The sequence below is a fragment of the Emydura macquarii genome, unplaced genomic scaffold (genome assembly GCF_026122565.2).
Source record: "Emydura macquarii macquarii isolate MOO-44397 ecotype Brisbane River unplaced genomic scaffold, CSIRO-AGI_Emac_v2 contig_3220, whole genome shotgun sequence".
In the NCBI taxonomy this organism is placed as follows: Eukaryota; Metazoa; Chordata; order Testudines; family Chelidae; genus Emydura; species Emydura macquarii.
The window spans coordinates 5,523,128-5,795,341 of record NW_027133357.1 but is presented as its reverse complement, the minus strand read 5'-3'; the positions used below and the strand labels follow the sequence as shown (position 1 = coordinate 5,795,341).

The window sequence follows — 272,214 nt, the reverse complement described above, 5'->3', positions numbered from 1 at the left end:
GCTTCTAGTTGAGCCCTTTCAGAGACAACCGGGCAGGAGAGCAAGGCACATGGGCGCAGACCCTTGACTAGCCCTTACCAGTCTTGGGGGTCCCAACCTGTGTAGAAACCGTTGTTCCAGATGGGTGGGCCAGCAGCTGAGAGACAATCAAAGTGGATAACCCCAGCTCACCCTGTGGTGGTGTAGGGACGGTCCTTGGCTGAGCTACCTGCAATCCTCTGGGGCCTGTCCAGGCTTGTGCATTACACAGTGCCCCAGCATTTCTGCACCTCGCACAAAAACATGTTCATAGCTTGATGCAGCCACGTCCCGTGCTGTCACTGCAGGCGCAGGCCCTGATCCGGCAATGCTCACTGTACTGGCAAACCCCTCTGCCTGCTCACGCAGCACTCCTGGCAGGAGCAGGGCGATAGACTTCCCTGAGAGAACCCACCAGGCATGCTCTCTTCTGTCACCAAACTAGTCTTCTTTTTAAAGAGCCAAGAATCAGCCCATGTATGGCTGGTTCGAGTGAGAAATTCACAGATTCGCACACAAGGGGCTAGATCCTTCATCAGAGCTATTCCTGCAGACACAGGGTTGCCTGATAGGGAAGGGTGGAGTATGTCTTCTGCTTAAAAGCACAGCACGGCTGTGAGTTCTCCACCTTTACCAGACTGAACCTTTTGCTTAGCTCTGCTCCAAACCCCCTTCCTGTTACCAAGAGGGGAAGGACAGGGTGGTCACTACCTCCACCATATTAGTGATCCCCCAGGTTGAAATCCTATGGAATAACAGTCTTTTGGCATCTTTATAACTCATTTCCATTCTCTGTCAGGTCTCAATCCAACCCCATGTTCCCTTTGCTGGCAGGACATCAGTCGATCCTGGGAATTATTTCTGGGGCTCACAAAATTGTCACCAGTTCTTTGGGGACAGGGACTGTTGTTTATTAGATGCATGTACAGCACCTAGCACAATGGGGACATGACCCTGACCGTGCTTGGGCTTCTGGGCACTGCCGTAATAAAAATGATTAATTATGTTGCCCCTTTTTTGACCCAAGCAGCTAGTCAAAGTTCAAGCCTCTGGGCTGTTGCAGTTGGAATCTGATCCTTTTTTTTAATTCAATTTTGTTGATTTGCAAGGAATGCAAGAAGTCCTGTGGCCCTGAACACAGAAGGAACCGTGACCCAAAAAGAGCAGTTTCTTAACTTACAGCCCCCCCCAAGCTGCTTTAGCCAACACCAGACCCAAAAGCTCTCTCTCTCTCTCTCGCTAGTTTTTTTCCTGGGTCCCATTATGTTCACAGCCGACTCCTGCTTGGCTTTCTTGCCTCTTCTTCTTTGTTCTTGGGTGTTCTCAGTTGCTGTGCGTTCTCTTTTCCCACACACACTCCTTACCCAAAATAATACTCAGCCGCAAGCTCCTGGGCAGATTCACACATACCTTTTGTCTCTTAGGTGGGGGCTTATGCTTACAGTTATGGCAATTGAAGGGTGACTTTACACCTGTCAATCTGGATGGGATTTTAACTCACCCCAGACAAGGTTTTACCCAGCTCATATCAATAATCATCATGTTGAGCTGTCCCATAGTGAGGAGATGACAATTTGCTGCAACATAATGAAGTTTGGATGGACTGTTGTTGTATAGTACCTAGCTCTTATATAGTGCGTTTTCATCAGTAGCACTGAACGCACACTTTAATGAATTTATCTTCACAACACCCCTCTGAGGCAGAGAAGGGCTATTATCTCCATTTTTACATATGGAAAACACTGAGGCACCAAGAGTGACTTGCCCCCGGTCACACAGGAAGTCTGTGACAGAGCTGGGAATTGACTCTTTGTCACAGGTCTTAGGCTGCTGCCCTACCCACCAGACCATCCTTCCGTCTGCTCACAGCAAGCCAAGACGATGTCTGTTGTGATGCCAGGTTCACATCCAGAGGCCTGAGATGGTGATGCGAGGGCTGATGTTTAGAGGCCATTTTCTGCTGCTGTGAGGACACGAGCTGGTCACATTTATTCACATGAAAAACGTGTTTTGCCAACGTAACCATTTTCACTCGAATCTTTGTTTTTCTCAAATGTGCCCCTAATTTTGAGGGAAAATGTTGGATCCTTTTCACTTTTCATGTCTGTTCTGCGCAGGTTTTGATTTTTCCCCCTTGTGGCCAACCGTACTGTGCACACACGGTCACGCTGCCTGGGAGATGCCATTTGGAGGCGCATGCCGCTGTGTCCCCACGGGCGTGACCTCACACGCTCACGCGGGCAGGGACGCAGAGGGTGCGCTCTTCGAATGGCCCCCACCCCGGCCGAATCCACATCCCGGTTTTTGTCTCCAGGCCTGCGGGCGGGGGACAAACCCCCCCAAAAAGAGGGGCGGGCTGGTTTAAACCCAGCTGAGTAGCCTCCCTGGGTGGGGGGGGCTGGCCTCCAGGCGCAGGTTGGCAGCACGCGCTGCGTCCACACTGCGCAGTGACGGGGCTTGGCCCCGTGTCTCAGCGGGAGCTGGGTTGTGACCTGCCCCCTGCAGCAGGGCCGTAGGCACCAGGATCCTGAGCGCTGGTGACCCGAGCCAGGCTGACCCATGTGTGGATGCACAGGGGGCCTGGGCTCAGTGCAGACACAAACCAACCCTTCTGCAGCTAGGATTGGAACCGCCCCCCCCCAGGGGTGGGAGGCCAGCAGGCGGGTCTGCTCCTAGGGCTGGCTCAGCCCCGCCCCTCCTCTAACAGACTCATTACACCCCCCTCCCGCAGGCTTCCCTACCCAGCATGCTTTGCTATCAGCCTACAATTCCCATGATCCCCCTGGCGCATGCCCCCGCCCCCCGCCCCGCCGACTTTTCCCGGCTTCTCTTTGCTTCGAGCGCCCGCCAGGGGGCGCCGGGCCCCGCTGAGGGCGGTGGCTCCTCCTGCAAAGGGAGGGGGAGGGCGGGCTTGGGCCGTTGCTGTGGCGATATGCTAATCGAGCCCAGACGCTGCCGATTGGCGGGCGGGGCTGGTCACGCGGTGGCGTCAGGGTGGGTGCGTGTGACGTATTGACGGAGGGGCGTGGTTAGTGCTGTGCGGGGCGGGGCGAGTGGGAAAAGTTCTGGGCTGAGCTGGAGCTTGAGGGGGGGTCGGAGCCTCCGCGCCCGGCAGCAGGTGAGGGGGGAGGGTCCCTCAGCCCCCCCCGGGGATCCCTCAGCCTCACTGGGAATGGGGGGGAGGGGACCCCCTCTGCCAGCCGCGCCCCCGGGAGAAGGGGGGAAGGAGGGGATCCCTCTGCCTGCAGCCCCTAGCCCCGCCCGGGAGTAGGGGGTAAATGGGGGACCCCTCTGCCCCCAGGGCCCTCCGGGAGTTGGGGGGACCCCTCTGCCTGCAGTGCCCCCCGGGAGTAGGGGAGAAAGGGGGAGCCCCTCTGCCTGCAGCCCCCAGCCCCCCCGGCGTAGGGAGACCCCTCTGCCTGCAATGCCCGGTCTCCTGCACATATTCCCTCTGAAGCAGGAGCACGAGGGAAGTGGGGCTGGCGCGGGTCATGGGGTGGGGAAGTATCCTGGGGTTTGTGACCACCGGTAACGAGGTGTTGAAAGGCAGATGGAGGGTCTGAAGCCAATGGCAGCGCAGGAAGTTCGGGGGGGTGGCGGAGGAGGGAGAGTTGTAACCATGGAGGGAAGGGGGGAGTCGGGATTAGTAGTCAGAGCAGAGGATGGATGAGAGAGGATGCCTGGGTTCTGTCCCATCTCTAGGGCAGAGATGTGATCTTGTGGCTTGAGCAGGAGACAGTGGCCATAGGACACCTGGGTTCCGCTGGCTTGCTCTGTGACCTATGACAAATCTCATTTCCTCTCTGTGTCTTTATTTTCCTGGAATAAAATGAGGGTGACGCTTCCTCGTCGCTCCATTCTAGTCTCAAAGCACTTTATAACTATATATAGCGATCACACTGCCCACCGAGGAAATGCAGCCATATCTGGGTTGAGATCTGGCAGAAATATAACAACTACGCATCAATGTTCCACAGATGTTTGGGACAGCAGTAAAGAATCTAGTAAGGTGAAACTGCTTGTAGGTGAGGGCAGAAAAACAGCCCTTATTTCCCAGATAGGCTGCAAGTTTTAATTGATTGATTTAATTACATGTAAAATGCTTGGAGACTCTTAGAAGAAAGGCAAAGGAATATAAAGAAGCAAGACAGCCTCCTAGCTCCCTAGATTAGAGACCTGGTTCTTGTCACTGCTCACCTCCTTACTCATTTATTGATTTAGTCTTGGAGCATCTTTTTATTCCACACTGACCAGCTCCCAACCTCTTGCTGCAACAGCTGACTTCTTTGTGTTACAGTGATTGGCTCTACCTCAGAACCAGAGGTTGTAAGCTCTCTCCATCCAAGTGTAGCCTCTTTCCCTAACAGAATTCCTCCTGCCTGTCTGTTGAAAAGGCTGGTTAATCTGCCTTTCTGACCTTGTTGCTCTTTCAAGGCTTGTGCTGAGTGACTCCCCCTCAAATCATACAAAACTGCTCTCCTCACTTTCAATCTGAGGCTCTCAAAGCACTTCACAGACAGTAGTGAATTAAGCCTTGTAACCTTGATGTAGCTGTGTAGTACTATGTATTTTACAGATGGAGAAACTGAAACACAGAGCAGTGAAATGGCCAATGTCACTGTTAGAGCAGGGGCTAGAACCTGCATCTCTTGATTCTAATCCTGTGCGTTAAGCACACAACAGTTCTTCCTTATTCTTATTACTAAAGCCTGTTTATTATTATTAATTTGTATGACTGTAGTTTAGTAGCTGAATTGCCTGTATTGACTCTGTCTGCCATGGCAGACTAAAACAACTTAAAGAATGACTAACAGCCCATCTTGTCTGATCAGATTTAAACCAGTGGGCATGTATCTCCCCCTCAAACTGACTGAGGCCGTATGTTGTCTTGTGGATTTAGTGCTAGCAACAGGAGCTGGTCTATTTTATCTTTGTGTAATAGGCAGAGCCCTTGTAAAAAGGGGCTTGCTAGACAGCCATGGAGGCTGAAGATCTCTACTTAACCACAGAGCGGGTATAGGAGGTCCAGTGGCACAGTAGACTCTTCCCCACCCCCAGGCTCCTTCCACTGTCAGCACTGACCTGGAGGAATCCTCTCTGTGTGTGGAAAGGGAATTCAGTATGTGTGGTCCAAGTATTTCTTAATCCCTTGTTGGTAGGGAGCCCAGTGGTGGTCATTGTCACCAGACACCTGTCCTATAACAGGCTGGTCTGAGACCCACCAGCTTTATTTCCAGTGGGCCTCTGGACAGCTGTCAAATAGTAACAATTTCTGGTTCTTCCTCACCTGGATTTTGAACCAGTGATCCTGATGTGAAAGGCTCCATAGCTGATTTCCAATTGCTGGAGCCAACTAGTCCTCCCCATGGGGCTTGTTTTCTTAATGACTCCTTCACTTTCTCACAACGTGTTGACGGCCCCCAGATGCAAATGTGCTGTGGGCTCTGCTAAGGCTTGGTGAGTTTCTTCTATAATAGTTTGAGCCTGTCAACCTGGAAGAAGAGAGGAAGCATTGGGGAGGAGCTGGGATGTTCTTTGAGCTTCCTTCCATGCTCTGTTGAGTTAGTGCAAATATCACCTTGCACCAGGTGCTGATGGGAGATGGCCAGGCATTTGACTGAGAGCAGAGCAAGGTGAACTAGTGATTTTAATATTGGTTTTCAAACCTGTGTCTGTCTCTGTTGGTAGTTGGAGTTTGGATGGTGTCATAACGCATGTGCAGTCAGGGTGTGACTCACATTCTGATTGGCAGTGTCAGCACTGGGTCTCCTGTAGAGCTTTGTGTTACAGGGTCTGGGAAGGGTTTTACTGGTAGCGGAGATGAAGGAAGTGTGCCCGTGAACTTGCAGACTTGGACATAGGTTATAATTCTTTTCCAGTTTAGAAGGAAGCAGGAGAAATATTCTGCAACTGTAATGTCCTGTTTACAGAGGCAATTTATTCTACTTAATTTTAAAATAGCTGCTAAAGCAGAGGATTGGGAATCAGGATTCCTGGGCTCTTTTCTTTGTTCTGCCACTGACTCACTAGGAGACCTAAAGGCAAATCATGGGAACTAAAAATGTAGATCTGGAAGGGACCTCAAGATCACCTTGAAAAGTGAAAGGATTCACAGAGGAGAGGGCATTCATTTCGCTTCTCCGTGCCTCAGTTTTCCCACCTGTAAGATGGGGATAATACTTATAGGAGGCCCCTGAGACTTAATTATTATCTGCAAAGTACATTGAGATCATTGCATAAAAATATTCTACAGAACTGTTAAGTACACTACCTGTGTGCACCATTGCCTTCCACTGGATGGAATCAGAACTACCAAACTGCATATTTAATGCTCTGTGTTGCGAATAGTTAATGGAGATTCTCTTTTACCTCAAGGAGTAAGGGGCCTGTGCTTTAGGAAGACCCGAGGACTGTCTCTGCGTTATGCAGTTCCACGTGGCCATAGAATGCGGCATAGTGACAGCCATGGCTACAGATTTGTTACAGTATTATGAAGTATTCAAATGTCTTTCAGACCGGATCAAGAAATTTCCTTTCAGCCAGCCTTCTCTTGATAGCTGAACTGGTTTATTTGCAGGCACTCAGCAAGCTTGTGGTCCTTCTAATACCGAAAGATGTATTAGTATGAAATGGGGGTTTTCTCATTGGATTGGAGGAGCAGCTGAGCCCAAATAATACTGGGAAGGGTACAAAGGTTCAAAATGCATCCATATGCTCAGAATCTTTGTTTAATCTTTGTGTTGGTTATGAAACCCAGTTATTCTGCATGATGGTGTGTCAAAAAATAAACCCTATTTTCTCTAAGTCCCCTAGATCTGAATTGTTTGTTAGCTATTTTCTCCAGAGCCTGCAGCTTGTTGCTCCACTACTCTGTGCTTGGATATGTTTCTCAGTGTTATGATGCCATTTTTATGGTCATTATAGGAGCCATTTCTCTGTTGAATCTGTGAGTTTTAGCAACTGGATTGCTCCAAATAGTCACTGGTAAGTGTAAATGGAGTAGTCACTTGAAGAGTAAGATTAAGTATAATTCTAATACACACATCTTCTCAATCCAGTCATGTCAGGACACTCACTCAGCACCTAGGATAAGGAAACTCTACCTTTCATGCCCAGCATTTCTAAGAAGCATCAATGTCTTTAATACCACTGTCATTGTCGTTAGGGTCCTGTGTATTCAGCCTATAGCTTCCTATGGAGTAAATCAGTGGTGAAGGTCTAATGAGGGTCTTCCAACATTATACCTGATCTCGAACCAATGACCTGTTGATATTCCAACTTGGAGATCTATGACTTCTGCTGATGGTGGCTGTACTACAATCCATAAAAACCATGAGAATCTTTAATACCCATCTGCAACTTCTGAACGAATCTGTCCTTCTCAGGCTTTTGCCTTCCACGAGACCAGGGGGGTTGAGTACAGTACAGTCTGAGCATGCAATAGGGTTGCATATAAACTTCAGAGTGTATATATACTTCAGAGTTGTAGTTGGATCTGCCCTCGTTCTTCCTGTGGCAGAGAAATAGCTAGACTTCATGCACATCAGTGGAAATTTGTCTTCTGTTCTCTTGCAGTTTTCTTCAATTTGCAGTTCTTCATGCTGATATGATAACTACATGGTAGCTTTCACCAGCAGGTAAACAGGGACAGCTGCTCCAAAGAGGTAACCCTTCCCTTCATGTGCTTGTGGTTTACAAAGACTTTTGCCCTTTCAAATATTTAAAAAACTCAGTGTGGGATAAGTGTTTGAATTATGGTTTTTAAGATCTGTTCCACACTTTTTCGAGGTCTTATTAGTGTCTGCAGAATTTAAGTTTTTCTTCTTTCCTTCAAATCAGTTTCTACAATTAGGTTTATATAATTTTCTAAATTTAATGGGGTGCATAGACAGATGGATGTGCTCTCAGTGACATTGCCTGTCCCCATTCATCTCTGAAGTATAATGAAGACAGGCTAAAATCATTATTAACTATTTTCAATGGCTGGAAGTTGAAGCTAGACAAATTCAGACTGAAAACCAGGTGTACATTTTTAACCATGAGGGTAATTAACCATTGGAACAATTTACCAAAGGTTGTGGTAAGTTCTCCATCGCTGGCAATTTTTCAACCAAAGTTGGATGTTTTTCTAAAAGACATGCTTTAGTTAAACAGTAATTATTTAGAGGAAGTTCTCTGGCCTGCATTATGCAGAAGGGTAGACTAGATGATCACAGTGGTCCCTTCCGTCTTTAGAATCTATGAATTTCACAGCATTTTAACAGAAACATCAGCTGTTCTGAGATTGTGGGTGGGGGCTGGGGTTGTAGAAGAAGCTTAGATAAATTGTTCTGTCTATTTTCCCACCGCTCTGACTACTGCATCTATATTGTATATCCTTATATAACGGTCTCTTTTACATGGGACAAAACCAACTGAGTTACTGCGAAGATGAAATGGGGTTTGTTAGGACATCATGGGACAAGTGGTCTGAGAACTGTTCTCTTCCTAGACTTCTGAGTTGGCACATGAAGCACAGCGCAGTCACACTGCTATCAAAACATTGTGTGTGGGCTTGATTTCTTTCTGCCACAACACACGTCAAAGTAACAGTTGAACAAGCTGCAGTTTGCTAGTGTAAAATAAAATGTGAGTTTTCGTAAAGTGTGTGCATCTGTTCTGCTGTTTTTTAAGCATTCAAGATATGAACCTCTAAATATGTATATAGAATGTGGACAGGATTTTGTAATGATCCTGTTTGAGGCTTTGTTGATCATAAAGCCATTGTTATATAAAATAGCTTACTGATGTTCATTGGTATCCTTTTTTCTAGGACACTGCTTGGGATTTCTTGTTGACACAACTGTGTTTGTACAGTACGTCTTACGTTATGGGAAATGTATATGCTGTGGCTTTTGAATTATGGATTGGAAATCTGCAAACATTCTTAGAGACTAAGGGACTCGCAGTAAAGGAGATAAGTGGAGGCCTTTACTCAGTAGATCCAATTGCAGTTAGCTTCTCTATGCAATCTTTAAATTGGGAGGGAGGCAGTCCATTCAGGACTGAGATCATTCTGCAGTCAGTGAAACTGTGCCTTGCTCTGAATGCAGAGCTGTGAGGGGATTCATTTGATTTGTGATTTGGATTGTTGTCTACCTAGGTCACAGTAGAGACAAGCTCGCTGAAGTTCAAGCCACAGGTTAGAGAGAGGTGTTATAGCCAATTTACTGTAAGGCACTTAACCGCAGTGTTCTTTTCTACAAATGAAATGTGCAAAAATGTATTACTTGCCATTCTTGCAATAATCTCTTGAAATCTTGGAAATCGTGGAAGAGCAGTAACGACTTCCAGAGTTAAGGATTAGCAGAGATGTCTGTTTAAGAGCTGATTTTTTAAAAGAGCACTAAAATGTACTGGTAGATTACTTTGAAAATTACTGTGCCATATCAGGGTTCTGGGTAGAATTAGTGGTGCAAATTTGGGGCCTTTGGGTCAAAGGACTATGAGAGACACTGCCCCCCATGACTTGATTGTAATGTGGTTCTGTGTAGAACTGCTGAGAGCAAGAAACAGACTGCAAGACGGAGAGGGGGGAGGCTAGAAGAGCATGTCAGTTTCAAGACCGCATTTCAAAATGCTCTAAAACTTACAGATACATGCAGCGTGGCTGGAAATGTTGTAAGTCACTTAAGGCCTAGAGTACAGTTTTGGGGGTAAACTTGAGGTCATGCTGTAACTGAGATACAGCACTTCCCAACCCTTTCCACATTTTCTTCTACTTTTACAAAGTGTTTCAGAACTTGTATTCAGAAGCAACATTTCATCGGTGAGATACTGAGCTGCATTTTGCATAGCTGTCTGGAAGCTAATTGCTGGTGGCAAAGCAAGGGAAGGGGCAAGAGCCCTGCCATTAATCATAACGCATTTCTAGATACTGAGCTGTGCCAGAGGTCGCTCCTGGATAGCGATAACTGAGTGTGTTATCTGTGTTATGTGGAACTTAATTCTGCACGTTCTGTGTTGCCACTGTTTGTGTTTTGGGAATTCAGCTCTCACGTTCTGGAGAAGTCCAGATTAGTGTTGAACCTATAGCCTGAACTCTGTGTTAACTAAGCTTTTCTAGGTGTGATAGGAATGAGAGGTGGTTTACGGAGCTTTTCCCCTCTAGGTCACTTGAGTACATTTGGCTGAGGTTGTGAGAGCATGAAAGCTGTTTGTTATCACCTGGTGGCTGATGTAATCCAAGTCAGGTGAGTATGTGGATTTACTGTCATGCTAGTAGATGCCCACAGAACAGTTGGCATTACTTGACATCCTTGTTGGCGCTAGTATCTTTGAGGGAGGTTTATTGCCTGATGATTTGAGCAAAGAACTGAGAGTCAGGACTCTTGAATTCTACTCTGAGTCCTGCCACTGACAGTGACCTTGGACAAGGCACTTAATAGCTCTGTGCCTCCATTTCCGCATCTCTGGAATGGGGATAATATCTAAGTCGCAGGGATGCTGTGTGAGATATTCATGTTTTACCTAGTGCTCTGTGCTTCTGGGAAGTGTAGAAATGCAGACTGTCAAGAACATATGCCGCTATGAGAATGCTGTTATGCGATTGTTCTGATTGCCAAAGCTGCTTTTGCAGGAACAACTTAACAGAAGAGCTGAAAGTTTGGTTAGACAAAACTGCCATCCCTTTTAAAAACGGGAGAAAATCCCACTGCCCCAAACAGTGTTTGGAGAGATATGGAGAGAGACAGCAAGAAAACAGCCTTACCTCTCAAACTCCTTCCACAGTAGTGCATGTAACAAAGTAGTTAGACACCCTCTCAGGAAGTTTTGTAATTGTTTTGTAATTGACTATGTCCTTATCCTTATGGCAAATGTTGATGTGCTTTTTCTCTCCTGTGATTCCGATGGAGACTAAATGAACATTGTGGTTCTGTTCTAACAATTTCAGTGTGTACATTCCCTGGCCATGCTAAATCATCTTTCTTTGGGCACAGGCATAATCAATCAGTGTCAGCAGAGTCCTGAGAATAGCATTTAACTGCTGCTGCCCAAAATCAGCAGTGTTTTTGGTGACAAGTGTAATTTTAATAAAATCTAGACTGAAAGCTTTCCTCCATTTGTTAATTAGTGGATAGGACCTAAAATTGGGACTCTTTGTTTTAGCTGCTGCAGCAGAGGCCAGGAAAGAGGGGCATATATGGAGGAAGGGAAAAGGAGTAGCCTTACCTTGCAGGCTTTTGTTAGACCCACAGAAATGGTGACTGTAATGGGGAATGTCTTTTACTTGCTGGTGAGTGGATAAAATTGCTTGGTTTGCTTATGTAACTGGTGGAACTGGTTCAGCAAAGTAAAAAATGAACAGTATAAAACCTCTTAAAATGGTAACTGTCTTGGGCTTGTGAACTAGTTTTTATTTGGCTGTGGTGGGGCCTAATCCTGAGAGTTGCTATCCATTTACATCTGTCTCTGAAGTCACAGCGAAATGCAGGCACTCAACACCCTCAGGATCAAGTGTGTGTCTTCATCAAGTCTGTGCATTTAGAGAGGAAGAATGGGTGTCAGGACTCCTATGTTCTATTCCCAGCTCTGCTATCTTTGCCCAGTCTCTTGTCTGAGGCTCAGTTTCCTCCATCTGTAAAATGGGAATAATGTTCACCTACCTTCTAATGGATCTAAGACATAAGAGTCTCTATGAGATGCTTGGATGAGAGGTTGTTCTGAAATGCAGAGCATCATTGCCATTACCCAGCACTTGCTGTGGATGAGTTTGCGAGTGTGGCGCTCTGAGTCCAACCCGAACGGTGGCACTTGGCATGTCAATTTGTTTCACTGATCACTTCCCGGCGTTTTCATGCAAATATCTTGTTGAGCTAGTTGTGCTCTGAATCGCCTGTTTGCCTCAAGAAGTGTTGTGGCTTTGCTTGCTAATGCCTCTGTTACAGTCTCGTTCTATAATTACTGATCTTGAAACCAGATCCTTCCACATGGTATGTTCAGATCTGTGAGGACAGGAGGTTGTAAGCAAACAAGTGCCTGGGAGTAACACGTGAAGGGCCTACAGGAACTTCAGAAAGTTTGTTTGGTTCAAAATACCAGCTTTGTTGTGGTGCTTGAATCTCTTAGCACCCTCTCTTTCTTTCCTGTCCCACAAGGCTTTAGGGAAAGGCCGGCACATGGTCCCCAAAAGGTCTCATTGTTGTCCTCTCAAAGAGGAAGAAATTTAGAAGATGTTAAAACTACAGCTTAAAGTATGGTAGCTAAAATTTGTACAGCACTTTGAATATGCGAAACACACCATAAATATGAAATATCACTATAACTGGGGCTGGCAATTTAGGGGTGGGTAGGTGAGATTGAGGCAGAGGCCTGAATTGTCTAGTGGTCTAAGCACAGGGCTGGGAGCCAGGAACCCATGAATTCTAATCTTATTGCTGACATTAACACCTTCTTTAGCCTTGGGCAAATCACGGAAGGTCCCTGTGTTGCGATACCCTCCTCTCAGAAGTGTGGTGAGGGCTCATTAATGTTTGAGAAGTGCTATGTATGAAGCTGTGAATGTATTATTCTGATGAGTGTTGTAGAACTGCTGTCCCTCTGAGCTCTGTGGGATGCCAGCCCTGTGACAGTGAGCACACTCCGCATTGCCTAAGTTGTCATAAAGTACAGTAGGGAGGTCATGTTGCTTTTTTGACTCAATGACTGAGACTGTTGGTTACATGCAGCGTGGGGTGTACTTCAGTTTGTGAACAGATGCCGGACAGAAGTTCTCAGTCTCCCTGAACGCTGTCGAGCAGAACAAATGGGAAGCACTGGAGACTGTGCAACCAACTGGATCACTTGATTGTCCTCTACCTAGACAGGAGCTGCCCGACCCATGCCAGGGAATTACCAGGGAATTGTTTCTAAGGGGACACCAGGTTAATTTAAGATCTTCTACAACGTTGATATTTCTCTTTATTTTCAAACACCGTTAAGAATCCTGCTGCCTTCAGTCTACGCCTCTTCTTGGCAGCGTCTCTCTTATTCTGAATGTTCCGTCTCTGTTCTGGTGAAACACTTTCCCTCCTGTCCCTTTCCCGCTGACTGCTCACTTGGCCACGCTCATCGTTGTGAGCAATGTAATCGAGGACAAATGTAATAAGCAGTGAGGCTAGTATTGAGACTGTATGACTGCTAACAGCGGTTCAAGAAACACTGTATTCTGGGTTTGTAAAGAGGGAGGCGACTGTTGCTGGCATGGCTGTCTAGTGGATCAGGGGATGGAGCAAGCACTCCTGGTTTGTATTCTCGTCACTGCCCTAACTTTCTTCTTGGGCAAGCCCTTGAGCAAGTCCCATAGCTATCCTCTATTGTAATGTGGGAATAAACAACAACATTTGGAACTGATTTACCACCTTGCCTTTTCAAAAGTCCGCCACTCTTAACTACCTCTCTCCAGCGGAGCAGCATTATCTTCACTTTTCACCCAGAGAAGTGAAGTGACTTGATTTTGAGGCCACACAGCAGGAGGTTGGATAAGAACTTGGCAGTGCTGGACTCCTCACTCCATTCATCCACAGCACCCTTCTGATAACGCTCTTTGGAACAGGGGTGTTTGTGAAGCTCAGTTCATTAAGGGAGCTGAGTTCCTTGGATGGAAGGTGTTTGGAGATGGACACAGGACAATTCTATAGAAATATTAAACTTTTTGAGTAACTGCCATCTCAAGATCTTGCAGTACTTTACACTCATGCATTACCCCTCCTTAGGGTTAATTTATTGTGATTTCATAATTGCAGTGGGGACTTCTAGCCTTGTGTACCCAGGGAATGCTTGAACTGCCAAAGATCTTTTAACCACAAGGCAAAAAAGTAACTTCTGGCAAGCAGTGCAGTGTTTCTTGCGTCTAGGATCGTGGGTCCAAGAAGCATGATTCACTTCTGTCACCGCCTGCCAGCCGTGAACACCAGTTCAAGAGAAGAGAGCAAAGAGCCCTTTCAGGAACCTGTCCATTAGCTTCTCTGAACCTGGAAGGAAATGTGGTGTCATGGCCTCGGGGCCCACTTCGATTCCACTATGAAGGAGGAGAAAATCCAGCATGTTGCACAACTTTGATTTTGGTTTCAAAGGAGTCTTTCAGGAAGTGGGTGAATTTAAATAAAACAAAGCAAAACATATAGCAGATCTGTGACTCATTTTGGCAAGTATCCGCTCTGAATGAGTGAGGAAAGCTCCTGTGCCCCATCATCACATGTGTCTGAATAATTGGCAGTAACATGATCATTGCCGTGCAGGCAGCTCCCTGCTTCTTCCTGTCTGGGCTCGAGCGTCACGTCAGCCAGATTAAACGTATCATAAAGCCGTACTGGGGAGAAGGTCAAAGAACTCGAGTACACCTCTCGATGGGGAAGTGGCTTTGCAGTTTCTCTGACCCGCCAGTCTGCTTGCGTTGGTGGCAGATTGCACTCAGGGTTCGCCCTCTGCAGAGGAACAGGTTCGAACACAAACTCAAGTGCTCTTCTGAAACCCCTTCAACCTCTGGGCATAGTGTAGGAGTTAAGGGCAGAGTGAGAGCTCTGCTGCTGATTCTCTTCCTTAGGTGAGCATATGACAAATGCTGCATGGCTTTTTCTTTTCTTTTTTTAGTAACATTAAAGGGAAATGGGTGTGGTGATTTCTGGTGCTGAGGTCTCTTGTACACATAGTTGGATTTTTTCCAGAGGCGGTATTGTCTGGTTTGGGGTTCTCATATCAGCTGTTTAGTGCAGGGTCTAAACTCTAAAAGAAGCTTGGAGTTGGGAATTTCCTGAGTTTTAGCTCTGACATTGGGTGATACTTGGGCAAGTCACTAGTGCAGTGATTTCTTTCGAAAGACACTGAGCATCCGTGGCGCTCACTGAAATCAGTGAGAGTTGTTGATGCTTGTGGCTTCTGAAAATCAGGCCAATAAACTTTCTGTGCATCAGTTTCCTCATCTATAAGATGGGGATAATACTGACGTACTTCCCAGAGGGCTGGTGAAACTCAGTTCAGTAGTGTTTGTAAATTTTTCTTGAGGGAATCTCAAAGCAAATGCTATATGGATGTAAAGAATTATTTTTCTTGACGGGTTATATTTAGACACTTAAGGGACTTCAGTAGCTATTTCTTAGCTCTTAAGTAGGGTTTTGACATACTACCTCATAGTATGTTATGCTACCATTAGTAGTGTGCAGCAGTAAGCAGCTTATAATGTTAATGTGCTTGTGCTTGATGTACAATGAAGCTCATTGCAGATTTTCAGACTCTTGTAATGTCCAGTCCGTTCTTTTAAATATCTGTGGTTTTATGAGCAAGAAAAGCACCCAGAACTAGAATAATTTGATGATACTAACAACTTAATGTCCCAACAGATTCTTTTAAGGACTGAAACTTTACGTGCCAAGTAAGCTTCATCTCTTTAGAGGGCTGTCTAATGGCAATGCTGAAAGAAGGTCTCTTAATTTTAACAGTTCTAGTGGTTGCCACTTCAATGCTGTCTGTTGTAATGTGTAACCTGGCAATGACTTCCAAGTAGGTGAAAGGGGTGATAAATGCTAGACTTTGCTGAGAATTCATTAGCTAAAGAAGGCAGTGTCCTGAAGTTACAGGAACAAAAGCCAACATACAGCGTTTTTGTTTGTCCATGCTGTTTTTTTGTACCTTAGTTACCTTTCCTACATCAATCACCCTGTTAGCTTAAGGAAGTTTGTTTATTCAGTTTTTACAACTTTGTATATAGCAAGGCAATACATGTTGAAGTGGTATAAAGGTTTTATCAGCACGAATCTGGGATGGGCACCTTATTCAAGGAACTTCTGCAAGTCATCTTTAACAGGTGCCAGTCAAACCCTTTTTGTTCCACCACACGCTGTCATGGACTCAGTACGTGCCATGTGTTACAGAAATAACTGTCTGTAGTTGTTTTTTTCTAGAACATCTATAACACATACTACGCACATTATTGTATTATCATAGTGCCTCGAAGCCCCAGTCCCAGACCGAAGCCCCATTGTGCTTGGTTGTGTGCAAACACAGAACAGAGGCGGTCCCTGTCCCCAAAGAGCTTACAATCTAAGTACACAGGAGCTCCTTGTGACCCTGTGTGGGTATCTTGCTATTGGTTGTTTATTCAAATGAACACAATTCCCAGCACCGGTTGCCTTCTATTTTAAACCCTGATTCGTCATCTAACTCCTGGGTTTCTCCTTAGTCTCAAGGAAAGAAATTTCTGCTTGAGAAGGGGAACTTCATTACTAGCTCCACTGCACTTCAGGAGGAGGTTAGGGCCTGACTGTCACCCGGCTCTGGCGGGAGTTCCCCATCATGTAGGGAACAGAGGTGGGGAGGGACCTAGACTCTGACATTGAAAGCAGAAAGCAGGTGCATATGCATTATGTAAATCTTGTAATTGAATGCATGCATACACTGTCAGACTTGGGCTCCTGGATGGAGAGCTGTTTGTGTTTGTATCTGCCTCAGTGGGTGCAGAGAAATTGCCTGTTGGTTGAGTTCATCAGCAACAAAATTGTATCTGGGGAACTTCAGTCATTAATTGTCTTGACATTTCCAGATGATGCCCTCGTTACTGCTAACCCTTCCTTGCCCCCATCACTATGGCCACTGGCTCTCTGACTTCCAGCACTTTGTGTGTATGCGCCTGTGTGGATGTTCCTTTCTCATGATGACTTGCAGCTGATGCATTCTTCTGCGTTGGTTTAATGTTGGCGAGAAACTGGGACGTCACTCCATTCTTCCTCCTACGCTAGGACGCAAGTGAAATGGGCACTTCCTCATTGAACTTTCCAGCTACTGCATTCTGTGAACCTAGCCACAAGATTTGGATGCTAATGATCTGGACCCGGCCTTCAGACCACACTTGTGAGCTGCAGATACTAACAACCGGCGGGAGAGCCTGGTCCTGTTTGAAGTCCATGGTGGTTTTGCCATTCGCTTCATTGGGGTCCGGATTTCACCCTGGGTGCTGGGAACTGCTTCCTCTATTTTGGAGCCCCCTAAGACCTTTCTGAATGGCTTACTGATCTTTGGTTGTGGTTCCCAGTGTCTTCCTGCTGAAGTCCCCCTTTGATGGGTGGGCAAATGTACATCAGCCTCTATTCCCCTTATTCCATGCCCTAGCAGAGCTGCCTCAGTTTATCTTTCTGCCCACCTACTTTCCCCTGTTACCTGGCTCTGTTTCCTGTTTTTACATTTGTTTCTTTCCGCGGTTTGCCCTCTGATCTCCCCTTGGTCTTGTGGCTCCCTCTCTTTGCTCTGTAGTGTTTCGGTTGGCGCAGGGGGTTCACAGGTGAGTTTGCACATGCTGTTGCAGCTTTGTTGAGGGCTGCAGGAGCAGTGAAGAGAAGCCTGAACCAGCAGGCTTCTGCCTGAGCCTTCAGTCTTGTACAAATAGGAGGTACTCTTGTAGCTAGGTGCTTCAGGGACTGCTGTGGAAGCAGGGAGAGTGGGTGGCTGGCTTTTGAGGATCCACCTGCAGCTTTAACTCCAGGTACAAGAGCATGTTTGAATGTGGGGAGAGAGTAGCATGGTTGATTCGGAGTCATGTGACTTTCTCACCCCCTGCTATTTTAACTGTGGGCTTGTGGATCCCCACACCTCATCCCACAGGCTAAGAAACAGCTTTGTGAGAGGCTAATTCACCAGAGAGGCTTAGGGAAGATTAGGAAGGAGTCTTGAGTTCAAAGCTGCCTGGAGACGACGGGGCCTTCTCATAATACCTACCCCCCTTTTACTTACACTCACTCACGCTCTCTCTCTCTCTAGTACTTTATCCTTGTCCAGTTGCTAATCTAAAATGAGTTTGTTCTGGTGGAGGGGAATCTCCCCCCACTATGCCATACCAGGGGCCTGGAATCCCCATCTGCTGGTTGTGATACTGCAATAGGAGCATATCAGGGCTTTTTCCTTGTCAACCCCCCAAGTTGTTCTTTCTGGTTATGCTCTGTATGCTTAGAAGCTAGAGAGAGGCACTAGCCGGACTGAATCTCAATTGTATGTAACTTTCTCCCTGGCTTTAATTATCCTTCACCTCCCATGTGACAAACCCAAAGGATCCCGTCAGAGGATGACAGGGCTGTGACAAGTTCGCCAGTTAGCTGGGGCAACCAAAAGCACGCTAAAATATTAGTGTTGCAGAAGTGAGCTGTCGGTGTGGCACACGTCTTCCCTCTCCAGGCAAGGAAGTGGAAGAGAGGGCTAGTTTCTTTGTTGAACTGAGTCAGATAAAAACTTCCTCAAAGCCTGAACCCAAATTGCAGTTCTTGGAGAGAGATGTAGGTGGCTTATGTTGGAAAGAAGATGGAGATGTGGGGGGAATAACTTTGGATTTTATGTGCTGAAAATCTTTGTGATCCAAACAAACTGTCCTATCAGCAAACACCATCCTTTGAAGGGATTTGCGTGATAGGATTTAATTCTGATTGTCCTACTGCCTTGGAACCATCTACATAAAGCATCTTTGGAGACGGGGCACAATTGTCGTCTAATCTCTGGGTATTAACACTGCAAATTAACCTTCGGGGCATGGTGAAAGATTCTAATGCTGAGAGAAATCAAGATGCTTGCTACTTTCCTCAATAAGTAAAGCAGACTTTGGCATGAAACGTCAAAGCTTGTGGCTGAACCTTTCAAACTTGGGTGCCTAAAGTTAGGCATCTAAATCTGTGTTTAGGTACCAAAATAAAAATGTCCTGAGTTTTCAGAGATGCTGAGCACCTGCACTGGGAATCATGGGTGCTCAGCACCTTTGAAAATCAGTGGACTTATTTGGGTGCTCTACTTCAAGTGCCTGCATCTGGGGGGAAAAAATGGTTTGTGATTCTGTAAGCTGTCTGGAGAAGAAACTGAAAGGGGAGGGGATGTTTGTTAGTTATGCTTAAGGACCTCCACTGCGATTGGGGCCCTGCTGTGCTAGGCACTGTACAAACACAGAAAATGACCATCCGTGTTCCAAAGAATTGACCTTGTTCCCTATTGTATAATCTCAAGTTTTCTGTAGTTCTCAATGATTTGAACAATGTGATTTTTACCCCTTCCCTGGGAGGTTATTCCATGTAAGGGGTAAAAGATCTCACTATTGGGAAGTTTTCTTGGTGTTCTGTCTAACTCTGGGCATCGAGTGCCCTTGACAGCTCTTAAGATCAGGCCCTGTGTAATCAACACCACATGCCCAACGGCATAGTGAATCGCCTAAGATGGGCAAAGGTCAGGCAGCTACATGGTGTGGTGGCAGCTCTTGAAGTGTTGGCACATTTGTTTCTTCAGCCACTTGTAATGAGCGTGTTTAAATATTTTTATGAAGCAACCTCTTCCTTAATGGATTTGATACTGAAGCTTCTACTCAGTACTGGGAAATATGTCACACTGACAGCCCTCTGACCATGGGACAGGTACAGTATAGGCAGCAGCACAGCAAGCTGCCTGCACGAGCGCATGGCTTATGTTTTTGTGATGCTGTCTCTAGAGACGAAAGGGGACTTCAGCATCTTGGTAGTTAGAGCCACCGAAGATACAGTATTTGTGACGTGGACACAATCCCCTGGGAGGTACTCGTTCCCATTACCTGAGCACATCCCCATCTTTAATGTATTTATCCTCATCACACCAGTGTGAGGTAGGGCAGGGCTATTATCCCTGTTGTACTGATGGGGAACTGAGGCACAAAGACACCAAGATATGTCTACACTGCAATAAAACACACACCGCTGGCCCGTGTCAGCTGACTTAGGCTCAGGCTGCAGGGCTGTAAAAATGCTGTGTAGACGTTTGGGTTGGAGCCTGGGACCCAGTGACAGGGAAGGTTCCCAAGCCTCAGACTCCAGCCCGAGTCAGCTGACATGGGCCAGCCACGGGTGTTCTGTTGCAGTGTAGACATACCTTAAAGGACTTACCCAAGGAAGTCTGTGGTGGAGCAGGGAATCAAACCTGGCTCTCCCGGGCTTGTGCCCCAACCTTCTCTATCATTAGCCTGAGCCTCCCCAACTCATTTCATAGAGGCCACCAAGGCTCCAGCAGATTACTCTGTCGCTGTCAGCCAGCACCCCTGAGAGACAAGGCCCCTGCTAACCGCATGGCCATGCAGAAGTCTGGTTTTCTATGTTGTGCTCTGGGCGCCGATCATTCAAAACATGTCACAGTTCTCACTGTATTTTTGTGCCCTGCTCCCCTCCACTTCCTTCGCTTCCTATTGATTGATTGTGTGAAGCAATCAATAGAACGTCCAGGCGATGCCTACCCAGAGCAGCCAGCCATCAGGGGTGTGTAATATTATTTTACAGATGGATCCCAGAGACAAAAAATGGCTAATCGGAGGCTGAACAATGTGCTTGTGTGTGGGTTTCACTGTAGACTATTAGCTTCTCCTACCAGGACCTTCCCACCCAGCCCCTCCACCAGATGTTGTTCCAGGCGACTGGGTTTGCCTGAAGCTTGTGTATTCATTTATATATATAGGTATTTAAAAAAAAGATTTAGCTCCTTACACACAAACTACAGTGACTAGTTTTCCCTCCGTGTGTGTCACATCGTGCCAGGCGGGTGTGTGAGAGAGGATGCCAACAATAATACGGCATGTGAATGGTCCCTCAGTGTTTTTGAGGAGGCACTGAAAGGGAGCGCTCTGCACTTGTTTAAGAGCATACACTATTCTCGGCATGGCTCCACTGCAAATTAAAACGGGGTAGTTATGCTTATCAGGAGCCTGGAATGTACCTTCCCCGACGCTTGAAATGTATCTGTGCATAGAGCTAAACCCCTGGGAAGAGGGAGAATTCAGCCTTTGCAATCAAAGCACTCCTGCCTTCAGAAATTCATAGGTGAGGGGAACTCTCACTGAACAGTGGCTTAAGGGTCCAGGGCTCCTGCCTGGGACTCATACTCCCTCCGAGTGCTGGCTCTCTACGTGATTTCAGGTGCAGAGCTCGATGTGCATTTGCCTTCCTCCTCTGGTTTGACTGGTGATCTTTCCCTCGACACCATCTTGTCCTTCCTCTGTCCCACAGACCTTGCTCCTTGCCTGTGAGCTGTGACCTGCCTTGTGCTGCGAGCGCTCGTGTAAATAAAAGCAGCTGGATGCAACCCAAGTGAACAAGCTGGGTGTGGAATTATGCCGAGGAAAGCCTAGTTTTCATGAGGCACAGGCCGCCTTCCTGTCCTCCAGGAAAGGACACCGATGACAACTTTCCTCAGCTCCTCCACGATGAGTTGGCTCAAGTAATACGAGTGATCTCTCTGGGTGCTACAGCCCTGGGCCACTTCAAGGACTTGTAGGCTGTTTGTAGTTTTTGGTCTCGTCCCCTGGCAGCAGGACCAAAGTGGGGCGGAAACTCAGATTTCTTGCCCCCCCCAGCGGTAGAAGAAGGGCAGTATGCATGTGCATACACACGTCTCCCAGGAGGGTGGGATGCAGTGAGCAAAGAGGAGGGTAAGAGGACCAGCAGGGGAAGACTGTCTTGTTTCTTTACTCCAGCTGAATAAGATGCCCAAGGCAATGACAGTATGGACTATATACAGCATAGGCAGCGTCAGGGCAAGCTTGCCTCTACTGCCCTGCCAATGCCTCTCGGTTCTGCTCCCAGCAAGGTGGGAGGCGAGGGTGGGGAGGCTGATTAGTGCCAGTTGCGGAGCTGCACTTGTGTGGGTCTAGCCACCTCTCATCTAGGATCCGAGATCCAACTGAGTTCACACAGGCCACCCCACTGCCAGTGGATGGCAGCTCGCTTTCAGGGCTCATCTACACGCAGGGGTTGCATTGGTTTCACTTAAATGAGTTTAAAAACAAAAATGTGGTTCAAGTGATGCAGAGCTTTCTGTGGACACTCTTTAATGGATTTCAGTGGTTCTGTTGGTCTCATTCGTGCATGTGAAGTTACCCAGCCAGGCCAACCTGATGTAAGGTTGCAGCTGACTGGGGAGAATCCGCTCCCTGAGTTGCACCAGTGTAACAGAATCTGTTTGAAAACCACACCTTAGCGAATGCGGTGCAACTTTGACTGTAGACGGGGCCCCTGTTGGTCTGCCTGCACTGGAATAAGACACCTGTGGCCCAGAGTCTCAGAACATGGGTCAGTTGAATTGGACTCACGGGGCTCTGGCTGCGAGGCTAAAAACTGCAGTGTGGACATTTGGGCTTGGGCTGGAGCCCGGGCTGAAAGAAACCTCCCCCCGCACTGGGTCTCAGAGCCCGAGTTCCACCCCGCAGCCCAAGTCAGCTGACCAGGGCGGAATGCGGCCATTGCCCGGGTCTTCGATTGCAGTGTAGACGTAACCTGTTGATGCCGACCTGGGCTGGAGGGCGAATGTGTCTGGATACAGAGCCAATGGCCTGAACCATCAGGGCTCGAGTCCGTTTGGATTTTGAGGTCTAGGGCTTGACAAGAGCTGGGAGAATGGCATTTGTGCACAGTAGTTAATAACCTGCTGAGCCACCGAGGGCAAAGTACCCAGCCCTTGGCTATTGGGTTGGTGGTGGAAGGGGTACCTGGCTTGGAGGTGTCTCTGTACAGATGATGCACGACTCACGCTTCATATAACTTTGTTACTGTGAGGTTTTTCATCAACTCTGTGGTGTGTCTAAAGCAAATCTTAGCCCTTAGCCCAGTGTGTCTTGGGGAGGAGATGGGGGGCGTCAGAGGGGAGGGGACGCATGGGGAGGCAAGGAGCTAGTTTGCTAATCCTCTCAGAGGAAGGCCAGGATTAAGACACTAGCTGGACTGTACACCAGATTTTGCCGTTGTTAGACCTTGTGGTGGAGTCTGGCTCGGCAGCTGTGTGGAGCAATAGGAAAATATTGAAATGACTGATTTTTGGCAGAGGAATGGGGGCCAGTTACAACATAAATGAATAAAAATAAACAAGCAGCAATAGAAATGCTGTAACTTCTTGCAGCACGATCCCAGAGGCCCACCGAAGGCTGTCGCCCTAGCAAGTTGCCAGCAGAGAGACTGTGGCTTTTAGCCAGTCACTGGGTGCAGTGCTATTTCCTTCAGCTTTTGTCTTGCAGTGCCTGCTGCATGGTGCACTAAACTTGTTTCCCTGTCTCTCTCCTAGTGATGTCGTTAAAGCTGTCAGCTTGGTGGGTGGGGATGGATCAGACCTAATGAGTGGAATGTAATGCGCTCACATAGACCTTGTGGTTCAGTGGATGGGGCATGAGATTCCCAGCCCTGCCACTAGCTCCCTGTGTGACCATAGGCATGTCACTGCTTTTTTCTGTGCCTCAGTTTTACTCTCTGTTAAATGGGATGCATGATACTGGCTTTCTCTTGCCAAGCGCTTTGAGAGCTTTGGAAGGACTGTGCAATATAATCCAGAGTAGTGGTGGCCTCTTGTGTGCCTTCCTTTTCTCCCCTGGCCAAAGTGCATTTCTCATCTGTGTCCGCACCTGCTTGTAAATATTAATGAACCAGGCAGTAGTTCCTGTGTCATTCCTCCAGTCAGTCCAGTGTTGTTCTGTAAGGACCCAACTTGATGATATGCCCAGCTTCTGCCCTGCAGCATGGCTATGATTCTGCAGAAAGGTGAATTTCTGTGGCCCAGTCTGATGTCTGGTTCGGGCAGGCATACAGACCAACCCATGTATAATTAGGTTGAAGGATTCCTGTTTATTCCCTCGCCCTCATCACACTAATCATTTTTCCAGCTGAAGGTTAGCTACAGCTCCCCAGCCAACAGTGGTAGCTCCATCGTGACATCAAATCCTCCGACCCAGAGCTGTAGCTGGACATCTCCGTAGCATTCCTAGTACCTGGAGACCTGCAAAAGGAGGGACAGGGCTGGCATCTTGGGCTCCAGTCCCCTCCACTGCATTGCAGTGCGTGTTGCCTCTGGGCTGGCGTGCGGTCTGGGCCCATGTGGATATAGGGCTCTAAATGGGGACTGTAAAATCCACAAATCAAGATGCTTTCTGAATGAATACATGCAGGTGGACTGTTTGTACTGGAGGCTGGTAAAAATCAGGGTCTGAAGAGAGAAGCATCTTTCTAAGGAGGAAGCAGGTGTCTTGGCCACAGCGATAACCTACCAAAGGCCCCTGGCCCTGCTTCCTTCTCTAGATAGGTAGTGAAGCCAGAGTGGGGCTAGCGGGGTTATATCCTCTCTCCCTCCTTCCCAGCTGCTGTGTGATCGAGTGCCAGTGAGGTCAGAGCTCAGCATAAAGGCTGTTCTACTTCTGATGACCTCTGATGTCTTCCCATCTTTTCCATAGGCTAGCAGGAACAACCTGGTAGGGGTCCATCTCCGGACAGACGCGGATGATGCCAGAGCTATGACAGGGGCTGCAGTCTTGGCACTGAGGGGCGATCCGTTATGGAACAGCTACAGAAGGAAGTACCTGAGGTCAAGAAGGAGGAAGAGGAAGAAGCAGTGATAGCAGTAGGGGAAGCCTCAGACCCAAGTGGAGGACCGGATAGTTCACTGCCTTCTAGCAGCTATACAGGTAAGTGGGAGGGGAACAGCTGGGTATCAAGCAGGGGCATCCAGTGAGCAGGGCATGCTGGCTTCACAGGGTGGAAACCATGTTTTCAATGGAGAATGCCTGCATAAAGAAACAAACCCCGCAGCATGCAGGTGGCCAGAGTGGTACAGCCCTGTCAGGAGTAAGTTGCACAGCGCCAGGCTTTCGGACGAGTGTGCTCGAGCTGAATGATGCTGAAAATGACCAGATGCTTGTGTAACTAGGAACAGAATTTCCAGGTTAAAGTAGGAGGAATCTCCCTTTGGCCTTGTCTCGAGTCGGGAAGGAATCTCCTGCCCCGTGGATAAGGATAAGGATATGAAGGAAGTGCTGGAGGAAGCTTGCCTCCCTCTGAAACATCAGCACTTGGCTCCTGCCAGATGTTCCCGGCGCTGGTCTGTTCCTACGTGCTGAGCAGCAGAGGGACTTGCATGTGAATGGAGTCTGGCTTGTTTTAATCTTTCTCTGAACTGATTCACTGGCAGCCAAGCTCCCGAAAGGTTTCATCGTTTCCTTAGAAAGAAGGTGATTCGCTCTGCTCTGCCGCTCACTGAGAGTCAGAAGATGAAAATTAAAGGGACCCCCAACTAATTTTAGGCCCAAAATTTAGCGGGTGGGGTTTAGTGGGAGGAAGGAAAGTCCGCTGTGAAGCGAGCATTTTGTTGTTGTTGCTTATATCTTTCGCCCAGCACAACAGCATCTTGCTAGTGCCTGAGAGCTGGGAATATGGAATTTACCAGTTCAGTTTCATTGTCCAGCCTGAATCCAGATGCCAAAAGGAAGACAACAACAGAAATGATTGACATGGTTACACTATGAAACCTGGTGTTTACCACCAATAACATGCAGAAGCCAGTAACCTGATCTAAAAAGCCGACTGTCCACGTGCATGCTGCCGCAGCCTAAAAACATGTTTGTTTCCTCTTTGTCTCCCTTTAGACCTGTCCCAGAGCTCTTCTCCATCCCTGTCAGACCAACTCCAGATGGGCTGTGAGGAGGCATCCCCTACAAGTCTGAATGTGGAATGCAGGGTCTGTGGGGACATAGCATCAGGATTTCACTATGGAGTGCATGCATGTGAGGGCTGCAAGGTACGCAGACAGGCCGTCCGCTGCAAAGGCACTGGGGCTGCTCTGTGGGCCCTTGTGTTACCCAGGAGAATTAAAACTGAAACCCACTGACGTCCTAATAGCATGGACTTCTGCTCTTGCACTTAACTCTGCAGCCAAGTGGGGCTGTGGTGTTAATGGATCATGAAACCTGTTCTGGGGGAGTGGGGGGACAGGCAGTAACAGAAAGGGCAGAGGCTCTGTCTTTGGAGAGGCAGCAACTGTCTGGGGGTCCTAAACTGTGTAAGAATTGAGCTCTGAACAATCCCAAGGACCACTGGGCTTGCTTTTCAAGAGGCTCCTTGGCTGATCTATGTCGCAGGTCAGCAGTGAGCATGTGTTCTTATCGCCCTGTGAGCTTTGGCCATAGCCTGAGCGTGGTTATAAAATTCCTTCCCTCGCAGCAGATGTTGGAGGGGCTGGTTAGCCAGCTCCTTGGTGTTGCCAAACATTCCTCAGGGCTAGGAAACGCTGGAGCAGACAGTGAGGGAGTGGAAAGTTGGAACTTGTTTGTTCATCTCTCCCTGCTGGCAGCATGTGGTATTGCAACAGCCTGGTTCCTCGACTTGTGTACAAAACATCAAGCGAGGCTTTCCCCAGCCCTCGGCAATCCCTTCTGCATCATCCCTCCTTGTCATAGAGGTTCTATTTGTTCCAGTGTTACCGAGTGAGAAGAGTTTGGCTGCCTCTCTGCTGTCCGTACCGCCTCCACGCCAAGTGTCAGAGCGGTGCTAAGCCTGGAGCACTGCAGGCTCTTTTTGCAGGCATCAACTGGCGCTGCTCCGAAACACTGTTAGTAATGCTGCTTTCTCTCTCCTTACTCCCTCCCTCTCTCCTGCCCGCAGGGTTTCTTCCGTCGGACGATCCGCATGAAGCTGGAATACGAGAAGTGTGAGCGGAACTGTAAAATCCAGAGGAAGAACCGGAACAAGTGCCAGTACTGCCGCTTCCAGAAATGCCTCTCGCTGGGCATGTCACACAACGGTGAGGCCTGCAGCCAGCCCCTGGTGTGGGTGGCGCTTCGGGGAGCTGGACTGGGAAGTCTGTACTCAACGTTTTCAGAAAGGAGTGGAGCACCCAATTGAGACTCCGCAAAGGGGCCTGATTTCAAGAAGCCAGGTGCCTGGCACTTTCTGACAATCGTTGCCCCTTTAAAATGCCTCACGCTGAGCTCTCAGCAGCCAGACGCACAGAACGCTGCCCAAGAACCAGCGGGCGAGGGGAAACTTAGGGGAAAAAAAACACCAAAGCAAGCCCTTGGCTCTCACAGAAAGGTCCATGGGACACAAAGGGTTAGATCCTTGTTTGCCTCAGCGATGCTGGATATACTGGAAAGGCTGTGGGTGGGTGTAAGTACTTTCCCGCCATATTTTCTATCTCGATCTTGAGGGGTCGGGGGAGGCCAGTTCAGGCCTTGGGGCAAATCAGAGCAGCTTCAAGGTTGCACACGCGTAGTATGCACACCATGTCAGGGGGAGCCCTCACCTTTACACCACCCAGGGATTCTCCTGTGTATAGGGACTCCCCAATGGACTCTGTAAACATTCTCTGGAGCGGCACAAACGGAACAGTGCGGAGGCCAGGATTTTGTTTCGAGTTGACTCCGAGCAGAGAGGACTTTTATGTGAAGGACTGCACGCAATGCACTTTATGCTAAGGGCTGAATTGTCTCTGGATTCAGGCCTGTGTAGCTCTGAGAGTCTAGTGTGTTCCAAACTCAGTGCTTGGCCTCAGCTTTCCCCTTGGTCTCATTCGTCCGTAGCAGCCTGGGCCGTGGTTTGAGTGCTGATCTCTTGCAGTATTGGCACTGAGCCAAGCCGATAACCTCTTATTACGGCTTGTTTCTGGGATGTGTAGTGTGCATAGGAACGGACAGTTTCCATTCCTTCCTGTGTATCGGGCTGACCCAGCAGGAAGCAACAGAACAGATGATTCTTGTGCTTTTATCCAAAACACAATAGCTTAAAGCCTGGCAGTCTTTTTACTGAACTAAGAGCGGCGCCTGTCCAAAGAGTAGGTCTCTGTCTCTTGAGAGTCCAAATTAACGTAATGTAGAGCTCGCAGTGTAGATCTAAACTGAGTCTTCACTGGACCTTGTGGTGATCATGACTATTCCAGTAAACAACACTGGTGCACCAAGGCAGCGCTTAGGCTGGAGGAGTCCCAGCTGTGCCCCATGGTGTTGTGCTGATTCAGTCACACTGATGGCTTTAAACCAGGAGTTCCCATAGGAGCAGGGGTTCCTCCTGTGCAGAGGGCTTACTGCCAGGAGCTGGTGTCACTGAGGCCAGTGCAGATGTGTATCCCCTCTCAGGAGCATCTCTGACCCCTTGTGGTTTCTCCTGGGACTTCTTGATCATGCCCACTTTGTTATGTGACAGCAATTCGTTTTGGTCGCATGCCAGAAGCAGAGAAGAGGAAGCTTGTAGCAGGTCTGACGGCGAGCGAGATCAGCTGCCAGAACCGGCAGGTGGCCGACCTGAAAGCTTTCTCCAAGCACATCTACGACGCCTACCTGAAAAACTTCAACATGACCAAAAAGAAGGCAAGAGGCATCCTCACCGGGAAGACCAGCAGCACCCCGGTGAGTGCTCCTCCCAGGTGGGCAAACCAGAGGGCTAGTAACAGCGCTGGGTGCTAGCCTTTATTTCTAGTTCAGGATGGGGGGGTGTTGTCAGCGCGTCACAGGATCAGGCCTAAAGATACCCACCTGCATTGCTGGTACCTTGATTAACACCGGTTATTTCACCCACAGCAGCTACTAGACATCAGGTATATATTTGGGCTGCCACCTCCCCTGCTGATCAGACATGGCCAGAAATGCAACCCTGAGCTCTCCCTAATGTCTGAACAGCCACAGAGAGCGCACAGGCCCTGAGGGCTGTACTGTAGCGAACCTAAGCAGAATGCAGCTCTGTTGTCACTGGCTGTCAGAGGATACAGCTAGGGGTGTGGTATATATTTAAATGTGCCCGTCTGTAGCTCTGGCAGAAAATTCCAGCTGTATTTTTAAATTCGTGCAGTGTATAAATGGGGCCAGCGCCCAGAACGAATGACCCTCCCTATCCAGCCAAGCCTCTCCTGCTGTTCATGCCTATCCACACAGCATTCTCCTACACCCCCGGAAAAAGCCATTTGTCATGGTAAGGGCCACAGGCCCATTGTAGTGGGGAGGTGCTTCAGCCTGCTTGCAGCTGTACCCATTTTAAGATCCTTATTACTCAGAGAAAGGGGATTTTCAAGTAAGCTCAGATAAATTCTCCTAATGTCCTTGGCCTGTGCTTACCGAATCCAGTGCCGGCCATAGCCAACCGTGTCTCCTCCAAACCTGGGTGCTTAGAGTGAAGCCCATGATTAGTCACCCAAAAGAAAGTTCCCTGGTTGCACAGCATTTCTGAAAATCCAGGCACTTTCAGCTGCCTAAATATGGATTTAGGTGCTTAACTTCAGACACCCAGGTTTGAAAATTGGATTTAAATGTTGCTCTGCACAAATGCATCAGGTAGAACAAGCTGGACTGAGAGAGGGGGGGAATCTGCTCAATATCTTAGATGTGCAGACACAAATGCAAGGAGGATGGGGAATGAACAGGAAAAACTGGAAGTTTAAGTATATAGGCTAAATTATGATTTAAATGGCATCACAGAGACTTGGTGGGATAAATCTCATGGTGGGTATTCAGGAAGGACAGATGGGGGAAAAGGGAGGAGGCGTTGTATTATACATTAAGAATACATACACTTGTTCTGAAGTCCAGAGGCAGATCAATTGAAAGTCTCTGGGTGAAGATGAAAGTGGAAAAAACCAGGAGTGATGTGATGGTAGAGTCCTCTGTAAACCACCAAATCAGAAGGTGGATGAGGCATTTCTAGAACAAATAACATGAATATCAAAAACACAAGACCTCTTGGTAATGGTGGACTTTAACTGCTCAGACATCTGTTGGAAAAGTTATACAGCAAAACACAATACGTCTAATAAGATCTTGGAATATATTGGGGATAACTTTTTGTTTCAGAAGGTGAAGGAAGTAGCTAGGTGGACAACCATTTTAGACTTGATTCTGACTACCAGGGAGGAATTGTTTGTGAATCTGAAGGTAGAAGGCAATTTGGATGAAAATGATCGATTTCACAATTCTAAGGAAAAGGCGGAGTGAAAGCAGTGAAATAAGGATGGTGGACTTAAAAAAAAAAAAAGCTGACTTTAACGAACTCAGAACTGGTAGTTAAGGTCCCATGGGAAGAAAATCTAAGGAAAAAAGGAGCTCAGAACAGCTCTCCGTTTCTCACAGACCATATTAAAGGCACAACAGCAAACTATGCAAAAGTAGGCTAGGAAGAATAGCAAGAGGCCAGGGTGGCTCCATCAGGAGCTATTTAATTACGTGAAAACAAAAAGGAATCCTACAAAAAGTGGAAACGTGGATGAAATGCTTAGGAGTATAAAAGAATATCACAAGCATGAAAGACTAAGGCACAAGATGACTTTCACCTAGCAAGGATCATGAGAGCAGTAAGATGTTCTTTTGTTCCTAATGTATTTAGAGAAAGATGAAGGAAAGTGTAGGTCCTCCTCTTAGAGGGGAAGGAGAGCGAATAGTGGATGATATCAAGAAGGTTGAAGTGTTTAAAGATTATTTTGCTTGTCTTCATTAAAAAGGTAAGTTGTGACCAGATAACTTAACACAATTAATATTAACAAAGGGGAAGGAACACGAGCCAAAATAGGGAAAGAATAGGTTAAAGGATATTTGGATAAGTTACATGTATTCAAGTCAGCAGGGTCTGAAATTTACTCTATGGTACTTGAACTAGCTTGAAGCAATCTCAGAACTATTAACGATTATCTTTGAACTCATCAAGGATGGGTGAAGACTGGAGAAGGGCAACATAGTACCTATCTTTAAAAAGGGAACACAGGGGACCTGAGAACTATAGATCAGTCAGCCTAACTTTGATACCTGAAAAGATACTGGAACAAATCATGAAACAATCAGTTTGTAAGCACCTTGATGTTAATAGGGTTATAAGTAATAGCCAGCATAGATTTTTGTCAAGAACAAATTATGCCAAACCAACTAATTTCCTTCTTTGACAGGGTCACTGGCCTAGTGGAGGGGGGAAATCTGTAGATGGGAAATATCTTGATTTTAGTAAGGCTTTTGACACAATCCCATGTGACAGTCTCATTAAGGAACTAGAGAAATGTGGTCTAGATGAAATTACTATAAGGTGGGTTCACATCTGGCTGAAAGATTGTACTCAGAGTAGTTATCAGTGGTTAGTGGTCAAAGTGAGGCGACCTACCTAGACTGATACATTTTCAGATGTGTTAAGGGCTGTTATAGAGAGGAAAGGGATCTGTTGTTCTCCATGTCCACTGAAGGTTGGACAAACGGCAATCTGTTTAATCTGCAGTAGTGGAACTTCAGGTTAGATATTGGAAAACCTCTCCAACTCCAAGCATTGTTCAACTCTGGAGTAGGCTTTTCAGGGTGGCTGTGGAATCCCCGTCATTGGAGGTTTTTAAGAACAGGTTAACCAGTGATAAATTAATAATCACCACTGACTACATCAAGTCCATTTATCCTTTCACACGGGTGATTTTCAGCATGTCTGTTGCTGGCAATTGATTTCTTCAGGAGAATCTGACTTCTGGTGCCAAGGAGTTAATGACTTGCATATGCCCAAAAGAAATGTCTTTCTGAAATAGACTGTAACTGGCAGGAATGGTCCAGATACAGTTGGTCCTGCCTCAGCATAGGGGGCTGGACTCGGTGATCTCTCAACGTCCATCCCAGGCCCACATTTTTATGAGTCTATGAATTATTTGACATTGTTGATGGATTTTTTCATTACTTTTTCTTTTGGGGGGGGTGGGGGGTAGGGAGTTGTACTGAGGAAATGTCTTTCTGGATAGGTTCCCCAGCTTTGCTCATCAGGATGCAGTGCGGTTCACCGTGTGGAGGCCCCCAATTTAGAAGTGCTTTGCCGTTCAGAGATGTAGTTATATCCCTGCACCAGCATTCTCCACCATGAAACCAGCTTAGTAATTCACCCTCTTCTCCCTTCCCCGCTGACTTGATTCACGTACAGCGCCATGCTCCCACCGTTCAAGGTTCCTGATGCTCTGCAAAGGTTGGCTTGGAGTCGTGGAGCTGACCAGCATCTCCAACAGCCACGGCTTAAAAGTAACCTAGGCAGATGAGTGATAGTTCTCTTCAGCTTCACGAAATGCTGCAATCCTTCTCTCTCACTTGCAGTTCAGCAGTTTTCTGGGTGCAGCATAGAATGCAAACGTGCCAGCTGGAAGTTAACCAGCTTGCCACAGCAGTCAACAGATGTGCTATTACTGCCTCTGCCCTGGTGACTGTCTTACTGCACTCAGCCTTGCTGCTGATGAAATAGGAGCAGAGGTGGCCAGCTTCAGGACCAGAAATAGAGGCCCTGGTGCTTCCAGGCTTCTTGCTAGTAGCACACGCCCTTCACTGCTCTGTAGTGCTTCTGGGCTGGATTTACAGGGCGTAGCTGCTGACTCCGTGCAGTCAGGAGGCCCGGAGCTGCAGCTGCCTGCACATGCAAGAGAAGGTTGGGGAGACACAAGGAGGGTTTTGAATGATCTTCCACACCAGAGATAGGTAAAAGTGCAGTCACTCAGTACAGCCCTATTGCAGAAATCCTGACTGTTAGCTTCTCTTTCATGCAGCCGTTTGTGATCCATGACATAGACACGCTGTGGCAGGCAGAAAAGGGGCTGGTCTGGAAGCAGCTTGTCAACGGGATCCCCCCGTACAAGGAGATTGGGGTCCACGTCTTCTACCGCTGCCAGTGCACCACAGTGGAGACAGTGCGGGAACTCACCGAGTTCGCCAAGAGCATTCCCAGCTTCCTCGGGCTCTACCTGAATGACCAGGTGACTCTGCTGAAGTATGGGGTGCATGAGGCCATCTTCGCCATGCTGGCCTCCATCATGAACAAGGACGGGCTTCTGGTGGCCAGCGGGAATGGGTTTGTGACGCGCGAGTTCCTGCGCAGCCTGCGCAAGCCCTTCAACGAGATCATGGAGCCCAAGTTCGAGTTTGCCGTGAAGTTCAACTCCCTGGAGCTGGATGACAGTGACCTATCTCTCTTCGTAGCTGCCATTATCCTGTGTGGAGGTGAACTGGGGCCTCTCCGCCATGCATGTGTTACAAAGGCTGGGGATGGGGTGTGGCTGTATGGGTTGAGGGGAGTTGGTCTGAGGTCATTCCTTCTGGGGAACGGGATCAGTGCGCTACAGAGTGGGTGTTCTGTTTCCTGGGGCTATGGGCCACTGGGGGGAGAACAACATAAACCTGAAACTGAAGCCTTCCAGTGACTCCCAAGATTTGTGCATTCCCTGGCATTGATGCACAGTTGGGCCATAACAAACACCGGCTACTGACAGGGAAGGTGGGGGGTGGAGACCCATCCACCAAAAGTCCAGTGAAGGGAGTTGCCTGAACACAGGGCTAGGGACCAAGAACTTGTGACTCACTGCGTGACCTGGGGCACGGTGCTCAGAAGCACCTGTCTGTTTCCCGAGGGTAGCACTCAGCAGGGGAGCTGTGTGGATGGACGGATGGTCAGATAGCGCTCTAAGCGGTGTTAATTCTCTCCCTGCAGATCGCCCTGGCCTGATGGACGTGAAGCAGGTGGAGGGGATACAGGACAGCATCCTCCGGGCCCTTGAGTTCCACCTGCAGGCCAACCACCCGGACGCTCAGTACCTCTTCCCTAAGCTGCTCCAGAAGATGGCTGACCTGCGGCAGTTGGTGACAGAGCACACGCAGCTGGTGCAGAAGATCAAAAAGACGGAGATGGAGACGTCGCTGCACCCGCTCCTGCAGGAAATCTACAAGGACATGTACTGAGGAGCTTTTCTATCCAACAGATTAAAGCCATGGATCCCCAGCAAAACACTTTGTATTGTGACTGACAAACGCCCCCAGGTCTTCCATTTCTTCTACTTGGAACTATTTTCTATATGATCTCTACGTATGGTACGTAGGCCTACTTGTCATGAGACTTCGTGGCTACTGTGTGCTAAGTCAGGGCTTCCGTTAACACGCACGTATGAACCTAAAAGGCAAAACATAAGCTAGGTTTCCATTGCTACCGCCCAGCTGTCAAGCCGCTCCCTTCTGCCTCCCAAGCAGCCACTGTGTTTACACGCATTGCAGAGAAGGTGAGAATTACTGCACCAGCGGAACAACAAGGGTATGGTCTGATGTAATGAGACCAGACAGTACCTGATCCAGGAACAGCACTTAGATCCTGTGTCAATTTGTTTTGTATTGCACACTGAAGACCCTTATTCCTGAGCCGTAAAACCTGGAACACATCTCTCCCTGCGTATCCCTCTCCCATAGAAAAGCCAGACTGTTTGTTAAAGGGTACTGATGCTTCACTGGGGAAGAGACCCTGGATCAGTCCCCTGGGTGCGCAAGACAGGCCTGCCTTCCTCAAGAGATGTGCGTTCTCCTCTGCTTTCCAAATCACTGCTGTGGGTTGTAACATGGAATTCTGTTCCTGACCCCATACTGGGGCTGAGCTGGTCCTTCTTAGCCCCGAAATTTCAAAGGGAAGGCTGCTTTTCTTGCCCCCGTAGCTTAGAAAATGGAGCAGGGGCATGGGCGGTGGGCGTTTAACTCTTTAAGAACCATCTTCGTCTTCAGAACAGATGATCCAGGATGTCCAGAGCAGACTTGAAGTGTCAGAAGGACTCGAGTCTCTGCTGTTCTAGAAGGATGAAGGGTACGCTGTGCAGTGAAGGGGATGGTAAGGAGCAGAAAAAGGTCAGGCAAGGGTGTGACAGAAAACAGTGATAGTAATTTCTGTCTTGCTGTTTCCTTTCCAACCCTGTGTCTCACTGGTTTCCCGATGCAGTTTATTGCATAGCCAGAGGAGGCCTCCCAGTGTGAGGCCAACAATGGTGCCTTCCCCATCAGCACAGACACTGTAATATGCTGGTGTCTTCCTATCCCTGTGGAGCCCTGGGTCCTATCTCTTCAGCTGTGACTGGTCACATCTGTGCGGTTGGTGTCAGTGGTGGCTGGAGCCATCAGCTACATTACAACATCTTTCTGCCAAACTATCCCAGCAGGAATTGCTGGGGTGACTCAGATCCAAGTGTGATCTGAGACTGACTTATTTCAGGGGCTTAATTCATTAGACTGAGGGCGGCATCCACAGTCTGCCCAGCGGAGGGACTGCTTTGGTAATATGCCAAGAGCCTAAGGCGTACAGCTGCAGCTCCCACGATGCAGCGCTCCGGCTTGGTCAGAGCAGCTGTTGAAGGATGGGAAGGTGGCCTTTCACCTCCAGGTCATCAGCTCAAATCCAGCCTAGGCCTGTCGTGAGTGGGAAATCTGATGGCTCTTGAATGGCCAGTGTGAAATGAGTTTGTGGTTCTCAATCCAGTGCCTAGTGGACAGGTGTCCGCGCCACTAAAACCACTGCCACTACCACCCTGGGCACTAATTGGCACTTCCATTGGCAATCTCCGCAGCCATGCCACGGCTTGAGTGGGCTGTGGAGACAGAACTCACCTAGTAGGGAGAAGGGTGAGACCTCTCCTGGCTCAGAGCTGGGGCTTGTCAGTGGAGCAGTATGGAGGAAGTTTGCCCAGCCGTCTTCTGGGCTGTCCCTGCTCTGTAGACAGGATTTCAGTCTCTGGTGCAGTCTAGACTCAAGCCAGCACTAAATTCACTTTGATTAGGGCCATGTGCCAGTGTCATGTGTAAAACTCTCCAGTTGCACCAATCCGCTGAGATGGGCTGGGCGTGCACAGGGGTGGGTCTCGCCTGGCAGACAAGAACTTCTGAGAGAGTGGGGCAGCTGGACTGCGAGGAGAGCCTTTCCTTGCCCAGTGGTCTGCAGAATGAAATCGCTGGGGAGCCACCAGCATAGGGTAGAACATAGCACCCTACGGCCGTGCCGTTCACTGTACTCTAGAGGGGGGTCGGGAGGTCTGTTTGCAAAGCAAAGGGCTAATGGGGCATGGGAAAGGCCTTCATGAATGCACTGCTTGGAGCACGACTCCTGCTCCACAGATCCTGGAGTGGCCCAAGCCTGTGGGAGGCTGATCCCTTGGAAAAGGCCAGAGTAGCATGGGGAGCCATCCTGCACCAGCCAGGCCGATGCATAAAATGTGTGACCTGTTGGGTCTCGTCTGGCTCAGATTTCTCGGAGGGCAGCAGGCACTGATGCTGTGGTGGTAGGAAAACCTGCTGCTGGAGACTGACTGACACTGGCTTGAGAGACCTGAATCCCCAGGTCCTAATCCTGGCTCCACCACTGACTGTCTGTGGCCTTAGGCAAGTCAAACTGCTCTGCCTCAGTTTCCCCATCTGTAAAACGGGGCTAATAGTTTAATCTCCTTTGCCGGGGGCTGTGAGGGTTCACGAGTTAGTGTTTGTAAAAGACTTTGAAGCTGTAAAGCATAATATAAATACCAAGTATTATTTATTTGGGGGGATGGGAAGCGAATTGCTGCGTTTATCATGGTGGCAAATGGGGGTTTATGATGGAGTAGAGAGAAGCCTATTCGAAGAGCCCAGGCAAGGCCTGAAGCAGTTGGACTGTCCCTTATACCACCCTTTGATCTGTTGGGTGTTTCCCCAACAGTTCTGTATTCACTGATGCAGCTGCAGGTACCATTTAGCTTTCAGGCTTCGTGATCTGACTGAGAAGCTGGGCACCCTAATGAGCCTAGAGTGACCTAACTTCATGACTTCCTCACAGCTTGTGGCACTGTCTGCCTCTCCGAAATAGAAGTCTCCCTTTATCTCACTCTGTATCCACAACGAGCTGGCGTTTGCAGACCCTTGTCTTCAGAAGAAGAGAGGCTAGACTCGGGATTGAGTCAGGTTTTCTGGCTGGGACGATAGCTGTTGACTCAAGGTCCCATCTGCATGCAGCACTTACATTCCCACCTGTGGCTCTTGGAGTCTGGCTAGTCTTAACGTGAGACAGTTGAGCCGAAGCCACTGAGATCCCACTCAGGAACTGGAAAGGGGCGGATGAAAGGAGGAACGCCACGGGGGAGATTGTGTTGGTGTTGCAGAGCCCCCCTGTGACCACAGCATCGAGGCTGCCTTCGTTCTCACTCTGAGATGAGCAGGTGGCTGTCCGGGTAGCACAGTGTAAGCAGTGCAAGAACCCCTGGTTGGCACAGTCCTTATATCTTTGGTTCTGGAAGTTTAACTCCATGCTCTTCTCCAGCTTTCTCTGTATATTGGGGACAGAGAGAGGCCTGGAAGTGCAGTTCTGTTCTGAGAAGTGGAGCTCCGTCTTTGTGTCTCGTAGATCCCACAGCAAACGGGCACAACTGGAGAAGTGGGGAAAAGTTTTCCCTGCTGCCTCTGCCTGGGATCAGAGCCAAGCTGGGCTCCTTCCTTCTCCTGCATCCTGCGTGGTAATAAAGGCTCTGCAGTGGGGATTTCATTAACAAATCTGCTGATGCATGAGGCAGAGTAGACTCCAGCTCCCTGCAGGGCTAATGGGACGTGTGCTTCTGTGTCCGTAAGGTAAGCAAACAGGCCTCTAGAGACATGCAGGGAGCAGGTCCCTGGAATAGGGCAGTGCTATATTTGCACAGTCACTTTTCAGAGAGAAACTGGTGGCTGTGAAAGGATTGGACAGGGCACATTGGGTGTCTTGAGCAGGCTTGTTAAAGGACCTGGATTACACTCCTTCCCCACCCCCTCAGGGTAACGGGTTACCGTGGTGCAATAACTTCTTAAAAATCTGAAGCAGAGAAATAGTCTGCTTCCCTGTCATAACTCCGCTTGGCAATCCTACTTGCTTTTGTCCTCCATGGTAAGCACCTGCATCGGTGGCTGGGGCTGGTACAGACTCCAGGAGGTCATCTGCACCAAGCCCCCATCACCTACCGCAGTGTATCCTGCCACCCCTATGCACCTTGTCTCCCCTCCCCACACACACACTCCACGCTGGGGCGTTACCCTTCAGAGATACGGTTCATGGCTGCACACACCCCCCAGGAGTGTCGTAAGGCCCTGTTCCATTCCTCTTTGCAAAGCACTTTGAAGTCCTCTTGTGAAAGGAGCCAGAGAAGTGTGAATGATGGACTGATGGGTTTGTGACAGGTACCTTTCCCAAGCGTCTGTATAACCCTGCCACCCCTTCTCTGGAACGCCCTGATGCTGTGAACGGAGAGGCTGCCTTGGCTCCCCAGGTCCCTGGGAGATGCTGGGTTTGCATTCTCGTCGGCGCTTGAGGAGCCTCTGCTCCTTGTCCATGTTGTAACAAGCCTCAAACTGAAATGTATATTTTTGCTAGCAATACAGACCTCCGAGTGTTTTTAATATAAACAGTGCCGCAGACTGACTTACCTGGAAATAAACCTGATCCAAATATTTAAGGAACTTTCAGCGCATTGCCATACTTTCTTCAAAGCTTTTTAGTGTCTCCCAGCCCGCTTGTGGCTCTCTCATTAGACGAGTCACTGGGAATTGCCGTTGTCGGTGGAGCTTTGTGGTGGGCTCTCAGAGCCAGATCCTGCCGTTTGCCATGCACAGTGGGGTCCCTGCACCCACCTCAGGGGGACACTGGGGGACCAGGAGTCCATCCATACAAAGCTGGTCACAGGATTGGGGCCTTGCATGCCAATCATGTGAACGCTTACTCACTCAAGTAACTTCACTCGCACGGCTAGTCCCATTTACTTCAATAGGACCGTTTGCATGTATAAAGTTAGGCACGTGCTTGAGTGTATGTTTGCAGGACCAGGAATATGAATTTATCTTACCATAGCATGTAGGAGCCCTAATCATGGACCAGGACCCCATTGTACTAGGAGCTGTACAGAATTATTTTGTAATCAATTTTCCAAGCCACTATTCTATTGAAACAGACTCAGCCAGTACCTTGATCGCTGTGGGGCCATTTGTGCTGGGCAGTGGTGCTGAGGGAGGTGCCTAGGAAGGCTGGCCACCTACCAAGGGGGATATAGAATATGTGACAAAGAACCATGCACAAATGGTACCCATTTCCACCCAGGGGAAGTTTGTGCAGGAAGAAATCTGCTGTGTTGGTGGAAATTGTGCCTATATGAGGGGTTGTCTGTGATCCCCTCTCATTCTTCCAACCATGCACAAATACAGATGTGTGATGTTCCATTTTGTATTTTGTTTCGATGGTTTAGATACAGGGTATTTGTTTAATTTTTTAAAACCATATTTTTAAAGATTATGGGGCGCACCCCCACACACTCCACCATATGACTTCCTGCAAGAGCTGTGCAAATCTAAAATAACCTTCAATCGTATTGTCGGTTTAGAATCTCTGGTCAGTTCTCGGGTTCCTTGAAGAAGAGATTTCCTGAGCAAAGGGAAAATCCTCTAATTTTCTTCCCAAAGGCAGAAACCTTATATGAACAAAGTTAATCACAGGTTTTTAAAATATGTTTATGGCAAGAATACTTTCCATTCTGCTCATAGAAGAGGCCCTTAAACGCTCTCTGTTGGGGTCCCAAACACTTCCCTTACCACAGCCCTACTCATTGAAGCTAATAGCAAAACTCCTGTTGACTTCAGGGCAGTCCAGCCTCCCCCCATCACCTCAACCCACCAGCTATTCTGTTGTTCGTTTTCATTAATGCTCCAAGAGCCAATCCTGAGCTTGTGCTGAGTGCTCCAATCTCCCTTGAGGTCATGGGAATGGAGGATGCTCAGCAGATTGCAGAATTGAGCCCTTAAGTAAGCAGCTGGAAAAGCACACTGGGAAATGCCCCTTCAAACAAAGAGTGGCACATATTAGCCCACCAAAGGGCTAATAAAGGTAATAAACCAACAAGAGTATAGTTTTGTCACTGAAACCAACAAGGGAGAGGAATTTGTGCCGCAGACTTGAGCATGACCTATGCAGACATCTGTCTGCCGGAGCTTGCAAAGAGCCTGAAACAATAGCACTGAGACGTGAACTGCCCTATTCATTTCAGCGGGCGCTAATGCCAGTGTCAGCGAGGAGACTGAATGGGAACATTGTCCACTCTCACTGCTCATCAGGGTATGTGGGAGAGGGGAGGAAGTGTCATACGCAGGGGATCTAAAAATACTGGTAAGCCTCCAACGCACGGAAGTGCTAAAGGGGGCACAAATGGCTTCATTTTCCTGAAGGTAAATGAATCTCAGGGCTTGTCTACACTGAGTTGTTGTGTGGCAAGCCCTAGTGTGAAGCTATCACACAGCAGCATGCCACGCGGTAACATCCCATGTGCTCACTGCTACTGCCAGGGAAAGTCCAGCAAGTGAAAATCCACATAGCAAGTTACTGGGCAGCAAGGTGGGGTGCTGCAGAGTCACACGTTAGCGTGCTGCGCAGTGACTCACGGGCCGGCGTAGACAAGCCCTCTGCTTTGCAAATGTTGGGAAGCGCTTTAAACTGAAGGGACCGATCTGTCTGTGTCTCTTCCACCATGTCCGGGGAGATTGGGATCTCTGCTTCGCTGCTAGCAGGGTACGTGGTGTGGTAGCAACAGCGTGTTGCAACATCAACCCATCTGCAGAAGAATCCCCCCTTGGCTGTATTTTATTTTTGTAAGGGTAATTTTTAGTAATGATGTAGCACTTTGCACTTGCAAAGCCCTGTATGAATGCTAACTACTGAATCCTCGTGACAACCCTGTACTGGGGAACTTCTTAGCTCCATTGTAGAGCGCAGGGAAACCAAGGTACAAGAGGTGAGGTAAGGTGACATGCCCAAGGTTACCCAGAGAGAGTCCGCGGCAGGTGGGTCTCACGCTAGGTTTGTTTCCCTAGATTGTGCTGCCTCGCTAAAGTATTAGAAACCTGCACAACACTGTCAAAAGACAAGCCTGGGCGCTTAAATTCATAACTTTGCTAGGCACTAAAAATCATGGACTGATTTATGGCCTATTGTAACAATCTAATCCACTAACCATAACCATCCCTCCCTGCTTCTTTTTCTTCCTCCTTTTCCCCCTTCTGCCTGGAGAGGTGTTAAGAGGCCTATTCACCTTGAGTGGCTCCTTGAAATGTGTGAACTACTATGTTAAACAATCGGTTGGATATAGCTGACACTTTACATTTCCCAGACTCAAAGAGGAGCGCTGTGTAAACTCGACAGCTTGTCTCGCTCACTGGCAGAATAAATAAATATTAAATACAAATTTCAGCACTGCTAGGCCCAGATCCTCAAAGGTATTTCTATAGATTTGAATGGACATTAGGTTCCTAACACCTTGCAGGATCTAGATCTCTGTGGACAGTCTGCATGCCAGTTAACTTGAATTAAAGCTAACATATTATAGGTGCTTAGCTGAACTAGGGTGAATGAGGCAACACCTTTTCAAATGGCAAAAGCAGCATGACACATGCAAACGCCCCGCCCCCTTTGTGGCCCCATCCCCAACCCCATGTCCTCCCCCCAGGGCCCCATCCTCTGGCTAGGCCAGATCCTGGCATTGCTGGGGTGGGACCAATGCCCACCTCAGCCCCTCCCACCAGGAAGAGGATGGCACCATACCCCTGAGCCCCTCAGGCAGGCGGGCACAACAAAGAGTGGTACCACAGGGAATCCGGGACAAATGCCTGGGACCGCGACTTGAAATGTACCTTTCAGGACTGTCCTGCCCAATTTGGCACAGCATGGTCACCCTACTCTGGATGCTCCACACAGCTTCCTGCTCTGGAATGCTAAGCAAATGAATTTAGTAACATGCCTTGGCAAAAAGTAATTTATCTAGCGTGCAGTACGTTCAAAGAACTTACAATCATTCAGGCACTGAGTTTGCAACCGCTTAGAGGCATGCTTCAGTGTAAGCACCTGAGTAGTTCCATCAAAGGCAGTGGCAGGGGACTTTTATGCACCTAACTCCCTTTGGCACTACTTAGATGGTAAAATTAAGCAACGCCTGAGGCCCAGATCCTCAAGATATTTAAGGGCCTAACGCCCACTGAAATCGATAGATGTTAGGTACGTAACTGCCTTTGAGGATCTGGGCTAAGGGTTTGCAGCGTTGAGGCCTGACTAATGATCAGTAGTAGCAGACAGGCAGAAATAAAAGTGCCGGGGTCCAATCAGGCTGCAGCTGCAGAGATGTACAGACTGTGTGATGTGCAAGAACCTAAGTGCATTGCCCAGTGTGCACTGATTACAACGTAAGGTGTTGTGAAATATTTTGCTTTGTGCCATACCTGGGCAACTCTCTTCACAGACCAGTAGACTGGCTCCCCACCCCCCAGGTACGAGGTTTTAGACCTATATAAATAAAAGTGGCTGAACAGTCTGATCTGAAGGAGTCTGGAGAGGTAAAAGTGTAATAGGCAATGACCTGCCATGATGGTCAGGACAGCTGGGGCCCTAATTGATTGCAGAGCATATAGCACAGAAAAGGACAGAGCTGCGTATTCTTTACTATTCCGTTCCCTGCAGCCAGTATCTCATTTCCTTCCATTTCTTCTGCTGTGTGTGCCGAACAGGGGTGAAGCAGGAAGTGGCAGGGGCCATGACCGTGCTCCAGCTTTTGCCCCTTTGTGCTGTTGTCTGCCAGCCAGGGTGTCACATCAGTGGAACAAACTCAGTGGGGAAACGCTTTGTTTATTTAAATCAAACCTGCCTCTTTCCCCACCCAGTCGACCCCCTCACGGAGGCCCTGCCTGCACCAGGCGGCAAAGAATTGCAACAAGCCTTTGCAAGACACTTTGAGCATTCAACACCTCACTCCTGCCCAGCCGGGGGGTTTTAGTGTTGTTTACAGTGTACTTAGGGGCCCCAGTGTGCACGGCACTGTACATACAGGGAGTTCCTGCCCAAAAGTGCTTACTACCTAAGCAGACAAAGAAAATGTCAGCATCCCCATTTATAAATAAGGAACAGGGGCACTGAGAGATTAAGACCCAGCTCCTCAAAAGGATTTGGGGTTCTAACTGCCATTGAAATCAATCAGTGGAACCCTAGATACCTTTGAGGAGCTGGGCCCAAGTGATGTGTCCCCTGTCATGCTAAGGAGGCAGAACTAGAACTCAGGGTTCCCGGCTCCCAGTTTAGTGCCTTAGCCACAAGACCATCCCCTGCTGGTGCTGCAGGCCCAGCATCCACTACTTGGGTGGGGACACCCATGGGTGCTCAGCAGAAGATTCTGTCTTCATTCCCTTCTGTCCAGCTTTTTGGCCAGACGCTGTTCCGGGAGCTGCCTGCACGCCTCGCTCTATGTACGTCTGCTTCGCACACATCCCTGGGCAATCGATTCTTGTTCCAATTCTTTTTCGTTCCCCTGTAGTGCTGGGTGCCACGAGGACCAAACAGCCATTGCCCTGGGGGTCTCTGTTGCACTTTCAGATGTTAATAGCATTGAGTGTACCGGTTGGCTGCAATGCCTGGGATGAGGTTCTGGTCTACGGGCTGTCTCTGCACACACAAAATCAAAAACCTCTCCAATCTAGGCAGCAACAAAGGGGTTAAGCCTTGTTAGCCTGCCCATTGGCTCCTTCCTCCCCGCCTGTGAGTTTGCACCTACTGCAGGTAGCTGGTCAGTGCAGAGGTGGGTGGGTCCCATTCCTTACTCCTGCAATCTGATAAACTAATGGGTAGCTGGGTGTGTCCAAAGGGCTCCCTTCCCAATGGGCTAGTTGGTGGGGAAGGCTGGTTTAAACCCCTCCCCTCCCATAAATAGTTCTGGAGGGGGGGTGGGGGACAGAGAGGCCTTTTGAGTCAGTTTCTGGCAAGGATGGAGGCTGGCTCGCTGGTAGCAGCTGGAGGGGTCCCGCCTAACAGGGGTCCCTACTCCAGGGTCCTGTGCAGGTACGGCCTGGGGGCAGCGGGTTTAGAGCCCAGCTCCCTCCCCCAGATAACAGCCACGTTGGTGGTGGTGGGATGGGGGGTAGAGAACTGCTGTCCTTGATCTTCTTTGTGCCAGGAGGGCTCTGCCCCTGGCCTGCGCATGGGTGGGAGTTTGCAGCAGGCTGTTCTCCTGCTGGCTGGTGGCACTGAAATGCTTAGATGCCTCCATTTTATAGGGACTGTCCTGATATTTGGGGCTTTTTCTTATATAGGTGCCTGTGGGCCCCCCCCATCCTGTCCTGACTTTTCACACTCGCTATCTGGTCCCTCTGCCCCATGCGGGCTCTGAAGGCAGCACCTCGTGGAGATGAAAGGGGTCTCTGGGCAGAGTGACCATTGTCTGGCAGGGGGCAGCTCTTTGCAGTGCTGGGGGAGGGGATTCTCTGGTTGCCTGGAGTGGTAAAGGCTGGGACTTTGGACCTTATCTTCCCGCCCCCTTGGGTTTCCTCCCTGCCCTGGGTTCTGGCTCCTCTTTGTAGTGAAACTTCTTGTGCTGCTTTCAGGCAAAGCCAAGCTTTAGTTGCATTGGGCTCCCTGGTAAATTGCTCCGTCTTCAAGCCGTCCAGGGGCAGGCGTTTAACAGTCAAACGCTTTGGAGTGCTGCTAACTTCTCTTAAACTTCAGGCTTCCCTTGGGCATGTGCCGTGGGGAGGTCTGCGGGCCGTGCTGGCTCGGAGAGCTCCATGTTAAGCCTTTGGGGAAGCTGTCTCGGGTGCATTCCCACCACAGGCCTCTCCTGGTTCTTAGTGCTCTCATTATTTGAGCAAGCAAACATGTGACTGGGACTCCCATGGTGAAATACTCCCTGCTGCCTCATCCGGCCTCCCCAAGCTCCTGCTCCTCCCCGAATCAGATCAGCCAGTAGTAGCTGGACCAGGGCAGTGGCCTTTTTCCCATAGCCCTGCAGGCTTTTTCCACTTATCCCCTGCTCTAGTCTCTGACTCCCTAGCCCTCTTCTTCTCCCAAGTTCTGTTGGCAGTGAGTGGAGGTGGGCTCTCTCTCCAGGCTGAGATGGGCTGTAGGCTGGGGAACGCCCTGGCCTGCGCCCTCCATGCGCTGTGCCCGACCTCTGGGAGGCGTCCATCTCCTGGGTTTCCAGCACTCGTGAGCTGAGCCGCTGTCCTTCACATCAGAGCCTTCTGCATCTCACTGGTGGCTGCTGGCTCCCGTCCCTCACCACCCCCGGGCCCACATCCATGGGCTTCTCCACAGTCCACCCTTGGACTGTGCAGCCTGGGTGTTTCCAGGAGCCCAGGGAGTTGCGTGCTCAAATCCTGTTGGATTTCAATGGGAATGGGATGCCTGATTCCAATCGGCTCCCTTACAAATCTTGGCCCCATGTTTACGCTTCGCTGCCGCCAAACAGCTGACGTGCACACGCCGCAAGAGAACAGCTCTGCACCCCCATGGCATGAGTGCCCTGGTGTTTGATGCCCATCATTAGGGTATATGGGCGTCTCACAAGGCCGAAACAAAGACTGTTGAGTTCTCCGTGAGCCAGACCAACTCCCCTGCTTCCCTAGCGCTGTCATAGTCAGCGAGGAACCTGGGATTGAACTGGTTCCCAAGGCTGGTGCAGAAAGGAGCAGCGGGTTGTAACATGCTGGAGTCTCTAGCTGTTCTGCCCTGCCCTGAGGCTGGGATGTGTCAATGAGCCTATGGGAATTGGGCACCCAACTCCCATGTTCAAATCAGGTTTGACAGCTGCTTCCAGACACGGGGAGGCTGTGGCTTGGAGGGGTGAGGACGCTGAGCTCCTCTGGGAAGTAAGGAAGCGTCGGGATGGACCGTAGTCAGAGCCATGTCCTGTGAGCTTAGTAGGAAGCTGATGTGTTGGTGCAGCCTGTGGGTCAATGTGGGGTCTCTTCTTCCTGCAGGAACTTTGCCCGGGGAGCCTGTAGATGGGGTCAGAATTGCCGTTTCTCACACGAGCGGAAGTCAGCCCAGATCTGCAGGTATTTCCAGAATGGGTTCTGTGGCTACGGAGACCGTTGCAGGTAAGGACGTTGCCTGTGATGCCCCAGATTTGGGCTAAAGACCAAGGTGATGGGCCCCTTAGAAATATTCTAGACTGAAAGATGCATGGTCTCAGGCAGTGGTTTCCAAAGCTTCTTCCCAAGGAGCCCTTTGGCATCTTGCTGAGTGTCCTGGGCCCCTTTTCTGGTGCTACCAGAACATCCCCGCCAGGCCAGCGTGGGAACGCTCCTACCAATGTGACCACTTATGCACGGTCACGCCAAAAGGAGGATGCCATCTTGAGAACAAAATGGTGTCGTCCATGTGGGAAAAGTGCCGGAACACCGTTCCAGCCCTGGCTTAAGGGCCAGCCCCCTGCATAACCATGGTAGGCCCCTGCGGGTCTGGGGACCCCACTTTGGGAACCACTGTCTAAAACGATGGGGAGGAGGTGGGGTTGAGAGGAATCTCCTGAGCCTAGTCTAAAATGGAAACCATAATTCTCCAGCAGCAGCTGCAGCAGTAGAAGCTGTATGGTGTGGAGATTTGGCTAGGTAAGGTGGTGAAAAACACCTGAAACCTGTTTACACCAGTTTCCCCAGTGGAGCTGCACGGGCAGAGAATTACAGGGCGCCCTCCTACTGGTGTGGACAGACACGACCACGGCCGAGAGGCGCAAGACCGGTGCGGTAACCCATTGCCAGAGCTTGGGAGATCGTAGCTTGTTCAACTTCTGAAAGTCCTAGGTTGAGGCACTTAAAACCGATACTGGCATGGCTGTATCAGTGAGGGACGTGGGAGGGAAAAACACACCCTGGTGCTGTCGCTATGCTGATAAAAACCCCAGTAAAGTGCTAATGTTGTTCGGGGAGGTGGTGTGCCTGAACCGGCCAAAAAAAACTGCCGACATAAGCTGTGTAGGGGAGACATAACTGGGGACTTCCAAAGCCATGGAAGGGGTTTAGACACCGCTAAACCACTGCCATGAACTTTAATGGAAGAGGTGTCTAAGTCCATTGGACTGCTCCTGGAAATCTCCATCATAATGGCTACAACTGAATCCGCTGAGGAGATGGGCTGTCCCCTGGTGTGTCTCTGTCCTAAGAAAGGCTTGGACACTGCGATGTCATAAGACTGGAGCTGATCCCGTGCCCTAAACAATAGGCATGTATCTCACCCTTGGGCCATGCCATGTAGCCCGTGACCTTTGACTCCTCCAGCTATCGGCACGTCCAAGAGCCTTCAGCCCCGGCTTGGAGAAGATGCGGCTCACAGCCTGCCTCATCGCTGAGCCGCCGCGGCTCGGAGCCGTCCGTCCGGCCAGAAGCATCAGCTGGGAGCCAGGGAGGTGCCCGGCGTGGTTCGGAGCCTCCTGGCCCCAGTGTGACGCAGCTGCAGCTGAACTTCAGGCAGCTGACCACGGAGTTTGAGGAGGAAGAGGAAGATAAAGAGACTGTCACCGTCCGCACCAATCCCCCAAACTGGGCCTTCAGCAGGGAGTTTGTCCCCAGGCAGGCCCAGTGTGGATCAAGTAAGTGCTGCTGGCCTGTTAACTGCGTTGGGGGCGAGGCTGGGAATGGCCGGGTGGGAATGGCTGGCTTGGCTCTAGCGTGAGCTGGGGGAACTTCTTCCCACTGACTAGTCTGCCTGTCTGGAGAAGGCTGCTTCTGCTCAGGCAGCTCTTTGTGGGTCCCATTGGGGAGGTGATATACAGAGCCCGGATCCAGCCCCGGGGCCATCCTTCTGTGCAACAGGCTGCCTGTGGTGGCCTGGCTTTCAAAAGCCCTCTGCCCTGTGTGGGAAGGAGCATGGGTGCCTAGTGAATGAATCTCATACCAACTGTTGTCTTGCTGGGCAGGTTCCAGACCACGGGATCTGGGATTTCCAAGAACTTCCCTGGAACCAGAGGCTGTACCTAACAAAGTGGTGATCCCGGCGCCTCAAACCCTAGAGGTGTGTGGGATTCTCGGGATGGGGGACGGTGATATTGGCACTGACATTCTCAGTGGGATGCTCTTATGGTGTCTGTTGTGCTTACCAGGCCCCCATCATCCTGGTCTCTGAGCACCTCCATCTTTAACGCCTTTATTCTCCCAACCCCTGTCAGGCAGGGCACTGCTGTTGTCCCCATTGCACAGATGGGGAACTGAGGCACAGAGGAGCGAAATACTTTGCCCCAAGGTCACCCAGGGAGTCTGTGGCAGAGCAAGAAACTGACCCCAGGTCTCTCATGTCCTAGGTTAATGCCCTAAGACCATCCTTCCTCAGAGTCCTACCCCAGATACCTTCCATATGGCTGAGAGCAATCTTCTTGGTGTAATCCAGTGTAATCCTCCCACTCTCCTGTCTGTGGGACCCGTTCATTGCCTGGCAGGGGTCCCTCTCCTCCTTCCTGAAGGGCTGCGGAAGGCCGGTTCTTCCCAAGCCCGGAGCTGAGGCAATGGCCCTCTCCAAAGCAGGGTGGATGTCCAGCCAGCACAGCGCTGAGCCCAGGGTTTTACTGAGGAGCCTGGCGTGGGGAAGATGAGGCAGCAGATCTCCATGGGAGCAAGGGGGATCATGTCTCCGAGTGCTAGCCGGCTATATTGTTCTGTGCAGGCAGCTGGTGGGCTGGGAGCAGCTGCTGCTTCGGCGGTGGCGCTGCGGAGCGAGGATGTGGTGTGCGGCATCTGTATGGACAAGGTCTATGAGAAGTCCTTGCCCGAGGAGCGCGTGTTCGGCATCCTCCCCAACTGTGGCCATGCCTACTGCGTCGGCTGCATCCGCACATGGCGGAAGAGCCGGGAGTTCCAGAGTGCGGTGATCAAGTACGTCCGCCGCTTCCCCCGTAGCGAGGGCTGTGAGCACCCTCCCGCCCCCCCCTTCCATATTCAGATCTGGGGTGGCACAAGGAGAGGCAGCCTGGTCTAATGTCCAGATGTCGGGTCAGAGATCAGGAGTCCTCGGCTTGGCTATGCCGTGTGGGCAATAGGTCCCCCCGTGCTAACCTGCTGCTGGGGGCTTGGTCCCGTTTCCCTTGTTACGAAGAGCCACAATCTGATGGGTGACTTTGTCCAGCAGTCAGATAAGGGGGCGGCAGCTGCCCTAATGGGGATGGGGGAGCTTTTAGGGCAGGCCATGGCATGAGCAATCACCATGACAACCCTCCAGCCCCTGTCTTCCTTACAGATGAGGTTGGCGTTAGCCCCGTTATCGCTGCCCATCCCTGTTGTGGCGAATCTATTGTAATGGCGTAGGGTGCAGCATGGACTAGCTCCGTTAGCTGCCGGGGGGCTGGCCTGGCACTGCTGGTCTCTGAGGCGGGTGCCCGGCCAGCCTGGCGGAACCACCTGCCCCCCTGCCACCCCCCCCACACACCCATTCATGCCTATTTGCTGAAAATGGTCCATGCGCATCATGTGTCTGCCCACAGGGCCTGCCCCGAGTGCCGGGTCACATCCAGTTACTTCATCCCCCACAAGTACTGGGTCTCTGACACGGACGAAAAGGAAAAGCTGATAGAAACCTTCAAGGCACGGACTGGGTAGGTGCCTGGCTCCTATGCTTCCCGGGATGAGGTTTGTGTGACGGGCCTGAATTCGCCCTTTGCTATTCAGAGCGCTCGCCTACAGAGAGGGCTGTCGGCAGAAGGCTGAGAGGTTGGCTCTCCGGGTGTGGTGTTGGCAGGTGCCTGCAGGAACCTCTAACCCATGAATTCCCTTCTGAATTCAACGCACCTCTTTTAACTCTTCTAGGAAAATAAGATGCAAGTTCTTTGCCCGCGGCCAGGGCTACTGCCCCTTTAAATCGGAGTGCATCTACCTTCATGAGCTCCCGGCCAGGGGGCGGCCCCCTCGACAGAGACCTCCTCGTGGGAGAAACCCAGTTGTAAGTAAAAGCAGCTTGAATCTCCCCTAAGTTGAGATCTGTGTCGATAGCTGTTGGGAATAGCCGGTGTGGGGGAGATTGCCAGGCTGGTGGTGTTCAGTCTGTGTTCGGTTTTAAAAATATAAACAGAAATAGAGCTGCTAAGAAGCTGAGATTCAGCTCCGACTTAGCCAGGATACTTAAGCGTGCGCCCAACTTCCAGCACGGGATCGCTTCCGCTGAAGTCAGTGGGACTCCCACGTTCTTAGAGTCAAGCGCATGCCTCAGCGCTCTGCTGAATCAGGGCCTAGAAGAAGAGGACTGACAATCTGCAGATCTGGCTGTGACTGTCCAGCCACTGAGGGCTTGGAGGCCAGTCCTGCCTGGAGCAAAGCAACTGCTGCATGTCCCCTGATGAATCTTCAGCAGGGATGGGTGGGTGAGGAGCTCTTGGATCTTGCTCCTTGCAGTTAGTCTTGCCTGGCCAGTCCTCCCTTGAAATCCTGATGTCTGTCTCCTGCTGGTGGCCCTCAGGACACCCTAGTTCCCCAGGTGGGAGATAAAACCTCTCTAGGAAATAGCAGCACCTTGCAGGGGGTGGGGTCAGTTCTCCTCTCACCCCCTCCCTCCCCCCCCCCCATTGGACCCTGATGGCTCCAGCCCATGTGAGATAAGCATGTTGTGTCCCGTTGCAGGCATTCAGTCCCTCTCCCTCTGAGAGCTCCGAGGAGGAGGAAGATGACGAGGAAGATGACATGTGCTTGCTGCAGTGGGCTCTCACCTTTGCACTGTTGCAGGGGGACGTCGACTATTCAGAGTCCGACTACTGCCATGAGACTTTCTGGGGTTCCAGTGACTCTGACTAGACCGGTCTGGGGATGCTGGGCCGGGCCTGGCTCAATGCAGTCTGGGTCACTCCATGGCTTGTGAACCTACATCTTTGGGGGTCGGGGGTGGGGGGATGGGGAAAGACAATTGACTTCTTTTAATCTGTCTAGTTGTATGTCTGGCAGGACTCCTAGTGATCTGAAACCATGCTGCGCAAGCTGGGGGAACACAGCACCTGCGATGGGAAGCTCTCTCTCTCCATGGAGAGGTGGGATGCTCGGACCACTGTCAACCCACTGCTGCGTCCATCCTGGGGCCGACAGGACTGACAGCGGACACTTCGCACATCACGTTTCCACTTCCCTTCTTCCCCTCCAAAACGGCCTGTCTCCCTCTACACGGTTTCCTCACCACCTCGATTTCCCGGTCTGGTAGTGTCCCAGGTCCTACGGTCTCCCAGCTGCTGGCTCGAGGAGCGGGCTGTGTGCCAGATTTTGTCGTGGTCCTGCCATCTCGCTGCTGTGGGCGGAGGCAGAGCGTCCCACTGCGTGTGCGTCTGCTTGCTGCTGAGGCTGGTTTGTCGTGAAGGAGACTCAGCTGAGCAGTGCTATTGTCCATAGCAGCAGGCAGCGTCTGCATCTTGGCAGGTTGCTCTGGTCTTGACTGCAGTGCTGTCAGGTGTCCATAGCAGGCTTAGAGGGGGAGCAGTCCGGTGGGTGGGGGGGGGGGGGGTGTGTGCTTTTTTTATTGATACAGACATCTGTCTCGGAGGCTTCATAATCTAAGCAGTGAGCCCCGGCTCCATGTGAGCCGGAAGGGTTGCTGCCTAGTCATGAATCTGCCTGTGCACGTACTGGGCAAACTTTTTAACTCTTCCAGAAAATATCTGGAGACCATGAAATAAAAATCAGCTTTAAAAACTAATAGGCCAAATCTCTTTTTGCCTAAGGGCAGTGCAGAAATCTACAATTCTGGCTCTTCGTTCCCTTCTGCCTGCGCCTACTGCTAAAAACACAGTTGCTGGCGATAGCAATAGGGGCAATTGCTGGGCATGGGGACGTGACCCCTGTCTATGTTGGAGCCCAGCAGTTGGGCGGCGTGTTGAGCTGACATCAAAGGAGGATGGGGGGGGTCATCTCTGCTGTCCCTTCTGCTTTACCCTCCTAGGGTACGTCTACACTGAGCGTGGGACCATGCTTCCCAGTCTGAGTAGACGGGCTAGTTCTGCTGGAGCTTGCCTGAGTGTGCACACAAGGGGGCTGGCTGGGTTTGTAGTCACTGGGCTAGCCCCGCTTATGCTGCTAATCTTCACGTGCCAGCTTGAGCCGACCTAGCACCCCTCTTCTCAAGCTGGGCTGCCCTCTATCCTTAGCCTCCAGCTGGAAGGTGGGAGGGGAGGGGAGGGGGGGAAAGTGGTGGGTTAATGGATGGATGCACTGGCCTGAATTTCTGATCCTTCAGCAAGGAGAGGGGCACATCTCAGGCTGGCGTCTCACCCCTGAATGTTACTAGGATCCACTACGGACTCGACGGTCCCTCCTTCCCCAAGAAAAGGGTTCTAAAAACAACCCCTTCTCTCAGCAGCGGGTCTGAGGAGATGTCTGCGCACAAGGCACTTCCTGTGAGCATGGACTGAGTTTTCTTGTCCCTTGCAGTCCGTTTAATGAGCTAGGCTGCACAAGGCCTGCATCCCAGCCTCCACTAAAGTATGAGGTGCTCGGTCTTGCCCCTGTCTTTCTTCATGGGAGCAGTCGCAGGAGCCCTAAACAGCTGTCCAGCTGCAGAACCTCTCTACTGTCAAGGCAGAGCGGGTTGAAAACCGCCAGTGGCTTCCAGCACTTCAGCGATGGAGTCATGGACGGGGAAACGCTTCCAGGGCGGGATGTGCTGCCTCTCCTTGGTGGGAGGCTGCCCCTTTCCTCGATTTCTTGTACGCTGTTTTTGTGGGACAGGAAAATGGGCACAGAGTACCATGGGTTCTTGGGGGGGGTGAATGGGGATAAATGGTAAAAGGTACCTTGAACCCCCTGCTGTTATATCCGCAATCGCAGTCAGCACCTCAGTGGCAATAACTTAATAACCCCACAAGAGCTTTAAAGTCAAAGATACTTAAACTCCCCATCAAGTTAGAAATCATATGTTGGGGAGAGAGGGCACCGTGTAGATTACGTGCAGTGCCTGTGATTACTGGAAGGGAAAGAAATCTACAAATCGTGTGTAAAAAAGAAAATGTTTATTGCATCTCAGTCAGCTTGGGACAGCTCATGATTGTTTGTGTTGCACCGATGCCCCCAGCTTCCAGGCGAGAGCCGTGCTTCAATGTGTTGGGCACTGTCCGCATATTGAAAGAGGATCAAGGGCCAATTTGCTTTCTGTTTCTCCCCTCTCTTTTCCTGCAACACCAGGCTCGGGGAGGGGGAGAAGAGGACCTGGCTGCTCCCCCCAGAGAGGGATGGTGAAGAACCCCTGGAGCTGAGGTGGGGGGATTGATTCAGGGGCTGGGGCTGGCCATGTCTGAGGTACAAAAAAGATGGACACCCAAGAGGATCCTGAGCCCCTAACACTAGGGTTAGGGCAGCTGGCCATGTGCACCGAGCATCCTTACAGATTTCCGGAGACAGCTGGGTCGATGCTCAGAAAACCTCAGCAGGTGGCAATCAGGGGAGGGGGACAGGGCCTGAGTGAATTCTAATGTTGGGGCTGGGGAGAAGGGGGAAGCTCCATCTCATCAGGCAGCATCTGAGGCCAGAATGACCTTGCTATAAAGTTGGGTGAGTTCAAGCTGGCAAAATGCATGTGCCCGGGGGGGCACGATGTTCAAAAATCAAGCGACCAACTGGAAACCACAAGATCAGCACCGAAAGGATCTCAAGATGGGGGGGGGAGGGGGAATGATGCGATTGTCGGCTCTGATTTCTGAGCGGCTGGGGTGGGCCGTACAGACCCCAGCCCGCCTGCCCCTGCAATCCTTGGCTCTTAAAAGCGCTGTTCAAAGGCTGCAAGGCCAAGGAGCAAAGGATTCCCGTCCTCACCAGGCATTTCAGCAAATGATTGGTGGATGGCTGGGGGCAGGTGGGCCGGGCGAGAGGTCTGTGGGGCGTGCTGCGGAGGGAGCCGGCTGGTACACTGCTCCTTTAAGGAGTGGAAGGGAAAGAGCTGGTCTGACTCTAGACTGTGAACCAGGAAGTGGAAAATGCTGGGCCGCCCCTAGCAGAGCGGGAGCTGCCGCAGAGCGGGAGCTGGAGCCGATTTCACTGCCAAGGCCCCGGTAGGGGGAAATCGATCAACCCCCTGGCGGCTGCCCCCAGCCGGCTGCAGCTTCTCTCTGGTACCTCCCTGCAGGGTTGAACAGGGGAGCTTCAGGCGGGACAGCGCAGGCTGCTAAAGCCAGAGGCAGGGGCCTGATTTTCAGAGCCAGGGGTACCCAGCGCCTTAGGGAACCAGGCTCTTCGGTGCCGGAGCCGAACTCTGGCTTTAGAGCCGCAGTCGCACCGGATTGACCGTCCTGGCCGGAGATCTCCCTCTGGGGCATGGTCCGGGCTAGGGTGTGGACGGTGCTGGCGGACGTGTGCGAACAGGCCCGCATAGACAAGGGAATGTCCCTTGCCTGAGCGTAAGACGGGTCAAGAAGGCAACGCGTGGCTGTCCACACACCTTAGCTGACCTCTGTCACATCCTAGCCTAGACAAGGCCGGGGGGGGGCCCTCTGGTTCCGGTTCCATTTTGCAACCTTGGGGGTGGGGGATAAAACCGGGCATGATCTATTTTTTAATGGTGACCGTCACATCTCCCGGGGGTACCGGGCCGTGTCCCACCCCGGCCATCTCTCTGGTGTTACGCAAGGTGAAGTGGGGTGACTGTGTGGCTGGAGCGCAGAAGGACAATGTCTCGGCAGGACAGCCCCCGTCTCCCTGTTCCGTTTGTGAGGTTAGCATCCAGGGCAGGGGAGCTGTGGTATCCACGCCTATGGGCCATGCACCAGCCTAGAGAGCTGTGAGTTTAAAGGCTTTGCTGGGGCTTGGGAGCCTCCCACCCTGAAGCTATTCACAGCACAAAACATGCTGGGGGCCACATTTCCCCTCATGTCTCCTGTGTGCGCAAGAGCAGCGGGGTCTAGTGGGTGGAACCCGGCAGAGTTGGCTTTGAGTGCCCTGGGGTCTATGCTCGACTCTACCACAGATTCTCCGTATGACCTTGAGCTAGTCGCCGCCCTGCTCAGTGCCTCAGTTTCCCCCCTGTAAGAAGGGGAGGGATAACCATACTGGTCCACCTTTGTGAAGCCCTTGGAGCTTTCTGCTGAGAGATGGATTATTACAATCCTGCAAGCAATATATTTGTAGATCTTGTGGGTGCATTTCGGCAGTCTGATTTTTTAAAAACAAAACACTTGGTCCCAAATGTGACCCTCACGATGGAATATTTATGTTATTCAGGTGGTACAAGCAGTGCTGCATTAGATGTTCCCCATGGCATGTTTGCAACGTGAAGGCTGCCTTTAGCCTCCAATAACAGCCCTGCTTGACACTGGGTACATGCCCAGCAGCTCCCCGCTCCTACCTCCGAACCCGTGTGGAAAACAACTGTCCTGATGATCTGCCCAGGGGTCTGTGGAGTTCCCTGCCTGCTGTAGCAGAGTGGGCCAGGCACCCGCTAGGGCATATCTCTTCAGCACTATCTTGGGGGGTAGCTGAGGGGAAGGGGGTGAGCTGCTGCTGCTCCTCTCCATTGTGTCGTGGCTACAGGAAGTCACTGAAGCAAACGTGCAGCTGGAGTTTTAAAAGGGGCTGCTTGATTGTATGACCAATAACCCTTATGGGACCTAGGGGAAGGCTCATCCAGGCAGGGCTTCAGGGCAGAAGCCCAGCTGCAGCAGAGCAGGAAGGAATTCCCCATTATGCCATAGGCTGAGTGCACCACGCGATGTTTTCACTCTGATCTGAAGCTTTTCTTGCAGGTGGGATATCTTACAAGGCAGACCAATGGTCTCATCTGTCTCCTGGGATAAGTTACTATCTCATCTGGCACATGGAAGGAGACAGGATGCTGTACAAGCAGGACTAATGAGTGGATCCACTATGGCAGGAGATGTGGTACTGGGCTAGACAACCCAGAGGTCTGATCTGGGTCTGGCAGGATGCTGGGTGCACCATATTAGCTGCACCATTCATCTACCTATGCAGCCCTTTTATGGCCTGAACTAATACACGGCAAATCCTATTTTCCCATCACCGCTCCTGGCTGCGCCTGGGGTTGTGTTGCGTCTCTGGGGGGCCTTTGCACGTGTCCCCCCCACTTTCAATGTGTCCTTTGCAGTGCCGGTGAGATGGAAGCCCCCTCAGCTCCCTGGCTGCAGAGGTTCGACAAGCCTTCCTGTCTCCTCCTCCACACGCTGACGTCTGGGCCAGGCGGGGCGCTGGCTGCCTTCCGCGCCCTCCAGTGCATCCAGTGCCACGATGAGCCGGGGCAGGCGTTCCACTGGCAGATCTTCACAGAGACCTTGTGCGCGGAGGAGCCCGTGCTGCAGGGGCCTGAAAGGACCCTCACCTTGTGAGTCACTTACGGTGTCTGTTTAGACCGCTTGCTGTAGCTTCTCCTCCCTCCACCAGTTGTTCCGGCTCTTTAGGGGCCCAGTCCTGCAAGGTGCCAATTGCCTTTAGCTCCCGTTAACGGCAGTGGGAGATGAGGCAGCTCAGCATTGTACAGGACCGGGCCTGGCATGCCACACCGCTTGCTCGTTTACTGGACTGGGAGCGTGAGTGGGGAGAGATGGCAGGCGTGGCCCGGGGTGCGCAGAAGAGCCGTGGACTTGTCTGTGTATTAAAAATGCTCTGCACACACACACGTATGCGCACAACTAACCGCCGCAGCGCCTGCGGGCCGGGGGCATGTAGATGGGCGGGTTGTTTCTCTGTTTCACCTGGGGAGAGGTGAGGCAGACCGGCAGAAAGTGCCCATTTCCAGAGCGGGGCCGTCGTGTGCTCGGACTGCTAGAGGACAGGCTGCTGCCTGCACAGGGGATCTTCCGGCTCGAGTGGGCCCAGACCGAAACCCCAGCTCCCGACGCCTCCCAAACTGGGGGGAGTTCAGATCCACATCCTTTTTTCTCTAAACGCTGTATCTGTCCCTGTCGGACTCCAGGGCAGCCCCTCCTCTTCCCTCCACACATGGTGAGTTAGGACTTCCAGAGGCAGCACCCAGCATCCTGGAGTGGATCTAGATCTACGATCGAATTGCTTTCATTCCTCCTTTTTTTTTCCCTTCTGCCCCTGCTTAGGAGGCCAATACTGCTGCTGCTTCCCGTGCTGTGCCAGAGAAACCTCTTCACCCTGTTGCACATGGTCCAGTCCAGCATGCCAAAGGACTGCCTCAGCCAGCTGCTTCAGGCCACCAGAAAAGATCCCAGCCCAGACCTCTGGGTGCAGGCCCTGGGGGATCTACTTCAGAGGGGGCTGAGAGAAGAGAGGAGCTGTTTGACCCCAGGTCCGCTGACAGACGTGTGCCGGCAAGAGCTTAAAAGCCTGTGCCAGCTGATCGTAGGTGGCACTCAAAGCAAACTGGACTTGGAAAGGAAACCGGGCTGCTTCATCCAGGAGCATCCAGGCCCTGAACTCTGGCCTGCTGGGGAGGCAGCCGTCTCTGCGTCTCAGCTTAGGAAACGCAAGGAAGCAGCTGAGGAAAGTCTGAGCCCCGAGGGAGAAAGGAAAAGGTCCCGGTTGGACGAGGATGGGTTAGGCCTGGAACCTCTGGCAGGATGCGCCTTTCTGAAAGGGGCTGGTGCTACGGAGGATGAAATCGCTGTGGAAGCATCTGGACATGAGTCCGTTCAGAGCGAAACCAGGGGGGCCAGTGAAAATGCCCAGCAGGACGCAGTCGTGGAGACCAGAGAGGCCAGGCAGGACTCCCAGCGGGACATGGCAGCAAAAGTCCATGATTTTCTGCAGGTACCAGCTCGCGTTTCAGTTCCTTCTATTTAGTCGGTTGCTTTCTAGGTGGGTTGTCTCAGTGTAAGCACGGACACAGAACCCAGCCTTTCCAATCTCCAAAGCAATATGGCCAGCACAGTTCCCCATTCTCTCCTCTCCACACCTTGCCTGATGATTCTATATCCCCTGCCCAGTAAAAAGAAACACTGAAGAGCTGGAATTTGCACTGTATCAGAAAGGTTGCCAAAATTGGGGTTCATGGAGCAACACAGACAGGAGTGGGGCTGGGAGCCGAGAGTCTGCTCTCTGGGAATAGAGAGTGTAGGTGTGAAGGGATTATCTTGTAACTCCAGTTTCTTAGCCATTTTTAGCAGCTGGCTCTCTTTCCAGAGGTAGCTGCCACTAATGGTTGCCTTTAAGTGGAATAACAATTACCATTTATATACCTCTTCTCATTCACACATCCCAAAGGGCTTTGCTGACTGATTGCAAACTACATGCGGTGTTTTTAGGGGTCCTGTTGCCCGCTATCAAAATGCAGCTGCTTCTGGGGTGAAGCAGAGCAGCTCTTTAACAGCAGACAGCAACATAACACAACAGTTCAAAACAGGAGAGTGAAGGACATGGCCCAGAAAACTGAGATTTGATTCTCTGTCTTCCCATGTCCCGTCCCAGAAACTAAAGGGACAGTGAGATGGGATTGGGAATTGTCTGGGTGGCTTCAGGAATTTAGCCTCCCTCTCGGTGGTTTTGTTCTTTCTAGGCTTTAACTCATTTTTAAATGTTTTTCCCAGACGCACGTGGCTAGACTTAAGATGCTGCTAGAGATGGAGTCAGATGTAAGTATTTGCGTCTGCATTTCCACTAGAAGCACTTGGTCTAAACCAGCTTACCTCAGGGCCTCCTGAAAGGGAATGAATTTGATCCAAGGAGGTGGGCTTTGTAGAAAGAGGTGGAGGGTGGTGACCTGTACTGGGAAAAGGACAGTCCTGCTGCTATGTCCTCCAGGTTCACACACCAACAAACAAACAGGGCTACCTATTTGTTATCATGGCACAGTTGATACAACACCAGTGCAGATCACTGATCCAGCTGAGGGGCTTTCCCTTCCCTGAGAGGGGCTGGGGCTGGGTGCTCAGAGCAGGGCATTATCCCCACTATACGGCTGGGGAAACTGAGGCGCAAAAAGACTTGCTCAGGGTTACGCAGCGAGTCAGTGGCAGAGGTGAGAACAGAAGCTGGGAGTGAAGGCGTCCAATCCTGCGTTGTAACCACTAGGCTATTTTGCCTCTCAATAATATCCTTCTGAGGACCAAAACGTGTCTTCCTCCCTGGCCATGGTTACCAGATTAACCGCTGAAGCCTGAGAATTGATTCCCTTTGTGACTTTTCATCCCGGCTGATGTCACTGCAGATGCTGCTCTTATTCTTATGTGTGAACTGGATGATTTGTTAGCTCATGGCTTTGCTGTGCCCTGAACTTTGGACCTGGGTCTGTCCAAACTTGTGTGTCCTTTGAAACCAACTGGGGGAACTGGGCCAGAACCTGTTATCCTAATGTTTGATCTCCTGTGTCTCTTTAGCAAACCGACGGGACTGCCCCTCCTGAACTGCAGATCCTGAATGAATGCAGCCCTGGCCAGGTGAGCGGGCAATGGTAACTTGATGAGCGATGCTGGTCACAGCCTGTATAAAAATCATCCCCAGGGAACCGGCCTCTAATCCCGCTCCTCATTCTTCAGGGGTTAGGAAATGTCCCGCTGCTGTCCGTAACGCTTGTATGGCCTTTCTTCCAGCTGGAAGGACTGTGCTCGTTACTCCAGCTCTTGGAGCGCCCCGAACGCACCCTGGTGCAGTTCTGCACCTGGCTGCTGGCTCTCGTGCCCGAGATCAGCTACACTAAGGCAGCAATCCTGACAGAGCAACTCTTCCTGCAGCGGGTATGTATTGATGGCGGGTGCTGAGCTGGCAGAAGGCCCCCGTAGACTCTGTCCTCCAGGATCCAGTCTCCCATTTGATATACACAGAGAAGGGGTTGTATATTGCGTTTCAGGCTGGTAAAATCTTGGAGGCTGAAGCCCCAACTGCCTCCGCAGGACAGGTACAGCACTGAGCGGTGACAGGGTACTCTTCCCCCTCTGGTTCCGACAACATTTTTTGACTGCCGCGGCACACTGAGTGGATGTTTTCAGAGCACTCTCCATGCTGACGCCAAGATCTTTCTTGAGCCGTAACAGCTAATTTAGCCCCCATCATTTTGCCTGTGTGGCTGGGATGCTGTTTTCCAGAGCGCGTTACTTTGCACTTCTCAACATTGAATCGCTTTTGCCATTTTGTCGCTCAGCCGCCCAGTTTTGCGAGATCCCTTTGCAGTCAGCTTTGGACGTAACTCTCATGGGGGCAGGTGACATGGTTGGAAGAGGGAATGGTGCCTCCGGGGCGTCAAGCGCGGACCCGACATCACTGCAGTTAGGACTAGCTGGGTGTTGCTCTGCGAGCTGTCTGGCTGCCGGCAGTGCCAAAGGACCTGAGCAGCAGAGAAAGGGAGCTCAGCCTGGCTGGAGCAGGGTCTCTGTCCCCCCGACTGGAGAGCGGAGCAAAACAGCATGGAACGGGTTGGTTCCTCCTTAGCTCTCTTCCCCTTCAGCTGAGGAGACTGTGCCATTTCTAAATGGTATGCACTAGACTTAATAATATTCCCCCCGTAGCCCTCTTAAACAACCGGGCTTCGCTGACCCCTGCAGGGATGGAAATGGTCCAGGCGCCAGGGCCTGCATTTCCATGCTAAGCGGTCCTACTTCTGCATGCCTCTTCCATACCCTAGGTTCTCTCGCTGACCCAGCCGGCCTCCCGTCATCTCATGGCTGCACTGACCTCGTTCTGCTCCAAGTATGCTCGCCCAGTCTGCTGTGCCTTGATCGCTCCAGCCCTACGGGCCCCAGGAGCAGGTGAGCTTGTAGCCGTGCTGTCCTATGGGAAGCAGGGCCTCTCTGAGGCTAGATACATGTGCCATGCAGCCGACTTGCCCCCGCTGTAATGTAGAGCTGTGTTACCTGATCTCTCGGTCACCGGCCGTTGTCTTCATGGTTGGAGACCACAGACCTGCTCCTGTTTGCCATCTCTGTTGAAAGTGGCCTGCTAAGTCACGAGGAGTCAGGGCTCCCTAAAGCCTGGGAAAGCCTTGTAAAGCACTGAAGGGTAAAACCTCCCCCGTGCGACAGGCGCGGTGCCTTCTGGAGCGAACGAAGCGGCCCGGTTGTGAGTGGTTGATGGCGGCTCAGTGTAAACGAACGCCTGAGAACTCCTGATCCAGACAGAGTGGGAGAGGGAGCTCCCGCCCCAGAATGTTAGCTCTTCGGGGAGGGTCATGTGGAAACCTAGCAAGTGGAAATGTAAAGTAAGAGCCATCCTGGTCTAAGCAGCTGTGCCAATGTACTTCAGGCAGGTTGGCCCCTAGACACGAGCGTGGAGGGCACTCTATTTACAAATGCCTCAGATCAACACTATAGCCAGGCCTCCCTCTATTGCATTGCAAAGGACAAAGCTGGCCTCCAAGGGCCCATCTCTGCCCTGATGTAAGGTGGCACTACTCCAACGTGAGAGGAGCAATGCCCACCGACACCAGGCCCCGAGTGGCGTGTCTGGAAGGAGACAGAATGGACCCTCCATGGACTCTTGGGATGCGAGACTTTCTCTGACAGCGGCTGGTATCAGTTATTCCCTCCATGTGTCCATGACTCCCTTTGCCCTGCAGCAGGTCGAGGAGCCAGGGCTGTGAGGGCATGTGCAGCGAGTGGGGGTGGAGTTGGCTCCCTGACAGTGGGGGCAGGAGGACGGCACCTCTCCCAGGCGGGGCTGGGGTGTGACAGCTCGTGGCAAACGCTGCCATCTCGTCGTTGCAGGCCCCGAGCGGACGAAGCTAGTGTGCGAGCTGATCGAGGACTGCCTGGAGCCAGAGTATGTGAGGCTGGTGTTCAGGTAAATGCTTACGGAAGGGGAGGCGTTTCCACCCACTCTTGTGTCCGCTCACATGGGAACGACTGGTGTGTGGCATCGCCCGCTGGTTCATACAGGCACTTCTCCCGCACTACAGGCTGAGGGCCAGGTACCAGGCACTGGATCCACACAATCCACCCCCATTGCACAGCTGGGCATTGAGAGGCCAGCACCAGGGCTATATACCTTGGAGAATTCTGTGAGGGCAGAGGCGGGCAGCTGGCACCGATCTATTCCGAACAACGCCCACAGTTCACCCGGGTCTCTTTCTCAGGCATAGACGACACTAGAAAGGGTTTGCTGGTATAGCTAGTCCAGCAACCGCCCCAGTGCAGATGCAGCTTCTACTGGCAAGAGAATTCTCTTATCGGTACCGCTTATACCAGCTCTTCTAACAAAGTAAAAGGTAAAACTGTCTGCACTGGGGCCTTTTGCTGGTATAAATGTGTCACAGGTTCTCACACCCCTACCCAACAGTATTATACCGGCACCAGTTTCTAATGTAGCCATGGCTTTATTCTCCTTCCCAGCCAGGTCCTGGAGATGTCTTGGTCAGAGGAGCTCATCACTGTCGTGCATACATTGCTGGGAAGGCAGGTGAGCAGACGCATTCTTTCCTGATTTATTTAAACGACCCTTTTGAAATACTCGTGTGAATTTAGTAGCGGTGAAAGGTGGCGGCCTGGAGGTCGGAGTTCTCTCTCTTCCCAGAGCAGGGCTCCATCTCGATCCAAGCCACCGCAGTTATTATTCACTGCCCATGCTATCGTCTCTAGGCGGTGTGGGTTGAGATGGAGCATCGCGTGCTGGGACCGGTAGTCTTGAGGGTCAGCACCTCCATATTACAGGTGAGGGCAGCTGCAGTCTGTGTCCCTCCTGCGCTGCTTTCAGGCACCTGGCAATTTTCCAGCGTGACGTTTGGGTGTCCCTGATGTGAGTGGCTGCTGACTGCTCTTTGGTTCGATTTATCCAGAACCCTCCAGTGAGCAAGTCTGGGACACTTGGTGTCTGAGGTGGCCCTTGCTGTCTGTATTCTCCTTGCTCCATTTCCACGTCTCTCTTGCAGGTGGAGCTGCCTCCTCATCTCTTTAACCTCCTGGTCCTGAAACTGTGCCGGCTGGCCCAGGAGTTTGCGAAGTCAATGAATTATGCCAAGCTGATGATGGCTGTGCTGACCATGTACAGCAGCAATGTGAGTCCAGACGGGAAGCTGCAAGTCCCCGAGGGGTCTTCCTTTTATGTGCACGGGGCCAAGAGGAAATTGCATTGCATGAACACTAGCTTGGCTTAGGGTGTCCACTGTTCCAGCTCTTCAGTGAAAGGCATCTCAGTGTCAATACCCTTCAGTGGGATGTGATTTTATTCTTCACTTCCTGTCTTAAACGACTGTGCACCGCACATCTGGAATGCCTGAGTTCTGATCCCCCTGGGACTTGGGAAGAGTCACTTGAATCCTGATTTTCGAGAGAGACTGAGTACCCACAACTCAGCACCTCTGGAAAACCAGGCCAAAGGCCCAAAATAAATCACCGCTTCTGAACAATGGTCTCGGAGGTTTTAGCACCAGGTGTAGAACCACTAGATTGCCTGGAACCCCAGCAAGTAGACACATTCTGTCTGGCGTATTCGGTCTGGGCCTTTTGACTGAGAGCTTTAAAACTGAGCTCCTGCCTGCTCTCTGGGCATGGTAAGGACACTTTCAAACCCTGCTTCTGGTGGTTTGCCTTTTTTGGGAGCTCTGCGTCCGACACCGAGGGCCTGATTTTTCCGAGGCATCGAGCGTTTCTTGAACGGAAGGTGCTGCAGAAGAACTATGTCCCCACACAAATCAGTGGGTGCTGCAGGTGCGCAGTGCCTCTGGAAATCGGGCCCAGTACATCTCCAGCTGGGCTCTCATATTCAGGCTATTAACACAGGATAACACCTAGCTCAGTAGAACTCGGTTGTTGATGAGAAAGGAATCGAATAGCCTAAACCGTTTCTTTTCCCTCTTCCTTCACAGATTACACCTGCCCACTGGAGCCGTTTGTCTGGTGCTCTGGATCTCAACCACACCGCTCTCCAGAAATCTCTACAGGTGGCACTGAAACAAATGGCTCCAAGGTGAAAAAGCGAGTCAGTCCCCAATATTTCACGGGGATGGGAGAGCCTCAGGGTCATCTAGAACAAGGAACACCACAGGCCACTCAGCAAGAAGACAGTTCTGTGCTTTGGTGTTCCTAGTGTCTATGTAATGGAAACTGGTGTCGATACCCTGAGATGCCGACACACACGGGAATTGAAACTGCACTGACGTCTTGCTTTAGCTATTACTCTATGTGTAAGTTTCCCTGCCCTTAGCGTTGTCTGATTCTTTCTTTCTTTCTTCTTCGCAGGTGAAGTTGCTCAGGCACAAGAGCGAGCCATCCGAATGGAACGGAGTGGTACAAATGACTGCCTTCTTGGACCCCAGCCCCCATGGGTCTGTGAGGCTTGAAGAGGACCTTCGTAACGCCAATGACTATGGCGAGCTCCTTCTGGCACAGGAGGAGGAGGAGAGCTTCCAGAGCTGTAGTTATAGCCAGCGTCATGGAGACTCAGAGAACAGGTCACGCAAAGTAATATCAGACGGGGGCCAGCAGAATACGATTGAAAGAGAGACGTTTGTTGAGTGACTCTAACAGGCAAACCTGGCTACTCCTTCACCTAAAGATTCTGTGTATGGAAAATCCTAAAGCTAAAGAAGAACTAAAATTCTCCGGGAATTTCCAGTGTAACTCCCCTTATTAATACCCCTCCTGTCCCAGCCATTGCTGCGTTCCCACTTGGACTGTTTCATGCATAAAAAGCCTTCTCATATGATGGCCTTACTCTGTATCTTTGGATCTCCCAAGATTGAGGGTTTTCCTGGCTAAGCTAGCTGACAGTTGAATGAACTAGCTCTCTGTAGACCTAGTGAAACTAGTTTGGTCCAGCCGGACTGCTCAGCCTTTTTACTTTCCCTTCCTGTGGCTGCCTCCACATTCTCTCTGGAAGTGCCAAAATATCAGATGAGGCCGGATTATGAGCAAGTGGCACTAAAAAGCCTCTTCTCATGGAGCCCAGTTTTGAAGGCAGGTGGTTATGATAAACACCTCAGAGATCACAAGCGTATGTGACCTCGAGCTGTTATTGGTTATCCCATAAATACGGTTTATAAGGTGAGCCCTTTACATCTGCTCCTCTTCCTTTCTCCATAGGAATGAAATGCTTGTAGGGAGGCCTGCACATTGGGTTCTGAAGTATCCGTTCCCCTACTGTCCCGAGAAGAGGGCTTTATTTTCTGATATCTCAATAAAGGAGACAGCTTGCCTTTGTGTATCGTCAGGATTCAGCCTTGTCCGTTGTGCTCATCACTTTGGGTGCATTAACTTCCCAATGGCCATCAAGTGCTCCCTGAACCATTTGTACTCACCGTGTCAGTCTAAAACCTGAAGGACAATGCATTTGTATTCTTTCTACATGGGTGTATTGCCTTTTTTTCCTTTGTCAATGCAGTACAATAAAATAGATCATTTAATAACGCACACGCATTCCTGAGACCGTTCCCTCTGTGTGATACCTCTGGGCCTGAGCCTGCCTCAGCCTGATGAATCATGCCTGAACTGGAGAGCAGGATGGGTCACATGCAGAGGCAAGTACTTGCAGGTCTTGTGACAGGCCCCATGCCGTTCAGCCAGTCTGCAAGTGGCGACCCACCCAGGTGATCCCAAGGCAAGTATATAGGCACCTCAGGGAAGCAGTCTCTTCAGTCTGCTCAGTGTTACTGCCTGGCCGGGAGCATCTGGGAAAAGACCTGAAGAAGAGCTGTGCGTAGCTTGAAAGCTTGTCTTTCTCACCAACAGAAGTTGGTTCAATAAAAGATACTACTTCACCCACCTTGTCTCTCTAATACCATGGGACTGACATGGCTATGTTAATCCTGCAGCCAGCAGTGGATGACTGTAATTTTGTCCATCAGCTGACTTTGTATTCTGCCAGAGGACAGGACAGGGTTGAGTTAATAAATTTAGTCTTGAGACTCCTGGTCACCATGCAGTGTGGTGTGAAGCTGGAATCACATCATGTAGCAATAGCTGTGAGAGTGCAAAATCACAGAGCAGCTCAGTTCCTCTCTGCAGAGGACATGAGGGGAAACATTCCTGTGGGTCTTAGGTTTTGTTAAGCCTTTTCTCACAAAACACACACATTCTGACTTGGTGCTGTCCCTTTAATGCTGCATTTCACGTAGGCACAGAATGCATGTAAGTGCACCTGCTGTCTACACTCCTAAACCTTTTGATGTCAAATTCCTAGTATTGCACATGTCACAGAAATGGCCCTACCAGTTTACACCACCACCTTTAGCTACAAGGCATACACACTGTTGAAGTTCAGGCCTGTAAAAAGTGAACTTAGCTCTGAGAAAGAAGCTGGGCGAGAAATACGTTAATCAGTCCCCAAGTGGCCTGATCTGTGGACTGAGAATTCAGTTCCCTGGTACGAGTTCAAGTGTTGGTCTGAAGAGATCTGGCTTTGAGATCAGCCTGGGGTGAGAGAGACCACTCTGGAATTTGTCTGCTCAGCTAGGCAGTGTGTTTAAACCAGGGGGTCCCAACCTTTTTGGCTCAAGGGCCACAGCTAATAATTTTACAACCCTGAAGGGCCACCCGTCTCCACCAGCAGCACCTCCCCGCCTTACTGCAGCCAGCCAGAAGGAGTTGAGTGAGGAGGCAGCCCCTCCTCCCGTCCTCCTGGCTGCAGCAGGGAAACTGCATATGTCCTGTAGCCCCGTGTGCTCCACCTGGGGCCCTAAGCAGTGGCTCCCTTCTGCAGCCAGGGAGATGGGAGATCTGTGCTCCCCTCCCCCTGGCTCCAGCAGGGACCCCAGCGCCTAGGGACCTAGGCAGTGTGCTTTGCCCAGCTCCCTGCTACAGCCAGGGAGAGGGAAGTGCTGATCTCCCATCCCCTTGTCTGCAGCAAGGAGCCTGCACCGGCCTTTTAGCCCTGCAGAATCGTGCTGTGCCTAGGTCCTTAGGCAGCTGCTCCCTCCTGTGGCATAAGCCGCCGCCACTGTTTCTCCTTTTTTTTCCTGATTACCACTCAACTAATTAACTTTAGGAACGAACAATTAAGACAGGACCAGTGGTACTTGACCTGACTCGACTGGTACTGGGGAAAAAAAGGTTGAGAGCCGCTGATCTATACAGTACAAGCTCATTAATTAGTTTGCTCCGTCATGCGATGTGGGGAAGGCATAAACCCGCCTTTATAACTGAGCTGAGATATTCTAACCACTTCCACCAAGACAGTGTTTTAGTTAAAAATTATAAAACAGATTTATTAACTACAGCAAAATAGATAAGTGATTATAAGCGGTAAGCGTAACGAAACCAGAAATAATTATCAAAGAAATAAAAAATAAGTTCGTAGTCTACATGCTGTAATATTGAACAGGATGTGTATCAGCACTATCTCACCCACGCTGATGATATAACCAGGCTTACAGTTCCTTGTTAGACAGACAACATCTGCCTTGTAGCCTGGGTCCCCCCAGTTAAAAAATCCTTTGTCTTTCAGGCGTTTCTTTAGGTGTTGAACTCTGAGAGAGTGAAGATGTGATGACGTCACTTCTCCTTTTTATAGCTTTTCCCAGCTTGGGAAAGATTTAGACATGTGACATGGGGAGCGGGGTTGTGCCCCATTAGTTAAGCAAGGTCCATTGTGTACATGCTTCCTCTGTGCCGTCTGCAGAGATGGGGGTTGGGAGAGTGGCTTTCCCCTTGATGGGCTGTTAGCACGCCCGGCCAATCAAGGTCACTAACATATACATACTTTATGCTTTAGCGTGTCATCACTTAGCTAGGCTAAAGGTCCCGAACATATGTATGCTAATGTGCCTTAGTTCAACATGCAGAATGTGACTTGTAGGGGCCTTGCGTTATGGCCAGAAACACTCTAACAAAATCTATAAACCTATTATAATAAAGCAAACACTCAGACCCATAAGAAATTATATATAAGCAAGCAGGCTAGCCCTATGGGCTTCACCTAGCAATGTTCTCACACACATACTGCATAGACACCCATGCTGGGAAGGAAAGGGTATTTGTAGGAGCTGCAAAGTTAGGTGGCAGAAGCAGGATGGGTTTATTTTCAGCGCTAAGGATCCTGGGGCTCTTGGGGTCAGGGTGTCCCGCTTTCTCCTTGTCCCAGCTGCAGCAATCTGTAGGATGTCTGATGTTCTAGGGCATCATCTCCTGAAGTGGATCATCAAGTCAAATACACTAGTGTTACGAAGCCACAAACTCAGTGCTACGCCCTCAGCTTTGGCACAGTCTCTGGGAGAAGCCCTTCAGTGTGTCCAACCCCCTAGGGTCTCACTCTTCCTCCAGGGTAACACACGTGGCTTCACCACCTCCTTAGACTGCATCTCTGGCCCTTCCACACTCCTGCTTCACATTGCGAGCTCTGTTCAGGGAGGCCAAAGGAGCGAGATGCCTGGAAGAGTCTTGTACGCAAGTGTTTGCCGTGGCACTCAGACGGCATTGTCAAAACAGTCAGGTTCATTAGTCAGCTGGGACACAGCATAGGAAGGCCTTAGGTTATCACAGAGACCTGAAGGCCAAGGCAGAGCCTATTTTGGTTAATCCACCGTCCAGCCCAGCTACAGTGAGCCCCCGGGTTCAAGCTCTGTCTGTCTCTCAGTCTGACCTCCTTGGTCCCACGCCAGGTGAGAGCCCCAACTCCTTGCAACAGCCAACTCCTATCCCCCACCTCGCACTTCCCTAGTCTTTTGTTTTAGAGCTGGAGAATGTTGCCCAGCTTCCCTGCTGAGAGGCGGGGAGCTCCATCTCCCTCTGGATCCTTGGTTGCTAGGTGTCAATGGCCCGGTGACTGGCTTAGCTATTGTCTTCACAGATTTTCCATTGATATGGGAACTGCCTCAGCCAGTCTTTTTCCAATGACCCAGTTAGTCTCAGGCCTTATCCACACATAAAACAGGGCAGTGTAGACACTACCTATGCCAAAGAGAGAGTTTCTCCCATCCGTGTAGGTACTCTACCTCCCCAATAGCCAGTAGCTAGGTCATCGGAAGAATTCTTCTGTAAACCTAGCACTGTCCATAAGGGGCCTGAGGTTGACTTAACTATGCCGCTCAGGGGTGTGGATTTTGCACACCCCAAGCCATGTAGTTATGTCAACCTAATTTTCTAGTGTAGACCAGGCCTCAGAAAGCCAGGTGATATTCATACTTAGTCTCTTGGCCAGCCCCGAGCGCACTCCTTTTCCACTCATTGGGTAACAATGCAGCCTCTAGGGGAAACTGAGGCTCACACAGACTTCATAAAAATATTACAGACCATTTCCACTTCATCACAACTACATCTTAATATGTAAGCTTGTAAAAGTCTGATAGCCCTGTGTGCGTCTGAGGGCCTCTGTGGAATTGGTGGTCGTAGTTAGGGGCAGAGTTCTGATCATTGACCCATATCCTTCCTGTATGGGATTGGGTGACAGATGGTGGCCCTATCCATGTGGATTTAAGCAGCTGTTCTGCATATCGTGTTTAGGAAAATCCACCATTGGGAATTTCCTCCTTAAACCCTCAATTGCCCACTGCTTACAGTGCAGACAGCTGAAATAGACAATGCCTGCTGGGTGGTACCTGTAAAACCCTTTAGTGCTGAGTGACCAAAGCTGCTAATCTGTTCCCAGTTGACTGGGGAGAAGGGGAGAGGGGGCCTGAAGAAGACACAGTCTGTTTTATTTATTTAAAAATACAAGATGTAAAACAACTATTGCTCATGTGCAGTGTCGTGAGGGATAACTTGATCATTTTACTGTTTTTAGACAATCCTCCTAATGTTCCTCTAACATGCCTTGTTGCAGCCAGTTTTTCAGCTTAAAAACTTACCAAATCATACAAGCTGAAGGAACCACTTCCCTTGTGACTCCTGAGCACATAAAATAGTTTTGGCCTTGAACTGGTACTGCAATGCTTCTAAATTTGTTTGCAATCATAAGAGGGAAAAGAATGCGGCTATTTAAAAAGCAAAAGATATTTGAAACTCTGTCTTTACTCCCTTGAAAAGTCCCAAATTCAGTATATCCTGTTTAACTTGCAATAGTTGATGAGGCAATATCCAAGAACACCTTTCCTGCCCTGCTTCAGGTAGGTGTGTCATCACACTGACTAGTAGGGGAGATGTAGAATCCTGAACAAAAGTACTGCTTAATCAATAGTGATTAAAATAGAAGTGTATGTGTCTGGGTACATTAATGTAGGCTATTAACCCATATTTAAAACTTGTTTATAAAAGCTAAACTCAGTATTCTCGTGATTTAGTATTATATGAACTTTTAATCCTCCAACATTACCACACACACTGATAGCTATGAAGTACATCCTGTTATTAAAGATGACTCCTAATGTTTAGGCTGCCTGTTTCCAGGTTTGACAGATGCTCTCGCTGTCTGAGAGATGTGAACCAGGTTAACTGTCACAGGTCACTCGGTAACATGCATCAAACTTTTTATGGTTCAGTTTTAACATGGCCAGTCTCCTCCACTGCTGCTGCTGTTTGCCTTCGTATGAATTGTTAGGTTGTTTTGTCTAAGGAAAAGTGCCTCTAATTAGAACATTTTAATCATTTGTTGAAATAAGGAAGTGCTTACGTGAGCTGTAAATTCTTGTTTGTCATGTCATGTCTCTGCAAACTGCACCACTCTGGCCTTATTGTCTAGGGCAGTGGTGGGGAACCTTTTTTATGTCAAGGGCCTGATGGTGGCCCTGGTGGCGGGGGAGAATTCGGCGGTGGCGCGGTTTCGCGGCGGCGGCGGGGTTCCGTGGGGGGCGGGGGGCAGTGCCCGCCGCCGAAGTCCCCCCGCCGCTGAAAAGGGGCAAACGGAGGCAGGGTTTCGGCCCGCCGTCAGGTCCAGACCAAATGATTTCGCGGGCCTTATACGGCCCGCTGCGGGCCGGACCAAATCATTTCGCGGGCCGTACGTTCCCCACCCCTGGTCTAGGGAATCTTATCCTTTAGAGATCTCAGCCAGTGAATAAGCAGCCCAGTCCTCCTTTAGCACAAGCAAGGACTTCACTGAGGACGTTAACACAAGGCAATACCGGGCCCTGGAGGTGCTGCCATGATCTGGGTATAACACTCCTGTTGATATTTGCAGTGCATCATGGATGGTGAGTTTGGATATCCAAGGTGGACCCTGAGCATTCTGAGAAATTACAACATGCTGTGTGCTCTGGACCACAGAATTATTGTTGCTGGCTCTGATAAAGCAGCCAGTGCTTCAAAGTCAAGCATCCAGCCAACTGCCCAACTTAAATCCCTCATGGCTAGACCTCAGACAGTATTACATAAGAACGGCTGTACTGAGTCAGACCAATGGTCCATCTAGCCCAGTATCCTGCCTTCCGACAGTGGCCAATGCCAGGTGCTTCAGAGGGAATGAACAAAACAGGTGATTGTCAGGTGATCCGTCCCGTCGCCCATTCCCAGCTTCTGGCAGAGGCTGGGGACACTTCAGAGCATGGTTTTGCACCCCTGCCCATCCTGGCTAGTAGCTATCGATGGACCTATCCTCCAGGAACTGATCTATTTTTTTCTTGAACCCTGTTATAGTCATGGCCTTCACAACATCCTGCGGCAAGGAGTTCCACAGGTTGATTGTGCCTTGGATGAAGGAATACTGCCTTTAATTTGTTTTAAACCTGCTGCCTATTCATTTCATGGGGCGACCCCTAGTTCTTGTGTTAGGAGAAGGCGTAAAGAACACTTCCTTAGACACTTTCTCCACGCCAGCCATGATTTGATAGCCCTCTGTCCTATCCCCCCTTAGTCGCACTCTCTTTAATCTCTCCTCTTGCGGCAGCTGGTCCACACCCCTGGGCATCTGTGTCTCTTTTCCCACTCTGATGTATCTTTATTCAACCTCCCAGCAGCGGTGCAAAGACACTGCGCTGCCGATCTGGGGCACTGCGCGCCTTCCTGGGCCGGCCGGGTCTCAGCCTGCAGCCAGCCCCGCCCGTCATCAGTCTGGAGCGCAGCCAGCCGGCCGCGCGCATCGACCGGCCAAGGGTCACACTCTCATTGCCTCTCCCAAGATGGCGACAAGCCCCCTCCGCCTCTCCCAAAATGGCGTCCAATTGGGGGCCAACGTCCAGATCTCGCGAGAGCAGGCGCCTATTTATGACGCGAGAGCGGGGGGGCGCCTAGCGCCGGCGTCATGCCCAGCCGAGGTCGCGAGAGGATGAAGGTAGGTTGGGCTGTCTGTCTGTCTGTCTGTCGCCAGTCCCATAATTTTGCCGGCCCGGCGGGCTCGGCCCCGCCTTAGGCCGAAGGCCCCGGCCCGGCCATTCTGGGAGAGCTGGCTCCACTCGGGGCTGTGGCGGCTCCCCGGCCCCGTGCTGCCTGGGTGCCATGGCAACTCCCTTTGGGGTGGGGTGCGGTGCGGTGCGGTGCGGTGCGGGAGGGGTCCGCCCCCCCCGGCTATATCCCCGCCCCCCAGCCGCCTGGCCCGGACAGCTCCAGTCCTGAGGCTGGGGTGGGTTGGGACCCTCCGTGCAGGGGGCTGCTGGGTCCCGGGCAGAGAGCCGGGGTCTCCCAGCGCTGGGCAAACCTCTGCCATGAGCAGGACGGGGCCTGACAGCGCCCGGAGCCGCAGGGAGAGAGCAGGGCAGGGCATCCCCTGTTGGCCCACCCAGCTTCTGGCCATGGGTGGGTTTAGGGACACCTGGAGCCTGGGGGTGCATCGCTGCCCATCTTGGTCAATAGCCCTTGCGGGACCTGCCCTCCCTGAGCTTTCACTCTTGCGAGTCCAGCTGTGTGTTCTATACTGATCTCTTCCCAGTCGTGCCCCTACAATGGTCCCTCCAGAGTGGGGTTAAGGCTCATTGAGGAAGAAACATTCGCTGTGTTTTTCTTTCTCACCTGGGTTTTGTGGCTTCAGCATCTCTGCGGCTGTAGCATGAAACAGGCTGAAAAGAGAAATAGTTGTTGTACTGAAAAATAGGGAGTCCCTGTGCTCTGAGCCCATGAGGTTATTGAAGCAGAAGGAACAAAGGCTCTAATTTACAATTCACCATTGTTGCAGTTTAGCTATTTTTGCCCTTTTCTGGGCCTGCACTGTGAACTTGGGCATGTGAGTTTCATTTTTAATCACTGCTGCACTAGCCCCAGACAGGTGTATTTGGGTTCATATCATTAAAGAGGAATGTTTCCCCCAGAAAAATGCTGAGAGCTAACCAGCTCCCCTTGATTGGTGGGATTAAAGGTGGTTTTAGGTGCTAATGTAACCTGCAATTGCATCCTGTCCAGTGTCAGGAATTCATCTGATCCTTTCAAGTGCCTGATATGCTGTTTATGCCTTTCAAATCTATAAGAGCTATATAAGTTTCCTGTGACACCCTTTGCAAAGCAGTGAGGGAGGTCCTGCAGGAGTCAAGTGAAACCATACAAGTAAGAACTCTCCTCTTCTGTGCTATTGATAGTGCCCTTCCCCAAATGCCAACTCCATGACTGGAAGCTTCTGGTGAAGAGAGAGAGTGGGTTTTGGCAGTGTCCATGCTCTGCTTCATGTCACTACAACTTTTCCCCTATTTATTGCTATTTGTTTTGTTTTAATGGGTTTTTGAATTCTAATGTTGCTGGGTAAATCTGCGGTTACTTGTAGCTTCTTTTGTTTGTCCTTCTGTTCCACAGTTTTGTGGAAATTGTGGAGTTGCAGATCAGGCTGAAACAATAACACACAGAAGGACAAGCATTTCTATGGCACAGTCAGGTTTGGGGCCTCTCTGATCCCACCCAGCCCTCAACCTGCACTCTTCTCCCTCCAGGCACTTTGAATGTACTGTGGTGGACCATGCATTGACTGTTTGATACAATGGCAGGAGGGTGCAGTGCTGAATTGCCTGGATAGTTCAGACCCCCCCATCTCCAAGTGGTATGGCTGTAGAGGCCACTATCCTGAGTCTTAAAACAAGAAGGAGTGGTGAAGCTCCTGTGCTGATCCCACTGACCAGTTGGAGAAACCAGATTAGAGGCAGGTGGATGAAGATTCACAGGTGACTGTGGTAAGGTTTCTGGGTTGTGGCTCTGCATGCTCCCCTTAAGGTGCTTGTTGCTGGCAGTGCATAATGACTGTCAGGTGTTGTCGTCATTTCCTGACAGGCTGAAGTCCACCCCATGTCCTAAATTTGCAGTCTGTGCTGGGGGACCAGCAACACAATGATGAAGCCAAGCATTTGATATCCCTCATGTGGACATAGAGGCTATGAAGAAGCTCAACAAGAACAAGAAGCTAGTGAAAGAGCTGGGTGAGTAGAACTATGCTACCAATATGCCTGTAATTTGTGGGGATAGAGGCTACCCTGAATTATTGGGTAGTGTAATGCAATGCAGACAGTGGGCTGGCATAAATTCTAGGAGATGGGGGAGAAATGCTATTATTAAAACTCTAAAGAAACTTGCCCCAAAGGAAGATATCTCCTGGAGGTGTCAGACTTTACATCTGCTAGTGTATCCAATGTGACCACTGAGGAACTCACCTAGGAGTAATGGACTCCTACTCAATACATTGCTAGTGAAGAATTGTCTAAAGGTGACTTGTCCAAGGATACTAGATCTAAAATGTGGTTCTTTAAACAAGGAAAAAGCTCTCAATTACTTTTGTAATCAAGATGAATTATTTCTTTAACATTAAGTCATGATGTATATCCCACCATTGAGGACAAACAGCTAATCTGACCAGCCTTTGTAAATCCTAAATGCACTGACTCCCATTTTCATCTGGACATTGGAAGAGAGCTACCATGTTTACTCCAATTCCTTAGAAATTCAATCATGTAGCAGTTTTACCCCTTACTGTAGTTCAGGGGAGCCAAAGAGCTGCGTGGGGTGCAAGTGGCTGAGCAGTGCTAGAGGACAAATTCACCTAGTTGGCAATTTCAAGTCAGCAACTTTTTTGATTGGGCTGTAAACCATTGAATTGCAAGTGTGTGATTTATTATGCCATGCTGCTGGGTAATGTGACTTTAGTTAGCTTGATCAGTGCTATTTTTGCAAGGTGCTTAGAACAGATTTGGTTTGCTTGAGTTCCTATGTCTGTTTCCTTAAACCTTGTCTATTTTACTGTTAGCCAGTTGAGTAGTTGTATTGCAGTAAACTCCCAGTGTAGACATAGCTTACATATTGGGGTAAACTGCATCAGCACAGCTGCACTGATGGCTAAATCCCAGTGTGGGTCCTGAGCAGCAGCTCTCTGGTTTATAGAGAAGGTGGGTGAGGTACTAACTTCTATTGAACCAACTTCTCTTGGTAAAAGAGACAAGCTTTTGAGCTCCATAGAGGTCTTTGGGTCTGGGCCTGAGGAGCTGGGAAGCTTGTGTCTTACGCCAGCAGAAGTTGTCCAAAAGAAGATAGAACCTCTTCCATATCCTGGGACCAACATGGCTACAACACTGCAAACAAAGTCTGATCTGTTCTGATTAATGCACAGAGCTCTTATTGTAATGAACAGATAGATCCCTTATCTCTCACCCCCAAAATCATGTTGATGCTGATGTGTGTTGGGGGGCTGAGGGAAGGAGGCAGTTTTCCTGTCTTACTCCAGAAACTGTCCTGTCTGATATTGGGATTACCTGTGTTTAAGAAACATGCCAGATCAGTAGTGAGCTTCAGTCTAGGCTTCTTTCCAAGCATAACTTGCTACTTAATGCAGGATTCTCTGAAGACTCTGTAAATACACAGAGCCTTTGCTCTGAGCACCTTGTGATTCTTAGAGAAACTTGCAAGCTGTTGCTAAGTGAAGTGTAAATAAAACCCTGTATTAAAATAGGCATGGAGAGAACTGCAGTGTCCTATGCATAATCTTTTTTCATAGCTAAGTAGTAAGATGCCTTTCTGGCTTCAGAGTCCCTGATCAAACGGATTCCTCGTATCTTGGGTCTGGGTCTGAACAAAACAGGCAAGTTACCCTCCCTCCTCATTCGCAATGAAAACATGGTGGCCAAGGTCAATGAGGTCAAGTCAACTCTCAAATTTCAAATGAAAAAGGTAAACAAAAAATAAATTCCAAACCCCCGACCCCCAGTTACACAACATGTGGGCGTCAGGACAGTAATGAAGTTATTGGCTGCTGGCCATGGTACATAGATTTGCACGTTTAGGGCTGGACTGCAGTTGTTCTCCAGCTTTATTATTAAGGAGGCTGCCAGTGGAAATCAATCTCCCTTTGTGCATTTAGGGAACAGAAAGCTTTCAGATGCTAACCTGAGGGCAGAGGGGAATTTACAATTTGTTTCAAATTATAGATGCAAGTTAAGGGGCCTGAACTTGGAAAATGCTGAGTGCTCTTGACGTGCCCACTGAAGTTAGGAAGAATTAAGGATGAGCTCAGCACTTTGCATGATTTGTTTTCTGCCATTATGGAGGATGTGGTCAAGCTTCAGTTATCCAGGAATTAGAGTAATAGGTTTGTATTCTATAGACTGATGTATGTAGTAGCTGAAGCTTTATCCTTAATATTATGTAAATGAATTTCACAGCTCTTACAGGGTGAAACAGTGAGTTTCTAGTAATGTTTTCTCGTATTTGCTTTAAAACTTCTTTTGGTAACTCTCAAGAAAGTTAATGTAGAGGATGGAACAAGAGTTTTAGATTAAAGAACAGTCCTAATTCTAATGCTTATTATTCACATCTGGCATCATGATGGTCTAACCCTGACTCATAGCAAGTATTATTGCTTGGCTGAGTTCACAAGTCAGTGCAAGCATAAATCAATTTACATCCATCTGAAGAAAAGTATTCCCCTGTCAACCTTAATTGGCCACTTGATTTAAAAACAACTTGAATGAACCAAGAGCAAAAGTGAGAGCTTTTTAACATGTCAGCCTTTCATTGAATAGTTGGAGCTACTGACTTCCTGACACTGCAGCACTGATCTATTGTTTCCATTTTAAACTTTCCCTCAGTCTGTAATCTGTCTAGTTTTGAGCAAATTTGGTAACTAGGGCGTATTCCTTATAGAATAAAAAGCAACTCTGAGGTGCAAAAAAGCAGAAATTAACAGCTTTGTATCTTAATGATTTTTCTAATATAAAAAGTGTAAACAAAACTAATCAGATCATTGTAAAACAAATAGCCTGTGCAGCATGAATTAGTGGCTTGTGGAAATTTTTGGTGGGGAAGGAGAGAGATTTATCATAAATTTGACTGCATAGGGTAGGATAGAGAGGGTATTGGACTGGGTATTGATAAATTGATTTTTTTAGTGAAGAGCAAGTGACTTAACCTGTGCCTCAAGTTTCTGATTTACAAAACAAGAACAATTATACTTCCAACCTTTGTTAAAGTACTTTGAGATCTGCTAATAAAAAGCACCATATAATCAGTTGACTAGTTTCATTAACAAAGATTGCACGCAGTTGTTTAGCATGCATGTTTAGTTAAAGGCATGTGGAAGCCAGTGGCTAACTTATGTTCAACTGCTTCTGATATAGAAATTGAAGACAAAAATTAGGTTTTGAGCTTGATAGAACACAAAGCTGTTAAGATCTAAAATTTGCAAATGGTGCATTTAATGGATTCTTCAATTATCAAACTTTGCGAACTTTGAGATTTCATAAAGCATTTACAGGCTGTACAGGAATTATTGTAAGTGGGGAATTGTAAACCGTGTAGAGAACATTTTATCCCTTTAAAAAAGATTTATGGGGAGATTCAATTGCAATCTACAGAAAGATTCCAAAGATTTAAAACAGACCCTTAATCTAATTACATACATTTTTTGACTCAATCTAGATACGCTATTGTACAGTGGTCTGTAAACTGGCTTCTGTAAAATCTGCATAACTGGAGTTGAATAATGACATTGTTCTTCTGCATGCCCAGGTGCTCTGTCTGGCTGTGGCTGTTGGCCATGTGAAAATGACTGAGGACAAGTTAGTCTACAACATTCACCTGGCCATCAACGTCCTGGTGTCCTTGCTGAAGAACTGGCAGAATGTGTGCGCGTTGTACCTCTAAAGCACCATGAAGGAAATCCCAGTGCTTCTGCTAAACTGGCAGTAATAAATGGTTTCAGAGCATCCAGTCACTGTGTCCATGTCTCTTCATCTACAGTCTTCAGTCTTGTAGGACTCTTCCCAATTGCGTTGAGTAGTTGTCTCTTTCTAACAGACTGAGATCTCTGCTGTACCTTGCCATTGTCTCTGTCACCTCTGGCTTGTGTGCAACTTTTAAGTTGGAGCTGATTCAGGACTTTAGAGCAACCCGTATGCTATTGAGAGAGTTCCTAAAGTTAAATGAGAAGCAGCAGTGACAGCACGGAGGATTCTCAAAGAACTGCAGAGCCAAATGAGTTGAGCAGATTGTTGTCCTGAAAGTTCCTGCTAGCTAGTCAGACGCCTTCAACTTGGAAAGATTTCTTAATGAAACATTCTTTTTTAAGCCCTCATTTAGAATGATGTCTTCACAGAATTTTATAAACCTTCAGCACCTCCACAATTAATTTTAAAGTCCAGCGAGGGGTGTAGAAAGTATCATATACTCCAAAATCAGTAGTATTTTATAGTTCATCAAAGCCTTAACATGGATAGACCCGTAACTGGCCTTTATCTTGGGAGTACTGGGAAGTATGCACAGGATTGAATAGTTAATAGTATGGTTTCTAAAGAGACACCATCAAGATAAATACCAAATCTGTCTGAATTTTGTTATTTTCTAATAACACTTATGACAAATTCCAAGATGTGAAGGGGAAATAGTTTTCTCTATTTTCAGTTGGTTTAGTTTTTTGACAGTGAATGTAGTCAATTTCTTTGTCTACTTCACAGTAAGTGAGGAGAGAAACTTCTTAAAGGATAATGGCTAAAATCTCAAATTTGCAGAGGGGCTGAAACCATTTCTATTTACTCACTTGGAAATGACATGAATTTGACTGTCCCTTTAAGGGAAATACACATAACAGCTTGTTCCCTTCACAGTGGAAAATTTAGTGGGAGCTGCGAACTTGTCAGTGTGCCTGTGTGAAGTGGAGAGGTGCTTCATTGTTAGAGAAGAAAGAAAAAGGTTGTAAAGCTGATGTTTTACTGTACCTCATTCTAAAAGGATAAGTAAGATTTAAATATATTAAAAACCAATGGTAACTGTGAGTGCAGTTCCAAACCACACTGACTAGTCTTGGCAGAGATTTTCTGCTACACTGAAATCCTTCCATGGTGTCTTGCATTTTTAATGCTTTACAGGTTTTTTGGTTACTAGGCATCAGAAACTGCATCTCTAATTTCACGGGCCCTATCACCTGCTTTGTTCCAGAGAAAAAGCATGCAAAAAGTTTGTCTATGGGATGATTCAAAGTGACTTTACCTTTTTAATGAGTTCAGTATGTGAGAAAGGTGGCAGGTAGCCTTACACTGTCTATCCAGAAAGAACAGGAACATCAGGGCTGGTCAAAGAGGATTCCCCTCAGCTGGCCTTGCCAATGTATGTGGAGGGGAGGAGATGACCACAGGTACAGGTGGCAAATCATTTGACTCATTGACCTTGGCTGAGACTGCCAACAATGGGGCTAATTACTGAAGACTTTTCATGGCTTTTATAATGGCACCTGTTTGTTTAAAACTGGACTGAGCACAATTCCACAGGCTACTGAGCAACCATTGGTGGTTGAGAACATGACCCCTTCCAGCCTGTACCTGGGAGCAGAAACCCACAGGTGAAGTCTTCATGTTCTATTACCAAGTCCCTCAGCCCTCCCCTTTCCTGGGATCTGCACTCTGCTTTCTCTGTTCAGCAGGTCACTAATTAATCTTCACCTTTATTTCTAGAATGTACTGAGGTAAAGGAAGCCACCAACATTATTCACTTTTTGGATTTTGGGGGGAGAATCACTGCGTGCCAAACAAATGCAAAAACTTACTAAGCTTTCCAAATGGTATGGCAACATTCTCAAGAGTGTCTCTAACTTTACAAGAGTTGCATTGAGCAGGATGTACAGCACCATGACGACAGTGGCTCTGCAATTCCATACTGCCAACATGCAGGTAATTGTTATTTTAAAAGGAAAGGTGACAGATCCGGCTTAGTAAGGTTTACTCCATGGAGTAAACTCTCCTGGAGACACAACCATATACCTTCAAATAAGAGTTATGTGATGGCTCCAGAAATCCTATAGTGGCTTAAATGGGGAGCTAGTGGCCTGAGCTGAGCACTAACATCCTAGTTCCAGGCTCAAAGAAAACATGGCAATGACAAAGGTGAGCTGTTTCCCATGGTAACCTTGGGATGATCTTTAGATGAGGTGTAAGGCTGGGTGGGTTCAGTTATTACCTTGACACAGTTAACCTAGTGTGCCATTGCCTACTGTTTCTGTAGGGCTCCTTCCTCGATAGCCTAGAAAAAGGATATAGGATTACAGCTGTCACTGTGGGCTGGGAAAGGTATTGGCTCCATTATACTGTCCAAACTTCAATCTGGGTGTTTACATTGTCTGCCTCAGTTCCCCCCTTCATTTTAATTGTAGACAGTATTGATCACTTCCTGCCCCAAACTGTTAAAACAGCTGCCCTGCTCCACCCTGGAGGTGGCTGCTTTTCAGTGGCAAGTAGTCACACAGGTGTACTTCGTGCTCACGAGCCTGTGCCCGAGTTACAGGATTTGTGTTGGACTTGCGTGGCATCTGCAGTGCTTGTTAAATCTGGTGGAACTTGGATGTGTTGATGAAGTTTGAGTTGAGATGTTGGCTTTGTTCAGGCCTAAAATTCCAAGCAAGAGCAAAGGGAACAAGTGTGTTTCCTACAGCTTGGCCAGGAACCTTATTCATCCTAAAACTCTCTGGAATCCTGGCTGCTTGTCTGATGTGTGCTATTGCTGAAGATTGCCATGGCTAATAGATAATTGCCAGCTGGGCCGGTTGGGGCCACAATAAGGTGAATTGGCTTGTTTCTTGCTTGTCACTGAGCCATGCCCTCTCCACAGTCCTAACCAATCATGCCTGCAGTAGCAGCCGCAGCCACTGTCATCTGAGCAGCTTGCTTTGCAAGCAAAGGACTTGGCTAATCCCTGTCAGTCACTGTAGTTGTTCCTGTTTGAAAGCAAGCTGAGGAAGCTTTGGAGGGAACCTGGGAAGATGTGACTGGTAGGCTGCGTCAGTTAAGGGGGTGGCAGATCTTACAGCAGAGCACCAGGAGTGTGAATCCAGAGAGCGGCTGCTGCTTGCGTCTGAGGGAGCCTGTAGAAGTCTTCTATCAGGTTATTACTGTCACAGTTAATGATACTTAGCTGGAATGTGTCTGCATGGGATGCTGTAATGCTTTCCTTTGGTGCTGGCTCTGTTATGATGTCTAGATTTAAACCAAGCTTTAAAAGGAGAATCTCTCTGCCTTTGGTATGATAATAAAGAACAGAGTACAGGGGCTTGGTCTTTACTGCTTATGTGCTCAACCAGTCAACTGGGCTGGTATTGATCAAGTGGGAACATTGCTTGTTAATTTCAGTGCTGGGCTTTTTAAATCCTCAGAGGCAGCTGGAGAAAATGCCTCCTTCATGCCCACCCCACTGATTACTACAGTGTAAGCACTTGGGGGCAGGGTTTGTATCTGTGTGTGTCTGATGCACCAAAATAATGCTGGTCCTTCTAATAGGGCAGGGCCTGCAGCTTAGCTCATAGATCAAGCATGGTATTGGGGAGTTCTGGAGAGAGCTTTAGCTGTTGTAACAGGCATACAATTAAAAAAAGCAGGTGATGTGCGTTAACCTGGGCCTTCCCCTTTCCACTTCTTGCTCACAGGGAACAAGCTTACCCGAACAGCTTGGGTAAGACCTGATTTAACAACCTTAGCAGCAAGGGTGGTGTCTCTGGGGGATGGTCTACATGGAACAGAGAGCCCCAGAGGGGTTTGCTTAGCAGTCAAAAGGTTAAATCATCTCGTTTGCACCTCAGTGAATGTGTTTGGTCTCTTACCCTCCAGTGTGGGGGCGTCTTTACCCCTGTGGTATGGGGGTGTGTGTGGAGGGCAAGCTCTCAGGCCATGTCCCTTTGTGACTCTGAGCCCTTTGGAAGCAACAGTGCCCCTGCGGAGTGGGGAGAAGGCTGTCTACTCCCAGCTGGAGGAAAGAAGGTCTGAACCACTTCAGTGGGTATCCTAACTTGTGATTGTGGGTGTTATCCATGCAAATGTCTGATTTGGCCACAATGGTCTCTAGTAGCAATGAGTTCACAGCTTAACAGCACCATGCATTAAAGAAAAAGCAACGTTCTATAGGAGTGTGTCCAATTTACTTTCCCTAAACCATCCATTGTTTTGTGTTTGTCCTGTCCCCTATTCCATCTTTAAACTGAAGGGTCAGACTTTTCAGTCCCTCCATGATCATTGTTGTCACCCTTAGCAGAACTCCTATTTCTGTCTAAGTCTTTAAGATTCTCTATTTGCTGCTTGCTCTTCCTTCACATTGGATCATGAAAACAAGCTATTTTCACTTCCGTGCCCTAGTATGTACTGTTTTGGTTGCATATCCTAAGGAAGAGAATATTTAAGTTCTTTATGTAAATAACATTCAATTGTACTGGAAAACGTTTTTGCAAAATCTTACGTTTTGAGTCTAGCCTACCTCATTGTGTCCCTTGCGGATTAGAGAGGAGATGGGATAGAAGAGGAGACAGGATAGAGAGCCAGACTGGTCATCAGGACTCCTGGGTTCTGTTCTCCAACTTGTTGTTGACTCCTCAGTAACTGACTTGATGTCTCCCTCCTGACCCACCTTCGAAAAGCTTTAAAACAGCCAGGTGCTGGATTTTAAGTGTGGCTGTTTAGTGCCCCTGTGTGGAAGCCATCTGGCAAATTCTAACAGCTACCAGTGAAAAGCACTACACAGGTGTCAAGTATTTATAAAGCACTATGCTGCTCTAGTTTATTGCTTAACATCTGTGACTTGGCTTCCACCTGTTGCACATCTTGGCTCTATCTCCTTAACGTACTCATTTGGCTCCTCTTCCCCTAGTGCCTGAGCACCTTTCCCTGGAGTTGTCCTCACAACATACCTGTGAGGGTGGGCTGGGCTAGTATTCCAGTTGTACGCAGCAGGAGCTGAGGAGCACAGAGGCTAAATAAGGTCGTCAGCGGTTAGTGGCAAGACAAGGACTTGAACTAGGTTTTCCAAATCCTAGGTGGGTTCCCAAACCACTAGGCTGCCTTTTCTCTCAGGTGTTGGTCTAACAAGGCACCTCAGTCTTGAGCTGCAGACCCCTTCCCCTGCTTACTATTCAGTTCCCACAACCCACGTGAATACCCAAACCCCTGGATGATCTGGCAGCTCTGTTCCTGGCTTCCCTCCTGCTTTTTCAAAAACTTGATGATGACCAAGTTATTTAGAGGTTCAATTTTGGAAGGGTTTGTGCTGGGTGACTGGCTTGCATTTTTTTCCTTGGGCTGGCTTGATCTCTGAACAGTACAGTGACCCTATAGCACCAAAATCAAGAGATGAGAGAAAACAGGGAGGGGGAAGAAATTTTGCTCTCAGTAAAGGCTTGGAGTATGAAAAGAAGGGGGTGGAACTCTACAAATATGCCTTGCAAAATGCCCAGGCAAGATCTCAGTCCACCCACAGTAATTATACTTAGCTCTTACATAGTCAGCTTCCAAACATTTAAAAAAATGTTAACTAAGTTCTAATTGTGATGAACCCTTATCACAAACCCTCCTAAGCTTTTATTGCTAATTACTTGTATTACTGTGCTCCTTTTGGGGGATCAGTGCCGGGTTATGCTAGAACTGTGCAGACAATCCAAACCTGGAAGGGTTAAAAGGCCTTTTGAATACCATAATCTTGCAAATAAATCAGTGGGACTATTCCCAGTGCATAAGAGTAGATCATTGTATGAGTAGGGCCTTAAGAACGCTTCTGGGTTTATTTCCTCTAAGAAATTCCAGTATGTACTGGCAGTTCTGCTTTTTTTGGGTGCAGGGTGTGGAGTTTAAGCCATAATCTCTCACCCCAAAACTGAGTGTTTTGAAACATGAATCCGGATCTGAAGGTCCAGGTAGTTTTGTAAGCCTGATTGGCTCAAAGTGTAAATTTTCAATCTGAAGTGTACACAAACTGGCAGGTAGTTTCTGGGGTGTGAGCAACATGTGGGAAGTGAGTGGGTAGAAGATACCAGTACAAGGAATTGTGGGATAGATCTTGCAGGATTAGCCAAATGGAGACCAGCTTATGTGGGTTTTGTTGCCTCCCCACTGCGAAGTGCGCAAGTAGGGGCATGACTCACAAGTGAGCAAGCTCTCAGCCCATACCCCACTGCCAAGTACACCGGCATGGGTTCAGTGCATGCCTACATGTGCATGTAAAGGTTTAGACTGTGCATGGCTGGCAATAACGGGCCAAGCCTCCTGTATTTGCACAACTGGGACAGGTGGGTCTAGGCCTGCCCAAAACTGAAGGCCTGGCCCCTTAGGTAAAGGGGAGGAACTTCCAAGTCCAGGCTGCAATTGAGTACTGGGGACAACACAAGAGAAAACAGGAATCAGAGAGGTCCAAAGGTTTAAAAATCAGGGAAGGGGATGTGGAGCAGGGAACACCCACTGCTGCTCAAAGGCCCAGAAAAATTCTGCCTGAAGGCGTGATCGAATGAGCAAACAGACATAGGCCCCACAGGTGCAGAGCACCTCTTGTCCAACTTCCTCCTCCTGGAGTAATGGATGGACATCTTGGCTGGACGAGGAGGTCCCACAGCTTTGAGGCTGCAGATGGGGTGTGCCTGGATCAGGAGGTGCAGCCAGAACCTCAGAAAGGGGTTCCGGGGCAGCTGGAAAAGGAGGCCAAGCCTGCTGTGTGGACACACCCACCAAACAGCACAGTTCGTCTGTAAACTTGGCTGCTCATGTGGGGAACCTCTGGCTTGTTCGTCCCCCTGCAGCAGCACCAGGAGTTGCAGCCCTAGGATTTCAAGAACAAGTCTCAGCAAAGACCGTCGCTATTCCCCTTGGGTTGGGAGCCTTTAGTGACTTAGTTGTAGAGGGCTGCCCCTTGCTCGTATCTGCTGAGACTGTGGGGCTGAGTGTGTGGGGCTTCCAAGGTCTTCCTCTTGCCTGAGCGCAGCTGCTCATCTTTAGCCACTCAGGACATGGCCTGATTGCAGCTTTAATCCTATTAAGGGAACAAGCAGCTTTGTGGGATGCGATGGGATTTTATCAGTCAGGGCAGCGGCATGACATGACTGCCAAGAGAGCGGGGGTTCCAGCGAGTGCAGTGCTGTGGGAAATGAGATCTGGGGTCTGTTGCAATGGGTGGGAAAATTGGCAACTGTGGCATGCTGCTGTGATTTCCTGGGGACAGCTGGGTATACTGTACAATGGGGACAGTGGTGCTGCAATGCTGGGAAGGGGAGATCTGGGGTTACTATGGAGACAGCTGCAGTATAAACATCTTGACTTGTGCTAATGAAATCCTCGCGAGACAAATGTCAAGTTTTCTGGAGGCAGCAGCTGTCTTCCCTCCCCACATTTCCAGGCTGGGTCAGTACCACGTCCTCCCCTCACCCGGCCGCAGTGCCATGCCTTCCAAGGTGCAGTGCTTTACTCCCTCTCCCCTTCCATGCACCAGGAGCAAGCAGATCTTGGTTAACAGAGCTCAAACCCCTTCAAGAAACTGCTGGAAGGAGCCAAAAGCATTGCAAGCGTGCAGTGTTTACAAGGCGCAACGCGGCTTATAAACAAGGGACTTCTCTAACGGCTGGGAGCAGCGAAAGCACATTCCAGGGAGAGCAAGTCTGCAGAGAGATCTGCTTCCCAAAACGGCCTGCCTTGCCTGTGAGACATACTCTTGTTTCTGCTCAGGGGCTGAGCAGCATCTTCACGAACGTTTGACCTCGTCACAGCACGCTCCAAGCATGAATGCATCCTCGTGGCCCCTGGGAGGTAGGTCTGTCTCATTTATCCAGATGGGGGGAAAAGACGCACAGAGCTTAAGGGACTTGCCCAAGGCCACAGAGGCAATCACTGGCAGAGTCACTGGGCCATCATTCCTGGTAATGAGCAGACCAGCACTGAGTCCAGTGCGTGGGGTGGGAGGGGAACTCAAGGAGGCAGAGGAATAGCCCAGTTGGTGTTACCCTGCCTTAGCCATCCAGTGTGCTGCTTGGAGTCCCCTCATCCTGATACACCCTCATAGAATTGTACTGCACCCAGCACTTGGCCACATTAAATGAGAATACCCTGTCCTGCTCTAGTGTCTTCTTGGAAGATTGCAAAGTGCTCTAGTGAATTAAGCTTCACGTCAGTCCTGTGAGGCAGGGAATCTGGATATTTTAGATGGTAAGTACTTTGCGGAAGAGACTGGTCCTGACTGTTTGTACTGCACCTAGCACAATGAGGCCCCGACTTGGTGGTTGCCTCCAGGGTCTTCTCCAGTATAAATTTTTAGGTACGTTTTTTTTACATCTGGAGAAACTGAGGCCTAAAGAGAAATGACTTGCCCAGGCCTCAGGAGTCCCAGTCCAGCACTTGGTCCACTAGCTCACCCTCCTCCATAATGATCAATGGGTGGTGTGAGAGAAGTTAGAGGCAAAGGTGTAAGGAGGGGTTTTCAGCTGAGCTTTGAAATTCGAAGGATCAGTGAGGCGACAGGGAAACAGGGAGGTTGTGCTGCATGGCAGGAGCTGCAGAGAGGGACCTAGTCCTGCTGGTGGAGAGGAGTGAGCTGGGATCTGATGAGGCCGAGGTCCCTGAGGCTGGCTCAGACATGAGACCTGGAGCAGGGGCCACATCAGAGCGTAGGGATGAGAAAGTTGCACTTCTCTTGATGCCGGAGACTTGGAGGAATCTGATTCCTCGTGTCGGAGCAAAGGGCTGGAAGGCGGCAGACCTGGGTTCGCTCCCGGTCTCTGCCACTGACGTGGAATGGAAGTGACTTGCCCAAGGTTATGTACGATGTGCCTCCGTTTCCCTAGCCATAGGAAATGGATCACTTGGCTTCCTCCCAGGGGGGCTGTCAGGCTTCGTTCATCAGTCTGCTAAGTGGTGGGAAACCAGTGGACGGAAGGGGCTCGTGGGCTGTTAGCTTGCCCACCGTGCTGCTTGCCCCCTGTCCTGGGCTGGGCAGGGGAGGGGGCAGCCCGGTGGCAAGCTTGTAACTGGGAGAAAAGCCAGGCTGTGGGAAGGGAGCAGCCGTAAACACATGCTCCGATAGCAGAAGAATGTCCTGCTGGGCACAACGCTGCGGTGCGGCAGGGAGCGCTCTCCCTCGGCCCACCCGCTACACTGCCTGCTTCTCCAAAGCCAGGTCCTATGGGACAGGCGTTCCTCCCCAAGACAAAGACCTGCTCCAAGGTAGGCAAGGAGGAGAGGCAGGGGGTGGGTGGAGGGGAATATTTGGAGGCAGGGGGTCGTTGCTCCAGGCTTCCACAGGGTCTCTGACAGGGCAGCTCCCAGGAACAACCCAAAACTCAGGCCTTCTTGGCCTTGTTGCTTCAGACTCCCAGGCCTGTCTCAGGCTGGTGTCCCCCCCCCTGCCCACCACCAGGGTTTTATTCATTAGGAAGGTGGAAAGTGGGTCATTGTGCTACAGCTGGGCAGGGAATGGGAGGGGTGCGGTCCATTGTGCTGCTGCAGACATGCAGCCCCGAGGGACTTTGCCCTGGAGGTGCAGGTGAGCCTGCTGGGGAATGGCAGAGGCCGGGGAATGGCAGAGGCCAGGGATGGCCTCAGAAGAGACCCTGACAGGCCATGTCTGGGCACAGGCAGGGGCAAAAGGGGCTCAGAGGAATGTGCTTGTTCCCATGCGCTGGGAAGGGATGGTGGCAGCAACTGTCAGAAGAGATGAGGTCCTGGCCCAGGCTGCCCATACTCCTCCCTGGTAACAGAGACCACGGAGCTGATGTAATGAGCATCCACAGAGAACTGCGGGGAGGAAAAGAGGGGGGCAGAGAATGGCTCACCCCCCTTGCCCCTGTCTGGCCCAATGAGGATCTGTAGGTTGCTAACTACAGGAGGGGGGCCAGGATCATGACAGGCAAGGGGAGATGTGGAGAGGCCCAGAGGGGGCCTGTGGCTTAGCCCGAGAAGGGCAGAGTTCCAGGTGGTTGCAGGTTCAGTATGAAATGGGGTGTCTACCATGGCAGGGCAGGGCTGGATTGCGGCTCCCAGGGCCATAGGCATTCAGGGGATGTTACATGTATGTTACATTGCATTGCCCCCCAGTTTGTAGGATGCCTCCCTGAAATGATGTACGAGGGCTTTGTCCGTAGCCCCGGCAGCCTTGATGGGGGGAGCGAGTGCCTGTGTTTGAGTGGGCTGTGATGACGGCTGCTCAAGGGGGACCCGTGTAACCCGTTGCTAGGGGTGTGTGGGTCCTTACCTGCCACTGCTTCCTGCTCATGGGTGTATTCCCTGAACTGCAGCAGAGGAGCCATGTGGAGGTCTCCCCTGACCTGTCTCCCCTCAATGAGCTGCCCACGCCACGACTGACTGTGGCTCAGTGTAGTTCCTTGTCTGGCCCTGAGATCACACTGGGATTCTGTAGGCTGGGTTTTTGCTGTGAGAGGGGAGGGAAGGGCCTGGAAAACCCAGAATCCCTGCCTCTCTGGGGCAAGAGGAACCCCTCCTAAAGATCAGCACATTCCCTGCCTGCTTGTTCTGTTTCAGATGCTGATTTTTTTCCCAGATGAAGAATTCTGCTGCCTTTCCGTGGCATGGGTTCCCCTCTCACTGTCTGTCTCGCCCCTAGGGCTCCGTGGCACCTCCTGAGCTCCAGAGAGCACTGCCATTCCTCTGCAGCGTTCCTTCTCCTCTTCCTTCAGCTCCCCATCTCGCTTCACCCACAAATCCCTGACAGCCTGGAAATCAGGGATCAAGGTAGGGTCATCCCTCTAGCACCCCACAAAACCTTCACATTGAGCCTCCTAGTAAGCTCATATAGGTAAGCACCCAGGGGGGTATTTGGTAGTGTCACTGAACTGATAGATAACAGGGAGCAGATTTTGGACTTACTTACAGATGACTTTCTGCCTCAGTTTCCACATCTGTAAAATGGGGATAATGATACTGACCACTTTCGTAAAGCATTTTGAGATCTGACGAAAAGTGCTGGATAAGAATTAGGTGCTTATTATTACTTAGGTTGTAAACTCTTCGGGGCAGGACCATCTACTTGTTCTGTGTCTACAGCGCCTAGCACAGTAGGGTCTTGGAGCTCATAGGTGCTACCAAAATGCAAATAATAGGTTGTCACATTTCTGATCATCATTTCTACCATACCAGCTTTGCTTATCTCTATCGTATGAGTTGACTTGTCTCACAGTTCTCTGACTCTCACTGATCTAGAAATCACCTGTTCTCTGGCCTTGCCTACCTGGGGGATGCTTTGTAAAATTCCCCACCACTGCTAATGCTAGCTCTGCTCCGGTTAGGTACGTTGGTCTGTCTGGCCTATGCTGGCTGCTGGCTTTTAGGGCTCCTCTGAGAGGGGCTGGGGGCTTGATCCCTCTCCCATTGTAGTCTGTAACAATCTTTCTGTTGACTTCAATGGGAACTGGACTGGAGGATAGTGGTGCTTCAAACACTGCTGGCTGATCTGTGTTAGGGATCCCAGGGTTGCTAACACCACAGAGCTGAGCTGGTGTTAGCAACAATGAGGAGTTGTTGCACCTACAAGGTTTTGGTCCTTCCAAATGCAGCCCACAGCTGGAGCACGGCGCAGGTACTGCCACTTGGAATAGCTGCCCCCGACCCAGCAACTCTTCATCTTGTTCCTAATCTCAGCTGAAAACCTCTCCTTTCCACCTTGCCATGTCTCAATCTTGCTCTGTCTCTGTTCTGACTGATTTCACTCTCGTTGTAAATAGTAACAGTCCTGAGGGCATTTGGCTTGTATGAAAGTCACTGTGTAATGTAATGTAATGTACCATTACACTGTCCTGTGTTGACTGTTAGATTGGTGTGAGTTTTCTTTATTTCCTTTTTCAGTCTTTGAATCATGAAACAGATTTCCTTAAATCACGCATCCAAACTATACCTTATAAACAGGCTTGGAAGAACTGGATTTTCTTTATCCACTGAAATTATAATGTTTATTTTGAAGCATTTTTTCTATTTTTATCAATTTTTAAACTTTCACAGATGTGGGAAACTATGGGGTGTGTGGGTCAGGCAATAATTATTTAATGGTAGACATTGCAACTCAATAAGTTAAAGCTTTATAACTGTTAAAACAAATTGTCAACATCACATGTCAAAATATACAAATTAAATATTCCTAAATCAAACTCTAAGTTCTCAAGCAGTTTTTCTTACTTTCTTATAGGTAAATTTTGATTTTTCATGGAAGTGTGTGTGTGTGTGTGTGTGTGTGTGTGTGTGTGTGTGTGTGTGTGTGTGTGTGTGTGTGTGTGTGTGTGTGTGTGTGTGTGTGTGTGTGTGTGTGTGTGTGTGTGTACAGTGAAGTTGATGTTAACCGACACATACCAATAAAAATCTAAACTTGCTTATAAAACATACACCAGAAATACCCCTTCTTTATTCTTAGTGGCAGCATACTCCGCAATGCACAATACTCACCGATCAAGTCTTTCTAGGTTATACAACAATCATACACTCCCACATGGACCTAGCTGCAGTATTGAGGCCTTAATTTGTGTTTGGTTTGACATCAATAGGCCAACTTGACTCGTGTTTCTAAAGTTTACACTGGGGCCCTAGTGGAGAATAACCACAATACTTGGCACTTATCAAGTATCATTGACCTACAAAGGAGGTCAGTGTTCTATCCCCATTTTACAGATGGGGAAGCTGAGGCACAGAGGTTAAATAATTAATGAATACATGAAACTTGAGTGGCTTTCATCCATAGCTCCCAAAGTTCTTTCCAAAGATGATTAAGTGGCTTGATACGAAGAGCCATAACCCTGTAATGAACGCAATAGCCTAGTTACAAAGCAAACGATACCGGCTGTAATCTGATAAATACAGGGCCTGTATCTTCTTACTCATCCCTCGATGTCCTCCTGCGTCAATGCTTCCTTCCTTTAATCCTCCCTGACATTGAAGGGGCAGAGTCCTTTGTCCATAGTCTTGTTGCACAAATCCTGGCTGCTGACAACTGTTACAGCAGAGTAGAGGTATGGAAGTATCATATACGTGATTTTAAAATGCAGTCATTGGGATTAAATTAACCCCAGCACTTCCTACTGTTCTTGCACCAACCTAATAACGTTTGAGCAAAATGCTGCAGTGACTTCCGGTGGGATTTTCAGTCCTGCTCAAAGATGAATGCCAGACTCCATCCACAGCCAACGGGGCAACTGGGTTTCATTCCAAAGATCCATAGCGATCTCCCCACTACTTTTAGCGAGCCTGAGATGAGCCCACTTGACGTGGTCCTGGAGGGATGGAGCCATATTTAATACCTGTTCTCAACCTGGAGAAGGTCTTGATGCTGATGCATCCTTTGCAATGGGTCAGGTGTTAGCCAGAAGATAGGCTGGGCGGGCCTCTCCATGGAAATGGACAGCATGGTGCGTCTCAGATGCTGGCTGTCAGCTGAGCGCCCTCAGATTTCATTTGTTTGGAAGCAGCTGGGTTTCTAAAGAATGGAGGAGGCTGTGACCCACCCACCCCTTCTTTTCTCAGCTGACACCCGGTGAGGAGAGGTTGGGTGCCTGCTGCCATCAGTTCATGGTAAGAAGGTAACAATCAGGTAAGAAGAGGCAACTGCTTGACTCTGAACTCTATCCCTTAATCCAGCGGCTGCTCTCTCTAGATGGGGGAGGTTAAAGAATGGCCATTTCTAGTGTCATATGGGCAATCTAGTCTGGGAGAGGGCTCAGGATCTGCTGGGCAGGATAGGGGTAATGTCACAGACGGAAGAGAGCTCAAACAGGAGGAGTGTTTGGTTTGCCCTTTCAATGCTGCTGCCTTAGCCCCATGCCCCCTTAGTGGTAATTTCCCCCCCTTTCCTGGTGGTATCTTGTGCTGATTTGTCATTTATAGGAATTCCCAGAGTGGATCAGATCTGTGATGTGTCTCATCCATTTATCCTGTCTCTGACAGTGACTGGCACCAGTTACTTTCAAGGAAGGTGCAAGAAACCCTGCAGAAAGCAGATGAGGGATAATCTGCCCCTCAGGGAACTTTCTTTGACTCCTCAGAATTAGAGATTTGTCTCAAATCTTGAAGCATGAGGGTTAATATCGCTTTCGGAACTACTATACTACAGAGTACCATATCGTACCTCTGGATAGTCGTTATCCATACAAATGTACAGTCCCTCTTTGAATCTGGGTAAATTCTTACCTTTTATGTCCAGTGGCAATGAGTTCCACAGTCTAATTAGTCTATATACAAATATTTTCTTACATGGGCTTTGAATTTGCCACCTTTTAATTTAAGTGAAAGTTTCCTTTTCCTTGCTCTTGTATTATGAAACGGGGACAGCAGAGGCCTCCAATCCACGCTCTATTCATTTAATCAGAGGGGACATGTTAAAATCATATTAATTTCCTTAATTTTCCATCAGTCTTTTCTATCTCCCTTCATTTGAGTGTTTCCAGGTCCCTGATCAGTTTTGTCCCTTTTCTCTCGTTCTGCGATATCCTTTGAGATGGAGTGACCAGCCCTCACACAATAGCAGCGGATGAAACACCACCGCTGATTTATGCAAAGGCATTCAAAAATTCTCTGGATTATTTTCCATCCTGTTCCTTCTGCATCCTGATATCTTGTTTGCTTTCTGATCCCCACTGCCTATTGAGCAGTTTACAATGATGCTAGTTTCCTGGCTGCATTGGTGCAATTAATTTAGAACCCCATAAAGTATCTGAGAGGTTTAAATTTTTCTCTCCAGCTTTGTATTTATCCACAATGAGCTTCATTTGCCATCATGTTGCCCTTTCGTCTATCTTGGTTAGGCCAAACTGAAGTTCTCAGTCCTTTTGCAACTTGAGTAATCTAAATAACTTGGTGGTGTTGGTAAATATTGCTGTTGCGCTGCCTGCCCTTGTAAGGGGGTGGCCTGCCCTTTGAAGAGCCAGGTACTTGGAGCTGGCAAGCCCTGTACTGTTAGCTCTGCTGGCCACCCCTGGGATGAGGTGTGGGGTTTAATTAGAACCAGCTGGGTACGGAGGAGCTGGTCCCTCTGTAAAGGGCAGCAGGAAGTTGCAGAGGGAGGGTGAATCTCAGGAGGCTGTGGAGGGACTGCAGGATGAGAGGATCCTGCAGGGAAGACCCTGAAACCAGAGGCACTGTTCTAGATAGGAAGGCCTGGCAGTAGCCTGTTAAGACAGGAAGACCCCAAACCCCAAAGGGGAGTTTGGGATGGTGCCCCGTTCATGGCTGGAGGGCAGATCTTTGTGTTGCATTTAGAACTGTAAACCATTAAACGAAAGTCGAAGGAGGGCTGCTGTGGCTGGGTTCATAAAAGCCTTTCTTGAGTCTTACTGAGGAATCAAGAGGGGGAAACTGAGGCAAGGGGTTGTGTTGAAGGCTGCTCTGAAACCACGAGGGGGAGCCTGGGAGGAGGCCACTCCTTCGCAAGCCCTCTCGCCCGATCATTAATAGATACATTAAACAGCACAGGACCTCGTATGGATCCTTGAGGCCCCCGTAGATAGCTGTTCATTGTGATAAAAATGGACCCTTCAATCCTCCTCTTGGCTTCCTGTCTCTTGGCCTGCTGTTCTCTGCCAGTACTCCACTTTTGATCCCATGACTAAATGTCCTTAATAGCCTTTTCCAAAGGACCTCGCCAAAGGCCTTTGAAAGCCAAAGGGTCTGTCTACATTGCAGTCCCAGGGTGTGATTGCAGCTTGTGGTGTAGATGTGCTCAAGCTGGCTTTAATCTAGTGATCTCTAGTGCCTGGGCAGTGAAGTGGTGGTAGCATGGGCCTCAGCATGGGTTATACAATTCCCCCTCCCTTCCCCCCCAAACTGTGGGTAGTTACTAGGGTGGCTAGCCCACCCTGCCATGGCTTACTCTGTTCCGCTGCCTGAGGTGGTGAGATTAAAGGTCTACATGAGCTGCAACCACACCCCATGATTGCAGTGTAGATGTAGACTCTTAGAAATGGAGGGCTGGAAGGGACCTCGAGGTGTTCCAGTCCAACTCCCTGCACTGAGGCAGGACCAACTATATTTAGATGCATCTTTCCTAAACAGCCAGCTCATTCTCCTCTATCCACTACATCACTGGCACCTTCAAAGAGCTCTAATAGGCTAGTGAGACACAATTTTCCTCTTCAGGAGCCATGCCGGTTAGATCCTATCAGACCGGGCTCTTCCAGACGCTTTGTTCTATTTTTAATTATCCTTTTGACCAATTATATCCCTCTCTAGCTGCATGCCCCCTCTGAAGGCATGTTCTTCTCTCACAATTCTGTGCCCATCACACTGGCTTCTTTATCTCTGCAGCGTGTTAACAAAACAGAGTGCTGATGTAAACTTGCAGCCTCTTCAGTGGGATGATGACATGGCTGCAGGGAATGTTATTAAATGATGATACTAATAAAACCATGAACTTTGGCAGCCTTCTGTACAATACAGATTAACTCTTTCCTCACCACTCAGCATTACTACTGGTCTGTCTATACATACTCCATATATACTTGTCTAACTCCATCTTTTTCTCTCTCACCATCTGCCTAAGCAATCCGTCCACTGATTCCCTCTTTGTTCATCAGTATATCTATCCACCCATCTTGATACATACTCTTTGAATGTATCTACCATGCACCTGTCCCTGTGGTATCTGGGCTCCTACATACGGAAGCTGCATCTCAATCTCACTGCAGAATGTGACCCTTTTTTTCCCTCCAGTGTTGGGAAATATGTCTGTCAGTGAGTCCTGCACTGGGTTAACCTACTTCACTTTCTCCTTTGTCGAGGCAGAAAGGGAGGGTGCAAAGTCAACAGCTCTAGTGCCTGCTTGGAAAACATATATCTGCTGAGCTCTGACACTGCTGCTGGCAATGTTCATTTTTGAGCTGGATCCTTAAAGGTGGCTGACAAGGTGATGCAGCGCCTGTCCCTCTGTGGCGGCAGTTCGAATCCAGCCCAGGTTAGCAAAAACTGAAAACTGTTCCCAGGTGATGAGGATTCAGTGTGATGAGTCTGTTGGGTCTCAATTCCCAGTAGACAGGGGTCCATGCTGCCAAATTCAGCAACCTGGGGGCACCGATTCCTCCCCTTGGTGCCATTCTTGGCTGATGGGGGGTGGGTCCTGTAGACTGAGCTCTCCCCTCATCTCAAGGGAGAGGGTCCTTCCTAGCCAGGATTAAGGCACAGGGGCAGAGGTGGGTGTGTGTTAGGAGATTGCCCAGTCACAGGCCATGCTGTCTGCTGTGGACAGACAGAGGAAGCAGGGCTGTCAATCTGCCACCTTTCCATCAGCACCAGATCTGCTGATTGGAAAAAAGCCTTCCAATAATCAAAGCTTTATTATGTAGCTAGAACCATGAGGTAGACATGACAGTAGCTACCTGGGGGACACAGCCCTTCCGAGCCATTAATCCTCTCAACCCCTCTGTAAGAGCAGTATCACTACCCTCCATTTGATCAATGGGGAAATGGAGGCACACTGAGGGTAAGCAGCTGGAGGCAATGATTTAAAGGAACCCAAATTATCCATGTTTGCCGTGGGGCCTCTAGGACCCTTTTGGTGTAGAATCTTTGAGGCAGGAGACTGGCCGGCGATTTCAGTGTGGGAGTTTAAACAGAAGGATGGTGAGAATGGGTCCGTCGAGGGAAACTCTGGCGTCAGAGCGGCACAGAGGTCTCTCTTGTCTCCTTCCCCGCCATGTTTGTAATGAATTCCTCCCTTTGTAACTGTTTGAAACCAAACAGCAAAGCAACAGCCTCCTGAATCCAAACACCACCCACCGCCTCCCTCCCCGGTGACGCCTCTGTGCTAAGCAGAGGAGCTGGGAGTCATTGCTGGGTGAGAAACTGCTTTAAAAATAGCACATTTGAGAGGCGTTCTCCCTTCTATATATGGCAGATATGCAGTGCTTCTGTAGGTGCCGTGTGTCCATGGATCTCAATGTAATTTACCAAGGAAGGCAGCAACATAATCCGCTTTTTAAAGGGTGAAACAGGCCCACAGGGGGACGTGACTTGCCCCAGGTCACACGGCAGTGGGTGGATGAGGGCTCTAACAGAGAATGGCAGCCGTTGCCTCTGGGGTCTCGGGCTTGATTTCCTGCCGGGTCTATCCACTGTGGCAGGGCTTAAAAAGGGCTCTCTCTCAAGAGAGAGAGAGAGGCGGAGCGAGTGAACCAAACTGAAACAAGGCCGTGCTGGGGGTGTCTGAAGAAGTCAGGCCTGTTTCAGTTTCCATCAGGGGGCAGTAAGCCGTTGAGTAAGAAACCTGTATGCAGCCTGTTCATTGCTGTGAAATCCTTTTTCTCTAACGGCTTTGTCCGCTGTTACGGTAAGCAGTGCTTCGGTTTGGGAAGGCCGCCTCGTTCTTCAGAACACTGCTGGTCACACTTCTGAAGAGACGACCCGCAGGTACCTGAATCTGTTTGGGCCTGCAGGGTGCACGTGGCTGACACGCAGGGAGCTACTGCACCGGGCCCAGTCTGAGTGGGGAAAATCTTGTGATTCCATCCCAGGAGAGGTAAAGGCATGACACACGAAGGGGGGTGCACTCAGGGTGGGGTCACCCACTCCTTCCCCGAGCCAGGAATAGAACCCGGGGGTCCCTGGTTCTAGCCACTAGGCAACACCCTCTTCCTCCGCCAGTTATAGAATCCGCTGCCCGCTCGAAGTGCTAAACATGGATGGCTTGAGGAGAGCCTCCTTTGAGCTGCCCCAGCCCCAGCAAACTCCTATCTTTGTCCTTCTCTTGTTGGTGGCGACGGGTGGGGTGGGTGAGGCAGAGCGCTGTGGTACGTGTAGGATGCCCCTAGTGATGGTGCCCGTTGGCAGCTGTGCAGCAATGGCAGGTAGGCGCAGCCGCATGCGTGAGAGAGACTCGAACGCCTGTGTTTGAATGCCAGGCTGCACTCCGAACGAAAAGAAACGTAACTCGGCTTATCCACTCCCTGGGGCTCTCCCCCATCTGTCCCCTGGCTCTGAGGCCTATATCTAGGAGATAAGAACATGCATGGGGGGGTTGCCTGCAGGGAGGCATCTTTCCCATCAGATGGTGCTCTTGCTCCATCATCAGCTGGGTGGTTTTCATGCCTCCTGAAAGGATGCTGGAGCTTAAGTGGCCAGGGGAGGCTAGGTCCAGCTGGCCGCTGGGGGAAATGCAATGAACGCGAATGTTGCTGCGGGCCAGTGACTCACTCCTTTTTGGAAATGGCTTTGGAGCACGCCTCTGCGGCCAGCTCACTGGGGAGGGAAAGGTCATGAGCAAGGACTCCGCAGCGTTGGCTGCCTTGCGCCTGCTTCAGCAGGGATGAAAGGGTGGCATCGGAAGGGTAAGGGCGGCTGAGCATGTGCCAGGCAAGTGGTCTCAGCGGAGTGGGCTGGAGAGGGGATTGTTTCTCTCTCCCCGCCCTCCCATGGCATAGTGCTACAGAATTAGCTTCACGATGGGGGATGCCGTCTGCCTGCCTCTGAAGCACCTGGCACCTGGTCTGTGCTGTGGGATGGGCCTGTGAAAGGGCAGCTGTGGGGAGAATCCCATCTCGGGCACTTGAAGGGCTTACTTCTGCTGGTGGAGCTCCTTGCTGGTTAACCTGGACTCCCTGCTTCCTTTTCAGCAAGGAGCAGCTGAGGCCACTGCAGGCGGAGCTGGCTGGACCTGCATTGCCTTCATGTGCAGGTAACGGGTCAGCTGCAGGGGCAGGAGGGATTTGCAGCCTGTGCTGGGGGAAGCAAGGAGCTGACCTGCTGTTCCAGGGCAACCCCTGACATACTCCACGGACTCTGCCAAGCATGAGCCGCCCCTGCGTTCTGGGTGCCTCCAGGCTCAGCAGGAGGCTGGTGGGTGCAGAGCCAGCAGCCTGCCATGCCGTTGGTTTTGGCAGTCTGGGTGTTTAACCCAGAAGAACGTCTGGGCCTCTCTGTCCCCCCCAGAAGTGCTCTAAGCTGTTCCCATTGCCCCATCAGCCAGTTTCAGAAGCAACTCGGCCCCCATCAGACGGGGCCCCTGCGGTATGGCTGCCTCCCTCTCGCCAGCAGCGGGCGGGATAGTTGGGTGGTTCACCAGCGATGCTTTTTATCCCAATGGCATCGGAGTAGCCTAGACCGCTTAGTTACAGAGCACATCGAGTGACGTTTGTCTTCGAGTTGGGCCTGAACTTGGGAGGAAGGCTGGTGGCTTAGTTTCCTCCCTCCTGCCATGGTCAGGTTGGACACTTGGTGCAATCTGAGTGCCTCCCACCACTGTGTAACCACCCAGCCCACAAGGAGCTGGGCTAACCCCCAGTGCTCACGTGATCTCCTAACTATCAATGGGTTTTAATAACGCACAGACTCTGGATTTTTCTAGCCACCCTCGTCCACAAAGGATCCCAAAGCACAGGAGTGAGTTTCTGTATGGGATCGCTTCCCCCCCCCAGCAACATGAAGTCCATGCAGTGCTAAAGGCTCTTCGTTTCCTTGCTGGTCTCTGGGATTGGGTTGAGCGGGAAATGCGCTGCATGTGCGTCTGCTCTACCCCAGGACAGGCAGAGGTGACCTCCAACGTCTCATGGGCCTTTCTCCTGCCTTCTCTCTAGGGATGATGAGCCATTCTCAGGGAGGCTCTGGAAGGGCTTTGGCTGTGAGGAGGCAGAGCACAGAGCATACGGATGAGGTGAGGGGGAGGAGGAGGGTGGTGTGGGGGGGATTCGTGTCCCGACCAGGGAAGGGATTTCATCTACCTCCCTAATCTCTGCTCCCCGTTGACTCTAATGAGAGCAGGATTTGGCACTAAAGCAGGTACATAATTGGGTTCCTCCTTATGTGGAAGGGTGCGAGTGCTCTCAGCTAGCCAGTAGCCCTGCCCCATTGGCTGCTGCCCTTTCTCTTGTGAGAGGATGACACTGGAGTAACCAGGAGCTCTCCTGCCCTGCTCTCTGCAGCGCCTCCTCCTGGGCAAGGCTGGGAGTGGAGTAGCTGGGGGCACGCCTCAGCTGTGTGCTGCCATTCCAATATTGCTGTGCACTCCTGAGACGTGGCATCACTGCGCCCCGCTGGCTCGCTGACAGCCTACCCTGCCGGCGTGGGGCAGGAGGTTAATTGGCCCAGGGAGCTCTGCCCCCTCCATTGTGGTAATTTGCATTTGTGCCCCCCCCCCCCCCTGCAATCGTGGCCCGTGCTCGCCGTCCACAGGAGCGAGGCAAGCTGGAGGGTGCTGGGAGAAGGGGGCTGAGCGTGCAGTTCGGCGACAGCGGTGAGAGTGATGAAGGTTGGTGAGTGAGTCTGTCTTCGCTGTTGCCGTTCCCCGCCCCTCTCCTTCCGTCCTTCCTCCTCTTGATCGCCTCCCTCCCTCCTTGATCCTTTTGCTCTCCCTCTTCCTCTGTCTTCCAATCTCTCCCCACTTCCTTTCCGCCTTCCCTCCCTTCCCTTTCCTTTCTCCCTTTCACTTCCTCTCCCTCTCTTCTTGGCCACTGAGTCCCATTCCTTTGTGCCCTGCAGAGCCCGGGGTGCCAGTGGGGTAGGTGCCTGGGCGCTGCAGGCAGCCGGGAACAGCCTCTGCGCTGGGCTGTGGAGCGAAGGCTCGGAGCATCATTGCACACGGTTTAGGAAGGCGTGTAAACCAGCCTCATGCCTCTCCTCTCTACCCAAGACCCCCCCCCAACCTCCTCCCTCTTTAAGGCAGGGGTGGATTAATCCACAGCTCCCTCCCAGAGAAGGGCCACCCTCTTCCCAATAACTCTCCCTTTCCCCCACTTGCTTGTCTTCTCTGGGAGCAGATGCAGGTGGCGATGGTGGGTGTTTGAAGAGGTCTCTTGGGGCATGGATTTAAACCCTCCGAGCCGGATTAGCGGGGTGCGGTTCCAGGGTGCCCCAAATAACACTGCTCTGGCCCTGCCCTGGCATTTATGGTGCTTTTGACCAAGCAACGTGCCTTGATTCTCGAACCCCTTCCTCGTGTGGCAATCTCGCCAAGTCTTGGTCGCTTTCTTCCCGGGTCCCCTCTGGTTCTCGCACACTCGTCCGCACGCGTGCTGAGGGAAATCATCTCCTGCGGCATTTCCACAAGTGGTGGGAGCTGAGGTGGCGTGGCCTGGGCTCCCTGGTCGGGAGTCGGGCCCCTGCATACGCAGCCTGATATAGCATGAGTCTAACTGGATTAGGATTAGCACAGGCAGAGTGTTGCTGGGTAGGATGATCTTTGGCAAGGGGATCTTGGGTAAGAAGAGATCAAATGGGGGATGGGCCGTGCAGGGGCAACTCAGAGTCCCGATAAAGCTTGGGAACGGATGCTGACGCTTGGGGCCGTATCCCATTCTCCTCATTGAACTATTCTGCCCCAACCCCTAACTGCCAGCAGCCCTTCTCCCTCCCCCAGATCTAGGAAGCCCCTTGGACCTGGTGTGAGGGAGCTGGGCTGGATGGAGGAGCCGGTTGCATTGAGAAGAGGGGGGAATGGGCTGTAGAGGAGGGTCAGAGCAGCCTTGGCAAGCTCTGGGGAACCCAGCAAGCTATAGAGAGGGGGACCGCTGGTCTGAACGGGGCATCCTGAGGTTGGGGCCCGTCTTTGGGAGCCAGTGTGCACCGTAGTCCTCAGTCCGGGCTCTTGGCTGTGACCTCTCACCAGCTGTTAGCCAGTGATCTGAGGGTGGAAGCCCAGAGCAGCTCTCACTAGGGGAAGGTGGGATCTGTCCACAGTGCTGTGAACAGATGGGCCCTTCTCCCTCCTCCACTGCATAACTTGTGACCTGGGCCCACTTTAGAGTCTAGCATGCTTCTGGGGCCTCCGTTACCATAGCAGCCCCACTGAGATGGGACAAGGCTGTTATCCCCATGCCATTACCATAGCTCTGAGATTTGATCCCCATTGCGGGGCAGGGCTATTATCCCCATGGTACAGATGGGGAACTGAGGCACAGAGGGGCTAAGTGACTTGCCCAGAGTCACACAGGGAGTCAGTGGCAGAGCAGGGAATTGAAACTGCGTCTCCCAGTGCCCAAACCACTGTGGTCCTTGGGGTCTGCCCACGTTGCAATTGGAGGGGTGTAAGGGCAGCTTGTGCGGATGTGCTAGAGCTTGCGTATTAGCTGGCGCAAATACCAATAGCGGTGAAGCTGGGGCAGCGTGGGCTTCAGTGCAGGTTTGCTGCTCTTGTAATGCCTTGGGGTCGGCTGGAACAGCCTGCGCCGAAGCTCAGGCTGCCACGGTCTGAGCTAGTGAGATTAAAGTTGGCTCGGGTTTTTGTCCACATGAGCTGGAGTCATACCCAATGATTGCAATGTGGACAGATCCTGAGTGACACAACCTGGCCCCCTGGAGATAGCCGGGGAGTTACTGACTCTCCTCCCTCCATCCCCTTCTCTCCTGTGCTCTCAGGATTAATGGTTGTCCTTTTCTCCCCAGATCCTGACCCTCCCGAGGACCCGCTGCTGAACTCTCTGACCGAGCTGTCGGTGCTGGAGAGGCTGGGTCTGCACAGGTAGGGCTCCCGGCCTTTCTTCTCCTGGGATTAAAGTCTGCTCTTTGTCCAAGAAGCTGGAAGGTTTCAAGATGTAAGCGAAAGTGACAGTGAGCTGGGTGCTGAGCAGGGCTAGCGCAGGCAGCCATGATGGGCAAGGTGGTGATGGAGTTCAGGAGTCTTTCACCTCTGGGTTGTTGGTTCAAATCCAGCTCCTGGGCCCCCTCCTCCTCATGCAGCGAATGGGAGTTGCACATATCCCACAGGCGGCAGGATCAGGCCCTGCCTTGGCAATGACTGAGAGCTATCCCTGTTTCAGGGTGCTTTGGCCCCGGGGTGAGATGCGTCTCCCAGCAGCTGGGGGGGGCCACCACCATGCACAAGCCATTGTCACAATGGGTGCGAATTGCAGGAGCTGGCTGGCCAGTCTTTCGTGGCAGCTTTGCGGGGTTTCCAACTTCTTCTGGTTGGAATGAAACGCAAACCCCACTGAGCCTTCTCCTGGAGACAGGTTGTGTTGGGGGTGAGGTGTGCAGAGTTCCCCCACTGCCAATCAGGCGGCGCCGCCACGTGAACATGGCCTCCCAGGCTGGGGGCCCTAACCACCCTGCTATGATGTCAACCGCTCTCTGTTCCTCTTCCTCAGCCCTCAAAAACCTTCCCCAGGAAAGTTTAAAAAAACCCACGTCCCATGAGTGAGCACATTTCGGTGCAAATGTCCCAGCCTGACACACTCAGCAGAGAGGCCGGAGGGGAGATTCCTCCCTCGGCCCTGGAAGGGGGTCCCTCCAGGGCAGGCCTGGCCCCCCACTGGTGGGCTGTGGGGAAGCTTTCCTGGCTGTCCCCTGCGATGTTACAAACACAGCCTCTGACCCATGTATCCTGAACCACGCCCAGCCCACCTGAATGTGTCCGGTTCTACTTGCCTGGGGCGCTGGCTGCAATCAGGCTGGCCCGGCGCTAGGACGCAAATTCTGGGTGTTCTGCATGGCTGAATCATCTGCATCCCTGATGGCCATGCATGCTTTTCCTTTGCAGAGTGTCTCTGACCGAGCAGGATGTGGAGGTAAGCTCTGCCCTTTGACTGATCAGTCTAGTAGCCTTGGCAATGAGAGACTGATGCACCCAAGGATTGTCCCCCCCTAGCCAGGTGTACAGGCTGTAATCACCAGGGCTGCCTTCTGCATCTCCCCTTCCAACCCATCCTGTGTGGTGCTTTCTATTGTGACACTGAATGGACTGAACCAGGGTCCCCTTGTGCAGCATGAAATATGGCTACGGCCCCCTTGGATCAGCGTCAGCATCCGGGACATCAGTCTGGTATAGGAGATAGCTGGCCAGAGAGTGGTGCTGCGGTGTAGAGATTTTCACCTCTAGGTCATCAGTTCAAATCCAGCAGCCCCCAGAATTGGTTATGGCCTTCTGAAGGCTATTGGCATTCCCTGCCCCCCAAAAAAGGGGGGGGGGGGTTCCTGTGGCCAGGCATCTAGCTTACAGATTCACAACCTCAGCAGGCAGCCCAGGGATTGAGTGGTCTGTATCTTCCAGATGGGGAAAGGGAGGCACAAGAGGTGAAGCAACCTGCCCAGGCTCCCAGAGTCCGTGGCAGAGCCGGGAATAGAATCTAGAGTTCCTGACGCATGATCCTGTGCCAAAACCACAAGCCCATTCTTACCTGAATTCCCCTAGCGGTTTCAAGCACAGACAGAATTTCTTCACTTCCCCTCTTACAAACAGTGGTGTTGACACACACTTAAACTCCTGCTATGTTCCAGCCCAGAGCTGGCTGCATTTTCGTCCTAAATTTCGTCTGTGCACATCTGCAGTACTTGGTAATTCTATGAAGTGCGCTGAGCCTTGCAAAAAGCATGGCTAAATCAGTAGGTGAGGATGGTAGCTGTGCCCTGGGGGACTGGAGCTTCGCTTCCCAGCTGGCGGCTGCACAGCACTCTGTTAGTGAGGATGACTGACTATCTCTGGCGTGTGCTTGCTGCAGAGAGGAGCGCCCAGCCTTCAGCAGGGCTTCCCGCATTCAGCTGTTAGCTCTGTGGAATGCCACTTGGTTGATCCGATTTAGGCCCAGACCCCCCGGCTAGATCTTTAACGCCACCCTTCCCACAGCCCCCAGGGATTCCCCCCGCACGCATGCTGAGTTGCCGTTGAGTGACCTAGCCTGGAGGTTGCAGAATCCCCGGCTGTCGCCTGGCCTGGGATCCCTGGTGCGTGTGCGGTTCTGCTGTGATGTGCTGGTTAAAGGGCCCTGGTCTCCTCTCCCTTTACCCCAGTGTAAAGGAGGAGTGAAACCGGTGTGAGACGGCGGTCGGGCCCATGTAGAACAGAGGTGGCTGCACGAATGAGACCTGGCCTTTCCTGTTGCCTGCTGGAGTAGAGCAGGAGGGGTGAGCGCCGAGGGGTGGGGCAGTGCTGGAGACGTCCAAGGGGGTTGGAGGGATTGAGCAACGCACTCTGAACTGGCTGGGCTCAGGGTGGGGTGAAACGGGAGAAGTGGCTTCCCCTCCCTCTACCAGAGGAATCAAGCCAAAGCTATTCCTTTCCCTGTGCCCTCGCTCCAGCCCGGTCCTCTTATTGCTGCTGCAGCGCCAGCTCCTGTTGGCAACACCCACCCAACTGTGCACGAGCTGAGCCCCGAGTGCCCCCCAACCCGGCCCCCCCACGGCCTCGCTGTCCTTCCTGGATGTCGGTCACAGATGATCTCTGACCCCCTCCAGGCAGCCTTCGCGCACTTGGCACTGGCCTTCCGGTGCGACACGTTCACCCTGCGGCAGCGGGTGCAGGTGGAGGAGCGGGCGCGGGACGTCGCGGAGGAGAACATCCAGCAGGAGCTGGAGGAGTGCCGGGCAGCGCTGCAGGTCAGTGGGGCTGGGTTCGGGGCGCCTTGCTGAGGAGGGCGATCCCTTCCCAGGCCCAGCGTCCTGCTCTCAGCCCGCTTGGCCCATCTCCCAAGTGGCTGCTCTGCAGGTGCTAATGAAGCAGATTTTCCTGGCAGTTTTCAGGCTCCCCCCCCGGGGGGGCGGCGTTCATTTCGCTGGGAGAGGTGCTGACTCCTGCAGGGTCGTCGTTGTCACGCCGTGTGCTCCAATTTGGCCCCCCCCTTCAGATGTGGTGGCTGGTGCGTGTCAGGGCACGGGATTCTCTCTTGCTTGGGGAATTGGCTGGCTCCTGGCGCCGGCGATGGGGTCCCCAGCCTTTCGCTTCAAGGCTGTCGGTTCGAATCCAGCCCCGCCAGGTGGCGACCCAAAGCCAAGCACGGCTCGCTGGCCCTTCGCCGGCCTGTGTGCAATTAGCCTGTGGATCCCAGCTCAGGTCTTGCTGGCGAGTTGTCCACATCATTGTCCCTGCCTTCAACATGGCAACTTTGGCAGAGAGGCTGAGGGTTTAGTGGCCTTGAACTCTTCCCCCGAGGATGTCCCTCTGGGGCAGGCTGAAGGCATGTTGCTGGGGCTGGGGGCCAGATTCTCAGCTGCTGTATGTCGCTGAGCTTCTGTTGAAGCTGTGGGAACTCAGGCTGGCTTCACGCTGGCGGGAGCTCGTCCCGCTGCTGCCTGCGCTGTGGATGGCGGGCGTGAGGCTCTTCCTCTGGCTCCGTTCACCAGCCCGGAGTGAACAGCTCGTATGGAACGGGCCTCGCTGGGCTGTTTGTGTGGGACTGGCTGGGCTTGGTGTCCTGGCCCAGCTGGGGCATCTCCTGGGCAGAGTTCTTTGGGGGCTGTGGCTCTGTGATAGCCCTGGTGGGGGGGGGGACTGGTTCCTCTGCAGATAACGCCGAGCCACTGTTTTTTTCCCCGTCTCCCTCCCCACAGAGGCTGGGCCTGTCCTGCATCGACCTGAAGTGCAAGGAGCTGGTCAGGCAGTTGCAGCACAGCCTGACGGTGCTGGCGGGGTCCATGGAGCGAGCGACGAGTGCAGCAGAGAAGCTAGGTGCTGTCCATCAGGTGGGTAGAGGGGCTCTGAGAGCCCCGGGTGGGAGGGTTGCAAGGCTGCTCTCTGCGCCTGGTGGTGGAAGCCCCCTCCATGGAGAGCATGATACAGGGGACCTGAGCTGCCCTGACCCTGGGGAACAGGGAGGTTCAGCTAGGTGAGGCTAATCCTCCACTCCCAGCATGCTGAGCTCTAGAACCTGCTCTCTGGGGCTGGCCCCGGACCCCCACCCTCGTCAGCCAGCTGGCAGATCCCCCCCTCCCCCCCCCGTGCTTGCTGGCGTTAGTGACAGCTCCTCTCCTGGGCTGGCCAGGGCGGGGGCAGCTGCCAATGCATACCTGCTGGCCCGTTACCTTGTGTCCATGTGGCTCCCCTCATGTCTCCTGCCGCAGCCCCTGGCCCCCTCTCCCCGCACTGTCGCATCCTGCTGCTCACCCCTGGGTCCCAGATCCTCCGCGTGCCTGAGCCCAGCTTGCCGGACAGCGGTTGACTCTCGGCACACGACAGGCCGGGGTGGTGGAATCCTGCCTTCCTCTGCCCCGGGCTGGTGGTGGGGAGGAGGAAAGCGGTAATCTAAACATCTGCAGGCCTGAGGGACGCCCGTGTTTAAAGTGCCTGGGATGGAGGAGTGCAGAGAGGGAGGGACGTCCCTGGCAGGCCTTCTGTTTGTCTGAACAGCGCGGCTTTGGCTCTGCTGGTGGGTCTGCTCCCGTTAATCAGGGCTATGATGGGGGCCCCACGTGAGCCGAGCCGTGGGAATGGGCATGGTCTAAGAACCTGAGCAGAAGCGAAGAGGGGGTAGCTGGTCCCAGGTCTCCCCAGGGAGGGTTGCTGAGGCTTTGTAGCACTGGCCCTGCCTGGCGGCCTGACCCTGCTCTCCTCTCTCCGCCCCAGGAGGCGCGGCTGAGCCGGGCGGCGGAGGTGATGGTGCAGCACGTGGAGAACCTGAAGAGGCATCACGTGCGGGAGCGCGCGGAGCTGGAGGAAATGAAGAGGCTGATCCAGCAGAACTCCCGCAATCGGCAGCTGGCTGAGAACAGGGGTGAGGGGGGGCTTGGGGCTCGTCCCCGGGCATGGGCACCGGGCGAGAAGCGTGGTCTAATGGTGAAAGCACAAGGCAGGGCACCAGGACGCTGGGTTCGATGCCTGGCGCTGGCATGGACTCACTGTGGCCGTGGGTGGGTCGCTTTGTGCCCGATGGCGTGTGGGGTCTGAGTCAGTTTCAGCCCAGGGAGTCCCTGGGATTTGCTCCTACTTGCACCAGGAGTCCACCTGGCCCCTGGCATCCACGAGCCTCAGTGGGGGCTGGGGACAGCTGGTGGCTGCAGTCACGGGCTGGGTGTCTAAACCACAGAAGGGCCCATCCAAGGGGGCTAACCGTGACCTCCAGCCCTGGGCGTCTGCGAGTCACGTGTCCTGGCTGCAGGGGGCAGGCAGGTAGCGCAGCTGGAAATGCAGCATGGGGGGTGAGTGATCTTGGCCCCGAGGCGGGGGGTGTATTGCATGCAACGTCTCTACAGCCCCATCTCCTCCGCTTCCACGCCCCAGCCCCTTGGGTGGCAGGCTGGAGGATTTCCTGGCTAAGCAGCTCTTTGCTTTGTTAGTTACATGGGCTGCAGCCATCCAACCAAATGGACCTTTGGGATGACAGCCTGATCTCTGTCCAGGCTGAGCCTCTCTGCTCAGCAAACGCCCCCCACTGCAAGTCTTCGGAGCTCAGGAGGAGAGTGGGGCAGCTGGGAGGCAGGGTGGAGGAGCTGTGGGGCCGGGCACAGGGCAGGCCTGGGTGGCTGGTGCGCGGGTGGCAAGATGGAGCTAGTTTCCCAGGGTGTGAGGAGCAACCCCCACTTTTTGTTTCCTTAGATGACGGGGAGCAGAGACTGAAACTGCCCCTGATGCGAACCTTCCCGCAGGTAAGCAGTGTGGGTGCATCTCCCAGCGCCGGGTCCAGGGCTGGGACAACCGCTGCGTGGGCCCAGTCTCGCTAGCCAGCAGGTCTCAGGCAAGGCTGTCCAGCTGGTGGAGCGTGAGGCTGTTCCCTAGCACTGTGCGAATGTAGCCCCAGCGATTTCCCCTACTGCTCAGGAGGTGGGGGGAGGTGACGGGTGCTGGGCCAGGCCTGGCCTTGATGGCCACCTCCATGGGCTAGTGTCGGGAGGTAGCGTGGGCCAGTCGCAAAGCTTTCCCTGAGGTGGTAGGCATGTGGGATCCTGAGGGACCGTCACAGGCCTGCATCTGGTCTTTGATCTTCTCTGGGGAGGGGGGGTGTCGAGCGATGTTTGCCCTTGCACCTGAAAAACCAAGGCCCATTAATGGCACCGCCGTGAGCGCAGAGGAGGGTCGGCATGGACAGACTCTTGCACCCACAGCATCGGGACTGGTGCGACTGGCATCACACCCCTCTCTAGCGCAGCTCCACGCCTGCCAGCCAGTGGGGGAGTCGAGGAGGGAGCTGCTGGGGTTTAAGGATGGCAGGACCTTCGAGTGGAGTGGGAGCTGTGCAGTGTGTGTGTGTGTGTGGGGGGGGGGTTAGTGCCCCCATTCCATTTGGCTGCCTAGAGCAGAAGGGGGGGCGGGGCGGGGACACAGGACTCTGCATTAACTGAGCTTCCCCTCCTGCTGTCCCAGGTCTCAGCACGGCGGAGAGTCAGCATCGCAGTCATTCCCAAGCAGCTAACGGTGAGGAATCCCTCCGCCAGCCGGGGTGGGATCGCGCCTGCTCACGTTGTACCTTTGCCACGTGTCAGACGTGTTCCTGTACCGTCAGCCCACTGCCCACCTGTTCATGAACGCTCAGACTGGCCAAGCTCACGTGCCACGTCACCTACTGTCACGCAGCCCACGTGCCGCTCCCCGCACACGCACACCTGCTGCATTGGTGTCGCATGCAGTCCTGCCTGGCCACTCGCACCCAGCCCACCTAGACACCCCATGCATGCACCGCACGCTAGGGCTGTGGGCTCGGAGTTCCTCTCCAGCTCTTCTGTTTTGCTCATGCTGTCCCTCCGGTTTTGTCTGCAGCAATTCCCCAGCCCTGGAAGTGGACGAGCGCCCAAGGGGGAGCCGGCGAAGGCGGCGGGGGAGAGCAGCCCTACTGCAGAGAGGTAACGTGTGACTTATCGATAGATGTAGGGACGTGAGGGAGGTTAGAGCCGTCGGCTCACCCACAGACAGGCTGAGGCCGATCAGTCTGGGACGTCACTGGATCCCCCTCTGCTCCCCAGGCAGATCCCTCTCCAGGAGGACTCCATGGACAGATACTTCATCCTGCGCTCAGACGCCAGCTCCTTGGATCGGAGCCAGGAGAGAGTGGACAGCATCGAGTGTGGTGGGAACAGAGACCACGACGCAGAAGGGTAAGGGTGTGTCAAGTGCTCCCTCAGACGAGGGGTCAGGAAGGAGTTCTTGCCCCCTGGCGACAGGGCCACACACCTCAGTGCGCTCCGGGCTTCTGGTTTTCCTCTGAAGCACCTGATGCTAGTGGAGGTGCTGACGCTTGCCAGGCTCTGGCAGTGACACGACCCTGTTGCGTTTCCTCTCCAGGAGTGAGCCAGAACTGCCGAAAACAGGGATCGCCAGCCAGCCCGTTAAGGAGGAACCCAGCGGGGAGTCGGACAGTGGAGGGCTGATTCAGGAGCTGGAGCAGCTTAGTCTGATGTGAGCTAATAGCATCTCAGACCCATGTGGTGCCCGGTTCTCTCCCCCCCACCCCCCGACTCCGGAGCCCTTCCCTAGGGACACTGTAGACAGAAATTCCTTCATCCACTGCTGAAATGTGGCCACGTTGAGGGTGGGACCCAGCAGCTGGCTAACGGCCCCACATAACACTTCGTATCAGGTCAGGACAGAAAGGGAATACAGTGTCCATTGGAAGCTGCAGAATGTGGTTGCCCAGCTGGCCAGGGTACTGTGGTAACCTCTATTCCTGCTGCAGGTGCCAGGGGATGTCTAATGACCATCCCCTGCTTCTCTGTGCTTGGCATGCTCCAAACACCCACCCTCTAATCCGAGGCAGTCTTTAAAATCCACTGCTTCTTTGAAGCCACGGTCTCTTCCCTCTCTAGGCTCTTGCACCTTGTTATCCTGCCTATTCTCTCTCTGAAGGTGCCTCGCGTTAGGCCCCTTGTCTCTTTGTGAAGTGCCTTGTGGATTCATGGCGTTACACAGATAAGGGAGGCAGGCTGGTCTGCAGGAGTAGGGGACAGAGCGAGGCTCTCAGGGAGGCGGCATAAGCAGGGGCAATGAGCACAATGACTTCTGGGTTCTCTTCCGGGCAAGTCAACCAACCACTGTGCCTCAGTTTGCCCACCTGCATAACTGAGCTAACATCAATTCTTCAGGGCTGTTGCAAGGTTTATTTATTTAATGCTTGCAAGAAGGTTGGGTGGTAGGTACTGAATCACATGCCTGTGCATCTGTAACCTCAGGTGACCTTTAGCATATCAAACACTTCAAGGTGGGGGGAAAGGGAAGAGGGAGATAAAAGGGAGGCGATGACCATGTGAAATCTTGTCAGTTTCAAAAGTGGAGTTAAAATCAGTGTCCGGTCCCTACCTCTGCCTCCTTTTGATAATGAGGCCCTTGTACCGTCACAGTGTTTGTATTCTTTGCAGCCTTGCTCTCTGGGTGTTGAGACCCCCACGAACAGCTAGGGCGACTGTGTCTGCAGGGGAGACAGCAACACTGACTTCCCAGCGAGTTGTGTACAGTACAGAAGAGAAACAGGGCAAAACCATTTCCCTTTAGTATTTCACTTACTGTCTAACTTCTACGCTAGTAGCAAGAGGGGGACTGGGTGTGGTCTATTTAAATAACCCCTTCTTCTGTGTCCTTTTGCCTGGTGCTTGGGGGGGATCTGGGCTGTTATCCCCTCTGCTCTGCTCCTTGAGCTGATAAATATGCTAACCTTATTCTTGCCAGGTCCAAAGCACCTAGGACAGAGATCTACCACCCTTGGTTCTTTCTGCCCCGCTCCTACTGGCTTTTACTGTGGCTGCTGTTTCTGATGATCGCCTGCCTTTGCCTGAGCCGGATCCTGGAGCTGCAGAAACAGCGGCCACCACCTTCCCCTACCTCCTAGCATGAAGCAGCAGGAGGAATCCAGCACCAGGGACACCATGAGCAACAGCTGCTTAATTTTTAAAAATAAAATAAAAATAGTAGGGGAAAAAAGGGGGGCTGGAGTTTTTGGGGAGAAATCATCAGAGGGGCAAAGCTGCCCTGTGGCTGTAGTTGTACTGATGGAAAAGAAGCTGGGCCTGGTCTGGCCCAGGGCTACTGTACCAACTGGAACTGACCTCAGCAGTAGCATCTGTCCGGGGTCTGTCCTGCCTCTGGGCTCCTTGTGCTATGAGGGGTGAAGTGTGGGGGGGCTGGGGGAGGGTTCCCTCCCTGTGAGCTGCCCGGAAGTGCCTCAGCTCCCTTCTGGAATAGATGCAGCCTCCTGTGCTTAACAGCAGCATGGGATGGGGTAGAAGAGCCACTTCCCTGGCCATGGTGGGCTGGAGGAAGTGAGAACCCTCCTCCCCCAACCCTGGGGTGCAGGGCTGATGCGTTAACAGGGATTTCGCTGAACAGTTGCTGTGCATCCTTCAGACAGCTGCTCCAAGCCAGCACGGGGGCTGTGAAGAGGGTCAGAACGACTCTCCCCTGAGCTGTTTGCAGAAGAGTCCCGGATTTGTACTCACGGAGCCAAAGGCTGCAGGTGCAAGTTTTGTGTATGGCAGCTGCTTGCTTAATTGTACGCTTTGCAATCTAAATCTAGGCCAGGATGCTGGATCCTGGGGCTGAGCTGCTGGAAGGGCCACTGTTACTTTGGCAGCAACCGGAAAGCTACCAGGTGATTCATACAGAGAAAGAGGCTCTCCTGGGCCTCAAGCATGTATCCTGTAGTAAGCAGTGGGCTGGGGGCAAAGGGGGCATTTACTATAGCTGCAGCCCTAGCAATGCAGGGAAGGAGAAGCACAGGCTTTGTCTTAGCACCAGAGCTTTTGGCTGAGCCAGGCTCAGGCCCCTGCACCCTGATCTCCATGCCTTTGCTAGGGTAACAGAGGAAAGCCCAGGTCAGCTGGGAGCCAGCCAGCCTCCCCCTGGTGTCGCCAATCCAAGCTGATTGTCCACACCTGCTGCAGGTTAGCTGCCTCCCTGCTGCTGCGAGGGTAGTAGCTCCTGGCCCGAGGAAGGTCTGTGGTGCTTGCCTGGAAGGTCTGATGGATCACAGAGGATTTAGCAGACAGCAGGTGAGATTTAGTCACGCACTGCAAGTCATTCTTCAATTCTATTTCCTGGCCATGCATTATTTACTGCTGGGAAGTGTGTCTGGGGTGATCTGCCTTGGGAGGGTCCATATGCGTAGTCAGAAGCACACCCAGCCACGTCCTACACAGCTACACCAGACCTCCCTCCCCCTGCCTTGTAACATGCAAATATCAGCCAAAGGAGGTGTTCCTGCCTCTCAGCTTTGTAAACAGCCTCCTTAAAGTTTAAAGTGCAGGCACCTCTAACAATAGAGCCAGCAAGGCTGCTGGAGAGGCAGCAGCAGCAGGAGCGTGGGCCCTAGGCACTCCCTTGCTGCTCTCCAGCATTGTTTCTATAATGAGCCCTAAGGAAATGGGTTTCCTTCTGGTGCTACTGATGATTCTTAAGTCTCTGGGGTGTGGGGGGGTGACATAAATGTAACTGTGTTTTACAACCCGAGAAGCTGTCTCCCCTCTGCTAAAGCATCTAAACTCATCAAATGCCGCACCAGCCAGGAGCGGGACACTGTGGGAGAAGGGATGGGCACAGGGGAGACAGTGAGGCTCAGTGGACAGAGCACGGGGCTGGGAGTCGGGAAGCCTGGGTATTTGTGCCTGGTGTCAGCCTAGGCACGCTGCTGCCCTTTGCCTTGCCTTGGTCTCCCCTCCCGGCTTTTGACCACGGTCTCCGTTTAGAACAGAAGCTCTTTGGGGAGGGACTGGCTGATCCTGGCAGCGGGAGCCTTCTGGTGCTACTGGAATATAAACAATAATAAAGGGGAGGCAGGTGAAGGGGGGAGAGATTGGGAATGGGGCTGGGCCCAGCAGGGAGCCCAGAGTGAGAGAGAGGAAGGCTGCGGCTAGGAGGGGGATGGAGGTGTGGGGTCGCTGGGGGATGCTCTCCAGTCTCTCTCCCCTGGGCAATGCTGTGCACCAAAGCTGTGTTTGCTGTTATACCCTGGCCTCAGCTGTGAGGGGGCACGTGGGTTACCACGGGGGATAGTGCCCTGCATTGTCACCCCCTTTCTGGGGTCCACCTGGCAGGTGGGCGCCTCGTTACGTGAGCTGTAGGGCTGCCCTCCCCTTAGCCGCTGCCTGATCCCGCGCCACGGGACAGAGGGTGTGCCTGAGGGCCCCAGCCCTGCCGCTCCCACTGATTTCAATGGGGCCAGTCCAGCCCCACAGTGGGGGGATGGCCCCACAGCAAAGGGGCCTCCCCGAGGCCTCAGACACGATAAACCCCATGGGTCCAAAGAGGAGCTCTGAGCACAAGGGGGGGGGGGGTTAAATACGGCGCACAGCCAGCTGGGGAGTCCTGAGGCAGGAGGCTTCCATGTTCCGGCATGTTCTGCTCGCTTCACTTGAGGGGTGGGCCCTGGCTGCAGCTCCCCAGTGCAAGGGAGTGTCTGCCCTTGGGTATGAACAGGGGCGACGGGGCCGCAAGCAGACTCTTCCTGAAGCCCACGGAGACTAGAAGGGCAGGGCGGGGAAAGGATTTCCACAGCCCCACGCAGCGCTGCACTGGGCTTTTCGTGAGTCTCCTTTATGTGGGGCACCTCCAGGGAACCCTCCTTCCTTCACACGGGGACCCTGCCCATTCCCAGGGCCGATGGAGCGGTGGCACTGACACCAGCCGAGGAGCTCGTGCCTACAATGAGTGTGTGTGTGGGTGTCCTTTAGGGTGACCGGCTGTCCCAATTTTATCAGGACTTTTTCTTATCTAGGCATCTATTACCCTCCCACCCCTTGTCCTGATTTTTCACACTTGCTGTCTGGTCACTTAGTGTCCTAGGAGCCTTGTAGAAAGTATAGGATGAGTGACACTGACAGGAGGGGCTAACTTAAAGGGCAGCTGGCTAGAGCAGCGGCCTGGGAGTCAGGACTCCTGGGTTCCATTCCCAGCTCTGGGAGGAAGTGGTGTCTAATAGTTAGAGCAATCTCAAGGCCCAGCTGGGACTGGAACTAGCCAGACATTTTCAAACACAAATATTTCTTCCAAAAAATAAATGCTTCCTTCCCCTCCCTCCCTTTTTTAAGACAAAAAAAAAGTTTATGCAAAAAGCTGTTGTCTTTTTTGGAGGGAGGATGGGGAGGGAAGGAAGGGCTGAGAAATTGCTTGCAACATTTTTCGCCCAAACCATTATTGAAACAGTTATCCGAAGTTTTCATGTATTGAAAATTGAGTTTCCAGCAAGCCAAGAACGGTTTCAATAAACGTTTGTGACAAAAAAAATTTAAAATGTGAGTTGGTTCATTCTGAACGCTGCAAAACAGATACACATTTGAAAGTGTTTGCAACCTTTTAACAACGTTTTTCAGGCAGCTCTAGTCAAGAACCCTGGATTCTATGCCCAGCGCTGGGAGGGGAGTTTGGTCTAATTGTAGTGGGAGTCTCCCCATCTGTCACTGCCTTGCTGTGATCTTAGACAAGTCACTTAACGGCTCCGTGTCTCAGTTTCCCCATCAGTCACACAAGTCTAATGACTGCCTCTCAGGGTGCTGTATGGCTGGAGGGCTGGGGAGTACCCTTCTCCCATGAGACGATGTGGGGGGAGTTGTCGAATGTTGTGGTCCGTTTAAAGACCATGAAGATTAAAGGTGAGGACACCGGACAGCCTTGCTCCCCCGGCCCCTTGGAGACAGGCTGTGCTAATCCTGCAGCCTTTCCACCCTCCAACATAAGGATGCTCACTGTCTCAGCTGCTCTCCATCTCCTTGTTAGCTGATCCCTAGCGGCAAGCTCTGAGCAGCTGGCTTTTCTATCCCTCTTAGTCCTGGGGGCCGTCAGGGCTGCATGGGGATGAGACGCTGGCAGCTGCACAGCTCAGTAACAGGACCGCTTGCTGCTGCATCGAGCAGGAAGCGGAGAGCGGTTTTAATTTCAATTTCCTGCTTTCTCACAGGGAGCCCCAGGAGCTCACACTACAGCCTCCTGCTACGTAGCCCTGCCCTGCCCAGCCACTGCAGGCAGGAAGCGAGCTCAGGGCTGACAGCGTGACAGTGGGTGGCAGGATCTCCAAGCCGGCCCATGCGCCTCCTCTGCCCCCCGGGCAGGCCAGTGGCGGACAGGTGCTCCCAGCTCTCCAGGAACCTCTGCATGTAAGTCGACTGTGTGGTTGGGGCTTTAAGGTGGGTCTTTTCGATTCCTGCCGCTGCCAGCGTCTCCCCTGGCCACCTGCAGCCGGGAGAGAGATCCAGGCAGCTCCTGGCTTTGCAGAAGCATCGGTGCCTGTGGGTGGCTGCCTGGTTGGGGTAGGGGACGGTGGTGTGGGAACTAACGGCAGGGCCGTGGCTACTGGCCAACGGATACAGAGAGGAGCTTGAGCAAAAGCTTACCACAGCTCTGTGCTGAGCGCCTGCAGCCCTGCCTGATTCTCCCCTGCCCTGCGCCTTGTGGGGACATTTCTACCCGGGCAAAAGGCTAGAGGGTCTGCCTGGCAGTGACAAGGTCTGTGGCACTCCTAGCACTGTCTGCGCTTGGGGGAGCCAGGAGCACGCCGGGCCCCTCGGGATCTGGCCCCCTGTTTGTCGCTGGACTGAAGTCCAGCCCTTCTCTGGACGTGCCGCGGCTTGGCTAGAGCCTGGAGGAATGCAGCAACATTTCCCAGCGGCCCTTGCAGTGACTGACTGGGCTTTGGGGGGCCGAGGCGGCTGCCCCAGCGCTTTTCAGGGGCGCTCGCCCCCTGCTCCTCGCAGCAGGGAGGAGTGAGGTGCATGGCGGCCGAGAGCTCCCAAAGAAACTGGGCTGGGACCTGAGGGAGCCTTTCTTGTCGCCTCCTCTCTGCCTCCGCTTGTCCCCTCCGTTCAGCGTCTTTTCCCTGCTCTGGAGAATGACACCCTGGTGTGTCTGACTCCTTAGCACCCCGCCCGGCCTGGGCCTGCATACAGCTGCTGTCCTCACCCCCTCGTGGGGACGGGTGGGTGGGGGAGGAACCTCACGGCTGGGCTGATGAATCTTTGCAAAGCTCTGTGCAGCTGCTTATGGGCCTGGAGTCTGGACTCTGCCCACGGGCTGACGCCCACATTCTCTGGGGCTGCCCTCTGTCTCTCCCTGTCTTGGTAGGGTCACCCGGTGGGGTGCCTGGCTTCCAGAGGGCAGCGCTCCCTTCCCCAGCATCCCTGCACCAGGAGCCAGTCTTGTTCTCTTGGGGAGGGGGGGGGAGTGTTTGGAGGGGAATAGCCTCCAGGTACCCCCCCACACACACACTGTGCCTCCCCCTGCTCCCTGAGATGGATCCTGCCCCCTCAGGGAACTAGCTCTTCCCTTAGAGGACCAGGACCCTTCACTTCTCCCCCTGCACAGCCAGAGACCCCCGGCCCACTCCTGTTTCATGCTGTGCGTGTGGGGAGGGGGGAGGAGTTCTTGCCAGTCTCCCTCCCTCCCCCCCCCGCCTGGCTCCCCCCTTCTGCCAGCTGGAGGGGCATTTGTCCCCCTTCTCACTTGCCCTCTGCTTCTGCTCCCCTGGGGAAAGGTGATATTCTCCCAGTGGAGGGGATCAGTCCCCAGCCTCCACTTTCCAGGGGCAAAGAGTCCTTATCCCTCCCCCACAAACACACCCGGTGTTGAGGAGGTGTGTGTGTGGGGGGCTATTTCTTCTTCCCTTCCCCCTCCCCTTGGAGCATGGGGCATGACTCCGTTCTGGAGGCCTTTTCCTATGAGACCCCTCCACTTCCATTGGTTTTAATGAGCTGCGGGTGTGGGCGTGGGCCTGGCGTGAAGGACGTGCGGGGCACCTGTCCCTCTCCAGCCCAGGTGAGAAGCTGCATCCGCTATCTTCACTTTCGCTTTGCCCAGCCCTGGAGGCTGCAGGCGGGACTTTGCCCTGCAGCCCTGATAAAGCTGCCCCCTTGCTGGCACGTAGCTGGGCCGAGGTTCAGAGCTCCCTCTGGCCTCCCTTGCCAGGAACCCGGCAGATCGTCCCTGGCATCACATGCATTGGGTGATTCAGCGCCCTGACCCACCCTGATTGCTGAGGGCCAGGTTAACGAGTCCCACATTACCATAAAGCACGTCTCCATCTGCTGCTGTTTCGCCAGCGATAGCCAGCCCTGGGAGAGCATGGCTCCAACCACGAAACGGGCCAGGGGGCTGCTCTCGCTCCTGCCTGGGTCGAGCAGCAGGGGATGGAGGGACAGGTTCTAGGAAAGGGGGAGACAGGACTGGCCTTTGCTGCGCCAAGCATCCCTCCTGGAAACTCATGGGCGACGGGGAAATGGGTGCGAGAAGCACCAGTTTTATGGCGTTGAAGCTCCGCCCTAGAGCTCCTGCAGCTTCCTGGAAGTGCTGAGAGTAGGCAGCTATGAAATGAACGTGGGCTGCGAGACACAGCTCTCCGCAGCCTGGAGGCGACTCATAAGGCAGATGGGCCTCTGCGTTTTTACATCCATGTGATGAGGAGCATCTCGTGATTAAAAAGCCATTGGGAACAATCAAGCGAGGGAGAAAATAAGAACGGCCAGACTGGGTCAGACCAAGGGTCCATCTAGCCCAGCATCCTGCCTTCTGACAGTGGCCAGTGCCAGGTGCTTCAGAGGGAATGAACAGAGCAGGTCATCATCAAGTGATCCATGCTCTGTCGCCCATTCCCAGGCTCTGGCAGAGGCTACGGATGCTTTAGAGCATGGTTTTGCATCCCTGCCTATGCTGGTTAATAGCCGTTGATGGATCTATCCCCCATAAACGTAACTAGTTCTTTTTAAAACCCTGTTATAGTTTTGGCCTTCACAACATCCTCTGGCAAGGAGTTCTACAGGTTGACTGTGTGTTGTGTGAAGGAATACTTCCTTATGTTTGTTTTAAACCTCCTGCCTATTAATTTCATTTGGTGACCTCCTAGTTCTTGTGTTATGAAGAGTAAATAAAACTTCCTTATTCACTTTCTCCACACCAGGCATGATTTTATAGACCTCTATCATACCCCACCGCTTAGTCATCTCTTTTGCAAGCTGAACAGTCCCAGTCTTATTAATCTCTCCTCATATGGAAGCAGTTCCATATCCCTGATCATTTTTGTTGCCCTTTTCTGTACCTTTTCTAATACCAATATATCTTTTTTGAGATGGGGCGACCAGATCTGCACGCACTATTCAAGATGTGGGTGTACCGTGGATTTATAAAGAAGCAATATGATATTTCCTGTCTTATTATTTATCCCTTTCCTAACGGGTCCCAACATTCCTTTAGCTTTTTTGGCTGCAGCTGCACACTGAGTGGATATTTTTAGAGCACTATCCACAATGACGCCAAGATCTCTTTCTTCAGTGGTAACAGCTAATTCAGATCCCATCATTTTATATCTATAGTTGGGATTCTGTTTTCCAAAGTACATTACTTTGCATTTATCACCATTGAATTTCATCTGCCATTTTGATGCCCAGTCACCCAGTTTTGTGAGATCCTGTTGTAACTCTTCACAGTCTGCTTTGGACTTAAGTATCTTGAGTAGTTTTGTATCATCTGCAAATTTTGCCACCTCACTGTTTATCCCTTTTTCCAGGTCATTTATGAATATGTTGAACAGTACTGGCACCAGTACAGACCCCAGGGGGACACCACTATTTACCTCTCTTCAATCTGAAAACTGATAATTTATTCCTACCCTTTGTTTCCTGTCTTTTAACCAGTTACTGATCCAGAAGAGAACCTTCCCTTTTACCCCATGTCTGCTTACTTTGCTTAAGAACCTTTTTTGACAGACCCTGTCAAAGTCTTTCTGAAAATCTAAGTACACTATATCCACTGGATCGCTCTTGTCCACATGCTTGTTAACCCCCTCAAAGAATTCTAGTAGATTGGTGAGGCATGATCGCCCTTTACATAAAACATGTTGACTCTTCCTAACAAATCGTGTTCATCTCTGTGTCTGATCATTCTGTTCTTTACTAGAGTTTCAACCAGTTTGCCTGGTACTGGGGTTGTGCTTACCGGCCTGTAATTGCTGAGATCGCCTCGGGAGCTTTTCTTAAAAATTGGCGTCAGATTAGCTATCCTCCAGTCATCTGGTACAGAAGCTGATTTAAGTGATAGGTTACATACCACAGTCAGTAGTTCTGCAATTTCACATTTGAGTTCCTGCAGAACTCTTGGGTGGATACCACCTGCTCCTGGTGACTTATTACTGTTAAATGTATCCGTTTGTTCCCAAACTTCCTCTAATGACACTTCCATCTGGGACAGTTCCTCAGATTTGCAGAACTGCAGGGCGCCCTGCCTGGGCCCAACCGACCGTGTCGCTTGTGTTCCTGCTGCTGAGTGGGGGTCGAGAGGAGAGGGGGTGGGCTGGGGAAGGGGGCAGATAGAGACTTTGTGAGTTGTTGCTTCTTGGGAATGGGCCGTGGTTGTTTTGACTCAAGGCTGGCTGATCCAGGTTTTGGGTTCAGCCCATAGAGGTGGCTGTTAAGTTAGGCTCCAGACCTTATGTTCCCTAAAGATCAGGGGCAGTTTGGACAAGGGAGGCGGTTGGAGCCTGTTCCTAGTTCTAACAGTGGCTACTTCACAAGGCGAAGGGGCAGCTGAAGCAGCATCGCAAGAGATAACTTGCCTGGTCCTGATGCTGATTGGTGGCGGGTTGCTCAAGGCAAGAAAGAAAGGAACTAGTGTCAAACTGTCTGGCTAGTGCCTGTAGGAGGAAATACTGAAGAGGAAGAAGAATCAGTGGGGGAGAAAATGAGGCAAATGTTTCAAAGCTCAGTCACTCTGGTTCCCCTAACATTTTGTAATAATACATGGTCCCTTTTATAGCCATCCTCCGTGCCCTCTAGTTCCAGAGCCAGCCGCTGTGCAGTGTCATCACATATGTCACATAAAAAGCCACAGTGAAAGAACTTTATTAAGGTTGCAAAGTCAAGCACTCAAAAATGTTCTTGGCCAGCCAGTCCTAATTTCCCTCTCTCCCCCGTGCCCCCTCCAGCCCCCGGGCCAGCTCCAGTCTCAGATCCCACTCCCCAGGATTCCTGCCCCAATCTGTGTCTGCCCTTTGTCCCCCACTTCCGCAGGTCCAGCTCTTGCTCCCTATGCATTCGTGTCCAGCACTCGTCCTTGACGAGAGCCCAGGGCAGACAGGCGCCCTGCTCTCAGTTCAGGTGCGCAGATCCAGATCTGGCATGGCCCAAAACAGCCCAGAGCTGCAATGACCAGGAAAGTCCTACATGGTCCGGGCTGGAGCACACTCAGTTTGTGCAGCATCTTCAAGGAATTAAGCTGCTAAAATCTGAGAAGTCTGTATTGAGCGTGTGTGAACTGCGGTTTTGCAACTGGGCCAAATGAAGGCAGACTTTCCCGGAGTAGGACAAAGGTGCCTCCCTGACCCACAAGCCGCCCCCCTGCCAAACTGCAAGTCCCTGTGCCAAAGTATCGAGGAGTTAGGGCTTTTCAAAGAAAAGGGCAGCAGATACTTGGCATAGAAAATTTCTGTCCACATGCAACTGAAACTAGGGTCTGGTAATGGAAGGTGGTGGGCATTAATGCACAGGACTGTCAGTCAGGACTCCTGGGTCCCATTACTGGCACCTGCTGTCTAGATTTGGCCAAGTCCTGTCCCTTTCACTTTTTCCAGCTGTGAAATGGAGATAGAGTCCATTGATCTTTCTAATGCACCTTGACGCCCCTGCGTTCTGTACCTGCCTCTGGCTGGGAGGCATCATGTGTTAGTCATAGCAGTGAACTGACAGTCAAGGGTCCTCTGTAGAGAGCCTAGCACAATGGAGGCTGGTCCGTGACTGGAGCTGTGCGATTCTGTGCAATATAAATGATAAAGGACAATACGCACCCACTCCACCGGCCATTCACTTGATCCGTGGCATTGCTTGTCTACCTTAGTTCCCTCACTGGTAAAATGGGGATAATCCCTCAATCACAGGTGTGTTGTGAAGCTTCATTTACCTTTGCAAAGGGCTAGGGGGTCCTGAAAGAAAAGTGACTATAGAAATGTCAGAGGTTATATGTCGGTAACAGCTGTCCAAACCCCCTCCCCCCCCCCCCCCAAAGCTGTCTCCTGGGACAGCAATGCATGACTCTCTGTTTGGTAGCCCAGGCGCTCTCTGGATCTGATAGCCCCGAGGATCCAGTCTTCCAAGGCTCAACAATCAAGTGTTTTTCTTTTTTCCAAGCTGAGCAGCAAGGAACGCAGGGAGCTCTCTGCAGAATCAAAATGTTGTTATTGTGGACTCGAGCCAAGACCGGGCGTCTCTGTACAAACCCAGAGGAGAAGACAGTGGTTCTGCTCTGAGCTGCTTGTAAACGCAATACACCAGACAGACATAGAGTACTGCGACTCGGGAGCTGGAAGTGTAATGCCCAGCTTGGGTGGACGTATGTGTGCTAGCTTCAATCAGGTTAGCATGATAAAAATAGCAGTGGAGCTGTGGTGGGACGGGCTAGGTACCCGAGTCAGTACCTAAGGTCCCAGGCAGGCCTGTACTCAGCAGCCAGCGCTCGCACCGCCGGAGCTACACGTATGTTTTAAATGTGTTAGCATGCATCTACCCGCGCCAGAAATGACGCCTCTGGCTTGAGTGTAGATGTACCCAAGGAGTTGGGGAAGGGGTGGCAGAACACTGGGTGGTCTGTAACCCTCCTGGTTTTAAGTCACTTAATGTGGGAAGACAACGAAACGCTCCCAAGAGCACTGGCCTGTGAAGGGAGAGTAACGTCTTTTTGTCCAGGTTTGCATAGCAGAGCAGTAGATGTGAAAGCACATTTTCCAGCAGGGTCACTCAAAGCCCACATCCTCTGTATGGGTTTTACTGTCCTCTTCTGCTTTCTAATCATCATTCGTGCTTCTCATCAGTTTTTTATAGCTCCCAGGGTTGGTCTGACAAACCACCATGCTCTCTCCATTCAAGTCCCAGCGAACAACTCAGCCTGGTTTTCAAAAGTGTTGGTTATGACCTAGAGGGCCCCAGCCAAGATCAGGATCCCATGGTGCTAGGTGCTGTACCAACACCCAGTAAGGGACATGCCCTGCTCTAAATAGACAAGACAGGTGAAGAGTGGGACAAGGTAATTGGCAGAGCGGGCTCTCTTGTGTTCTGCCGCAGTGCCCTACCCACTGGACCACACTGCCTTTCACCCTGACCATCTGAAAGTCCAAGGCCCTGCTACAAAGCCCAGTAAACACAATGGACGCTGTGTGTGCTCAGCATCTCTGAAAAACCTTTCACAATTTCTTCCACGAGGCCTAAGAGAAGCGAGTCAAGGCTAATAATAAAATCCAAGTCATTCCCTCTTCGAGTCTTGCCAGAACGGCCCGTTTTCCATGTTTGTTATAATAACCACAGCAAAACAGGAGAGTGAGAGACGCAGCACAGCTTTGAACCACAGCTCTTTCTGACGGCGAATTGGGCTGTCCTGGAGACATACGTGGAAAAGCAAAGCAGTGGCACCAGAAGCAAATGACCGAGATTGTTCCCCTGCCTTCCTTTGGGATGGGGAGTCTGACAATGAGTGACTTTGATCCAGCGTAGTTCACTGCGAAGGCTCTGCTTACACTGGGTTTCACAGCACGGTCAACGTCGGGTTTCCAACTGACATTTTCCATTGTGCTTTTCTTGTATAGTGCATCGTCCTATTGTATTATTCAACAGTCATAGCAGCTCATTTCCTGGCAATTACTGTCTGGTTGAGCGGAGCTGACGGCCAGATATGCAGCTGAGAACTAGCTAGTTCCAGATAGCCCTTAATCCCCAGAAAACGCCCTGTGCTGTTTGTTCCAAGGTGAAGAGGAGGGGAGGATAACAGTGCGCAGATCTTCAGTGGCTGCAGTGGTTTTAATGGGCTGTAGATCACACCGAGGGATCAGGTGTCCCCCGTCACCTCTTGGCGGCTGATTGTTTTATTTTTGTGCGTGCTGTAAATTACATTTCATAACAACAGGAAACGTGGCTCACAGAAGTTACCAAACATGTTGCCTGGCTGCTCACTTTGCCTTTGGCCTTGTGACGCAGGGCCCCCCAGGAGACGATATAATTGCTCAAGTATGCGCTGCCTGATGCTGCAGAGTCTAGAGTGCACGCTCCTTGGGGCAAGACTTCCTCTGTGCACTGCTGAGCAGAGTGATGGATCCCAGCTTAGGATAACATTCTTTTGCTTAAATTACCATGGCACGGGGGAAACGCTGGGCAGGCAATCCGCAGAGAACTGGGTTCTATTCCTAGCTCTGCCACAGACTTCCTGCATAATCTTAATTTCTCTGTGCCTCAATTTCCCCATCTGGAAAATGTTTCCTTACCTCATAGAGAACTAATCTGTACATTCCTGGGGAGCACTCTGATTCTGTGGCGTTGATATTTCAGGAGTCAGGGACACCCACCACTCCAGTTAGAAAACAAGCCCTCGGCTGAATAGGCATCTGGATAGCTCTCACCCCGGCAACTAATAGATTGAGGACATGGGAGAAGACCCTGGGCCAAGATCAGCCCCAAATGCCTTTGTTCCCATGCATATATTACACTGACAGAGTGGTTACACTAAGGGATGATTGTGTCCCCCGTTATGTGTCCTCAGTCTATGGCTGCAACCTAAGCTTCTCTTGGATACCCCGTGGGAGACTTTGGCATCTTGAAATTTTATCTGTGCAGCTTGCTGTAGGCCTTTCACCAGACATCACGGTGCTGAGGGGGGGCCTGTAAGACCCTGGACAGGTATCTGCCATCCTGCAGGGGCCTTACAGCCAAGAGCACTCTTGACGTACTTGTTTCTTCACTGGGAGTGGTTTAGTGGTGTAGAGAGAGAGGAAACCAATCTCCTTCAGGGAAGAAAGGGTTAACATTCCCAGAACTCCCACCAGTTACTCTCCATTCTGGAGGCAAGGAGGACCCAACTTCACCACTGCTCTGCTTTGCTCACTCCAAGGACTAGACAGAAATGCCACATGCTGATCAATTACCCCACTGGAGCCCACTGCCTCTGGAGGCTGATTTCCTTGCCAAACTGTTGCTGGGGCAAGGATGATGTGGATAACTGCTTTGCGTTCCTTTGGTGCCTGTCCTCAAGAGCTCCCCGTGCTTTCCAAACAGCAGTTAGTTACATTGCATGAGACCCTGGGCTTAAAAAAAATGCATAGGGAGCACCTCATTACTGTCTGGGACTGTTAACCTATGAAATGACCTACAATATGTAACTACCTGTAAATATGGTACCTTAATTGGATCCTGATTTCTTCCCCCCCCAAAGTTTTGTGCTGTGTTGCAATGCGCTGTTAAGCAACTGCTATGTTTCACCCCAGAGAGTTTCATTTTAGGCAGCAGGCTCTCTGGGGTAGGGACCGTCACTTACGTTTGTACAGCACCTGGCACAACAAAGCCTGCAGGCATTACCATGAAATAAGTATTTAAATAATAATAATTTAAAGAGACAAGACCTTTAACTTCCTAAACTCAAAGGAGAGGAGTGAGGGCGGAAGGGTCTTGGGACAATCCCTTCTGAGCCTCTTCCTTGGAGGAGTCTCCTAGTTCGTATTCTGATTGCTGTCTCTCTCACATGCCTCTCAGTTTCACTCCAAGTCTGTGTAATTTGCAAGTCAAATGCAGGCATTCCTGGGCTGGAGGCTTAGCAGGAGATCCAGAAACAGTGTGGTGTGCTTTGTGATTCTTGTCTCACCTACGATAAAAGATCCTGGAATGGAACTTACCTGGCAGTGAGTTGGTGTCCGAGGTAAGAGAGAACACACAACATTTTAAGAGGGGAGGGCATTCCTTTAGCTCTTGCTTGCAGGCTAGAGGTCAGGGGGCTCTTTTGCAAAGAGCGTGCGCTGTGCCAGAGAGTTAGTTTGCAGCCAGCCAATCTACTGTAAGGTGGGGTAAGTTGCGCCTTGCTGTTTGGGGAGCAGCCTGCTTTGTTTCTCTCTGTTTGGGTTCTTGTGTGTTCTGGAGTCTAAGAAATAAAGCAGTGTTACGTTGCAGCCTTCCAGCAAGAGCATGTTATGTTTTGTATCCAACACCCAGAGCAGGAATTAATTCTAAACAAAGGCCTTGGCCACTAGGGGGGCTTGCCAGGGTTCCTGCATGAATGCAGCCAGGCAAACCTGCTATTCAGCAGAGCTCTGCCCCTGTTTGAAACCCCGGGAAGCTGCTGCACCTGGGCAAACTGTGGCTAAGAGCCTGTCTACACAGGGGATTTACACCAGGGCAACTAAACTGGTGACTGGACTCCCAAGTACAGACAAGGGCCAAAAAGAAGGTGCTGGAGGAGGGGATAAAATTCCTGATCCCATTGAAGTCAATGACAAAACTCCCAGTGATTCCAGTGGGAAGAGGACTTGCCCTGTACTGGTCAGATGTGGGCAGCGCAAAGGGGCAACGCATACAAAGTCATTCAGTCTAACCACAGCCACCCACATGGGTTAGTTTTCTGATTCAGACACCTCTGTTCTCTTTGCTAATCTTTGCCTCACTCTGGCTGGCAGCTTCCTCCCCCACAGCTGGTCTCCTGGGGAGCCGAGGGGCATAAAGCCTCCCCATTGTTTAGACTGTAAGGGCCGGGCTCTGCCCTCTTGTTGTTAAGATCCACTGTGGCTCTGCATACACAATATCTTTAAACTCTGCAGTGCTGGAGCCAGCTCAGTGGCCACTGGGATGCAGGGGATGGGAACTGAGAGGAGCCTTGCAAAAGATTGCTGAAGTCTATGGCTGTGGCTAGTCCCAGCTCAGACCCTGCCCACTCATGAATTGATGTGATAGCCCAAGGCTCCTCTCTGGTAGGAAAACCTCCTCCCCTCCCCAAACTGGATGGGTGATGAAGAGGAAGGAAGTCTGGTCTCTGCTGATACCACAGGAAAAGGCTACGAAAGTCCCCAGATCCACTGCGTGTGATTCAGGTGCACATTGCACATAGGAAGTTGCTTATCACTGAAGCAAACTTCCGGCCTGTCTCCCTGACGTCAGACTTGCTCAAAGGGGCCAATTGCTACAATTCACACTTGGCTCCTAAATCCATTGGATTCCGCTGGTCTGATTTCCAGAAGGGCTGAGCCTCTGCAGCTCCCAAGGGCGTTGGTGGGGTGTGTGGATCACTTGGATTCAGGTGCCTAAATGTGGCTCTGGGAGCCATGCTCTCTGCAGCAGATCTGAACGTTCTGCCTGTAGCTCTTCGCCCCACACTCTCGCTTCTATTCCTTTGGCTGCTGCTTGCACAGAACTAAGTACAGTGTGAAGAGGCATTGCACAAATATGTCCCCTGCTGCACCTGTAAACTGCAGTGGTTTGGAGACAAGGCAAGGAAAGTGCCGTCTGGGCAATATTCCCTTCCCTCCCTGCATTAGCCAAATACCGGGCTCACTTATTTGTCTTTCAGGGCTCTTCATTGCCAAGTTTTCTGCTCTTCTTTTCCTCTGGGTGGGGAGAAAGGTGCACAGTCCAAGCTGACTGACCTTGGCCCTTCTCTTAGCGCAGCCTGGTGCTGTTATCTCATGGGCAACAGTTCTCAAGCAACCGATGGAGCTCACTGCTGTGGGAAGAAGAGGATATAGATCTTTATCTTCTGGTGTATCGAGGACTGTATTGGAAGTGCAAGCTATCGCTTTAAGGGGGGTGGGGTTCCTGATCCTGCTGGCAGGCCCAGGGTGCTCTATAGCAAAGCATGTGATCCAGCTCTGAGTCAGTCTGAAAAGAACTAGCATAGAAATGACCGAGGAGGGGTGAGTTGTGCCTCGCTGCCTTAGGGATCAGCCTGTTTTGTCTCTCTCTGTTTTTTGTTACTGGGTGTTATCTTTCTGGGTGCTAAGAATAAAACCAGTACTATGCTGCAACCTTCCAGCAGCTTATTCGATGTTTCCATCCAACCTCTCTGTGTGTAAGCAGTGAAACGTAACATATCCGAGGGCTGTATTAGATCTTAATCTTTTGGCACAAGCAGTAGACACTTATGCTTTTAGCTCTGAAGATCCTTGGTTCAAATCCTGCTGTTGTCTTCAATGGCTCCCATTATCATTGGACAATTAGCTTGGTACATTGTGGGTTTGGGGGGCGGGGTGTGCCTTTTCTCTGCAGCATCAGGGGTTGGCCGTCCTGTGGCAGGAGGCTGGGCTATGTAGTCCGATCTGCTACAGCAATCCTATAGTCCTGGTTTCCCCTCCCCCCGTGTCAGGCCTTGGGGGAATGTCAGTGAAATGGGGGTTGTTTGAGGGGTGGGTTCTTTGCAGTGCCTCCTTGGCTCATTCTGTGCTTCGCTCCCTCTTTTCCAGACTCCCTTCTTGACCCCGAGCGCCAAGGATGAACCTTCAGGATGGGGAGCAGGGTAACCCGGCTCACTCCCTTTTCGAAACCTTCCTCCATGCCAAACTATGTGAGGAGGTGCTGGGCAGCTTCCAGGCCTTGTGCAGGCAGCTGGGCCTCGAGCACAAGGGCCAGCTGCAGTTCTACCATAAGCTCAAGTCCTGCCTCAACTACTGGAATGCCAAGGCCCTGTGGAGCAAACTGGACAAGAAGGCTGGGCACAAAGACTATGACCAGGGAAGAGCGTGTGCCAACACCAAGGTAAGAAGGGAGGGCATGGCTGGTCTAACCAGAGAAGGGACCATGCTGAGAGCAAGGGGAAGATATTACACAGGCTTACTGTGTGTGATTTGCCTTCCTCTAGTGGCTGCTCCAAGTACCTGTGACAACCTACTACTAAGTTACAGCTAACGGAGCTGCTCTTTTACCTCAAGTGGTGGGGGCTTGTGCTTCCAGTGTGGGGAGTCGCGGGTTCGATTCCCCACTGGCAGCTGTGGTGTTTGTCTGTAGGCAGCTGTGGGCCATTGCCGTGAGGGCAGGTGTACGCTACACGCGCTACAGCGGCGCAGCTTCATGGATGCAGCTGCGCTGCTGTGGTGCATCGGGTGAAGACGCTGCATGCTGACAGGAGGGCATTCTCCCACTGGCACGATTACTCCGTCTCTGTGAGAAACGGAAGCTGTGTGGGCGGGAGAGCATCTCCCACCGACATAGCGCCGGCGTGGACAGCGCTTAGGCCGCTGTAACTCGCGTCACTCGGGGGGGTGGGGGGTGTCTTTTTCACACCCCTGAGCGACGAATGCTAGATTGACTTAAGCGATAAGTGTAGACCTGCTCTAAGACCTTTCGGGTCAGGCCTGGGAGGGGCCATTGCTGGTGCGGGGTGAGCCCAGCACGAGGTGCCTTGGGGGAAATGGTTTGTCCTTCCCGGCAGGGTAAAGCGGATCAGAGAGGGGATGTGAGAGCCCCGGGCAGCTACAGATGGGATGTGCAGTGACTTGTGCTGTTGACACTGTGACTAAACAGGTCTTGGCAATTCAGCCACCCCCTGACTGGAGCACAGATTGCACCTGTGATGCAACTCTAGCCCATTGCAGAAAGGCCAGGGTGGGGTAACTTCCAGCTGAGCTCTGCCCGCACTAGCATGTTTTGAGACATCTACTCCCTGGGGCCCATCTCCACTAGTGCTCCAGGTGGGAGTGTTCCCGAAACCCTCACACTGGCCAGTCTGGGGGCTGTGCTGTGTGTCTTCTCTGTCCTAGAAACTTCTACAGGCCCCAGGGTGTGCAGGAGGGGTGGGGGGCAAGGAGCTAGGAACTCCCACCACCCACACTGATTCCCAGCCTGGGGCGCTGGGCCGGTCCCTTGAGCTCCCTGCCTGCATTGCCTTGTGGAGACCAGGGCATTAACGGCGTCCTTGGCCGTTGCAGGCAGCTGGAGGTGACTAGTGCAGTGTCAGTGCTGGGGGGGTGGCGCTGTTCAGTTTAACTCGGCCTGGCAGAGGGATTAGCCTCCTCCGCCTCCTCCACATCTGTCCTTGGACAAGAACATCTGGGACTGAGGGACTAAGGCCTTGTCTACACTCAGACATTAAGTGGACAAAACATATGTGGACTAAGTTACTGCGGTGGCTGACGTCCACATTACCCTCCTTGGGTCGGTGGAGTGCGTCCTCGCCAGGAGCACTTCCGCCAACCTAAAAGGGCAGTGTCAGCTGAGAAACCGGCTCTGAGCTCCCTGCCCGGGGCCACACAGGATGGCTCCCCCAGGGGCTGCCCACCCCCCACTCTGCCTTCCACCAGGAGCCAGGCAGCCTTGTCAATTTCATGGCTCAGCCATGAAATTGACAAGGCTGCCCAGCTCCTGATGGGAGAGGAAGGGAGGGGGAAGAAGTCACCCAGAGCTTCTCCCCTTCCCGCCAGGCAGGGCTCCAGCTCTCCGCAGCTGCCTGGTCCCAGCTCCTGACCAGCCAGGCTCCAGCTGCCCAGGCTTGCAGCAGCCTGGGCTTCGGCTCAGGAACCAGCCGCTCCAGGCTTGGGCTTTCTTATCAATGGAGCATGTAAGGGAACTCAGTGTCTACATTGACTCTGCGTCGCCCTCGCTCTGCCGACAAAAGCCCTACACCTCTCGTTGAGGTGGTTTTATTTTGTTGAAAATACAGGGCAATTTTTCGGGGGGGCGTGATTGCAGTGTGTACACCAGCATCTGTTTTGCCAACAAAACTCTCTAGTGTAGCTCAGGCCTAAAACACATTGTTTTAAAACCTGCAACTGTTCAGCTCTCTGAAACCCCAGCAAAGAGAAAGTGGGGCTTCCTTGTCTACGCTCAGGATTTCAGCCGTCAGCGTGTAGTACGGGCAGGGTTGTGCCTTTAAGGGCTGAGCTTCCCAGGCAGAGAGTCTGCACAGGGTGCTGTCTGGGAAGCTGTAGTTGTTGAGTGCAGCACCGCCAGCTGATGGGATAAAGAGATCTCCCATGAGCGTGTTGGGCACCACACAACTTAGCTGCCCCGGTGCAAACCCGTGGTGCCGACACACAAAGCTGCTGCTCGTGCTGCGGAAAGCTCACCCCTGCTCGAATCCGCGGCTAGCTGCACTGGTGCAAACCAGGGCATCTAGAGGCTTTGCCCAGTGAGGTTTAGATGGTGGCTGTAAATCCCCAGTGCAGACAAGGCCTGAGTTTTCAGCAGGTAACCATGATTCTTGCCCAGTGAAAACGGGGGGAGTCGGACCCACTGTGGGGCAAGGGGAGACCAGGGCTGGAGGCCTTTCCGGCCTGGAACTGCAAGCACTCCCCTCCCAGTGCTGTGACTCCTGCCAGGTCTCAAAGGGGGTTGGAGTGATTTCCTGACGCTGATAGCTCGGATGGTTGCTGTGATATAGACGCCCTGCTTCCTCCTGTCTGCCTTGCCTCACCCAGTTCTCAGCCCTGCCAGGCCTTGAGCTCCCGGCCAGGCCTGGTTTCCCCTCTTTCAGCTAGTCAGGCCCTTCTGCCCCCGTCCCAAGAGGTTGGCACTGGGGTACCTGGCTGGATTATCCCAGGCTATGAGTGGAGCCCCCCCCGTCTAGTCATTGTGGGGCCGGGACTGCGCTCTGCCCTGGGCACCCAGCTCTGCGACTGCTTCTTCCAGTGCCTGATCATCGGGGCGGGCCCCTGCGGGCTCCGCACAGCCATCGAGCTGGCCTTCCTGGGAGCTCGCGTCGTGCTGGTGGAGAAGAGAGACTCCTTCTCCCGCAACAACGTGCTGCACCTCTGGCCGTTCACCATCCACGACCTGAAGGCGCTGGGCGCCAAGAAGTTCTATGGGCGCTTCTGCACCGGGACTTTGGACCACATCAGTGAGTGGGGCTGGAGATGCAGAGCTGTTGCGGGTCTGGCCTGTGGACGTGGATGATGGGAGCAAAATGGGACTGGGGTTGGGTGACAGGGCCAGCGCCAGGCAGGTGGTGGCCGGGGTTGGTTGTGTGTGTGTTTGGGGAGGGGGGTGGACAGGGCTGTGCCCTGGGTATGTTGCGGGTGGGTGAGAGGGTGGGGCTGTGTTGGGGCATGTTGAGGGTGGATGAGGGAGGGGCTGTGTCAAGAGGCATCTTGCAGGTGGGTGGGTGAGGGACGGGCTGCCTGGAGTGCTGCGGCTGGAGTTGGGGGCAGCGGGACGATCCCTGGGACTGGAAAGTGCCGGCAATGGCCAAGGTACCCTTAGCTTGTGTCTGGGTGAGTTGGGATCTGGGGCCCTGCTGGCCCGGAGGAAGCCCCGCCCTAGCCAGGTTCCAGTGTGCCCCTGGAGAAGCCACTGTGAATTTCAGTTCCCCCCCATCTCCTCCGTTTCACACGGAGGGTAGCTTTGCCCCAGCCTGCACCACAACACAGATGGCACCTGCCTGCTGGCACCTGGCCCGTAGCCCCATTGCTTCCAGCCCTCCTCTTCAAGCTGTGTCTGCCCGTCACAGGGCTCCCCCTTCCCCAGTGCAGCTCCAGGGGATTGTGCAGGACCGGCTGCCCTTTCTACTAAAGCAGAACACGTTCCATGGCGGTGGGTCTAGACCCCAAGTCTGTAGCTGGCAGGCAAATAGCGAGGGAGCTGCCTCGGTTCACATAGCAGGGAGCAGTGCGGGGTCTATGACCCACACGACAGAGGTGCTGGGTAGGGAATGGACTGTGGGTTAAACTGTCTTGAACTGGCTTTGTCTGCTGCCGATGTCTGGGGAGCTTTGATTTCTGCTCCGTCGCTCTGTCCATCTCTCTCCAGGTATCCGTCAGCTGCAGCTGATCCTCCTGAAGGTCGCCTTGCTCCTGGGGGTTGAAATTCATGTCAGTGTGCAGTTTAACGGGCTCCTCCCCCCTGCGGCGAAGAGGAGCGGACAGGGTAGGGAAGCCAGAGCCGTGTGGTCCTGACTCATTCCCGCTGTCGCTGGCTGAAATCCAGCCTGTCCCATGCCGATCATGCAGCCCCTCGCAGAGGGGCAGTCCAGGGGTTGGGGGATGCAGAAAAGTGCCCCAGGATTCTTCTGAGATCACACAGAATGGTCCAGGCCAGGCCACCCCATAACACAGCTGGCACCCCTTCCTAGGGCTAGCCTGTTCCTGGAGTACAGGGAGACCTGCCCCCGGATAGGCTGAAGTGGGATGGGGTCAGGGGGATTCATCCCTTTTTCCTGCTGGGAACTGCAGGTGACCAAGACTGAAGTCCCTGCAGAGAACTAACACACTTGTGACATGGTCCTGAGCTGTGTCGGTTTTCCCTCAGTCTGGTCTGACCACGAGGTTTTGGTTTTATTTTAAATAATAATACCGGTGCCTCCACAAATGCTAATCCAGCTTCACAAACCCCTGTCATCTCCAGCCGGCGGATCAGTGCCAATATCCCCATTTTACAGAAGGGCAAACTGAGACACGGGGGGGAAGCGACTCACCCAAAGTCATGCAGCGAGTTCCTGGTAGAGCCAGGATTAGTACTCCTGACTCCCAGCTATGAGCTCAAACCACTAGGCCACACCCCCTCCTTATGTATCAAGGTTCATGTCGGGGGGGGGGGAGGGAGTTTTCATATGGGGGTGTCGACCAGCCCCCTTCTGACGCCCCCTTCTTCATTGTCTTTCCCTGCAGGCAGTGGATGGAGGGCTGCGCTCCAGCCCAGCTCCTCTCCCTTGAGCCAGTATGAGTTTGACGTCCTCATCTCAGCCGGAGGAGGCAAATTTGTGCCTGAAGGTGAGGGCTGGCCCATGTGCTGCAATAATGTGTCCCCCTCCCCTCTGAGCCTGCCTGGTAATGGGGGTGGGAGGGTGCACGAGGCTGCTGAGCTTCGCATGGCTTGAGCGTGCCAGGGACCGCTCGGTCTCCTCTGTCCTTGGATGTTCCTTCTTGGCCTGGGAAGAGTCTGAAATGCAGCTGGTGGGGGAGACGAGGGAGGGGGAGAAGAGGCCTTGAGACAGCTCGGCTCCTGATAGCCGGCTCTGGTCACGCCACCCGCTGAGGCTTGCCCTGAACATCTGTAGGGCCGTGGCCGCAGGCCTGCCCAGCTGCTGCCTTAAAATGCACGTAGCGTCGTGCAATGGGGCAGTGGGGCGTTCCAGGGCCCGGCCTCCAGCTCTGCATCTTCCCTGATAAAACCGAAGGGGGTGGGACCTCCCTACGTGGGGCACTGTCCCCCCACACCCTATTAGTGCTTCCCTCCCAGTGTCTGCGCCGGACTGGGAGCTCCTGAGGGCAGGGAGTGACTCCCCTCCGCGCTCAGTAATCAAGACATGGTCCTGCCCACCGGCTGCAGATTGCTAGCTCGGCCCTGCCCCACGGACGTGATCCTTGAAGTTGGGGTGATGCAGAGCTGGGGCTTGGTCTGGGCCCTTCTCAAACCCGTCTCCCACTCCCGGCTGGCGCCCTGGTGCTTGCTACAGATGCAGCACACTGGGTGTCGGGCTGGTTCTTGGACCACAAAATAGCAGACAGGGACACTGCACCTCTTGGGGTACATCCTGGCACTCGCCAGCCCGACACGGCCTGTGCTCCTCTTCCTGTCCTGTGGGCTAGGAAGGGCCCCAGCAGGCCTGACGGGAGCGTCCGTGTGTCTGTCCCCAGGGTTCAAGCGGAAGGAGATGCGTGGGAAGCTGGCCATCGGTATCACCACCAACTTTGTCAACCGCCACAGCCGGGCCGAGGTGGAGGTGGCTGAGATCAGCGGCGTGGCCCGTATCTACCACCAGCAGTTCTTCCAGAACCTCTACAACAAAACGGGTCAGCAGGACTTTCCCCCGCCAACTGACCCCCTCCCCTGCCCCATCCCTGGCCTCCAGGGCTGCATCAACCCGCCCTCTGCTGTGCAACGGGTGAAGGGGGGGGAGGTGTCATTCAACAGGCAGCAGGGGTCCCTCCTCAGCAGAGGGTCTGCTCAGAGAAGGGGGCCTTCAGCACTGAGATTAGGGGTTGCTGATGTTTATTACTTGATTTGTGGTAGCATCTGGGAGCCCCAGCTATGGCCCCCTGAGTGCCAGGCGCTGTAAAAACAGAGAGCAAAGAGGCGGTCCCTCCCCCAGGGGCTTCCGGTAGTCATGACCATTTGCTGTCAGCCTGCGCTGTGAAGAGGGAAGGCTGCCAGAGAGGAAAAATACAGTATATAACCTAGCCAACTGCAGAGAGGATGTTAATGGAGGATGGACTGATCCAGAAGTTTATACGGGCAATGGAGTAGATGATTGAGGTCCCTTCCAGCCCTACATTTCTGTGATATGGACAGTAAAAGCATCAAAAGCTATGTTACATTGGAAATGTGTGTGTATATATATATATATATATATATATATATATATATATATATATAAAATAGATATAAACTCTCATGCATCAGGGCACAAGCCAAACACTAACAGCCTGGGGTCAGGAAGAAACTTCCCCAAGGTATGTGTCTATTGTGGGGGTTTTATATTTTCCAGTGAAATAGCCGGTGCTGGCCATTGTCAGAGACCCTGACCCCATAGAGTAGATGGACCCTTGGCCTCGTCCCCCCCCATAACTTTGCAACCCCCTGAGGGGTCCCCACCCCCAGTTTGAGACCTCCCCTGTAGATGGAGCAGGTCGTAGGGCAGTTGCCTGTCCTTGGCCTGCGTTCCCACACCAGCTGTCCCTGCCCAGTTTCAGCTCAACCCACTGTTTATGCCTTTGTCCTGTGCCAGGGATCGACTTGGAAAACATTGTCTACTACAAAGACGACACCCACTATTTTGTCATGACTGCCAAAAAGCAAAGCCTGCTAAAAATGGGCGTCATTTTACAGGTAAGGAGGCTCGTGGGGTCCAGCGGGGGTGTGGGGAGGAGAACGAAGGCAGTGGGCTGTAGGTAGGTAGTGTGTTGAGAACTGAGCTCTGGGAATCTAAATCCTCCACTGAAGTCCAGCCACTTTCCTTCTTCTAGTTGTAATAACAGGCCCAGGGCAGGAAGAGAGACGGGACCAAACAGCGAGTTCACCAGTTTGGGATCCATGTGCCCAGAGTATAGCAACATAAAGTGCGCACACACGTAGCTGTGGTGCATTGTGCTACCATCCTGCCAGGTGGGTTTGTACAGCTCCTGTTGCCGTGGCTCCAGTCCCTCAGCTAGCATGATTACGCCAGTTCAAGTTGCAGTCACACCCAGTCTGGTGCTAGGGGCACGGTGCTCCTGGACTCCTGGAAATACCATTTTTTCAGATGAGACCTAAAATGATGGTCCCGACCATTAAAGCTCTCTGGCACTTCTTGCTGGAGTAGGGGCATCCTGGCAAATTTCCACATGGGTGTTACCTCCGGCTGACCTACGTCCCTCCTTGGGGTTTCAGTGGGATACGTAATAATTCTGTATTTCTTGTTGTTGTGCACTCTTATTCAGCTGCCATGGTCCGCTCCAGAGGTGGCTGCATCTTGATGGGTGGGTGAAGTGATCCCTTTGCTTTACAAACAAATACGCTTTTGGGCACCTGTGCCAGGAGTCCTCCTATGACTCATCCCCTTCCCCCCAACCCCATTCCCCTAGGACAAATCAGACATAGAGAGCCTGCTGTCTGCTCAGAACGTCAACCACGAAGCCCTCCTCAGCTATGCCAAGGAAGCTGCCAATTTCTCCACCAACTACTGTCTCCCTGACTTGGAGTTTGCTCTGAACCACCGGAACCGCCCAGATGTGGACATGTTTGACTTCACCTGCATGAACCGCTCGGAGAACGCGGCCCTGGTGCGCGAGTGCGATGGGGCCCGGCTGCTCATCGGGCTGGTGGGAGACTGTCTGGTGGAGGTCAGTGCCCCCCGAACGAGAGATGAACACGAGTGGGGGCAGGGGGAATGTGCTCTGGCTGGGATCCCTTTGCGGCCTCCACTTGCTAGCTTGCAAAGCTGGAGGCATCTCCTTCCCTGGTAGTGTCCCCTCAGCAGCGCTGCCAGCCGAAGGGCGGAGTTTAATATGCAAACCCTAACTCTGACCTGCCACAGGACCCACTCCCGCTCTGGGCCATGCCTGTGTTTCCCAAATGTGCAGAAAAGGACCCGGGGGCTACAGTGGACAAGAAGCTGGATCTGAGTCAGCAGTGGGCCCTGGTTGCCAAGAAGGCTAATAGCATATTGGGCTGCATTAGTAGGAGCATTGCCAGCAGATCATGGGAAGTGATCATTCCCCTCTGTTCAGCATTGGTGAGGCCGCATTTGGAATATTGGTCCAGTTTTGGGCCCTCCACTACAAAAAGGATGTGGACAAGTTAGAGAGAGTCCAGCGGAGGGCAACAAAAATGATTAGGGGGCTGGAGCACAAGACTTACGAGGAGAGGCTGAGGAAACTGGGCTTGTTCAGTCTGTAGAAGAGAAGAATGAGGGGGGATTTGATAGCAGCCTTCGACTACCCAAAGGGGGGTTCCAGGGAGGATGGAGCTAGGCTGTTCTCAGTGGTGGCAGATGACAGAACTAGGAGTAATGGTCTCAAGTTGCAGTGAGGGAGGTCTAGGTTGGATATTAGGGAAAACTTTTTCCTGGGCGGGTGGTGAAGCACTGGAATGGGTTACCTAGGGAGGTGGTGGAATCTCCATCCTTAGAGGTTTTTAAGGCCCAGCTTGACAAAGCCCTGGCTGGGATTATTTAGCTGAGGTTAGTCCTGCTTTGAGCAGGGGGTTGGACTAGATACCTCCTGAGGCCCCTTCCAACCCTAATATTCTATGATTCTTCCCCTAGCCGAGACAGCACCTTTAAACATGTGCTGTAGAAATGCCCAAACTGGGGCAGCCCGGCAGTGTTGGGAACATGCCAGGAGCCCAAGAGCGGCTCCTGGTTAAGGCTACATCTGCACCGTGAGCTAGGGGTGGGATTCCCCTGTTCATGTCATTGAGCTAGCGCGAGTACAAACAGCAGCATAACTGCAGTACCATGGGTAGCAGCAGGGTAAGCACGGCTTACCCGGGCCAAGTATGTAGCCATGCGTTTCAAGCGAGTTTATGGTTGGCCTGGCCATGCTGTGCTCTGCTGCTGCTACTTGTGCTGCCCTGACTAGGCTCAATGAAAGCTAGCTTGAGTATGTGCACGCCAGCAGGGGAGTCACACCCCTCGCTTGCAGCGGAGATGTCGCCTTCTAAAGCATGGAGCTTGTTAATGCTGAATTGGGAGGGGGTTGAGTAGTAGTTAGAGCAAGGGCTGAGCGTCGGAACGTCTGGGTTCTGTCCTGACACTGACTCGTTACGTAATGTTCACCACTACGTGCCTCAGTTTCCCTATCTGTTGAACTGGGATAATGACCACCCCTGTGGGGCTGAGCAGGTGCGATAACGTGTGCCGTGCTGAGAGATCTCTAGCAAAAAACACTGCCTATGTGCAAAGGATGACTGGATACCGAAGGGCTGGGATTACAGGCCCCAGCATAATTCCATGGTCTCCAGCCACTCCGATCAAGGGGACGTGTTACACGCTGGAGCCTGGGGGTCCCTGCAAGCTGCGTCTTGTAGTGGAGATGCACCTGGCCCTGCGTCACATGGCAGCATCCCCCCAGGGTATGGCCAGGCCTCATATAACTAGGCAGCTCCACACAGGGGCGTGTTTGGGTGTCTCAAGTAAGTTTTTCCTTCTCTGAGCCATGCCCCGCCCCGGGCTCCTCTGTGTCTCTGAGCTGGCTGGGATGAATGCTGTCTCTGGATTATTTGGGCCGAGGGTCGCCCTTCTGGCCAGCCATGGAGAAATCTGACTCTCCTCTAATCTCTCCCCTTTGTTTGTTCCCTAGCCTGAGGTCCCAACCTATGTGTGGGCCCCATCGCTTTATCCCCGGCCCTCCACTAAAGCAGCCCTTTGTCTGGGAGCTCAGCTCCCCGGCTGACCCCCAGGCTACGGTTTTTTAGAGGTTGGTGGGGGGGGTAAGAAGGGGAGAGGCTTAGCAGGAGAACCCCCCAAAGGAGTGCTCCCCTCTGCTGACATGCAGCTCTGGCTTCCTCCACTGGCAGCTGCTCAGCAGGGCAGCAGCTGTATGAGTGCTGAGCGCCGTGTGAGAACCATCCCGGGTGGTTCCTCATCACAGCACTGACCTTCCGGACTGAAGGAGAGAGTGGCTTCTTGCAAGCACAATCACGCTCAAAGCTGGAGGCTGTTGTGTTCCAGGACTCTGAAAACCCTCCCCTAAGGTTACTGAACACCTGTGCAGCTCACACCCCCTCCCCTTTCTCTGTCTCTTGTTTTCTAGCCGTTTTGGCCGCTGGGCACCGGAGTGGCACGGGGCTTTTTGGCCTCCTTCGACGCTGCCTGGATGGTGAAGCGATGGGCAGCAGGGACTTCCCCACTGGACATTCTGGCTGAGAGGTGAGGACTCAAATTTATGAGTATGTTGAACAGCACAGGTCCTAGTACAGATCCTTGGGGGACACCACTATTTACTTTTCTCCATTGTGAAAACTGACCATTTATTGCCACCCTTTGTTGTCTAGCTTTTAACCAGTTACTGATCCAGGAGAGGACATTCCCTTTTACCCCATGAAAGCTTACTTTGTTTAAGAGCCTTTGGCAAGGGACCTTGTCAAAAGCTTTCTGAAAGTACAAGTACACTATCTCTACTAGATCAGCCTTGTCTACATGTTTGATGACCCCCTCAGAGAATTCTAATAGATTGGTGAGGCATGATTTCCCTTTACAAAAGCAGTGTTGACTCTTCCCCAACATATTGTATTTATCTGTGTGTCTGATAATTGTGTTCTTTACTATATTTTCAACCAAATTGCCTGGTACTGAAGTGACGCTTACTGGCCTGCAATTGCTGGGATTGCCCCATACGCCTTTTAAAAAAAATCAGCATTACATTAGCTATCCTCCAGTCATCAGAAGAGGCTGATTTAAGTGATATGTGACATACCACAGCTAGTAGATCTGCAATTTCATATCTGAATTTCTTCAGAACTCTTGGGTGAATGCCATCTGGTCCTGGTGATTTATTACTGTTTAATTTATCAACTTGTTCCAAAACCTGATTAATCTGCAGCAGTTCTTCAGATTTGTCACCTACAAAGAATTGCTCAGGTGTGGGAATCTCCCCCACATCCTCTGCAGTGAAGACCGGTGCAAAGAATTCATTAGTTTCTCTACAACAACTTTGTCTTCCCTGAGTGCTCCTTTAGCACCTGGATGGTCCAGTGGCCCCACTGACAGTTTGGCAGGCTTCCTGCTTCGGATGGATTTCAAGCAATTTGCTGTTAGTTTTTGTGTCTTTAGCTAGTTGCTCTTCAAATTCTCTCTTGGCCTGTCTAATGACGCTTTTACACTTGCCTTGCCAAAGTTTACGCTCCTTTCTGTTTTCCTCTTCTGAACCCTCCCTTCTTTATCTTCCTCACTTTTGAGCTCAGCGGAGGAGGAACATCCATGTTTAACCCCGAACGTTTCCTCTGCGCAGGGAGAGCATCTACCAGCAGCTGTCTCAAACATCCCCTGACAACACCAACAAGAACATCAGCCAGTACAGCATTGACCCTACCACTCGCTACCCCAACATCAACCTCCAAGCCATAAAGCCCAATCAGGTAACTTGGCCAGGCCACGCAGAGATCCCACCCTGCCACGGCTCCTTGCGACTGGTGTCACAAACAGCAGCCCTTGCTCTTAAAGCCATTTCTTTCTCCCTGCCTGGTTTGTTGCCTCGGCAAAAGGATAATTGTGTCCACTTGGCCGACATGGCGCTGGCTTTGTACTCCCGGGTATTGAGCATGCAGTGAGGTCTCTGCCCCATTCTCACAGAAGTAGCGGGATGGTTCAAACTGGAACCCCCACCCCACGCTGATTCAACCCGACTGTTGCAGTGTGCCCCGGGACGGGGCAGTGGGGTGTACATTCGCCCAGTTTTAGAGCGGGTGGGTAATACAGGAATGAACTGCAAAGCTGCAGGGACTATCCATGACGCAGCTGACTGTGCAGCCCCAATGAGCAAACAAATGCGACCGCCTCTGGGGAAGAGCCAGCAGTGATTTGAACAGGTCGCTAGCCATCTTGGTCTCAGAAGGAGGGAGGCCATGGCTGGGGGAGCTGAGCTTCTCGTGTTCCCTCTATTGGGGTTTTGGCCTCCCTTCCCCAGGAACGGATGCCTTTCCCCCGCGGATTGCGTTACCGCTGCTGTCCTGCAGTGTCAGTAACTGGCTCTCGGGGTGTTTCTCTCTGCAGGTCCGGGACCTGTACGTGCTGGGGACGGTTGAGATCGACCATAAGATGAACAACAGTCACGACAGCACAGGCAAGTCTGGAGGGCCCCACGCCTGGGGGTCCAGCTGCATGGTTCCCCCGGCAGACCTGCCTTCCACCCCTGCGCGTGTGCCACCCTCCTCAGCCCACAGAACCAGTGGCTGGTGGAAGCTTCCCCTGCCACCCAGCATCTTTGCTGGGTCCCTGCTTGAATTTGCTCCCATCAGAGCCACCTCCCCCCACTTCTGGTTTTCCACCCCCTTTCTCCACTTACACCCGAGGCAAGTGTGTTTGGGCGAGCAGCAGGGGGCGATGGGACCTGTCTGACCCCGAAGCATGCGTGAAAAAGGCAGGGCTTTCCCGTGAACCTATGAAGCCAGCCACGACTTCCCTGCTTCCCCGCTCTCCACCCTGCTCTGGCACCTGTTTGCCAGCTGCTGCCCTTTGTCCTCTATTTCCAGTGGGGAGATCAGAGCCGTGCTAGCTCCCCGCTGAATCTCCTTCTTCCTGCTTTGCTGTGGACACTGCCGTCCCTGCTATTTATTGTGACTCATGCTCAGGGCTTTGCAGAGGGCATGGAAGCCTGCAGTTGAAACCAGGCAGATGCAAGTCGACTGGTGACTGGAGGAGGTGGGAGCAGAGACACTCATAATCGGTGGGGGGTGGAAGCGTTTAGGAGAGGCTGGCTTTACAGCTGTGGGCAACCTGTCTCCAGGAAATGACCAACAGGCTAGATCTCCCAGTGCTGAGCCAGGTGTTAGCCCTGCTGTCCGGTCTGAAGTCCATAATACTTATATTATGCCTAGGAATCCAAATCAAAGTACACACAAGTACCAGAAGGGACAGTCTCTGCCCTAGGGAGCTCACATCTAGGGGTTGGACAGGAAGGAACAGGTGGGTGAGACAGCGTTGCATGCTACCTGCCCCAAACTCTTCCCATCACGTTAGAGCAGATGTTCTTCATGCCTTGAGCGTGTCAAGCAACTGCAGTGTTCCACCCCAGCCATGACTGCAGCTCTGGGCAGGGGTCTCTGTCCAGAGCTTGTTCGCTGCGGTGTGATGGTGAGATGGAAGGAGCACTATAAATACCAGTTCTGGTAGATCAATTATAGCACACTCCCCTTCTGGCCTGGCTGGACTGGGAGGTTCTAGCAGCAGCGTCTGAGCAGTCCATGAAGTCGAGACCTTGGAGGACAAATCCCGCAGTGAGAGCCGGGTGGGGAGAAGACTCCTCCTCTGGGAAGAGATTTTGTTTTGGATGCGTGAAGACAAAATTGTGCCCTTGAGAACTCTGGGTGCGATTCTGGGCCCGCTGCATCGCTGTCATTGATTCAAGTGGCGCGGATCAACTTCTTTGTAAACGAGGGATAAAAATCTCCCGGGGGCCGAGATGGCTCAGCAGCGTAAGGGGCAGAGCGCGAACCCCAGGAAGGCAGGGCCGTTTCTTTTTCCTACAACGCCCCTCTCCCACAGATACGCACCATTCACTCCTCCCTCCCCACCTCGGTACATAAATAGCTGGACAGCCACATCTGGTGCCTTCAGGGTTGAAGCTGTTTGGGGCCGGGCCTGTTAGACCTGGCACAGCCCCCGGTGCGCACCACGCTGTGCACACACCACGTACATTTATCCAGTTAAATACTGACGTGTCTTTTGTTGCATTGTCTGGCAATCAACTTTCTTTTCAGTAAGTGGGAAAGCGACAGACATCTGTCTCCTGAGCTTTTATTCTGCCTGTTGTCAGGCACGTCTATGCCCGGCTTGTATACATCCCCTGCATCCTCTGTGCCACCCTCTGCTCCATGTTCTGTGGCCCACCCGCTGGGCAGAAGTGGGGCTGCCCAGAGGCCCTCCACGGACGTGATGTGTAGATTTCCCAGCTCTAATCCCCTGGCTGCTCTTTTTGCAGCCGTGCCCCCTCCGTCCCAGACCGTGCCTGCGTCCAGCCCCATGCCCTTACGCACGTTGTGCTCTCTCCCCTCTAGACGTCGGCAGGGCCTACGAGTCACTCCTGAGCTGGTGCCAGACCCACACGGCGGGTTACCGCGGCGTCGTGGTGACGGACTTCACGCACTCCTGGAAAAGCGGCTTGGCCCTGTGCGCCCTCATCCACTGCTTCCGACCCGACCTCCTGTAAGGCTCCACCCTGTCCCGATGGCCTGGGGACCTCGAGGGGGGGAAGGGGGCTGGGCACATGTGTGTCCCTGCGGTGCAGGCGGGATGGCTGCTGCTGGTAATTCCTCGGTGCTGGTTTGGGGGCGGATGATGTGTGTTGCGTGGCGGACGGATAGTGCTTCTTTCTACCCAGGGTTTTAGTGCCTCCTCCCGCCACCTGACCTTTGCTCCCCCAGCCTTGCTGAAAGTTGCAATATTTGATCCACTGGATGACCCCCTGTGTGCTGCCCAGTGCTGAATGCTGCTTCTTCCACCTAGGCTACTTCTAGTGTTGTCAGTGTAGGGCCACCCCAGGGACCTGGGCAGGGGGCAGGAATGCAGCTGCCTAAATCTTATATGGCTGAGTCGGTTCCTTCACCGGGCGAGGAGGGGGACAGAGTCTGAGCAGAGTCTGATGCGACAGCCCTGGTTTTCCCTTCCCCTTAGACGAGCCAGGCTGGGGGTTTGATGACCGCTCAGCCAGCCTGATGCCCCGTTTCTATCCCTAGAGATTTCAACTCCCTGGACCAGCACAGTCCCATCGAGAATTACCAGCTGGCCTTGGACATAGCCGAGCAGGAGCTGGGCATCCCGCCCGTCCTCTCCAGCACCGAAATGGCCTCTGTGTCTGAGCCCAACCAGCTCGGCCTGATCACCTACCTGAGCCAGTTCTATGAAGCCTTCAAGCCTTCTGCAGGTGAGACTCCTCAGGGCTGGATTTCTGGGGGTGTCTGCTCCCGGCCCTGTGCCTGCCCTCTCCCAGTCAGTGGGGGGAAGGACCGGGGGACACTAGCCCAGATGCTGGAATTGGCTGCTGAGCATGCAGGGGACTCGCTGGTTCTAAACTTGACAGCAAGGATCATTGAGTTGGTTTTCGCTGTCTCGATTTGAGTTTCCCCCAACCTCGGGGGCTCGTGTGACCCATGGGGCCCCCCCGCCCTACCCAGACAGAGGAGGAGCCATTGGAGGTATCACCGTGTTTTGGGGGGGCTGGGTGAAGGGGTCCTTTTGCCTCTCAATTGGAACCTCCAGGCCCTGCGAGGTGGACGCCTCTCTTGCGGCTGGAGAGGGGTGGGGGCCAGCCAGGGACGTTCTGGACCTGCAGAAGCGGCCCTGCAGAGCGTTCGCGCCCCGGGCAGGCTGTTATCGTCAGCGTGCTCACCATCCTATGGAGCGAGATCCAGACTTGAACCCTGGCCACAGCTGTGCTGGCAGGGAGCCCGGGTGTCAAACGGAGGGACCTAACCAGAACGCACAGCTCCCGCATCTGGAAGGTTCCTCGGAAAGTTCGAAGGCTGCTCCTTTGCCGGCTGAGAGGGCACACGCTCCCTTTCCACAGCGTCCTGCCGAGGTCGGGGATCAAACTCAGCCTCCTCAGCCCACCCGTGCGCCAGCTGCTCGGCTGGGCCTAGGTCTTGTCACGAGCCTGTGTTCTCTCTCCTGCAGCACCACGGGAGACAGCGAGAAGGCTGTCGACTCCTCTGGGCACCCGGGGAGCCATCCTCTTCCTCAGCAAGCTCCAGAAGAGTCTGAGTCTGACACGCAAGCGCACCCAGGTAAATGCGCCGAGTGTCTCGCGCTGCGTGGCGGGTGGTGGGAGCCAGGGCTGCCCCTTGTCTACGGCCCAGGCACTCATGAGGACCGGGACCAGGTGTCTGACATGCCGAGCCAACCCACTGCCTGGTAATACAAATGCCTGCAGCTGGCTCTGGTGAGCTGATGCCTTTCCCTCCTGGAGCTGCCACGTGGGTGCAGGGGGACCCTAATGGCAAGAGGGGAGCAGAGGAACGTATGAGGCTCTGCCATAGGCCCCGAGTGTCCTGTTGCCATGGCTTCTCGCTCAAGGCGCCCCCATCTGTGATTGCAGGAGAGTGCCCGGAAGGACACTGAGACCAAAAGGACCAGGAGAGAAGCAGCGGTGAGTTTCCCTGCTTTCCGAAGCACGTGTGGCTTAGGAACTAGACCATGGGGATGTCGTAGGCGAAACCTGGGCTCCTGGGCTTGGTGGGGCTCACCGTGCCGTGGGGCAGCAGGCTGCGTCCCAGCCCTGCGGGGAGTGTGACTGGAGGGAGTGGAGGGGGCAGTGATGCGTGCCGTGGGAGCCTGTGTCCAGGCATAGGCGAGTGATCTGATATCTAGGCAGCACTGAAATCTGCATCAGTCAATTTCCGCGCCTTCTCTGGAGCCGTTGCACCAGACTCCCAAAGGGCAGGTGGGCGTTTGCAGTGTGTGGGCGAGCAGGATGCTTTGAGGCCAGTGGCTGTGCGGGGAGCGTGTGTGCAATGTTTGGACAGATCAGATCCTGGCTGACAGATCGTGCACACACGTGTGCAGGCTACAAGCCATTTCTGGGCCAAGGACACGCATGTAAGGGTGCTGGCATCTGTGAGAACTGAAGAGCCCTGCAGAGCCGCTGGTCTGCTCGCTGGCCATAGTCACGCATTTAGATTTCCCCTCTGGCATTGCTGTATAGCTGGAATCAGGCTTGGAAGGCGACTTGTCCATTGCTGACCTGGGCTCGGAGACTAACTGCCAGGAGAAGCCTCAAACCGTGGAGACCAACGCTTCCGATTCCACCCTGGGCAGGAGGCAGGTTAGTCTCTGCTTCCTGGCAACCGACTCGGTCACCCCAGCAGGCGTGAAGAGGCGGGCGGCCAGACGTCTCCTGCGTTTGCTGTGACGGTGGCGGCTGGGCTTGCGGGGAAAGTCCTAGTCCACTTTAAAGAGCTTCAGCATGGATGCTGAGGCCAGGGGCCATCTCCCTGTACTGCTGGCTTGAATCCACACCAGACTGGCAGTGCCTGGAGTATTGAGAGGAGCCGAGTGGCTGTAGCTCTGCTGTGTGCGAGGGTGTGTCTTCACGGGAGGTGTGAATTCCGGCATGAGGAGACGTACCCGCTGGAGCTGTGCTTGTGCTGGCGTGCTAAAAATAGAGGATCACTGCAGCGGCGCACGCGGCGGGAGGGGCTCGCTGCCTGGGTATGTGCCAAGAGGCTCAGATGGGAACATACCCGGGGTGGCAGGCCTGTTGCACCAGCAGGGCTACGCTCTGTTTTTAGCGCTAGCCCGAGTACGGCTCCTCTAGCTGGAATTTACACGTACCGCCCCAGTGCAGATGGACCCTTAGTGCCAGGCAATGGGGGGGACTGTCTGTAGTGTTGAGCCTACCGGAGGGTCGGGGGGACAGGGTAATGCTTGCAGGGACCTCTCTAAGCAGATCGGGGTGCGTGAGTAGCTCAGGATCTTTGGCAGCTGCACAGATTGCCCGGCCCCAAGCCTGTCTGGCTTCCTCTGCAGAGCTCATCCGTCTCCTCCATGGAGAGCAGCGACGCCTGTTACCTCTGTGGCAAGCGGGTGTACATCCTGGAGCGGGTCAGCGCTGAGGGGCACTTCTTCCACCGAGGCTGCTTCCAGTGTCACCAGTGTGGAGCCACGCTGCGCCTGGGGGACTTTGCCTTCGACGAAGATGACGGTGGGTCCCGGGAACGGGGTGGGTACAGAGACAAGCACTAGAAACTACAGGCCAGGGGCAGTCTGAGCTTCATGACCCAGCAAGGCAGCTTCTAGAGCTGCCTTGTAACAAGCCCTGCAGGTCTTGAGTCAGTTGAGCCCACCTACAGTGCTCTTCAGTAGGGTTACTGCCCCGATTTCCCATCATGTGCCCTGTGCCAGCTGGCGGCTGTGTTGTATGTAGGCTTCTTTTTGAGAAGGGAGATGTCATAGAAATGATAGATGGCTATTTAATGCCCTGCTTGCCTGGATTTTTGTCTTCAGCTCTTTCCCCATCCGCCCAGCCCCATTCAAATGGAGAGTGTGTGTGTGTGTGTGTGTGTGTGTGTGTGTGTGTGTGAGAGAGAGAGAGAGAGCACTGATCAGGAGCCAGTCCCCACACTCCATGCTTTTGTGACAGAATTGTATGAGCCGTGCAAGCCATCAAGTAGCAATGAAGGATGCTCACGATCTCCCTGTATTCATGGGATGCAGAGTGGGAAGGTGTTTTTAAATAAAACGAGGCCTCCATCCTCTAATGTTCTGCCTAGTTTAAAATCCCAGGGAATAGGTCTAGTACTCACCGAATTTCATTAACTCGCTAAATTATTCATGATGGCAGAGCCCCAGCAATTCCGTGCAGGATATTGTGTATGGCACTGGGCCCCAGTGCCACAGCAGTGCAAAAATTCACGTCACGGGCAACGATCAGCTATGGGGAGGAAGGCCTGAGTTAAAGAGCAGGGCAGCGACCAGTAAGAAATGCAGGACTTCAGTCTCCCAATTCCATTAGGTTTACGACCTGTTTTAAAGTGGGAAGTGTCAACTTAAATTCACCAATACCTTTACCTATGTTCCTGAGAACTTTTGGCTTTTAAAAAGGAAGAAAACTTTAAAATCCAGTCTCCCTGTCCCTTTTCCTGATGGTTTGTTTCCTCTTTGCATTTCTTGCAGCCTGGCCAATGAAAACCAGCCAATGTCAATTTCCTTTTTGTTTTATTAGAGTATATCTATATTGCGAGAAAAGGTGGGTTCTTTAACTCAGCTAAAAAGAGCAGTGAAGATGCAGCAGTTTGGCTCTTAGCTCAGGTTAGCAGCTCAGGTTAAAGCTTATAGGGCAGTCTGGGGTTGAATTTGAAATGCTAACCTGAGTTAAGAGCCGAGTTGCTGTGTCCGCGTTGCAATTTTGACCCGAGTTAGGTGACCCGAGTTAAGAATACATTTTTTTTTTTGGGCAGTGTAGACAAATCCTTTGTCAGCCATTCCTCGCCAGGTTTTTCACCACGCACGATATTTGCGTGTCAAACAACGGCAGGGGGATGTTTGCTTAAAAACAACTGTTTTCAGTAGAAAACAATTTAAAGACCAACCACATGGGAACATTTCTGCTGGCTGCAGGGTTTATAAAAGCTGCTTTTGTGTGTTTAATTTAGTTACTTTCTGGATAACCAGAATTGCTGGAAGGACACGTTGTTTTCCTCCATAAGGATTGAGACAGTAACAAAGACAGAAGAATACAGCAGAGCTGAGGCAGTGCGGGAGGGGAGCTGCAGTAAGCAGACGAATCCTGATTAGAAAAGTTGTACGACTGATATATACTATTTTATATATTTAATCCATTTCAATACCTCTTTCCTATCTTCCCTCAGGTTCCATTGTTAATCTAATACAGGCTGGAGGTTACTCCATTGCTCTTAAAACTTTTATTCCGATCCGCTCCAGGTGGTGGTTGTTATTGCAACCCCTACCCTACCCTTACTCCTCGGTTTTGATTATTTATTATTTGTATGGCTGTAGTGCCTGGGAGCCCAGTCATGTCCCAGGACCCCATTGTGCTAGGCGCTGTACGAACACAGAACAGAGAGACAGATTGTAAGCTCCTTGGGACAGGGATTCAGTATAAGATGCGGGACAACAGATGGACGGAGACAGATGGGGGAGTTCAAGAGAACAATGAGACGCTGGTGGCCATTGGGGAAGGCAGTGGTCTCTGCACACCAAGTCGTCCCATTGAACTCAATGGTGCTGCTGCTTGGGGTGGAAGGCAAGGAAGGGTAGCAGAGGAATCTGATCCGTAGTGATGAGACCAGGGACTGAGTATGAGTTGGCAACATCCCCTTGAATCTTCTACAACGCTCTCTGGTCTTCCCCCTCCAGGACAGTTCTACTGCATGCTGCACTATTCCACCCCCCCCAGTGTGGACGTGCCGACCAGCGTGCCCCCCGCCGCACCACGGGTGGTAAGTGGGACCCCGCTGCACCTGCACCACTGGGGATGTGTCCAGCGCTGGCTGGCTGGGCCCGTCCCAGTAGATTTAGCCTGTCCAGTAGCAAACCAGTAACTGGAATCTGGGCTGACCCGGTAACCAGCTAGCAAATGCGGTTGCCCATGGCTGCTTCCCAGCCACGCAGCTGCAGTTCAAACCCTCTGCGTTTGGTCCCTGCTAGGATCCCTCCCAGAGTGCCCCATTGTGCTCTCCTGACTCCAGCAGCCTGGCCTTGGCCACTGGGGCAGCGAAGCTGAGTGTGGATTCTGATTGGCAGGGCCGTCCTGGGAGCCCGTCCTCCTTCCGGGATCAGCTGGCAGCAGATCAGCCTTCAGAGCCCTGGGAAGGAGCTGGAGGAGCGGAGGAGGGCAAAGTCCCAGCCAGAGAGGACAGAGGCTCTGGCACAGCAGACATGCAGCAACCTGCCGCTCGGCCCCACACTGTGCTGGAGGAGAACGTGGGAAGGCCCGTCTCCTCCGGCGTGGCAGGCAGGATCCAGCCTGAGAAGCCTGGGGCTGACCTAGGAAATTGGGCCGACAGCCCGTCTCAGCGAGAGGAACAGAGTCTCCGTGAACATGGCACCTCGGGCGCGGCACTGCCGCTATCCAGCCCAGACCCTCAGCCTCCAGAAGAGGGGCCCGCAGCCCCAGACTTCAGGCAGGAGGAGGAGGAGGAGGGGGAAGACACTGGGAAGAGGAAGAAAATTCAGCTGTCACTCTTGGAAAAGCTCCAGCTGTCCACGCTAAGCCTGACCTCAGAAGCGGAGACCAAGAGCCAGGGGGGCCCTTGGCAGCGTGAGGCGGGCTCAGAGCCATTCCCAAGCGCTGCCCCAGCGAAGGACCCCGGTGCCCCTGAGAGAGGACAGGTCTTCTGGGTTGAGCCCGGATTCAGCGAGGAGGCCAAAGGTAACTGCAGTCTCTGAATCTCTGGTGCAGCTGAGTCCTCAGTTTCCTAGCCACGCTGTGAACTACCCTCCCTCCTGTCCCGTTACCCACACACTAGGGCACCCACCTTCTCCCAATCCGTAGGGCTCCAGGCGTAACCCGGTTCATTTAGGCACCCCACCCATTCCCAGTTCACAGGACTCGGGGTGAAACTAACCTGGTTAATATAAGTACCCTCCCCCTTTCCCAAATTCGTAGGGCTCCAGGTGTATACTACTGTGGGTTTGCAGGATCTTTTACCAGTGAGAGAGTCTTACACAGTAACAACCTTAACCTCTGTTTATTAACAATTACCACACATAGTGCACATGCTAAGCGTACAGTGCTGTGCTCACCAATCCGGATCAGGCAGGCGGACTTTCCCTGTTGGCCAGGCAAGGTCAGTCTCGTTTGGGTTCTGGTTGCTGCACGTCACGGTCGTGCAGAGGATTCTAGCAGCTCTGATCTTGGGCGGTGTCTTGGAGGCGGATCCTTCATTTTCCTTCAGGTCTTTCCTTCTTATTCTTCTTGTTCCCCTTTCTTCTTCTAGCTGGTCTGCCTCTTGGACGCCAGTTTTTATAGTGAAACCTGAGTCCTGCTTAGCTACGCCTTATCCAGTCATATTACAAAATAATTCTTTGACCAATCCTAACATATTGCAAAACAATTCTCTAACCAATCATACCCGACCACCTTCATCGACTACACTTAGTTATCCGAGTTATGCAACAGCCAGAAACAATTAAAGAATGAGACAGAAATCATTCAGATAAACTATAGAGCCGTGGGTACCATAAAGGCAAAACAATAAGAAGTGTAGCTTTGATAACCACAAGCGTGGATCAGTGATTCCTTTCCAGACAGAACGCTATCAAACAAAGTTGTCTTTACGCATCTTAAGATTTGTTTCTTTATCTGGTGGTGGTAGGTGCTAGGAAGGTTTAGGCCCAGGAAGTTGGGTGGCTCTGGAGTGGGCTGGGAAGATTCCTTCCCCTCTTGCTAGCTGGTTCTGCCTGCTCAGCACTGACATAAAGATAACACGGAGATGCTGTGTGAGATGAGTGTGGTGGGTCACAACCCAGTGCCTAGTGGATAGGTGCCCAGCTCACAAAAACCGCCATCATGCTTGGTTCCAACTGGCTCCCAAGCTGACAGACCCAGGCCCTGAATGAGCCGTGGAGAAGCCTGGCAAAATGAGCCCCAATGTGCCGTTCCCATTGCCAAGCCAGTTCCCCCCTCTGAGCCCTGGATCTCGGGGTGTCTTGCAGCTGGTCCACCGGAGATTTACAGCTGTGAAGGTGAGTTGTAACACTGATTTGTAGGGGACCTGCCCAGAACTACTTCTAAAAGAACTGCTCTTCTCTGGACAGATGTAGAGGAGACTGATAGTGATGATGAAGAGGAGGAGGAAGAGGAGGACAGCCAAGACTGTGCACTCTTACCAGACAACGTGAGTCTGATGAGTTTTGAAGTCCATAGGGGTGTTAATGCAACAGACGTATACTAATGTAGCTATGTGGGTGTGACTGTGGTGCTGAGGACTCACACAGGGGCCATGTCTACACCGCAGGGTTTAACTGTGCTGTAAGTCCCAGACTGTCTCGCCCTTCCCCCTGGATCTCTTCTCCTTCTGTGACATCCTGCCCTAATCTTCACCTTGTCTAACTAGATCAGAGCTTCTCTACCCATTTACCATTGTGGGCCACCTGCAATACTAGCTGTGTGGCCCGGAGGATGTCACATGGGCTGCAGCTGTGTGCTGACTGGGCCACAGGTTGAGAACCACTGAACTAGACTGTAAGCTCCCTGGGGCAGAACCCTGCCTCTTTCTCGTTAGTGAAGGGGGTGGCGTGTTGGTGGTGGTGCTTCAAGAACAACAAAGAATAATCACAGCTCAGCCAATCAGCCCCAGGCCCTGAGGCCAGCCCTAGTCTCTCAGGGACTCTCATTTCATGCCTTGTCTTATGACTGGATGGGACGCAGGCCCCCTTCTGAATCCCCTCGCTCTTGTGCTGTGCTTCCAGTGTCTCCTAAGCCTGGGTAAAAATGAAAAATATCCCACCTGGAAGAGAACGCTGATCCGCCGCACCAAAGAGGCAGAGATGCAGAGATTCTGCAAAGCCCAGGTAATGTCCACACCTTGGAGCGGGGCGCTCTACCCCCAGCCTGTCCCAGTAAGCAATGGCAGGGGTGGGAGAATCTCCGAGAGTCTCCAAGCCAGAGTCACTGCAGATACTGGGCTAGGGGAGCTCCCAATGGGCCAGTTCAGCCCTTCCTCAATACCAGCCCGTCATATGGTCGGGGATTTTCTGTCTCTTCTTCGGTGCCTGGCTACACCAGAGCCAGGAACGTAGCAATGGCTGCCTGAGAACAGACCGATGGTCCATCAGTCTAGCCCCAGTGGTAATGCTGGGTGCTTCAGTGGAAGGCAAACCGCCCCAGGATAGTGTATGCAATCATGCACCATCTGTTAATCATGTTGTGTTAACTCCGGCAGTTTCTCTCTAACATTTTCCCCTCTCGTTATTCACTTGCTCTTATGGGCACTGATTTGGATAATGGAGTGGAGAATATGCTCATAACGTTTGTGGATGACACCAACCTGGGAGGACAGGGTTAGAATTCAAAACAACCTTGACAAAGAGGGGAATGGGTCTGAAATCACCAAGGAGTAATTCAATAAAGAGAAGTGCAAAGTGCTTCACTTGGGAAGGAAAAATCAAATGCACAGCTACACAATGGGGAATAACTAGCGAGGGGGAAGTACTGCTGAAAAGGCTCTGGGGGTTACAGTGGATCACAAATTGAAGGAGAATCAACAACGTGATGCAGTTGCGCAAAAGGCTAACATCATTCTGAGGGGTATTAACAGAAGTACCACATTAAGACACAGGAGTCCCTCAGCTGGAGACCTGTGTCCTATTCAGGAAAGATGTGGACAAATTGGAGAGAGTCCGGAGGACAGCAACAAAAAGGATAAAAGGTTTAGAAAACCTGCCCTATGAGGAAAACGCCAACAAAACCTGGGTGTGTTTAGTCTTGAGAATAGAGGGGGGATCTGATAGCAGTCTTTAAATCTGTTAAGGGGTGTTATAAAGAGGATGGTGATCAGTTGTTTTCCAGGTCCCCTGAAGGCAGGACAAGAAGTGATGGTCTCCATCTGCAGCAAGGGAGTTTTAAGTTAGCTGTCAGGAAAACTTTCCAACTGTGAGAGTTGTTAAGCTCTGGAAGGGGCTTCCAAGGGAGGCTGTGGAATCCCCGTTATTGGAGGTGTTTAAGAACAGACTGGACACCTGTCCTGGATTAAGTTTACTTGGTCCCACCTCAGCACAGGGGACTGCACTTGGTGAACCTCTCGAGGTCCCTTCCAGCCCTGCATTTCTGTGACTCTATGACAGGGCTTCTGGGCTCTGTTCCCAGCTCCGTGGCTGACTTGCTGTGATCTTGGACAAGTCACTGCACTCTGTGCTTTGGCTATGGGGCACCTTAATGCCCACCTCCCGGTAGTGCTGAGGTTAGGTGATGATAGTGGTTTGACTGAAGTTGCTATACAAGAACAAAATTATTATAATTCCTGGGGCAATCCCTGGCTGCTGAGTATTGGCCCTTGGCATCTGTTTCCCCCTTGCCAACAGCTGGAGAGGCGATCATTTGGCCGTTCCCCTGAAGTCAGAGTTGATAGGGAAGGAACACAACGTATCCAGGTGACATTTCTCCTTTCTCTGGTGCATTCCAGGCCATCCAGAGGCGGCTGGAGGAGATTGAAGTGACGTTCCGAGAGCTGGAGGAAAAGGGCATAAAGCTGGAGAGAGCCCTGCGGGGTGAAGGAGGTAGGGCGCACGTCCTAATGTACCAGTGCCCGCGGACATGCACCACTAGGACGCACTCTCAGTGTCCCGTAGGGACAGGGATCATGACCCCAACCCCCATTCACCAGCCCTTGTATCTTGATCAATGACAGATGGCTTGTCTCTGTGGCACCTGCGCCTTTATGTCCTGCCCATGCAATCTCCCTCCTTCCCTCCCCTCAGGGACCCAGTCTCAGCTGAAGACCCAGTGGATGAACCAGTTGCTGTCTCTGGTCCAGAAGAAGAACAGCCTGGTTTCCGAGGAGTCGGACCTCATGATTGCGTAAGACGCGGCTGTGTGTGGGAGTGTGTGCGCGCGCGCGCGCTGGGATTCACGGGATCGATGCCATTCAATGCTCCTTCAACAGTCCCACCTGTGCTCTGCCCCCTCTCAGCCAGGACTGTCTCTAACAGTCCCAGCCGCTGCCCTTTTATAGAAAACTGCCCGAAAAATCCATCCTCCCCCACTGAAATTACAGTAGCCTGCGACGCGCCTGTCCTGGGCCAGTGACACGGTCCGGTTCCCACAGCAGGGTGAGCAGTAGGAGATCTACCCGTTAGAAAGGCCAGGGCTCCTCCTTGCAGGGGGACGGTATCTAGCTCTGGCGAGATTCAAGACTGAACCGTAAAATCCCGAAAACCCACCCCGGTGACCTCCTGCTAAGGTACATCTCCCCAGCCAGAGGAGGACGATGTAAACTCCCAGTACAACTCTGACCCTCGTGAATGTCTTTATGCATGCGCCAAGGCGTTACATGGACGTTGTGCCAAACCTTGTGTTCTGGTATCGCCCAACTACAGCCACCCAAACAGCAGGTGCCATCCGGGAGTGCCACCTCTGTCCTTCATTGCCCCTGCGGCCGCAGAGAGAGATGGGGCAGAGGACTTCTTTCAGTCTCCTGCTTTGGGAAGTGGAGATCTTCCCCAGGCTGCTGCTGTCCTGGCTCTCGGGTTTGACACAGCTCTTTATTTTCTCCCCCTTTAGGGTGCAAGAGCTGAAGCTGGAGGAGCAGCAGTGCCAGCTGGACCAGGAACTGCGGCGCTACATGAACATGGAAGGTAAGAGGAGAGGCCCCTCCTCACGGCCTTGCTGACACCTTTACGGCATCCTCCAGCCGCAAGGCTCCTCCACGTGCTCTGCAAGCATTGGCGCTTTAAGCCTCCAAGCGTCTCCCTGCAGCAGGCCCCTTTCCCATTTCACAGATGGCAGCTCAGCGAGCTTCACGCCAAAGCTCTTTGCCAGCGTGGGTCACCCAGTTTGGGTGCTTCCCGGGGGTGTGCAGCTTGATCCCCACGCCACTTTCCCCGCCCGGCAAGGCACTGAGCGCCTACTGAACTCCCTGGGCGTGGTGGCTGCTCAGCACCCCTGCAGGGACCGGATCCCAGCTCTCTCGCTTGGGCACCCGGAACCAGACACGTGTGGCACTTGTCCTCCAGGGAGATCGGTGTTTTACACCCATGGATGAACTGGATGAGTCTCAGTCTCCACTCGCCCCCCGAGAGGTGGGGAGATGTGATTTTACAGGGAGGGGAAATTGAGGTGACTGTCACGTAGCAGGTGAGTGGCAGAGCTAGGAGTACAACCCGGGCACCCTGGCTCTGAGCACTGCCTGCCTGGCGCTTGTTGGGAAGCAAGAGGCTCCTAAGCTCCAGTCTGAGTTGATTCACTTTCTGGAGCGGCTCAGATAGCCAGGGCAGTTCCACTCCATTTCCTGCGGCAGCCTGAATACGTATCCTGCTCCCCTCCGCTCCAGCATCACTGCAGGCTAGGTGGTATGGCAAGGACGCGTTTGTGCCAGTGGGGGGGTCTCTGCAGAGGGATAGATTTTCCTGCTGCTCCGCCTGCGGGAGAGCAGAGCCTAACACCACAGATGCTGCGCTAAGCGCTTGCAGCTGCAGCAGGTGTCTAGGAACTCACTGTCTGCTCTGTTCTTGTAGAGAGTCTGAAGATGCCCCAGGACCGGCTGGCCGAGAAGGAGATCCTGGCCCAGCTGCTGGAGGTGGTGGACAAACGTAATACCCTGATCCACATGCTGGAGGAGAAGCGCCTTAATGAGCAGTGAGGCTGTCCCGGGGACGGCGCGTGGGCGGGCAGCCTGACAAGCCGCCGGCCCAATCCCCACCACGGACCCACCATGGACGCCTTCCCCACGTGAGCCTGGCTCCTCGCTCTGTCAGGACACGAAGGGGCACAACTGCCTGTGTCACCGATGGCCCGAGAGACTGGGTGAGCTCTCCCCAGCAGGGTCAGGTCACCCCGGGAGAGGTAAGGGGGCATGTACGGAGGCAGCCTGAGCCTGATGCTGAAACTACTGCCGGAGCCTCAGTGAAAGGGGCGAATCTGCTGCCTGGAGTCGCCGGCCCCTCTTCCCCCTGCTCTGGTAGATTGCAAGGACAACCACAGTTTAGTGCTTTATCTGCACAATTAAGTTATTCTGGGCACGAACTCTCTGGTTCCCTTTAAGCCCAGTACTCAGGGAGTTGCTGGATTCCTTTCAGATCAGGCCTGTCAGAAACTGCTCTTGGGGTGTCCCCTAAATGTTTCCTTCCCCAGCTCAGACCAGGGGACAGGCGGCACCAGCCTTTGCAACCAACTTTGCTGCAGTAGCTGGCAAACAGAATGCTGTGTGCGTCTAAGCTTCAACTACCGTCACAGGGCACAGCGCCTCCTGCTGGTCCCCCTCATTACAGATTCCTGTAACTTCTCAGTCCTAGGCAGTGTTGTTGTAGCCATGCTGGTCCCAGGGCATCAGAGAGACAAGGTGGGTGAGCTGTGTGTGTAAGCTTAAAAACCTGTCATTCTCACCCACAGCCAGAGAAAAAGACCAAGGAGCAGGAAGTGAAGGGTAGCTGGATAACGGCTGGGTTTTGTCACTGTGGGCATGGCGCCAGCTTGGCTTTGATCTAGCTAGCTCCGCGGGCAGGGAAGCCGTGGCTAGCTAGCCGCTCCAGTGCATACTCCGAGTGCATGGTATGCTAGCTAGATCAAAGCGAACTCCAGGACATCTACACATGCTGTAGACATGCCCTGAGAGCTGGGGGACAGGCTGCTTGTACAGAGAAGGGCATTGTAACACCGACGCCTTAAGGCATTGCCTCTGGTCTTCTCTGTAGACATGTGCCCCTCTTATTACCGACTAGAGCATTGCTCACAGACGGTTCCCTCTTTGCACTACAGCTTCACAGAGCCACCGCTGCAGGCTAACCTGCTGTGTATTTTCTAACCACATGGCTCTAGTTCAGGGAGGGGCCAGCTCTGCAGTCTCAAATCCTCCTAAAGATGTCGCTGGAGCAGGCGGTTGGAGGGCAGCGTGCGAAGAGGGCCTGGAGCCCTGCCCACTGCTGCTGGTTTCCCATCGGGAATCTTTTCTGGTGTAGATGCTTTTTTTAAGATTGCTCGGGAGACTTTGACAGGAAAGCGCGGCTCTGAAAAGCGGCTGTGAAAGCAGACCTGCCCTCGGGCTGACCATGAGCTGTTTCAGCGCGGGAACACTCTGCTCTGTCACACCTTTGTTTAACTGTAGTGCTGAAGCAGGGATCCCACCTGGAATGCCTGGGCCAGAAGTTCGGAAATACTTTACGTGTTAAGTCAGAGCATTGCACTCACAGCTTCAGCCTGAACCACCCAGGAGAGCAGAACTGCACGATGGGTCTGTCTACACTGCAGTCCTGGGGGGCGGGCTGCAGCTCGGGGAGACGTACCCAAGTTAGCTTGGACTAAACTAGCTTGAGTGACGGTGGAGCAGCACAGGCTGGGTGATCACTTGGGCAGCTCGTAGAGGGGAGAAGCAGACTGTGCTTTTTCCTAGGGAGATCGCCCGTGACTAGCACCCCTCCTGTTCGCAGTGTTAAAAGCAGCCCGTTTCTTAAAGGGGTGAATGCAATAATCTGTTTGGAAAGGTTTATTTAACGCTAAAAGGTGCTCTGTAAAACCTGTTATAATCTGGAAAATACCAAATGCTCAGAAATGCCACTCGTTTAAAAATAAAGTTAACCATAAAAAGGCCTGTGGAACGCGCCAGTGCAAAGGAAATCCCCCTGCTCTCCGGAGCAGCGGCCACCAGCTGGCAGTGTCATCCCTGGAGTGCCTTGCCTAGCTGGAGCCTGTTGGTCCCTTGACAACCCCCGCCCCCCCCCCGCTGTCTTACATGGAGCTGAACCGATCCTGCAGTGCCTGGAGCGCCAGCCGCATCTGCTCCTCCGTCCCCTGCAGCATCTTCACCTCGATGGTGTGGAAGATGTACAGCGCCGTCGAGACCAGCAGCACCACCGTGGCCAGCAAGCCCAGCAGGGAGAAGGAGAACTTGGGGAAGGGCTGCTGGGAGTCCCAGCCCGCCAGGGAGCTCAGGCCCATGGCCGCTTGCAGGAGCAGCAAGAGCAGGGACAGGACGGCCATGCGGCCCTTGGAGTAGCGCTGGCGCTCAGCGGCGTGCAGCCCCACCCTCACCTCTGTCCGGGCCTCGTTCACCACGTCCACCAGCTCCGGCTCTGCCGGAGAAAAGGGAGGCTTAGCCGCAGCACGGGATGGCTCCTGCCGGCCGGCTAGGCCATCTCGGACGCTGCCCCCGCCTCCCAAGGGGCAGCACCGTGCTGCTGAGGCGATCAGTGGGGCCTCTAAGGCCGTGTCTATCTGGGGGCGGAGGGGTTAAGTTGCACTGAGGTTTTGCACGCTCACTGGTGCGTACTGGACAGCGTGCAGTAAGCGCGGTTCACGCTGTCTGCACTGTTTTCTGCTTCAGTACGGAGCCGCGTTCACGCTCCGCTGGGGCTTTGTGCCGGGTAAGCGCGTGGCCCCCTGGGTAGGTATCCCGTGGTGCTTTCGCTTCACCACCGGCCTCTAAGCGTTCTGGGTCTGTTGGCGAGATACGTAGCCCAAGCCAGACGGAAGTGGGTGGGGTTTGGGGTCAAACTCAACCATTCCCATGATTGCTCTCGTAAGGGGGGGCCCTCGCCGTTTTCAAAGGGCCTGCACTTTCCGGTTCACAGAGGAAGCAGCCACCGGCACAGCCTGGAAGAAGGCGCCCTGAAGTGGCTGTAGTTGGAGGCCCATTGATGGCGAGGGGCAGTGTCCACTAATGCCATAGCAGGCTGGCCCAGCTGACGGAGTCCTCCCAAATTCCCAGCGCTCCAGGACCCGGACCGCCCTCAGTGCTGCCCTCCCTGAGCCACCAGTCTGAGCAGCCCGGGCACTCACCGACCGCACGGACCCTTGAGCCCTCGGCCTCCCCGCGTCTCTTCACGCACAATGTGGCGATGATGGCTTCGTGGTCCGAGTAGGGAATGCGCTGGCCAGGGGCAGTGCCTGTGGTGGTCACGAGGTTGTCACACTTCATCACAAAGTGGGACAGGCCCTAGGGGAAGGGAAGACGGAGGGTGATGGAGCACAGCGCTGCGCAGGCCCGGAGGCCGTTCTTCCCAGGGCCCCTCCCCGGCCTGCGCTAGAACGTGGCCCACTCGACAGAAGTGAAGTCTGCAGTTCGGTGTCACCCAGGCTGCACTAGGACCCAGAAAGCTGAGTCCTCTGCTCTAACCACTACGAAGTGCCCCACAGAAAAATCTCAACATGGGGAGTTTTTACTGGCAATACTTCCCCACCGTTCACAGGGCTGAATTAGCCGCGCATCGCCCTCACGTTACAGACAGAGCAGGGCAGGGACATTGCTCCAGGCCATACAGCAAGCGAGTGGCAGGAGCTGGGATTATAACTAAGGCCTTCCTGTCTCCCAGTCCTGTGTTTAATCCACTGTGCCCTGGTCTGAGAGGCAGGAAGACCCACACGGTACCAGGGTTGTGGGTTTTGGCTAAGGGACTTCGAAACCAGCAAGATCTACTATGTAATATGGGAGGTAGTGTTGCCTAGTGGACAGAGCACTGGACTGGGCTTCAGGAAACCTAGGGTTTATTTCCAGTTCTGCCACTGGCCTGCTCAATGACCTTGGCAAATCAGCTCACCTTCCTGTGCCTCAGTTTCCTCATCTGTAGAATGGGAATAATGCTATTGGCCTCTTTAGTGAAAGCGCTTTTAGTCTATGGATAAAAAGCGCTATACATAACAGCTTGGTGATGGTAATAGTATAACAACACTGTGCTCTACCATGGCAAAGCAGCATTTGAGCCCAATGGCCCCCCACACTCGGGAACACAACAGACACAGACCTGCTCTGGAAATGCTGCTGCCTTTGGTGCCCTGGGCGGCAGCTGCTGAAATGTAACTGATTAGGCCTCAGCGGGAGTATTGTGTCCAGTTCTGGGCACCCCATTTCAGGGAGGATGTGGACAAATTGGAGACAGTCCAGAGAAGAGCAACAAAAATGATGAAATGATGAAAGGTCTAGCAAACATGAGCTATGAGGGAAGACTGGAAAAATGGGTTTGGTTAGTCTGGAGAAGAGAAGACAGAGGGGGAAGCTGATAAGAGTTTTCAAGTACATAAAAGGTTGTGACAAGGCGAGAGAAAAATGGTTCTAGTTCCCCTCTGAGGATAGGATGAGAAGCAATAGGCTAAAATTGCAGCGAGGGCGGTTTAGGTTGGACACTAGGAAAAGCTTCCTGTCAAGATAGCTGAGCACTGGAACAAACTGCCTAGGGAGGTTGTGGAATCTCTGTCACTGGAGATTTTTAAGAGCAGGTTAAACAAACACAGGTCAGGGGTGCTCTAGATCCCTGGTTCTCAACCCGTGGCCCAATCAGCAGACCTATGCAGCCCATGTGAAGCCTCAGGGCCATACAGGTCATTGTGGGTGCGACCCACATAACACAGAGCACTGCGGACATGGCCTACCATAGTGAATAGGTTGAGAACCACTGGTCTAGATAATACTTGGTCCTGCCTTGAGTGCAGGGGACTGGACTAGAAGCCCTCTTGAGGTCCCTTCTAGCCCTACTCTTCTATGGCAGGCAAGTGATGGGAGCTCCGGCCCCAGGCTGAAGCAGGCAGGACAACAGTCTGGAGAACAGTGTAAGAAACCAGCCAGCGCTGGCTGGCGGGTGGGACGGACCAAACCCAAACAGGCCTCTTCCCCCCTCTCCCGTCCCACTCGGCGCTGGGGAGGGAGGGAGGCAGTGCAGCCTGCTGGGCAGTGCCCGGCGCTGGGCCATAGCCGGGGGTCCTGTTTTCAGCTCTGCCCTGGACGCAGAATGTAGCCTTGGACGGGTTGCTGCCCTGCCCGCTGTACTGCGCACGTACCTTGTAGAGAATGTAGTCAATGCGGATTCCCAGCGGGAAGGGTTGCAGCTCCTCCGTGGATGTGAAGCAGTTGGCCGGCACCAAGGTGCAGCCGTCCTCGCAGCCCTGGGAGACAACACAAGGTCAATCTGTGTCCCGCCAGCCAGACCAGATCTCTGCCCTTCTCCCCGGAGGGGGGGGCAGGGAGGAGAGCCAGCTTCCTGCAGAGGGGCGGGGGGGGCTCTGGACTCTCACCTCGAACCGCTCCGTGTCGGCGAAGGAGTCCCGCAGTCCCGTCCAGCCTCGCAGCAGCCGGATCCCCACGTCCTTGGGGTGCATGTTCAGATCCCCGCCCAGCAGCACCACGTCAGCTCCCTTTGAGGTGTGCCTGCGGGGACAGGGCAGAGTCACGCAGCGGGGCCAAGGCGAGGAAGCCAGCCCCACTGCCACGATCCCTACAGCACCCCCTGCCGGGAGAGGCAGGGACTGGAGTAGCTGAGCGCTTCTCCCACAATCCTTCATTGCGAACGCACCTTCGTTCCCGGGGTACAAACAACATCCCATTTGCGATGCGCCCGCAGCGTCCCTGCTTTACTCACTGTATGAACTGGGCCAGCTCCCAGGCCTGCACCACTCGATGGGGGAGATAAGCATCCTTCTCCCGGCAGTACTCCGCATGGAGCTGGGTGAAGGGAGAACGCACGCAATGAGTCCACGCTTGGGGACAGACCCTGGAAACCCCAGCTCTTTTCTGCCCTGCACCAGTGCCATGTGTAGGGTGACCAGATGTCCCAATTTTATAGGGAACTGCCCCAATACGCAGGGCTCTGTCTTACATAGGCGCCTATTACCCCCACCTCCTATCCCGATTCTTCACACTTGCTAGCTGGTCACCCGAGCAGTCTACCTTTAGATGTCTCAAGCCAAGGAGAAGCGGCAAAGGGCACTGGCTGGAGAATGGGAGCGGGCTTTTCACCTCTAGGTCACCTGTCTGAATCCAGCCCTGCTGGATAATGACTGGCTAGTGCTGAGAGTTGGTTAGTGCATTGTACAGGCCCCCATCACAACTGGCACTAACTGAGCCCCTGGTTGGCAGTCTTTTGTTGCCAAGATCTGTGCCAGCAGGGGGGTGCCCCATAGCACCCAAACTTCCTTCCTGTCCCATGTCATAACAACGATGGTTCAGGGTGGAGAAAGGTGCTGCTGTGTGGGAGGTCTCAACGTCAGAGAGGGAGCGGAACTGATGGTCTAAGGGGGTTCAGCTGGGACTAGTGGGGTGAAATTGGGCAAAGGGCAAGCAGGACCCCTTTCCTGCTGGTGAGACAGATCAGCTTGCGGACCAGTCTTCCAAGGGAAATAGTGTGAGACCCCCCCACGGCTTGAGACATCTGACGCTAGCCTGCACAGTGTTTTTCCAATTACTCCCAGTCTCTGCCCGACCCAGACCCCCTGGTTTCTCCCCCACCTCCCCTGCAGTGACACTCACGTGGGTCACGTAGACGTGGAAGATAATCCCACAGATGGTGATCACAAGGAGCCCCACAGCTTTGCCACAGAACCAGTCTCCGTGCTGGAGCTGCCAGGACAGGAGATGGGAGAGAGAAGCCAGGTTACAACCTGAGCATCACCGCAAAGGGCCCCCACCTGTGACTCTGGGCTAAGCAGCCTCCATGGCAGCTGGCCTCATGCACTCACCATGTAGGGGTAGCCGTTCAGGGAGTACTGGTACAGGAAGGTGTCCAGGATTGGGTATCTGGAGAAGACGCACAGCCCACTGCCAATCACCCCACTACGAAACAGAAATTCCAGTCACCATCCTCAGCCAGAGCAGCACCACCGTGTCACTCAACGCGCCCCCCCATGCCCTTTGGGGCCCCAGTTAAGGCTTCTGAGCAAAATGCCCTGAGAAAAGGAGTGGAGTCCAGTAGTTACAGCAGGGGCTGGGCATCAGGACTCCTGGGTTCTGTTCCTGGCTTTGGGAGGGGCTGGGGTTATATAGCAGGGGGATAGGGGTCTGTAGCCTCCCTGCCGGATTTAAAAAGGGGTCTGAGTCTTGAGTGAGGGTAAGCGATCAGATACGAGAATGCCACTGCTCTCACTCGTGGTACACATAGCTACTAGGCATCGCCAGGGTGGATGCAGATATTGGACGTGGAGCAGTTTTTCTTTATCACATAATGTTAGAACATTATTGGGCAGCCAGTCTGAACAGAACCCCCATAAAAATCACAAAAAGGCCAGAACTCGAAGATACACAGTCTAATTTTGGCCAAAATTGGCAGAAAACTAAGTACCATTGGTAATGCCACTATGTACTCAAAAGAGTCTGGTTGGGAAATATTTAGTACCAGAGGCTATATTTGATGCAGTTTCCTGTCCTTTTTTGCCTGTGGTTAAAGCAAAAGTCTGTAGTCACCCGACAGTATGAGCCTATTTGTACCATGTAATACAGCCAAATAGTTTGTCATTATTTGTAGCTATAACTGATTTGAGAAAAGTTTTTCTGTCTGCTCTTTTATGAATGTGGGCTGCTGTCCAATGATTCCTGCACCAGCAACAGCTGTGAATACAGCGTACGCCCTGATGAAATCCTTTCAGGCTATGGTCCGCACTTTCGGCCAGGTCTGGACTTACACCGTGGATGGTGAAGCTACCTACCACGAAGCACAGTTGATTAAATGGAGGCATCAAAACGAATTTGACAGTGCCCACACTGGACGGGCGCTGAGCATCGTACAAGGAATTTCATGGGTGATGCAGGGAAATGGGTGTGACGACATCCTTTGGGAAGCCAATAGCTATGACTTGTCAGTCATCCCCACTGTTCTCAGAGGGCCACCACAAAACCGTGGCATTCGAAGCCACACGCTTGTGAATGAGGCAATGAATCGCTTGAAATGGCTGGCACCTGGTGAGTTCATGAATGATAATGTTCTCCCCGAAGATGAGAGAAGACACGCTGGAGAAAGCCCGAGCGTGCACCGAAGCATTTGCCAACGTGGAGCCGGCACTCGGAGCAAGCGGAGTGGAAGCACAGAATGCTCCGGCAGACTTCCTGAACACGCCCGGTCACTCCACCAGCTGATGGACACTGGTTACCCAAGGAAACCTCTGTTCAGAGCCTGTCAGGAGCTCAGCTGGCTCTAGGCATGTCACCTAGCAACCTAATGAGCTCGGCTGGGCCCAATAAACCACTAAGTTACTGTGCTCCCTGATTGGATAGAAGGGCCCACAGCTCCCTATTTAAGCCGGTTAGACACAGCAGCACAGTGGCTGCTCAGCGTGTTTCACGCCTGCAAGTGGGCTTCCTGTCCAGCCACTGCGTCACCTCAAGCCTGCTCCACTCCAGCTCTGGGTCCTGCCTACTTCTGATTCCTATCTCCTGGTTCTGACCACTGGCTTGCCTCCCGACCGTGTGTCCGGTTCTGCCCCGACCACTAGGCCAGACTTCCGCTCCGACCACCAGCTGGCACCACCTACTCCTCAGCATGTGAGAGCTGCATTTCTGTTCTGGGAGAGCTATGTAATGGCTTTCTCCCAACTGCTGATGGATTGCATAGCAGCAAAGAGAGATGATGATAACTTCATGGAGCTTGAGACATTTTGCAGAGATAATTCCACTTGCCTTCCAGTGTGGTCATCTGAATGATGCTAAACAGGATGGTGTAAAGACAGCAGAAGCCAGACTTGCGGAGGAGGAGAAGTCAGATATATTTCATGCCCTAGTCGATAGGGAGCAGAGAACCGGATTGCCAGGCGCTTCAGTGGTGCGTGGCATGACATGGACATCAAGCAGTGTCTCAGCAAGGACTGTGGGACGCATCAGGATCTTTGCACAAAGGATAAAGCTCTGACTAAGTATTACCTGACTCTGCATTTGTACCATCCATGACAAACAAATATGTGGACTGCAGCCTTCAGCAACAGATCTCCACAAAGAAACTACCACAAATTGCACGGCAGCAGCTGAAACTGCTGCCCAAGATATTATAAAAGTTGTGACTGAAAGAATAACACATCCTTTTAGCCCTGAACCTGGAACAAGCCCAGGCAACCGACAGCCCCTTGGGAACACTGCAACATCTACTGTGGCCCCACCTGAAAGTGCAGGAAGTTTGTGCATGAGCAGAGAGAATGGCACACAAGAAATGAAGCAGTCTGTAACCATTTGGCTACAAAGGGGAGGTAGGCCTTTTTGAGCCCTTAAAAAGGCATAATTGCAAATCATTTGGTAATCTCAACACACCAGTTGAACAAAAGAAGAGGCAGATAGCACAAGTGATAATTATTGATGGTCAGATATTCAGCAAGCTGACAGTTACTGTCCAGTCCAGAGATGTTGATATCCAGGGTTTGATGAAGTATGAGCTGGCACCTGTCCCACTTTCTTAGAGACCCATCCCAGTTGAAGAGGGAAACACCCAAAAGAGCAACACACTCCTTTGGCTGGAGAAAAATCTGTCAATGGTTAAGCTACCTGCAGCACAGGTTGCCTGTGTGTTGTGTGAAGAAGTACCTCCTTATGTTTCTTCTAAACCTGCTGCCTATTATTTTCATCGGGTGACTCCTGGTTCTTGTGTTGTGTGACGGGGTAAATAACTCTTCCTTATTTACTTTCTCCACACCATTCATGATTTTATAGACCTGCATCCTATTACCCCCTCTCCCCCCCCCAGTCATCTCTTTTTCAAGATGAACAGTCCCAGTCTTTTTAATCTCTCCTCAGATGGAAGCTGTTCCATACCCTTAATCATTTTTGGTGCCCTTCTCTGTACCTTTTCCATTGCTAATATGTCTTTTTCTGCAATCAGATCTGCGCGTGGTATTCAAGGTGTGGTCAGCTGCTGAATAATATCCTTGGACTAAAATGTCACTACCTGGCTGTGGTTGGTGCCAATTATGCAAATGAAGAATCAGTGAACTCTGGTGATGTAATGGCCAAATGCAAAAAGTCTTGGAGGCCTAGGAATCCTCTGTCAAACTGGTGTTTGGCCTGAAGAAGAGATTCATTCCCATGCAGAGAGAGTGGCTATGCAGCTGCGAATGGACCTGTCGTATGCTGGCAGTGGTTATGACTCTACTTCAGCTTTCAGTGGCGTGGGGCAAAGAGATGGCTGTGACAGCAGCTGCGCACCTAGAGAAGTGGGTGGAGAAGGAGCAGGAGTGTGGTGGAAGGGGAGCGCCAGAATGTCTCTCTCACACCCCCCATCTGGACACCCCAGCCCTCAGTCTCAGGGTTCTCAGGGTTCTGTGTCTAAGGCAGGGGTGGTCACTGGGAGGTGGGAGATCCAAGTTCCAAGCCCCTCACGGAGGGGGGGATTGGAACTAGGGATCTCCCATGGGCTGGAGGGCAGCAGGGACAAAAGAGTGATTTTGCCTTTCGTCTATGGCTCGCTTAATATTTTAGCAAGAGGGTTCCTGCAGGGGCAGCTCCCAGTTCAAAACCCTTCTTCGCAAGCTGAGGTGAGAATTGAACCAGGGTTCACCAACCTCTCAGCTCACCATCTTAACCACTGGGCTACGGAATACACATTGAAGTGGGTCTTGCTTTGGCCCAATTAATAGTGAATTCAAGTGGAACAGCTTCAAGAAGAAAGGCCAAGGAGGGATTTGAACCAGGATCTCCCATCTCACCGGTGGGCCGCCAAACCACTAGGCTATACAAAGCTTCTCATAGTACTGTTGGCCCAACTGCACCAAGAGATGAAGAGCCACCCACTTCAGCCTACCCCTTAGTTCAGTGGGGCACTCACTTGAGAGACAGCAGATGGCTATGACCCAGAGCCACAGACCCCCTGGGAAAGGTGTAAGGGACTTCGTTCCCATCAAGCACTCCACGTGGAAGGAGGGTGATGCCTGGCAAGCCGAGACCTGCCCGCGAGCTGTTTGTTGTTTTCAAGACATGTTTTCACTAGATCGTTTTCGCTCTGAATAAACGGCCCTTCGCTTTCTGAAGGCTGAGGCTGGTCCCTGGGGATCCCCGTCACTGCCCCTGAGAGATCAGGATGGCAGGTGCTGAACTAAAACCTGACCTGCTGAGACGATGACAATGAACCACAGACTGAAACCCCCGGTTTAGCAGGGGAGAATTGCAGGACTCCCCCACTCGCCCCGAGAAAAGCGATGGCAGGAGGCCTGAGACCTAAATGGGGTGTCCTCCAGTGGGCCATGAAGGGATCAGAGGCCCGGTTACCCCAGTAACTGTGACAAATGGTTCTAAGCGACCCACTGCCCTGGGGCACGCCACAGCAATTGATTAGCCAATTAATCATTTATGAACCCTTTATAAACATATCTTTCATATCAAGCCTGCCCCAGACTGTATATGAGGGACCAGGAGAAGTAAGGGCTGGGCTAAAACAGGAAGGCCTGGTTGCCTTGTTCCCTGCCACAGTCCGCTTGGGTGCTCTCTCTCACACCTGCTACGGAGAGATGCTGGCTCAGCGAGTCACTATCTGCTCCCTTTGTCCCGTGGGCAAGCCCCACCCAGCAAATGCCAAGAACTTGCAGTCACTGCCAAGGGCACCAGCAAAGACAGGCGGAGAGCGACACTTTCCCCAGATCACATGCTGGGAGCCCAGGGGGGCTGACAAAGGGCCCGTGATAATCTCTTGAGACAGGCACTTTGCGACATCCAGCCCATGCTCTGCCCTCGGGTGATGGGGGATGGGGAGAGCTGTCATCAGTCACCACCCTAAGGTGCTATGTAAAAGGGGCAAAGGCCACACACCTGCCATGGTCTCCGGGGCGGGGACACAGCATGGCACAACCTGCAAGGGTTTAGTCCTGCTATCACAGCAGCAAACTTTGCTCTTATTAAGAGGAGGCGCTTTCTGCTGAGCAAAAGCAATGGTGTCTCCCTTTTCCAGATGGCCTTTTCATCCCAGCATGTTTCACGGACCGCCGTAAATAAGAGTCACTGAAATGCAGCCATCTCTGGGGTGGAACGTGGCAGCTGTTTAACAGTGCACCCCATCCGTGCGCAACAGTTTAGAGCGGGAATTGCAGGTGTGCATCGTGCATTCTCACCAAATCACATGGGTTGAGGAGCTGAGACTTCACCTACCGCGAGGCTCGTGATAAAATCCTGAGAGTTTGCAACACTGATGGCTAGTGGCTGCCAGCACCGCTTACCTTTTGAAGTAGTGGGAGTAGGGGTAGTGGGCTGTCAGCTTCTGTTTCAGCTCACAATAGTCCCTCTCGCTCCACACCTGGAGAAGCAGCAGAGAGGCTGAGAATAGTGGAAACTCGAGTCACGGAAGAGAAGCCAGCCCAGCCCACCCTGCTTCCCCGGCCCTTGCCTTCTCCCTCCTTCACCTTCAGTCCAGCTCCCGGCCCCCATCACCTTCCCCACCGTGGCCTCTCTAAGCCCTCACCTCCTGCAAGAGTGCCAGGTCGAACCCCTCCTGGCTGAGTGTGTCTCCGATCAGCCCGATGCGCTCCTGCCGCAGCTTGCTCAGGTAGCGGATCGCCCTGGGGGAGGAAGAAAGCAGAGGCTGCGACGTCCATCGGGCATCCCTGACGGAAGCTCGCCCCCCCCGCCCTCTGCCCAGCGTGGCTCCGGCCCCCAGTACCTTGGGCAGTGATAGAGAAGGACGAGATGCCCATATGCTGGGAGACCCTTGACCAGCAAAGGATCCCCCTCGAAACACGCAGCGCTCTAGTGCCCCAGCCCTCAGCCCTGTCCTGCTTGAGACAGGGATGCAAAACGGACAGGAAGTTTCCTTCAGCCTCTTGCGTGCTCACCTCAACTTCAAAGCAAGAGAGACCAGCCTGGGGTGGGGGAGAATCAGGGTGGTCGCCCTGGGCACCAATTTCCGAAATGCGAAAGGATGCCAAACGGGAGGTTTGGGGGGTTTTGGGCTCAGCTGTTCGGGGGACATTGAAAACATTTTCTGCCCTGGCAAACAAAACACCCACTGCCGGCCCTGGATACTTGTGCTCTCCTTGGCTCGCGTCAGACCAGGGGAAGCAGCAGGAGATGGGTTTAAAATCAGACCAGACATAGTCTGATGCCTCTGACTCCCCGAAGCCATATACAGGATGAGAGCCCTGGTGGGGACTGTGTTTGCAGGCCCAGCCTGGATCCCGCAAGGGTCACGTTCAGCGCTCTGCACGCGTGCGTGCCAATCGGGGAAAGTGTGTACACCACACACGCTAGCTGAGCTGGATCCCGCACCCACCCCTCAACACGCACCGTCCGTCGGCAGGCAAGAGCTGCCATCGGAACAGAAGATTTGCTGTGCCCAGGGCAGGGCTGGCAGGCCGGGCTGAGGCGACTGGCACAGAGCCCACAGCAGCGCCGAGGTGGACAGCGTGAGGCTCCCTGTATGGGTGGGAGAGAAGGGGGCTTGCTCCAGGAAGGCAGCTGGTTGCAAATGGACGTGGGAGGAGGGACCAAGGGGGAGCGGGCAGGGATTCCGGGAGCCAGGGAGCTCCTGAGTACACTTGTTCCCAGGGTGCCAGTGCTCAGGGCTGCAGCTAAGCTGGAAGCGATGGGTTAAACAAGGCCCTGGGTGACAGATCCCCTCCCCTCAAGACAAGGGCGTCCAGCTTTGTGACACTTCTCGCACACATCTCAGGGGCACGGCTATGAACAACAGGCGCCTCCCACCCCAGGGGAGACAAAGACAAGTGGGATTGAAAAGCTCCAGAGAAAGGCAGCAAAGGGGCTTAAAAGTCTGGAAGGGCAACGCTGTCGCTGCCACCGCCAGCATCTCAACGCTCTTTGCAACTGGCCCTGCTGGGAGGCGGAGGGACATCTATTAGCGTCCCCCCTTCATGAGAACCGAGACACAGAGAGGCCTCAAGCCAGCAGCAGAGCCGGGAACAGATGTAATAACCAGGGACTCCCTGGCTGCACGTCAGCCCTGTGCTCAGGTGTGTCAAGACCCTCCTGGGTGAAACGGCATCCAGCGCTCAGCGGAGCCACCCTCTGCCAGCCTGCTCTGAACTCTGCTCATCCTGCGGAAGAGCAAACAAACCGCAGACTTACCAGCAATTGAGGTCGAAGACACGCAGCTGCAGCGAGGGATCCGGGTTCATCGCAGCCAGCTGGGGGGTTGCCGAGGCTTCTTGCCGTTCAAGGAGCAGGCGGTGGAAAGCGAGGGGCACACTGCTCTGACGACGAAGCCAGGGGGAAGGGGTTGGAGCGGGTTTGAATCAGGGTTCCCCCCTCGGTCCTGTGCATCTACAGGTTCTCTGTCCCCAGCACTGAGCTGAGTAAGGAGAGAGGCGGCAGGCTCTGCAAGGCGAGAGGGATTATGGTTGCAATAGTGTAACTAAAGCCGCTGGGTTGGCAGCAAGTTAGCTGGAGAGGACAAGGGGGTGGGGCGATTGCTGGCTCGATCTCAGCACAAATGTGTGTGCTGCTGTGTGAACAAGGGCGATAGATAGGTGCATCCCTCAGCTAGGTCCAGCAGGCAGCATGTGGGAGGCAACAGAAGATGGGAAAGATGCAGAGCTAAGACTGGCAGCTTAGAGGGGTTAAGGAATTAAAGGGACACGCACAGGTCAAACTGGGCACATTTACACTCGCTAAACCTGCCCGGACACGCTGCATGTCTGAAGTAGGTTGAGAGATGAACCCCCACCCGTGTTTGCTACCCAGACAACACAGCAGCCCCCTAAGTGCAGGGGAGCCAGGCCGTGAAACTGACTACACTACTTTAGGTGAAACTGAGTGGCCAGGTTTTCCCCCACCAGGCTGAGAGAAACGATCAATAATGGGAAGCGTGTTGGATTTTTAAAACCCTTCCTGTTGTAATGGTCTCAGAGGCGATATGTAACACAGGGGAGGACTTTGGTTTTTCCCCTGACAATGTCAATTTAGTTTTAAATTGGACACTTCGGGTACTTCTGCATCGCAATACAAGAGCCACGGAATGGCTGCAGCTGGCACCGGGCAGCTGAGTTGGGCTTGCAGGACTCAAGCTCACAGGGCTAAAAATTGCAGTCTAGGGTATGTCTACACAGCAATGAAATACCCAGGGCTGGCCTGGGTCAGCTGACTCAGGACTGGGGCTGGGGGGCTAAAAACTGAAGGGTAGAGGTTTGAGCTTCGGCTGGAGCCCAAGCTCTGAGACCCCGCAGGGGAAGGATGCCAGATTTACAAGGTATTTAGGTGCTGGGCACCTAAGTGAGCTAATGTAAATGTGTGCCTAATACCTTTCATCTGGAGGATCTGCACAATGCCTCCTTCTTCCCCATCTACACCTGTCACCACCAGGCAGGATTAGCACAACCTGGGGCTTTTATTAAAAAGTAAATATATGTGTGTGTTCCTATCTGATCAACTGTACTATATATTATAAACATTCTCATATTAAACCAAGACAGAAGGGAGTTGCCGTGGTTACTGCCCAGCTGTAACAGGTGGTGTCATGCACAGTCATAATAGGATATGAAACCAGGCAAAATTACTTTAAAAAGTCACGTGAACACAGTTAACCATGTGAGCTAAGGACATTCAGAACTCCAGTGTAAACACTCCTAATGGCCAGAGCTGGAATTATATGTCTGATCTGTGCAGTATTCGGTGTCCATCTAATAAACAGTTTAAATCATTATACAGCACATGCTGCTATAAGGACTTCCATTGAGTAAAAGGGTTTTACAGAGATTTATTAAGAATCCACCCTCATGCGGTGGCCAGGGCTGGCTTAAAGCTGCCACAACACGTTCACAGAAAATATGCAACTGTCAAAAGTCATCACAAGAGGAAGAGCCTACAAATATCCTAGGCCTGGTCTACACAGAGCTTGGGTACCAGCATAACAGTGAGGGGTGTGATTTCTAGTTAAACCCAGTCAGCCTCTAGCCTGGTTATGGAGGTAGAAACGTGCCTTATATTGGCAGAGCTTATTCTCCTTACCGACTTGGAATGGCTGTAAATAAAGCCCTGTGGCTGCAAAAATCTGTATCCGCATTCGAGCCGCGATCTGCAAGCACGGTCAGCGGATAGCCGCAGATCTGCAGGGCTCTAGATATGAAATGTGGATCCACATCGGTCGGCAGGTATAGGGCAGCTGTTTGCAGGGCTCTAGCTATAAAGCATACTTAGATGCTATGGCCGCATCCATGCCAGGGGGTTGTGCCGCTTAAACCCCTGCCGCTTTGTCAGCTCTGCCTGAGAAGGAAACTTTGCTCTTGTTAGTCTCTGACGCCCGGCCTAGTACGTGCAGAACCACCACGGCACTCGCACTTTGGCCGCACTGCAATAGCATTAATGCTCATGCATAAGCATGTCTCCTGGGGACGGGAGGGTAATTAAACCCAACAGGGGCGCATGCAAACTGGGCCCCGTATCCGGCCCCTAAGGGTTCTCAGAGGAGGGGGGCAGACCGTGAGAACTGACCCTTCAGACCCAGGGACAAAACACCCCCCTCCCCGCTTCTGCAGCGATTTGTCCTTTGCACGCCCGGGGGACACGACGTGATGAATCAATCCCATGTCCAGGAGGGATCGGGCCGGGAGCAGACCCCCCCCCCCTCGCCCCCCAGCCGATAGCAGGCAGGAGAGAGAAGCACGTGGGGCAGCGCTTGGGAAGCCAGCGGACAAAGGAAGCAACAGATCCTGGCTGCAGCTGGGCGAGTGGCTTTGCACGACGCCCGGGCCAGCGCCGGCGGAAGCCGGACTCGGCTGCCAGAGGGTGCCCGCAGCCCCGCCCCGCCCCGCCCCGCCAGGGGCACATGGGTGCGCCAGTCCCTCCCCCCCCAGGGTCGGTGCCGGGGGCGTCTCACCTGCCAGGAGGCGGCACGCGCCAGCTCGCCGAGCTGAGCCAGCTGCTGCTGCTGCTGCCGCCGCGAGCGAGGCTGGGCGCGCGCGGGGCATCTTGGGGCTTGGAGTCCTTCCCGGCGGCCGCCGCCTGTTGCTGCGTGGGGGGAGGGCTGCGGGGAAGTTCGAATCCCGTGGGACGGCGCTGCCGGCTGGGCGCGGGAACTACAAGTACCAGGGGGCCGTGCGGCCGCAGCGGGGCGGTGCCTGTGACTGTATCGGCCCCTGGTGGCCGGGGGAGGGTGCACAGGGCCGGGGGTGGAGGGTAAAGGGGTGCCCAGGGTGGGCTGTGCCTGCCTGACTTGCTGGGGGGAGGTGGGGTCTGGTTTCCGGGTGCAGGGGTGTTCTGTGCTCTGGGGGAAGGACGGTGTGTGGGGGGATGGGACTGCACAACTCCTGGGCCCCGGGGCCTGCCAAAGTGCCTGCTTTTATGGGGTCCCCCCCCCCAGCCCACTTCTAATTGGCCTCTGGAGTTCAGGGCTGGCATGCCAGGGGGGGGAGGCCCACTGCAAAGCCCCCACACGCTAGGCTAGATGGGGCAGGCAGGTGGAAATGGAGGGGAAAGCTCGGGGTGGGGGAGAGGAAGAAAGCAAACACAGAGCTTGGCCCAGCGACTGGGTCCAGCTGCTGCAGACTCGTTTGTGGACACTCGTATTCAGTTAAATCTGGAGATACCTGTTCAACTCGCACTGCAAAACGTACGGATGCAAGACAAGGCCCAAATTGTAGGAACGTAAGAATGGGCACCCTGGGTCAGACCTGTTGTCCCTCTAGCCCAGTGTCCTGTTTTCCAACAGTGCCAGCCGGATACTTCAGAGAGCAGGGCAATTACCAAGTGATCCAGGTCCTGTCACCCAGTGTCTGGCAGGCAGAAGTTTAGCGACTCCCAGAGCATGGGAACCTATTCTCTATGAACTTATCTCATCCTTTTTTGAATCCAGTTATACTTTTGGCCTTCACATCATCCCCTGGCAATGAGTTCCACAGGTTGCCTGTGCATTGTGTTAAGAAGTTCTTCTTTATGTTTGTTTTAAACTAGTGTTTGGACATGCAGTGAGGGAGTGTGGCCTCCCTCAGAGACATACAAGGAGGGACCACCCTCTGCCCCTGGTGCGTGGAGCCAGGAAGGGGCGGGACAGGAACCAGAAGTATAAAAGGTGGGCTGGAGGGGGTGTTAGCTCACTTGAGTGTGTTAGTTAGTTAGTTAGTTGCTGGAGGAGAAAGATGTTGTTCAGCTACTGCTTGGAAGTGAGCCTAAAGAGGACCTCTGCTGCACCGGGGACTTTCCTGACTCATCAGAGCTGGCAGATCCCACAGATACAGAGGAGCTACTGGGACTACCACTGGTGGTGTACCCTGGGAAGCTGGAGGATGACCCTTGGAGCCAGGTACATGCCGATGGGAGGCCCAGGGACAACTGACTATAGTTTGGCTGCATTGCTGTCTGAACCCAGTTCAGTTCATTGCAGCTGGATTCCTACTGGCCCAGTGGTGGATCCATGTACCTCTGTTAGCCCCCTGGGCTAGGACTTGGTGGTGTAGGGTGAGCCTGGGTCCCTCTACCCACTGCTGCTGACCCCAGCTCGGGTGGGGGGGGGTGGCAGCCTCCCCACATTAGGCCAAGAGGCCTATGTTGGTTTGCCTGAGTCCCTAGACTGTTGGGGAGCTCTGCCCTGCCCTGCCTGGAGGGCCAGGGTCCTGGGGATAGCTAATTCCCTGCTCTAGCTTGCCTTCATAAGTGTGAGAGTGAGCGGGCCAGGCCTCCCTCAGAGCCTGACAAGGAGGGATGGCCACACGCTCCTACAGGATGTGAACGTCCTCAAAGGGAGGCTGCGCCCCACTCCTGGCTCACGGGAAGCTGGTGAAAATACTAGCGGGAGCCTGAGAATAGCACACAATGGGGCTGTCTGGCCGTCCCTAGCCAAACCCCAGGGAGTTTTCAGGTTGTCCATCCACAGCCCATTTTATATTAGTCTAATCGTAGCTGCTGAGTTCTGTGCATCTCCATGGGGGGGCTCGTACACACCCAGTGATGGCCTTTTCCCTGCATTGCTGCAGGGGTCATACAGGCTGCAGGGCTCCAATCCTGGTCTTCCTTCCCCTAGCAGCAGCAGCAGTAGATTATCAGCTCTTTCTGTGCAGTGCCAGGGGGCTCCTAGGCCCTGCCCTAATACAAATAAATAAAAGTGCGGCCATAGGCCCTGGTCAGCTGAGGTTGCCTCCCTCCAGAGTATTTCACATGGGTCTACTCCCTCTCCATGCTGTCCTTTCCTTCTCGTCCACAGAACCTGCTCCTCCTAGACCATCAATTCCTCTCCCCCCCCCATCAGTTGTGAGGCCCCCCATAATATTCCCCCCCACACACACACCCAGCTTTGATCCCAACTGTTTCCCATAGGACCCATCCCAGTTTTTCCCCCTCCCACTTTCCTTCCAGCTCTGCCCCCTTTCCCCTCCAATACCACCTCCCCAGGCCTATCTACCAGCAGGAGAATGAAGCAGCAGGTTGCAGAGCTCCCCTCATGCTCCCCTGTCCTGTGGGCTGCTCTTGAGGAGTTGGGCGGGTGCCATGACAGCTGGGTGGATGAGGGGGGTGGCTGCGTGGGTGGAATGACCACAGGGGGTGCCAAGGCTCGGCAGCCGTGGGCAGGGCTGGTTAACAGACTGCTCCTGTGCCATATGTTCCATTGCCTTTTTCAAAATTGCCCTGAGATCTGTAGCATTTCTCACTTCCTAGGGTGCCCGGTCCCCATTGATTCACTGGCCTGGCGGTGCCGTGGATCTATATATGGTGATTTGTGTGCACGGTATCTAATCTGTCTGTTTCACCCACTTGGCATCCATGAGAAGATCTCTCAGTCCAGAGCACAACATATTGTATCTTTCCTGGGGAGCCTCCTCCCCCAGGATTCCAGGGCTAGCAACTTGCTAGCCTGGCTCCAGTCATCTCTGAGTGCAGATGAGGATGACCTGGGCTCTTTAGTTTTAAGAAGAGTGGTGGGGCAAACAAGCAAACAGACTCTAACGGCTGAAATTCATGGCCAAAAATGTAAGTATTCCCACTAGCATTCAGAAAGCAAGTAACAATATAGCCACCAAAGCAAGACAGCAGTGTCTATCAGGGTTTAGTGTCTCTTGAAGCAAATGATCCAAGATTTAGTAAGAAGAATACTTCTCTGATCAGTAGATCTTGATATTCATCTAAAAATTTTTCTCCCCCTTACAGGCAGGGAAATTGAGGCCAGGAACAGATAAGTGCCTTGCCTGTTTGATAATGGATGGAATCCAAGGGATAAAAAAACCCACAGTGCTCCTCTTACCAAACAAAACCCCCTCCCCATTATGCCAAGAGGTTATAGCAAATGCCAGTGGAAGGATGATGTGGTTAAGGCAGTGGAACTCGCATACAGACTGTGATGGTGAGAAAGGAACTTCATCTCACAGTCCCCTCTGCATTTGTAAAAAGAATAATAAAAGGCATTATTATCTTGTCGATGTGGAGTGCAAGCTCTTTCTTCGCGTAGGCCCTGCACAATGATCTTTGATCTCTGTGAGAGCCTCTAAGCAGGGCACTAATACAAACCCAGAGATAGAAAATAAATTACAAACTCAGGAAGGGTTTGAGCCAACCCATGAACAAATAATTTTAATGGTTTTCAGCAGATCCATAGCTTTCTGGGAGCTCCACTGTCTCATCTTGGTGAAGTTGGACAGATACAGTAAACACAACAAATATATGATACAACCCATCACAGCTGGATTAAAAAAATACACAAAAAATATAATACATAAAAAAGGGTTTTACATTGTGGACTGACACAGCTCTACAAATGGTGACCGTAACCCTGGTAAGCTTTACACAGTCTTTAAAAAAATAAAACAGTACTTCATGTGAAATTCATAAATACAAGGGGGGAGGAAGGGTGTGGGTTATCACTTAAGAGTCTCTGGGTACGTATTTAGTCCCATGGGAGGGAGCCAAGCACTGGGCCTCTGCTGCGGTCCCTTAGGGGTGCATGACAGCCAGTCTAAGGGGCAGCGCAGGTGGGTGGAGTTGTGTCCGCAAACCAGAGGTCAGAGGGCGTCTGGGAACTAGGCAGCAGCTGTATTGCATTATGCTGTGAGATTACAAGGGCAGGTTGCAGATGACGGGCTAAGACACGTAAAACAGTCCAGTTTAAGAAGAGATTCTTTCAAACAAGCCCCATTGGCCTAAAACAACAAAAAAGGGGGTGGGGAGGGTTGGGTTTTTATAAAGCCCAACTTGGCTGGCAGAGCAAACTCCCCTCCTGGAGCCTGTCTCAGGAGTGTATTCAGTGCCCCTCTCTGGAGGGGGGGGGGCATATGGAAGTGTGCCCAAGTGCCGAGGGCAATGTGTGGACAAGGGGGGGGAGGGGTTGAACCTCAATTCCCACAGTTTTAAATGTGTTCATGAAACAAACCTGCTACATATAAAAAACCCAACCAGCTCGCCACACCCCGGCCCATGGGCACTGCTAGGGAGAGGTGCCTGTGACGAAGGGGATTCAGCCTTCTCCCCCGCTACCTACACCCGTTGTTACCTACCCCCAGCTCGAGATGGGCCGACTACTGCCGCTGTTAGTGCTCGGCCTGTGAGAATCAGCTGCCAATGACAGTGTTACGAGTTAGAGGCTAGGACAGAAGCTTGGGCCACGCTGGGAGACAGCTACTATCCTAGCATTAGCGCATGGGACATGTGCTCTGCCCCCTGGGAGGGCTCAGAATGACTTGGGGGTGGAAGGGGTGCAGGGCTGGGAGTGTCCCTGCACCTTTGCTCTGAAGCCCCCCTACTGTCAGTTTGGGGAACCTCAGCCCCTGCACTTTGCTCCCCAGTGCTGCCATGTACTCTCTATGGTAAGATGTGTTTCCTGAGCTAGTGCACCGGGCTTTGCTGTATTACTGGTCTGGGTCCAATGGACCGCCCTGGCAATGTTCCCATTGGCTCCTCAGGTTCGCATGGGCATGGGAGTGTCTGCCTAGACTCCCCGGTAAGGGGTTCCCAGGAAGCCCATAGGCTGCACCCACCACAATGTTATCAGCACAGTTAAATACATTGTACTAGAAAAACTTAGACCAACAGATGGTTTCCTTCGGTGGCTGGGAACGTGCTCCCTCTTTATGATTCTCTCAAGGCTCCTGCCAACTTCCCCAGTCACAGAAACCCAGGGCTGCCCTAGTAGATTCAAAGGCGCACAGGCATGCCCTCTGCCCTCCATCCAACTTGGCTACCTGCCTACTTAGCTATGCAATAACTGCACCTGGCACCTAGGCAATGTCTGGGCATCTAGCCATCAGAACACCAGGCTAATCAATCGCTAACGTGAGTGGAGGGGGATACAGAGGAAGAAGAAACGGTTTCAAAACTGAAGATTCAGCCCCTTCAATGTGAGGCCAAGTCCATTGGGAAAAACAGGGCATGAACGGGTTATGAAGCAATGAACCGTCACTCTCCGTATCATCCCCTTCCCCTGCCTTCTACATCCTCAGCCCCTCGCTGCTCTTACGCGCCTGCCAGATAGGAGGGAGGAAGGCAGCAAATGGGAATGACAAGCCATAAACCCACCAATTTAGGAAGCAACACAATGCAGTAGGGCTCACACGTCTGTGAGATATTCCCCCCACCCCCATCTCCCTTCATCCAGAGCAGGCCCCCTCCTGAAGACAGAGGAGGGAAGAGGGCTCCCCCACTTTCCTTCCATTGCATCTATGCCACCTACGTGCACCAAACCCTTGAGCTCCGCACAGCCACCGTCCGCCTGACGGTGACTGTGCAGAGGCACCATCTCCAAGTACCACCCTCTCTCGTTCTCTTTGGGCCCCTTTCCAGAGATCTGGAGTCTCCTAGGAGACAGACATTCTTCCAGCACTAGGGCCTCCCCTGGCAGCGGCCTAGCTGGGATTAGGCCTACAAACTAATCTAATTGGGCATCTAGAAACCCTGGACTCCAGCCACCAGGACGTGTACTAGCAGGCCCATCCATTCCCCCCTTCACGGGAGCAAACTCTCTCTTGCTCCTGTCTCCTCCCAAATCACTTGCCTGACACCCAGCTCTCTCCTGCAATAGCGCTTTCTCCCTGAAACGAAGCCCCGGGTAGCTTCCAACCGTTAGTAACAAAGTTCTCAAAGGAAATCCTGGGCTGCCCCGTTTCCAGCGACAGGCTCCGAGCTCCTGAGTGGAAAAGCCACGTCCCTCAGGTGGGATTTGACAGGGCACACGAGGGGCGGGTTAGCCTGAGAGGCTGTGGGAAGGGCAGATGGGGGAAGGGAAAAGCTTAAACTGAAAAAAGTCAAACAGAAAATGCCTAAGAGGAAGAAATGGGAAATTTACATATGTAAATTAGGGTGGACAAATGCAATGCTGTTGCCATTTCCCTATTACTTATTGTTAAGCCACAAATGAATACTTAGAGGAACACCACTGAGTAAACATCTCTGGGCCTAAGCCCAGATGGTGCGGAGAGCCTAAACTCCTACCGACATCAGTGGGAGATGAGGACACTCATCACCTTTTATTCCTGTTCATTTTACAGTAGCACCTAGAGCCCTCGGCTGAGATCAGGGCCCCACTGTGCTAGGTGCTGTACAGGCACATAGTACCACAGTCCGGATTTTTGTTAAAAAAATCCCAAACAAACATCTTTCCCAGCATTGTCCATGAACAGCCCCGAGGTCATGACAATCAGAAGGTTTTTCCACACCAAATCCATTTTGCATGGGTTTGTGTTGCTGTTTGGTTTGTTCCTGCATCTGAATTGACAACATACGAGTCAGTTTCACTTTGGTTCTAGTTATTTTCACAAGGCTGGGCTGCAAACACCGCAGGGGGGAGGAGAGTTCGATCCCAACTAAAAACACACTCTCTCTTTTTAAAAAATACATATTTAAAACTTAATTTTAAAAAAACTATGAAAAAAAGTTTCCCATTCAAGTTTTGACAATTCTCCCCACTGCCCCTTTAAAATACAAACCCCAAATTTTGGATCTTCACTCCACTACAGCGTCCCTTTAGGTTGCACCCAAGCCATGTCACCACCTCCCATTCTGTCACAGCCACGTGGCCAAATTTCAGTTGGCATAAGCCAATGTGACCCCCCTGACATCCATGGATTTGTACGGGTTAACCATGGATGGATTTGGCTAATGAGGTTAACTTGAGGTGGGTTATAAGATTCCCACTGTGGTGGATGTGTAAACCCCACTCCATTCCCTGCGGATGGGAACGATCAGGAAAGCAACGGGGCTCGGTAGGGAACGTTAATACCCTGCTAAACTAATCTTCAGGCTTTGGTCTACGCTTTTCCCACGTCTCTCCCATGAAGTCAGCTGCCAAAGGATCGGCAAGAGTTGCTTGGTGCTTGGGATGTTTGAGAATTTCCTGGGTTGTCCCATCCTTCCCCAGCCCAGGAACTTCCCCATGCAGCCTTGTTGGCACACAGCTCTCTCAGACTCTGCCTGGGTATGGTCTTTATACTACTGTCTCCATAGCCTCTTAGATCACCGTTCTCCAGCCGAGCCCCTTCCTATCCATCCTTCTGCTACCCACTAGTCCTCCCACCGCCTGCTCTGATCTCCCACAAACAGCCATGCACTTAGGACCTTCTTCTCTCAGCTGGTTCAACACACATTCCAAGGTGATGCACCCACATTTCTGTTACACTCCTAACACCCGAGACACTGCCATGGGACCAATGTCCACCCGCACTAACCATAACGCACCTCTGTAACCACAGCTCCAGGGACAGCGTTGCAGGATCACTGCACTCCTGCAGCAGATGCAGCACTCGGGGACATTGCCATGATAACACTTTTTTCTTAAACCGTCACTACTCCCTCTTGCAACTAACTGATGGGATGTCACGCGCAAAGACCTGACCTGCGTCTCTGGGGGCCGTGCTGGCTTTGCACACAGCCCCTGCAGAGAGCTGGGCAGAAAAATTCTCCCTTTCCCTTGCCTGTTTCCAGACCAGACCATGTCTGGTGGGATAAACCGGGCAGCATCCACTATCTCATCCCACTCTGAAAGGCCATTTCAGAACCACCCATTCATTTCCACTCACCAGAGCCAATTCAGGCAGAGCTGGGTTGGGGCAAATGATGATTTATATCTGAGCAAGGAGGAAGGAGGCACACCTGGGTATTAGGAAGGGGTTGTCTGTCTATGTGACAACATGCCGCTGTAGGACGGCATGCTGGGAAAGGCACACAGGCGGTAGGTGTCCACAACGACGATGGCTAACACTTTTGGCTCCCTTCCAGCTCCGGACGAACCTCTCCTTTTGCTCTATGGTTTCTTTTTCTTCTTTAAAAATTTAAAAAAAAAAATTGTTCCTAAGTAGAAAACATCTTTGATTGTGAGTCAGTCTTTTTGGCTTTTCTTTTTCTCTTGTTTCCAAAAGACTTCCACTGAAGCACCCTGCACGGGCAGCTTCTCTGCAAAGACCTCTCCCCCCCCCACGTCCCACCCATCCCAGGGGGCCTCTAGTCTTTGACCAACTTGTACACATGGTGCTGGGCGCCGTGCTCGCTGGTGGATACCTCAAAAACAAAGGCTATACACAGCAAGGTTTCCTGGGTATCCCTGTTCGTAACAACCTGGGTGGGTAGGAGAGAGAGCAGAGTTAGGAGAGTCCAGAGATGGGTTCTATGTTGTCTTGTAAGGCACAGCTTTACCGCGTGGATGATTTATTTTATAGATCTGTATCCTCTAGTTCTATATCCACATGTACATGTGTACACACATTCCCACCCCTGATTCTCCGCTGGCCTGGATCTCGTGAAGCCACTTGCCCCCGTACAAAGTAGGTGACATTTAGAGCTAGTCCCAACTCAAAACTTCTATTTCATGGGCAATTTTGACATTTTGCTATTTGTTTTCTGAACTAGAACAAAACCCAATGTTTTTGAAATTTCCTATGAAACAAATTCCAAAAAAATGGTGCTTTGGAAAAGTTTTGAACTTTTATTACAAAGTGAAATTTTGCTTTGGAAATTTATTTTATGTTTAAAATTTGTTTGCGTTGCGTTGCTTTTATTTTTACATTAGTTCATGACAGGACATGTAGGAGTCTATAGTGACATGTGATGTCAGAGTATGATGTGACCGGACATATGACATGTCCTATATTTTACACTACTGCTGCATGCCGTGAAATAATGTACAAATGATAAAATACAAAAATAAACAAATACATTTCAAAACAAGCATTTCCAAAAGCAATTTCATTTTAAAAATTAATTTTCTATGGGAAATCTCATTGAAATCTACACAATTTCTCAAAAAAGTTCAGTTTTGTCTAGAGTATTTTTTGATGGAAAACTGTTTCCAAGAAAGGAAGAAAAGTCAGGTACCTGCAGGATGGTGAAATTCTCCAGGACGCTGTTCATCATGTACTTCTCCGGGAGGTGCTTGAGTTTGTGGATGAAGTTGATCATGTATTCGCACATGGGGGATCGATGGATTCGATATACGAACCGGCCGTTCTCCAGCCGTGCATATTCTGTCTGCAGGAGAGCGGAGCCAAATGCTCAGTGTTACAACGGTTACCTCGTGGCTGCCATTGGAGTGCGCGAGGGAGTGAACCGGAGCAAGAGCATGCAGGACAGAGGATTCAGCTAGCAAAAATACTGAGATCTGCAGCAAGAGCCTAAACAAACTCTAGAGGGTGGGGGTAATATCACTGCAGAAGACTGAAATGTACTAGCTTAGGTACCGGATGCACTCAGATCTGTTTAAGGAACATGCTTGTCTCTAGCAACTTTCATCCGGCTATTTCCAATCGCTTGTGCCTTTGGGGCTGGACTCTGTTAGCCTCTAGCACATTTTACCTGTGGCGCAGCACTGCATGTTCCTATGATAAATAATAACGGCACAGCGCTCTATGAATTCAGCTTCGAATTCTGTGGAAGGTAGGTACCCTCCCCATTTTACAGATGGAGAAACTGAGGCACAGAGGGGCCATGACTTGCTCAAATCACTCAGGGAGTCATTTGCAGAACTGGGAATGAAACCCAGGAGCGCTGACACTCAGCTCCCTGGTCTTGCCAGTCTCCTTCTCTCCTGGAGTCAAGAACAGACCCCAAGGAGGCCTGACTCCCCATCTCGCACTCTAGCCACTGAGCAGCACTCCCTCACAGGCATGGGACTCACCTCTACCTTCTCGACGACCTGCTTCCCGAAGGAGCACACCTTGGTGGAGACAGTGACGGTCATGTTCTCTGCGCTGCTGTATTGGCTGCTCACACCGTAGAAGGTCCCAGGACCATCCTGGATAGTGCTGTTCAGATCCGCCTAGAGCAGAGAGGGAGAGAGGGCGTTCCCAGGAATTGCGCTAAAGTATGGCTGGGGCAGGAGGGTCAGAATGCGGGGTTTTCGGGGGCAGGGACCTGGAGGTAAAACCACTGATGTACAGAAATGCCATCTTACACTGGCGCCAAGGGGCTCCCCAGACTGAAGGCACAGAGAGCGCTTCAGCCCCTCCTGAAATGCGACCACTTCTGGGGCAGAAGGCATCAGCTGTTGAACAGTGTGTGCAGCAAGAGTGCATGCTAGGTTAGGACAGAAAGTGCCCCCACAACCCAGCGGGGTTAGGAGAGAATTCAGGGAGGCAGGGTGTAGTTACCCCAGCTGGAATTTGGCTGGGACATCGGAGTTAAATACCTCTGCCCTAGCAAACAGCGTGGCCAGGTCTTAAAACCCAGGTATTTATCCTGGGGGCCGTTCCCGTCTCAGGAGGACACTGTATGGGCAATCCCAGCAGGCCAGAAATCAGGAGTCAGACCCACCCCACCCTCAAACCAGGAGATTTTACAAAGATATTGTGGATTTGATCTGTCTTGATTTTTGAACTCCCTCATGCCATGCCTCTGTGTGTGGGGGGCTGGGGTGGCGGGGGACAATTAATGGAGCCAGCTCTCCCAAACGTAGAGGAAGGAGATCCTGGCCCCCTGTGGGAGACTCACTGCTCCCTGATGGTGCAGAGCTTCCAGCTTCTCTCCAACCCACACATCATGCCTCCAGCCAGCCCTTCAACCTGCCCCTTCCCCAGCTCAGCCTCCCAGCCCCCACATCAGCTCTGCCCTTCCTGCAGCTCCAGAGGTTCTTCACCCCCCTCTCCTGGGCCTGAGGCGGAGGGACTTCAAGGGGATGCAATTCCAGGGGGTATTTCACCCCCCTACCCCTTCTTCCCAGGCCAGGTGTTTCAGGGAGGGAGGGGCAGAGAGCAGACTGACCCACTGTTCACAGGATGAGGGACTGGAGCTGCTGTCTCCCTCCTAAGCCAATGGGTCAGCTGCACCCGCTTCCCTCTCCCCCACTGCAAACACTCCTTGAGCAGGGCTGAAATTCCAGTGAAAGCTGGAGCCCCTGGGATCACGGGGAGACTGGCTGCAGTGGGGGCTGGAAGCACGTGGCTGGGGATGAAATGGCAGCGCCGAAAATGGCAGGTCACCGGGCTCAGCACAACGCGGTCCCCTGCCCCAGCACTGCACTGACTTGGCCGGAAGAGTGCCCCTCTCCCGACTCACCCGCACCTTTTCTTGCAGTCGCTCGTGTCCCCTGAAGATCACCCACCCACGCCTTGACCCAAGCCACGCCTGTGTGCCTTACAAGGACAGGCGGCGTCACGCCCAAGGTGACGTGGCTGATCAAAGCCCCTGCATGTCTGTTCACGGCTACCAGCTGCCATCCCGGTTTCTACCTGGGACCAATTTCCTCTGGCTCGACTCAGATCATTGCACAAACAGGGCTGCAGGCAGCTGCTCATTACAGTGTGCGGGAGCGTCTGGGAGCGGGGTTTAGAGGCACAGCGGGGCAGCAGGAGCACGGGCGTGGCTTGCGTGGTTCTTACCCAGAACTTGACAAGGAAGAAGGAGTTCTGGGGCCCTCTCTCGTAGAGCTCCTTCAGGCCCCCTTTCTTCTCGGGGAACTTGTCGTAGATCTGGCGGATGTCCACGGCCTCCAGCAGGGGGTCGCTGTACGAGGGGTTCGTCTGCCCGATGTGCACGAAGAGGTGTTTGCTATACTGTAGAGGAAGCAGGAAGGGTCAGCGACGGGGAGCAGCCGTCCGTCACCCTAGACACAAGCATGCCATGGCGCCACGTCCAGCACCGTGAGGCCGCATCAGACGCTGGAACCCGGAGCTCTCAGGCCTCCTGTCGCTACCTGGGCTAAGAGATCTCAAGGCACTGAGCTCTGCCGTGACTCATTCTCACCTCCCTGCGGCTGCACAGGGGCAGCGGAGTGGCAGCTCTGGGGAACCCCCGAAATCTCCCCAGGCTCCGATGCTTGGCGCTAACAGGCATAGGGATGGGGGAAAGGTCCCCTCTAATTCTGGGACCCCCATTTCCCTCAGTCTGGTGGGAAGGCTGGGGCAGGGGTTCGGAACGCCCAGCACCCCCATGGTTACCGTTTCAGCATCCCGCGGCACCTCCATGAACGCCGAGTACTCAAGGAGCCGCAGCTTGGCAGAGGCGATGGTGCGGTCCTGCCAGACGGGCACGGCTGAGGCAGCCGGTGGGAGAGGAGCCAGAGGCTCGTAACCTAGCAGGGAGACAGAGAGCATCCAGTGAGCCATGGGCTAACCCACCAGCCCCTGGAGCCTCTTGGGGCAGCTGAAGGGAATCTGTGCCTGGAACGCAGAGGCGGAAAGAGACCTGGCAGGTCTTGGCACGTCCAGCCGCCCTTCGTCCCAGCCAGCGCTGGACTGGTTTCCTACACTACGGGCAGGCCTAGACGGCGGGTTTGCTATGTGCAGAGTTGATGCAGAGTACATAAGCTGCAGTGACAACGTGCACATGGACAGCTTTTTCCATCTGCATCATTGCACGCACTAAGTGCGGGGCATATCGGGGGGAGGAAGGGAGGAAAGGAAGCGTTCTCCGGTCTGGCTCTAGAGGTGTCATGCAGCGGGGCCAACCTGCTTTCTTGGGGGCCCATTCCAGCATCCAGCAGGAGGTGGCAGACACAGCAACCTCTCTATGTGGCCTGCCACATATGAAGAGCCCCTCTGCGTTAGCCCTGCCGGGAAGCTTTCCTTGGAGTACAGCCCCGTCCGCTGCTCTGCCTGCATGTGCTGACCCTCCGGGGTGCTGACTCCCCTTCGGAGACGTGAGACCCACGTCAGCTCCAGACTGAGCTCTGGGTATGTAACCCTTTTACTCTTTCTTTGAACACTGGAGGAAAGATGAGGCCTATTCCCCCCACTCTCTCATCCCTGCTAAGATGGCCAACTTTGGGGGACAAGGACTTGTGCTTATTTAAATTACACACACGCACAGACCCGACACCACCACGGAGCTTTGATTCTTGATTGAGGGGTGTGGCTCTGTAAATAACAATCGCCCGACCTTCCCCTAGGGGGGCAGCTTGTCTCGGCAAGCAGGCCTCCCGGGATCTAACTGCTCTTCCAGGCGAATCAGATAACACTTTGTGATGACGGGGGATTTCCACCCGTGCTTCTTGTTCAATATGTAACGACGCCCCTGGCCGGGTCATCCTCAGGGATTGAACCTACAACTTCTGGGGCCCCAGCTCGTTAGCCTCTACTGCCTGGGCTAAAGAGCAGACTCCCTTGCCTTGGCGGCAGCAGTAGCAGACACACGGACATCTACACATGGTCTAGCCACTAGGGAGGGTTAAAGAGCCCCACTGTGTTAACTGGGCTACGTTTGGAAAGGCCGAAGGCTCCCTGGGCAAGCGGGGCGGTTGCTTTGTTTATGGGCACACTGGGTGGCAGGGTGCTGTTGATTCACTCAGAATTACACAGGGGCAGGTTCTTCTCCCAGCAGCCTGAGGAGGCTCAGGATCAGGGGCAGCCTTGGGAGTTTTGCACCCTGGTGAATTACAGACTGTGATGTGGGAGGTGACACTCCGGGCTCTGGGGCTTGGGGCAGGTGGGAGACCAATCCTTCAGGGCTGGTAGCTGGGTGGCGTCTCTGACACAGAAGAGACAATTCTGCCCTCGGGGCTGAGTCCCTGGTGCAGGTGGTGATGGAACGAGGAGGAAAAAGCCCCTCAGAAGTTAGAGCCGGGGCGGCCCTCTCAACAGCCCACAGAGCCGCATGTGTGAATATGCACGTGAGCAGAGGGCAGGAGCTGGGGGGCGGAGCCTGGGTCTTGGGGAGGAGCCAAGGGTCGGGCAATTAAGGCAGGCAAACAAATATGTCTGCGCCTCCAAGAGGTGAGGCATTGGCTGAAACCCGGACACCAGTGAAAGCGACCCACTTACTGGCTAGCGATGGAGGCATTGGTGGCTGGATGGGGTAGGCTGATTGTGCAAATGGTTTAATGCTGAAAAACAAAGGGTAGCGTTAGGCAGGCTAATGAGAATCTCATTTATAAAGCTCCCCCCCTCCCAACACACACTTCATCCCCCTAGGGAGCTGACGCACGCTTCCTGGACAATTAAGGCAAAAACATCTATATCCAAATCCCGGGCTGGTCGGACCCCAGAGATCAGCAGCAGCAGGGAGCTGTCAGTGGATCTTCAGGAGTCGGGGAGCCTGGATGCATCCGGGAGACGCCTAAGGAGATACTGCCTGGTGTCAGGTAGAATCTAGTCAACTAGCCTCTGGGTTTCACAGCCAGAACTGAGGATGGGGGAACACTGGCAGTCAGGACAGAGTCTTGCACCACAGTATCTAGCTCATTCTTCTCTGCTCCAAAGGCTGCAGCTTCGATACTGTACACCTCCTTGGGGATCATCGCTACAGCCTCAGGCCAGAGATAAAGCAGTCCTCCGTCCAGTCACTACACACAGCATGGGCAGTGGCCAGGCAAACGTTTCCCACGCCGGGCCCCAGGGTGGGAGGGGAGCTCTGCACACAGGTTTCTGACACTCTCCTGAGTACATGGGAGCCTGCTGCATGCATAGGTTGTTCTCCACACACCGCTCAGATGCAGACTTAAAAATGTGCACCTCCGTGATTTGCAGAGTTGGGCATAAGAGCCAGGAGCCCCGGACCCCCGGTCCCTGCTCCACCCATCACACCACACTGCTTCCCTTCTCATTCTGAGTATCTCTGACTGACACAAGAACGCGGGGAGAAAACCAAGTAATATGAAAGACTCAGCAGCCATAAATAAGGTCTGATCGAGCCTTGAGGTGTCGCTACTTACTCCTGAGAGGGTCCAGGCTGTCCTGGGATAGATCCACTCCAAAACTGGGGAAACAAAAGCACACACAAAGGAACAGTCAGGGCCTTAACAGCAGCACATCCCACCCCCGTGCAACACATTTTATTGCCCCTTTGAGCAGGTCACTACACAGCTCGAGGGGCTTTAAGGTTTACACAACAGAACTACAGCCAACCTGGACACTACGTCTTCAGCAGGAAATCTGCTAGGGCAACATGGGAATGCTGCAGCTGTCAACTCCCCAAGGGTCAATTCTTTTGCCCCTTTCCTCAACAATGCCACCTGTTGGGAGAGGCTGGGACTGGAGTAGCTGTGAGCTCCCACACAAGCCGCTCTCCAGCACCATCGCCCTGCCCAGCCTCCTGCTAGGAGAGGCTAGGACCGGAGCAGCTCTGCGCTCCCTTGCGGCCATCCCTCCCCTGCTGTTCCCTGTATCAACTCCTAGCGTGGTGGGTGAGCCTGGGGTAGCTTTATCTCCTTCCTAGACTGTGTTCCTAGCCCATTCCATGGGGCAGTCCCTTCTTCCATCCTGGAGAGCAGAGTCCCTTACCCTGGGGGCAGCAGAGAAGACAGCCTGAGGAAGAGGAGGAGGAGGGCTGAGTTTGTTCTGCAGGACGCTGGCAGACACGATCTGTGCGGATGACATGGAGGCCATACTCTGCAGGGCCTTGTCCTTCGAGACCTGGTCCTGTGGGAAGGGAGAGGAACAGAAAAAGGGGTTACCAACCCAAACCGGACAATGACAGACAGACTGACCGACGGGCACCGACCGCTCCCTTCATCCCAAAGGAGCCCGACGCACTTTACAAACTGGATCCATACGCACAAAAGGATCCCTTCAACTGCCACTGAAATGCAGCCACCTCTGGGATGGAGCACAGCAGCTGTTTATCATTGCCATGCATTGTTACACAACTGTTTAGGACAGGAAGTCACGGAGAATAATGAAGTCAATGAAACAGCAAGGGGCACTAGGGAAGGAGAACAGACGCCCCCCTCCCAGACTGGAATTTGCCCATGTTAACATCCCAAGGGATTGTTGAGCACAAGTGGCCAGAGCCTCGGTTTTTAGTCCCCTGTGTGAGTGGACACCCTAAGCAGCTATGCTTGGATCACTGGTTGGATCCTGACTCAGAAGGAAGACACCCCTGCCCCCCACTGACTCACTGACCCCATGGATTTTTCCTTGGGGGTCTCTGTCCATGGGAAAGGGCCAGAGGGTGTTACAGGGATAAAGAGAAGTTTCAAGAAAGTAACTGCAAACTCAAGCACTACTTACCAAGTTCATGGCCTGTATGTAAAAGAAAGGAATAGCAATGGTTAGTATGTTTGCAACAATGTCAGAGCACAGGCGTCGGCATCCTTATAACAGCAATTAACATACGGACCCTTCAAAGAACCAAGGAAAGGTGGGTTTGACTTTGGAAAGAAACCAGATCTAAACCTGGCTGGTTTCTAATGGACTCGGTCTCCCTGTGTTTATGACCATGCCTGCCAATCTGGGTATGTGAGACGCCGGAGTGTGAATGGGCGCAGCAGATGCATTGGGGCTGCTAACCACTTCTCACTTAGGCACCCGTGTGCAGTGCATGTAATGTGTATGGGCCGCCAGTGAAACACCAGAATAAGGTACACGAGTAAGTGAATCTAAGGACTGTGAGCCTAGGGCCGAATGGGCATGAAGCAACCTTACCCGGCTTCCACTTCGACGTGTGTGACTTACGTACCAGCAGCGGACGCACGCACTGTTCTAGGCGTGCACACAGCAGAAAGGCAGGCAATGAGGAGTGCGTGGCTGTATGTGAACACAGTGGAGATGGACATGTAGATATGAGTGGAGCTAGGAGCGGGAAGAGTGCTGGGTCGAGGCGAGAGGGGGGATATGAGGAATGGTTCTCAGCTGTTTTACAATGGATTGATTTGTGAATTTCTAGGTCTGCACATAGGTCCTCATTTGGATGACTGGATTGTCTTTGTTTTTAATATAATGAAGTCCTTCCCGTTCCCCACTTCTTAAAAGTTTTAAACCTGGCAAAGTGACATGAGAAAACAGGAGTCAAAAATAATCTCTCCTTATCATGCTCGGCTCCAGGCATAACGGGAACCAGCCATCGGAGGGAGAGGATTTAAACCAGGAACTCTGTGTGCGTGTCTATATCAGCAGATCACATCTCTCTATCCAACCCGCATGGCCTCAAGAGCACAGCTCCCATTTAGGCCTCTAAGGAAGTGGCCACATTTTCAGATGGGCTCCGAGCAGTGGGTGCACACTGGGGGTGGAGCACTAGAAAATCTGTCCCTAGACACCTGTGTGTTTACAGGAGAGACAACTGCTAGAAGGAGTAAGGTTTCCTTTTTGCAATAAAGCTAATCTCATTTGGCTCACTGAGCGGGAACAGAGGGTTCTGCAAACTTTCCCAGCGCACGTGTGGTCATCCTAGTGTTTGCTTATTATATATGCACATCCTGATATAAACACCCACATATTATATATTGCTTTTCTTCTTCAGAGCTTCACTTGAAGGTTGACTGGTGGATTCATTCTGAACCAATATGACGAGCACCCAGAGACTAATGAGATGGATGTATTTTAAAAATCAGGCTGACACAATCCTGTCCGTGGGGCTTATAAGAGCCATGCACATGGAGTTTTAAAAACTGAAAGGCAGTTGGACGTGGCTGTATTAAAAGAGGGTCACAAAATGGAGATACGGCTGTTGCACACACACACCCTGTTGGTCCTTCCAAAATTGCCCCAAAGTGCCCCCTCTCCCACTCTTCTAACAGAACGGGTGAGGTTTTTCAAGTACGGCCTCTTTCCGCACCACCATTACTGAAAGTCCCTGGGGGCCGGAGGATTTACTGTCCTTATGGAAGAGTCTTATAGAATTTAATAGGGACTAAATCAATTGGGTGCTATAGAAATGCTACAGAATTTAACAATGAGCCAGATCCTCTCTCTAGGGTTTTTTTTTTTTTTTTGGAACAATCTCTCCAGTAGGGACAGAATTCCCTATTAAACTCTACAGGGATTTTCTGCATGGACTTTTTAAATGGGGCTGGAAGGCAGAGGGCACTGGAACAAACAAATGCATAGAGGCATCTGGACCAGCGGAGAGATTTCTTTGTCACCTGGGAGAGGCACCCATGCCATGCACGCTAATCATAGTTATTGCACTATTATGGTGTGTCCCTCCCATCTGTTTACTGCAGCCACCTGTTGTCTCTCGTCTTCTACTCAAGCTCTTCAGGGCGGAGTCTTTTAGTTATGTGTGCACGTGTGCGGTGCCTGGCACAATGGGGCCCTGATCCCTGACAGGGGGCTTTAGGGGCCCCCACAATTCAAAATGAACAACAACAACAAAAGGAGGAACGTCTTGATAAGTTTTCATTTCAGTTTCAAGTTGCAAAACCTTTCCCCGCACCCTGCCCTGTGACACAACCCTCCCTCACGTGCCTCTGGCACCAGCAAACAACATTACAAAGAACACACAGTGGAAACGGTTACGGAAAGGTTAGTCAAACTCCAGTTAGAAAGAGGGAAGGAGAAGAAAGAAAAGCCAACCAGAGAAGAGACAACATTCCAGTTTTATCCTTGCTCTGCTCCCTTGGCTCCTGGATCCCTAGCCTGACCTCTAGGCAGCTAGAATGGACCGGCGCAGGGTCTCAACGGGAAGCCCCACGGCGCCTGTCTATGAATCACTGCACTGGCTAGCAGGTCCCACCGCATGAGCCGTGCGGCTCAAACCTCCCCCGCACGGCCTGGAAGAGCATCTCATTGTGCTGGTCCCACAGCCCAGCTGTCGTCCTCTCCCCACCCCCAGACTAGAAACACAGGCCCCAACACCCATGTATCTCCTTATGGGGTTGGGCAGCGTCACAGTGTGACGGCCCCACAGCTTGAGCGCCCCTACACCGGCAGGGGAAGAGATAAACCAGGTGGTCCACACAACCTAAGTACACTAGAGCCAGCTGGAAGAGCATCACTCTGCACAGCCTGGGGACCAGCCCATGTGCGTCAGCATCTACTGGGGGAACAACCCCCTGTAAAGTCCCTTGCTCTGGCCCCCCAGCCTAGGGCACAGATGGGTGTCAGAGGGGCTCTGCATTCTCCTTCCAGCTCCTTGGACCCTATGGCTTCAGCCCATCCTGTTGTCCTGACCCACTGGCCTAGCGCTACCAAACTCGTCCGGAGCAGCGCCTGGCTAGGTTAGCCTGCGCTGCTCCCTCCGGGTCCTCTTCCTACACCAGCCAACTTATGCTGCATCTCTGCAGCCTGGGGGGAGACCCTGACCGCCCTGCTACAGGGAGGCATGCAGCCCTCGCACAGTGCAAGAGCTTTTGGGGAGGAGGAAGAGCACAAAGGGGAAAGCCTAAAAGCCCTACTTGCTATGTTACCACCTCTGGGTCACGCAGGCTCTGGCCCCCCCTCGCAGCCTACCAACCCTGCACTCCCCGCTCTGTGCAAAGCAGGTCCTGATGTGGGCACAGTGTTCACCATCCTGCCTAGGGCACATGGGTTGACGTTCTCCAGGGAGGCCACTGTCTATCATCGGGAGCCTCCTAGCCAGACCTCTCCAGCTGTGCAGGACCCAAGCATACTTTTTTCGGGCCCAGTACAAACTTGTAACACGGGTCCCCTCCCACACACATACCCATGGGGGATGCAGCTTGGGCCAGGCCCCCCAGGGCCTCCGGGCCCCGGTAAAGCGTACCCTTCCCCAGTCCCTTCCAGCCACGCTTTCCCCAGGGAGTGTCTGGTTCCAGGAACCAAGGGAGTGGGGGAAAGACATAAAAAGGAAAGAGAAAGCAGCACACCACAGAGCTGAGTGTGTTAGTCATCAGCACGGCCACAGCTTGGGGGGCAAGTGGAGGTGCGGGGAAGCCGGGTAGCGCGTACCTTCAGCTTGGACTGAATCTCGCGAGATTTCCGTCTGGCTAGAACCTGCAAGTGGCTAGAGACCTGCAGAGAGAAAGCAGAAGGAGAGGGAAAACAGCAGAGCCGTCAACCAGAGCAGAGGAGAGGAAGGAGGGGGCTGCCCCATGCTCACACACCACGGACGCATGGGCAGAGTCTCCAACGTACCTTAATGCCAACCTGGTACTCCCGCACCTTCTTCCGAGCTAGAACCTGTATGTGGCTGGACACCTAGAGCCCGCCAAGCCATTCAAAAAGGAAAACACAAAGAGAATGAAGACATGATCCCACACCCAAACGCTCAGATGCAGGAGCCGGCACAGGGGTCAGCGGGCGCTCCTGGCCTGGCTGAGGTTCCTGAGAACTAGAACTCCTCCTATGGAAAGCAAGCAGCGGTGGCCCAAGACATTGGGCCAGATTCTCAGCTGGTGTAAATGTGATGCCGATTTGTACCAGCCGAGGAGCTGGCCCACAGAGTGGGCATGTGCCCCGCAAGCACCTCCCTCTCCACGGCTCTCTTGTTGCACTTTGCAGCGTGGTTCTAACTCTGCAACCAAAGGCGGTGTGAGCGCCAAGCCTATTATCTCTCGGCGGAGTCTATGCAAAGGGGCACCTCTGACAAACAAAGAGACGGTTTCTCTAACCGCCAGCCCTGCATGCTCAGCCTGGGCTCTTTCCTTCTCGTGCGTCACCATCAGGAAGGGAGATTCAGAAAGGCAAATTCTGCCCTTTGACATGGCCACGCCAACCCTGTGAGATTCCGGCAAGGTGGAATTTTGCCCTGCAGTTGTGACATAGCTAACCACTCCAGGGAAGATGCAGGAGCCAGACCAGACTCCAGTGCACTCCCTCACATTTCTGTGAATTCTGCAGGGCAAAGAGGAGGACAAACAGGAAATTTTCAAGGCCAGGTCCACACTCAGTAGTTAAGTCGACCCAGCTATGTCGTTCAAGGCCGTGAAAATGAGCGATGTAATTAAGCCGCCCAAACGGTGTTAGGCAGACAGAAGAATACTACGGTCACCCTAGCTACCGCCTCCTGGGAAGGTGGATTAACTATGTCGACAGGAGGCAGTGAGTGTCTACACTGAAACACCACAGCGGTGTAGCTATGCCGCAGTAGCATTTCAAATGTAGACAAGCCCCAAGTCTGGGCATCTAAAGATCGAGACCTAAAGAAAAAGTGCTTTTCAGAGGGACCGAGAATTCACAACCCTCACTGAAGTCACTGGGAGCTGAAAGCTTCGGAAAATCCGTTGTAAGCAGTGCTGTTGTAGTCGTGTTGGTCCCGGGATATTACAGACACATGGAGGATGACCACCTCCTTTTTTTTGGGCCCAACTTCTGTTGGTGAGAGAGACAAGCTTTCGAGCTGACACAGAGCTCTTCTTCAGGTCTGGGAAAGGCACTGAGCGTCACAGCTAAGCACAAGGTGGAACAGATAAGGAGTGAACCTACGTTCTAAGAGACCATTCAAGGTGAAGGGGGCACTCAACATCTCTACAGTCCCAGGAAAGAGGAGAGTTAGTGGATTACAGATTGTTGTAATAAATCCAGTGTCTTTATTAAGGCCATGATTTCTGGTGTCTAGAAGAGCTATGAATTTAAGTTCCCAGGCTCGTCTTTTTAAAGTGTTGTGCCGGATGCTGAATGTGGAGTTAACAGCCTCCGTTGGGTCACCCAGATCTGGAAATTTTGGCCTCATCTCTGTCATGATACTGAGCAGGCGACACTGAATCCAGCCTGGAAGCAATGTGGCGTCATGTCCCACGCACTCCCTTCTGACCACCAGCTGCCCCTAAATCCTGCTCCAGCCCCTCCAGCACAGAGACACATGGAGGAACATTTCTGACCGAGATCACCAGGTTTATTTTGCTCTTGGTTCAAACCTCTGTCTCCAGAGGGAGCCGCTAAGGGTTTCACACTCCATACCAGAGTTCCCCTCGTCTCATCTATTCGAATGGCACCTTCCTCCCCTCTGTGCCCACCCCCAAGCCCAGACAAGTTTGCAGGGGATCCTTTCAAAGCTTTAACGCAGAGGAAAAGTTCTACTGCACAGAGCCAGCATGGCCTTCACTCTATCCACGTACCTAGGCACTTAGACGGCCCTCGTCCCCATAGAATCCCACATCTCACAACCAATCTACATGCCTATCTATGGTACCCCATCAATGCAGTATAAATCACTGATGGATGGTATCCTTCCTGGCAGGCATGGCAGTGCTGTTACCCCCATTTTACAGATGGGGAGCTGAGGCACAAGGGTAGACGAAATGATTTGTACAAGGAGACAGAGGAAATCTGTGTCTGATTTAGGAATCGAACCCACGTCTCCTAAGTCCCAGTTCATTAGACTGTCCGGCCCACTGTCATGGTTCCTCTCACCAGCAAGTCCAGAGCCGCCTGTTGTCATAAACCAGAGGGTAGCAAAGGGCGAGCAGAGGTCAGATCTCCAAAATCCTTTCACCCTTGCTTTGGCAGGAACCCTGCTCCACACCTTAGCCAGTCACAGTATCGGGGACCCACTGCTCTAATCCCATCACGCTTGCCACCAACCGCAGACAGACATAAGGGTTTCAAGCACGGAGAGCTGTTGGCAACAGGCCCCGTATAAATAGAAAGAGCTCGCTCTCCAAGGCTAATGGGCAATCAGCTCCATCCCTCGACTGGTCCAGAAGCACTGACTGGGGCACTCACAGACACACGCATGGAAATGGACACCGGACTCCCTTGGTTCCAGGAGGTAGGTAACACCCCTGAGCTCCCACAGGAAGGGCAGCCGCAGGCGTGATTTGCTGCCAGCTGATATTCAGTGCGGCCCGGCACCAGTCTTGCACACTCACCCAATACAATAAATGTGGGTGGGGAGCACTGGGCTGGGGGTGGAGGGGGGGGCAATTCAGGTAGCCAAGGGGAACAAGGGGCTCTATGACGAATTGCAGACTCCCCTGCCACTCAGCCTAACAACAACACGAGCTTCTGCTGAAGGTAGGAGAAAGCTCTTTGCCCATCCCCTGGCTGACAGGACGGTATTCTAGTGCACCATCACCGGGGCACCTGGAATACACCAGCACCTCCTATCCTGCCCTGGTAAAGCGCACCGGTAGAAATGGGTTCTAGAGCTGGATCTAGAAGAAGAGAGGGGTGAAAGACGCAGGATTTAGCTCCAGATCTCGAACACCCCACTGACCGTTCAGAACTGGGGGCCGGCCTGGCCCAGTACGAAGAGAAGGGCCAAGTGCACTATCCAGATCCAGGTTTGAGCCTGGAGGCGTTTGGCTCCAGGCTCAGATTCATCCAAAAGCGATAGGGCTGGGTGACCGGCTGTGCGTACAACAGGAAGACCCATGAGCCCCAGCCCCACGCACAAGCCAAGCCCCCAAATCAAATGACTTCTGAAGGTTCGGCTAACATTTCCCAGGCCCCTCTTGCCATCCTGGCTGCCTCGGCTCCCCAGGGCTCCCCACAGGAGGGAAGGCGGACACAGCGAGGCACCATGCCAAGAGCTGTGCCCACCGGGAACCTCCTGAGCAGCATTCTTCGGGGGGGGGGGGGGAGAGATTTCCAGCCAAGGAGGCTCAGGGACGGGCGAGGCCTCGATTGGCAGGAACACACCGGAGCGCTGATCCCAACTGAACCCCACACGCCAGGTGACCTGAGCGTAACACCGACGCCCCTGGGTGGGTTGTCAGCCGCCAGGCGCCAGCTGGATCCTAGGGCATGAGCCGGCTAGGGCCTGAGCTAAACGAGGCCGTTCTCTTAGCCGAGGCTGCAGCAGACACATCAATGTCTAGCTGGCCTAGCCACACCCCGAGGGGGACAGAGGGCCACGCTGAGTAGGCGTGGCGCACAGGAGGTTCACCCAGCCCTGGCCGCCCAGCAGGCTGAAGCCCATGGGAGGAGATCAGTGCAGTTCCAGGACCTCAAGCATCTGATAAGCAGTGGGGTGGGCGGGGGTCTCAGCAGTCACTAACCCCTCTTTGCTCTGCGATCGCAGCTCCCAGCCAAGGATGCCAGCGAGCCTGACAAGCCGTGTCCCCCCCGTGACAGCGTACGCCTCCTTGCGTGGACGGGGAAAAGGAGGCAGGCCGAGGGGCAAGGCGACGCGCGCAGCAAGCCAGCGGCAGAGGCAGAAGCGGGACCCAGGCATCCCGACTCAGCTTTGCCGGCTCGTCCACGCAGTGGCCCCGTTTCCTCTCAGGGCACAACGAAAAGCCGAGCGAAGTGAGCGAGAGGCTGTCCACGGGCTTTGGGTCAGGCCTTTATCACCCAACGGTCTCGTGCTTGGACCCATTCTTCAAATAAAGTCAAACAAGGGTTTGGTTTTTTTTTACCTGTTTTCTCGTCCGTGTTTTCCCCGTCCGTAGCTTGATGTATCTCGCTATCAATTCATTGCGACCTAGAGCAAGCAAAAGAGTAAGAACACGATAAAAGCAGGAGCACCTTGCCACGTCCTTTGCCCTGCCCCTGACACCCACACAGGGACTCTCTTCCCTAGTCCAGGCGGAGACCTCTCCTCTCCCTCCCTGGCCTAACCAAGGTTTCTCTCTGAGCCACGACTCTCTGAGTCGAATGACAAGGCTTTGCCAGAAGGTGGTGCTGTCCTGGCAGCTGTCAAGGCGAGGTTGGTGGAGAAGGCTGAAAGGGGCTGCGAGGGCCCCCGGGGGCCAGCGTTAATGGGCGGAGAGGGGCCAGGACCCAATGAAGGGGACAGTCCCGACCGATGGCATAGACAGTGCTCCGCCACACCGAAGAGCGGGTGGCTGGGGCTGATCAGAGAGCGGGGCGCAGACGTGGGACACCCAGAAACCCCTGTGGGGACTCCCTTCCTCCCCGCCTCGCTCTCCGAGGACACGGCCGAGGATGGCGGGAGCATGGCTGTCTTGCCTGGTTAGATGGCAGAGCTTGCTCCACCAGCTACCTGGCGCTTTGGGATCACGGCTCTCGGAGACCCCCCGGGAGGGGAAACGGCCAACTCTACGGGCCACAGCAGGAGGCCTGCTGCCTGTGGAAAGGGCAAGGAGCACGGCACGAGATTGGGGGTCAGGTTCTGCAGCACCCCCATAAGCAAGACTGGCAACCCCCCATTTCCCCATCGCCCAGCCTGCATTTCCAGCAGCACTGGCCTTTTAAACAGCATTTCCCAACATCCTCGGCCTAATCCGAAGCAGAAGTGCTTTTGCTCCACATTTTACAGGCCAGCTGTGGCCAATCTAAACTCAAACGTCAGAGCAGCTGGGAGCTTTCTTCTCTCTCCTCCCCCCCCCTCAACCCCCACCAATGTGGGGGTGGGGAAGCACGCCAGATTTATTTTAATGGACCAGATGGTGGTGGTTGGCTAGTCAAAATGCCCTTGGAGCTAGCTTAGTATTTAAAAAAAAAAAAAGTAAAAAAGCCAAACAACTGTTGTAGCGGTGCCCGCTGCCCGCGCCTTCTGGGGGTAGGAGGAGGGGCTCTCCAAACAGGCCTCACACTGTAAAGGAAGAAGCATGAGTTCCCCTCGCCCCCTCCTCACGCCCCTGCAATCCTGCCAGCAGCTCGGGGGACAGACAGCGCCAGGTGCTGCCCTGGTCAGCTGTGTCCCACGCCTCCTGGGGAGGGCCGGAGAAGGAGGGCTCCATCCGTGGGAGTAACAATGCTTCCTCCAGCAAGAGCAGCTGGAGCCGGCCCCCTCTACCCTTAGGGGTGGCGTGCTACTCCCTAGGGGGGTGGAGCAGACCCCCCCCCACCTTTGCTCCTGGAGTCCTCACATGCCCTCTTGCCAGTGACCTGATCAGTCCCTCACCCCGATGCGGGGCTAGTGTGTCCCCTCCTAGTGGGATGAAACATGCCCCCCCCCCTGTGGTGCCATCACTAGTTCGTCAGGTGCATTAGCTAACCCTCACTTGCCCTATGAGGCCACTTTACAGATGGGTAAACTGAGGCACTGAGCGGGACAGCGACTTGCCTGCAGTCACCCAGCAGGTCAGGAATAGAACCCTGGTCTCCTGAGTCCCCGTCCAGTGCCCCATCCACTCAGCCTTTCTTCCTTCACACACAGGCAAGCTTGCCTTGAAGTAATGGGGTTCCCCACAGGGAACAGCTGGAGCGATTCCCCACACCCTGGATTAACACTGCTCCTTCCCCCCCATCACCCTCCCAGGGCATGGCTGGACGACTTCCCCTTGGAAGGCAGCTGTAGCTGACCCTGCATCCCCATAAACGCCCATAACCAAGGGCTCTGGTTTCCTCAGTCACTAACCGCACAGAATCAGGTGTACCCAGCCTGTACCTACGGGGCTACCCCAAAGACACGAGGGAGAGGAGGCGATTTCAGCCCTCAACCCTGGGCCCCCCCCCACTCCTTTCACCTGAGACCAAGTCAAGATCCTGCAGAGGTCGCGGGGTGCTTTCTGAGGGGCCTAGTAAAGTTGCCCCCTTGTCGGGGGGTTGGCACTGTTAGATGCATTTCACCTTCCAGCCTCTCCACTGCAAACTGCACATCAGTCTCCTTGGGCTGCATTCACTCCTAATTAGAGAGCAACTGCTAAGTATCTGCCTTGCTGCAGCCCTTCCCTTCTCATTCATCTGCAGGGTCTGAGGCCTGCTCGTCAGCCCTCGCCCTGGGGTGTCTCAAGGCCCGAGAACCATTTCTCTAGGCCTCTGCACCACGCCCCTCACAAGGTGGTGAAGCTGCCCGGTTGCTGTTGGCACCCAATGCTAGCTGTGCCCTGGAGAAAATACACGGCAAGTGCCCGCCCTACCTCCTTGCTCAGGCCGGCAGCGTGGACCTGGAAGACAAGGACCCTGAAGGATCTAAAGTCATGGAGGGTCTTGGCCTAGGGCATGGGAGGTAGCAGCAGTGAGGCCAAGGGGCCGGAAGAGGCTGCCCTCCAGGCAGACCCTGCCCCGCAGCACGGTGGGAGGCGTGGGGGGTGAGGGGAGGAAGCAGGAAAGGGGCAGGGGGGAGTGGGGAGCAGAATAGCAATGGAGAAAACCCTGAAGATCCCTGGATCTGGACAGAGGGTGGCAAGGAAAGAGATGCTGGGAGAGAAGTAGACAGCGTTCAGAGGACAGGCAGGCGTGGGGGCAGAGATGAGAGGAAGAAGAGTGGGGAGGAAAAGAAGGTGGGGTGGGGAGAGAGGAAGAAAAAGTGACCAAACCGTCTTCAGCACTGCTGAAAGAACTACAACCACAGCATGGCCGTATGGGGCAGCCGCGGTCCCACGCCCCGCAGCGGGGCATAGCACAGCCGGCGCACTACTGGCGTGGGACACTGGAATATTTGCAGTGGGTATTACCAGTGCACCCCTGGCACAGCCATGGCAGGGTTCTTGGCACACAGGGAACCTCTTCCAGGTGCTCTGGAAGTTTACAGAGGCCTCAAGGGGTCGTCAGTCCCCAAGCGCTAGTCTCCTCCTCTGGGACTGAGCTTTGCAACTCCCTGCGTCTCTCTCCCCCACTGGGCTATCCGTGTCCTCTCCCCTCCCCTCTATTTTAACTGCATGGGTCACTTCTCCTTTGCCCCCCCCCTCTGCTCCCCAATAGCACCTGTGGTTAACAGTGCTGCGGGTAACTCTCTGCTCCCCCTGCACAGCCCTTTGTCCTGCCATGTCGCTGTGGGTGTCTCTCTGGGACCCGCACACACAACCCCTACTCTCTGCTGCCTGCGCGCGCGTGAGAGTGCCTGTGGGCCCCACTGTCTCTGTGGTACCTGCATAGCTAAGTCTGTGCCCCCCACCTCCCCGTCTCTATGGTACCAGGTAGCTCAGGGTCGCTCTGTCTCACACTCAGCCACTGGCAGGCCTTGCTGTCCCGGCCCCTGTGATTCACCAGAGGTTGTGCCATTCCCTCTAGGAGGGCACGTCCCTCCTCCAAATTACCACATTCTCCAAATTCCTCTCTCCTGACACCACCACGTGAACCAGTTGGACGGCTCTGTTAAAAATAACCGAGTGGGACAAGCTCGGAGCCAATCAGCGCCCCGCAGCACGCCAGCCCTGGCCGAGTCCAACTCAAGTTACACTTGCTGTCTGGGGGCAAGACGCAGGTTCCCTGAGCGCCTGGCAACAGCCCTGAGAGACAGAGAGACACCCCTTGCCCGACAAGCCCAGGCCCTCCACTGTATCCCCACGCTCACACGCTGGCCAGCCTTCAAATGCTAGAGGTTACCATGGGTCAAGGCTAGCCCTCCCCCTCCCACCGCTTCCCTTGGCCTCTCTCTGCCAGCAGCTAGCTCAGTCCCTCTGTCTGCAGTCGGAACACCCCCACCCCGGAGCCTGTAGGTTACCCAAGCACAGTGCCAGAGCTACAGTGCTCCGGGATCCCCCCGGAAGAATCCCATCTCTAATGCCTGCCCGGAGGGGTAGCCATGCTGGCGGGTTGGAGAAGCCCTCGCCCTTGTCAAGGGAAGCTACAGAATGTCCCCCCGAGTCCTGTCTAGGCCCGTCGCTGGCAAGAGCTCTCTTATCCTGTCAGAGCACAGGATCATCCCCAAGGAAAGAACAGGGCAGCGGGGGATTGCAAGCGCTTCATGGCAGGGACTGCTTCCTACTGGGTGTCTGTACAGCACCTAGCACAACAGCGTCCCAGTCTCAGCTGGGACCTCTAGGCGCTACCGTAATGCACTTAATAAACAACGGCCAGCAATACCACAATGAGACTCATGTAAGCTGTTGAGGGGGGGATGTTACTGCAGCAATCCTTGGAGAACAAAATACTATTGAATTCTCTACTGAGGTTACTGGTTACAATGTGAGTTTGGGACTAGTACTGTAGAATATGAGAGTGTTTTCTTGATACGATCCTGGAGTTCTTTTTTTTAAATCATCAGTCTGAGAGGTAAGCAGGTTGGGCAGGAACAAAAGGCAGCGGGATAACAGAGGATGGACAGCACCCCCTTGCCCAGACAAACAGCGGGGAGGTGGGGTTCCCTGACTCTGCTGGATTTAGTTTCCCTCTGGCCACGGGTGACCCAGCCACAGGGTCCTTCGTCGGGGAGCTGCACGGGGCACTCACACAGGCTGGAAGTAACACCTCGCAACCCCCACACGAGAAGGTTCAACAGCCCCACCGGGGGAATGGAGGCCAGAGAAGCACAGCAAGGGGAAGGGATTCGTCAAGGCCGTGCCGGTCACAGACTTCAAGGCCAGAAAGGGGCCATCGTGATCAGCTACTCTGACCCCCTGCACGTGGCAGGCCACAGAACCTCACCCGCCCACGCCTGTAATAGACCCATAACCGCTGGCTGAGTGACTGAAGTCCTCAAATCGGTAAGGATCTGAGGCAAGGCTCATGGTGGTTTCAAGGCCTCCTCTCCCAGAAGAACCAGGAGTTGGGGCGGGGAGCCTACAGCCTCTCCAAACCATTCTCCTCCCGGTGGATTGAGGTGGACAAGGTCTATGAGCTCACCCTGCTATTAAACCCACTCCCAGATTAGAGGCCGACCTGGGCTAACTGTATGTTCTTTTCAATAGACCCCTCCTTGCTCTCTCCTCTAGTAGGGAGACCAGGAAGGGTCCCTGCAGCCCTGTTCCCAGTTACAAAAGAGAGCAGGAGGCAGAGGTGGCAGGTGGGGGAAGGAGGGGAAAGCAGAGAGAAGGTGGGGAGGAGGCGCAGTGAGAGAAGAAGGTGAAAATGAGTTTCTGAACCCAGAGCAGCAGTGTGGAAGATGAAAGCGGAATTGGGCTGCTGTCCCTTTAAGCAGCTGCCAGATGTCTCCCAGCGGCTGGAAAAACCAGTTTGCACACTTGGGTTTGTTGAGTGGAGGCCAAGCTCCCCAGCGGCACTCCAACTATTCCCAGAGAAATCCAAAAAATGCACCCGCTTTAGAATCCCCGCGCTCCCCGGCCTCCATTCCCGAGGTCCTGGCCTAGAAGGGTCACCCGCTGGGGGGCATGAGCGGGGAGCAGGGGGTGCAAAGGCTGAAAGGCAGTGTGGTGAAGCACATCCCTCGGGGTGGCGGGGAATCTCGGGAGCAGGGCTGGGGAGATGTCTTGCTTTGCTGAGGGAAGATCGGAGAACAGGAGCAGAGGTGTGGAGAGCAGTGGGACCAGTGCAGGGGAGGGGAGCAGTTAATGGAATGGCTAATGGTTAGGGAAGAACTTAAAAAGGGAACCAGCTGGCAAACTCGCACAGCACAGTGGCAACTATCCCCCTCCCCAGAGGCGGCTGCATTTTGTAAGTGCACAGTTGGTAAGGTGCTTTGGAATTCTTTGTGACTAGAGAGGTTCGGTGTCAGGAGCAGTCTGCAATTCCCTTCAGCTCAGTGCTGATTCCCAGGAACTGGTGCAACATGACTCACCAGTTCTGATCGGGTGTAAGAGATGTGCCTACTGACTCCAGGTGTGAATTTGGCCACGTTTTTCAGAATATGATCAACATATAACTATCCTAAATCCTTGGCCCTTCTCTAGCATCCTCCCATGATCTCAAAGTGCTCTACAGACATGAACACGTTAAGCGTGAGGTAGGTATTCTCCCTATTATAAGGATGGGGAAACTGAGGCAGAGTCAGTGGCAATGCTGGGAAGAGAACCCAGATCTCCTGAAGCCTAGACTTGCACTTTAACCAGTGCTCTCCCCCACTCTCTCAGACTCCACCTCCATGAGTCATCCTCCAAGGTCATAGTGCAATATTTATAACATGACAATCCATCCCCATGGAGATAGGTCTGAGGTCACAAACACTGGGTTCTGACATCACAGAAGGACTCAGCCAGGAGCAGAGGAGGAGGTGACAACGGGTGTTTACACACAGCCCTAGTCACCATTAGCGAGGGAGGCAGAGAAAGCCCACAACAGTCTGATGGGGTTTAAACCTCTATTTTCTGGAAAGACCCCTTCAGCTGCACTTTCCCCCTGGCTCTGCATTGGGGCATGGGGGCTCAGAGGGGCCTACACTGAAACACTGGCCCCATTCCCAGCAGATCCCTGGGTTTCCTTGGAGGTTCTCCATCCAAGCACTGAGCATGCCCAACCTTGTGCTGAGCTGTTGGGACCTCAGACGAAGGTGCCGACTGCGATGGTGGGGTGTGTGACGTGGACACCTGACCTGCCAGGAACTGGGCTGAGAGCCACCAAACACACTGCACAAAGACCCCCGCCACCGACCTGACCTCGGCACAGACTCACTGTCGACTCAGGCAGCAGTTGTCTAGCTCGTCATGCCAACAAAGCGACAGAAATTGGAGCGCAGGCCCCACATCCTGACCCACTGAACTGTCAGTAAGTGGAGGCAAGAGAGACCCCACCAGGATCCTGTATCCACGAGGCTTCCCACTTCCGGTTGCAGACACTTAATACACTGACTTGGGCAACACTTGCCTATCTGGTCATGCCAATAACTTTTTAAAAGTTGAACTCAAGAGGTCACGGGCCCAGGCCCCTTGAGCCACCAGTGGTACAGACTTCCCTCATCTGGACCCTGTAAGTGACAAGGTGACCCTGTTCTTGTGGGAGACTCGGGGCTAAATCCATGACTCCCATGGATGACCGTGGCCCCTTGAGCTGGAAATGGCATTGGAGGAGGTTCTGATGAGGACGTGGGGGAAGGAGAGGACTCTGGGAATGCAGTTAGTTTCTCTCAGGTGGTGGCCCCAAAAATTCAGAGCCAGCGACACAAGGGGACTTTCCGGCCAAGCCGTGGTTCGAAAACACAAATCCAAAGGCGGTGCCAAGGTAGCCTGGGAGGAGCAGAAGGAAGTGTTTTGTTTAGAACCGGCACAAGAGGCCAGATGCACCAGCTTTCACGCCCAGCCCCAGGCGTGTGGACTCCCTGTGCCGAGCCTCTCTCTGGCTGCAACTTCACCAAACCAGTCAGTCCGGCAAAAGCAGAGACAGAGAGGGAGCAAAAGACAAAGGGAGGGAGCGAGAGAAGGGAGAGATGTGACAGAGGGAGGGACAGAGACTGTGGGAGTGCAAGAGAACTCGGGCTCCCCTGCATGGGAACAGAGTTCAGCATGGCGTGACAGGTCTGAGCCATTCCAAGATGCCCACCCCCCCACCCGCCCCGTCCTCTGGTCCGGCTTCCCCTTCTGTACTCCCGACAGGCCAGTAGAGTCACAGCCCAAAATATCATGGCTGAGACACCACGTAAGTGCCTCTGCCATACACAGCAGGGCCCAAGCCTCGGCAAGTGACGGGACAGTGGGCAAGGCACCAATCATACAAAGCGCCTAACACTTCCGTGTCCAAGACGTCCAGGCTTGGGGCATTTGGGGGCCCGGAGGGGCGATTCCCCTTCAGAAACTCACTTTTACTTTCTCTCTCACTCTGCCCCCCGCTCACTTTCTCTCTGCCACCCACCGCATCCGCCACTCCCCTCGCCAGCCAGCAGTCACCGAGATTAGGTCAGCGCGTGGGGTTGGCCATGGGGTGATTTAAATCGTCTCCTCTCAAGGAGAGAGACTCTCTGTGCACAGGAAGGTAAGAGACCGAACATCAGAGCCTCAGGGGATGCAGAAACCTCCCCACACACCTCAGTCCCAACTCACAGCATCATGCCCAGCTGGTTCAGCAATAGGTCCCCAACACAGCTCTGCTGACAGTCCTCATTTCTAACCCCCAGTCAGCTCTGCTTTTCTAGGCCCGGGCTCCCGCAACGCAAGCACCTCAGTGCTGAGCTCCTGACTACTCCCATCCTGGACACCCTAACCCCCCATCTGGACTCTCACACGCACACTTCGGTCAGGCTACAACTGTTCTCCATTTATTTGGGTTTTGAAGTGGTCCTAAAGGAGGTGTGAATTGCTCTCATTCATCTCAACCGGATGTTCACTCTGAAACATAATGATGGATGCTTGGATAGGCACTCAGACACCCCTGCGGTACCCGTTGGTTCAAGCACGGATCCAGTTGAACACCTAGAGCGGCCGGGTCTCACTCACCGTACATCTTGCCCTCGTCGGAGAGGATGATTTTCCGCCGGCCGCAGGGGGGGTAGATCGCCAGTGCCTCCTGGAAGCTCTGCTCAATGTCTGGACTCCACACTCCCTCGGCATCATTGTCCAGACTCTTGTCCATTCCCTCCTGTCCATCTTCCCGCCCCTCCCCGGGGCTGCCGCTGGCGTTCCAGCTGTTGGACGCTATTGTGATGGCTGCTCTGGGCTCCGACCCCGAGCCCCCAATGGCAACTCGACAACCTGCAGGGACAAAGCAAAGGTCACCGATGAGCAAGGCACATCTCCTGACACCCTGTCCGCAGCGATAAGCACTAGAGCACACTGCCTCCTACCAGCCAAGCAAAAGCAGGGGGAACCAGGGGCTGGGAGAGGAAGTTCCTCCTCTGCTAGGGATATCAGCAGTGTATGTACACCCGTCAGGTGATAAAAGGTGCGGGCGCTGAATGTCAAGGAACCAGATTGGGTACTGAACACACGCTAACCCATCAGCTCAGCTCCCCTCCCCGGCTCCAATAATGCACCAAGTCAGGTGGTCTCCAGCGACAGGAAGAACCAGGATGGAGAAGGTGGAGGCCATGTGCATTGCTGGGGATGCTGCGCTAAGAGCACGGGGCTCTATTGCTGGCAGCGATGCCCCTACAGCAACTACTGGGGCCAGAGGAGAGATGTGTCTGAGGTTCATTACAGCTCAGCCCCACGGGAACTTCCAGCCCCGAGACATGACCATGTGTCCCCTGCTGCCCCATGACTCAGTCAGCCCCACGGGAACCTCCAGCCCCGAGACACGACCTTGTCCCTCCTCCATATCACAGCCCAGGCCTCCAGCTCTGAGTCATGACTACGTGTCCCCCGTATCACAGTTTAATATCATAGCCCAGCCCCCCCTCCCCAGGAATCTCCCCTCGAGACACGACCCCGTCCCTTCCCCCACACAGCCTCCTGGGGAACCTGCAGCCCCACGACACAACCACGTCCCCTGCCCCATATCACAGCCCAGCCCTCTAGGCACCTCCAACCCCAGCTCGGCACCTCCTCCCCTTCTACCTGTGTCCTGAGACAAAAGCAGGGCTTTCCCGGGCAATGATCACCATCAGGCAAGTGTCGGCTGCCGATGACTGGCTCTCAGGAATACAGACTGCATGGAAACACATGGCACGGAGGGGCTCTTTGAGCGCAAAGGTAGGCAGTGACGGAGAAGGAATATGGGCTGCTACATACGGGCATGAGACACCCTGGTACCCCTGCACTGTGGCCCCCCCACTGGTTACACTACCACCCCGCTACTCACAGGCCATGCTGCTGCCCTGGAACCCGTGGCCTGCTGCGTGCGTTTCAGCAGAGCCATGCAGCGACGCAGCACGGGCAATGCAGGGGCAATTCAGCATGGAACTGTCCCGGAGGAGCACAGAGCCTCTGCTGGCGCTGGGCTCCCTCCCTGTGCCAGGCACGAGGCCCCTGCTGGGGGACCCCTCCCGGGGGACCCCTCCCGAAGGAGGGATCCAAAGCCCAGCTTCGCCAGCAAAGCTCCCCCTCTCCTCCGGGTCAAACTCTGCTCCCCCCAAAAGACTCAACTCTCCAGTGGCTCCAATGGAAAAAGAGTTGGCCCCGAAGTCTGCAGACGGGAGCGGGCTTTGAAATCCCCAGCAGGGATTTTCGGAGGCACCCAGGAGATTTGGATGCCCAATTCCTTTTCCTCTGAATGGGGGCCGGGGGGCCCAGATCCCTCTGGCAGCCCTGTGAAAGCCCCAGCCCGGTTCTCGCTCTGGGACTCTGGTTAAACGTGTCTATTTGGACAGGCCTGACCCTCCCTCTGCCCCTGAGAGGTCACTGGGTGTTGCGTGTAGGGCACAAAGCGCCTGCGGGGGCCCCCCTGGGGAAGCTTCGCTCCCCAGACAGGTTCTGCCAGACAGCGCCTGCGATTTCACCTCCCTCTCGCTCCCCCTTTTCCTGCCCAGCTCCCGGAGCAGGCTCAGTGTTTTGCAATAACATGTTTGGCGGCAGCTGCTACTGGTGGGGATCTGAAAACAGAGGTGTCTCCTTCAGCGAGAGGCTTCCCGGACGGGCTGGGAGAGCACAAGCGAGGTCTCCAGCCCAGACATCTCCTTTTAAAGGAACTGCAGCAAGCCACTGGTTCAAGTGCGCCGTGATTTTCTTTGCTTTTTTTTTTTTTTTTTTTAAAGTAACTTTTTTTTCTCTCTCTCCCTGAGGCCCGTGATGTCACCCAGTCTCTCCAGCTGCTCCCCCCCCCCCCAGCGCCTTCCCCCCGCCCCTCCCCCCTTCTTTGGGAGCAGTGTGGCCAAATACGGGGAACAGAATTGGAGCAGTTAGCCAAAGACAGGGGGGGGGGAGGATGGAGAGGGAGGTTGCTGCTGCGGTTGTGTAGCTTCCCGGAGCCCCGAACACACCCACCCGCTGGTTGTGAGTGCTGCAGTGGAACGGGTGCAGGGGGGAACAGGGATTTTTTGGAGGGTGGGCTGCATGGGTACGCAAGAGCTTGCAAGCACGTGAGAGGGGAGGGAAGGTGCCGGCAAGAGCTCGTTATGGGGGGCCATAAGGTCAAAGGGGATGGAGCGACACAAGAGGCAGAAGGGTGACAGGGTCGAGGAGCCACTGCTGGAGAAGGCAAAGGGGGCTAAAGAGCAGCAGGGTTACCGCTGAACGCCGGCCAGGGACGGACAGACAGACAGGGCCAGGATGCAGCAGAATTGCCTCTTCTTGCGGCCCATGGCGAGAATATCGAGGCCTACCCCGCCCCAGCCCCTGTGCTGCTGAAGGAAAGGGATATCTTGCCCAGGCGACAGCAAACTTCCCCCCAGCTCAGGGGACACAGGAACCCCTTCAGGGATATGCTGCAGCTTTCTGGGTGACTACCGGAGAATATCGCAGGAGGGCCTCAAACGGGAGTGAGCGATAGGTTTGGAAGGGCTGTGTTTCGTGGCATGGCAACTCCTACTGGGGATCAGGAGGCTGCTGTCCCTGGGAGCAGGTGGTCCTGTAACTGGAGGACCTTCTTCTGAACCAGCAAGGCCTGGTCCCTCTTGGAGACAGGATCCTGGGCTAAATAGATCCTGGTCAGATCCAGTCTGGCAACCTCCTCGTTCCCAGGAGATCCCACCCCGGAGGCTCTAACCAGGGACTTGGGACCGAGTCTCCAGCCAGCCATTGTTACTATTATAGCAGTTGCTGACGGGGACCCTGTAGTACTAGGTGCTGTACAAACACACCCGCAGACACTGGGCCTCTCTTAGAGACGCTGATTGCCCATGTCTCCCATCGCTGCTTACGGCTGAATCAGTAGCCACAAATTTCTTCTCATGCTGACCCCACTCATGGGAAAATCTCAGAGGTCACCCTGGGCTTTCCTTCCTTTCAGGTGAAGACACAGTCAAAGCTCGGAGGATTTGGGGAAGGGGAAAGGAGAAGAAGAGAGAGGAGGAGTGCTCCCTCTCACCCCTTCCCTTTCCCACCCAGTTGGGGACAAGCGGAAGAAGAGCCACCCACTGCAAGTCGAGTTGCAGCCACCGGGGAAAGGGTGTCTTGCCAAGCCAAGAAATTCCATTTCCTGGAGGAAGGGTCCGGTGCAGGCAAGCAGCGAACGAGTCGTGGCTTTGACGTAAAACGCAAGAGATGATGAATCCAAGGCTCCACCCAGCCCTTACAAAACAGCGAGCACAATAACAATTGGGAAACCAGCCCCACTGGGCTTTCTTTAGCGGTGTCGGGCCGCCTAACCTGATTGGGGTGGGGGAGGGAGGACGGCGCTGGAGCGAAACGTATCACACCTCCCTTCTTCCACATCACTTGGTCTTGGGGAAGGCGGAGGTAATGCCAGGGGCCTCCCAGGATCAAACGCAGCTCCCACAGCTTGGTTTGCCAAATTGACCAGCCCCCCCCCCCCAGCACGGCCAGGAGACTGGCTGACCTTTGCAAGTAGCCCCCCAGGCTGTCGCAAAAGGCCGGGATGAGAATTTCCCTCCATGTGCAGAAAGGCCTCAGATTTGACCAACATGCCATGATCTCGTTAACGTCCCCATTTCTCAGACAGACCCCTCCAACGGCGACCCTCTTTCCTGGAGCTCATCCAAGCCTCACCCTGCCTCTTTGCATGCATATGAGAAGGTGACCTCACCACTCAGAATGGAGAAGATACCTTCTCCAGCACCAGCCTCCCAGGGGCGTTCTCCTTCTCCCAGGAGCTCCAATAAGTTATAGCACAGCCCATGAGAACCACCTACTTCCATCACCCCTCCACAGGGATCCACATTCCTTCTTCCTACCCTCTCTCTCTCCCCTGCTGCTTCTCTTGCTTTCCCCTCCCTTCCTCAACTTTCAGGTGCCCTGATAAGTAAGCCACCAAACATCTCACTCAAAACACCGACACAGAGCCCAAAAGATTAAGTAAGGGGGAGGTGGAGAAGGCTCAGAAGCATAGCTACCCCATCTCTGCTAAGCGGACATGACCAGCCCCTCGTAAAGCGGATCCCCTGGCAGCACACAGCCAGTAAAGAACTACTCCCCCCGGCCGGTATTGGTGTAGCAAATAGGCGGCGTGACCAAAGGAAAGGGAGTGTGAGCTGGCTATGCCCATCATCAGTTGTGGGGTCCTTCAGCCCTAAACAAAGGCCACATCAGGATTTGGGGGTGGGGGTGTGAATGGGGGCTTTAAGGCCATTTTAGTGCACGCACGCACATGTGCACCTCGCACACCTCCTGACCTGCACTCTCTGCAGAACAGCTGTCCACCCAGGACCTGGCCCACGGGCTCAGAGGCGGGATAGTTAACCCACTGTATTCTAGTTCATCAATGCCAGCTGTTTACTTGTTATGCCCATGATAGTCTCTCTCCCTCCAGTGTTTTATTTTATATTCAGAGCAAGTTTTCTTGTCTGCCTTCATCTCCCTTTGGCTCCATACCTGTTCTCATAGCCACTCCTTAAAAATCGAGGTAAAAATAAAGACACAAAACCATGTGGCGTGGCAAATTCCATTCCCAGACACCAACATCCAACACAGGTGGAGCTGGTAGGTTCCAGACTCACACATGGGGCCTCTATCGATGCAGCAGTAGTGGAGGGAGAGAATGCTTGAGTTTGGGGAAGAATAAGCACAGGAGGAAATTGAGGCACGCAGAGAGTGTGATCATATGAAGAGCAGGGCGAGTGTAATGGAAATAGTTCTGCTTTACCAGAGGAGAACTGGGCCCACGGAGATGGAAGGGGCCCATTCAATCCGAGCCCACAGCCCTGTACAAGGATAGGATATGACAACACAATAGACGGTGTATCAAATATTAAAGCAGAAATGCCCTTGATCTCAGATTGCTTAGGAGTCATAGGCTGGGAGGGAGACACGGATGCAGAGATGGCAGCTTGAGGGTGTCATGGAGCCAGGTCCGCAGCGGGTGTAAACTGATGTAACTCCAGTGACTTCAACAGAGCTACACCGGTTTGCAGTAGCTGGGCGTCTGGCCTCAGGAGACAGGTGCAGCTGAGGCTATTCCTGATGACAGGGTCATCTTCTGCAACTTTTACAGCGAGAGGGGAGGTGGGGAAAGGAATGAAGGCCAGTGTTTGAGGAGTGCTAGCAACACGTTGCAGGGCTGGGACACAGGAGGATGGAGGGTGAAATATCCATGGATGAGGTTGGAAGCTAGTAGAGGAACTTTGCCCTGGAGATTCTGTAATGTGCAGGAAGACAAGGCCTGCCGAGGATGGGGTGGGATGCCCCTATTTACAGGCAAGGGCAAGGTTACAATACGATACAGGAGGAGATGATCTTGTAGACTCTAAATTCACCATGTCTTATTTTTAACCTGTGGAACTCACTGCCAGAGGATGTGGTGAAGGCCAAAACTATAACAGGGTTCAAAAAAGCAGGTAAGTTCATAGAGGAAAGGTCCATCGACAAGATGGTCAGAGATACAACTCCATGCTCTGTGTGTCCCTAACCTCTGTTTGCCAGAAGCTGGGAGCAGACCACAGGGGACAGATCACTATAATTGCCCTGTTTGGTTCATTCTCTCTGAAGCACCTGGCATTGGTCACTGTCGGAAGACAGGCAACTGGGCTAGATGGACCAGTGGTGTGACCAAGTCTGGCTGTTCTTATATTAAGACAGCTCAAAGTTGATGGCAACCTGATCCCAGCACTCGGGGATGGGAGGGAGTGGGAGATGGGTTTTGCCGAGACATTGGGGTAGGCATCGGTATTAGGGTGGTAAGATCTACGCTGGATGGAGAAGAGAGCACAGAAAAGAAACAAACCTTGTCTCCAAAAGCTGGAGAAGCAAGCACCATTGCCCAAGGGTCTGATTGCACAAGGCACTGTGGCTGGAAGGAGGAAAGGAGGAATGCTCCGGAGACCGGAGCTCAATCAAAGATTTAAGGTGGAAGTAGAAGCGAGTTTGGAACGGTGACCCGGGCCCACCTGTTCTGCATGGCACCAAGTCACCCAGAATTCTGCTCGACCTGTCACCACTGCTCCGGGGAGGCGCAGGACTGGAACAACCAGTGGGCAGCAGGTCAGGAGCGAGGCGCTGAACAGAGACCTCCCTGTGGGCAGAGCGCAGGGCTGGAATAGCAGGGGGGCTGCAGGTCAGGAATAAGAGTGCACTTTGTGGCGCTATGGAGGAGTGGCTCAGGACCAGCAGAGCAGGTAGCAATACAGATCAAGACTGGGCTGTACTGGCCCAGCTGTGGGACGAGAACGGGGAGGGTAGGTTGGGAGAGCACGGATGCAGCAGGTCAGAGCTGCCATGCATTGTCAAAGCTGCCCGCAGAGCGATGGCAGTGCTATACACCCCACACGAGATCCACTCAGCTCCGCACGCCCCGGAGCTCCCCCTCCTTTGTCTCCGGCAGCCATGCCCGCGGGTTTGTTCCCTGGCTTTGCTGCTCACAGAAGGGCCAGTTTTAACACCTGCCCCTTCCCCATCCCCCCAACGGACCCACCTCTATAAAGTACCAACACGACCAGCAAAGAGAACTGCTGGAACAGGACCCCGGCCCGAGACCCTCAGCCTCCCAGCCCCCCTCGGTGCCCAGGGCAGCGAGAGTCAGCCTGGCGGAGGGAAACACCCCATTGTGCCCTCACTCCTCATGGCCCTTGCCCAGCAGCCCTCCCCCGTCACATTACACGGCCACCTACAACGTCAGCTGGCGACCTCCCACTTCGCCCCCAGACCCTCTCCTCCTCACTCCACACCCCAGCGGGCCCGGCCCAGGAACCGTTTGCTTGAAAGCAGGGGAGAAGCTGGGTCTTCTGACATAGGCTCGGTTTGTTTCAAATTCTCCTTCACATACCCTGCCTGCATTGGAAGTCCCGGACGCTAGAGACAGAGACAGACCATCACAGCTCCTGCCTAGCAGCTAGTGCAGGGTGGCTCTTGGTTCTCCAGGGTTTTGTCCAGGCTGCTTTTAACCATCCCAAGTGGTGGCGTCCTCATCCCTTCCCCAGGGAGCCTGTCCCACCTCCTGATACCGATCATAGCCAGGAAGGCTGTCCTGACATTCAGCCTACGTTCTCCTTTCGTTATTTCCACCTTCTCGCTCCCCTCTAAACAACCTGTGACCCTCCTTGGGGATTACACCCGGCAGACACTTTAGAAAAGGTATCTCAAGCCCTTTAGCCACTGCTAACTCAAGCTACGCATTTATTTTCTCCTCCTGAAAGGATCCTGCCAGCCCCTCCATCTCTGGGGCTGCCCTCCTTGCAATGACATCGGGGCTGAGACCAGCCTGCACCAGTGAAGTATGACATAGCCAGACTGTGAACATCTCTGGACGCTGCTGTCGGGGAGAGGTCTCCCAAGAAGCCACTGCACCTAGCATCTTACTGCAAGCAGAACTGGAAGGAGGATTCCCACCGGGAGCTATGGCGAGAGCAGAGGGTTCCTGTATTAGGGAATTAACTAGGACGAGAGGCGGAAGCATTGGGAACCATCCTCCATCCATCCTGGTCTGAAGCTCTCCCCAGCTCCATGCCATAGCACTGGAACACACTCAGGAGGGCTCCTCCTGCAGCTGGAGAAGAAGAGAAGAGGGGAAGCTGGCTGCTGGGATGGGGACGTATTGGGGCAGGGGTGGAAGCAGGATCTGCTCCCGGAGAGTTGGGAAGGCAGAGGGATCCGTTGACAAGGGGGGGTAGAAAGGGAAAGCTGGAAATACAGGGAAGCTGCCCAGAGAACTCGTCCTGTTCCTGCCTTAGTGCCTCAGCTGTGGGCCCAGCAGGCTGGCTGGTGCTGGATCAGTCCTTGCCGGGCCCACAGGAGAGCTCTTCTTTGCCCGGGCCGCCCATTTAAAGAGGATAAAAGTTCACAGACAAGCCCAGACAGGAGGCTCCTGGCTGGGAGCTAGTGCAGCGAGCTGCACCTCTCACCTGGAAAGACAAAAAGTTTCAGCTTACAGCCTGGGCGTGACCTCCCCTGGTGCAGAATCCACTCCAAGACAAGAAAGCCAGGGGGGGGAAAAACCCAAGGCTGCAAGTTCCACTCCGATTTCCCCCTGCGGGGAGTTTCAGGCAAAGGCTCACACCCACCTGCTGTTCTCTGCCTAGGTGAGGGAGGGAGGGGGTCCCTCCAGAGCAGGGGCCCTGAAGTTAGAAAGGGTCTAACACCCACTGCGTGAAAGGGGCCCCTGGTATGGGGTAGGGACAAGGAGCAGAGGGGAGAAACCAGCTTCCCTACTCTGCGCAGAACCTGTTCACATGGCTCCCAGACCCAAAACACACCCCTTAGTAATCTAAGCACCACGTTCAACACACCGAGGTTTGCCGGAACCACAGCTTTAAGGGGGCCCGTTCAGTAGGGGGAGAAGATTGCCTCCCACTCACCTTGGTGCAGGGCCAGTCGCTCTCCTCCCCAGAAGTGGCAGCATTTCAGAGGGGCTGCGTGTACACCCTTGTATCACGCAGGGGGATCCTCGAGGACAAGAGGCACCACAGAACTGCTAACTACCATCAAGTGAAATGGGATCGAACCAGCCCCCGACAGGGGAGACGGATGGAAGGAAGCCATGGCCCTGGGAAGGGTGTATTACGCTGCCACAACCTCCTAAGGGGAGAATTCTACCACACCCCCTCCCAGGAGACGTTCACCAGACACGACCACAGCAGGTGACGCAGTCCAACGGCAGGCCTGGCCAGGCCACGCTAGACATACACTCACGCACCCGAGCAAGGAGCTGTACACAGAGCCCGAGAAGGTCACCGTGACCTTCAGGAAGCCAGGAAGACTAACTCTCCCACCTAGCCAAGTGGCCCGTTCCCAGCCCCAGGGCCAAGGCCAGGGGGGCAGCGTCCAGCTCCCAGATGGTTCGGACACCAGCCGGGAGGTTTCGCAGCTCGGCAGGGCGAGCTCCCACCCACGCTGCCTGCTCCCTCGCTCTGCGGCCCCGTCCTGGGGGAGCCGGCATTGTGTGTATTTATAGCACGGAGGGGAGGGATGGAATTCGATTGCCAGGTTCAAGTCTCCAGCGCAGCAGCAGCAGCCTGCAGGCCTGGCACAGCTCTCTGTCAGAGGGGCTGGCGAGAGAGAGTCCTAGCGAAAGGACAGGAGAGAGGCCCTGGGCTGGAGCAGAAATCCAGAGGGGGCCCGGGGCAGAACCACCAGCCAAATCCAAGTGTGTTCCCCCCACCCAGGACATCAGGCTTTTAATGGGTCACCTTCAGAGCTGCTGGTGTTCGGGTCCCAGCCAAAGCATAAATCCGAGGAGAGGTTTCCATGAAACGCACCAAGCAGCTCCCATCATTTGTGGTGTGAACATTGTTTGGGAGGGGGCTGGACAAAGCCTGTCTGGATCCCACATGGCCATGGCAGCTCAGCGCCCAGGTGAGGGGGCTCGCAAGGGACCAGCCGTACTTACACAGCTCCCTTGCACTCACGAGGCCCACGGACAACGTCCCGGTAGATGCTACACCTCGTTCCCAGGGAGCAGGCACACACTAGAGAGCCTGGGTGGTCATCCCCATGGGTCTGGGGCCCTCAGTGGGGCCCAGTCATTTGTGTAGCTCAAGGAGGACGTCGTGTCCCCCCCTACCCCCAACATCAGGAGCAGGCCGGCTTTCTCCCTGAGAAGAGACGCAGATAGCAATTTGGGAACAGGAGGAAGCAGACTGGTGGTCACTGGGCCCCTGCCACTCACATACCCTGCGCGATCACACCAGAGCTACCTTCCCACCAGCCGCTGCCCACGAGCCCTAGACTACTTCACCAGAGAGCAGGGCACTGGCACAGAGACAAAGATGCCCTGGCTGGGGAAAGCACTCGGGGCACAGCTGGGGAGAGAAGGGGTCCCTGGAGTCTCTGTGCCTTGGATTATGCAGCCCTAGAACCTGCAGCCCAACCAGCCCGTGTTGGGATCGAGCAGGAACTTCGGGGAGGTAGGTGATATGGAGAGTGGGTAGCTGCCACTGGGGACTTCGCAATCAACTAAAATCTTGGGGGTGGGACAAGAGGGTCACCTCTCCCAATTGTGGGACTCTGCCTCATTGGAGCTCAGATGCAAGGAGCGCTTATTCAGAGACCCAGCAAAGCCAAGGACCTGCCCACTCCAGCAAGGACCCCCAGCAATTCCTGCAAGAGCTGGGGCGTTAACCCCAGCAACCTGACTGCAGTTTCAGTGTGGTTACATAAACGACACCACCCCATTGGCTAGAACTCCCCATCTCATTCTTCCCTTCCTCCACTAAGGGCTGTTGTGCAGTGTTGCTGTGTGCCGCCAGACAGCAGCCGCATTCCACCCCAGAGGTGGCTGCATTTCAGCAATGCTCAGGTATACCTAGCTCGAGAAGGACTTTGGGATCTTTCGGGACAGACAGCACTACTGGAATTCAGAGCCATCGGAGGTGGGGGAGAGAAATGCAAACATTTCCCCTCCTGAACAGCACGGCTGTGTAATGGCCCTAAGCGGCTCTCCAGCCCCTCCCCATGTGTTAGAGTGTTAGCCAAGAGAACGCACAGCCCCAAAAGCAGGTTCTGAACTCCAACAGGAGGAAACAATTTGCAAGCACGCAGAGGCCTTCTTTAATATGCTTCTAATTTCTGGAAGGAGAACGCTTGCCGGGGGCATTCTCCATGATGCTGCTTCTCAGCCTCCCCCCGCCCCAGCTCTTTCACGTTTGTTTTGTCTACAAGTTAACACATTTTATCCGACAGACCCACCGTGCGCATAGAAGGAAATGGGAGAGAGAGGCAGGGATGGGGTGGGAGGGTGGCACCTGCAAAGCCTGAGGGGAAGGGAGGGGACGGTGCAGCTCAGAAGGGTGGGGAGATGGATTGGTTTCAGAGGAGCCTGTAGGGAGAGGGAATCCCCAGTGCTCCATCCTACAGGGGTGGCAGGGAACAAGAAGGTGTCCGTGTAAGGTGGGTGCTTCTAAAATCCTTGGTGGTAAGGGATGTTGGCATAAGACATCAAAACAGCAAAGGGAATGACGTGCCAGTTTCTCTGGTTCTTTCACTGTCTCTAAGGCCCATGGGCCCGGTCACTGGGATGGGCCATGTCTGATGATCTTGACGTGACACACAATGGTTGACCTTGTCCATTGTAGCGTGAGAACAATTGTCAACACCAGCTGGGGGATGTGGGAGCTGACCTGCCTGACACCCAACCCAGCAGCTCCCGTGATGCCACAGTTATTAAAGGCACCGTCCTGGTTCCCAACGCCACTCCTGTGCCCATCCCTCTGTCCCAAGCATTGGTGGAGGTGCTAGTGGGTGGGAATGCCGGTGCTCAGATCTCCTCAAAGATGGAGCATGTGGTATTGCTGCCAGCCTGGGGATCTCAGATCCTTACCCGTGGTGATTGGACCACCTGGGCAGCCCTCACCAGGAGATCTTCACCCAGCAATCACAGCCTCACCCTGAAACCCTATCACAGAAGATGAGGATTGGAAGGGACCGCAGGAGGTCATCTAGTCCAGCCCCCTGCTCAAAGCAGGACCAACCCCAACTAAATCATCCCGGCCAGGGCTTTGTCAAGCTGGGCCTTAAAAACCTCTAAGGATGGAGATTCCACCATTTCCCTATCACTAGGGCCTCTATCCTCACAAATTTGGGCTGGAGATTACCCGCGTGGGAGAGTTCCAAGAAAACCCCAGATACTGCAAGCAGTGTTACTGATTCAGCCGACAGTGCCTCAGTGGAGTGCTAGGCAGCACACCGCCTTTCAGAAATCTTGGCCATGAAAAGCCCCCTGGCAGTTTTTCCAAAAGTCAGGGTGTTAATCCCGCTGTCTTGGTCTAATCGCGGGTTGGGTGACCACATGCTGCAGACCCTAAATTCCCCCTGCAGTTTCCATGGGAGTAGTTTCCGTTTACTACTTCCCCTCCTGGAAAACACTATCACACCCTCCACCCCAGAAGTGGCTGCATTTCAGTAAGGAATAAAGCAATCCCTGTCTTTAGTTTGAAGAATAGTATGGGATCCTGGGGGGTGGAAAGCATTGTATTCATCAGTAGAGCACATCACCAAGGTATTTCCACCCAACCATCTCTTCCACAGGGACCAAACTGCATAGACAGATCAACACTAATGGGTGGGAGGTTTGTGATCATTTTTTCTAAACTGCTACCGAGCTGCACGGTCCTTTGATAGTTAGGGATTCCCATCGCTCCAGAAGCAGACTTCACTTCTACTACTCACCACAAACAGGGTGTATCCCCCTGCGAGGATACTTAGAAATCCAAGCCACTGAGGCACTTCACCTCACCTTTGCTCTGTAAAGACAAAGTTTCAGTGGGAAGTTTAGCTCAATAAGAAGCTAGTTAGCGAGTGCCTGTCTCTCTTGCCCTCCCCTCACTGGATCTATGCTCCTTTCCTGCATTCCCATCTTCCCACCGCACCATTCAGACAGACAGGGGAATGGATGCTGAAGGACCCTTGATGGTGCAGACTCCGAAGTCCTGGGGCTCTCCCAGCCCTGCGCTCCAGCTCCCTTGCGAGACAGCCTGAGTAATTTCCTTTCCTCTATCACTTCCTGTCTTTTCCGGCCTGGCGTGGAGCTCAGGAAGCAATCGGAGCGAGAAAACCACAGGAGGCCACGTGGCTGGGAGGCCACGAGGGATGCAGCACTGCTGGATGGTGAAGCAACAGCAAACCAGAGAGCAGGCCTGAGTCTCCCCGGCAATGACCGAGTCCATCTCATCCCCTTTAGGCTACCTGTGTCCCCAGACGCACTGGTCATCTCCTACCCACCAGTTACAAACAAGGGCACAGCCCCTAGGCCATGACTCCGCCTTCACCCCATCCCAACAAAGCTGCGCTTCCTCCCTAGTGACCAACAGAGGAACTTTCCTGCCCGACGCTCACCCCACAGCCTGAGTGGGCAGGCATGGCACCCTCAGATCCCAAACACTGCCCTGCCCGATTTGCCAATAGGGGCCACCCCGCAGGGCTCTCAAAGCACTTTATGCAGGGGGGGCAGAAGTACACTTCTCCCCGTTACACACACGGTGGAAACTGAGGCACCGGGCAAAGAAAGGGCAGTTAGAAACAGAACCCCAGTGCTTGCTCAGCAGCCCATTCCTCCCCTGCTATGCACCGTTCTCTTGCTGAGGAGATGGCACTAAGGGGTCTGCAAAGCGTTGCAGACAAGACCCAGCGCTCCTCTCCGCTTTCTCCGTTCCCATTACACCCCACAACATCACACAGGGCAATCAGGGGAGGAGGAAGACCCGGCATGAGCTCTCTCTCTACACCCAGCCGCACACCTCCCGACCATCTGCTTTGGTGCCAACCAGATCCCAGCGAGGCACAGAGACAGGACACCAGGGAACTGAAGCGCCGAGGGAATGGGGCTCGGGCCTTTCCACTCAGCCCAGCACCTCTCACCAAGTCAGGAAACGTGTCTTGAATGGGTCAAACCCTGCAGGGCCCCTAGTCCCCCTGATGTCAATGAAGATCTGCCCAGGGAAGGACCAGGCCAGGATTGTAGCCTCTGGCTCAGTGATTTTAAAGCAAAGCAAATGTTTCTCCGAGCCTCCCTGTTAGGGAGAGGGACCGCTATCTTGGTTCAAACGCGACCACATGACCTGGCAGTGGGGTGGCCCACTCGCTTTCCGGCTTGCTTAGCCAGGAGAGGAGCTTCACTGATTAACATTTAAATAAAAGCTTTAAAGCACGAATTATTCTCTGGGTTATGAAACTAGTTGGAAACTGACTAAGTCTTAGACTGGCCTCCTCCACGGGCAGCGTCACCAAGAGGGCCACCACCACCAGGAATGGGATCATCTTATTTCCATAGCACCTTTGGGCCCAAAAGCCTTTACAGACTGTAAGCCTGTTCCCAAGAGGCCCGACACTCCCACTGGATCATCCACCAGGTATTTCTGGTGTTCAGCAAGCCTGAGGATCAAGGCCCTACATACTGGAGTCACTTCACCCATCACTGAAATGCAGCCACCTCTGGAACACCATTGAACAGCGTGCTGTTAGGACAGGAAGTTTCCAGCTGAAATTGCCAGGGGAGTGAGTTAGACCGGATGTAATCTGGCCAGTAGCATGCTGAGAAATATCGTTACAAGTTAAACCTTTATTTCCAAATCCAGTTTGCTGTTTGCTGATGGTGAGCAGCAACTCTGACTTGCAGCTTTAGTACCTGCCCATCCAAGCAGGGAAAGTGGCTCCAAGGGCAGGAATCTGATTGAATTCCCAGCACTGCTTAGAAGCAAAGCCAACTCCACAGAGTTCCCACAGGCTTAAACTGTACAAGACCCAAGGAAGAGACCAGGGAAGTTGACTCAGAGGAGTAGTCTCCACAGGGAAGTGTTCAGGCAATCAGTTCAGCAAGCCCACGGTCTGGCCAATGTGATTAACTATGCATTCCAGCCTGAAATACAGGGGCTGGAGCTGGCTTTAGGGATTTGCTGTCCTAGGTAAGATGGACAACGGCTACTCCACAGACACATACCAAACAGCCACTGGGAAGGGGCTGGAATTCAGAGGAAAAGGAAAATCCGTAAGTCAACCTGCTAGGACATCTTATGCTAGAAACAACCATTTCTATGGGATCAGAAAAAAACAATAAGCCAAGGAAACCAGGAAGATCATGGGAGAGGTTTGGGTATATAGGTAGGGGTATCCCAGATATTCTCGGTATGACAGATGTGGACCAGTTTAGGGTTCTCTGGCCAGCTCTTAGAGGCTCTGGGAGGCAAAGGACTCCAGGTGACCACATGAAGGATTATCCTGGTACCACTGAACCCAGATAGGCTCTTCCATAGGCCCAGCCGACACGCAGCATCGTACTGGCTGAACTAAACCTGGGTTGCTAAATCGGTGCCAACTCCTGTGTGGATTCTCAAATTAGTTTGAAAATGGCCTGTGTCAATTTCATTCCCTAGTGACTTAGACACGGCCTTCGATCCGTGGGGCAGGGAAAGTGTCTTACGGACCCCGTGCAAAGCTACAGGCTATGGGATTTTAAAGGAGCCAGTCTAAAGAGGGGGCATAAGACTCCTATAACCCTTGTGCAAACAGGAAGGCTCCAGTCCTTTCACACCCACTCCCTTGTCCCAGGCTGCCTCTCCCTTCACCCCCGTGTAACCTAATCCTCGGCATGGAAGCAGCTGCAACCACTGCCCCTCGCCCTGTGCCTAGGAGACACAGCTGCCCGTGAGGCAGCAGCCCTGCTTCATAGCTGGGTACGGCGGGCAATCTGAGAGCAGCACTTTACCAAACCAGAGCAGCCCAGAGCACCAGTCACTGGTCCGACACGTGCCAACCCAGCTCTGTGATGGGGAATGGCCTTCACACCTTTCCGCAGCCAAGGAAAAAGCCAAGCACTCGCCACCATTACAGGTCACTTTCCCCTGGCGCGCTGTCCTGGTACCATGCGTGGAATCACTGCACACAGATGACATTATGGGATACATGTTTCCCCAGGGCCTGCGGGAGCCCCGTTCCGAGGATTTCATCATCTCACACATTGGCAGAAACCATAATGGGAGTATGTATTTCATATACCTCACACCGTATATATAGGGAACAGGCAACGGGTCCTGCGTGGACAATCAATGCACTGTGCAATTCCATAAATTAGGGCTAAATGCATGACTCATGAATGGCAGCTCGCACCGCGCACAGAACGAGCAAAGGGGACTGCGCTCTGCAGCGGGGCCGGCGAGGAAGCTAACAAGAACCGAAATCCCCACCAGGAGGCAGCTAATACAGAAAGAGGGCATCCTACAGGGTCACGTATATTTTTGCAGCCCGGAGCCTGGAATATGTTTACGAAGACTGACAGCCAGAGGGCTGGCTCGGCGGTCTGTGTAGTTCTGCTGTTCCCACCATTGTGGCATTCAGGTTTCGGGTCTGAAATAGCCATACCCCGCAGAACCACAATGTCACATCCCAGCAGGGTCAACGCAGCCTGCAACAGCCATGGCAGCACCCAGGATCAGGTCAGGGAGCAGGTAGGAACCTCTGGACCTCTTCTGCTCACCCTGAAGCCAGCTGTCATTCCCACTCCCTTCACTCCCCCTTCTATCCCTCTGTCCCTCCCACTTCCAATGAGCTTCTGTCCCCCCTCCCCTCAGTAAGTTGAGAACCATGTGGCTTTCTGGGTTCAGGTCTTTCTGATGAGACCCCAAAAAGCAAGATCCCAGCTGCTGAGCAGGGACACTAGAACATCTTGTCACCCCAGAATCCCTGGCAAAATTTACCCAGCAATGTCTTGAAGGGAAGCTACCCTCCACCCCAGACAAGGATGCACTGCAGGGGTGCTGGGTGTACATAGTTTATTAAACTCTTGGGATCCTCCAGGAAGAAACCCGTATAAATCATTCATCTATCTCTCAAACTGGATGGTAATGCTCTTATTATTATTCATGCTGCAGGAGAGGCTGGGACCTAACTGAGATCAGGGGCCCACTACGCTCCTCGCTGGACAAACATGGTGAGAGACCATCCTGAAGGGCTTCTAAATAGACAAGCCAAGGGAAGCATCATCATCCTCATTCTGCAGCTGGGGAACTATGGCACCGTGAGATGAAGCGACTTGCCTATGATCACACAGGAAGCGTGTGGCAGAGCTGCAAAGTGAACTCTGATCTCCCAAGTCTCCGTCTAGTGCCTTAACCAAATCCTCTCTCTCAGCTTGCTCTTCCAAGCGATTTCCACTCAACACAAGAGAACTTCACCCAGTCGCGTCTATTCACAGCACAGTGTGCTCTGAAAATGTCTGCAGCTTTCCAATAGAGGAGAAAGCCTGCTAAGTACACTGATTATCAGGTCTCCTGCGGAAATAAAGGCAGCGTTAGCTCTCAGGCCCCAAAGCACCTAGCTAAAACGTATCTTTTGGGCAAGCCACCGTAAAACAAAGAGCTTGCTCTCTTGCAGACGTTCAAGATCCCACTGCCTTGATCATAAGAGCAGGGACATGCTACCTCTGGTGTCTTGGCCCACTTCCGGGTTGATTCATTACATCCTGCCCATCTGAACTCCCCCTTCACACTTCCAACTGGATGCAAGCACCTCCTTTACTTCCTGCCCTAAGACTCAGTGTTGCTGCTCTGTGCTGTTGAAACAGCTGCTGCGCCCCCACCGCTGAGGTGGCAGCATTTCAGTGGTGGGTGAGGTGCCTCTATATAGAAAATGTAAGTTGCTAAAAATATTTCAGGCGATATTATTAATAGAGAAAGAGTTCCAGAAGGGAGCACGGCCCAATAGTTAAACTGATCCTAATCCAGTGCATCAGCCCCCCCGCCCACCATTATCCAACCAACCCAGTAACCACAGATTCTCTGCCCTCACCATACTCTCCCTCTTTGCTCTACGACACCAGCTTCCCAGCCTGCAGGGAGTGGGCAAGCTAGAGATGGGGCTGGAAGCTGGTGGAGCGATAGCTTAAGTCTCAGGTCCCAGGTGAGCTGTGCGGGGTGTGTATGGTGGAGAGGGAATGACCCATAAATGTCCTGCTGGCCCGTGGGCATGGCTGATCCTGATGGGGTCTGGAGGGATTCCTGTGGGGGCTCTCTATGTTAGGATGAGGATCCCAGTACAAACACAGGAGACGCCTCAGGCTGCCCAGTTCTTTCTCGGAAGGTCGTTTGTGAGCAAACATGGCTGCTGTGGGGAATTTGTCTCCCAGCGGGAGAGAGGAGGGAACTCAGAGCAGAAGGCCACACGCAAGGCCCTGCCCTGTAAGGGGTGGGAAGTGGGGCTATGAAGCACCCAGACCTTCCCACTAATAAAATTAATGCTGAATTGAACTAAAATACAATGGCAGTTGCCTAAATATCAGCAATATGAGCTCCCAGCCCCTGGAGAATGGGGAGAAATGGCTCGCTCGTTGGCATGAGAATTACAGCCCATCCTCCACTAACTAAGAGTTGTTCAAAGTTTACAGGCTTAAAACATCTTCTGGGGAAATCAGTGACTATTGTGAACAGCTGGATCTAATTTTACAAAGAGCTAGGAGGAGACAGTCATGAAGAAATAATGCTTAGCACTCCAATGCAAGGATCTCAAAGCACTTTAGAAACTGTTATGCTTCACTCCAATCCATAGAGCTAGGGGTTATTAGCCCTATTTTACAGATGGGTAAACTGAGGCACAGAGAGGTGAAGTGACTTGTCTGAGACCAGGTGGAAAGCCTATACCAGTGGTTTTCAACCTGGGATCTGCAGACTATGTCTAAGATTTCCAAAGGGGTCCGCACCTCCATTTGAAATACTTTAGGGGTCTGCAAATAAAAAAAAGGTTGAAAACCACTGATCTATACCAAAGCTGAGAAAAGAACCCCAGAGCCCCAACAACCAGGCCCCTGCACACATGCTGTTTCAGGGCATGTTTACATGAGGATATCCAGGAAAATTAATCCAAATTAACTAAAGGTGTGAATTTGAAGTGGATTAGTTAAACTGCATTAACCTTACCTGTGAACACCATCATTCAGAATTAAAGTGGCCTTGATTTGCTTTAACTTAATTCACTTAGAGCAGGTCTACACTTAAAATTTAGGTCGACATAGTTATGGCACACTCCTGAGTAGCTATGACAGCATGTCAAGGGAAGAATGCCTCTGTTGACCTAGCTACACCTGCTCAGGGAGGTGCAGTTCCTATAGTGACAGAAAACCCCTTTCCAACACCTTAGCCTGCATCCACACTACGGGGTTACAGCAGCATAGCTACAGTACTGCAGGTATTCCGCTATAGCATCGGTAATGTAGACAAGGCCTTCCAAAGTGAATTAAACTAAACTGAATTAAGGCCACTTTAATTCTGATTTACAGCATCCACACAGGGATTTAATGTGGTTTAACTAATCCACTTCAAGTTCACACCCTAGTTAATTCAGATTAACTTTCCTTCATGTTCCCATGTAGACAAATCCTCAGATAACTAATGGGAGTTCTACAAGTTAGGACTGACCTCTCTCTAGACGTGGGTCACCGGTGGAGTCCGTATCTGACATTCCTCCTAGTGTTTGGATCTGGGGTTCTGGCTCCAGCTCCTTCTGTATAAATTCACATCACTTCTGATAAATCACAGATGTAAGATGTTCCTTCTGCTTGTCTCTGCCCAGCTCTGCCCCTCCCAGATCCCCCTGAAGACAATGGGAGTTTTGCTGACAAACTTTGGGTCCCACACAGCTTTTACGTTTAAAATGTGAGCACTATAAAAACTCCACATTTCCTCTCTCGGGTCTGCACGAAAATATTCACTGTAAACGATTTTTCACTCCTCTTCATATGGTGGAGACCTGTCCCCATCTCGATACAGACATGCACTCAGATCACCTCAACCAGCCCAATCATGAGATTAATTGGGATTGCCAGGGACCAGATCCCATTAGTCTATTTCGTGATTTTGATTAGTGGATACCTGGCATGCCCATTGCCTAGCCCAGTCAATTAGACACAGCAGGGTGATTTGCTGGCCTACCTTTCCCAATGTGCGGCCTTCTGCTGTGCTATCAAGGCTGCTATAAGAGTCAACATCTCATGTTCGTTATAGTTCCGTAGCCTTTCAGTGCTTCCAATGATCGTGTTTATTTCATACATGGCTTTTGGCCTTGTGGTTAAGACACTGGACTGAGGCTCGGGCAACCTGGATTGTCACAGCCCTGCCACAGACTCCCTGCATGACCTTGGAAAAGTCACTTGTTCTCTCTGTGTCTCAGCTCCCCATCTGTCAAATGGGGATAATACACCTTCTCGCCTTCCACCCTTTGTCTGGCTTGCCTGTTCAGACTGTACATTTTAGGAGCAGGCACGGTCTCTCGCTAAATGTATACACCCCCTAGCACAACAGGGCCCTGATCTCAGCTGGGGCTTCTAGGTGCTTCTGTAATAACTTTTATAACAGAGTCTTGCAGCACAAGGTACCCTAGAGCCCGAAGCTTGAGGACAGCTGTTAAACTGGTCTGGTTTGGTTTCTGCCCAGAGATGGGCCCGTTAAGGGGATTTGCTCTGTCTAGATTTAGATCATTGGGTGGTCAATCTTTACAAATTACTGCAATCAAGTTTACTTTTCATTGACACCTTTCATCCAAGGGGATCCCAGAGTAGTGTACCTCTGTACCAATGCAGCCCCACTGAAATGCAGCCACCTCTGAGGCACTGTGGGGGCAACTACTGGGACACTGAATAATAAGGAAAATAGGGGGAAATTTGGTCAAGGACACTAGGGAAGTAAGAACTTCAACATCCACAACCAGCAGACAGGAATTCAGGACCAGGTGTCTAAATACTTCTGAAGACCTGGGCCTCCGTTTTTAAGGTCTCCCCCAGACCTACCCATAGGAAACAGCGTGGTCTCTGATTCATTAGTGTAACTTGGAAGAGTGAAGAGCTCAGTTGATCCAAATGAGAATTGAACTCACGTTTCCAGGAAGTCTGCGTGGTCCAGACCTAAAGCTAAGCCCACCAGGCCACAGTAAAGCCATTGTCCTCCTAGCTATTGTCCTCCAACAGTGGCAGCTCCACAAGAAAGGCCCAGGGCTGCTCCAAGGTCTGCATGGACCTGGGACATCCCAGATGCCATGTGCTCCAAGGTCTGCATGGACCTGGGACATCCCAGATGCCATTTTGGATGCACTCTTCTAAAGAGCGCGTGCTCGTGGCCTCTGTCCAAAGCTTGGGAGCTTTGTTTGACTCTCAGCCCAACGTAAGCACAGACAAGGCTTAAACGTGGCTTTACAGAGGGGAGGAACTTGGCGTTTTCTTGTTCAAAACCAGGCGCTGCGTGCCAGATCTCACCCATCAGGAGGGAGAATCCAAAATGGCAGCCGTGAAATGACGGGGCAGGATTTTGTAGAGCCCCACGAAAGCCATTCTGGACGTATAGTCTTTCAGAGCAGCTGCCCCAAATGCATGGCCCGATGGGCTGAGAAAGACCAAGTAGAAGACAGAGAATGCCCCCAGCCAAGTCATTCATAAACTATCCCTCACTGGCTCAGCGTGCATTACTGCGCTGAGCAAATGGCTAGGAAATGTGCTTCCGTAGCAGCTCGCTCTACTCCGCTGCCATCCAACAAGGGATTGCCAGAAACAGAGCCCAGCTCTTTTGTGCTACAGCGATGAGGCCATCTTTCCACGTGTGAGTTACAGGCTCAATGACGACATAGCTTAGGATTCTCACCCATCATTAACTGCCCTTCCTCAGTCCAAAAAGTTTCATAAGCCAACATCAACGCATGACAGAGCAACACTGGGTGCTCAGACACTTCAGGTGCCTTCCAGCACCTCAGACATACAAGTGTGCCCGGCTGGCCGAGTCTGGGGAAAGATGCCATTACAAGGGAAGTTTTGCATCCACACTGAATAATGCCACTTATAAAATGAAGGCTCAAACCCAAGACAGGGAAAGCAGCACACATTAACATTAGAGCAAAGCGGTCCCTTGGTGCAGCTAGCCCTGTCTGGAGATCTGCATCGTGGATGTCAATTTACCACAACCGATGTGGGAGAGCGTCACGGGTGCGCTTGGGATAGTCTGAGTCTGCTGAACAACGAAGGGCGTTCAGGGGGTCGGTCATTCAATCAGATTGCCTTCAGCCACCATACACCTGCCTCTCCCAGCAAGGACTGACTCCTACTGGTCAATGTTATTAATGCTTAGCTCCCATTAAAGCCAATAAGGGTTTTATCACTGGGTTCAGGCTCAAAACACCCTTTTTTTTTTTTTTTTCTTAATTAAACACTTAAAGGGACTTTTAGGAGATTGTCAGCTCTTTGGGGAAGGGGCCATCTTTCTGTTCTGTGTTTGTACAGCGCCTAGCACAATAGGATACTGATCCATGACTGGGCTCGAAGGCACTACCACAATACAAATAATAAACAACAATTATCACAGCAAGGCCCATGTTTGGAAGGCCAAATTTTACGGGCTAAAATCCCATGTGGTATTCCTCTGGTGCCCCAAATATCACAGGAACCTCCCATCCCAAATGTCACTCACCTCTACCCTCCATGGGACTAAGAACTTGCATTAAAGAGGAAGCAGAGATCCACGTCTCACCCCGGCCCAGAGGAATCAGGCATAGCCCAGCTCTCCTCTTCAGAGCAGCCCGGTCTATAAATTATTCCAGCACAAGGGATCAACTGCAGCTGGCCTCGTGTTCGATGCGTGTGTTCGACAGGCGTTGCGTGGTTACTTAATTTTTAATGCATTAATTATAGTTGATTGCCCACTTCCACCCCCACCTCCCAGGAAGTGCAGCAACGTGTGTTCTCACATTGGCTGGAACCTTTTTTTCTCCGCAGTATCGCTAGATGCCTCATCCCCCACTGTCATCAGAGTGTCACAGCCTCAATTAGGCTTTCAGATGCGCCTCTCCCTTACTGGGTCTCCACAGAAGCAGCAGCAGTAGTTTCTGACTGTCACCAGAAGGAGGTGCCGCTTCCCATTCAGCGCTACTTACGGTCAGTGCAATCAAAAAGACAGTGACTGAGCTTCGTACCTCTGATGGCTGGGAGGACAGGGCATGCTTGGTACACTCCATCAGGAGACTGGCGAGGTTTTAGGGTAGGTTAGTAGAAGGCAGTAAGTGATGTACCTGCTGGGAGACTCTTCTCAGCACAGCAGGGAGGGGAACGGCTGTCTGCACCTTTCCAAACAAAGCCACTGTCTCCACTGGTGCTTCCTCACCTGCCAGCACCTCCGCCAAACCCCTCCTCCTTCCCCCTGCACACTCAGCGAGTCACAGACACTCAAGATTTCCACAAAGAAATGGCAGGTATTTGCAGAGGCTCAGGGGAGCAACTCTGCACGTGGCCTGCAGCACCAGAGTCAGACGGGCAGGGCGTAGTGACGGGTGCACTAGAAATACCCAGCACAGACAGGGTGATTATCCCCCCCACCCACCCAATTTGTCAGAGTTATTTTTATTAAAGGCGTATTCGGTGCCAGCCCGACAGCCCTGGCAAACGGAGAACTCTCTGCACAGGGCAGAGACAGCTCGGGCAGCGGCAGAAAAAGCTACGCGCACACACCAACCCTGAGCCCCCACTAGCCAGGAGAAGATATTCCAGTCTTCATGGCACGTCAAGTCCTCGGGCTCACTGCTGCAAGGGCAAGCAGCAAGCGCAATTCGTTGCCAGCTGTACTGGTGGTTTCTGTGTGGCGGACCCTGGTCCTGCCAGCAACTGAGACTCATCAAACTCATTTCACTCTGGCCACCAAACTGCCATCAGCTGGAGGCAGCTGTCGCTCACTGCCAGCTTGGCTGGATTCAGTTAAGGTGACACAGAGGTCGAAGGATCTGAATCCCTATGCTAAGCTCCCCCCCGAATGGTCTAATTCTTTTTTGTATCCACTTCCCTCCCTATCTAAGCACAGGGGCAAAAAGGCCTGGCCAAACCTTGCTCTCCTTTACGATCTGACATTCTGCGTCTATACACTCAAGTTTAGATCCAGAGTTTCTTTATTGTGAAGAGTGATGCGCTGAGAAGGTGGTTTCCTTGAAAGCATTTTGGTATGAGGCTGAATGATACCTGCCCTTAGCGGTTAGAGATTATATTATAAATACAAGATATAGATATATGCAAACACACCCCTTATCTTTACCTAGTATTGTGTCACTACTTAAATATATCAACTTCATACTACTGATTCTTTTGGAGGAGAGTTACGCTCCAGCCTCTCGGGATTACAAAGCATTGCACATGCCGAAGATCCACTGTAACGCTATCTTTATTACGGTTTATTAGCTTTTATCCGTTTTAAGAGCGAAGAAAGGACAGACCAGTGTGTGGCTAAGGCACAGGCCTAGGAGTCAGACCTGGGTTCTGCTCGCAGCTGCCCACGAGCTGCTCTGTGACGGTGGGTAAGTCACTTTCCCCTTTCCGTGCCTCTCTTTCCCCATCTGCAAAATGGGGATCCCAATGCCGGCCTATCTCACAGGAGGGCAGAAAGGCTCAGCTCTGAAGAATGTGTAGAGAGAAGCATGAATGTTTTGTCACAACAGGGTTTACATTGGAGGGAGAAACAACACAAATGCCTTTACACGGCTCCTGAAGACAAGAGCCGGAGGTGGGGAGGGGACTTGGCTATCACTCAGCAGCATAAAGGGTGACCCACTATTGCTTTCTAGAGAGACATTCTCTGCACGGTACAAGTGCCTGCGTGTCTGGGCCTGCTCGACCAGCAATACGTCCCTGCAGAACCGTGACCAGTTATCTACAGAGGCAGCAACGTGGCTACAAGCTGGACTCCCCCTAAGGCAGCACCTCCATTGCAAAGTACCTCAGCCGGCACTACTCAGCACTCCTCAGAGCCCCAAACGCTGGCCACCTCACAAACGCTCTCTCCCCACACACAAGCAGGAGGGAGCAGAGAGGGGAAGAAGTTCTCTGTCGCAGCATTAAAAACCCTGACTCATGACACACGTCTCTGCTCAGAGGGGCAGCAAGATGGGGGACAGGGCCATAGACACTTGCCTCAAAAATATCCCCTTTAGACTGACTACCATCAGATTCTCTTTTCTGGGGGAGGAATAGACAGCCACCGCCCAGCCCCCAGCCCCGCCACCTATGTACCACTGCTCTTATTTATGAGAGACAAAAGGAAGCCCCACGGGGACCTCACTCTTTTCTTCCCTGCCCTCTGCTCTTGCCATTTCCCTGTTTGTTAATTCATTAGCACTCTGGGTCAGCTGCCCAGAACTAATCAATCAGAACTGGATTTTCTGTGGAGGTGGGTTTTTTGACAAGCAACGCTGGGCGCCTCCAAAGCCATGTTTCCACAAATCTCCGTTCACTCTCCCCCTCCCGACACACATCAACCCCAGCTCCCGGAAAATACTGATTTTCACCCAACTCCAAAATGACATCCACTGTACCCTGTAGAAGGGGGTTACCGCTCCATGTATGCAACCTAGTTTACACACAGGGTTAACCCAAGCCTGTAGGGTTACCTACATAAACACGCACACAAATGACCATGTTATTTTGGAGAGTCGCATAACTAAGTTTGTTTTGTGTGGGGTCGTCCCCACCCCCGAAAAAGGAAGCGCATGAAAAATATTGTAAATGTGATGCATTCATTATGCATATAATTAATGACTCGTTAGTGACTGTATGACTAGGTACAACATGCATAATATACAACCAGCATATTCTCTTCCTGTGTGTGTGTGAGATATGGATGTGCTGTGCACGCATACGCACAATGCAGTTGCAAAAGACACACGATGCCCTCCGGAGTCAGGAGGGGAAGCAGTAATATTTGGGAGAACTACCGCAGCATGTTGGAGGCAGTTTATATAACACAATGTATTGGGGCGACGCAGGCTATCCGGGGGTCATATATTGCACTCAAGACCCCTTTGTAAGTGTACATCCAGCAATCACACAGTCAAAGCCAACCGAGGCGAAGGGGAAGCAAAAATGTAAATGAAAATCTATCACAGGCCATTGACTGAAAAACTCAAACTCAAGTGAGAGGCTGGGCAGAAAACAAGCCTTCCCAGGCAGCACCCGAGGGAGTGATTGGATGTTTTGAAACTGAAAACTGTTGAATTATTGGGGGGGAGGGTGGGAAGGAAGAGATCCTGGGATTAAAAAAATGTAATAACCCACTAACCAGAGGGGAAATGAGCCCCCGCAGGAGGGGGGAGGAGGCGGCAGAGAGATCCCTGGATACAATGTCCTTCCACAACCCAAGGACTGCAACCAGCCACCCCAACGAACACGGAGTGAAACTCACACCCCCTTGCCCCCACTAGCCTTCCGGGGGGGGAGGGGGTGACCTCAAACCACAACCACGGGGGGAGAAGGGGCTAGGGGCAGCTCTACCCCCACATCCTCTCTAGTCTTCCGAAGAGGCCGATCCCTCCCCAAGCCAGGCCCCCCACTGCCAGCAGCTCAAGCTTCCAGGCGGAGTGGGAAGGGCTCGGGGAGGCTGCCCCCAGGCAGCTGCACTTTCGGGGCAGGGACGGTTGTGGGGAAGGGGCCTGTTGTTCTCTCCCCCCCCAACTAATCTTAGCGTGGGGCTCTCCCAGGGCAGGCGAGCCCAGCTGGGGGAGGGGGGGGTTGGTGGAGACTTCTCCCTAGCTAGAGAGATCAGCTGGGGGGAGGGGGACGGTGGGCCCCACAGGGGGAGCCCCCTCCCCCAGCCAGGGGGCTCAGCTGGGGAGAAATGGGGGCGATCCCCCTCCCCCAGCCGGGGCGCTCAGCTGGGGCCAGCGGGCGCCTCTCGCCTTTCCCAGCGCCGGAAAGCAAAGAAAGAACCCGGGCAGGCGGGCGGGCGAGTGGGAGCGGGCGGCGCTTACCTGCTCCGTGCTGCGGAGCGCTCGGCCGGCGGCGGCGGGCGGGCGGGCTGGGGGTGCCGGGGCCGGCGGAGGGGGTGACAGGGCAGCAGGAATGCGGGGCAGCGCGGCTGGCTCCGGTCCGGAATCCGCGCCGCGCACGGACGGAGGGAGCCAGCCCAGGGCGCAGGGAAGGGAAAGTTTGTGCAAGGGAGGAGCAGAAAGTTGGGAGTCAATCAGGAGGCAGCTGGGCTGGGCTGGGCTGCGGCGCCCTCCCCCCCTTCACATGGCCTCCAGGCCCGAGCGGCCCTCCCCCCAGCCGGGGACCGGGACGGCCCCCCCCCCCTCTCCTCCTCCCCGGACCGGCTCGGCCAGGCCAGCCGGGTTGGGCTAGGGGGGCGCCCCTCTACGGGCGGGGGAGCGGGGCTGGGGGGGGTCTCCCCACCCGGGCCGGCTGGGCTCTGGGGAGGGGGGAGAAGATCCTCCCTCCTCGCCTGCATGGGGCGGGGATCGCTCCAGGCTGGAGAAGGAAGGAGCTGGGAGGTCCGAGAGACGGAGCGAGGGGAGTGTAAAGGTGCAGCCCGCTGCCGGGGCAGACTCTCCCTGCCGGGGGGGAGGCACAGGCCTGGCCCTGGGGCGGCTGCAGCAACAGCAGCAGCTCGCCCCGAATCACAGCCTCCCAGTGCGCTCCCGCGGCTGAGCTCAGGCTTGGAGCGGCGCCCGGCTCCCCCCCAGCCGGAGCGAGAGAGAGCCAGGCTCGCTCTCCCAGCCCGCCCCAGCCTGCTCCGAGCTACGCCAGCCCGGCGCTCAGCCTCCTCCTGCAGCTCCCCCTAGGGGGGCCGGCCGGGGCTCGAACCAGCAGCCGCGGCTCCAGAGTGAAAGACGGCGCGGAGAGCGCCGGTTCTCCAGTCCTGTCTCGGCCCCTTCGCCGGGGTGGAGAAGCTGAGCCCCCGGTGCTGTGCCATGGCCCCCGGCCTGTGTTCTGCCCGCAGCCCTTCGCATCCTTGCATTTTCTGCGTTATGGTGACACTCCTTGGGCTTTGGTCTCCCAGCCGGAGTGCCCCTGAGGACCCACGGGCACCTGTGCGTAGGGTGACCAGAGGTCCCGGTTTTATAGAGACAGTCCCCACATTTGTGGCATTTTCTTATATAGGTACCTATAATCCCCCCACCCCCTGTCCCGATTTTTCGCACTCCCTAGCTAGTCGCCCTAGCTGTACATATCCCAACCGCAATATTTTGCAGCCGCTTCGCGCAAGTCGGTGGCAGCTGCATGAGCAGAGACCCAGGGAGCCAAACCTCTGTCTTCATGGTCAAAGCGCTGCACAGATTAGTTCTCATCTAGCTAGACGCTGGCGCCCTCCGCTCTTCCCAAGACGCCCGTAGTGGAGTCGAGGGTAAATGTGGGCAAATTCTGTTTACCTACCCACTTGTCATTTGGGGAATATGGAAGTGGTCAGTTCACTTGCTCTTTTTTTACCCTACACCCCTGCAGGACACTTAGTCTTGTCTTCATGTTGTCCTCCCCTCCCCTGCCACACATCCTATTAGCATATCTTACTTGTTCCTTAGTTGAGCCAAACTCCCATTGACTTCAACTGGAGTTGACAAAGTTCGTTGGTATAAATGGGAATTTCGCCTGGGTCAGGCGTGAACAAACACTGTTTAAAAGCCTAATTCTGCAAAATTCAAGACTAGGAGTCACTTTGTGCATGGGAGGAGCAACGGGACTCTGTGTGTGTGTAAAGTTAAACACGTACATGATTTACGTTACAAAAGATATTAAAATAGACAAACCCAGCACAAAAACCCTGCCACGTCCATTTAGCCCTGGTTAAAAGTGTTGGATTGACAGCGCTGCCTGTTGAGATGCAGCACGGCCTAGTAGAGCAGGTGCTAGCCTGAGAACTACAAGAGGTGGGCTCCAGTCCTGCCTTTGTTATTAACCTCCTGTGTGAGTTTAGTCAATTCATTTCTTCTCTCTGGGCTTTTGTTTCACTCTGTGTTTGTCTGATCCGTTTAGACACTAAATTTTTCAGAGCAGGACTATGCATGTGTCCAGCCCAGTAGGGCTACTAGAACAGTAATAATCGAGTACTTGTCTATTCAGAGCAGGTACCACACGAGCAGTGGCAGGACAAGCTTATCCCACGTACACGGCCTGAATTCCCTCTGCCCTACACCCGTGTAACTTCCAAAGGCATTCCTCCTCCTTTACACCTGTGTGAGAGATCCAGGCCTCTCCCCAGCGTGTCTCAGTCTTAGGGAACTGCCAGCTCTGGTGCCATTCGCATTGCACCATTTCCATGCCCTGCTTCAGAGGAATAACTCCCCACCCCCTCTACGAACACCTGAAGACCCTACCAGCTAAAGCTATAAACAGGCGTTGAACCATTATGAACACAGGGTGTGCTGGGTGGAGGTGCATGAGGACATTAAGGCACATAGGGCTTGTGGAACGGGGTTTAACTAGCGGCAGGCAGGTGAAGCAGGAAGGGGCCTGGCCAGTGCTGACTGTGAGAACGGGGTGGTGTGGAAGGGGACAAATGACGAGAGGCAAGCAGTTCGGGCAGCACAGGGTGCAGCAAGCAACGAGGCCCAAGACGTAGGCAGGGCAGAGCGATGAGAAAAGCGCCCGGTTCTGTCTCTACTGCCCATGGCACAGTCTCATTACGCAGCCACAGCAGCAGGCGCTAGCGAGTAAAGGGGCCAATCACAGCCAACTTTAGTGGTGGGCAGGCTGTGTGTGTTGGACTCAGCCCCGCCCGAGTACTGGTACAGCTGACATTTGCCTGATGTGCAGAGCATCCCCTGGCAGCTCCAACGACAATGTTCTGGGTGACCCTGTTACCCTCTGACCAACTAACTAGAACAGCAGGCACCAAGATTAACCAGCACCTGGGAGTTAAGACTTTAACCCTCCTTTAGGTTGTAATTTTTTTGTTTGTTACTTTCCATTGCATGTGACTGGCTTAGTGCTGTGAAAATAAAATGCATCTCCCTACTGGGTCATTTGACAAACAGTGATGATCTCCCCCGCCCATGCTGTCTAGTGGTCTGTGGAGACATGCAATGAACATGGCTGTGGGTATGTCACTTTGAGTGAAAGTCAGCCCAGTGGAGCGAGAGAGCCTACGCTGCACCACTTAAGACCTCAAACTAGGATGTAAGTAGGGCGTAGGCCATGCTGGCACTCGGCATAAGAGTGTCACTCTTGATCTGTAAATCCTTTTGAAGAAAAACAAATTGTAGGCCTAAACTAAGTTGATACGGCCTCTCATTCGTTTTAATCTTTCCCTGCAGCAAACATGCCTCTCACCTCACCTACCACCTGCACACCTTGGTCTTTCTTTGCACCCATCAGACTTGCTGCCATGCACAAACCGATGCACATTTCACATGCTTCAACCCTTAGTCTCTTCCGCTGTCTCTGGCGCTAACAGCCAAAGCAAGCAAAGGACCAACTATCTGCTGCCCTATTCAATTGTTCCCTGTGCTGCAGTTTTGATGATTTGTAAGCGTCACTGTGTTTGGGTGGGCTAGTGTGTGCTGTAAGTGTTGTTGGCTCCATGCATGGGTTGCTAGAATTATGTGTGTTGGAGTAATTCCTTAAGGTACTCGTTGTTTATATACTGTAGCTTCTGTTGTTCACTTAGCCTTGTGTTTGCCCTCTGCGGTCATGTTGTTGTAAATGTTTAGGTTGCGCTGGGCTGTTTGGTGGCTGGTATTTGGATTAGTAAAGCAATATTTTTCTGGGGATCAGAGGCAACAATGGGCAAAACTGAAAAGGTTCAGATGTTTGACTTAGACGGTAACCCCCCCCCAAATGGCTTCTTATCAACCATTGGCTGAGACTTTAAGGAAAGAGTGGTCTGAAAGTTTCACACCACGCCTTCTAATGAGACTGCTAGGCGTCCCCATTTCCGATAGACCCAAATGATTCTAGACCTGCTTTTCTTGCTGTATTTTAGCTCTTCCCCTTCCAGCCATGCTCAGCAATCAAGACGAGCACAAAAAAAAAACCCACCCTCAAAAGTTATCCAAACTTTGTCCAGTCTCACCAGAGGTTTGGGTTCCAGGTTGGAATTTGGGCTTAATGGTCTTGCTTTCTAAACATGGATTATCCCTCACCTGAGGCTGTAGGGCACAGAACAGTGAGTGGAATGGGCACTTGAGCAGTGTTCTTCCTAACGCGTCACCTTTTAACCGCACAAGAGGTCCTCAGACCTCACTGTGGGGTTGTAGGAGATCAAGTCTTGGACGTGCCTGGCGGTGACAGGATGAATCATCCCCATCACCTCCTCACTGCTTAGGCCCCCACCGTTCCTGATGTGACCAGGTGACAAATGAGGACAGTACGCTGCATTCTTGAACAGGGGGATGAGCCACAAAATCCTTTACTGCCTCAGACACCTGATGTGAACTGAGTAGGATGTTCAGAAAGAGCTTCTGCCACCATTTAGCGAGACTGTGGATGTCAGACACGTCACATGCTAAGCAATAATACTGTAGGGGGCCATCTTGCATCAGGCCCCAGGGGGTGGGATAGATGGGCCCTACAAAATCTTTTCCATCTGCAACTTCTTTCCCCTCCCTCCCCCTGCATGAATGGACATGAGGATCCATGCGGTTTCAAGAATCCCTGGGAATCAACTACAGAGGGTGGCTGAAGGCAGCCGGTGGCCCCACTGCCATTGAGCACATGGGGAGGTGGCGGCCCTTGTGAACGATGACAGTTCTTTGTGAGTTTGTCAAACACACCATGAGAGGTGGGTGGGTTGGTTTGTTTGAATAATTGGTCTTTAAAAATCAGTCATCTGGGACCACAAACAACACGATGCATTAGTCATAATTCTTATTAGTGCATGACCCCATGTGACACAACAGGTAGAGAGTCAGGCGCTGCTCCCTACGTGCCCCTGACGCACAGAACATGTAGACCGTGCAGTGCAGCAAGCAGGTACTTTATAGCCAGTTACTACACTGCCTGGGTGGGTTTACTTGGTGGCCTGCACTGGAGGACTTCTTGAGGTACCTTCCAGCCATACATTTCTATGGCTCTATAATTAGCACTGGGTCATGGCCTCTCCTGCTTTTCCATGGGAGATCAGAGGCCAGGACCCATGGATCCCTGCTGGTTTTGGTGCTGCAGCTCTGATCTCTGTGCTCATCACCCCCCGGCTTATTCTTGGATGGGCTTGTGAGCCTGACCATTGCAGTGCACTCGAGTTGTGGCTCCCTGTAGAGAGTTTGTTGTGACAGAAAGAGGGATAGGAACCCTCAGAACAACGGCTGTTTGTTAAGCCATCGCCCGTGCCAGTCCTTCAGTTAATAATGACTTCCTTACAGTTTCAGTTTACAGAGCATCTTCCACCCCTCCTGATACACCTACACACGTGATTCACTGACAGACAACCACCCCGCAGTAACACAGCAGTTTAGGACAGGACATGAAGAATAGCACCGTAGCCCATTGAATCAGCAAGGAGCATGTTCAGGAGGCAAGCGCTAGTTACTCAAATTAGCCCCGGGGGTCTTGGCCAGATTCGAACATCCCCGCTCTTGCGGAAAACACCATGGAGCGCTGAACTGACAAATGGCCAGCGGGTTGGGCTGCTAGGACGTTTTCAGCGAGACAAGGCCATGTCACTGATCAATAGCCAGGCAAGGTGCTAAGCACTGACTCAGAAGGAAAAGCACCACGCCTTCTGAGTCACTGACAGCACTTCCTGGAGCACCTGGCATTTTCCCTGGAGGTCTCTGTTCCTAGTAAGGACCCAGCCCAACCGTGCTCAACTTGTCAGTGTAACAAGATCCCAGGCAGAGGTGGAGTGGCTGCAGGCTGCACTGCCTGATGGACAGCCAGGCTAGAGAGGGGTGGGAGCGTTTGCCATCCCTATTCATCCAATAAAGATAACAAGGCACCGAGGAGAAGTTGTCTTTTGAAGATTCCCCTCCCATTAGGTATTAGAAGGGGGCTGGCTCTGGATCTTTCCTTTTTGGAGCAGCCTCTCCTGCATTTACCTTCCACACACTTGATGCGGGTGATTTTACATTCCTATGGCATCATCTGGTGGTTTCAATATTTACACCCATTGGCAAGATTTGGATACTGAAAGCAAGGGCACTGGGCCATTCTCATTCAGAAAGGCCTGGAGGGAGGGAAGGAGGGAGGTAAATTAGAGACACAAAGTCAGGCAGAGGGGATTTGGAGTCCCTCAAGGGCTGACTCCTTGGAGCATAAGGAAAGATTAATGACCTTGAAGCCTGGAAAGAGACTCCTGCTCCTGGCGCTTTACATGGTGGAGTGCCCGATCATAAAGGCAGCATTTTATATCCGATTTGTGCTGCTATAAATGACTATGCCAGACACAGGGCGATGGGTGTCAGAAGCAAAGCAGGAGGGGTGTCAAAAGGGCTAGGGCAATCACACCTAGTGGCCAGAGCCAGTGTCGAGGTCAAGCCAGGGGTCCCAACCGAGGGCCCGCGCTGAGTTAGGATCCAAGGGGCTGTAGCCTAGGGTTGGAGTTGGGGCAGTTGGGACTCCTGATGAGATTGAGGGTGGGAGCCAGGAACAAATTAGTGGTAGTATTGTGGATGCGGGCTCCAGTTCAGGACCTGCAGCTAGTTGCAAGGGCCACTTAGCAATGGGCACCCGAGGGAGATGGTAATGCATAGGTTTGGAATTAGGTCTGTCTCTGCTCCTGCAAAATCCAGACAAGCTCTTTACTAAGCTTGTGCCAGACTTGCTTGTTAGAAGCGCCTTCACACGTACATATCAGACCGGTGCCCTCCATGAACCAGCCATGTTTGCTGCATAGCTAGAGGCCAGACTATTGCTTGCCAAGAATCCAATACATTTTCTGCATGGAGATGTTCTGTTGAAGGTCTAGGAGGAATCACATTGGCTGGATAGTGTGTGAAGGAAATTTGCCCCTCCATTCTCTTGCTGTACCTGTTCTGGGGATGCAGAAAGAACTCTGCTCCAACACAAAGTTCAGTTTCATTAAAAAAAGAGAAATCTTTAGTGTAAAGTTCATACCCATTAGTGGCATGGTTCATCTGGACTACCCGAGTCTCAACTCCACAATGAACAGAGACTTGTTCCCACAGTTGTTCATTTATTGATCAGTACAAGGAAAACAAAGTAAAACAACCCTCACCCCCCTTGTCATTTAAACCTTATGCTACAATATACAAAACAGAATCTAAAAAACAAAGTATTTCCGGGATTCCAAGGAACTTCTGGAAAGGATGAAGTCAGAGTAACCTTTGGGCTCATCTGCTAAGTATATACAGGGAGCTACTCTGCTTTATGGACTGGGACCAGTGGCCAGTTCTGAACCATCCAGAGACTAGATGGAGACAAGAGTGCAAAAAGGACTATGGTCTTGTACAGTAATGATCCAACCCACTATGGCTTACAGGAGCATCTCTGCATTGCTTGGGGCCATCTCTTCTGTCAGGGTGGAAGCTGAGGAAGATGGAATCTGACTGTGTGATATCTGACCTGCTAAACCTTAATCAGTGGATAAATATTTGCCTTTAATGATTCTACTTGGTCTCATTCAGCACCACTCTCCAGATGTGCACAGGTAACATTAGTAACACCAGTAACAGTAAGTAACATTAGTAACAGTCCAGCTGTTATTCAATCCATATAGCGATACACAGGTTCTTGAGTGTCAACGCAGATCCCTGTATTGTAAGCGAACTCTTGCCTAGTTCGGCCACTCCAAAGAGGCTCGGTACAGCACAGGTACAGAGGGCTTACAGGCGTGTTATTCACAGGCCAGCTTCCCATCAAAGCTGGACAGTGCAATGGCAAAAGCCTGCACGGCGCACATGGGATAGTTGTAGTCCATGGTGAAAGCATCGTCCGCCACGCGGCCAAACTGCATCACAATGTAGTCAGCTGAAAGAGAAGAGGCAAGAAGCCATCAGGACAGACATAAGTAGGAGCGGGGTCCTGGATTAGACCGAGCGCAAAGGGTCAAGCCCCAAGCCCCAGCCTGGCAGCCAAAACGCTGGCTTATGAGACTGCCCAAGGCTACACAGTCTGTGGGAGAGCCAGGAACAGAATTCAGATCTCCAGCATCTTGGTCCCACCCAGTCAGTTTGAAAAAGTCACTGAATCTTATGAGCCTCAGCTGTAACCTTGGAATAACTAAACTACCCCACTGCTCAGACGGCTTGAGACGCTTGATTTATTAAAATACGTAAAAGCATTGAGATACTTGGCTAGGAAGCACCAGAGAAGTGCTCCTCTGTACCTCTGAATTCCTGGCTGTGCTGGCAGCACCAGCAGCCCAGCGATACCGTAACAGAGGCGGGCCTCACAATATTTCCAGCCAGAAAACCCATGAGAAAGTCCACCTCGTGACATGCCCAGCTCAGCTTTTCAGACCTCAGAGGCTGAAATCATCCCCCTCAGGAGCTGAACTCCCAGGGGCTCAGCTGAACTCAATCTCTGCTGCTAGAGGTTTATCCATCAAAGGTGACCTTCCAGGGAAGCAATTCGGATTGTTTAGCGTCTCTGAGTTTGACTGGGCAGGTCACACACCTGCTGCCAGTTCCGAAGCTCTGGCTGATGCTAAGCTCCATGAAATGTGTACTGAAAGGCCGCGGGGCCCTCACTCAAATGTCAAAACCCAGCAGAGCAGAACAGGACTGAGAAGGGTGGAGGGGGGGGGAAATGACAATAAGCATTGCCATTTAATCACAGAACCACCCCTTCCCCTCTCAGCGCCACCCTCTTACTGGTAGGATAAGAGAGCACAGGAGCCGTAGGCACTGCCTCGCCAAAGGGAAACTGATCCCTCGCTAGAATTCCTGATCTGACCATTCTCAGCACTGCAGTGGCATGCCCCCATCCCACAGCCTCTCTCGTGGCTTCCTTTGTTACACCAGCGAGGGTGACAGGAAATCTGTAAAAATAACCAGGGGCCCCCCGACAGGTTCTCTCTGTCCTGTAATCCAACACGCTGGACACGAACATCCTCTGATTGGACTGGACAGGTGACAGGCAGAAGAGTCCCTGCTACTTGCACATTTAAAGCTGCCGAGCTGCCTCTCGGCTATTTGGAGGTGGTCTCTGCACCGAGTCTGGGGCACAGGGCGGGTGGATCCCCACAGCCCCCAAGTGATCAGCTGTCTGAACTTTGAACCCTCTGATTTCCTCAGGGACCTTCCAAATCCAGCCAACTCAGGAAGCCAAGAAAGGCAAAGGTCCTGTCTTCAGTGTCAGCCTGAGAATGGAGCAAACACAGGATTGTTTCGGCCTCTGGGTGAGAATGCCCCTGAGTAGAGGCTGCACAAGGTCTATGGATCCCTGCACTACTCCCATTTAAGCCCAGGATTTTCAAGAGGTCTCATCACCCAGGATGGGGGCCAGATGAGCCCAGCTCCCATCTCAGCATCTGAATAGGTGGCTGGATTTTCAGACCAGACCGGCACATAGGGTGCGGAGCTCTTCTGAAAATCACTGGGCCCCATTTGTGGGTGTTGAACACTTGAAAATTTAGCCCTGAGCTCTTTTAAGCCCTACAGGCCTGATTTTTCAAGTGGGACGTAAGCGGTACATATCGGCCTTGTGCTGGGACGCTCCACAGAGGTGAATTTTCATAGATTAAGGCCAGAAAGGACCATTGTGGTCATCTCGTCTGACCTCCTGTATCACACAAGTCAGAGCACTTCCCCCAAATAATTCCTCTATGTTCTCCCTCTGATCAAAACCATACATAGGATATGGGGAGTTCAGATGAAGTGGATTCAAAACCAAACTCAAAAGGGGCCCATGGAACGCTGGTGAAGGCAGGTGCTCAGCTTCCGACATCAGTGGGAGCTGTGCCTGCTTAGAACAGGGTTGAATTTGTACCCTGATCCTTACCGGGGTCCACACTTTGCTGGTCTAATGGGTTTTGGTGCAGGGGTGCTCACTGCCTCTCATGTCCCAGCTCCCCTGCTCAGGGCCTGGGACCTGCTCCTGGAGCTCTCCCCATCCAACAGGGCCCCTGCCAGGAGTGCTTACCATGGCCAGTGGTACTGATGGTCTGGGTGGGGACTTCTGGACAGCTCCTTCCTAGGGCCTTATTCATCCAGTGACCAGCCGCCAGCGAGAAGCTGAGCCAGGAGCCCCGAGTGCAGCAAGGCAGAGCTCTCGTTTAAAGGCAAGGAGGATCCTGGCGACCTTGCAGCTGAAGTGGCGCAGAGGGAAGGCTCCAGCTTCAAGCAGCAGGAGCCCGGCTGGGGAACTGCAGAACTTCGGCGGGGCTCACACAGCCCCAATCCCCTTAGCGCAATCTACCTGGCCCTCTGACTCCCCTTGGTGCTCCCTTCCAGCATCATCAGCACAGGCTGCCAAGGGGTAGAACTCCACTTGCACAATGGGCCTACCTCTCCCTTGGAGCAGCTTCCTTGCAGAGTTTAGCCCCTTATTTGAAGTGGGGTTATGGTCAGGAAACTCAGGGTGGGGGGCTCCCCCTCTTATTCTCTCTGATCTAATGGTCTGCCAGTTTCCAAGCAGGAAGAGGAGCTGCAGATCCCTCCAAACTCAGCGTGCTGTCTGACACCCAGCTGTCACCCTTCATTCTCCCCTATTGTCATCCAACCCTGCTGGATGTCTGACTCTCCTGCGGATGCCTGAAGCCGAGCAGACTCGGCGGACCCTCCCTAGCAGGCTGGCTTTGAAGGGCCGTCGGGCGTGGAAACTTGCTGTGGCTCGGATGCTAGCTCAGTAATGTGCACGCCCCGCGCTGTATCTTCCATGGCGGTAACATTTGAGCCCCCGAGCAAAGCGTCAGGATCTGTCCCCAGCTGTCCACCTCCTTAGCATGAAAAAGCTGCTGAGGATACCATGCTACTGCTCCACATCCTCCACTGACTCCCAGTTCCCTTCTGGTGCCAATTCAAGGCCCCGATCAGTTCTCCATTCACATCCCAGGGACACCTCTACTCTCCCCTGGGATAACGCCGCTAACAATGATCCGACGGAAGCTCCCAAGCAAAAGACCCAAGCTGGAGAGATGGCGTTAAAACCCTCCAGACTGACCCCCTTCCCCTGTCCCTACATAGCTCGTTCAGGGAATCTCCTGTCTCCTGCACTCTGCTCTCTGCCTGGGGAATTGACCTGGCATGGTGACTCCCTATGGACTTACGGTCCTCGCTGTGCACGATCTGGAAGTTCTTGACGGAGGCATGGGTGACTCTGCCGTGGAAGTTCAGGACGTAAGACTGGGTCTCGTCATTCCATACCGGGGCCTTGTTGTGCAGCTCAATCAGGTTCTCCATGTTCTTGTTCTGCCATCTCATAAGAAGCCCGTCATTATCCTGGGAACAGCATGAAACATGCTCAAGAACCAGTGAGAGAAAGGCGTGCCTGAGTCTCTCTACCCCTAGCAGTCCCTGCAAATATTTCCCTGGGGGTGCATGAGTTCGCGTACCATGTGCGCGTACCTGTGTACTCCTCCTGACATCAAGGGGAACTGGGGGGATCCAAGGCAGTATATGGTTCCATGCATCCCATGTGCGCATATCAGCACTTGCCTGGGCCTTCCACGCACCTTTAAATCATCTCCATGTGCTAGGCTTCTGTGATTCTGTTCTAGTTCTTATACCATGCTTAGCCCTGTGGTACCTGAATGCTGAGGTGGGGAATTACCACCTCCCTTAGGGATTGTTAAGATGTGGGCTCTGCCAAGGAGGAAAGGGGGTCCTGCTCCCAGCATTGCCGGCTGCTGCTCCGACTTACGTTTCGGGGCCGGATTGGCACCCGCTCATTGTCCGAATTCATTCCTGGGATGATCACTGTCATCTTCCGGGGTCCTTTGAACCCTAAAACATTTGTCTCCTGAAACAGAAACCCCAGCGGTCTCATCAGTAAGTCACCTTAGGCGCATGCCTCCCAGCCAGGGGGAACAAACATCCCACTCTGAGACTCAGCAGCTGTTTCCTGACCCACTGGTACCAGCCGTGTGTGTCTGGGACTCCCTATCATAACGTCCTGGACCTCAGCGCTCCACACAGCCCTGTGTCCCATCCAGATGTGCATGCAGCGCAGCTGGGCTGCGTATATGGAGACGCTCGCCCTCCCGCCGCCCAGGCTGTGCCTGTCCTGTGTATCAACAGAGACCCCTGCTCTCCGGAGCAGGATGCAGGACAGCCATGTCTCTCGGCAATGAATCCAGGAATCTCTTGGTCTGGCACAGACTGCAACAGGCCCAGGGGTCTGAGACCATAGGCAGTGAGGCGGCTCTCTACCAGGTGAGGGTGGAAGAAACCCACGTCTATTACTTACATACACGACGGCAGACAGCTCCTGTCGCACGTTCGACCAATCGGCGTTACTTCTGTCCGGGTTCACACCGTTATCAAAGACGGTAAACTTAGTTCCCATTAAATTGGATCTACAACGAAAGGCAGAAATCAGGCGGGGGATTGTACTTGGTACAGTCACTCTCCTCATCCTCTATAGGTTACCCTTCTGTAGGGGTACCCCTCTGGTTACTGTGCTGCTATGAAAGGGGTGTACAGGGCCACAGGATATCGGGGAAGATGCCCCATGGCAGCACAATCCAATGGAGGTGACAGGAGGGGACTCAGGGTCTTGGCAGAGGTCCCAAAAACCCAGATCTCTGCACAGTGAGTGAGAGGAGCAGCTCTGCTCCACCGGAGTCTGTTGAGGTCAGTCACTTACTAATAAGCACCTGATTCATGAGGAGGTGGGAGGGGCACAGGTTGTATTCTGCACAAGGAACAACCGGCATCAGGCCAGGCTCCGTATGGCTACATGAGACGCCAAAGCACTAACACATCCAGGGAAGTGCTCCTTAGTTTTCTCCACACCCAGGCCCAGTTGCCCCTTCTACACTGCTCTCCTGATTCATCACACCCATCAGTTTGCCTAGCACATTTGTGTAGATTACTGGCATTTCTCTGGCTAGCCAAGCAGGGTTGGATCTAGGCATGGGATGGGGCAGGGGGAACAGGTTTTGCACTGTCACAGACACCTCTGCAGACGCTCTGCAGCTGGAGTATAGCATTTCACAGACTGGCCATTTTGTGGGTGATTCCAGGGGCCCCTGCACTCGTCCTGTTACACCCCATAGAAGTAGGGCCTTATCCCTGCACAGAAGTTGCACTGGTTTAACTTAAAAGGGTTTTGAAAAAGCAATGCGAAGTCTCACGTGGACACTCACATGAGTTTAAACCGGTTCCCTCTGTAACTTGCATCTGTAAAGTTACCTCACTCATGCTAACCTGATGTAAGACAGGTTTAAATTGAGCTATGAGAGTCCACACGCAGAGCTGCGCTGGTATAACTAAATCAGTCTAAACTCACACCTCTAGGTAAACTGGTGCAACTCTGCATGTAAACCAAGTCTGAGCTCCCTGGCCAGCTTTGTGCTTAGCCTACGCCTAAGGTAGCCTCTGCTATCCACTGAACCGCCCCGAGCGAATAACCTGCCATATAGGTGACAGCATAGGGTGCCTCCTCACCTGTCTGGGAACCTGTCTCTGAGCTGCCACACACACCTGGCTCTCCCCCTCCCTCCCCCCACAGCAGACCGCAGTGAACTTCTCTGGCCCGCAGCGAAGCCTGCTGGGATGTGCAGGGCTGCTCCGTGCTGAAAGCACCATCCAGTGGGGAGCCCTCTCGCCTTCAGAAAGAACCTGCTAGGCCAGTTTTCCACTCAGTGACAGTCCTGAAGCCAGACCTAGTAACAGGAGGCTCCAATTCCTGCCAGCAGAGCTGTGACCCACGCCAGGTGGACTCAACCTGGGCCGCAGTGGGAAGCAGACACCTAATCAATACACACACCCTTGGCTCCCCGTTGTGTTTTCAAGCAGCTGCCTTTCCTGGGTCTGCTCCCTCCAGCCAACCAGTTTTCTTTTGGGGCTGAACTGCGTGGGACTCATTCCTCCACGTGAGGGACTCAGTGCCAGGCCTGTTCCCCCTACCCCATGTCCGTGGGGGACGTGTTCCCCCCAAGCCTGCCATCGAAGGACTCGTTTCCACCCCACGCGCAGTATCAGTGCGGTGCGGGGCCTGCACTGTAGGTAATAAGCAAACCGGCAGCGAATGGAGGAGGGGGAAGCTGAGTGGTGGAGCCTGGTCCACACCTCCATGTAGGAAGGAAGGTGCGTACATAGGAAAACTGCCCCTGAGCCTGGGGGGTAAGGGGTCAGTGGTGGAAGGATCACCCCTTGCCCACTGTCTCCTGCCTGAGTCCTCCTGACTTGGTACCTGGGGGAGGGGGGGGAGTCACAGCTTTTCTGGTGGAACTGGAGCCTCCTGTTACTAGATCTGTCCTCGGGGACTGTCACTGGGGGGCAGGGAGGGGAAAACTGGCTCATCCGGTTCTCTCGGCAGGAGAGAGGGCTCACCACCGGAGAGGCTTTCAGCCCGGAGCCACCCTGCCCACCCCAGCTTTTAGACACGAATTTAGGGCCAGTGGAAAGAGCCAGACTGAGAGCCCTGGAGACCGCCGGAGTCCTCCATGTATCCCTACAGCAGAGAGAGACCAGAGAGGGACAGGCCCAGCTTCCCTCCTGCTGCACCCAAGGGGCTCATCCTGCCCTGGAGGGACCCCTCTAGCGCTGAGAGGGGAGCCCCTAGATGCTCTGCTAAGGCTGCCAGCCGGCATGAAGGCATTTTTCATTCTATGAATAACTGTCCACTGGGACCAGGGTTGGGACCCGCCAAATCATTCCGCGCAGGCCACCGAACTGCCCTGGGATGGTGTCCACGCTCACCCATTCCCAGCCAGGATGGGCTCTGAACCTGGGACCTGGATGTGCTGGCAAGTTGTGTGTGGAGGGAAGGGCCTCTGAGCCTGCCGCTCGCTGCAGGGCATTCACTTAAGCGTGCAGCAGCGTTTGCTACACCCGGGTTTTTTTCAGCAATCCCAGTAGATTGCGCTTCAGAGGGGCAGGAACTGTGGAATGCAAGAAGTAGCCTGGGAATCCGGAGACCCAGGCTGGCATGATTCCAGATGTACAGGGCAGGAGCTGAAATATATTGGGTATTTCCACTTCACTCCCTGCACTCCCTTCCTCGCACCTCAGTTTCCCAATGAAGTTCTCGCCGCCCCGGGACAGATCAGTGGGGTCAATGGAAATCAGGTAGTTCGACGTCTTGCTCTTTTTCCGCTTCCGGCCGGCCAGCAGGAACACCTATAGGAGACGGGAAGGCAGGGGCTGGATTACAGGGCGAGCAGGGAAGCCAGAGGCTCTCTTATTGCAATTCATGGTAACTAGGAATGAAGCTGCACACTTTGAAGAAGCTCCACCTGGCACAAAACATGCTAAAGGTACAAGCTGCTTGCTAACCGGCAGCGGGGAAGACAACGTGCTGTGCTCTGCCTCCCTAGTGACTACGGAACTCAGCTCAAAGCCTCTGTCCTGATAGGCAAAGCCTCCTGGCGACCAGCCTTCGCTACCGTAGAGACCGCCCGTCTCCATGACCACCACCTCCCATGACCGTTACCTTCCCTGGAACAATGAAACTGTCAACCAACAGGAGATGCTTAGAGTGCAGGAGACAGTTTTCACAGGAGCTGGGCCCACTATGGGCCCACTGCCACAAGAGCTGAGAATGACAGGGCGGGTCAGGACTAACTGCGAAACTCAAGTCTGGGACTTAGATTTCCCATGATCCTTACCGCTCTCGGGGATCTTCTTAAACTCTCTGGGGATGGTGGCTCTAGGACTGTCAAACGCGCTGGCTTGTGCAACAGGCCACAGTATTGTGACCTTTCCATGAGCGACGTTGCGCTTCAGAACAGCCATGGCACAAGTGAAGAAGTTTGTGGTCAAATGTCACCGGCTGTGACACGACTTTGAGTGCGATGACATCTCGTGGGTCTCTCAAACCAAGACACTGAGTTAATGGTAACCTGACCTGGGGAGTTAGGTTCTGCACCGGGACTTGTAGTCGCACCCTGGGCATGTCTACACTGCAAAGAAAAACCTATGGTGCAGAGTCTCAGAACCGGGTCAACTGACTTGGGCGCTCTCAGGGTATGTGAGGTGGGAAGGCACCAGGGCATAGGCTCCAGCCCAAGCCCTGAAGTCTACGCAGCAATGGAACAGCCCGGCGAGCTTGAGTCAGCTGGCATGGGCAAGCCACGGGTTTGTCTTTGCAGTGTAGACGTACTCACTGTGGCCAGAGCTTTCGAACTGCCCCTGCGGGACGACAGAATTGCACTGGAGGTAAAGAGCCTGGGGTATCTCCCAAGAGGGACCGTGGGAACATGGATCAAGGGGAACAGATCAATTAGCGGACGAACACGTTTCAGATCGCAAGCTGCAACCCTGAAGCAAAGCAGGTGAATTGCGCCACTGGAACAGCATCGCAATGGGAAATGGAGCATCAGCATTTGGAGCATCAGCTCCTGGGAGGGGTGCATCTTCACGCAGATACTGTGGGTCAGAATTTAATAGGAGTCTGCTGAGAGTCACCCCTCTCCCGTCAGCATGCAGGCACAGCCACCTTGCTGCTCTATGGGTCTGGAACACCACTCTGAGTCAGGAGCTTGCTGAGGGAATATCAGCAATGAGGGGAAAACACCATGGAATATCAGGAAGTAGAGATGGAAAAGAGTCATTGGGACAAAATCAGCCCTTGCATAACTCCAGTGACTACAATGGGTTTATGCCAGGGATGGGTCTGACCCACTACACCATTTCCTCCCTACTAGGAGTGCAGGATTATTCCTCTCTACAGTATATTTTTGAGTGCTTTGTCCAGCTTTAAGAGTTCTGAGTAGAGCTGGTCGGGAATTTTCCAACAAAAAGTTTTTTGTGCACGAGCAGAGGTCAGTTTAAACCAATCTCCCGATTTGAAGAACGTTTGAAACAGAAATTCTGAAGCTGTCAAAACATTTCCACAGTTTCAAAGGGAAACGTTTCGGTTTACGATTCAAAATGACTTTCCCTTTCGACATTTCTGTCAATTTAACTAACAAAAAGTTAAAAAAAAAAAAAAAAAAAAAAGAAAAGTGAAAAGGTCCAAGTCAAAATGAAACGTTTCAAAATGATCGAAAAAGGAACACATCAACTGACACTGGCTGAAACGATTATCTGTTCACCGTGTCTTCTGAGATGGTGACTTCTCGTCCCATTTCAGGATGGGAAAAATTGTGCAGTCTCAGATACCCTCACGAAGCTGGAAAACTGCACCCCACCGACTCTCCTTCTGAGCAAGGAGTTTCCCCAGCCCCCTTGGGAGACTTACTCCCTGGCTCACCTTTTTCTCATTGTCCAGGTGCAGGTAATACGTAGGGTAGAGGCCCCGGTCCATCCCCTTCTTGTCTCGAGTGACCCGACACTTGATGGTCACCCCCTGAGGAGCTGGCTGCAGCACGAAGTCCTCCAGGTTGTCCACTTCAATGACAGGGGAGGGAGGCCTCTCTTCCTTCTGTAGCCCGGCCCCCAGAACCGAAAGGGGACAAGGCTTTAGGGAGAGGTTGTTTCAGGCACACGCTGCTCTAGAGCTTTCCGGAGAGAGAGCCTCAGCAGCCAGAAATGCACCCACCTGACCACCATGCAAGGTATGCCAGCAGGGTGCCCTATCGCATCGTGCTTTGGCACCTTTCCCTTCCCTTTCAGTCACAGAGCTCCCTGGGCCCTATTCCTTATCTCCCTGTCGAGCACCATGCTCCTCAGCTTCTCCCTTCTCTGAACTATGTCCTCCCAGCCGCTGTAGGAACCTGCTGGGACGACCCCCTCACCCCCAGGTGCCACAAGAACCTGCCCGGACGACCCCCTCACTCCCAGATGCCGCGGGAACCTGCCTGGGTGACCCCCTCACCCCAGACACCACGGGAACCTGCCTGGGTGACCCCCTCACCCCAGACACTGCGGGAACCTGCCTGGGCGACCCCCTCACCCCCAGACACCACGGGAACCTGCCTGGGCGACCCCCTCACCCCAGACACCACGGGAACCTGCCTGGGCGACCCCCTCACCCCCAGACACCACGGGAACTTTCTGAGGCCCCTTTAGGGCGGCACCGCCCTCCATTCTTTCTGGGGTCCTGCTCTGCGAGATGGGCAGCCTTCCCCATCCTCCCACCATCCTTCACCATTAACACCAGACAGCTTCCTCCAGCCCCGCTGCTGCGGCTGCCCCTTGACTTTGCTGTGATACCGCAGGGGGAAAGGACGTCATGAAGAAACCCCACTCCCAGGGCTGCCCCTGTTAGTCCCGGACTTGCCCGCCTTTTACCTTCTTGGCCTTCTTTCCTTTCCCTTTCTTATTGGAGTTCTTCTGGGGGCTTTCCGGGGCCTCGCCATCACTCTTGTCTCCGGTGGCTTTGGGGAGAGCTGCAGACAGAAATGCGCACCGCGCACAGTGGGCATCGCCTGCTCCGCTGCCCGGAAGTGTCACAGACCCTGCCAGCCCCGCTCCTCGCCCGGGATGACAGGGAGGAGCTGACAGCAGAGGCAGGTGGAGGGCGTCATTGCAGGGACTGATTTATAGAGGCAGCGGCATCTTCTATGCACGTGCTTCCTCCGCCCTGGGCACAGCCTGCCTTCCGGGAGCAGAGCGTTTGAAATGACCCGCACAGCAAACCGGTTCCGATCTGAAGCACGCTTGAAAGAAGCAACGTGATGGCTCCATTGCCAGCAAAGGGAGGGCAAGGATCCTAATGCAATCAGTCCGGGCGGGGGCCTTGAGCTGTTGTCCTGGACACACTCCATTGTGGCATTTCTCCACAAGGCAAAACAAGGACACCGCTGATTCCACTAGTTAAACTAGCCAGCAGGGGCAACACATCTTTCTCCTCTACAGACCAAACACGGGACCCAAAATAATACCCCCACCTAGCAAAGACGCCCCCAGGCGTCCAGTATTTGTCCATGTGCTGCCCTGCCAGCATTCAATTGAACTGGTGCCCCTTCTGTGCCCAGAGCCCTACGCTGCACCCCCAGCTCAGGGAGCACCCACCTTTCTTTTTGGTCTTCTTCTCTTTGTGGCTGTCGCCTCCGGCCTGGAACATGGAAGCCGTGTTCTTTTTCTTGTCGGGTTTGATTGGCTTGGTGCTGGAATCAGAGTCGTCTTCCTCCTCGCTGTTACTGAGAGCTGGGGGATGCCGGGGAGACGCACACAGAGGAATCAGTCAGGGGAGGGGATAGAGAATCCTGTACTAATGCCGGTGCCTTTCCGTGCTGGGGCTCAATCAATTGTTTTACTTTCATAACTGATGCGGCAAACCCGGAAGTGCTGGGGCTATGAACTGCCAAAGCCTAGGGGAGCCTGGCATCTGGGAATTTCAAAGCCGTCAACAAAGGGCGTGAAGATGGATCCTGGATACAGCTGTAACTGCAGGGGAGCATGTCGCTCAGGAGAATGGAATTACCTAGTGTGGGATTTGGCCAAAATATGGTTCACACCAGCACTCCTTGGAGAAGGGCCACGGGACCGTTACACGGGACCTTATCCAAAAGTGGCACAGCACTTCTGCTCACCGTGCCATGGCAATCGGGTCGGCACCAACTCAGAGCAGAGAGCTTCCCCGCCTGAGTCATCACCATCCCTTCCTGCAGCATCCAGTGTTTTCCTGGGAGGCCTCCACCCAAGCACTGACCACCCAGCCCCATCCTGCTAATGGGATCCTAGCCCCCTCCTTAACCCATAACTCAGTCCAGTCCCTCCCATGGGTTAAGCGATACACCCAGGGCTCCCATGGTAACTCCTCATGAGCTCTTTGGTGAGGACAAGAGTGGGGGGGGGGGGCCGGCTGTCCCCCTTCACCTTTCTTTTTGCCTTTCCTCTCCTTCTTGTCCCCGCTGACTTGGAACACGGAGGTCGGCTCCTTCTTCGCGGGCTTTGCCGTTCTGGTCTTGGCCTCACGGTCATTTTTGTCTCCTATCAGGACAGGCAAAGGAGCCAGTGAGCGCGTGGGAAGGGTGAGGGGGTGGGGGAGGAGGAGAGAGTGCAGCGAGTGGGGAGGGGGTAGCCAGGGTTCAGAGATAGTGAAGAGAGAAGAGGGGCTGAGCCAGGAAAAAGGGAAGGGGAGGAATGGGGCAAGCCAAGTGTGTGGGCGGGAGAGGGGCAGGGACGGCAGGAGGGAGATGGGGACACAGGGATGTGACTTCAGCGACCCAGGACTCAGACACCCGAGAGCCCCCAACCCTCTGCTGCCACCCTCCCTGCTCCCACAGCCGCTTCCCGGGAGGCTTGGCCATCGCTCCCTGCTAATTCCTGGCACGGGTGTTAGCTGCTCAGTCCTGCTCACTTCCCTGATAACCACCCACTGCGACCTGTCTCCTCTGGCTGGGGCCGCCCTCCAGTCCGCTCAGAGCCCGGGGTCAGAGCTGCATCTCCATGCCTGCCTGAGTCCCAGGCCGCCGTCTCCTGCTCTCCAGCAGTGCCTGTCCCATAACACCCGACCTGAGCCTGCTCCACTAACCCAGGGAGGGAGAGATTCCCTCTCGGCCCCTCTGGGAGATGGCTGATTGGAAAGCAATGCTGAGAACACCCTCCTCCGCCCCGCTCCACAGGGATAGCCGAGGGACTTTCCTTCAGCTGTACCCTGGAGTCCCAGGGGGATGAGGAACTCTGACTCAGCCTCCTGCTGGGACAAGCCAATTCCCTGCCATTGAGCCTCAAGGCCTGCTTGATTGGAAAGAGCCTCATCCTCCCCTCCACGCCCTCAGCTGGATTCTCACGCTTCGGAAGCTCAGCGCTGCGAATGACTCTAAACCCCGGGTCCATCTCACTCCAGGCCCCCTGCCTGGGCCAGAGCTGGATAGACCTTGGCGTTCAGAGTCATTCGCAGCGCCGAGCTTCTAAAGCCTGAGAATCCACCTGCTCGGAAGGCGGAGACAGAGGAGGAATCACAAAGCCAGGCAAAGAAACATCAGCTCCAGCCCAGCTGCCTCAGTTCAGAGGGAAATGGAAATATACCACAAAAGGACCCTTCCACTCATCCCCTGGGGCATTTCCAGGAGAAAGAGAGGAAAGGGACCTCCGATGTACACACACGGAGATCCCCATAGACAGAGGGTAACTTACCTGGCCTTGCCTCCCCATAGCATCTGAGCACCTCACACTCTAGGACATATTTATCCTGCAGGCCAGGGCCATTATTCCCACCACACAGCGGGGGAAACTGAGGCTCAGAGAGGGTGAATGACTTACCCAAGGTCACACATGGAGTCTGCAGAGGAGCAGGGAATTGAACCAGCCCCTCCGCCCCCAAGTCCCAGGCGAGCACCCTCACCCCTGGACCATCCTTCCTCTCACCCTAGAAGCCTCCACTCCCACTATTATCTTTCCAAGAGCCTTTGTCACCTCCACATTCCAGCCCCTTCTCCAGGCTCCAGCGGCTGACCTTTCGGCTTGGGTTTTCTCTCCTTGCTTTCTCCAGCTGGGATTTCTTTGGGGGGCTTCTTTTTGGGCTTCTTTGGTGGGTCATCATTCTCTACCTCCTCCTCTTCCTCCTCCTCCTCTTCCTCCTCAGAGTCCTCTGGAAGTGTGGTGGGGAGCAGAGAGGGGATGAGAAGATTAAAGAAAAAAGGACACAGCCACATTAATACATGACTGCCGTGATGGCTCTGCCTGCCCTGTTTAGAGGAACTTTCTCCACAGCTGAGGTGAGGATGGGGCCCACTGGACCTGGACCTACCCATTGCTATATGTCCACAGCCTCCACTGGTGTCTGGGGTGCTTTCACCTCACCCAACCAGCATCTGGGAGTCTAGTCCGTGCTGGGGCTCAAACCAAATTGGATCACGAATCCCACAAAACTGGTTTCTAACTGGCTTGGCCAGCCAATGTAAATGGGAACAATCCAGGGGAGAAGAACGTTTAAAATTGTGCTTAAAAGCCTATGTAGGCGCCAATCCTGAGGCCTGCTCTCAGCTCACTGGGCCGACACTGGGAACATTTCCCCCCAAATTCAAATGGCTTTGACAACCAGCTTGGGCTGCCGGGAGCCCGGCTAACACTACGCTAGCTGCACCAGTTTCAAAACCGGGTGAAAACGTCAGGGTATTTTCCCCAGCATAGATCAGACTCTAGAGATCTTTACCCCAGGAGTTTACCCTGTAGGAAACAGCAGGTTAGAAAATAAACTCCAATGTATTCGAAAGTGCAGGAGAGTGAAAGAGTTTGGGGGGGGGGGGGGTGTGGAGTAAGGCTGCCACCTAGTGACTGTCTTGCCTCCTTGGCTTTTCCTGGGACTGTGTGCAGTGTGCGGTACATGCATCCCACATAGGGTGATGCACTAGCAAATGTGAAAAATCGGGGGCGAAGAGTAATTGGCGCCTATATAAGACAAAGCCCTGAATATCAGGCCTGTCCCTATAAAATCAGGACATCTGGTCACCCTAATCCCACAGGAAGTCCTTTCCTCTGTCCCTTGCTTCCTCCCTCACTGGGACGGTGACGAGGAATGGAGCAATTGCCCACAGACACCCACCGATGGGCAGGAGCTGCAGGGTGGGTGAAACATTTGTCTGGAAAATGGAGCTGGTGCGCGGAGGGATGGTGTTAGCATGCAGCCCTGAACTGCAACAACCATCTGCCTGTTCCGTGCAGCTGCCCTCCGAAACCAGAGCTGGGTGTTGCTCACCCTCCGTGGGAGCTGGGCCCTTTCCCCAGGATGCCACCTTTCATTGTGTTTTAGGGGTGGAGGGGGCGCAGTGTGTGTTTTCCAAGGTGGCTTTCAGATGGGTTTGGGCTGAAAGTGCAAAGCACGTGAGCCTGGCTGGATTGCGACGCGAGCCTGTACGCTGGTGAGCGTGGCTGTATGCTGGGAGTGCGAGTGGGTTGGGTGTGGCGAGTGTCGGCAGGTGTGCAGGAGGGACCCCCCTGGCTGGAAGTTGCCCAGCTTCTTACCCTGATTCTTTTTAGAGGCTTTGGCCACCCTGAAATAGGCTGTGGGACTTTCCTTCTTCTTCCTGGGCTCTTTGGTGCAGTGTTTGGCGTGGTGCTCCGTCTCGCTCTCCTCCTCCAGTTTCTCCTCCTTCTTCTTCCTCAGTTTCCTGACAACTGCAAGTGACAAGAGCGGCCAGAGGTGAGGATGGAAACGCAGACGGGGCAGGCGGACAGCAGGCCGGGGGGGGAAGGAACGGCACGTGCACAGTGTTGTGGGGCTCGGAATGAAGGAAGACTCCAGTTCTCCCCCTAGCGCAGGATGGGGGGAGAAGTGGAGGGGGGTGCTTCTCACTGGGGATGACTGGGGGGCCATTCGTCTCTGGGGGCCATGGAGGGTGAGGCCGTAAGTTGATCCTCCAGAGGGGGATGTTTCAGATTGGGGAGGGGAGGCTACCGGTGCTGGGCAGGAGCGCTGATATAGGGGAGCCCCATACATTTAGGGCCTTGTGCGGGCACACAGGTGGGGCTGGCCCTGGCCTGCGTCTAGGACCAAATAGGGTGGCTCTCCTGGCTTTGCGTGGGTCACTCACAGAGCGCAGGGGGCAAAGCGCAGACACGGTTTTCCCAGTGCTCCATTTACATGCCAGGGTAAATGCCAGGGGGTGTCTGTGTGCGCACCGGCCGGGCACGGCCTCGGGGGCAGGACAGCGAGGCATAGCCACACATGGGGCTTCTACCGGTAGCGCTCCAGCAGCCGGCTTCACGCCCTGCAATAGCCAGTGCGCGCTGGCCTGCTGCAGGATTCTCAGGACACAGGCCTGCAGCTTGTTCTGTGAACAAACACAGGGCAACTCCTTCCCCCACCCTGGCGGAGCCCTCCCCGATTCCTTCACGCCCCTGCTCCCAGCGGCTGCCTAGCCCTGGCTGCGGCTGAGCCGGCCGCGTCTCTTACTCTGAGAGGGGGCGCTGGGATCCTCTGCGGGGCTCTGCTCGGCCACCTTTTTCGCTTTCGCTTTCTTGGGCTTGGCTTCCAGCGTGAGCTCCTGGCGCTTCTTCTTCTGCTTCTGCCCCAGCAGGAGGTGCTGGATGGAGGGACACATCATTTACTGGCATACGAAAGACCCAACAACAGTCTACAGGCACGACCCCAGCCCAACCCACTGCAGTACAGAGCATGCACAGAGAGGGCCAGTTCCCCTCTACGCCGGGTGAATTTCACCCAGAGTGGATGCAGGCTGTCTAACCGGACCGCTTCAGGGGACAGGTGCCTCTCCACAGAGTGTCACCGAGGAGGGGCAGGGTGATAGGGGGAGGCCACGGGGGACTGAAGAGTCAGAGTCTGGAGTGGGCACCGGAGGCACAGGGAGCTGTCAGGAGAGAAGTGCAGGTGGGAACCGAGCCTGCCAGGTGAGGATGAGAAGACTGATGCAACATGAGAGCCGAAGGGATTCAGGGCAAAGAGGAGGACAAGAGTCCAATACAGAGAGAGGGAGAGAATGAAAGGGGGAAAAAAAAAAAAATCAACCAGGCCCAATCTGTTCAGTATCTTGATCTGCCTTCAGACCAGAAACACTCGCCGACTGGCTAAACTGAGATTTTAAAGAAATGCTCCGATGGATCACCAGCAAAGCTGAGGGCCGGGGATGCAGGGAGCTAACAGAGCACCCTGGGAATGGACCTGGCTGGCAAGGGAAAAAATCATTATTCTTGACATCCCTTTTCTCTGTTGGGAAAATGCAGTTTTTCCTTCGTGGGTCCCTCATTCAGCACCTTGGGCCTGATTACCATCTTGCCCAGCCTGGTGTAAATCAGGAGTAACTCCACTAAAATAAATGGAGTTACACTGATGTAAAAGCAACGTGAGTGAGATCAGAATCACGCCCGATCTCTTTCCCTTGTTCTCATTTCTCTAGTCAGCAGTAACTTCCCCGCCTCTCCCCCCTTTTAAAAAGACACTGCCAGGCTGGTCCAAAAGTTACCTTTTTGGGGGGGGAAAAATAGATGATAAAACCTAATATTAATAGAAATTGAGTCGTTTCCTTCTTTTCTTTTACCCTTCTCCACCTTTCTTAACAAAATGAAAAGCATCGTTTTACAATAACGTGGATTTCTTGCAAACATGCCCCTGCACTATCTACAACCCAAGCATTGCAGCGCTGTGCTGGAGAGAAATGAAAGGGAAATGATCTGATCTGAAATGTCAAATAGGCCACAAACGCCACCCAATAGGAAAAGTAGATTTTAAAATTTTCCTCCACTTTAAACAATCTCAGGGGTTAACAGAAGCACAGGTCCAGACCCCTCTGCTTTTTTTTTTTTAAATAAATTGGATTTCTAATCTGACAATGCCGTTAAGAGTAAAACATTAACACTTGGATCTTTCCTTCACCGTCATTCTGCCAGCAGGCTGATGTTGAGAGATGCACAGAGCCATGAGCAAAAACAAGTCTTTCCCAGCTGTGGAGGGTGGCCAGAGAGAGTCACAATCTCCCAAAACTCACACCAGGCTTCTTCATTATGTTGTCTTCCCTGCCTTGTTTCATAAACAGCCGTCCCGCCAGGTGGGGATGGAACTACGCTGTGATCACTGGTTTTGTCATGAATTTCATGCTGACACAAGCTAGGGAGACAGCCAGCCCTAGAGACTGACTGATGTCCTGTTACAGGGCGCACACACTTCCTTCACACAGTCCCATATGGCCTCTTTAGAAACCATTCCTAGGGTTGGACGGCACCTTAACTGATTTCCACAACCAGCCACCTGGTTACAACACCGCTGAACTCTCTTGGTCTCTACCAAACGATCATGATTTGGATTGGTGATTTAGCTGAAACCATCCACAGTGCATTACCATGCCCCTGGGTTATTCAGCCACCTCGTGCTCTTTCCTTGTCTCTCCCAACCTGCTCCAGCTGCAGTTTTGTTGTTGTTGTGGGTATTTTTTTTTTAAACCATCTGAAAATATCCTTCCAAGAATGACTTGTGCCTCAGGGAAACAGCTTCAAAGAACAAAAGAAAAATCATATTAGGACACATTCTTCTAAAAGTTTCTCCTGCCAAAATCTTTTTGGAGCAAAATTCCCAAGAAACCAACCTCTCGCTGAACTTTGTACTTTGCCCTCAAGTCTTTCTTGCACCTAGATGGCAGTGTGGATTACACTTCTTCCACAGTCCTCAGGTCTGAGTTTCCCCAAAAATCTGTTCTGCTGGAAAATGGGATTCCTGAGAAGGCAGCGTCTGTAGGCTACAGGCACTGGCCAATTGGCAGTAGGAATAATTGCATTCAGCCCCAGAACCAACATGTTGGAGCGATCTCCCCAACGCAGCATGCTTATGCTTATTACACTTAAAGCCCCTCTCCAGAGTCAATGTAATACAGAGGAGAGTGAAGAAGGGCTGCTGGCTCCATGAATGTGCTGATGCCTTGACGTTCTGGAGAGCTAATGCAGGCCAGTCCCTGGGGCCTAGTGATCACACGGCGTCATGAGCTGTTGAAATACCCAGAGTACGTACGAAAGGGAGCACTGCAGCATTCCCACGCGTGCGGGTGTAAGTCAGGAGAGATTCCCTGGCACTGAGGGAGATACATCAGTGTAAAAGTGGTGCTAATGAGGTCAGAGCGAGGGCCAGGAAGATGTGGGCTAAGCCTTCTCATGATGGGGAAAGAGTGAGGAATTAAGCCAACAGGTGGGGAGGACTGGCTACAAGTGAAATGTCTTTCTGCTCAACTCCGGAACTGCCAGGCTGGCCAGATCAAAGGCCCGTCTAGCTCAGTCTTGTGTCTCCGACAATGGTCAGAACCGGCTGTTACAGAGGAAGATGTCAGAGCCCTGCGGGAGGCAGAGGTGGGATAACTTGGCCCCCAACATTCTGGTCTCTAAGAGTTAGCGGTTGGCACCTCCAGTGAGGTTTAATAGCCCTTCCCAAAGTTTTCATTAATTACAGATTCATCAAGATATAGGGCTGGAAGGGACCTCGAGAAGTCATCTGGTCCAACCGCCTGCGCTGAGGCAGGGCCAAGTAAACCTAGACCGACCCTGAGAGGTGTTTGTCCAACCTGTTCTTAAAACCCCCTGGGACGGAGATTCCACCGCTTCCAGTGATGGGGATTCCACCACCTCTCCCAGAGCTGAACGACCCTCACCGTTGGAAAGCTTTTCCTAAGGGCTAACCTACATCTCCCTGGCTGCTGATGAAGCCCATTATTTCTTGTCCTACCTTCAGTGGACATGGAGAACAATTGCCCCCCATCCTACTTAGAACAGCTGTTACCGTATTTGAAGACTGATCAGGTCCCCCGCTCAGATTTCTTTTCTCAAGACTAAACACGCCCAGTTTTTTTAAACCTTTCTTCATAGGACAGGTTTTCTAAGCCTTTTAGCCTTTCTGCTGCTCTCCTCTGGACTCTTTGCAACTTGTCCACATCACGCCCAGAACTGGACACACAACTCCCGCTGAGGCCTCACCAGTGCCGAGTACAGTGGGACAGTTGTAACTCTGGGTATGCTCAATGCCATGTAAATATCCAAACCCTTCTCTGAGCAGGGACAAGAGCCACAGAGGCTGATGGGGATTAACTGAAGGTGCAGAGAGGCGTGGGCTTGATCAGGAAACGGGTTCGTGAAATAAATTGGAGAGCTCCCTGCAGTTCCTAGTGGGCAGGCGTCCACAGCACCCGCTGGCCACAGTTTGCCAGCACTCTCAGCAGAGAAGCCAAGGAATAAATGGCTCCTGGAGATTAAGTTCCCTCTTCAGTCCCTCCAGATGCACACAGGCACATTGGCGGTAGAAGTTTGCAACTCCGGTGTCTGTGCTGTCCCTCCTCTGTCTACAAAGGGAGAGTTTGAGTCTGCAGAGCTGTCAATATCTTTGCTCTGAAATACAAATGAGAACAGGTGAAGGGGAAGCAGGGCCCTTCAAATGTCTCTGCAGAAGCCAGAAAGCGACAATGAAAAATGATGCACTAAATATGAGAGCGCAGGGCTGAATGGCAGGGAGCAGAAAGCCTGGGATCTTACTGCGGGGGAGTTCCAAGGACAAAGGCAGTTGCTGTTATAAGCCTTCACAGTTAACCTGGGGCTGAATAAGACATCCCTCTCTCTCCCGTGGCAGACTCTTTAGCAACTTAGCACCTTCTACTACAACCACCCTCAGCGTACGTAGGGCCTGTTCCAAAACCTATCGAAGCCAATGGAAAGTCTCCTGTTGACTTCACCAGGTTTTGGATCAGGCCCGTAGAGGTCCAGGTCCATGGGGCAAGGATCTGTCTTATTTGACAGTAAAGCGCGGAGCTTTCCAGATGAGGGGGGGGAAAAATCCAGATGTTCCTGCGTCTTCCCACTTCGGATTGAAGGGTAAAGACGTTGCTATTTCCATTGTGGAGCCCAGCTCTCCCGAGGGACGTTTCGGCCTTCTCACGCTTTTTGCGGTAAAACAAGGAAGTTGCCCAGGATGGGCTATTTCTCCAAAGAGGACTTGGCTTTTCATGGCAAAAATGTCCATCTCCAAAAGCGGCCGTTCAGATAAACTAGTACCATGTCTAGATCACACCCATCCATTGGCTCTGATCATCCCTCTGCAGCATAGCAACAGCCCCCCATGCATCGGGGTATTTGCAGGGTGAGACTCAGGCTCCAGGTTTGAGATCGTCAGAGCAGCTAGGGGGTTTAGCCACACAACTACCATCGAAATGAACAGGAGCTGTGTGTCCAAGTCCCCAATGTCAGCTCTGAAGCTCTCCGCCCAGCAGCTGAAACACTTAGAGGATAGCACCTGCCTCACGTCCAGTCATAGCAATGGCTATTTCTCTCTGCCAGAGAGGGCGGCATTCAATGTAGAGATGGGTCCGAACCTGAACTCGGATCCAAACCTTGCCCTGCTCCCGGTGAAGTCTGGATCCGGATGTAAAACTCAGGCCAGTCCCTAACTAAACAACACAATAACAGAGCAGGGAGGGGCGGCTGAGAGACACTTACTCATGTTAGAGTCTGCACTGCGCCCATCACAGTAGTATCTGGGTGCGTTCCAAGAAGAAACACAAACCAATGCTGCCCCAAAACCAAGCCAGTCCCTGCCTCTGCACTCACCAGCTAGCCACCTAAATCCGGGCATGTGATGCACGCATTATATGCGTGTGTGCGCTCCCCTCCAGTGGCACAGATCTACAGCTTTTGTGAAACAACAGAGCTTGACTGCCAGGGGCCGGATCTTGCCATGCTCTTTGGAAGATGGACCATTCCGGCCTTCGTTCTAACTATGGGCCTGCCATTTCTTTGCTCAGCTGGTTATCACAGCACAAATAGCTTTTCTGCCCTTTTGTCTCGCCCTCTCTGAGGAGCTCCAAGCTTTTTACAAACAGCTTCCCCTGCTAACATTCTTCTGAGGTAGGCATTGCTTTATGAGTGTGTGAAATGAAGCGTTAAGGAGCGTACGGTAAGTGTCAGATTCAGGAACAGAACCCAGGGATCCTGGCTCATGTTCTCCTCTGCTCCCTCCCTGTATCTAACTTATGAGTTTGTAGCGGCACCGTCTACATTTGTGTTATTTCTATCCAGGGCACGATGTTTTTAAAACTATAGAAACAAATTTTGGATGGAAAAACCCTTTGGTTCATCAGCCTAAATGATCCCCTGCTTCACCAGGCAGACCCACCTCTCGCCCTTGTAGCTAGAGGTGTTGGGAGCTTTGAGGTAATTCTCCACCCTTGCCTTAAATTCTCAGCATCTACAATTCTTTGCAGATTGGTTGTGTGCAGTGTTGTTGTAGCCATGTTGGTCCCAGGATATTGGAGAGACAAAGTGGGTGAGAGGTCAGATTTTTCAGGTTCTTGCAGATTAGTTGACAGCTCAGTGAGCTTCCTTCTCAGTGAAGGATCCTTTCCGGATATCTAATCTAATGTCACCCAGGTCTCAGAGCAGATGGCCTTCTCTCTTCTGGTCCACCATGTGGGTCCGTAGGAATATAGGAACCATTGTCCATCTAGCTCAGGAACCTGGCTCCAACATTGGCCAGCACCAGCTGCTTCCGAGGTAGAAGCAAAAACCCCCAAAGTGGGCAGTTATGGGATAACCTGTCCCATGGGGAAGTTTCCTCCTGACCCTTAGAGGTTGTCCTGGGCCCTGAAGCAGGAGAGTTGATAGCCCTTCCAAAACTATTCTAAATCTAAACAGCCTTGTTACCCATATAACCATCCAGTCCCTCTTTGCATTCTGCTAAGCTCCAGGCCTAGGTATCTGCATTCCCATTGGTTGGCCATGTGGTCCAAGTTCAGGCCTCTTTTCACCAAACATTTCCTCTGCACCCTGGATAAACTTTGTTGCCATTCACCAAGATGTCACTGAATTTAAACAACAACAGAGGTGGGCCCGAGCTGCAGAGTGGGACCTGGATCAGAACTTCCCCAAGGCTCTGGTGTGTTTGATCTGGGGTTTCAGCATAACCAGTAGGACGGCGTTGGCACCGGAACTGCCCCAAATCTGGGGGCATCTGGAGCCGGGGGGCTGGTTGTGGCCCACCTCTAAAATAACCATTTTGAATCAATAATTTATAAAGCGGAATGACTTACCACCGGGCGGCCCAATGAATGGAAGCAAAGGGGGAAAAACAGAAAAGGCAATTAGCAAATAGCCAGGGAATGGGAGGCAGAGAGATCACTTGCTAAAGGATACAGAGCATGGTGTACTCAAATTCCATCTACATCCAGGGCTCCAGGGAGATCTGTAAACAGGACGGTACCAGCTGGTAAGGTACTGCAGCTGGTCTTGCCAAGGCCCTGTTCCAACCAGGGGAGAAGAAGTAGGAACATATCCTTAGCCTCACCTGGTAAATCTCTTTCACCTACACTGCACCTGGTGGAGAAGGAACAACTTCTCTGGGCAGAACTATTAGCCACTCACTAGACCAAGATGCTCTCAGTTGTGTTCCATGTATTGTAACGACACTGCAACCAACTGGTTGGCACATGTGAACATGGGAGACCACCTGTAAGCAGAAGAGTCCGGTGACAGGGATCAGAGCCAGGCCTGGGGCCGTACAAGCAGCACGGTTGCCCAGGGGCATTAATGTTGGGGCTGGGGGGTCAGCAGCTGGGAAGTGTGTGTTTCTTTTTCATACAGGAAGACGCAGGAAGGGGTGAGAGCCAGGAAAGTCCTGATGGAGCAAAGGAGGGCTGAAGAATTGGGAGCCATCACCCCCTCTGGCCAAGTCACACCCTTCCTCTAAAACAGCAAAGCACAGCTCCGCACGTCACATATTCCCCCAGGCCCAGCATAAACATGGCACCGGACATCCATCTACAGTGGAGACTGTGAAGGTGTCATCTTGCTTCGTGGCCAGCGAGTGGGAGCGGGAGCCTGTGCTAAAGATGATTGGGCCCCTATATAGGGAAAACTGGTTGCAGGTAAAGAGATTTCAGTCACGCCCCAGTGTCCAGAAATAGCATGTGAGAACTAGTTTCTCTGGGATTGAGGTCACCTGGAGCCAGAGCACAGAGGAAACCAGTGGATTAAATGTACCACGTCTAATCCCATTTAGCTGGGGCTATAAATAATGATGATTCATCAGATATAGACCCCACTGCTTGGCAATTAGCTAGACAACAAATATTTGGGAAGTGGATGCTGAGTTAAAGCCCACAGCCTGGTGCAAGGTGATGAAAGTAACAAGCTGCTTCCTCTCACTGGATTGCTGGCATATTCGCCATTAGATCAAATCACCTCTCCTGTCCCCATCTACAAGCTGTGCTCCAGTGGTTTCATTCTGGGCTATTATTCTGTGCCACTGTGTGGCCTGGGGCTAATTATTAATTGATACCGAAACGAAAAAGGAAACAGAGTAGGTCTGAGTCACTTCCGTGAAATAGCACCATATTGTGATAATGGGCCATTTCGCAAGAGAAGGGATGTGAAAACAGTCCTGGCCAGCTTGCATCGTCTATTCTACCATCCTATTTTGCCCTGCAGCTTCAATGGGCTACTGGGTATTCCTTAACATCCTTCCCCAAACTGCCATGTATTGTTGCTGTGTGCTGTTAAACAGCAGATGTGTTGCACCCCAGAGGTGACCACCCTTGCGGGATGTGCAAAATAATTTGTGCTCCAACTATTTCTGCAGTGCTGGTGGTGAGCACGGTATTATCCAGACAACTGAGAAGATAAGGCCATTGCTCCTAGTTTCCATTCCAGGTAGTTTATACATATGCAATACACATGTTTAAAAAGAAAAAGATTTTGATGGCCAGAAATTCTTCAAGCTCCATCTGGATCTTGAAAATTTCAAGATCCCAGTCAGATCATAAGGACAAAAGCAGATCAGCTCCCTGTCCATCTTTGCTCTGTTGACCACGGCATCCAATTGAAACAGGAGAGGAGATTTAGGTAGTAGAACACAATTACTTTCATTGGAATAACACCTTCCAGGCCAAGTTTCGTCTGTAAACGGATTGTTAGGAACCCCTGGAGAGAAGAGGGTGTTGTAACAGAAATACTGACAGACCCGGAAGTGTAGGAATGGCACCTGCCATCTGCGGCTGTCACGGATTAGAAACGGTTCCACCCTTTGAGGAGTCATGTATATATCAGCCCAGATCTCAGGCCCAAAGGGTGTCCGACTCGCAGTTGGGCCTGCTCTCCCAGATCTCTGGTATGCTTCTGCTGGGAACATCCCTCACGCTCCGGGAAGAGCCCTCTGTGTCTGACTCGCTCGCGTGACGCACGTGAAGTGGGAGAGCAGCAGTAGCACATCATTTCAAGAGAGACAAGGGCCATTCCGTTCCTTTACCCCCCAAGACCATTTCGCCATCCCCAGTCTTTTAAGCAAGGTTCCTAAGCGTGCTGAGTCACTTCTCCTGACTCTACAAGTATACAAAGTAGCCCAAATATCTGGGTTTACAAAGAGGCTCCTGTGTAACAAAGGAACGTATTTTCCCTAATGATCCTTACTAAGCTTTTGCTGCAATTAGGACAGAATCAAGACCAATCACAGAACTCTAGAAAGGAGCGTTGGTATTAGATCAGCTAGTGGCTCACCCTGACACTACACAGTGCGGGGTTGTTTCCTACAAATACACTCAAGTGCTTTGAACGACTCAAGCAACGGGGCTGCTGCTCTTTCCCTGGGATGGCTGCTCTGCAGACTCAGTAGCTCTCATCACTAGGGGTTTCCAGGACATTTACTGTACATTCTCCTCGGCTTTGTTTCTCCCATCCTCTATATTAAGGAATCACCCTATAAGATCTAAAGGAGGGGAGGCTGAAACCCAGCCTCATTGGGTCTATGAAGGGCCAACTGTGGCCTCCCAGGCACCTGTCTAGCTTTGGGTTCTTGGTTCTGCTCAGCAGGCCCCATTGCATGGGCTTTTCACTCTGCTTAGCCAGTTCTGGCTCCCCCTTTCAAGAGCAACTGCAGCTCCTCTCAAGAGTGAGGTCGCCTCTACCTGCAAGTGACCCATTTAATCACAGCCCTAGATTATCTGGCTCAGGCATCGCTAAGGGCTGGGGGTTGGTGGCTGCAAACATTTTGTGTCGTAAGCCACGAGCTCTGGGACAGAACACAGCCTGGGTATGTGTGGGGCGGGACGCAGTGGATGGGTTCTGCTATGGCATCATGTGGTGGGCAAGAGGGTCCTCTTAGCAGGTTTAAAGCACTTAGTGCAGTAGAATCATAGAAGACTAGGGTTGGAAGGACTTCAGAGGTATCTAGTCCAACCCCCTGCTCAAAGCAGGACCAACCCCATCTAAATCATCCCAGCCAGGGCTTTGTCAAGCCGGGCCTTAAAAACCTCTAAGGATGGAGATTCCATCACCTCCCTAGATAATCCAATCCAGTGTTTCACCAACTTCCTAGGAAAACGTTTTTCCTAATATCCGACCTAGACCTCCCCCACTGCAACTTGAGATCATTGCTCCTAGTTCTGTCGTCTGCCACCACTGAACAGCCTAGCTCCATCCTCCCTGGAACCCCCCTTCAGGTAGTTGAAGGCTGTTATCATTCTTCTCTTCTGCAGACTGAACAAGCCCAGGTCCTTCAGCCTCTCCTCACAAGTCATGTGCTCCAGCCTCCTAATTATTTTAGTTGCCCTCCACTGGACTCTCTCCAATTTGTCCACATCCTTTCTGTAGTCAGGGGCCCAAAACTGGACACACTACTCCCAACGTGGCCTCACCAGTGCTGAATAGAGGGGAATAATCACTTCCCTCCATCTGCTGGCAATGCTCCTACTAATGCAGACCAATATACCATTAGCCTTCTTGGCAATAAGGGCACACTGCTGACTCATATCCAGCTTTTTATCCACTGTTACCCCCAGGTCCTTTTCTGCAGAGCTGCTGCCTAGCCTGTCGGTCCCCAGTCTGTAGCTGTGCATGGGATTCGTCCATCCTAAGTGCAGGACTCTGCACTTGTCCTTGTTCAGTGCACCCCAGTCAGGTCTCACTGTCCAGCACCAGCCTGTTACCACAAATACCAAGTCTTCAACCAACCCTGCTACACGTTCCCTGCTAGGGAGAACCAGCTAGGGACTCAGCTCTGCAAGATCTGTCTGCTGCTGGGGGATCAGCCTTGCTCATCAGTGTCAAATAGACTTCCTCTCCCATGTGCCTCACCCTGTCACGGACTCCTCTGCAAAGGGCCTCAGTAGCTGGCTGTGGGATTGGCTCTGGCTGGGCCGTTTGATTGTCTGAGCGTAAAGCATTAAGAACAGAAACCTCAAATGCACAAACAAAGCAGATGCACATTGAAAAGCCGGCTGCCAGGCCAGAGCTGTGATCAGCCCTTCAGAATCCAGACACTACAACCGGCTTCGAAACCCTGGAGGTGAAGCAAGGTGTATAGAACTATCTGCCTCTCTGGTTAAGTGGGTCATTTCCCATGTAACACGTGCTAAATTTAAGACCAGGGCTTGCCAGCAGACACCGATGTCACCCACATAGGTCTTGTCTCTTTCTCTACTGTCCCCTTCCAACTCCTGTTTGTCTGCTCCCGATTCTCCCCAGCCAGTTCCAGAAGCATTTTACTGTCTCCCTCGTGAAGGAGATTCCAAGTTTGGGACCTGTCCCATCATAGCTGCAGGTCACATGAGGAAGCTGTTGTGCTGGATTTTGCAAAACACGGTGGGATGCTCTACACAGAACTGCAGGCGATGGACCAATCTGAACCCAGAGCTTGCTGGGGGCCAGGAATGCTGAGTCAGGAAACCTGTTTCAATCTAAAAAGAGTATCCAGCGTCTCAATGTGCAGCCCTGCTCTCTAAGAAGGAAGGGTTGAATCGTTAGGCTGTGTCTTGTCACTCTGACTTAGCCCCTTTACATCCTATGAATATGCATGTGTCTTGGGTACAGAAGTGAGTCTGACACGCAGAGCCGTGCCCAGGTTGATTCAGGTCTGGTTCAAAGACTCACATCTGTGATCAGGGCAGGGGAGAGAGTGTTATGCACCCCATCACAGTCTCCTACCCCCAAAGTCCCCGTAACCATCACTAAGTACTTGTACAAAGGGACCCTCCTAGCCTTCTCTGAAGCAATCTCATTAGCTCACCCCAGTCTATCTACTTTGCTTCCAAGTTCTCTTTTGAGCCAACTGCCAGCTTGCATAACTCTCCTGTCACATGGACGTTCTGAGATCTTGATTCATTTTAGCTTGCTGCAACTCTCTTCTTTAGCAGCCACGGTTACAGGAAGACAGCAAAAAATACGCGGTGCTCTTTCTGTGTTAGGGAAACTCACATCTAAACTCCATCTAAAGACCTTTTGCAAATGTAGTTAAGGAGATCATTGCGCACCTTCTTTCCCAAGTCATCCTTAAAGTTTTGCTGCCAAAAACCGGCAAAGTTCTCAATCTCGTTCTCAAAACTCAGGCTTTAAATCTCAGGGTAGTCGCTTGCTGAGTTTCAAGTATGCCTTTTTAATGTCTTCGCTGCTGAGACTTTCCAGTTTCTTGCCCGTTCTTCTCAGGCATCCTATTGTTCAATTGTGTTAATGCTATGTCTAAGACAAGGTAGGAAACCTCACATCCGAAAACATTTTTTGGGACCTGATGACCTTTTCATCCTTGGCAAGTTTGCCTGGAATTACTTTCCTCACGTTTCTCTTTGAACTGCCTGGATATTCCTAATGTTTCAGCCTGCAAATCAGCAGCTTCCTTACACGTAACAAACCCAGATGATCGTAATTCCCATAAAGCACCTCGGAGGCCAAAAAAATAAACCACAAACCCTCCTCATTGTCTATCCCATCTCTACGAAGCACCTTTTCAGTCACAAGTCATTCGAATGTCAAGGTCCGGACTCTACAATTTTTGCTCCCAACGTTAATTTTTGGGAAGATCGTAGACCACATCTCAGCCAAGACAAGAAACAAAAACTCTGCAAGGGTTGTTTGTAAACTATCTGCTTCCGACTCCAGTTCTGGCAAAAGATTCCAAGAAGTGTTGTTCTCATCTCAAGTGTTGACAACACCCTCGACCGGGCCTGCCTCTCTCCTCGCTGACTGTCTTCTTGTGCTTCGGCGTTTTAATGTTCTGTTACCATGCTTTTTCAGCACTTCCGTACAATTAAGAGCAGTGGCAAACAGGGTCAATTAGCTTTGAACTACTCCAAAAAACAGAACCGCACCCTCTGCGGCAGCTTCTCCGACAAGATCCAGTGGGTGGGCAGCACCGGGATGAAAGGCGTGTACTGATTTCCCTGCTGAATTTGATTTTGAACACCTTTGTATGCTGCAGCCATGTTAGCCCTGTTGCCAGAGCCTTGTCCCCAGAATCGGCCAGCTCTAAATCATCTTATTTCAGCGTCTCTAAAATAATCTCTGTGATACGCTTCCCTGCTTTGGTGTGGATGTCAGCGAAATCTGCAAGCACACGAGAGGGCTCCGAATAGTCTATTTGGGGTGCTAAACAGAGCGGGCTAGGAAAAGAGCAAAAAGCAAAACAAAACCTGGTGTCCTGTACATGCCTGGTTCCACTCAAGCCATTTGAACCCCCTGTTCACACGGGCCCGCCCAGGCCCCACGTTCAGAGCTGTAGGGCCCCGCTCTGCATGGGTGTGTTAGGGTAGAGTCCAGTCTTACCGATTCCCGACAGAGCGGCGTGTCAGTCCCAGCGCTCACATCTGTTTCGATGAGCCTCACATACAAACGCAACTGCTGTGGTGGACACCAAGAGACCAGTCAAGGCTGGAGAGTCCCTCGGTTCTGGGCTCACAACCCATCCGCATGGTCTATCCCAGCTCTGTGACGCGCCCGCTCAGTCACAATTAGCTTCCCAGCTCTGCCAGCAGCCTCAGTCCAAGAACACAAACTCAGATCGGTACCCGAAACAGACATCAGCTCCCTTGCAAAACTGCATTAGCTACGGACGTGATGGGAGCCATAGGAAAGCCCAAGGCAGACAGATTTATATGGGCTTAGCAAGGAAGGCGGGAGAGGAGTAAGAAGATTTTCTTACCTGCTTGTTAAGTTTCTGCTTCGGGGGGCTCCCAGATTCCTCATTCACACTGTGGGGGGGAAAACAGTGCAATGAGGTGAAGGCCTACGTCTCCAAAAGCGCTAGTGTCTTTGCGTGGCTTGGGTTTTGAAGGAGATGGAGGTGCCTTAAATTGGTGTGATTGTCGATGACTGGATGCTCGGTGTGGTCTGATACAACATGCCTCAAGCCGCGCACCCACCAGGAGGAGCAGCCCAAATCACTAAGTCCCGTTAGAAACTCTTGGCGAGGAAAACAAACGAAACTTCGACCCTGAGGTTTACATCAATCGCAGCTGAGAGAGAGAATCCACTCCCTACCCCCACTCCACCATACACTCCCTGTCCTCCCTTCAAAGGGCTACACTCTCTGGACACATCGTTCTTCTCTGGGGGCTAGAGGGAATACCCCTCTGTAGGCAGAGGGCACGCTGCAGACTGGCATATTGCAGGCCGCTAACACAGGCTCTCTGAGCGAGAGGTGGCCAATGCACAGAGGCGCCCTGTGTGCATCTCTAAATTGCCACACCCTGTTTCCCATCCCTTTCACTTCCCACAGGTCTCAGTTCCCAATTCCTATCCTTGCCTGCTCTTCCGGCTGCTCCCAGGACCTGTGGCGGTTTGTCATGGTAACATCATTTGGGAGCATTTACCACAGAAGAATGGGAAAACGGACCCCTAGCAAACCCAGCTGTGCAACGAGGTAGTTCCAGGATAGGCAGACCTGCTGCACTAGCTGTTAAGGCTCGCAGGGGGATTCTGCTTATAGTTTATCCCAGCAAGTCCTGAGGCGGCTCAGAGTTGGAGATGTGGCCTGGGGGTGGGCTGGGGCAGACAGGTCAGATCTGCGCTGCTCATGATGCTCCTAAAACATCGCTGAGCAGAAATGGTCACGGTCCTCTGCAATGGTGACCTCTCGTTCCAGCAGATGGCACTGCAGCCTGGGAACGTAGCTAGCACAACATCGCCACAAGAGGCCATTCTAAGACGTGTTTATTGCTAAATACCATTTTGGTTTTTTACATCAGTGGCTGCTGGAGGGCGGGGGATGCTTTGACAAGCTTGTGGCACAGCAACCAGGCAGAGGAACCCTTGGTAGCATGTTTTTGTGGATTTTCAGACCAGAAGGGACTGTTACGATCAACCTTGTCTAACCTCCTGTCTAAATCGGGCCAGAGAACTTCACCAAGTGACTGGCTCCTGTATTGCGCCCATGACTGCTGGCTGAGCCAGATCTTTTAGAAAGAGACACCCAGGCTGGATTTAAACTAGGGTGACCAGATAGCAAATGAGAAAAATCGAGACCGGGGTTGGGGGGGTAATAGACGTGTCTATGTAAGAAAAAGCCCCGAATATTGGGACTGTCCCTATAAAATTGGGACATCTGGTCACCCTAATTTAAACACTCCATCTCATTCCCAAGTATACAGACTAACACGGCTACCCCTCTGGAACTTCATTCCCAAGTAAGCTATTCCAGGGGTTAATTATCCTGACTGGTAAAATAACAACATTGCACCTCATTTCAGGTCTAGATTTGTCTAGCTTCAACTTCCGGCCAGTATATGATAGAGGGCTCTTTAAGTGCGCAGACAACTATCTGACATCTTCTCTCCAGTTAGGTACTTACAGTCTGTGATCAGGTCACTTCTGCACCTACGCTTTGTTAAGCTAAATGGATTGCGCTTCTTTAGTCTCCCTGTAAAGGCAGGTTTTCTAGCCCTTAGTAATTCTGGCAGTTCCTTTCTGACTCTGTCAACATCCTTTTTGGAGCGTGACTATCCTTCCAGCCAAGGACGGCCAGAATCCCCCTTCGGTGCCTGTCAAGGCTGGAGAGGGTGGGGCTGACCCCTGAGAAGTTTCTCAGCCATCGCTGGCCCAGGAACGGATGTTAGGGTCTCTGACATGGCAGGTGACCCCCAACCTTTGACCCTTCCCTGCCCATTGTAGCTAATGGAGGTGGTGAATGTCAGATTCCTGGCTTCAGTCCCTCCTGGATGCTGGGCCAGGCATCTGTTTGCAGTCTCACAGGTTGCTGCTCATTTTGGCCCAAGAAAACTCAGCAGGTCTCATGTCTAACTTGGACATCTCGAGTCTATCACAGCAGCCATTTGAAATGCCCAGAGTTCTGCTACAGCGTTGCCTGGGGGACATATAGGAGTCCCGGGAATATGCTGGCTGGAGCAGAAGCAAGGCCCTGGGCTCAATACTCTGACACCCACATCCAGAGCGTGCGAGTGGCTTCGAAGGTGGAAGCAGGTGTGTGTGTGGCACTGGGTGTGCAAAGGCTCTCGCAATAGCCCCACACTCCCAAATACAGCCAGCCACTCTGGTAGATGAGCCTGATGATGAAGATACCCCAGCACAGTCTTTCCATGCAACCTGCCCCCACCCCAAGCTGGAGACCCCCGAGCAGGACCCCTGAGCAATCTCCAGTCTTCACTCTTTGTTCAACAGACCGTCCTGCTGACATGTGGTCGAAACATTTCCAGCCGGAGGGGCTTTCCCTAGGGAAAGGGCAAGTTGAGGCAAAACCAAAAAGGGGTCATGGGAACATTTGGATTCCAGTGAAGTTTTTGATTGGCAAAAAGTTGATAAAGTAAAACACGTCTTGTGGCACCTTTATCGTTTAATTCATTCCATTTAGACTCGTCAATTCAAATATTTATTTCAGCGTTGCATTTACGTATATCATACAGTATAATGTTCTGATATCAGGGGAAAACCATGCTGAGGGAAGTTTTCTAGAATAGAAATGGAAATTTTCTAGAATTTTCGTTCCAGGGCAAATTTCAGCTCGTTCTTCCAAGTCAGAATGAACCTCCCCCTTCCCTCCATCCCTCCCAAATCTCGACATTTCCCATGGCATGGAAATTTTCCTCTCTGACCCACTCTAGTTCTGCTGACTGATTGTTGTAGGGCATCCCTCCAGCAGGAGGAAGTGGGATGGGGTCTCCCTAGGGCAAGATTGAAGTACGTTAGCGGACTTTGGAGGAAGCCTAACATTGAAGGCTTTCCCCTGGATGTCAGTGGAAGCCTTTCCACGGTCTTCGGGGAGCTTTGGATGAGGCCCCGAATGAATATGGAGACGCTGACTTCCAGGAGAGCAAAGGTTCCTCCAAGTTAGGGGCCGGGTCTACACCAGGGAGAGCAACCTTGGGGGAAGTCTGTGTTTGAATGAGAGGAAGGTCCCCGGCTGCTGAGGGGTAGAGAAGCTCCAAAGATGGGAATCCGGGCTGCAATACCTTGTTGTGACCCTGTAGCCTGATCTGCATTATAGGTGGGGAAAATTAACCACACACACACACACACACACACACACACACACACACACACACACACACTTTTCCACTGCAGTCGGGACCACGCTGAACGTGTGAGAGCCACCAGGAGCAGAAGAAACCAGCACTCACCTGTCCAAGGTCCACACCTCATGCAGGATCTCCGACTGAAGGGGCATGGCAAGCTGCCGGCGGGGCTCTGACCCACGGAGAAGCGAGGGCTCAGGCAGGGCGTCAGTCAGGACCCAGGCCTGGAGCACAGAGTCACCTTATTGGCAGGTGTGAAGCGGGAGCGTTCCCTTCTCCTCCAGATGTTCTTCCTCTCCTGCACAGACTGAAAATCCCGCACACAGACAGTGGGGATTTTAAATGCAAGACGTGACCAGCTAGAGACTCGACCCCGTCTGGCTGGGGATTCCCTGCTCCGGCTTGCCTGTTAATCTGCCCCAGAGACTCCTGGGGCAGCCTCACAACATTAGCTGATTTCAGTGAAGTCAGTTAGCCTTTTGAATTCATTTTCTCTGTAATCCACCAGGACAGCAACGGCCCAGCCTTCAGCACAGGCAGGTCTGTGCAGTGCTTTGATGGCGATGGAGAGAGACGGAGAGCTACAGAGATGATTAACTTTTTACTTTGCTTGAAACTCAATAATAGGATTTCAGGGGCTCACGGACTGGCAGCCAGGCCTCCTGGGAGAATGCAACATCTGTCACAGTAATTCATTAAAACCGGGGCCCGGAGAGCTTGATGGACCCCACTATAGAACACTGTGACCCTGGACGAGTGCGTGTAGAATGCCTGTGTGCCATGCACACCGAGTTTGTGTGTGTGTGTGTGTGTGTGTGCGCGCGCGCGCGCGTGTGCATGCACACAAGGGCACCTCTCTGTGCCGAGCGACAGCTGGAGCAATGCACAGCGTGGTCCCCGTAGGGCTGGGATGGAAAGGAGATAAAAGTCTGGTCTATGATGAGCTATGGAAGCAGGGCCATTCACAAAGTCCGAGTCTCTGCAGGTACGTTTACACTGCAATCCGAGGTGTGACTTCAACACACGTCGACATCCCCGAGCTAGCTTCCCTCTGGCTAGCTCCAAGAAGAGCAGATGTGCAAGCCCATGGGGACCCCTGGTGATGTACTGGAGACTGGAGCAGCGAAGCAGTGAAGGGACACAGATTTGAAGGCCAGGTTCATCCCATTATGAACATGTGGTCTGAGCTCCTGCTGAAGGGGGGGGACAGAGAACTTTCCCCTGTAATTCCTGCCGCGAGCTCATCCCTTCCTGGAGTTCCTGCGGTGTGACGGAGATCAGAGGCCAGTCCGACTCTCCATTGGCTCGCACCAGTGCAAACCGGGAGTGATTCCACTGACCGCCATGGAGTTCCACCAGCGTGAGAGAGAAACCAGGCCCAGTCCCTCTCTGGCATCACAGAACACCACACACAGCAGTGTGCCCACACTGCAATCCGAGGTGTGACTGCAGCACCCCCACCCCCCGTCCCCCATTTGGGTGGGCAGATGCCAGCTGCATGCCCAGGTTCGGCTTAAACATGAGCACGTGGCAGGGGGCTGGGCAAGCTATTCTGGGAACTCCAGAGGCTCAGCACACAGCCCTTGAGACAAGAGATTTCCCCCCTGATCTACTTAGGAGAAACACAATCTGGTTGAGCTGGTCTCCCTCAGCCTGTGTGATGTAACCGCCCAGCCACACACACTCCAGCCTGACCCGGTGGCCTAGGATTGCTGGGGAAGACAATATCTGAGGCCTTACCCTCCTTCTTAGGGGAGTGGAGTCCGGCTGGTGGAACCCCACCTCACAGATTGTACGACGCATAGCATCACTGATACAAACCGCACCTTAC

The 272,214-nt window shown here is 52.7% G+C and overlaps 9 protein-coding genes across 32 annotated transcripts; 6 read left to right on the top strand and 3 right to left on the bottom strand.

The window, feature by feature from the left end:
- The first annotated feature begins 3,099 nt into the window (after positions 1-3,099).
- On the top strand, positions 3,100-34,112 carry PPARD (peroxisome proliferator activated receptor delta). Of its 4 annotated transcripts, XM_067531469.1 has the most exons (8): positions 3,116-3,136; positions 7,594-7,682; positions 24,224-24,454; positions 25,412-25,563; positions 26,427-26,565; positions 27,963-28,165; positions 32,290-32,740; positions 33,228-34,112. In XM_067531469.1, exons 3-8 carry the CDS (start codon positions 24,325-24,327, stop codon positions 33,473-33,475), a joined length of 1,323 nt encoding a protein of 440 aa, XP_067387570.1. In that variant the 5' UTR covers positions 3,116-3,136; positions 7,594-7,682; positions 24,224-24,324; the 3' UTR covers positions 33,476-34,112. The 4 variants fall into 4 exon arrangements, with proteins under 4 accessions (XP_067387573.1, XP_067387570.1, XP_067387574.1 ...); XM_067531472.1 differs by lacking the exon at positions 7,594-7,682 and having other exon boundaries at positions 3,100-3,136; XM_067531473.1 differs by lacking the exon at positions 3,116-3,136 and having other exon boundaries at positions 7,667-7,682; positions 24,229-24,454.
- A 116-nt stretch (positions 34,113-34,228) lies between these two features.
- On the top strand, positions 34,229-52,385 carry LOC137142222 (probable E3 ubiquitin-protein ligase makorin-1). Of its 2 annotated transcripts, none has more exons than XM_067531475.1 (8): positions 34,229-34,399; positions 45,308-45,427; positions 46,607-46,917; positions 47,245-47,339; positions 47,985-48,193; positions 48,799-48,909; positions 49,121-49,253; positions 49,928-52,385. In XM_067531475.1, the coding sequence occupies exons 1-8, from the start codon at positions 34,380-34,382 to the stop codon at positions 50,096-50,098; spliced, it is 1,170 nt and encodes a 389-aa protein (XP_067387576.1). In that variant the 5' UTR covers positions 34,229-34,379; the 3' UTR covers positions 50,099-52,385. The 2 variants fall into 2 exon arrangements, with proteins under 2 accessions (XP_067387576.1, XP_067387575.1); XM_067531474.1 differs by lacking the exon at positions 34,229-34,399 and adding an exon at positions 43,183-43,391.
- Positions 52,386-53,288: 903 nt separating this feature from the next.
- On the top strand, positions 53,289-64,527 carry FANCE (FA complementation group E). Of its 5 annotated transcripts, none has more exons than XM_067531709.1 (12): positions 53,289-53,388; positions 55,374-55,607; positions 56,335-57,001; positions 57,778-57,822; positions 58,567-58,626; positions 58,780-58,923; positions 59,808-59,931; positions 60,886-60,961; positions 61,510-61,576; positions 62,046-62,171; positions 62,982-63,082; positions 63,355-64,527. In XM_067531709.1, exons 2-12 carry the CDS (start codon positions 55,384-55,386, stop codon positions 63,356-63,358), a joined length of 1,638 nt encoding a protein of 545 aa, XP_067387810.1. In that variant the 5' UTR covers positions 53,289-53,388; positions 55,374-55,383; the 3' UTR covers positions 63,359-64,527. The 5 variants fall into 5 exon arrangements, 3 of the variants coding, with proteins under 3 accessions (XP_067387810.1, XP_067387809.1, XP_067387811.1); XR_010916906.1 differs by lacking the exon at positions 53,289-53,388 and having other exon boundaries at positions 53,779-55,607; positions 63,355-63,677; positions 64,198-64,527; XR_010916905.1 differs by lacking the exon at positions 53,289-53,388 and having other exon boundaries at positions 53,779-55,607; positions 63,355-64,071; positions 64,198-64,527.
- A 6,668-nt stretch (positions 64,528-71,195) lies between these two features.
- RPL10A (ribosomal protein L10a) lies at positions 71,196-77,089 on the top strand. 11 transcript variants are annotated; one of them, XR_010916878.1, is made up of 6 exons: positions 71,542-72,453; positions 72,831-73,067; positions 73,165-73,310; positions 74,876-75,048; positions 75,306-75,466; positions 76,885-77,089. XR_010916878.1 is itself a non-coding variant. In XM_067531566.1 (6 exons), exons 4-6 carry the CDS (start codon positions 73,268-73,270, stop codon positions 77,017-77,019), a joined length of 321 nt encoding a protein of 106 aa, XP_067387667.1. In that variant the 5' UTR covers positions 71,646-72,136; positions 72,222-72,453; positions 72,831-73,067; positions 73,165-73,267; the 3' UTR covers positions 77,020-77,089. The 11 variants fall into 11 exon arrangements, 6 of the variants coding, with proteins under 6 accessions (XP_067387669.1, XP_067387666.1, XP_067387670.1 ...); XR_010916879.1 differs by having other exon boundaries at positions 71,548-72,453; positions 74,876-74,959; XR_010916880.1 differs by having other exon boundaries at positions 71,551-72,453; positions 74,906-74,959.
- Positions 77,090-80,122: 3,033 nt separating this feature from the next.
- Positions 80,123-111,040, top strand: LOC137142286 (inositol 1,4,5-triphosphate receptor associated 1-like). 5 transcript variants are annotated; one of them, XM_067531560.1, is made up of 16 exons: positions 84,730-84,908; positions 87,715-87,842; positions 96,689-96,750; positions 97,649-97,725; positions 98,244-98,319; positions 100,452-100,527; positions 101,545-101,572; positions 103,236-103,376; positions 104,328-104,459; positions 105,340-105,487; positions 106,309-106,358; positions 107,074-107,124; positions 107,467-107,549; positions 107,670-107,801; positions 107,989-108,102; positions 109,366-111,040. In XM_067531560.1, the coding sequence occupies exons 4-16, from the start codon at positions 97,651-97,653 to the stop codon at positions 109,523-109,525; spliced, it is 1,266 nt and encodes a 421-aa protein (XP_067387661.1). In that variant the 5' UTR covers positions 84,730-84,908; positions 87,715-87,842; positions 96,689-96,750; positions 97,649-97,650; the 3' UTR covers positions 109,526-111,040. The 5 variants fall into 5 exon arrangements, with proteins under 5 accessions (XP_067387662.1, XP_067387661.1, XP_067387663.1 ...); XM_067531561.1 differs by lacking the exons at positions 84,730-84,908; positions 87,715-87,842 and adding an exon at positions 80,123-80,244; XM_067531562.1 differs by lacking the exons at positions 84,730-84,908; positions 87,715-87,842 and adding an exon at positions 95,327-95,406.
- A 2,609-nt stretch (positions 111,041-113,649) lies between these two features.
- On the top strand, positions 113,650-155,219 carry MICAL1 (microtubule associated monooxygenase, calponin and LIM domain containing 1). The gene is made up of 25 exons (XM_067531476.1): positions 113,650-113,780; positions 125,861-126,152; positions 129,021-129,228; positions 130,137-130,253; positions 130,994-131,095; positions 131,963-132,118; positions 133,054-133,154; positions 133,889-134,146; positions 136,559-136,674; positions 137,756-137,882; positions 138,517-138,586; positions 140,520-140,667; positions 141,198-141,385; positions 142,135-142,244; positions 142,556-142,606; positions 143,162-143,281; positions 143,986-144,160; positions 146,335-146,417; positions 146,722-147,349; positions 148,738-148,817; positions 149,392-149,493; positions 151,104-151,197; positions 151,399-151,498; positions 152,201-152,274; positions 153,154-155,219. Exons 2-25 carry the CDS (start codon positions 125,889-125,891, stop codon positions 153,276-153,278), a joined length of 3,597 nt encoding a protein of 1,198 aa, XP_067387577.1. The 5' UTR covers positions 113,650-113,780; positions 125,861-125,888; the 3' UTR covers positions 153,279-155,219.
- On the bottom strand, positions 155,103-170,152 carry SMPD2 (sphingomyelin phosphodiesterase 2). 2 transcript variants are annotated; one of them, XM_067531478.1, is made up of 11 exons: positions 170,122-170,152; positions 167,376-167,624; positions 165,757-165,853; positions 165,515-165,591; positions 160,076-160,169; positions 159,867-159,956; positions 158,980-159,062; positions 158,636-158,768; positions 158,402-158,506; positions 156,410-156,566; positions 155,103-155,703 (listed from the first exon to the last, which is right to left on the bottom strand). In XM_067531478.1, the coding sequence occupies exons 2-11, from the start codon at positions 167,423-167,425 to the stop codon at positions 155,360-155,362; spliced, it is 1,230 nt and encodes a 409-aa protein (XP_067387579.1). In that variant the 5' UTR covers positions 167,426-167,624; positions 170,122-170,152; the 3' UTR covers positions 155,103-155,359. The 2 variants fall into 2 exon arrangements, with proteins under 2 accessions (XP_067387579.1, XP_067387578.1); XM_067531477.1 differs by lacking the exon at positions 170,122-170,152 and adding an exon at positions 169,254-169,449.
- A 3,622-nt stretch (positions 170,153-173,774) lies between these two features.
- On the bottom strand, positions 173,775-229,967 carry TEAD3 (TEA domain transcription factor 3). The gene is made up of 13 exons (XM_067531456.1): positions 229,819-229,967; positions 203,095-203,349; positions 194,563-194,627; positions 190,211-190,273; positions 186,590-186,601; positions 185,861-185,998; positions 185,293-185,336; positions 184,403-184,464; positions 182,582-182,715; positions 182,024-182,197; positions 180,325-180,465; positions 179,526-179,678; positions 173,775-178,769 (listed from the first exon to the last, which is right to left on the bottom strand). The coding sequence occupies exons 2-13, from the start codon at positions 203,228-203,230 to the stop codon at positions 178,656-178,658; spliced, it is 1,236 nt and encodes a 411-aa protein (XP_067387557.1). The 5' UTR covers positions 203,231-203,349; positions 229,819-229,967; the 3' UTR covers positions 173,775-178,655.
- Positions 229,968-236,908: 6,941 nt separating this feature from the next.
- TULP1 (TUB like protein 1) lies at positions 236,909-258,996 on the bottom strand. The gene is made up of 13 exons (XM_067531437.1): positions 258,934-258,996; positions 253,574-253,703; positions 252,643-252,795; positions 251,135-251,269; positions 249,553-249,666; positions 248,746-248,886; positions 248,023-248,120; positions 247,043-247,213; positions 244,856-244,968; positions 242,090-242,198; positions 241,544-241,642; positions 240,951-241,122; positions 236,909-237,709 (listed from the first exon to the last, which is right to left on the bottom strand). Exons 1-13 carry the CDS (start codon positions 258,994-258,996, stop codon positions 237,576-237,578), a joined length of 1,632 nt encoding a protein of 543 aa, XP_067387538.1. The 3' UTR covers positions 236,909-237,575.
- Positions 258,997-272,214: the final 13,218 nt, after the last annotated feature.

What these genes read in the sequence shown, in the direction of transcription:
- LOC137142286 (XM_067531561.1), top strand. Translation starts at nt 97,651, where the DNA reads ATGATGAGCCATTCTCAGGGAGGCTCTGGAAGGGCTTTGGCTGTGAGG. An exon ending in GAGAGGCTGGGTCTGCACAG is followed by an intron (nt 100,528 to 101,544) that starts GTAGGGCTCCCG and finishes TTTCCTTTGCAG; the next exon opens with AGTGTCTCTGACCGAGCAGG. An exon ending in GCAGCTGGCTGAGAACAGGG is followed by an intron (nt 105,488 to 106,308) that starts GTGAGGGGGGGC and finishes TTGTTTCCTTAG; the next exon opens with ATGACGGGGAGCAGAGACTG.
- FANCE (XM_067531709.1), top strand. Translation starts at nt 55,384, where the DNA reads ATGGAAGCCCCCTCAGCTCCCTGGCTGCAGAGGTTCGACAAGCCTTCC. An exon ending in CCTGAAAGGACCCTCACCTT is followed by an intron (nt 55,608 to 56,334) that starts GTGAGTCACTTA and finishes GCCCCTGCTTAG; the next exon opens with GAGGCCAATACTGCTGCTGC. An exon ending in AAGTCCATGATTTTCTGCAG is followed by an intron (nt 57,002 to 57,777) that starts GTACCAGCTCGC and finishes TGTTTTTCCCAG; the next exon opens with ACGCACGTGGCTAGACTTAA.
- TULP1 (XM_067531437.1), bottom strand. Translation starts at nt 258,996, where the DNA reads ATGTTAGCAGGGGAAGCTGTTTGTAAAAAGCTTGGAGCTCCTCAGAGA. An exon ending in GAGGAAAGGCAAAAAGAAAG is followed by an intron (nt 248,887 to 249,552) that starts GTGAAGGGGGAC and finishes CTCCCCGGCATC; the next exon opens with CCCCAGCTCTCAGTAACAGC. An exon ending in ACCTGGACAATGAGAAAAAG is followed by an intron (nt 244,969 to 247,042) that starts GTGAGCCAGGGA and finishes CGTCTCCTATAG; the next exon opens with GTGTTCCTGCTGGCCGGCCG.
- SMPD2 (XM_067531478.1), bottom strand. Translation starts at nt 167,425, where the DNA reads ATGAACCCGGATCCCTCGCTGCAGCTGCGTGTCTTCGACCTCAATTGC. An exon ending in GTCTTCGACCTCAATTGCTG is followed by an intron (nt 165,854 to 167,375) that starts GTAAGTCTGCGG and finishes TTCCTCCCCCAG; the next exon opens with GGCGATCCGCTACCTGAGCA. An exon ending in CTCAAGGGTCCGTGCGGTCG is followed by an intron (nt 155,704 to 156,409) that starts GTGAGTGCCCGG and finishes TTTCTCCGGCAG; the next exon opens with AGCCGGAGCTGGTGGACGTG.
- MICAL1 (XM_067531476.1), top strand. Translation starts at nt 125,889, where the DNA reads ATGAACCTTCAGGATGGGGAGCAGGGTAACCCGGCTCACTCCCTTTTC. An exon ending in AAGCCATAAAGCCCAATCAG is followed by an intron (nt 137,883 to 138,516) that starts GTAACTTGGCCA and finishes TTCTCTCTGCAG; the next exon opens with GTCCGGGACCTGTACGTGCT. An exon ending in GTGCACTCTTACCAGACAAC is followed by an intron (nt 148,818 to 149,391) that starts GTGAGTCTGATG and finishes CTGTGCTTCCAG; the next exon opens with TGTCTCCTAAGCCTGGGTAA.
- RPL10A (XM_067531568.1), top strand. Translation starts at nt 73,268, where the DNA reads ATGAAGAAGCTCAACAAGAACAAGAAGCTAGTGAAAGAGCTGG. An exon ending in GAAGCTAGTGAAAGAGCTGG is followed by an intron (nt 73,311 to 74,905) that starts GTGAGTAGAACT and finishes TTCTGGCTTCAG; the next exon opens with AGTCCCTGATCAAACGGATT. An exon ending in TCAAATTTCAAATGAAAAAG is followed by an intron (nt 75,049 to 76,884) that starts GTAAACAAAAAA and finishes CTGCATGCCCAG; the next exon opens with GTGCTCTGTCTGGCTGTGGC.
- TEAD3 (XM_067531456.1), bottom strand. Translation starts at nt 203,230, where the DNA reads ATGGACAAGAGTCTGGACAATGATGCCGAGGGAGTGTGGAGTCCAGAC. An exon ending in AGGTCGTCGAGAAGGTAGAG is followed by an intron (nt 179,679 to 180,324) that starts GTGAGTCCCATG and finishes GCTCTCCTGCAG; the next exon opens with ACAGAATATGCACGGCTGGA. An exon ending in AGAATTTCACCATCCTGCAG is followed by an intron (nt 178,770 to 179,525) that starts GTACCTGACTTT and finishes CTACCCACCCAG; the next exon opens with GTTGTTACGAACAGGGATAC.
- PPARD (XM_067531472.1), top strand. Translation starts at nt 24,325, where the DNA reads ATGGAACAGCTACAGAAGGAAGTACCTGAGGTCAAGAAGGAGGAAGAG. An exon ending in GCCTTCTAGCAGCTATACAG is followed by an intron (nt 24,455 to 25,411) that starts GTAAGTGGGAGG and finishes GTCTCCCTTTAG; the next exon opens with ACCTGTCCCAGAGCTCTTCT. An exon ending in TGCCATTATCCTGTGTGGAG is followed by an intron (nt 32,741 to 33,227) that starts GTGAACTGGGGC and finishes CTCTCCCTGCAG; the next exon opens with ATCGCCCTGGCCTGATGGAC.
- LOC137142222 (XM_067531474.1), top strand. Translation starts at nt 43,318, where the DNA reads ATGGAGGCTGGCTCGCTGGTAGCAGCTGGAGGGGTCCCGCCTAACAGG. An exon ending in TACTCCAGGGTCCTGTGCAG is followed by an intron (nt 43,392 to 45,307) that starts GTACGGCCTGGG and finishes TTCTTCCTGCAG; the next exon opens with GAACTTTGCCCGGGGAGCCT. An exon ending in GCAGGCCCAGTGTGGATCAA is followed by an intron (nt 46,918 to 47,244) that starts GTAAGTGCTGCT and finishes CTTGCTGGGCAG; the next exon opens with GTTCCAGACCACGGGATCTG.